Source organism: Chlamydotis macqueenii, chromosome 2 (genome assembly GCF_036417535.1).
Source record: "Chlamydotis macqueenii isolate bChlMac1 chromosome 2, bChlMac1.mat, whole genome shotgun sequence".
Taxonomy (NCBI): domain Eukaryota; kingdom Metazoa; phylum Chordata; class Aves; order Otidiformes; family Otididae; genus Chlamydotis; species Chlamydotis macqueenii.
Window position 1 is genome coordinate 5,820,573 of NC_141557.1, and position 288,358 is coordinate 6,108,930.

At 44.4% G+C, this 288,358-nt stretch overlaps 2 protein-coding genes and 1 long non-coding RNA gene across 3 annotated transcripts; 1 reads left to right on the forward strand and 2 right to left on the reverse strand.

The window, feature by feature from the left end:
- Positions 1–13,429: 13,429 nt before the first annotated feature.
- EXOG (exo/endonuclease G) lies at positions 13,430–34,597 on the reverse strand. Its single transcript, XM_086742258.1, has 6 exons — positions 34,441–34,597; positions 33,049–33,198; positions 29,419–29,558; positions 27,590–27,666; positions 24,457–24,571; positions 13,430–14,021 (listed from the first exon to the last, which is right to left on the reverse strand). Exons 1-6 carry the CDS (start codon positions 34,586–34,588, stop codon positions 13,560–13,562), a joined length of 1,092 nt encoding a protein of 363 aa, XP_086598384.1. The 5' UTR covers positions 34,589–34,597; the 3' UTR covers positions 13,430–13,559.
- A 1,516-nt stretch (positions 34,598–36,113) lies between these two features.
- ACVR2B (activin A receptor type 2B) lies at positions 36,114–137,142 on the reverse strand. The gene is made up of 11 exons (XM_086741781.1): positions 136,801–137,142; positions 62,886–63,093; positions 59,076–59,185; positions 57,560–57,711; positions 56,297–56,440; positions 55,055–55,198; positions 54,009–54,157; positions 50,262–50,376; positions 49,073–49,211; positions 46,328–46,458; positions 36,114–45,127 (listed from the first exon to the last, which is right to left on the reverse strand). The coding sequence occupies exons 1-11, from the start codon at positions 136,850–136,852 to the stop codon at positions 44,933–44,935; spliced, it is 1,539 nt and encodes a 512-aa protein (XP_086597907.1). The 5' UTR covers positions 136,853–137,142; the 3' UTR covers positions 36,114–44,932.
- Positions 137,143–137,394: 252 nt separating this feature from the next.
- LOC147601574 (uncharacterized) lies at positions 137,395–138,783 on the forward strand. Its single transcript, XR_015257772.1, has 2 exons — positions 137,395–137,479; positions 138,272–138,783. It is a non-coding gene; the product is annotated as an uncharacterized LOC147601574 (long non-coding RNA).
- The last annotated feature ends 149,575 nt before the right edge of the window (positions 138,784–288,358 follow it).

Below are 288,358 nucleotides of genomic sequence, written 5' to 3' on the forward strand. Positions count from 1 at the left end.
GACCAGGGCCATGCGAGACTCTGACAGAGCTGGAGGGAACCGCTCCATCCCAACCGCTTCCTCCTGACAGCTTTGTGGGAAGAGACTGCAGAGAAGTTTCCATGACTGGGACCTTGAATATTTCAAATCACTATGGTAAGCTTTGTGAATCTCTGCTAATGCATGAGCCTCCTAATGCACCCATCTCCATTAACAGTTCCTGATCTATAATACAAATGTTGAAACCACTCTGCTGTTAAAAATCCTTGAACTGACCATAATGAAACTCAGGCCTAGAAAAGGGCTGCAAAGTCGTGTTGGTTCCACACCACAAGTTCAGCAAAACCGCAAGCAGGAGTTAGGGTCAAATTTCTCACAAACTGTACAAAATAAATAAGACGGGAAGGTGTCCTCCCATTTTTTTCCTAATCAGAAATAATTCAAATTATAATGGTTGTAAGCAAGATAATTCAAGAAGGAAGCACAGTATTTGTACGAATGTCTCTCTTATCTCTGAAATTTGTCTTGCTGATCTAGAAACTGTCCCATGATGCAGCCACAGATTCCAGCTATGGTGTAGCTCCCATGTGTTACATGTGCCTGATTAATTTCTTTCCCACCCATAAAATTTGGCTAAATATATGCAGTATCACAGAGATACAGTTGCTGCCATACAACAAAAGACTTTCCAGAGCTGAGACTTGTGCTCTTGCTCGCCCTTCCTCTGATGGACTTACAATGTATGGTTGGTGGAGAAGTTTAACATCTAAAATAAGAGTCTCGGTGTGGGCACTGTGATGTTAATCATTCGGTCAATGCACTTAATTCCTCCAGCAGAGCATAATGCATTACCTGGGTTTAGTTGAAAGAAATTTGAGCTTTTTTTGCTGATTCTTGGATCTTTCTCAACAGCTTTACGGCCACCACCAGGCCCTTTTGATGAAAACTGTCACTGATCAGCACTGGTAATATGGCAAAAACGGGACTTGATGGGCTGGTTCATACCTCAATTATCCATATGCTGATGAGGACAGTTCCTTGCTAAGCACGAAACCATCTGAAATAAAATATTTTGGTTTGTAGATGTTTTTAATAGGCTAGAGCAATGTATCTTGTTCAATATAAACTCAAAAAGAGGGACTAAATGTAGACCAGGAGAAACTCAGACCATTGGGGCATTTAAGGTTTAGATGGCAGCTGAGTTATGGTTTTGAGAGCTTGGGTTATGTTGAAATTTGAGTCTTTAAGGTTTTGCTTTTAGTTTTTTAGCTAAAGTTTCAAGATATTGAAAATGGCAATTCATTTTATTTCTCTAGAAGCTGTTTGTGGATCATTAATATCCACAGTTTATCAAGCAGAAAATGATAGCATCACAACAGGAAAAGAAGGAATGCAATAATCCAATCAAGTGCCTAAGCCTGCTCAACGGGGCCAGGACTTCTGGGTTTCATTGACGCTGTGTTTGACCTTGAGGCAGTTGTGTCTGTCTGTTCATTTGCTTTCAAATTTATAACCTGCATCACAGGTGCGCTGCAAATTTGCCGTCCTGCCTAGGAAGTCCACAAAGAGCATCTGCTGAGCGATACATTCCTGCACATCACAAACAGAGTTTGTAGTATTGCTTACAGGGAAATCTTGTCACCAGAGACAGTGGAGCATAAAGTGCTCCTCACCCCACTCTAAAATGGGTGCATAAAGGGCTAGACTCACACACGTCACTCCACTGATTGTAAATTTGTATCATCACCACTGTTGATCGTCCTGTTAATATGGGGCAGGAGCTGATCAGCACTTGATCAATCACCTTGCCAGGCATCACGCTCCATCACCTCCTTAATTGCATCCCTGAAATAAATGGTGCTCAGCTCTGTAATGCTCTATTTAAAAGTAATACAGTTGTTCTGGAAAGCTGCTAATGGGGCTGCGCCACACTTCGAAACAACACAGCTGTTAAAAACCCATTCTGCAAGAAGATACTGATGTCAGGTATTGAAAGGAGAAGTGATGTAGATCCTCTGTTTGCTGTTCTAATTCTTTAATGCTCAAAAATGGGCAAACACTTGTCGACTGCACCTTTGTTTTAAAGACAGAGCCAGTAACATGAGAGAAGACACGGGAAGACGGCAGGGTTCACTGCTGCTGGCACGGTCCCGATGGGGTCACCACAGCTTTGGCAGTTTTTACATTAGCAGCAAATCTGGTCCTACAATTATGCCTCTTCCAAGGAGATAATTGCGTGTTTCATATCAAGCCCTGCTTCTCCAGAGCAGTCTTTGGTGTTGATTCCTAAATCAAAGTGTATCACGGAAGAGTTTGACTCAGGAGGCTGCAAGTACAATTCGGATGACCTGCTCAGGTGATGAACACGTGCACAGTGACAGTAAAAATACTTTGTCTCTTGCTATGCTAGGATGATCCAGACTGCCCAAATTGGGGACCTCCCTGTGCCTTCAGCAGGAGACAAACCTCTGAAAGGTGAAGACAACTCAGGGGAAGCCAACAGGAGTCATGAGCTGGTAGGCAGCACCAGGCAGAGACGTGTCCTGAATTCCTGCTGCTCCTGGAGCTTGGATATCCCATCTGACATCTTCAGACACTTTGCACTGTCTTGTGTCATCAAAGTAGAGCTGCTGCTCTCCAAAACGCCACCAGTAAGCCACCACGCAGCCTGTGCAGGACGGGTGTATTTTGGCACTGGGTATTCTCGGGGGTTGACAGATGGGAGACTGTTTCCAAGCAGCAAGAACAGGCTCCAACCTACAACTCCTCTATTTCTACCCTTCCACAGGCTGTGGGTGTGCCAAGAGTCAGATTTGCTCCATGTCCAGCTCTGGAGTTGGAGCTGGGATGCCCAAGATGCACCACACCTGGGCCAGAGAAATGGAAAACTAGACCATCGCCCTGTAGTGCCGGCCGCACACAGGAGGACACACCTGTGCTCTGGTCTCTTCTCTCAGGACCATTCCTGAGTTTTTCAGTCAACAACTGTCTCCCGTAAAGGGAATAAGCCATGCTTGAAGCAGGGATCAGCACCCAGGACAGTCATGAGAGAAGATTCGGCAGCACCCCAGGGTCACCTGGGCCAGAGGATCACCCATCCCTTCATAGTTAGGATGGCTTTCCCTGAGGTCTAACTTTGACTTTCTTTGATGGCAAAATACGGCAATTTCTTCCTGCTCTTCCCCCACAGATACTCCCCACCCTCCCAGGTCAGAAATTCACAGGGCACGTGACAGGACCACAATTGCTATTTTCCACGTTCTGCTCATCATTTTCTGCAGTCACACCTCCGTGATGTTTAATAATTCCTGATTGAATTTGACAGCAGCTGTATGCCAGCAGCACAGACACAGCATTAGCCGTATTTCCTCTACTCTGGAGTAATCCAATAATGGCTAGGTAATTAAAACCTGCCCCTTACTAACATGTTGGACTTCATGCTTTTTATTTTGCATAATCAAAATCTAGTTGGTTTTCCCTGCAGATCAGCCCTGTCTGAATTGGACAAAACCTTGTGAGCTGCACGGCAAAGGCAGTGCCAGAATGCTGAGGAACGAGGGAAGAACAAGTGAAATGAGAGCGGAAGAGGAAAAAGTCCATGAAAGCCAGCAAGGTAGAGGGAAAAGTGGGAGGAGGGCTACCTGCAAGCCACAAGCATCCCAGGCCATTGCCCGGTGCCTTGTTTGAGACCTGTGCAAAGTCACCCAAAAAGTGAAATGACAGCACACATCCCTGTAGTGCGAGGAAACGTGTAGTAGGACACACATGGACACATGTCAGGTGGCGTGGAATAACAGGGATTTAGAAAATATGCTAATCTGTACACAAAGTGTTTTCTTTTGAGTTTCAAGCTTCCTTCCCATGCTCTGATGTGAAGAGGCTATAAGGCAAGAGAGACGATTGCTGGTAGACCCATGATATCTGCACCCTTTGTCATGAGTCCTCCTCACAAATTTCCTTTCTCATTATGCTCTTCCTCCTCCTCCTTTTCTTTGACTTTCTTTTGAAAACCAAGGGCAGGGTTTTCATATGTCAGTGCTTAAAATTAGGTCATAAGCAGATTTTAAAAGAAATAGCAGCTCAATAGCAGAACCGCTTCAGTCTCTGTTATCACTAAGATTGATGACAAAATAATGCAGTCCACATAAGGCGGGCATCCCAGATGCTGCCAGCCCCATACCCAAACTCTATCCTTGGCCCATGTATTTTCCTACAATGCTTTCTGCTGTCTTGGAGTCCCCAGAGGCAAGTTCTCCAGCTCCCTCTGCCCTGCTCAGCCAGCCCCACTGCCTGGGCTCAACCCCCTCTGGCAAAGGGATGCCGAGCACCCTCAGAGCACGGCACGGAGCTGGTGTACTGCTGTGGAGTATTCCACCTGTGGCACATGCCCGTTGGTATCTTTTGCCCTGTCTCCACCAAAATGTGATGGACCTTTGCTGCCAGCTGCCTGGAGGTGGCCTCGGGAGCGGCTGAGCAACCGCTGCTCTTGGGTCCCAGCTGGCTGGCGTTGGCAAGCCCTCCAAGGGCACGAGCCACTCCTTTTGGGAACTGAGCACACTGAAACCACCGCTCTCCTGTCCCTCGGCTTAAAAACAAGTTCATACTTCCTTTTGTCAGTCTGCTCTTCTTCCAGGTTCCCAGGGATCCCGGAAAGCTCATGAAAGCTGCCGTAACAGTGTTTAGTAATAGGGAAACGTTTTTTTTTAAGTATTTGTGTTATGTGTTAGACATTACTTACAAAAAACATTCACCTGGAGGGAATGAAAACACCCCCCCAGCCACACACACATACGTCCCACGGATAAAAACTCCTTCTAATTGCAGATGGAAACGTGACATTTCAAACTGGATGGACAAAGGCACTAATCACCCCCGGTGAGGGCCAAGAGAGGGAGTGGGCAACTGAGCTGCTCCTTTCCAGTCTCAGTGCCAATATGCTGTGAAATACATTTTCATAATTTAACCAACAGCCCTTCCCTCCCCCACACTACCCACTTCTCATGGAGCAAATATGAAGCGGAGAGAGCTTGTGTCATGGCAAGGGTGGGAAGCTGGGATCAGTTGTGACAAAGATTCTCCACTTGTTTGTACTACATGTACATTTTCTTCTACTTCCAGGGCTGTTAAAAGGCCACCAGGAAGGGCTGATTGCTCAGTGCTTAAATCTCACTCCTTGAGGCTTGAACGTGTTGAAATTGGGACAGTATTGCCACCACCAAAGTCACAACCAAAGACACCTTGCTGCAGGCAGATGCTCAAGATGCTGTTTTAGAAACCCTGTCAGGGTGGTACACCTCCTGACCCTCCTTTGGGCAACCTGAGAAATGGGAGATCCACCTTGGACTCACCTTGGAAGATGTATCCTTCCCTGCCGAGGCCTTGCTGCAGGACGGAAGGGAGCAGGCAGCTCTCCACATGCAGAAGAGCACCAGCAGTGCTCTGATGAGTAAGCCAGTGCAGGATGAGGCACTGGGGAAAGATGGGTCTCCAGGTGTCATTGGGATGCTCACATGGAGGACAAGAGACTCCATTCCATGCATTGAGGAAAATTATGCATTTCCTTCAGTGATTGTTCAGCACAAAGCAGGTGGTTTTAACACCAGGGACTGGAAAACACTGCATGGCTGCCACAGGTGGGCATGTAGCTTGGGGGCTTTCCTCTCTCCAGAGGCAGCAGTGGCCATTGGGGCAGAGCAGAGGGTGGCAGGAGGGTCACACGCTCTCATTCCCCCATCTACCTCCCTGAGCTGTTTGTGACAGGCACATTGGGAAGGGGACACCCCATGCGGGGGTACAGCAGTGGGTACCAGGATATTTGCCCACAGGAGATGCTCCTCACCTGCCCATGGCACCAGCAAATCTTGCCAGGGGCCTGACCCGGTGGGAAAAGGGACCTGGTTGTTGAGTGGGCAGCATCACCATGGGAGTGGGTGCCAGGCTTTGGGCTCGTGGGAGCTGCACATCCGCGCACCAGGGATGGACCACAGCAGGATGCCACCGCTGCCGGGTTCTCCCCTCGCCTCGCTGGCAGCTTGCTTTGCTTGAGCTTCTCGTTTCAGTGTCCAGTTGTACTTGAGGAAAAAATTTGTTGTCTTGGGGGGAAGAAAAAAAAAAGTAATTTACTGTGAAGCACTGGCTGAAAATCATTTTCTGAACCACTGCACAATTTTAATCAGACAACCGTACTGTATCCAATCAAGGGAGGATTTGCGAGGTGGGCAGGGGGGTGTTTCGCTGCGGCCTTCCCCAGAGGACAGTAAATCTACGCTCTGCTCAGGAAGACGAGATGTCTCGGGCTTCGCAGCCTGCCCAAACCTAATTTGCACTACAATTACACGGCCATTACTAATGTATACAGTGACTCAAATTGATTACTTTGCTATTAGTAAGAGCAATGTGCTTGCTTCGGTGATGGCAGCTTCCGACTGAGGAGTACTACGGGAGAGAACAAAGCAAAGCTGCTGCTTCAAAACAGTACGTGGGGATGAGGAAGGCCATGTGGGTGAGGAGGGCCACATGGGTGAGGAAGGTGGTGCTCAATGGAGAATTTGGCAGTAAAAGAGCATGGGAATGGCTGGACCTCGTATTTTACGTGCTTAGCACATAGTGCATTTAAAAAAAAATATCACCTGGCTTAATCTTCAGGTCCCTGAAGTCTTGGCACACGTAATGGAAGCGTCTCTGGTTTTCATTCAGGACTCCCATGGCTTTGGGAAACCCCGGACCTGCCTAGGGTTTCCGTTGATGCTGGCAGTCCCAGGGGTGCTGCTCTGGGGAGCCCCAAACACGCTCCTGCAGAGTGTCACCCACTTCTTCACAGCACGTACGGTCTCCGTGGGGCAGAGACTTGCCCCACCGATAAGCTGTGCAGTGAGGACTGCATCCTCCCTTGCTGGCCCAACAACAGCCAAAGCTTCTGAGCAATTCAGGGACAGCAGAAATGCTTTAGTGGGAGAATTCACGTCCCACTTCTTGCTACACACCTCCATAGCAAATGTGCCCCCCCTGGGAATGGGAACCTGGAGTTCAAATCCCTGGTGCAAACTGGTTACAGGGGTGTTTGAATACTGGCCTCCAGCATCTCCAATATGTGGTTCCTCTTTTCACATACACGGCTTTTGCAAGGACATGCCCTGCCTTGGACACCTAACCCCTGGCAAGGGTTGAGGACAGGCAAGGGTATTGCTCTGCCACCGATGGGACTTATCCTGATGACAGGATTATCCATTTCTTTCCTGAAATCTGCTACTTGCTACAGCACAAATCTCATGTCATGAAAACATAACCCTGGAGCCAAAACTCCTCTCCCACACAGCCTCATGCTGAGCCGAACTCCACGTGAGCATACATTTTGCATTCCCACCCATGGGAATCTCCCCACACATTAAAACACCTGAGGACTGGAGCTGGGACAAGGGAGGATGGGGAAATTTCACTACAACCTTTCGCTGCTCCTGCACAGCTTCTCCCTGTAGTTATCTTCTCTTCCCTTGCCTCCTCCACAGGAATGGGAGGGGAGTGGTGTCTCCTTGCACATCATGAAACTCAGCCTATGGAGGTGGAGGCAAAAATGAAGACAGGCAATGGCTAAAGCCTCAGTACCTAGAGCTGGAGGAGACACAGAAATGAAGTCACATGTGATGAAAGGAAATGGACTGCAAGTATCACAGATGCAGTGCTTGCAGCAAGTCTTATATTTCTTGCCCATCTTGTTTTGGGACCAGCATATGTATATATATAGTATCAGACTCATGGAATGGTTTGGGTTGGAAGGGACCTTAAAGATCATCCAGTTCCAAGCCCTGCTCAGGGCAGGGACACCATCCACAAGACCAAGTTTCTCAAGGCCCCGTCCAATCTGGCCTTGAACACTTCCAGGGATGGGGCATCCACAGCTTCTCTGGGCAACCTGTGCCAGTGCCTCGCCAGCCTCACAGTGAAGAATTTCTTCTTATGTCCAATCTAAATCTACGCTCTTCCAGTTTAAGGCCATATACACGCACAAACCTAGGGTGATAACCGTGCCCGTCTGCCTCGCAGAGTGGTATCACAGGCTGATGTTCTGCAGAAGGTCCTTCAGCTGCTGCTGACACAGCTCAGGTTTAACCCAAGGGACATGCTGATGGCTGAGGGACACGATTTGGCATCCCCTCTAGCACTGCCATCGGTTAGGTCAGCTTTTTCGCCTTGCTTTCACACTCTTTAGTTTTAGCTTATTTTGCATTTTATGACACTCTGGTAATCAAATCCAAGCTCAAGCCAGGCTGTCTAACCCAGCTATGGTTTCATTTCACCACACTTTGTGTCCCGCTGTGGCTCCCCAGGTGCTCGGGCACGGCTACTCCACTTTTGGAGGCACTGCAGCACCAAAGAGCATCGGCAGGGGGCTGGCAGGGAGACGGGCTGGTCTTCCTCCAGATGGACGCATCCATGCAAAGATGGGACAGGACTGAAGGCTGCTGAGCACTGGCAGCTCAGCAGGTGCTCCCGTTCCCTCTCTGGCTCCATCCTCCCTCCATGCCGAGCTCTGCCCCATCAGCTGCTGAGAGCTGCTAGGAAAAGCTTGTACAGGTGTTTATTTGTCATCTTGGGCAATATTTATTCTTGACATATCCCAAATTTACCTCTGTGATCTGCCAAACATCTCCACTCTGTTTCTTAAGCAGAGCTGGAAGCACTTCCTTCCAGAGCTGTTTTCTGCATCTCCACCCACCGAACGCGTCGGCAGGGAAGCCAGGATGCCAGCCATCGTACCTCTCAAACCAGCCTCGCGTTCAGTTCTTGGAAGCGAGTGTTTTGGGAATATTATGTTGCCACAGATGTTAGTTTTTCGCACGGCAAATGGGAAACCTGCCCTGTTCGAAGGGCATGACGGGAAAGGCCAATTGCTCTGCAATATTTTACAACATGGGAAAGCGGGGGTTGTTCGTAGCCAGCGCTGAGTATCCATCCCGGAGCATCCACACAGACACTTCAGATATTTTAAGCAAATACTCAAAGCTCTTGTTCGGTCTTTTCCTCCAAGCAACGGCAAAAGCAGACAAGGCATTAATCGCACAGGCAGATGGCTATTAGGAAGCGTGTGAGAACTGGCTACACCACCATTGTGTAGGTGGAGTTGATTAGATGGACCTGAAAAAAAAAAAGAAAAAGAAAGAAAAAGGAACATTTCCTACATTTCCTTTGCTGCATGGTGAGAAAAGCTTTTCCTGTGTGACTGCAGCAGAAGACAACTCAAAAATAATGGCAAAATTGCTCCTCAGTTCCCCACTGAGACAGGTTTATATATAATTCCCCCACAGCTTCACTGCTGTGCAACAAAGACACAAGACCAGGATGGGCGCAGAAGGGTTTGAGGTTCTCTTCACACCGGCTGGCACAGGTTAAACACGTAGAGACCCAGGCACTACAGTACCAGCGATGCCAGCTTCTCTGCAAGTTTTCACCGAAAACCCTCTCTCCCTGTTTCTCTGTCATCCCATCTTTAAGCAGCTCTGGTTTACCCACCTGCCTGGCCCTACCAGGGAAGCATCTTTGGAGGTCCTTCACCACGGAGAACTCCCACCAAAAAGTCGAAGCAAGGCTGCTGTATGTCAGCAGCCCATTCCACCCACCGGCACAGATGATGAGGGTGCCTGGCGGGCAGGAGATCCCTCTTCAAATCCTTGGAGGCTGACATGGCTCCTTCTCTGGTGAAAACTGGCGTAGCTGGTCAGTTTGGTACAGTTTGTACAAACTGGAAGTTTCCACTAGAAAGATCAGTGGCTTCAAGGCCAGGAACTGAATTGGACTAGGTTGTGAAAGCACACTGGCTTGGACGCCTTGCTAAACCAGTCGGTGTATTGGCAGAAGGATCTCTATTTAATGGTTTTCCACGACAAGGCTTGTCTAGCCAATTCCAAAAAAAAAGGCTCATGGTTGAAAGCGCCCAGGGAAACCCAGTGCCCATTTCCTCCAGCAATCACTGCTGGCCAGATTAGCGTCTCCCGCAAATTCTGTTTTTTTGTTACCTACTCGCCTCCATTTTACAGGACAACTGAGTGTCTCTGTCAGGTAGATGATTCCACTGATGGAAAGGACTCTCAGCGTTGGGTGTTGCAGCACCACTGAAGTCCTTCTGAATGTGTAGCTTCTCCCCTTCCAGTTGTTGCCTGCTGTATCTAATACATTACTTTTTCAGCACAGGGACTGTTTCTCTACAGATTAGTGCAGTAATTAGCACAATTACCTAATGAGATCCATCTTTATTAGTACAGGACACAGGGAAAACTGCAAAACAGTGCTCTGAGGTGAGCCAACCACACAAAAATTAAAAGCAGATCTTTACACGTCCTCCCGTAAGCTGTGGTATGAAACGCAAAGCAACAGGATTGCAAGACATCAGTATAGGGTTAAATCCTCACCCAGAATGAGTTTCATGAAGAAGCTGGAGTCAAAATTGTCTTTGGAGTGGACAGATACACAATTTGGGTGGTCAATTTAAAGGCACTCTCAAGCATTACTGTCTAAAGCTTCATCCAGGAAAAATCATTAGCTTCATCCTCCACTGTTGTCAATACAACACTCAGAACAACAATTCATTTTAAACAGATACTCTTAGTATCACAAGCAGAAAGACAGTTATTACGGGCCAGAGGCACTTGATTCATAGCCTCCATCATTTCTGGCCACCGAGGCTGACACTGCGGAAAGAGCCTGCCCTCTAAAGGCCAAATACCAAAAGTGCACCGAGAGGAGCTGGTGGGGGGCAGCCCAAAGCCCTTGAGCACAGCATCAGCTCTCCCCCGCGCTCCCTTCCCGTCCGCCTGCTTACCATCACTTGCACCCTCATTCAAGACTAGCAGCAGCAACCAAGAGGAGACCGTCAAGGGAACACCAGAAAATCACTGTATCAGGCTGCAGGAAGCCTCGTCTTCAACTTCCCTTGCAATTTGGTTATTTAGCTTTAAAACCAAACATATCAAAACGGTGGAGGAACAAAGGAGAGGCATCTCCATTTCCAGGACTCCTGTCACTTAGCTGCATCACACAGGTTCATGTTGTCACTACAGATGCACACAGGGAAGTGATTAAGTGTGCAACAGGAATGACAGATGGACACGGACACCAGCACAGTTCTCACGAAGGATTTTGACACAATCACAGAGCTGGTTCAAGCAAGTGTGTAAAGCCTCACCCCCTCGCTATAACTTGTTTTATACTTCCTGTTGTAAAGAAAGCACATTTTTTCGCTATATGCTAGACTCCACAGTTCCTTCAGATGAGGAATCCAGCAGAAGATGAGTAGTGGAACGTACTCTTCGGCACAGACCAGCGCTGAAAGTGGTTTCACCGGTCACCACCTGCTGCCACCCTCCAAGGGCAGCTGAGGAACACCGACCATGCTCAAACAGAGCTGAAAATTACACAGGGAGTCTAATCTATGTGGTAAACCACGAGCCATGAAAATTATGGTAACTAGGGCTTGCAGGAGTTCAAGGAGGCATACGAGACCCGAGGAGGTACCAGGTTAGGAGCAGCTGGTCTCCATAGCGGGCCTGCATAGGAGTCTCCCACTTGGCACTTCTGCTGTTGCCATAACAGTAAGCTATCAGCAGAAAGGGAAGATACCTGGCATTCCTCGCATACAGCAGATTTTTCTGCTATGGATGGATGCTTATCTGTAACCTGGAGAACCGTTTCAGCTGCCCGCAGAAGGTGCGTGTGAGCACTGCAGGAAGATCCGTAACCTCTCAGCTGGAAGGATCGAGAGGAAAAGGAACGTGGAAGGCTGAATTAAGAAATGTAAATAACTCAAATTATGGGGAAAAGAGAAAGACAATGCACAGAGCAATGACCGCTGATGCCATCGGAGTGCCAAAAGGCTGCTTGGACTCCAGAGAAGCATACCCAAGATCATCAAGAGGCACATGAAGGATCTGGCACGTTGTTATCCCAGGCAACACACACTGACATTTCCCACCTTCTGCAAAGGGAGAGGTGGCTTGTTGTTTTGCAATTTACTGTTTTTGTTACATCTGATAGGACTGACAATGAAAATTCTGGGCTAAATTGAAATGAGCAAACGTTTTGTCAGGATTTCACCCAATTCCTCTCTAATTTATGTGGGCAGTAAGCTTTTATGATGTCCTCAGCTAGTCACATTTCTCTGGTTTTAAATGTCTGGATTTTGTAACTATGTTCTTGGCAAACACAAAAGTGTCATGGGAACCATAACTGCTTTATAAAGTGATCTACTTTTGGATACTGCAACTGAACTGAAATGAAGGAAACTACACAGTTTTTAGAACATCCAGCTGATGATTCACAACATCCAAATAATGCTCTTGATTCATCCTTTATGAAAACAGCTCAATTCAGCCTGGCACTACACGACCCTTCTCAGAAACTATTAACTCTTACGTTAAAACTACTGAAGGTGTCTTAATGGCACAACTCCAAATTTATATAGATTTTTAAAAAATCTAAATATTTCTTTCCAGTTTTCACTCTTTCTTTCCAGATGTAAAATCTCAGAGGATAGAAGTCTCACTAATTCATGTCTGAAAGTCAAGATGTATGCATACAAATAAATTATAAAACTAATGAAAAAAAAATTAAATCTCAGATGCAAATCTGAGCAACTTCAGTTGCTGCTGAAATAGAACTGGAAATGCATTTTTAGTCAATCTCCTGCTTTCACTTTGAAGTTCTGTTGTGAAGTTCACAGACCAAAGACATTGACCTCGGGCAAAAAGACAGTGAGTGACTACTACAAACAAAAAGAAAGCAGCGCTCCCCTCTCAAATCAAACAATATGCAAGAAAACATGTTTATCCAAACTTAGTGGTGAAAGTGAAATATTAAGCTTATATCAATTAACGAAGACTCAATTTACACTGGTAGGAACTTGTGTAAACTCTGCTTCTATTTTTTTTTTTAATAAATTGCAGAATTATACATGAATGGAAGAAGCCTGCTGCAAATGACAACAGTTGACAGCTACTGGCATGCTAATCTGAAGCACATAAGGTCGGGAGAGGTAAGAGACAATCTGGTTTGGTTAACACAACTAAGTAAAGACTACGGGATTCAGATTATGTCTTACAAGTCTCTAATAAAAGAGTGTTAAATGAAATATTTCTAAATTAACTTAATTTTTAAAGACCTAGAAAGTATCATTGCTTCTACAGTATCGTACTGAAAGACCTTTGCAGGTGGAATCACATTTAAACACATTCCAGTTATACTCCCAAGGTGTCTACTGTCTATTTTTACAATATTCCTAGAAGAGATTCCATGCAAACCCAAAGTCCGACGTCTCACTTGGAAAATAGCACAAAGCCTTTTCTGGAGGTCCAGTAGTCTATTCACGCCAGAAAGGGGTCAATTCCATTTCCCAGGTCTAAGTACTACAGCGAACGATGTATGTGCGTCATGTTACAAGAGAATAAACGTTAATCCAAACCCACCAGCTTCCAAATGTTTCTTTATTGTTTTCACAATTCAAAAAAGGATAATTCATAATGCCTGTGTCTTTGTGTTTGCCTTCACCTCCCCTTTCAAAGTACAAAACTTCAAACTTCTTCCCAAACAAGTACTCAGCCAGCTTTCCTCTCTCTAGCTGCGACTTGTTTTTCCTGCAGTAGTTCTTCTTCCTTCTTCTTGTGAAGCTTTAGAAGATATTCGTCAGGTTCAATTCCTGCCTCCCTTAACTCTGACATGGCTTTCTCCAACCGGTGCAATGTACGGGCACTCTGCACTTTCCGAGCAGTAATGTACAATGTAAATTCCTTGAAGCCCATCAGTTTACAGGTGTCCACCTCACATATATTATTAACTTCTTTGGTTTTGTCCACCTGAGGGAAAAAAGTCAAACCTGACATCTTTTCCAGATCTTCAATATTCACTTGGAACTCAGTCAGCTGGTGACTGAAGCCTATGGGATTGTTTGGCACCACAAACGCCCCCAGTACCAAGGGCTCCGTAGATGTTCTGTTCCGTCTGGCAAGGATCACCTTGTATAAGTGGGATGGCACAGCTACGTCATCCTTTCCGATCACCTGTCAAAAGGAAAGCTCTGTTACAGATACAGATCTTATCCATTACGGGGGCAGGAGGGGAAAGATGCGAGACTAATCCTACTACCTCTAAAAAGGAGTCATAGCACGTAAGTACACATCAAAACCACGTTATCAGACTAGAAGCTGAGCTGGAAAGCACCATTTCGTTGCAGCTCCATATATAGTTGGTCAGGAATGAGCTAGTTATTTGATGCCTGAATCTCTCTCTCAAACAGGAAAAGCAGAGCAAAGAATACTTCACTGCAAGGTTATTCTGCTTTTGATGATAAGAGACTTTCCCAGAAAGTTCTCTTATAACACCATTGCCTTTATATTAATATTTATAATTATATTTTATGTTCTGTTAAAAACAATGATGCAGACAAAAAGTCAAAAGTTTAGTCAGTAGTTGTCTAAATATTTGTAAAGATCTGTGACAAGGAGCTCTGGTAGAAGAACAAACTCAACTTAAATCTCCTAAGCAGATGCAACTTCAGTTATGGCTGAAACTGAACCGGGACCAAATCCAAAAACCACGTTTGGAAACAGGGAGTCAGTCAAGACCCCAGCTCCCTAATCCTGGTGTAGATCTGTACGTGGAGCTTACTTGAAGGGATGGTAGAGTTCCTTTCTCATACGGTATCACATTGTTTATGCTTGGAAAGCTGTTTTCAGTAACAGTGGCTCTATACTAAGTTCCTGACCTGACAGTTCCAAATCTTGTGTTTCTTACTATGCATTTCAAATCAACTCCAACTTACCTTCTGTCAGCTGTTTTTTGTATCTCTATTATCCATACACAGGCTGTATTTAAAAGCTACATTACCCAAGTAAGCATTTTTTTGAGGGGACTTAGATATAAAGTATATTCAGAAGTACTCAGTATCTTACAGGAGAAATCTACGCAAAGAAATCTATTCCAACAGTTAAATAATTTCAGTTATTAATTCTTTCAGTGCTTGAACTGTGTCTTCTACCTCTGTGGCCAGTTTTTTAAGTGTCTGGTCTTTAAGTTTTACCAAAACCAGAGAAAGTACCTTTAGGAGAAAGGGAAATCTCTGATAAAGAAAGTTTTTCAGGTTTTGCACAATAATGTGGCAGTAACATTATTACTGTCTCTGCCAAACATGTGCTCTGAGATTTACTTTGTTACAGAATATTTTCCTCCTCACTCTTAAACTAGGTTATGCCGTACTTTAATCTTTTTTTTGTTGCATTTTGTTTTTTACAAAAATTATCTTGCTTATGACACCAACCATCTCCTAAACAAAGCCCTGCCTAGACATCTAACAGCCATTGAAACTGGTAAGCAATAAATAAATGCCTTATGACAAATCTACTTTCCCTTTCAACGACGGCAGATGTCTTGATAGGGAAATTAGAGCTCCTGAGTGTCAAAGCACTCTGCATTTTGCATTCAACGTGGGTGAAACCAGAGCTACAGCTCCTCAGGATCAACTCCATAAATAATTAAAACTGACTGATGCACAGGTAATCTTCAAGTATACGAAAAACTACACATCAACACAGCTGTATCTGGTGGGTTAAAACTGAATTACAAAATGAATGGTGCTGGGAGTTTAACCTATTTGAGACAGGTAGCACTCAAACTGGGGAGTCATGCAGCCTCTTGGGGGTGAGAGGGAGTGAGCCAAGAAGCATGAAAAACCCCGAGGGGGAGAGGAGGGGCTTCACATCTCTGTATTCACCCAAGTGCAGGCAGTGACTGACACTGTTGAAGGCAGAAGGCTGGAGTTCCTTTTCTCCCCCTGGAGCAGGGATCTTGCAGAGGACACACTGCAATCCCACCTCCCCGGGCAGGGCAGAAGAGAAGGAAGAGGCTGTGCACAGCTGCACTGCCCCCTGAAGCTGCTGCTGTAGCCTCCTGAGAGAAGCAGCCAGTAGTGAGACTAAACCTTGTTCCTCAGATTCTCCCCGGGCCAACAATCTCCTGACCTGCAGCATTCCTGTGCTGCCTTTTCCAGGCCTTTTCACATACTTTTTTCCACTATAAATACATGTATACATCCTAGGTCCTCTGCTTGGCTCCCTCCCCTTCTCAACACCTCCCACACACGTACACACACCAGCATCCTCTGTCTGTTGCAGAAAAGACTAGAGGAAGGGTGAGCACGCAGATGGAGCTGCCAAAAGTATCTCCAATTAGGGGGTATGTGGCATATGTAAAACAAACAGGTGAATGCGTGTTGAGTGAGCTAGCGGAGGGAACAGGGGATTGAGGCTGAGGACTGAGTGGGTGGATAGAAAAGCTGGGGAATGAACAGAGCTGCACATAAAATAGTTAGGTATGAAATGGAAATGCTGAATGCCTGAAGTGGGTGTTAAGGGAAAACAGACCCTGTGCGTATGTAATACTATGCAAATATATATATTATATGCTAAATAATGCACATTTATGCACAGGATATGCCCCTATGAAGGAGGGAAGGAAAGAAGGACTAGTTCAAAACGAAGGAAGGGCTGGCCTTTTGAGAAATGTAGTTCTAAATACAACTCAACTCTATACAAGCAATGGCTGTATATGTAATTTATGTACCACTTCAGTTTCACGTAAGCTCTCTTTTGAGGATTTAAATAAAATTTAAGTAGTGTACAGGCTTTATACCAGTCCTCTGAAGAGCAGTAAACTACTTCTGTAATTACTTCAATGAGTTCTAATACTGTTAAAGTGATTAAAACAAACTTCAGCCTGCCAAATGGCCAGAGTCCACCAGTGTCCTTTCCTTACACAAAATGAGGCATAAAAGTTCTATCCTCAGCTCATTCTGCTGGAGGAGATCCAATTTCTCTGACAGAGTAAATATGCATGACAAAGAATATATATGATTTTTTCTGCAGTTTAATGGTTATGTGAACCATGCACCATCAATTATGCAGCCAGTGTGACCCAATTATTTCTGTTAAAAAAAAAAGAAATGCAGTTCTAAAGCACACCACGGTATTTCCATCATTAAGCTCTGTAATATACCACCATTTGCTTTTTTATGGGAGTAGGTACAGGAGCTGCAGATTAATATTTCCGGAGAGCTGCCCCCCAACACCCAGCTCAACAGCCAGGGAAAGAAGGAAAGCGTGATTCCACAAAAGTGAAGTATGCAACAGAAGCAATAGGCAGGAAAACCAAACTCAACAATTCATTTCCTATCGCCACCTAGAGGATTTTCCTACCCAACTACAGCAGTCTGAATCCCCGCTCCGATCAGCACCATCCCATTTATCCCAATGTACACCTAACAGAGGCAGAGAGCGTACGCTCCTATTGTAACAGGACAGAAAACGGGTTAAGATTGCCCATGCACAGATGTTGATTTTAAAAGATTTCATGCGCTAATACAAGCAAGAAAATACAGCAATGGCCTGTTGAAAATCGCTGCTGTCCCACATGCTTTCACATCATGTGGATAACAGGCCATGAGGTAAATTTTTGGGTCATCCTTTGAAAATTTCCAGTTTGCTATTCCTATAAAATTTTGCTTAATCTTACACATTTTCAACAGCCTCACAACAACAAAAAAAAAGCACTCAAGCTAAACGCCTTCTTTTCATAGCATTAAAAATACTCCTTTCCCATCATCACCTGGGAAACTAATGTGACATGTCAGATACTACTTCTTCCTGTATCAGTTCAACATAAAAATGTTCATTGCCTGACTTATTGGAGCTTCTTACTCCTTTCGTTTTTGCTTTGCTCTTGCTTTCTTTGGTGATCTGGTGCTAGCTGAAGCCCTACAACTGAACCGGTGTTGCTGAACAACACAACATTATGGTAATGTCATTTTCAGCATAGTGTTTATTGGGGTTTATTATTATTGACATTGTTATTGACATTCCACGAGTGTGTACAAATTTGTTATAGCCTTGGATGCCCAGTTAAACATGGACAGCTGTCATGAGGTCAGGCCATTAAAATGTGTGCAATTCCTGACATTTAGAGATGTTTACATATTGCTAAAACAACAAACGTGTTGGTAAGCAGTTATACAAACTTAAAGAGCTCACAGGGACAGATAAAGATAAGGGCAGAAGCAACACAATTTATTAAAACAGAGAGAACTCGACGAGCTTTGATGAATTCAGTCTCATAGCTAAGGCACTGGATAGGGATTCATCTGAAGCTTGGCATTCCTCATTATTTTGGCCAAATCATTACATTGCTTTTCGTTGTAGTTTTTAAACCTTGGAGGAAGAACAAACTTGATAATTTTTGTGGAGTGCTTAAGTATCACAATAAATAAAGAAGACATTTGCTAATGGATCTAGGATGTTTAAGCATATGGCATTAACTAACTTCACCTTCACAGTGGTAGTCAGACAAATACGGAGCAAAGCCATCCCTAAAATTGAGTTTGGGGTTTATCAGAAAGAAAATTGCATTCTTACAGAAGCAGGAGAAAAGGAACATACAAGGTATAACTGCAGAACACTTAAAGAGATTATATTAGAAGAAAACAGAAGTGTTACTAGAAATTTTTAAAACATATAAATGTTATCATATTCTCATTTTATACTGGACTTGTCACAGCTTCTCAGAGCGGTAAGAAACCTATCTTCTTCTGAAAGGGTAAGAACAATTTTTAAAAGAAAGGACTCATGAATCTAAAAGTAGTATTTTGCCATCTAGTGACTAGAAAATGAAAATCAACCGTGAAAAGAATTAGCAGAAGGGACTAGCCCTTCATCAGCAAGGGCCACCTCTGGATTGGCAATTATCTGAGATTCTCTTAAAACCTGGTAAACAGAAATCGTGTTCAATCATGACTTAACTGCCAGCACACACTGAAGAGTCCTTTCATCAGAGGTACTGTTATCAAATACATTAAAATGATTAAATTCCCTCTACGCTCCAGTAACAGCTTCTTCCCTCTCTTTCTCTGTGTAATAACCAGAGTTTAGAACAAAGCCATAATGCAAACCAGAACTGACTGAAAACAAGCATATGCACAATTAACTATATAACGATACTTCCATCTACACCTAGCAATAGCAAAATTAATACTTCTCTCACATTTTTTGATGTACAGAATTCAAGGACATCACTCCTGTCACCCAAAATAAGACTGCAGCTTCCTGTGACCAGGCATTTGTTTGCCTTAGCTGTAACCTGAGGTATGATACTGACCAGCCCCATCGGATGTTTTACTGTAGAGAATATCATTCCTGCTGATATGACCCCAGGTTTGACAATTCAGAGCTTTAGTACAACTCGATACTAAACTCTGTATAGAAACAGATTGTCTGGTAGTATCAAAAATTCCCTTTGCTATCCGTATCATTTTGTTTACTTGACCATTTTGATGCCATTAACTGCCTTTCCTCCAGTTCCTTCCGGATTTGTGTCAGGCAGCACTGATTCTGTTGACAGCGTTTTCTCCCCAGTATTTGGGAGAACTCTGTCAGATGGCACTGAGAAGAACTGAGGGGTGAGAAGGCAGACCTAGCCATATAGAAAATACAAAATACTACATATAAAAATCATAGTAACAATCTGCAACAGCACTGCACAGCCAAGCACTCCAAAACGCAAATGTACGTACTTCAGGGAAATGTAATTTGTTATGGCTGGTCTGATTGCTATTGCCAAATCACTGGGCAATTCTAAAAAAGAAAGAAAAGAAGGAAGGAAGGAAAAAAAAAAAAAAAAGAAGAGATGGTAAAAAAGAAAAAGCTTTGCCTAAACACATAGTTATGGTATTAAAAGACAGAAACTCAACCCTCTTTTTTTTTTAATGAAGACAGTGTGTATACATATTTACATGATGACAGACTACTACTTCCACAGAATTCATTTAGGTTACTTAACACTGAATCCACGACACTGCCTATCACCACTTGTATACTATAATACAGGAACCTTCAGGATGGGTACAGTGCTAAATATAAGCAACTCCATAAATCTATCGTGCACCTTTAGTCTCTCCTGTCCTCCAATCTTACCCCAGTATCTATTATTTTCACTTGTACCTCACGTCTAAATTTAGGGCTGACAGAGCTCTCGTCATTTACACCAGCTGGTCCAAGATCCAGCCCTTTGAAATTCAGTTTTATGGGACAAGTATAATGGACCTAGATCCATTAGTTGCCTGTGTAGCTTGAGCCCACTTGGAGCAGCTGACAAATAGTAATAGTTCCCAAGTTTATTTCCTCCTTTAACAAAAATTCCTTCCCCTATAGCATCTTGGCTAGGAGAAAACCTCTACTACTACTGTAAGTTGACTATGGAGAACCATAAAGCACCATCTTATATTTGAGAGGTGCAATTTGTTTCCCAGGGACCTATTTGCCACAGAATTAGATGACAAGTAAATATATCTTCTGGTAGAGTTATTGTGCATCTCTGGTGCAGCCTAGTCATTCAATTTGGAAAATTAAACAGCAGACATGATTCCAGTATGAACCCCGCATATCACTAAAAAGTACAGAAAAATGTCTTCTTCAAACAACTAATAAAATGTTATCTAAACTGTACATCCGTTCATCAACCACAGCCCATTCTTCTTACATTAATATTTACTATGATGGCATTGGGAATAAGAAGGGTAGAGCACGATGCAGTAGAATTATTGCAAAATTTGTATTTCGTACTCCAAATCTGCTGACAGAGGAAAATCACTGAACTGACAGTCACTGGAGAACAGTAATGTATAAAACAAGACAATGTCATTTTGATTTGATCCGGGCAAAGATGAAAAACCTGCATCTGCCTCTCCAGTGACACAAAACAGACTTTTCCTGTTGGCATTCTATTTTACATATATTCTCAAAATATGTTTTTCAGATACCAAGCACAGTCATCAATCTACTCTTTGCAATAAAAGCCTCTGCTGGAGACAGATGAAATGACAGAACATATCTGAGGATACAGCAAGTTCAGCCAATAGATAGAACAACGCTGGTATCTAAGGAGTTGAAGGTTAATTCCCTTTCTGGAATTAAACAGCAAATGGTACCACAGTCCAAGCAGGAACTGGGAACAATGCCATGACCGATGTTCTGTTTTTTCTCTATAGTGATCTAAAAATAACCTTTTTGGATGTCTGATGAGAAAAACACCAGCCTGTAAAGCCATGGATACATATTTCATCACTCCTTTAGCCAAAAATAAGGAAACTAAGATTGAAGAGAGGATCTGAAACAAATCAGAGCAGGCACATTCACTGTAGTACTTCTGTGTTTTCTTTTTTCCACAGTTCTACTCCAGAGGAGAAGAAAAACATTAGAAAGGAGCTCAGCCTGAACAGTCACATTGCCAGATTATATGTTGTGAGTTTCAGCTCTATTGTGTATACTACACCACTTCTTAAACAGCACGCACAATGAAAAAGAACACCTTCTCACATCAGTTTCATAAGCCCAAACAACGAGGAACTAAAAGCCTTTCATTTCGAAGTCACTTGTTTGAACCTAGCAGAGTTCAGTCTGGAAGACAGCTAAGAGGTACCTTCCCTTCTCACTCAGCTGCCAGCTTTTAGTGTTGTTGGTTTAGGGGCAGAATCCCAGACTATCAAAATCAACAGCAATGACTGCAATTATATCCAAGGTATCTGTTTGAAAATATCTTTTCTCCAGTGCTTTGACAGGTTGTATTCCCTCTTTTAAGCGTACGTGTTGATGTAAGAAAAAAAATCACAACACTCTACTCTGAAGTCTCTCTCCCCAAAGGACAACTTCAATGTCAAGCACAAGAACTTATATCATAAAGAGATATCAAAATAACAAAACAATTCTCAGCCTGCATTTATTTACGCTTAGGAGTATAGCCAAAGAGGACCCAAATCAAATAATCTAATATTTAAAAGAAAACAAAAAACCTAAATCAACATTTTACTTTTCCCACCTGTAAACAGTATTATCTGTAGATAAATACAGCTTAAATACAATCAATTTATATAATTAATCTCTCACCCTAGTCAGCTCACTAAAGGATTTACAAATGTGGCCAAACGGTGAAATGAAAACATGCACCGTTTTCAATCTCACACTGAACTTCACTTCATAGTTTATATTAAGACCAAAACTGATAAAACATTCATAAAAGACCACAGTTGTCATCAAAGCCAAAGATGATGAAGACATCTTGGCAACAAAGAAAACCAGAATGCTGTGATAATCAAAGCAGCAGCACAAATGTTTTGTGCCACTATTATTCCATCACCGTATCCCAGTATCAAGTTATTTTGAATAAAGACAGTAAGATGCGGTTTCTGCTCTTATTTTTGCCTGTGGAATACTAAAATTTGTATTTCAAAACCAAAATGCAGAGCCACAATCATTTTTTAGAAAAGGTAATCTTTCTCTTCTAAGTAAACACTTTCTCTGGAAAAAAAAAACTAGAAAAGGATTACCAAGATGAAAGTGAAGCAGTTGATAGATGATTCAACTGCTTCCTGGAAAATCATTTTCACTCATAAAATGTTCAAGTCAGCTCAAGATTTTTAATTCTTTGCTATTTCAGAAGAATATATATTTTTAGGGATAAAAAAAATTAAATGCAATAACCTGACAGCTAGAAGGAGGAAAATTCAAGCAAGCTGTGTGCAAGCCTGAAGAACTCTTACAGTATCATTCCGCATAACAGCAAACCGAATGCTCAGCTTGACGCTGTTGAGAGGGAACATTTCCCTGCTGCTCCCGGCTATGTGCTTTTGGATGTATCTCATGCTGTCACCATAAGCACTAGACTCCTCCATGCGCTGCTGTATCTTTCTATACAGCAGAAAACAAGCCCAGTAAGCAAACAGAGTCCAGTACGGACGGTCTTCTATTGCATTGCGTAATTAAGCATCTTGTGGAAGGATCCGACAGTCACCAGCACTGACAGACAAGGGAAAGGACTGGAAAGTATAATGGGCAATAGCAAAATCAGCAACTCTCCCTCTGGGTGGCAAGGAACCATCACCAGTTTAAAAAGTTGGCTTTGCCACTAACTTACTGCGTGGCACTGGTCATACCCCCTAACCACGGCTTATTTACCGGCTTGAAAAAGAGCACAGTTGTCACCTTCCTCACAAAGATGTGGTGACAGCTCAAGTTTGGAACTACCACTGAACATGAAAAAGATAAATTATTGTTACTGCATTTTCATATGCATGACTATCTGAAAAAAAACAAAAAACAAAAAAAAAACAACCTCAAAACCAAAGCTGTGATTTCATCACAGTCAAGGCAGTGATGAATGCAGCTGGGGAAATAAGGGACATTTTTTAAAGAAGTAAAAAGGTAAAAGTGAACAGGAAAAACTACATTCTATCATGACTAAGTTCCAAGTTCAATCAGATGGAAATCAGCCATGTATTTATAATGGAGGAACAGTGCCTAAATCTTACCACTAAACAAGCCAGCGCTGAAAGTTGAACATCTCTCTTTTGTGTCCCTCATATTCCTCGGAAACAGGGGCTTGTTTAGAGCAAGCTCATTCATTGCTCCTCAGAGAACAAGCTGGACAGCTGAATCACTCACGAGCTGAAGCTGCAGTTAATCCAAGTACTTATTTTCAAGGAAAAGTGGTTTTTTTTTCAAGAGGTACAAAATACAGCATTTATTACTTGCATTATGCTAGCTTTCGTCTAGCAACTGAAAACAGCAATAATATCTCATTACAGCAGGGGCAGAAGGTAATATTCCCTCCCTCGAATACCTTACTACACTCAGATCCTACAGATGTCTAAACACACGCTTACAAAGAATAAGTCAGGATGAGCACTAACAAATTCACCTCTCAACTTGATAGGCTCCCTATCTGTATGTCTATCAGTGACGGTTTCTAAAGACTGTATGATCAATCCTAAATCTTCACAGGATTTTAAGCAGGTAATAAAAATGGGGGACCAAAAAAACAGGGGGTTCAGTGATTACACTGCATTCACCTAAAATCTACTGAACTTGAATGAAGTCCTTCAATTGAATTCAGCATACTCAGAACCTCAGTTGCAAAACCACAACACTCATCTAAATGATGCATAAGGGATATCAGCAAACAACTGCTTTTGAAATTAATGGAGCACACACATCCCAATATCCTATGTAGTGTTGAGAAACCCACATTTGTGTTGCACTGCTTCTAAAATATGTCAATAAATGATTGACCAGACGCATATGCATCAGCAAAACCCACTAACTCTCTGCTTAGACACTGTCCTGTATTACGGAAGCCAGAAAACAGTTTTACTGCAGAATGTGAACAGACATTTAATACATTTCTCTTTGTACATAAAACCAAATTATTTTAAAATAATACTTCATCATGTGTAGGCAAGACATAACATCTCTACTGAACTTGCCCCAACTAGTATATTGGACATTCCATACATTTTGCATGTACTACAATGTTTAACTTTGTTTTATGAAGCTACAATATAAATTTTAAATAAATAAAGTATTACCACTGCACTGTGAAGCCAGCAACATATATACATACCTGGTAAGTAACACTCTTCTTTCCATCGTCATCTGTTTGAGGCAAGGTCAGAGGTCCAGAAACTACCCAAACATCCTCAAATCTCTCAGTCAATTCCCGACAATACATTTCCATTCTGGAACATATTTGTTAGATAGGGTAAAGTCAGCTGGGAAAAGTTAACATAATAATCTTTGAAACACACTGTGATGGGCAAGATGAACTACTGACAGTCTGGGAGTCTTTTTCCCAACTCATGTGACTGACTCACAAGCCAAAGAAGGTAAAACGCAGGCCCAAGTCACACTTCCAGCTTGTCCCATGTTCACTCCTTCACAGATAGGGACGTTTTATTGCACACATCTGAAAATGGTTTTTGTAGCCTTATCACCTGTCCTGAAAATTTTAATTCTCTACTTACTCTGACATTTGACACTACAAAGATATTGATGATGGTCACTTGGGATTAGTGAGATACTTGTTTTAAACAGCAGGTTGTGGCGTTCTTACTTCAAAAAGTTCTACTATATTAGTGGATTTGTATGGTCCTCCCCAAGAAATCAATGTCCTGCAACAGACAGCTCTTTCTGTAGCTCAAAGTACTTAGGAAAGTTTCTACACGTCACTCCCATTAAGTCTACTCATTGTTTTTTTTTTTTTATACAAAACTGTTTAAAAATAAAGCAGTAACTCCAAAAATACTAATATTATTTTTGCTTTTTAAACTAACTGATTCAGTTTCACAGCATAAAATATTTCCCCAAATACAAAGCTTTTTGGATCATGCTTATTTTACGTAAAACAAAAGACTACAGCCCACCTTTGATGTAACACCCCAAGTGTTACAGAAATCACATACAGTGGGTACCTATTGATCCTTTACTAAAGACAGCGTTGCACTACACTCAAATGGACAAACAGACCAGAACATGAGACAGATGAGCCCAGCTACTCTGGCTGCGTCTGGAAGGGGAGGTTTCAGTCTCTTCTCTGTCTTATCCCTGCTCCTCACACCTCTCACTTGAGTCACCTCTAGCACTCCTCACCTGTCAATAACCCTGGACAAAACCAATCTTTTTTTGTGTGCTGGGTTAGTGAAATAAATCAGTGCACACAGATCAGAATTAGCAGGAATGAGCCCCACAAATTAGAATTAGCAGGAATGAGTCCCTTCTTTGGTAATAGTGAGCTGCCACGTGACACGCCAAAGCACTGACCACAAGCTAATTTTTTTTCCTGCTGTCATCAGCTTTGCTTCTGAGCAGCTCAGCTCCTTGGGCTGTCTCACGGCATGGCAATACAAATGCCAGCACAAGGGAAGAAGGGGAATAAATGCAGCTAGGGAGTAAACTGCTTTTGGTGGCACCAGGGAAAGAGATCAGATTACAACGACCATAAAATCACACTCAAGACAGAAAATTACAGTTAAACATCAGGAAAGAAAGAAGCATGCATGTTGGTGGGAAGAGAATGAGGAATAAATACTAAGGTGCAGTCAGAGCACACCACTGAATCAATCTAACAGCTTACTATCTAACAGCTTGCTGAAAGATGCAGTCCTGCTCTCCCCTTTCCTACTGCCCCCCTTGTCTGCCCCAGCTGAACAGTCCTACTCCATCTTCTGTGTCGGCTCTGGCACTCATCTCACCAGTTGATCCAATTTTCTAACCTGGCAGAAACACAATCAAGCAAAAGAAAACGCAAATCAGTTTAACTGTGTTAGCAAATGAAATTGTCTCGCCATAGTCATGCTAGTACCAGAGCTAGAATTGGGAAAGTAGCAAAAACACATGGCTGGAGGGCAAATATTGCTTTAAAAAACAACAGACTTAAACTGACTAAGCTGTATTGTCTACCTGCACCTCAGAAGACAATTTAAGAAGCAAGCAATTAAAGAAAGGAAGAGAGTACTGAAGCCAGGAAGGGATACAACACACGTGACAGATGGTATCCTTAAAACTATTTATCACTAAACAAGTGACTGACAAATGGCACAAAAACCTTGTTCATGTATTTAAACTGTGGGGATAGGGTACTGGGGTTGGGAGAAAGTGGTAACAGTTGCTTAAATTGCGGGGCTGACAGTGCCAGGGAAAGTTTTCAAACACTTTCCATCATTTCTTGACTAGGCAGAGATCCTGCTCAAGGGAAATAAAGAGGGTTTCCAACTTTGAATTGGTACAAATGCATAGCTTTGGTATGAGGAAATTTTACGCTCAAATACTTGAGGGATTAAAACAGTTTTAAAAAATATCTCTTAAAATGTTACAGCGTTTTATTTGTCTATAAAACTGTGTAACCTTATTGAACACCTCATATGATTTTCTATGCACTCTTGTAAAACTGGAAAGTAGTGTGTAGTTGAACAACGATGCATTTTTGATAGACTTTTAGTACAATACTGCACACGGTTTTGCTAACCTTCCCTTGAGAGAATTTTGTGAAATTGATCATTTCCCCCTCCTGTTTCTGAGTCTTAACTTTCTGCAAGTCCTATGCATGAAGCACAGGACGAACGCTATGTTATTCATGTTTTTCTCTGCTCAAAGGAAGAAGAGAATAAAAATCCTACAGGAAGAAAGCGTAAATTTATCAACCACTCACTTCACCCCAAAGCCGATCCAGGCAGCGTTCACAAGTGACAGAAAACCTGCCTGACTGCTGCTTGGAAGACAGCACTCAAAGAAACACCTAAGACCTGAAGTAGTCACCAACTCAGCGGGGAGCACTCAGTTCTCCAATTCAAAGTGAACCAATGTCCGCATACAGAGATGTGAATACTCTCACATGGGAAGTGCTTTTTTGAGGAAGAGATGTTAAAGTAAGATATAAAACCTTTCCTTGCTTCTACTGAGTCTTCCTTAAGGACAGAGATGTTAAGCCTGGTACCTTTACCCACACCAGCCAGAAGATTTTTATCTATTCTAAATAAATGTCCTCTACAGTTTGATTGAATAATGAACTAAAGCAGTTGTTACACTGTTCTTACACTGTGAGGACTGAGGTGTTTCACATTTCAGAGGAAGTTGCTATGATCTCTCCTGTAAAGTACTCTGGAATACTTTGATATGAAGAAGTTTTATAAATATAGCATTTTTTATTTATGTCACTGTCTGATATTTTTTACTTTGTTTACTTACAAGTAATTTCTCACCTGTTCCAAAATCCAGCATTATTTTCATAATTCTGAGGCACAATGTTAGACAGGTAAAATGTTTCGGCCATGGCTCTCTGCACAGAGAAAGAAAATAATATAATTTAATTGAAACGTTTACGAGCTGAAAACACATCTCAGAAGTTTTTGGATCAGAATCTATTTCTAGTTTAGTCTTAACATTATCCACACAAAAGGTCAGATAAAATCTAAGTCAGAACATCTACAAAATTATTTTGGCTTAAGATGTGCCTAACTGAGGTGAAAACCTTGCAAAACATATCTACTTTTTTTTTTCTTTTTCTTTTGTCAGAAACATAGCATAAGAATGTCCAACCACAGAGGCACAGTTTGTAATGCCTTTGGAAGCAACTAGCTACTCTTCTTTTCGAATGGGAATGATGCTTTCACCCATGCCTTTTATTTATTTGAATGCCTAGTGGCCAGCTTATTCTTTCCCTTACAAGAAAAGGTTTTACTAAAAATATTAATCAGTATTTTATAAATATGTAGCATACAGCTGACACAATTATTTATGACATCATAACGGTCAAACAGCTACATATCTGCTTAATTTTATCTTTTATAAGCATCATAAACCTCTCTGAACTGAAACCCGCATACCTCCAGATATGAAGGAGTTGGCACTAAAAAATTATGCATGTGTAGGGAAATACAGGATAAAAAATTTCCAATATCTTAAACTAGAATCTTCATAGATAGAAAAATACTTGTCTGTATTTTTCACATACTACTTCTTCAAAGCAAAGGGGATGACAGGAGTCCTTAGGATAATGAGCAAACACTACTTGTACTAATTAAACCATGAAATTACATTTTTATAATCCTGTATTTGAAAGACTGTATCATCTCAGTGGATTTCAAGACAGGTCCAGGATCTCTCTGCACAGGTAGCTCACCAGCAAAAAATCCCCAGGTAACACAAATAAATAATCACAAAGACCCTTCCAGTAGAAATAAAACAACTGGTTCTTTCACCCACCACGTGCTACTGCGCCGTCACTCTGCCCCACTGCATACTATTCTGCCTGGCAGAAATACAAATTCAAACTGCTTCTTAACCGACAAATTGCTGCATTAGGCACATTTCACAAGAGGATCCAATAAATCCAAGGCTTCCTTGTTAGTTAGTCAAGGCATTAGGGCATGCTTTTCTTACAGCTCAAATAAATGGCAGGTGAAGATATTCTACAGACTGAAAGAACTATGGCAAACGAAGGTTCTAATTTACCTCACACACATTGCCAGAAAGGAAAAAGCCTTTTAAATCATCCAGGCAATCCTCTTGCCAATACAGAACAGTACTTAACACCATCTTTGCTTTGTCCAATCTAGCCATAAACATCTCAGCACCTGTTGGCCAGAATGAAGTCATCGTTCCCTGTCTCTCTTTGACTGAGCTTCAGAACACACTTCCGAGGTTTGTTTAGTGATGGGTATCATCTTCATTTTAAAGGCAGACAATGTGACATACAAGAGGTTGAGAAGACTTGCTTAACACTATACTGTACCAGATATACTCACATCATCTCTGCCAAACAAGCTAATCTAGGTGTGACTTAATGAAGAGAGGTATGTCATCAGAGGATGCATCTGATTTAGACGCCTGAAGCAGACTGCGCGAGCATCCTAGAGTGCTCAGTCAGGAACAGACCTTGTAACTCCAGGTCCAGGTCTGTGCATCAATAATGAGACCATGTTCCATCTCAAAACAAACTGCAAAAGGAACATTACACATTACTTTTAAGGGTCTTTTGACCCTTTCCAACTGATAAACACAAATTAAGAAAAAAGAAAAGAAATCCTACTGTTGAAAATTTGTTATCTCCCGCTGGTGCCATGTGTCCGCGTGACCATCCGCTCCCAAGGTAGTCTTCATTGACAGCACTAAACATTAGAGGGATGTTAGGATCCGGTCTGAATTTACAGTGCCTTCGGTCTGCATTGCCTGAGGAATAACACACTAAATTGTTAGGTTATCGTTAAACCATCACAACAATAAGACAAAAAGAACTGGTTCTGTGATATCTTGCCCAATGACCCATGCTTAAGGATTCAACACAGCAACCTAAATTGGGTATCTTTCTCCTCAACTATAAAAAGGAATAATGCTGCTTAAGTATCTGTGCTCCAGTTCTAAATTCTTCCCCACTACACACTAGAAATCCTAATATAATATGCTTACTGTTCTATAGAGAAAAAACAAAAGCAAAATACTTCAGCCTTATCATAAATGCAGATTAACATTAATGGCAAGATTGCTAAAGACAAAAACCAGTATAGATTCCCCTTTTAGGACAATGAATATAACACAAATCTTCACCAGCTGCAATTCCATTTTCAGGTTTCATCCACTACAAGTATTCCTTCTTTTCCCAGGTCTAGTCTGGAAGTAGAATGGGTGTATCTTGATAAAGTTACACTTGGTAAAATAACAAACCCATTCAAGAGAAAGTCTGGAGTCATTTGTCCTTCATGGGCACAAAAATAAGTGCAGAACTTTCCTGTTCCTTTCCAAGATTCCTCTTCTACCTTTCCAAACATGCAGCAATTGTGCACAAAAATGACCAGGCCTAAAGTGTTCTGGTAGGCAAAAAAATTTTGAGGGGAAGGTTGTGAGGGGAGCTGGTGCAGAGATGGCAGCCTCCTCTAAGGTGCTATCTTTGCTAGGGAGTCTGTGACTCCCTCCCAGGTTTACTGGCCATACACCTATATTTGTGTCCTTGCACGGTGTAAAGTCATCTCCTTGGAAAAGAAATCACTTTAAGCGGGCTGCAACTTTGAGACCACTTCATCTCAAACACTGACCGCTTCCTTGGAAACGCGACGGCCAGGAAAGACTTGCACAAATTATTCTGGCACTGATAACCTCCAACAAGACATCACCTTTCCTACAGAACGTTCTAGGACTCGTGAACATCTGTAGTTAAGGAAGATGCTCCAGAGAAGCAGCGGAGGCATGCACAAGGGCTGACTCAGCTGTGCTTGTGCAGTGGCTCCACACAGGCAGCAGCACAGCGCATAGCTGGAAAAGAACTGGCTTAGAGCACCAGCACTGATGTCCACAACTTTTTTTTTCCCCAAATGTCAATATAATTCCAAGTATCTACACCATACTCTTTTCTTTCTTCCTTTTTTTTTTTTTCCTTTATAAAATTCAGGGTGTCACCTTCAGCATCGTTTCACAGATGCAATATACAGGACCATTTAACAGTCTCCTTTCACATGACTCAGGACCTGTACATCCCAGATAGAATTTTCATCAAACCTGCCACTTTATAAAGCACTTCCTGTTGCAATGCAATGTGAGGGACAATTTTCAATAGTGATCACTGCTAGCTATTAAAACTATTCTTTTTTCTACAGCTGACTGTGCATACACACACAGATTGCATGCACCCCAGCTTTTTTGTCCTGTCAGTCTTATCATTGAGCACACACACATCCTCCGCTTCCTTGTGCTCCGTACCGAGAACAAAGCGTGGTACACGCTCTCCACTTGGCAGCTCTCTGAAGAATGCAAGAATATGTAAGGACCACAAGGAAGAGGGGAAGGGGTGGAAAACCAGCATGCATATGGATAATGTATCTCTCAGAAACCAGTGCCTGCGAGCAATTCCTCTTCTCTGTCGAGGATCTGTGCATAGGTCCGTTGAGAGGATGTCAGAACAGAGAGGTGGTCAGAGCATCTTTATGCAGTGTAGGCAGAAGGAAGGAGCTTCACTTCTCTTTTCTTTTTTGTTAAAGCATTTGATATGATACTTTAACACAGTATTGATGCTTAGGAAGCAACAATGACAAGTTTATCAGTGTCCAAAAGAAGAGAATTCTTATTTTTGAAAGATCCAAGTATTTAATCTCAGTATTTAAGACAAAGCATAATTTATCAATTAAACTCAAAAAATTTATTCTCTGTTCACTGCTTTGATAAAAACAAGTTACTTCTTCTGTAATCAGATTGTACATCTCATTTGCATGTAAAGCTAATTTCTTTCCACCACATTTTTTAAACATTTAAGTTCTTATTTACCAGTTTGTTTGTTTGTTTTTCACACCACATGGTTTCAAAACTCCAGTACATGAAAGGTTTTTGTGACCGTCCCTGAACAACACAGTTCTGCCTCAAATTTCAAACAGAGTAGCTATTGGCATAAATCAGAGCTGAATGCCTCAAGATACATAATTTCATCTTGCAGGTTAGTTGTATCTGATAATTCGGAAAACATTTTAACAATTCACCTGTTAAGGCCCACTTGAAAGTACGTCTGGAATTACTGCTTTCTTCTCAGAAAGAAGTGGAATCAATGATGCTACTTAGGGGTTGGTTATAAATATTTTCAGGATCACGCTTTTAATTTTGAAAGGTAATTTGAAGACAGTGATTAAGATATATTTAGAGGGCTACTGCATCCATAAAACACTTTACAATTATACAGTTACCTCCATTACTAATAATATGCCTTATAAAAGCTGAACTAATGCTATAAACTTAATTTACAATGACTGTATACCACTCATATTTCATTCACCACTGACAACAAAAAAATCACTGAGCCTCTGTCTTGCATAAAAAACAGGGTGCAGAGTATTAGATAACGCACAGCAGAAAATACAACAGAGCTGCATTAAAGGAAACAATGGCTGCGGTGAGTAGGTATGCCCTAGCAGCTTTGAACAATTACAACTATCGGTGCCCTTTGCTCCATTTTTCTCTCTCATCTTTTCTTCCCATTCTGAGCAAATCTCTAAGACCTGTAGATGAAACAGTCTGGCCACTAAAGGCGTTGCCTCCACAAGCATTCACACGCATGGGGCAGTACCTAAACTGGCATAAAGTGGACCACAGAACTAACTATGCTAGCTAAGGAAGGAAGAGCAATTTTATGCGCCCGAGCAATAACACTGAACTTTGCAGGTCTGAATCAGATAAGAAAAGTTTAATCCTCAGTTTTTCATCTCCCCTCCATTCATGTTTAAAAGAGGTGAGTTAAGCTTCTCTCCTGCAACATGACTTACAGTGTTTACACTGACACAGACACATAGAACTGGCCCTGACAGACTGTTTCATAAATTCAATACAGAAATTTCTCACAGAAGGTTCTTCTTCATTCTTCTCTTTCATACTCAGCCCCTTGGCCAAGTGTATCTTGCAGGCTTCAGGACGTTCCACGTTCAGTATCAGACTAGTCAGAAAGAACACTGAAGAGGCCTGCCAACTGGCAGGGACAAATCTCTTAAATCACTGGCAACATCAGCCTTTACACTGTCATGAAGCTCACATTCACCTGCTGCCTCCAATCAGATTGTGAATGGGTGGAAAAATCCATACCTAGAGATCACCATAGGATTTTTCTCCCTCCCTGCTCCTGGATACACTTTACGTGAATTGCAAAGCCCATTCTGGGTGCCATAAACGTAAGAAAATAATACCTACATACCTAGTGTCTTCTGTTTTGAAATATGTTCTATCACCCATCTAGGCACCCGTTTTGCCTGGTCGTAAGACAGTGCATGATTTGTGTAACATCTGGTCTCTGTTCCAGCTTCAGGGAATCCATATTTTTCCAGCAGAGACTCTTCTACTGGTTCTAAGGAGCAAAATAAACAGAAAGCCATCAAAAGATGAAACATGATCAGAAACAAGACAGTAAGAAAAGCATCTCAGCGGATGTAAACACACCTGTTAGGGAACTACTTGAGGTTACTGCCACAATTAAGATCTAAAAAAATATTAAGACAGCCATCCAGCAAGACTCCCTTCTACCAAAAAAAAAAAGCTGTGCTTTTCATCATGCCTTCACATGAGAATCTCAGCTCTAGGACTAACTCACCCACTCTAATGCCTACACACATCTACCTAGCAATCGCTCTTGGCTGGCCTTCAGAAGAAGAGCTATCAGGTATTTAGGGACAAATCAGGCAACAAAGGAGTTACAAACACTGGAGATCAATACACACATTTCACCCTTCAGAACTGGAAATCGCACTCCTCCTCACTAACTGAGATGTACAAACTGAACACAAGTATGAGTCCTGCCCTCATCCGCAACACTTACACTCTGCTGAATGAATGAAAGCTTCACTTTGAGATTTTTTTTTTTTTGCATGCAACATTTTTCTCTCATGAAGGAATATTTACATCCGTCTTACTGACTTCCTCATCCTCCCGCCATCTGTTCAACAGCAACTCACGTTTTTACAGCCCCTCTTCCTGTACTTTCCAACATTTTGATACTTTTGAAGCCTTCAGGCTTCAGGCAGAGAAAACCATTCATTCCCACCAGGCCTCCCACCCCTGCCAGCCCACACAGTGAGCGGGCCGGGGCCTTCCCAAGTGAACCTCGTCTCTCTGGGGAAGCAGGAGCTGAAGTTTAGTTATGGCCTGAGCTGAACTGTGTGTTTAAAAGTAAACATACACACGTCTGTGGGTATATATCATGCAGACGATACCAGATCACGCAGGGCAACTGCTCTCCGCTCCCTGCTGTGACACGGGACATTTGCAGCCATGGTGCGAGTCGCACCGAACCACTTTCCTCGCGTGTCCCCGCCACGCCGCTGTGAGCAGGTGCAGCGAGGGGAAGCTGCGTTTTTAATGCCGGTTACAGCCCAGCACCCCCAAATAACCTCCTTCTCCCTCAGTCCCCGCCCTCCCGGCCCCCTCCGGGGCACCGCAGCACGGAGGCAGCGGGGAGAATGCTGCTCTGAGGGGACGGAGAGGGTTTAGGGGCTCGGAGCGGGGCGTTTGTGGGGATCGGCGCCGCCGCTCCCGCCCCGCGGAGACACGGGGCCGCCGCTCCCGGGCCTTCCCCTCTGCCCGTAGCTCTTACCCTCCGGCAAGGCTCGCCCAGCGACCGGCTCCGGCTGGCTCTGGCTGCGGAGGAGCCGCCACGCAGCCCAACAAGAGGCAGCGGCTCCCGCCGCGGCCCCGCACACGAAACCGCCCAGAAAGCGGCGGTGGCGGGGCAAGGCCGCCATGGCGGAGAGGGCGGGATCCGCGGTGCCGCCCTGCCACGCAGCGCCCCCTGCCGGCCCGCCCTCTGCAGCGCCTGGCCGCCATGGCGGCGGGGCGGGGAAACAACAGGAGAGGAACGAGGGAAGCGGGATTTGCCCGAAAGCTGTGAAAAAGGGAGAAAACGATGGCCTCGGGGGGACGGCAGGGACCGCCCGGAGAGGGGTGGCTAAATTAGTCCCCAGCCAGCGAGAGCAGGGGTAATGCCCTGGGCTCCAGCCCCAAAGGATGGCGTGTTGTAGTCCCCATTTGGTGATTTGACATCAGGCTTTTCGTCAGGAAAACCACCAGCCCAATTATTACTATTTTTCCCTCACAGATGCCTGTTAATGTTCATATTGGCCTCATGTGGGTCCACTGCAAGCATTTCCAACCCTATACCAAGCGAGAGCCGTTTTTGCTGAAAAAAAAAAGGACCAGATTAGCAATAGAATACACCAAAAATATAAGGGCTGTTTCACCACACCGTCACTTCACTGCAGCCAGCTTGCCTGGAGAGGTTCGGCTGTGCTTTAATTTGTGGCACAATTCTTGCCTCATGTTATGGGGATTACAACTGTGTTGCTACAAGTATGGGGAGCTCAGGCTTTTTTTTTTTTTTTTAATATTTTCCTAGGTTCAGTCCCCCTGCCTCCCTGAATCTTGTTCAGTGCTCAGCTGAAGCTGAGGAGGAGAAAAAAAGAAACCAACCCAAACCCCACAGTGAATGAAAGCTGCATTTCAGCCCCACGCCTGGTGTTCACCCTGATGGCAGGTATCTCACACCAAAGCTATTTCCCTGACTGGGAACAGACCGCACAGTGCTTCTGCATGCTGGCTGTTTGCTACCTTGCCCGAGGAAGCCCCCAGCCATCGTTGCCAAGGCCCTGGCTGCGTGGTTGCAGTGGGCACACCGTGGACAGGCACGTGCTGCTTCATGCCGTCCATGTTCTAACAGCAGCTGTACGTTCAGTGTAACTTCCACTTCTAGCAATTGCTAACGTATTAGTAGGCAAGTTTTTGTAAATCAGGTTGGAACCATTTAGGTGCTCACTATCCCTTGCCATCTGCTCTGCTCCTCTGCTAGAGCTGCTGGAAGGGCAGACACTTCACTGCCATGTCGTGGGATTTAAACCCCTCCATCACAGGCAGTTGCTGCAGCAACATTGCTGGACTTTGTATTGATGCAGCTTAACATGCTCATAATGCTCTGTGCGAACAGTTCTTTGCTGGAAATGGTAAGCAGAGTTACCACAGTACTGCAAGAGGCAACACCTGTGAAAGGATGCAGCGACTGGAGCTAATTCCCTCTTGCCTTTTGAGTTAGCAATTGATATGTAGAAGTAGAGACCTCAGCTATGCCTCTGCAGAGACTTTGCTAGGGATTTTGGACTGCAGAGGTACCATTAAAACATCAAAACATTCTTCTAGAAAAAAAGGAAATACTCCAGCTTGATGCCAAAGACAATAAAATAACGATGATTTTTAGCGTCGCACCAACAAGAGAAGCAATTATTTGTAATTTACTGTTTATTTTCATATACAAAAAGATAAACTTGAAATAGTTCTTTCTAGTTTTTTTCCTCCTATCTGTTGGGGTGTAGCTGCTTCACACAGGGCAAATACTACATTCATACTGGTTTATTCGGACACCCAGTGCAAAGCTGAAGCAGCAAAACTCCAACTTGGCAGATCTAATTTCAAACTTGAGACTCATTTCTAAAATACCACAGTAAAAAGGAACAAAGATCCACTGCAAATTCATGAACTATGATACAATGTTCTTTCCAAAATGTCTTCATTTCATAACTGCAATACAATGGATGTCTGCATTAGGCCATTTTATATATACATTTTATATATATATACTTTTGCAGAATATATATATAATATACATATATAAAAAATCAGCACACTTCAATCCAAAAGGGGTTACAGCAACGAGCTTAACTCTCTGTATACTTTTTTTTCTTTAACAGGATACTTTAGTATAACTTTTGTTAACTCAGTAGTACAAGCTATCTCTGTTCTACATTTTTATAGCTACAAGAGTGAAATATAACCTACAACATTTACATTTCACGTATCTTGGTATACAAACAGTACTTAGTGAATTTGAGCCAAGGACCAAAAGACTCTTCAAAAATTATTTCACCATCTGATAGAGCTTCCTGTAATTTACACTCAGTTTATTCTGCAATCTTCTAAATCATTCACTTAATCTCATAGTTTGAGTTTAAATCCATTCAAACTGGAAATCCTGGAGAAACAGGTTACTGCAAACTCTTATGTATACTCTATATATACAAGTTAAGTAACACAGCGTAATAAGACTTAGCTATTTATCCTAAAACTGATATACACATATTTCACTACGCTAGACAAGTCTTAGGATTTTTATTTTCTTTCTTTAAATAAAGCACAAATTTAGAAGTAGCTGGTAAAACTTACAATAAGATGGTTTAAAATGACAAATGGTTAGGGTGAGATTTCTTTCTGCTGGTGCCAAAACATTTTCTTGTGAGTTTTGTACTATGCTGTGTTGTTTAACTGTATGTGTCTAACGTTACATGCAGAAAGCTCTTTCCACAAGAATCGACATCAAACTGTACTTAAGTCAACTTTACAGTATAAAATTTGCCAAACTTAAGGACGAATGTGAAAATACTAACAGGTGAAAGATCAGGCTTTCAACTCTATCATGAGGATCATGCAGAATTCATAAGCAGATAGTTTGAGCAGATTGGCAATGGCATTGTGCGGACTTATGGCATAGAATTGAGGTCAAGAATGTTACTTAGTTTGCAGTAACCACCTCCTTCAATTCTCATCTACCAACAGATCGACTTTTGCACCATAGTTATTCCATTGGAAGGCCAGCAGCATTGCAAAATGCCTCCTTCTGGGAGATTTTAGTACTTTTGTAAATGATTTACCAAAGATAATCATAAACCATCAATAGCCATCAAAACATTAGTCAGTCAAGGAAAAAAATGGGGAAAGAGAAACATCTCCTTTTCTTCCTTTAGTAATAGTAAATTAAGTATCAGTAATTAATTAAATTAATTACTAGTAATAGTAAATTCATTACTGTTTGGATTGGAAAGCTACTATTTTGTCCAAGGAAAATACAGACTGTAATGCTGCATCAGCTACATGAGTACATTTTTTAAAACCAAGTATTTGGGAGGGGCACACACAGACTAAAATGTTAATTAAAAGAATGGTCTAAATTTATTTTTGCCCAGAAAACATATGCTGAACAGAATTCCCTTCAGCAAAGTACCATTAAGGAGAATTCACTGTGGTTGAAGGTCTGCTTTTGTGAGCAGGTTCTTGGGAGAAGGTCGTTGGAAAAAAAGAAAGGGCTAGTACAGGTTCCAGGTCATGCCAACACGTTTTTTGCTATCCACTAAGCTGCTCAGGTGCTAAGTCCAACTTCACGAGCTATGGAATGCTCCAACTTCCTCTGTCATGGCTGGATTTTTTGTTTTTGGTTGGGTTTTTTGGTTTTTTTTTTTTTTTTTTTTTTGGAAGGGTTTATTTTTAACAGGGGTGGCAACGCAGAGATGCCAGTGATGACTGAATTAGGATTTTAATTGACTAGGATGGTTACTGATTACACTTCAGTTCCTCAAAACAGTGGAAAAATGGAATTAAGTATGGCCAATGCCTTCCTCTTCACAAAAACAGAAGGCATGAAGTCTTCCCAGAACATGCTGAAGTTTCACAATACTAACCTTACTGGAATGTTGTACACTGAGGGGGTTTTTTGTTTGTTTTTTAGCAACTGGAAAGATTAAGACGCCTCTGCTTCAAAATGGGCCAAAAAATGCAGGAATAGTGTTATAATCACATCATCTGCCCCATTAAAATACTGAAATAAAAGGCTAACAAAGGAAGCACTTTTCAGAAAACACTTTCTTGATATACATCCAGCACAATGCCATTATAGAGCTTCAGAGAAGCCCTTTTGGTTTCAATGTCAGAAAACAAAAAAGTTTTGCTTTTTTCCTTCAGTCCTTGGGGATCACTTTCCATTTACATATATATATCATATACATATGTGTATATATGCATATGATAAATATATATAAACACCCATGTTTAGCAAGGTTCCTGTTTGTGTATGTTACAATATTGTAGTATCAAGGAGAATCCAGATAGCAACACTGTTTAACATGAGGTTTTGAGGTAATTGGTTCTTGAAATACCTGGATCACAGACTACATCCAGAAATAACAGCTGGGCAATGAAAAGTGTTATTTTTTTCAGACAGAAAAGAAAAAAAAAACTAGTAAAAGAAATAAAAAGCTTACAGCAGTTGCTTTTACATGGAAAAATAAAGGCACAACAGAATAGCATTACATTTCAGAACAGCTGGATGGACATAACACAAGTATGCTCTCTTCCTGTGGAAGTGTCCCGACAAAAAGGATTCCTGCTCACTCCATAGGTTACTGCTTCAGCCAGGGAACCCGGCATTACCCTAAAACCAGAGTTTTAAAAAAGAAGTCCCATGTAAGTGAGGGACCAGGTGTTCAGCAAGTGCTTCAGGAACACACACGCACACTCATGGGCCCACAGCCTGGATGGGAAGTCTCCTCCTTGGCTTCCACAGGGCCAGGGCTTGACCAAGAACACAGATATAGGGCTTGGCAATTGCAGGAGCCTGCTCAACGTCATTTAAGCACTGATTTCAAAATGCGCACTGTCAAATGCACAATGAACTGTTTGGTTTAAAGCTTTTTTTCAGTAAATCTTACCCCACGGACACTGTGCTGTTAAGGTTAAGGGAATCAAAAAGACTGGAGTGAATCTTCAGTCTAGTGGGAAAAGTTAGCTTAAGTGAAAAGAATACATTTTATGTTTTTTTTTTTTTTTCTGTAATACTTTCAGAATATCTTGGATTGCTTACACAAATTCAGAATGCTCTTTTTCTAAGCAGGAATTTGGACATGGCAGTGCTCCTTTTCTTTAGTGCCTCCAACCAGGACAGTAACACAGAGCACGTATCTGTGTGTCCTGGTGAAGCCTGATTAGTTGCGTCGCTTCAGAGAGAAGGAACTTCTAGGAATTGGTTTTATCAGGACTCTACTGGCAACAGCTCCTTACAGATCATATTGTCAATGCAGCAGACGCCGCTGCTATAAACGGATATGGCAGCCAGCGAGATCAGCCCGGCTATTTGGTCTCAGTCAATTCTCAACACCTTGACTTCGCAACTCACTGCAGCTTCATGGCGTATGCCAAAAAAGACACGCCGCTCATGGATACTCGCATGAACACATGAAAAAAAACCTCTTCCTGGTTAAACTGAGGATGGTCATAGAAAAGCAATAAGCAGCTTTAGCAGAAGGGATATGACATGCAAGATAACCTAAACATACACACAGTGCCGTCCTCAAAGCATGTCCAAGTACATCCTAACTTGTTCCTCAAACTGGTTTCAGGCTAAACTTGTTCTATCCTCTAGACTTTCATGTAGTGTACACTTAATTTAAACATATTTTTTATATATATATTTATTTATTTGCTGTGCATACACAGACCTTTCTCCCTTTTCCCTGCAGAAACATATTAGACATTACAAAAATAATTTGTGGTATAAAAGAATTCTCACACAATGTAGAATTTTTGTTTGTATATGTAACTAAAATATATATTTTTTTTTTCCAAAAGTAAAAAAGTCAAAATGTCCTTATCTTCCTCTATTATATAGTCTATTTTATTTACAATGTTATCAAACAATATTCTGTATGTAAAAGTGATTAATAGTTTGCGGGACACTTCCTGTTTAGCAGCTTCTCAAGCGGAGTGTGGCTTGAAGAGGACTGCAACTACAGCACTGACACGTTAGCAACCAGCACCTTCCTCTGCAACATGAGTTTCTTCCATACTGAGTGAAACCAGATCTTTCCCCTGCAAAAAAGGGCAAGTTCTGACAGTCTGCCTAGAAAGTAGCAAAGAGGAACAAAATGTGTGTTTTCCAGTTTCAGGGGGATCAGGATTCCTAAAGGTGAGGCCTGACCCAAGCGACGTGGAAATACCCGCCAGCAATGTTGCACTGAGTGGACCCAACGCTTCTGCTGCATCTACTGAAACCAACAACTTCAGGCGGGAACAGCAGTGAGTCAGGAGACCCAAGTACAATGCACTGGAGTTACTGGGGGCCATTCACTGACCTTCTCTTTGAAACAAACATACATTAAAATCTCAGCATTTCCATAGGTGTAACTTTATCTAGCATTCTGTAAGAGAATTTCAGCTTATGAAGAATGAGGCAGAATAAAAAGTGGTTTTATTTTGTCTTAAACAAAGAAAAGTTTATGATCAGGACTAGCCAAAATCCTTAATCATAATGAATAAGCCTGGTACTATTTAGTAGTTAGACTGGTTTAGACTGTAGTTTGATGTAGTAGTTAGATGGTTAGACTGGTTTACAGACAACTCTTATAACTCTTACAGTCAGGGAGATCCTGGCTCCTAAAGTCAAGGAGGATTTTTACCCAGGATATTCAAGGTTAATATTCACCTAAGAACTGCCATACAAGAGAGGAAGGTCACCAATAAAACTCTGCATTAAAGTTTTTAAAGAGTTACTTCCTCTAAGTCTGAATGGGAAATGAAATCTAGTGCTTGAGAAGCAACGTAAGAGGTGGTGTACCCATCATATTCAAGGGAGTGGTAAGAGGAAAAGAGCTAAAATTGCTTCTTACAGCTACGTCTATGGATGTGCCTGATTGCTGACTTAGAAAAAGCCTCTGCAGTACTGAACAGAACCAAAATCATGTAAATGAGAGTTCAAATGAACACCTGACAGCTCAAATGTTAAAAGACCAGTAAGTTCATCAGAGCTTGTCTTCATTAATAAAATAAATACATACCAGCTCAAAAAGAACAGCTTTAGCTAAACTGGTACAAATGTGTAAGTAAGCAAAAGTTCAGAATTTCCTTCTCTGCTGCAACAGCAAGACACACATACCTACATAAATTTAAAATTTGTAACTGAGCACACACGCAATTTGGAAATTCTTTTTAAAATCACTTTCTGAATCCTATTGACAAGATGATCTATAAGGAACCGTTACACCAGGGAAGATGTAATACTTCACAATCAACATTTGGTCAAAGTTTGTACGGTCGCGCCATTCCCCGCACTAAGATAAGCGTGAGAATTTTTGTTTATGCTTTCTCAAAAGAGAAGATTTAAGAGACTGTCTAATAGGCTATTAAAATCATATGGCACTTTCAATAAATACTTTAAAGCTTCTTAAAGAAATCAGGATAAAAAAAGCAACTGCTGTAATAAGCCTGTTTTAGCCATAATACATAATGCTGAAGGAAAAAATCCAGAACAGCAAACAGATATTAACATTTAAAAGACAGTACAGCTTTTTTCTTTCTGCAGCAATATGAGCTGGCTCCTGTTCCCGGGGAAACGGGAGCAAGCCCACCTCGAAACAAGTATTCACTCAACCTTAACTGCTCTACGCTCCACCCCAACCCTTACATCACTTCACTTCTAAAACACAGTCACATTTTTATATAAATCTCAGTGCAGAAATGTATTAAATATGAAAAATCCTGATCCTGCAAACCTTTACGACCATGCTTAACGCTAAGTGAGCGCCTAACGCGGTGACAGCAGAAGAGCTACCTCCACACTTAACGCTAAGCACAGGTACGTCGCAGCATCAGGCCCAAAGATGCCAACCACCACCGGGGACATCGGCTGGGTCTAAATGGTATCGATCTGTCTGGTTTTGTCAAGGTGTTCTCAACAGAAGCACATTAAGAAACAAAAACTTCCAAACCTACACAGGGAAACACAGTTACACGTGTGTACATACTAATATGCAATATACATTCAGTAACTCGAAAGAATACGTTAAGACTTTATTCAGATAACAAATTAAGGCAATTATCTTAATGTCTCTTCAAGATAAAGGACCATGTCCTCATTTGTGACCTCTAGGTTTTAAAGCTATATTTTTAAAGAAATAGATTTCCGTTTTCTTTATATTTTCTCCAATTAGTAATTTTGTTTGCTGAATAAATTATATCTGTGCAAGGGTGCACGCTGACAATTTGGCAGTGGCAAGAAGTCCAATTCCTTTCTATAATACAGACTTTTAACATTTTTGTTCCAGGGTTATTAGTTCAAGACTGCATTTTGGCTTAACACAAAGAAAAATTTAGAAGTTCTGGCCATCCAATGGACATAACTTTGTCAGTCTAGCAAGACACAGAATTCATGGTATATTCAAAGCATAAAAAAGGAAATAATAATTAAAAACAAAAAGAAAAAAAAAGAGAAAAAAAAGATGTACTGTCCTTTCACTAAAACAGACCAAAAAAAAAAAAAAAACAAACCAAAAAACCAAAACCAAAACAAAAACAACCCACAGAATGGAAAACAGCCTTCACAAATAAGAGTGAATAATGCCCAGGTACCTTATATAGGCAGTTATTCTACAACTGTATACAGTTATTTACAATGGTGCTTTATAAAACAAACAAAAAAAAATGGTAGCACTTCCTAAAAGATTTTGGAACTTTTTTTCTTTTTTTTTTCTTTTTTTAAAACTCCCTTGTCAGAAAAGCCAACTTACATTAAAATATACTTACTACAAGACAACACAACTAACAAAATATATAATAAAACTCATACAAGTAGAAAATTCTGAGGTATTTCTGGTTTGAGGTGGTCTGTGGTCATGAAGTTTTTAATTTTTTTTTTCAGTTTAAACCTCGGAAGCCACGTAACGTGTGTGTGTGTATGTGTGTGTTTTGTGGTATTTTTTTTTTTTTAGTTTTTTTTTTTTTAAAACATTGCATGTCTTGCAAATTAAAAAAATATTTCAATGTTGAATCAGCAGCATTAGGAACATTCACTGACTAGAGCGAGTTTATGGCATAATAAGATAACGTTATTTTTGAATATGCACCACTTAAGACAAAAGAGTTTCGTCACAGAGTAGGGAGAAAGCAGGGTCAAAGAAACCAGTTGGAGAGATGCTGCCATCACCACTGCTGCGGCTCAGCCACCTCCACGTCCTGCAACTGGGCAGCTCAGAGGCTTCTCGGATGCTACAGGAGCCATCTGCCACCGGTTCAGGTATTTCCACCCCCTCCCCAACCCCAAATTAATGAGGATGAAAAAAATAAATAAATTACAGAGCCAGTTCTCATGCTTTCCCTCTTTTCACCGTGCGCACCAGTAGCTCGGGCTGACAGATGATCAACATCAAGGCTGATTTTCCTGAACTGACTCGCGCTTAAAGCGAGATGCAAAAATTTTCCCATGTTCCAGTATTTTACCAAAGTGCTTCTGAAAACACATTTCCCACCTCTTCCAATTAAACTGCTTAAAAGCATCCTTCCCATTTCTATCTAGAGTCAAAAAATACAAGGTAATTATAGTTCTGCTTCATTCTTTTACCACCCAAGCTCAAGATCCTGGAGGAAGAAAGAACTCACGCCTTGCTTACAACCACTGGCTCTTTAACTCCGCTTTCTCCATACGCTGCAGCCGTTATTACTCTGCCCAGAAATGTCCTTCCCCTCCTCTAATGGTTACCTGAGAAGTAGCTCCATAGCAAATGATGTTTCTCCAAATGCTGCCAAGTCCAACGTCACTCTCCCCACCCCTATTCTATGCTTCCCCCCTTCAATTCTACCATCAAGAATTAACATTCTCCGCCCAGTTACTTTTTTTTCCCATGTTACAATGACACCCGTTAGATCCGTAAAAGACACATCTGCTGTTTTTTTTTGAAGCTCACTTCCGAAAAAAAAAAAAAAAAAAACTGAACCCAAAACCAAAACAAAACGGGGAAAAAAATCCTTTTGAGGAAGGTGTATTCTTTATATAACAGTCTTAAGTTTCCTCCACAGTTTGCAGCATTGTGTTTTCGAAGATGGTAGGTGGTTTTCCTTTATGTCACAGATGCTCCGCTCAGAAGACAGACTGATAAAGAGAAACCCAGAAAACTGAATAAAATAAAAACAACTGAAGTGAGTTTGTTGAGGTTCTGAGGTACCTGCACCTTTTCTGCATTCATGAGTCGGCACCTGAATGCTTGCTGAAATGTCCATTTTTTAATACAGTAGAGCAATGTGCTGGTAAAATTGATCCAATCCAAAAAAATAATAATAATAATAATAACAATAATAATAAAAAGTCAAGATAAAATAGCAGCTGCATTCATGTGTTTGTTGGATTTCTGTGTTTTTGTTTTTTTGTGTGGGTTTTTTTTTTTTTCAAACTTTTTTTTCTTTTTTTTTTTAAATCCACTGAGTCTGGAAAGACAAAAGTGAACCAGGACTTAGATACTAGACTCTTTGGGTGGCAAGTCCACGTTGGTGACGGATGTCACGATGGAGACGAGGCAGTCCGAGGTAGTGCCGTTTACGGATTTGCGGATCTGCGCAATGCGCTCCTCGACACAGCCCGCCGAGAGCCGAGCCTCCGCGTCGTGGTCCCAGCACTCTTCGATGGTCACGCAGAGCTGCGCCAAGCCCTACAGACAACAAGGAGGAGAAAGCACGTTCAGTAACAAAGTCTGTTCCAGGGACCATCCTTGCAGCAGACAAGGAGGTCCACTTAAGACAGCTTATTGCTATAAAGAAAAACTAAGTATTTTCTCCATGGTACACAAATTATCATAAGATTAGCTTTAAAAATTACTTTAAATATGTGGTTGCAGTTGTTTTAAGCTTCTGCTTTCTAAGGCTGTAGGTTTTGGTCTCATCCGGCTTTTTTTCCATAGCCTCAAAAGGACTTTTTTTAATATCAAAGTATATAACACGATTCATCAGTTTGCGATTCAGAAGACAAGACATCAAGTATTACGATTCCCATGATAAAACCATGAGAGCTGGCAGCACCATATCAGTTACAAAGAAACTTGCTTTGTCTGCAATCATTTCCAAATCAACCAACTTCAACCCTGCTGAAAGAGTACAGCTCTCACTTGAACCCTCGTTTGAACTGGAACATTCATCTTTATCTACAGCCCATGGCTCTCCTTGACTTCTAGGCAATGAGTTAGTACACAAGTCTAGCCAAAACCTTGGCAGTTTGGTCAAAACAGAGGCATTTAGCTTCTTACTGAAGCCCTGTGAGATTTCATTATCAGCTCAGTTTCCTAGTCTGAAAAAAAAAAAAAAAAATCACCTCTTTTATTAAAAACGCGAGCCTGAAATGATCTGCCTCTGAGAAACCCACGTTGCATTTTGCTTCATTGTCTGCTTGCCTTCACGTCTAATTAATTTTTCCTCAAAAAAGCATTGAAGTCTTGCATGCTATCTAGCTTGTGAGGAACACGTCTCCAATGGTATGGATCGTTTTCTCTTTCATAATGAAAGGGACTTTATTTTCAACTTGAGATGATTCTGTAATTCTGTGATTTTTCCATTGTTTCACCATTTTAAAGGAGTCCTACACTAGCTAAACTACCACACGCTCTACATTCAGCACTAGCTGACTTTAAGCAGCTGGTTTACTCTCAAAATACAAAGGACAAATGGAAAGGGTAGCATGAGGCTGTTGAGCAACCCCTCAATTCCCCAGCACTGACTCTCTAGCACCAGGGAGAAGGTCCGTGCACTGGGGATGGACTGGTTTGCTTCCCTTTGAAGCTCACTAGTGACACATAAGCACATCTCTTGTTCCCATCACGCAGGGAAACATTTTCCACCGTTAACCAGGAGGGACGTACGGGGTGTTTCAACCAGTGATCCTTGAACACGGGGCGCATCTTCTTGTGAACCACCACTTCTTGCAGGTCCTCAAGGGATGGGTGCTGACCTATCTCTTCTTCGAAAGGCAGCATGTATTCATCCACTGGACCTAAGGTGCACATGGAGAACGGGGTTAGTACAGAAGCAGCTTCTGCAGAGCCACATGCTCCCCATGCATGAGTGAGCTGTGGCTCCACAGCAACCTCAACCAACCACAGCAAAGCCTGGAGTTCACATGTCATTGCAGACAAATGTGATCTACATTCCTCCTGCACAATGGACTTTGCTATCCCCACTGCTTGTCTGGCCATGCATTTTCCACCTCGTCGGGTTACAAATCTGAACCCTCAGCTGGGCCCCCCAGTCCCACCACTCTCCTTGAGGAGGCTTGCCAGGCAGTTCATGATTTATTTTAACAGAAAGAGCAAATCAGCCCATCCTCTTCACATTTTAGCACAGCATTTCAACACACAATAACCTAGAGAAGGGTTTCAGCATGAGCGTAATTTCATTTTAGGCACTGACTAGCAAGGTTAAGCATATACAACACTTAAGATTTCTCGCTTTGTGATCTGGCTTGTTCCTAAGCTTGAGTCAGCCCTGACACACTGGAGCCAGACGCACTTGTCCCAAGTACCAGCTCCTAAGTGAAAAATGATTTCTGAACGCTTTAGTTATACCAGCTATGGCTGTGAACTGCCCTGGGCCACAGGAATGAGACAACTGTTACAAGTATCAGCCCAGGCGCCGGAGAGTAGCAAGAACTTCTGCTTATTGAAACGTCATTTGGCCTTTGGCAACGCGTAGATGCTGTGTCACAAACGGCAGCTCGGTTTAACTGATGGGCTTTCTCAGGGTGCTCCTCAGCATCACTTATGGTTTCTCGGCAGCAAAGAGTGATCTCTTTCAGGAGCGGAGGTATTTCAAGAGGGCCTTTCCAGACTAAAATAAAAGAGCTGACCGCTTTAGCTGGTCATGAACTGTGACACCAACAACATGATGTTCAGGTAATCTAAACAAATGAAATCACTGAACAAGCTTATCATTATTCTTGTTGACACAATGCCAGTCACTAAAGCAAACTAAAATGTTCATTCCAACAGATGCCACGATAACGCTCACAACCTTCCCTTCCTCTCCCTCCAGAGGAATCAAGGCTGTGAAGAGCTGCACTGGTGATCCCCAAGCCAAATTATGCTCACCAACTATCCCACAACTGGACTGAGCCAAAGCTCTGTTTCTGAAGTTAAATTCATTGCCTTTCAGCTCCACACATCAGGACCAGGGCTACTGGTCAGTCACTGAAGCCAGCAGACATGATTTTGACCACAAAGACAGAGCAGATCTGTTAAATAAGTTTAGAGAACATCACTTCTTAACTAAAAGTACAGATGAGGTTCAGCATAACACCCTTTATCCCAAAGGAAGCCTTTCGTCTGATTTAAGGGTGCTGTGTACGACACCTGAAGTATCTTGGCCAGCTGCTGCCTGAGAAGACTTGGAAGGAGATCGCAAACATGACAGGCAAAAATCCAAGTGGATGTCTGGAGGGGCCTCAACAGAGAAAGGTTATTCCTACATCTGCACAGTGATCTGGGTGCCACTGTTCCACCACACTGTGCTCCCACCTCTCCGCTCCTCCTGCATTTTATCTGGGGAGCTAGGAACTTTTTGAAGAAAACACCTTCTCTTACCACACACCTATGCAGATATCCTGATTATAATCAAGCTCCTTGGTGCTACTGCAATACTAAAAAAAATATTTGAAGTCCAGGCAAGGTACTATTAATTTATGAACTTGACAGTCAGTCCAGAGCACCCACGTCTACGCAAGAGGAAAGAAATTGGAGCAAGCAGCCTTGGAGCTACTACAACAACACAATTGCTTCCCTGACCAGAGCCAAGGTCCTGCAAATGGCAAGGATGTCACCAAAAAGCAGATGTGCTATTCTAGACAGAAAAGACCCCCATTTGTTCCATTTTGCAGCATCATTTTAGGATTAGATAAACTGAGAAAGGGGACACCATGGAAGTTCATTCTTTTGGATCATTCAGGAGAAAGTGAAAGTCTCTAAAGTTGCAGATGGAACAACAAACTCAGCCCAGTGCTGAGAGAGCACTTGATCAGAAGTCAAAGATTAATACCTAATGACTTATGATAACAAGGAAACGGGCTTGCTGACCCAAGAAGATCCTTCCAGCCCTGTGTTCCTGCTATTTCACCAAGGTGCTTCACTTCCCAGCTTTCCATTTAGGCTACCATACTGGAAAAGTGAAGTGCGACAGCCAAGCTGGAGCTGAGCACGGCTCTTCTCCAGAGCTGAAAGCCTGCCTTGGTCACAGGCAGGAACGCATTGTGCCATGCAGAGCAGCCCAGCGCAGGCTCAGGACTAAAGGACACCCATCACTGATGGAGGAATCGCCTTCTCCTTCTCCCTCAGTGTTCTCAGCCAATTTGCAATGTAACTGGCGAAGTTAAAAGCACTTAGAGTTGAACACTACAAAGGTCATTAGCTACAGAGAATTACAACTTTAGTTAAAAAACAAGCAAGTGAAAAATGGGTTAGCTGCTTAATAAAAATCAGCCATTGGGGTTTTTTTTTGGGGGGGGGGGGGGCGGTTTGTTTGTTTGTTTGTTTTAACAAAGGCAAACCCATTCTCTGGACCACTCCACCACACTGAGACAGAGCCTTCCCCAGGGAAGAAATGATCTTTATCCTTACCATCAACTGCTCTGCACCTGGAGACTAGCTCCCACAACACCAGTCCCATTGCATACATGTCTATTCTCAGGAAGGCGTCTCGCTGAAAGTTGATTGCTCCCTCCAACACTTCAGGAGCCATATACCTCCTCGTTCCCACCTACGGAGAAAGAAACAACTCAAGTTACATTCCAGTTGGGCCCATCAGCCTCCACTGGTTGGAGATGAGTGACAGTTGGTTTCATTAGCCTTAAGGCTACTCCTGCTAAAGTTGTACCTCGCTCGGAAAACAAGGAAAAGGGGGCTGGTTTTTCTGACAGTGATTTTCATTAAGATCACTCGAGTCTAGATAAGCCACCTGAAAGAAAAAGCCAAAGTGCACAGCCATGTGTGCGATATTCATTCAGCGTATGCTACGGGTCTAATCTAAATGCAGCGTGGCACGGTGAGGACGGAGGAAATCCTGCCTTCTCTGTGTCCCACCGCACCTCACTCCAGCAGCACATGCTGCATGAGCAAATGCTGTCTTTGGAGCATTTGAAAAAGTGTGGAAAATACTGGAAAAGTCCAAAAAAAAAAAAGAGGGCAAAAATGAGGAAAGCTGTGGGGAGCTACCCTGGAAAAAGTTCACTCCTTCTGGGATAAATGCAAAAAAAAAAAAAGGAGTCTGCACTGAAGACAGGCACTCAGAAAACCTCAGAGGCAGACAAGAGGGGATGCTGGCCTTGCTGTGCCCTGGCACAGGAGCAGAACGAGGGGCCACTCACTGTAACGCAAAGGCAGAAAATTAAGAACAAAAAAAACCCGTAGTAAACTGTTTACGCAGCGCACAGCCAGCTTGCGAGATATGCCATTGCTAAAAGCCACCAAAGCAGCCAGCTGAATTCTTAAAAATAAATGAATAATTTTAGGAGTATTAACATCTAATACTGAGACAATAAAGAGTCAGCAAGGCCCATGTTGGAAGGAAGAAACCGACTGCCTGCGTGGCCAAGGGGACCACACCTGCACAGCAGACCATCAGGGTCCAAGTGCTCTCCTTGCTCATCCACATCAAAGCATCTCTTGGAATTTATGTCTGAGCACAGGCTTTTATGGAAAATACATATCTCAAAGAGAATTAAATGCATCTATACAAACTAACCCTCACTCCTGAGGAGCTATGGCAAGCTCAACTTTTAAAAATGTTATTGTTAAAGATAACGATTACCTGTCCATGAGTGTCCCCTGGAGGTTTTCCAGGTTCAAACCGTACAGCTAGTCCGAAATCGGCTAGCACTGCTGTCAAGTCGTTCTTCAGCAAGACATTTTTACTCTTGAAGTCCCTACAGATAAGCCAAGAAACAGGTTTGGGAAGGGTTTATTACGGCATGCATCTAAATCACATTGCAACACAGCACATTGTAAGTCTACAGGTTCACCAGCCCCCAGTAAATCAGCTCCTCCTTTCCTTCCGCAGCTGCCCAGCACGGCCAGTGCTGGCAAATTCGGCTGCTCCCCGCTGCCCATGTCCCTAAAACACAACCAAGCAGCCCTGTACTGCCTGGCACAGAGTCAGCCAAACTATACAGTGAATTAACCTCAAAATAAAAGCAAGGAGTGATATGATGAGGGTGTTTTAATTAGAGCAGGCACTGTAAGGCACCGTTTCTTCCTCTGAGTACCACGCGTGGACCCCCACCTCTGAGCACTTCTTACATTTCTCACTCCCAACAAACGCAAGGTTAAGGGGGTGAATTTACTCTTTATCCTGGTAAGGATGCTTGTTCCTATCTACAAAATCAGATCTTCCTGGAAATGAACAGGTGCTGGTGGGACTCTGTTCACCCTGACTACACACTTCAAGAGACTTTTGCCACAGTCATCTATTACACTTAGGTTTTAATCGCTGGACTCATCTCCCCCAGAGAATTCGGAGAGTTGGAAAGCAAGCAGTGGAGGGGGAGAACCCACACTCAGACAAGCTGGAACGGGCAGCTGACAGGTAAGTGTAAACATTTGCAGTAGAGATGGTGGGTCTGTGCTTGGAGATGGCTTTAAGGGGACATTTGTGTCAGTCCCGTGCCGCAGCAGGATCATTTCAGGGCAGCTCAGGTAAATCTGCAGGGGCTGGGAAGGAGAGGGACGGTGGAGGAGTGTCACACCAAGATGCCTAACCAGTCGAGCCCTGTTCCCTGGGCTTCCTGCATTTTCATCTGAAAAGGAATGTTTGGCAATCTAATTAAATTACAGACCTTAGACAGCAGATGGCAATTGTCCTGTATGCTCAGCATTATAATTTCCCTATCATCAATTCACTCGGTGACCCTGCTGATTGCAGGACATTGCAGGCCTGCACAAAATAATTAATGAGGGCAGATACAATTGTTCCGCACTGGAGAGATCTGTCAAAATTCTTTGGGAAGAGAGAAACTGCTGGACCATAGAGACGGGCTGCTCACTGTGGCCTTGGATGCCAGAGCACCAGCTTCAAGCACCACGAGCAAAAATCATCCTGCACCACCCAGTCCCTGCTTTTGAGCCTAAAAAAAAAATCAAAAGAAAGGATTTTTCTTTTCTAAGCTAAACACAGCATGATGGGCGTTTCTGGCTCAAGGATTAAGACGGGGGAAGCAGGTGTGAAGTTGGAGAGCATCGTACAGCCAGGGAACCCCAGCAGAAATCAGCCTCCATCACCTCAAGGGTTTCTACATTTGTACTCCTCCAGTACATGGAAAAAAACACCATTTACCTAACACCTGTCATCGTAGAGACTGTCTGCTTCCATGCTATAGCCATTTCCCCACAGGCTTAGAAATCAGCCATCATCTAATGCCACAGATAAACTCCTTTATTCGGTCACCATCAGGAGATTATGCCCTCCAGGATGTTGCAGATTTTGCAAAAAAAAAAAAATATTTTTCAAAAGCATGGCTCAGCAAGGACCGCACAGGAATGATCAGGCAGTTTGCCTGAACGATACGCTTCCAAAGCGAAGCGAGATGTAAACCAGGATTGTCATACAGGCGTTTGGCTGCTGTTCACCCGCACTGCCCTTCGGGCACACAATAATTAACTACTACGCGGTGATATGCGACGTAGGTATTTCTCTTTGCGCTTTCTTTTTTTCCCTCCATACATTTCCCCATTTTTCTATGCTTTCCTTCCTTCCACAAACCACCTTGAGCCGGCAAGTGTGAGCTGCAACCCAAACATATGCCGGGCAGAGAGAAGGACCTGATCCAAGCCATGCCAAGTAGAATCCCCACTACCACCATACGCATTAGACCATCCTGAAATGGTCACTGATAGAGGAAAGTGGCCTGCAAAGAAGAAAATACCCTTCTCCATGTAATGCTTCAAGCGAGGGAATAAGAGAGTGAGCAAACTATGAATGATGGGCGCCTTAACTCCATTCAGACACCAGAGATTTTATTTTCAGCTTCCACGCGGGGGCACTTTCGCACCAATAAGCGATCCCAGAACCTTAATCCTCCTTGTCGTGCCGGGGGCTGGTAAGGAGTTCGCTGAACCCCTGCCCAGCAGTGACTTGGGGGGGGTGGGTTCCACCTGGCAACCCCAGCATCTTCACACGCATTGTGTGAAGCCGTTCAAAAATACCTTCCCCCCTCCCCACAGATTTCAAATGTATTTGGTGTTTTCCTTTAAAGTAAAAATAAAACTAAAAGGAGTGGGGTAATCCAAGGGAAATCCCCTGCGTCCTGAAATCCCTCTTCCCTAGGTATGTGCTAAATTCACACAAATGGTGCATTCTCCGTCTTTTATCATTTGCTCAATGGGATGGGGACACTAATGAGCACGATCTGTTGCTTTAAAGCCTTTCTATAGCCTTTCTCTGTTCCCCACCCTCAGGAATTTTCAAGTATAAACCACTGCCTTTATTCCACAGGGACAAATGTCAGGGACACAGAGGTCAGCTCCAGGAGCAGCACAAAGGCAGCTGCAGGCTCTTTCAACAGCCCTCAGAAACCCTCAGGTTCGGGGAGGGGGGTTGTTCTGGGGGCAGAGACACCCTTGCAAAACCAGGGATTATCTTGCTGTACGTGAAGACGACCCCACTAGATCGGGTACAAACTGGTGCAGCTGGACACGGGGTTTAAGATGAAAAGCGGTGGGTGGCGGGGGAGTACGGCCGCGGATTACGGCGCGTAGCCCGCGTAAATCCCTTCTGGAAAACTCCCTCCTCCTGCCATGCTGCTAGCAAACTGCTCCATAGCGATGCTTTAGTCCAGGGCAAGCAATGTGGGACTGCAGAGAAAGGCTTAAAACAAGTATTGTGGCAAGAAGGATGGTTTAACCCACTGCTTTCTGGATTCCCATTGTCCCATGACGCTGTCACCCCGGTGAGTTGAAGAGTGTGCCAAGAGGTCTCAGAGGGACCTTGGTGCCTGCTCTGGTGTCTCTCATAAGCACCCTGGCACAATCTGGGCACTATAAAACTACAGTGAAAAATAAATAGCAGCCATTTTCTGCATTTCTACAGCTTCTCCATTTCTTACCTAATGATCAAAAGCTCTGTGGGAAGAAATGCAGTGGAGTTATCAGTCTAAAACACTTACGGGAAAAACAGAGACCGAATCTTCGTACAGCCATAGAAATACACGGATTATAATGTGACTTATCAAGCACAGTCCTTTCAAAGAGTGGTTCTGCAGCAAACAGATTTCCCTTCCCACTACATGTCAAAAGAAGAGTTGATGGAAGAGGAAAGCACCTGCCCTTCAGACATTTGCCATAAACCACTATCAGCCATACTAACTGTTTCACAGACAAGATGCTTCCTTGCCCTTCACCATTTCGTATGTGTGAAAAAAAATCTTGTCTTAGCATGAGATTTGTTGGGTTAAAAGGCATCCTAAAAGCCTTTGAAAGCCTCTCCTCCATTCAACCACATCATTTCAAAGAGGCTGTGAACATTTGAACACAGAGCTTGAAATGTCAACGAAAGAGGCCGTACCTGTGTGCTATAGCAGGTTTGTGTCCTTCACCTTTGCACCAAGGGACATCTTCATGAAGGTAGGACAAGCCACGGGCCATTGTTTCTGCAACATGGCAGAGCTCATTCCAGCTGATAATATTGCCCTTCAGGTAATCCGTCAGAGAGCCCTGCGAAACAGGACATCGTATGTTCTTAATCGCAGACCCTGCTACGTGACACATGTGCCAACTCATCAGTTTAGAAAATGGTTTTAATGAGTGCTTGAGAAATCTGAACCTTGATCTAACAGGCGGTAAAAAAATTACTAGCAAAACTAAAAAAGGAGAAATAAAACCCAGAAGTGTTCGTAAGTGCTCAGCCCTTGACGGTACAGAAAGTATCCGGATGTGTAAAAGGAGTCTACTCATCTGCCAGGGAAGAGGAGGGAGGTAAGGAAAGGACAAAACCATCTCAAAAGAGAGCAATTCATGTAACCTAAGAAAGGGGAAAGCCTTCCATGCAAGAAGATGATGCATTGGATCAGCTGGTTGTGGCAATGATTGACTCAGTAGACCTTGGATTAAACAGAAGGATAATGCTGCTGGCTCAACCCCGGCTTTGTCTGTGTTTGTTTTATTTTAAGTGTTAGTCATGTTTGATAACTAAAGCAATCCATGAAACAGGAGATATGCCCTGAGCTCCAAAAGCAAACACAGAGCCCATCTGCAAGGGGCGAGTTGGGACTGCGATGGTCTGTGACACCCGGCTCCCGCGTACTCATCTACGCACGTTAGGAGATGGTGACGACCACATATGTGAGCTGTGGCCTCTTGGGTCGCTCTCTCTCCCCAAGTCCCACCTTTATTAATCCTATGTTTGTACAGGAAAGCCTTGAAAGCTACAGGAAGGGCCTTTGGAGGAAGGGAGCAGGAGCACTTCTCTGCTACCACTGAGCCATGGCTCACCAGGGACAGACTGGATAGATTACAGGGAAGCTTCTGAGAGAATATAAGACACCAAATCCTGCTGCTTCACAACCAGCCACCTCTCTGCCTTCCTAAAATGTATATGCAATGATACGTTACCTTGTCGTGGAAAGCGGTGATCAGCCAGAGCTCTGTCTCTAGGTTTGTCCCTCTTTTCTCTGCTGCGATAAATTGCAAAAGGTTTTCATGCTTCATGCCAGGAGTATTGAAAATCTCCCTCTCACTCTGCCAAGATTGCTTATCCTAAAGCAGAGAGAAACGCACCATCAAAGATCACGCTTCCCTTTAAAGCAAACAGCTCCTTCAGCTCAGTCAGAGCTGCTCACATTCCTCTTACTATCATCCTCCAGCGTTCAGACGTGATGTATCCCTTCAAAATGAGGCTGTTTTCCTAAAGGGTAGATGCTGGAGAAAGACTGGAAGTTGCTGTTCTCAGTCTTCCTTCTCCAAAATAATCCTCAGCTATTCCTAAAGCACACATGTGGAGAGGGGGGAGGAATCCCAACTCAACCTCACTGAGAAATAAGATTTGTCAAGATTTGCTAAGGATGCTTGCAGGAATAAAGCCTGTGCATACAGCACTCAGATCTGCATTGTAGCTGTAATTGTTCCAATTGCAAAATCTCATCTAGGCTCTATTGAATATTTACTAGGAGGTCACAGCTGGCTTGGACAGAAGATGTGCAAATCTCCTTTAGCAATGCTATGACAACAAATACGGGGCAAAAAATTAACGAAGAAGGAGGCAGCAGAGGGGCACAAAGATGTTTCAGTCATTCTTCTTTCATTTGACTTTTGATTGCTTTACTCTTCCCATCTGCAATTCCTAGACAGTCAAGTCAGGAGCGTTCAAAGGTTTCCTAGAGCAGAAGACGTGAGCTGACAGAAACGCTGCAGTGCAATTAGCTTTCGCAGCCCTGGGGCTGTGCCTTTGTAAGCTATAAACTGTTTGCTAGGTTCGAATCCCGATTTACGGTCTCCCCAGGCAGGACACACAAAGCTGGGACTTTGGTCCTTTGTGTGCGCTTTGGGCAACGCAGCTGCACACTGCCTTGCTGGACTTTAACAACAGGGACGTTTGCAGCGAAGTTAAAATACCCTGCAGATTTCAGTATGTGCTTGTTTTTGCCCTTTTTGCAACAACTATTACTACAGGAAGCATTGGTAATGAGTTACACAGAGAAAAGTGTAGGAAGGGAAGGTCCTTGAACTTTTTCCCCCAGCAGAAGAGTCCAAAAGCATCTTTGTTATGGCCTTAAAAACACCTCCGTAGGCACTTAGAGCACCTCCGCATCGGTGAGGAAGCCCGATGAGGGAGATCCTATTGCAACGTGTTCTCACCTGAATAGGGAAGATTTTCACTGCTACGTAGTCGTTCATCAGCTGAGCCTTCCACACGCAGCCAAAGCGGCCCCTCGCCTTGATCTCCAAGAGCTGCAGAGGCTTTAGGCCAACCAGGGGAGAAGGAGGTGGCGGGCCGGGGTCCTGCACGAGAGAAAAACACCGTCACCAGCGGAAGCTGGACTATGAAACAAAGGGAGGGGAAGAATGGAGAGACTGCATATGGAGAAAGAGGCATAAAGAAGTGACATTTTATTTAATACAAATTATGTGGATGTAATGTTCGCAGCAAGAACAGCCCAAAGCTCCCCATATCTTGCTTTGCAGGGTATTTGTATAGAACATACATAACAATCTGTGCCTCCAAGCATCATTTTGTGTGTTGAACTACTGCCTGCCATCCTCCAGGAAAACCTGAACTCCCCCATGTTTTCAAAGGAAGAGTTATTCTGGGCTGTACAACATTGATGACCTCAAGGCTACCTCCTGCCCAAAGTAGGAATTTTTTGATCTTTGTGACCCAACAGTCAACTACACCTAAAACCTCCCACTGCTTTGCACTTCGTTAGGCATGTTTCACATAATCCCAGCAATGGGCAGTAAACAGGTCTGTCAGCATCATAAAGATCGTATCTGTTTAAACTCAGCACTTGTCCAGGAGAACAACATAATCCCGCAGGACACATGGGGTTGGAGCTCTGTCCTATCTGCTTTCAGATGGGAAAGGTTCACAGTATGGGCTCTAATGGGCAGAGGAAGGAGGGAAAGGTAGCTGCTTGGCCCATCAGAAGAAAGCAGAAGGCTCAAGGCACAGCAAAGCCAGCAAGCACCAGTTCCCAATGGCTTTGGGCCATGAGGATGACCTCCTGCATGCATTCTCTGATGGCTCGTAAAATCTGAGTTTCAACAGGGAAAGCATCTCCCCATGCCCCATAAAGCTGGTAGGAACTTTATCATCTCTCCGATCTCTGCTCCTCTGCAAAGTTGACTAAAATCAGGCAATGGGTTTGAGAGGTTGGAGGAGAGCGCTGTGTAACTCCATCCCTTAGGAATCTCCAACACAGTGATAACCCCGTCTAAACACATCAGCCTCACAGGCAATGCTAACACCACCATGGAGGCCAACTGTACCACCAGCTTCAAAAAGACAGAGAAGAAAAGTCAAGCCACCTGAAAAGACTGAAGCAAAATTGGATGTGAACGTATACTGAGCAGCCTCCGTGCCTTCTGTGAAGTCCAAATAAAGGGGAGTGGCTCCCTCACCTCATTAATGTCAACGTGCCCGTAGGGAGGCTTGCGGTGACGGTACATCCAGAAGGCCAAGAGGATGGCCATGGAGAGGACAGCGATGGGGAGCAGCGAGTACACCAGGATGTTGAGCAGGGAGGGCGTTGGCGGCGGCGGCTCGTATATGACTGTGAGAAAAGAGCAGGGTAAACGAGGGAAAGGACCCTTCCGGTATGCAACAGCACTGTCAGCAACGTGCCCAGATGCAACCAAACCCCATCCTTCCTTCCACTCCAAAGCTGACAATGCTTAGTGGCATGTCCCATCACATCCAGCAGTATTCATAAGGCTCCACAGTTTACTCTTTTCCATACAGCTATTAGCAATGGAGCTACAACAGTCCAAACCACACTTTGCAAGCCGAGCCTCCATCTGACCTTTATTTAAGATGGGTATTTCTTGCTGAGATATGTAAAAGCAGAAAATTTCCTCCTCTTAACGCTTCCGAATGTATTAAGCGAGCACGAAATCCCTCGCAGCATCGCTTTGCCTTTTACAGTGATTGACAAGATGTCAGTTTTTAGTAAAATGCTGCCGGAGCCACAATCAAATGCACTATTCCCACAGTAGTTCTTGTTCCAAATTACATCAGTGCAGTTGAGACACAAACAATGGGAACACTAAATGGAGCCATGTTGCTATGTTGGAGACAGGGAAGGAAAAAATAGCAAGACTTGCCAAATTAAACAAAAAACTGTGAGAGAAAGAATATTTGCTACTAGGTTGCTACGGGTACATTAATAACAGGAGATAATAAAACCCATGTAAACAATTAAAAACCTAACAGGAAAGTCCAGGAAAATCTGATAATGGTCTACTGGAACGTCTCAGTAAATGCAGGTAGTTGATAGCAAAAGAAATCATCCTAAGGAAAAGATCCACCTGCTTTAATAATTTTTATTGAATGATACTTCAGCAAGCCTACAGCTAAAAGAATCATCATTTTTCTATTAGCCTCTGCAGAAGGACCTGCTATTACTTTTCTTCCTTGAAATATATCCACAAACTCTGAAAGCTGCCACGCACACCCATTCCCTTTCTATCCCCAGACCAACAAAATACCCATCAAATGCAAAAGTCCTGGATGCTTAAGGTATTTGGAGACCTGTGACCTATGAAAAATAATGAAGAAGGTGTCAAATATACCTTTTAAGAGTTTGAGTCTTGATCCATGCTGTATAAATCACTCTGCCCTCTTTCCTTTGTGCAGAATTTTGTCTTGTAAGATCCCACTGTGGACATCCACCATAAAGAAAATCTAATCCTTACTGACGGTATCCCAGGTGTTGGTACAACCCACTTTGCCCACAGTGTGAAACAACCTTTAAAAACTACTCTTAAAGAACCCCAGCAGAAGGATTTCTAGACTTAGAAATGAAAACTTTGTGTCCTGCTGGATGTATTTTTTTGCTCACCATCCAGCAACCCAAAGTCATCACAGACACCAGGTCCAGAAGAAGACTCTCCCTCCCCACCCACACCAGTCACTCACCTTCTGGGCCGGTCACTTCAGGCAAATGGGTAAATTTCTCATTGCAATAGTTGCCCTCGCAGCAGCAGAAAAACACTTGAGGGTTTTCTTCTGTGGCTACGCACTCCTGCCTGCATCAGGGAGGGACAGACATGGCAATGAAGGGAAGAGAAAAAACATCGTCAGCCAACTCCTGCCTCTTGTATTTGGTAGCCGATCTGCCCCAAATTGTCTTCTCCACATGCCTTCTCCTGCTGCTGGGCTGCGCAGATCGGCAGTCTCCGCTTACAGAAAACAACTTGGCACTCAAATACCCCAGTGGATAGCAAAGATCCTTGAAAAGACCGTAAAGGAAACAAATGCTTCCTTATGTACCAAAGGCATTAGATGGCGAGTAATAAATAACAGCCGCCGCCGCTAACTGAATGAGAAGCAGAAAAACGATGGAGAGATGCCTCATTCCCTGAGCGGTGTCTTTCCCGCAGCCCCTATGTATGCTGCCAGGGGAGAGGAGTATTTGATCATGTAATTAAAGATTGTGCCATAAAGCACGTACAACCAGCGCTGAGCTAAGACTGCTCTCACAGCCTTGAGCATCACCAACTCTGTGCCCTAGAAGGGCACCAGATTCCAGCAGCAACAACAGACCTGCTGCAGGCAGGACGGAGGCTGCAGGTTTTGGTTTTGGGTTGTTTTTAAAGTTTAATTTTCAAGTGCCATCTCCTTCTCCTTTAAAAAACTTATTCCTGCACAAAAGCCTTGAAGAAAATCAGGCTGCAGCTCCCATTTTTCGTATTTGCCTCTTAGTCAGGTAGCACTGCAGCCATCTCAGTGGTTTCCTTCTACGCAGCGCAAGGCGTTAGGGGACTTCCAGGGATCAGACCAACTCCACTTCCACACATCCTCCCACAGATCAATGCCAGGAGAGATGCGCAGTGATTTTTGCAGTGCTCTGGCGATCATTTCTTTCTCTTTCTTAAACGCTTGCTTCCCTTTTCCCTGCCACCTCTTGCTACTTTACCCTCTGCTTTTAGTTATCAGGGTTGCGGAGCTGCTCTCCGCAGAGAACGGGATCAAACTATTTCCTGAAGCCCAGCTAAATTATATGCATAACTTCCTTCCTTCGACCACTCGGAGGAAGTAGCAAAACAATCATATGTGTTTGACATTATTACTCATTTATGAACCCGTGCCAAGCCTCCCTTTCTGTGGTATCACTGACACGCTGCCACGAGGAGAATGGAAAGGGCTCTCTTCAATCATAAAGCAGGGCAGTTTTTGGTGCTTTATTCCTTTTGGGGGGGAAAAAAAGCGGCTATTGCCAAAATCTCTCCTGCAAGGTCTCAGCTGGGAAGCGCTTGGTTTGTTTTTCAGGCTTTTATTTTTTAAAGTTCAAAAAAAAAAAAAAAAAGCGGCTATTTAACTTATTCAAATGAAGAAAGATGTTTCAACAAGTTAAGCAATGTTTCCAGATGCTTTTTGGTGAAATCAGATAACAAGCAGTTTGGATTTAACAACATCAGTGTTGGACTCTTCAAGAGAAAACACATCCTTTGCTAAATCTGTTGGTTAAGAAATCAAGCTAATGAGAGAAAACAGCCTGCTCCACATCTGCAATTCATTATCCCTGTCTTTGAGCCGGTGCGCGCTCAGGGCAGCCATCCAGGTACAGATGACATGTTATACTTAGCAAATATTACAAATGAGACAGCGGGAGTGAGTGACACATTTTTCTATGGCAGTGAGGGCACGTTTCGTAGCGGTTCACGTCCTCTTCAAGGGAACGCGAACGCGACCTCTCCGGTGCGGCTGTGTAAATAAAGGAAGAGCACACAAGTTGATTTTTAAACACTACCTTTTTCCTATAGCCTTAAATGTACATGTGCCACGTTTTTGTTTCCTTAAGATAAAGAACAGAGTCGGGAGCCATCACTCTCAACAACCCAACCCTTGCACTCCTGAATTTTTCACCTTCCAGTGAGAAGGAGGCAGCGCTTGGCAAGGACCAGCACATGCTGCCTGCGCTCCCGGGGACCCTTTTACGGATGTAGGTACAGGGGCATCTCCTGAGGCTGCAGCCAGGAGCTCAGCACCCGGAGGTGCTGAAGACAGAGACTGAAAGGGCATCAGCACGGCATCGTTGATCATAAAATCATCTTTTTAGCCATTTTTGCCGTCTTGGGATGCAACACTACCTGCGTGGAAGACTGCCAAGGGCACTCAAGGGAAGAAAGAAAAAAAAACAAAACAAAACAAAAACCCCCCTCCATTTAAACAGCCTTTATCTAATTAAAGCTAACATTTATTTCAAATGTTGCTGTCAACACTTGTACTGTTTGTTAACTCTCAGCTGATCTTCTAGCTTCGCCCTGGAGTTGCGGCTTTGAAGAATCAGGCTGCAGGATAATGGATGCTCAACCCCGGGGCTGCAAAAAGGCTTGTGAGGAGCCCTGGAAACTTTTTACTGTTGTAACAGAGCGACACATTATGACAAAGTTTAAGAACCACTACATCCCTGCACAGAGACACTCAGTGACAATACAAGTGTCACTGCATACGAGAGCAGGCACTGAAAGGAGAAATCTGTTTACAGTAAACACTTCTGCTTGGAAGTAGGAAACTAGAGTGACTTTCTGTTCTCAGAAGGATCGGCATTAAGATGACTAATGGGCCAAGGAGGATTGATTTATTGGGAGAGAATAAAAATTTCACTATATATAGAGCTTGGCCACGCAACTGGCAAGGGAATAGGTGTGGTGGGAAAGTAACCCCGGCGCTAATAATAGAAGGAAGATGAGAAACGACTCACGGTTGGGATAAGCTAAGAAAACGGGCACAAAAGTAGGGATAGTGCACAGTGCCAAAAGGAGAAAATTCTCCAGACATGGGACAAATCTAGGCCCAGCTTAAGCCCCACAGCTTAGGACTTGATGTCCTAAAACTTTTGGAAGGAGAAGCTACAAAGATCCGCAGAGCTGTGAATTGCAGAGAGGTGGGATCAACCTATATTGGTGTCACGCCAAGGGAAATCTTTGAATTTTATGTCCTGTTAATCCTTATTGAAAGAGTTGGGTTGTTGGTCATTGGGGCTTTTATAACAGGAACACTGAGTGAGTCCAGAGCAACTGAGCGTTGTCCTTTTAAACTGTGAAACTTCAGAGGGTTATTTTCTTCAGCTGTAATTCTTTTCCCCGCTGTAGAATTACATCAAGGGAAACGAGAAAAGACTACTTCCATTTTCTCAGCTATTTAATGAGGCTGGAGCCTTCCTACTACAAAACCTCGCTCCTTTTCAGCTCGCTGCAGGCAGGGACACACAAACACATGTATTGCTTTTGCTGCCCAACTCTTTCTCCTGGCCCGTCTCTTAACTCAGCCGAAGAACAGTGAAACTTTTTGCAACATCACAAACGCCAGCATATCTCTACCTCTAACCACCCCCAGATATCTGTGCTTTTCTAGAGAGCTCCAAATAATTCCAAGTTTTCCTTTACATCGCCAAATGCTCTTGGAAGAACATATTGCTGTTCCTTTGATGGTACAGGACACATTTTTCAATGCATGCCAGAATTATCAAAGCTTTGCTAAGGAAATAAAACAACAAACCACACAACAAAAAAACCCTAAAAGTGCCTTCTGCAGCTTCTAGTTAGAAAGTCAAGGCAGATAAGTGACAATTCTGAGAGCTGCATTAGCAACACAAGTGATTACAGGGGATGAATGGGCCAATTGACTTGGACTTGCTTTCTTTTCCTCAATACAAAAATCACGAGCCTTTGCACTTAGAGGAACAATTAAACCTGGAATCAGAAAAATCAGTTAGGCTATTACCTGTCATAACAGTTGAAGTCATCTAACCAGCAGCCCTTCTTCACCAGCTCGATGGAGCCTGAGTTGTTTCTCCAGGAGGCGTAGCAGTGGAGCCGCTTGTCCTTCTCCCCCTCGCAGCGCTCCACGCCGCTCTGGTTGGTCTTCTCCAGCTCCCAGTTGGCGTTGTAGTAAATGCATTCCCTTGTCTCAGCCTCCCCGTGGCCTGGTCCTGAAGCAAAATTCAAACCCAGATACATTCAAGCAAAATCAGAAACAGATCCTGGGAGGCGCATCTCCACATGGCTTTGCTTTAGGTGATGCACACATTTGCTCCCCTGGATGGTAAGCAGCTCATCAACGTGAGCTTCAGCATAGTATGGAGGGTTATTCTCCTTTGCTGGTGTGACGTGGTGTACAGAGGTCAGGAGAGTCTAGGCTCACAAGAAAAGCTCATGGTGAAGTCAAGAGCCCAGCTAAGACCCCCCAAGGTGTCCCCTGGCCAGTGCTTCAACCACAGAACCCAAACAGGTGGAGGTACAAGACAACCCATATGCAGTATTTTCTAACCACAGAAACCCTGTTTAGGAAAGGCAACCTCCCAGGCTGATGTCACACAACAGAGTTACCCTCCCTTTCCACCATTTCAGGAAACACTACCTAAAAATAAACGGTTTCCTACGTCAATAGAACGTAACTGAGAACAGATAATATTCATCCTGCCCAGAAGGGCCAGACCAGCACCTAGTGCTCACTTAGATCTCAGTTCAGGCTTATGTGGATAAGGCTCCATACAATAAATGCCACGCTTTTAGCTGCAGTTACACAGCTCACGTTACCTCTCCACCCAAGCAAGACCTCCAGCAAAAAGCAACTCAGCTCCCCAAAAAACTCTGGCCACCCCAAACAGATGTTTGACCACCACAAAGGAGTCGGGCTGAGGAGTTCCTACGGCCCCAAGTGAAACAATTCCCCCATGACCACCATGGCACAGAACAGAAATACAATTGCAGACATGTCTGTTAAAAATGGAATCAAGTAAGGAAACACCGATATCTGCAGGTGATCTGTTTTGTCCTAAGCCTTAGAAATGGTCTCGTCATTTGGAAATATTCTGCTTTGCGGCATTTTGAGGATTAGTTTTAAATCAGAAGAACGAAACACACAACGTGTAAGCAGACAACCAGAAAAGGCACCACGAAGCTCGCCATTTCATAAATCCTGAGATGCCCTGCAGCCATCTCTCTTTGGGACTACCCAACCTAAGGCAAGGTCAGACCTGGCCATTATTTTGATGGATTGCAATCACGGAAAACATAGGTATCCCAATAAAATGTGTTGACAACTGAGTAGAAAACACAAATGGGTCCCGCAGGATGGTGAAATGAAAGTGCTGCGCTCCCAGAATAGCCAGACCTTTGCAAAGCCAGCAGTTTCTGGCTGGAAAATTTTACAGTGCTTCCATGGCTCTGTCTTCTCCAAAGGCCGTGCAACCTTTAATGTTGAGATTAAGGCAGTCAGGGCCATGTCTGGACGATCTAAGTGCAACCCAGTCTGTGATTCCCACTCAACGTGGCAAACCAGCCACTTCTGAAAGGTCTCTACAAGGTGATGCAATTCTTCATAAGACACTGAGTGGCACGTAGCTTACAGCCAGCAGAGAAAACACCCAGCATGGGCACAGGCACCAGCTGCAGGCCCCACATACCTTCTGTAGCTTCACCATTTCCATACCTGAACACCCATCCACTACTGATGGAAGCATTCTCACAACACCCAGTCGGATCCAACACACCAAGATGAAACGACTTGTCTCAAATGAGGAGGATGCCAGGAGGAGCTTGACCTGCCTGTTCACAGACTGCAGCTCCTCAAATTGCCAAGTCTCCAAGCTGTTACCAACTGGCAAGATTCACCTCCAATTTTGCAGCGCATGGAGAACCCTCCAGAGACGGCACGTGAGCCAGAGATGGCATTCAAGCTATCAAACGTAGCCTGATTTGCTGCAGGGAATCAACCTTCTGCTGCCAACAGGCGTCAAGCAAGGAGTGAAGATGGCCTGCAACGGACCAGAAGTAGAACTGCAAGAAGCTAGCAGGAGAAACCATGGTTTCTGCACAGACTAGGGGTGATGTGTCCAACCTGCTCCTGACAGCAATACCTGGACTCAACAATGGGCAATTTTCATGGTATGGAGCAAACTCATCAGACTAAGATCTCTTTGAAAATTGAAGAGGTGTTCAATCCTTCAATAATTCTTTTTTTTTTTTTTTGGGCGGGGGGAAGAATGTTCATTCTGCATTGTGAGAGAGACTGCAAGGGAAGAAAGGTATGAGAAAGTCATAAAGCTGACTTGTGAAACTGGAAATTATATTCCAAGCACACACGAACAACAGCTCAATTTCAATAGCACCTGCAGGTTTTATTGGCACTTGCAAAGCTCCGTCTAAGTTTTCCTCTGACAAGTTGCTTACTATAATAAAAACAAGCTACCAATATCCCTCAACACAGAACAGTGTCAATATTGACGCTCCTTGTTAAAGGCTTGATATTTGTTCTCTTGATACCTACACCACGCTTTGCTAGGGCAGATTAACCGTTTTTGCTAAATACTGGTTAAATCATCAGGAAAGCGAAGGAGCATTGTCTTGTGTGCACGGAGGGTGGTATCTTTTCATTTATAAAGGAATAAGTAAATATCTTAGCTTCGCTGTAAAACTACACACGGCTTCCAGCTGATGCCTGATAGCTAATACTGAGTATCACCTTCTGATTCAGTCCTTGAAATACATTTCATGACATCATTTCCATCATCCCAAACTGAACCCCTATGGAAATTTCCTCTCCCTCCCCAACCCCATCTCCCAGAAAGCAGAGAGGTTTAATGAGCCATTTGCCTGGGAAATAGCCCCAAAAATCTAACCCTGGCTCAGCCACCTCTCTCCGTAACCTCGAGCAATATTGCGTAGCCTCTCTTTTCTCCACCAGCAAGGAGGGCCGATTCAATGCACAAAGCTGCGGTGAGATTTGACGTTTCCACCATGCTTTGAAAAGAGAATGTTAAAAAGATGGGAAGCAGGAGTTGTGCCGGCTCTGGGACCAGCAAACCAAGGCTGCTAAATCCTGTGCTGAGCCCAGGCTCCCTTCCCCCAAGACAGTTGTCTTTCCTGGAACAAGTTTCAGCTGAAGACTAAGATCTGCTTGCAAACATGCAAACCCAACTCCGCAAACAGCAACTGCGCCAGGAAAAAGGCGTTTCACAGTTTTTTTTTTTTTTTCCCCACTGTCAAAGTTTAGATGAGTCAAATAAAAGCATGAACAAAGTTTTGGATGACCCAATATATGTATGTTTTCCTTAAAACAGCTCCTAAGGATGCGTGCATTAACGAGACACTTAAAAACCTGTGTGTTTGCTACCTGCTTTCAGATCTTTTTCAAAAGCCGTTTGGTAAGGATCCTCATCCCGCTGGGTGCTCAGGACCCTTTTGTTTGTGCCCAAGATGGGCTCAGCAGGAAGGGGCACAGCTCCAGGGCTGGGTGTTAATTCACCCGCTGCTTTAGCTCATCAAAAACTGCTCACACCTTGCTCTTCAATGGATCACACAGAGACCAAAGTTTGTAGCTAACCGCCTTTACCTGCACTCGCTGCGGTAAAAACCTCAACCAAATGGAAGGAGGGGGAATTGAAATGGGGTTTTGTCCCTTCGAGGGAGAACAGTGGAGTGGTGGTGACTAAGAGGAAGAAATCTGAGCATCTCCTGCATCTCCGGGAAGCCACATAATTTTTCCTGTGTCTTCTTTACCCTTTGGGCAATGGGTATGGAAGTGCCCATTCCTCCAAGGCCATTGGACATCTGTAAGAAACACTGAGCTGGACACTTCTGCCAAGTGACACAGGTGAGAGAATCACAGAGTCATAGAGTCTTTAAGGTTGGAAAAGACCTCCAAGATCATCAAGTCTAACCGTCAACCATACCTACTAAACCCTGTCCCAAAGGAGGCACAGATCAACCAAACCCTGCTTCTCATTTCAAGTTGCAAGAAAAATGGAAGGCACTGCCCCAAAATGGGTGCAGGAAGCTCTTGTCTCCTTCCAGCGGACACAGCTGATGTGTTAGCACAATGAGGGTTGGGTTGGACTTGAGTGGGCTTCCCTCAACCCACAGCAGCACAACCTGGCTCAAAGGAGGGGCTGAACCAAACCTGAGCTGCCAAAGGAAGGACTGGATTAATTTTGGCCAAAAAAAAAAGCCTTTCCTGAAAAAAAAAAAAAAAAAAAAAAAGCCTTTGGGTGCAGTCACAAAGCACAGCTGGAGATGGACTAAAGGGGCTGTGTCCCCCAGGTCCTGCCCTCCCCTCCCCACAAGGCTCTTGCCATCTCCCTCATGCCAGCACTGGTGTGTGGCAGGAAAGCTCCTGACCTCCTTCATTTGGTGGCACTGCCTGGTAAGGACATCCTGCTCGTGCCGAGTGGAAAATAAACGTATAGGGAAACCGCTTAGCTTTTGGCAGAAAGTCAACAGGACTTGGGCACAATGAGATATAAAACATTTACTAAGCAAGTGTTTGAAGATCGCTGTCGGAACTTGGTTTAATTCATTGGGCCCCCGTTCCCCTCCTGCCTAACCCTATTCCGCCAGCCACAAAGAAAAAGTCAGAAAAAAGCTGTTTCCTACCCAGCAGGGACTCCCATTAGGTACAGGCAAGAGGTACAAACGCAGGTGGGATCTGCTGGCCCTTGCCACACACATGCATTTTGCAGGGGAGATGTTTCCACCACAGCTGGGCCGTTGCCTGCAGACACTCCTACAGGCAGAGCCACCTCGCTTGGCAGAAAATGCTGAGCAAGCAAACCAGGAGCGCGGACAGGGTGGCCGTCGGGCACATCCAGCGGCACAGCCTGCCATCAGCCCCACTTCTCTCCGTGGAAAAGAGCATGACGTCAGCAGCCGGGCAGAAACGACAAACAGTTTAATACCACAATCCACAAATAGTCATTTAAGGAATAAAGTCTGAAGCCCTGTTTGAAATCCAAGTCTAAGGAAGAATTAAGCTTTGCAGGAGCAGATGGGTTTCTGGCATCCCACTGCATCCACCCAGTACTTTGGGGATAGACTCATAGAACAGTTTGGGTTGGAAGGGACCTTCAAAGGCCATCTAGTCAACCCCCCCTGCCAGGAGCAGGGACATCTCCAACCAGATCAGGTTGCTCAGAGCCCCGTCCAACCCAGCCTCAAATATTTCCAGGGATGGGGCATCCACCGCCTCCCTGGGCAACCTGCATGACGCAGAGTGGCTTCTCCCAACACTTTCCTTGAACAAAAGCCACACACAAACACCTTTACACAAACACCACCAAGCCCAAATAACTCCCAATGCATTATGAAGGCAGAGGGAGGCTACCCACAACACCCATTTTTTGGGCGGAAATCAACTTTCTGCCCTCAGTCCTGAGAAACCATCATCAGGCTGATTTCCTTGGATCTATTTTCTGCTCCAAATGACTCAGGCATCACTAGGTTTTTGCCGAGCAAGACCCCCAGCACCTATCCGAGGCACGTAATGACGGGAAGCGCAGCGGAAACACCGTGTGATGCGGGAAGACCTCTCTCCTCTACTTGGGAGTTGCAAGGCACGGAGGGAGCTCATTAAAAAGGGTCCTCTTGAACTGAAGGACTTCAGCCTGCTGAGGCATGGGACCTTGCCACTGATCTGAGACTAAACTCTGCTCTCCTAATTTGGAGCTGCCGACAGATCACCGAGGCTGTGTCATTATCCAACAGCTGCTAAATTATAGCCAAGATCCAGTGTGGCAACTCCAGGTCTAGGTGATAGCAGTTGCTGGGCTCCTAACTCATAATTAGATACAGAGGGAATATCTACCCCAAGGCTGAAGGCTGCTATAAATCTCAGCTCTTTCTCTCTGCCTGTCCCCTTTTTAAAACCTAAAATGAAAGTATATATGAAAAGATGGGATGTGTCAAAATAGTCTGCATAAACACGGAGTGATTTACCAGACAGTCTGTTTGCCTGACTGTCAAAACCACCGGGCTTTCTACATGAAGCTGTGTATGCAACTGAAAGTTATTTGCAAACACTTAGTTATGTCCCTATATAGCTATTTGTACATGTAATTTTATAATATAAAATGACAGAGATTGTGCACTGAATTGGGGTAATTGCCCTCTAATTTGGAGGGTAATTGCATGTAGCAATTAAGCAACTGCGGATGCATTCTTGCATGTGTGATTATGAAAGTCGGGCCCTTTGTTTGAGGTTTGGGTTTGTTTTCAAGAGCTATCCCTCAAACCGCGGCACGGTTGGAGCCGGGAGATGAAAGGCTGCTGGGCGCTCACCTTGCAGCCCAGCATCTGCTGGGATGAGCCACTTCAGCAGCAGCTCACGCCCGTCCCTTCCCATCGCTCAGCACCTGCAGGGACGCCAAACCAGCCGCCTCCCAACCTGGGACTGAATTTTGGCACCTCCTTCAGCGGCAGGACCACGTTCCAAGCCTGTGTGGAGCATGTTGGGAGGCACTGGGGGGGAGGGAAAGGCAGGGAAAGAGGGCTGAGCCCCTCAGCTCTCCCTCTCCCAGAAGTTCTGTGCAGGACTGCAAATTAAAGAAATTCAAATCGTTATTACTAGCATTTTGGATCCCAAAATCAAGCCAGAGAAAAGCTTGCAACTGGGAAAGTTTGGAAAATATTGCTCTAGAGAGACCACCCAGTTGTATCTCTACAGAGCCGATAACGAAGCTGCAATTACCAAGTGTTGCTCCAGCGCGTATTCCCCAAGCAGAGTGATTTCATTCCTGCTGTACTTAAATAATGGGGCCTAAATACGTTTTCAGGCAAAACATCAAACTAGCGATGACATCTGTGGTTAAGTATGTAACTGTACATGAGGATTTAAAGACTCGCTGCTTGTATACCCCGTTCTTCCACAAAAGCCTTGAAACGGTGGAGCCCCACGTAACAGAAATGAGCCCCATCTTAACCGAAATGACCCCCTTTCTCAAGCCAAAATTTCCCACTTTTGGGAACCCTCATGACCAGTGTACACCAGATATTTATTTGAGCCATCAAATACCCTGGGCTTGTCCTCTCCAGCCAGCTGGACGTAGGGATGGGCAGTGCCCCAGCTTATTAAAAAACCTGGTAAAGCATCAACTATTTAATTTTTTTTTTTTTTCCCCCCTTAAGGCAGATCAGGTAAAACCAGGCTCACGCAGCACGGAAAATAGCAACGGTGTAACGCCAAGGGAGGATATTACTTTGAATTTTGTTTTCTGTCAATACATTTGGCATATCCCACGATAAAAGAGCTCTAAGTTTCCTAGTCAATCAATGGCTGTTAATCTATTATCTCAGCATAGATCGCCATGGTAACCTGCAATGATGCCATTGACAACCAGTCTCAAAAGGACAGAAGGCTTTAAGTCATTTTCTTTTAAAATTAAAAAAAGGAACTTTAATATTAAGAAATACATCCTCCCTGCTCACCAGGGATGACAACTCAGGGCTTCTATATTCACACCATGACTCACATTTCACAGCTTCCACGGACATCTGTGTAGTAATGCCCTCCTCAATATATCTCTTTTTTAACTTAGGCTTAAGTCAGTAAAAGATAACAAGGAAATTATTCAAAATAATTAGATATTTATTACAATTTTCCCCCAAACTGCTAGTAAAACCTGTTTTGTAAAATATAGGGAGCATCCTTTAAAAGTCATTACTGCCAGCTCAGGGAAAGGATGCAATAAAGGTTTCATTCTTCTGAATAATTTCCCTGGTATTTTAAGTCGAATAGGGTGGATAGAAAAAAGATCCGGAAAAGGACATGCAGCATCCCAGCTCCTTACAAGTCCATAAAACCAGGCGGACTCCTGTTTAGGGAAGACGGAGCCGAGCGAGATGACAGCATTATTCGATTTAGTGAAATACCGAGTGTACACACACACGCATGGAGCTGACGAGATTAATCTCTTGGCCCAAAGTGGAGGATCACACAGGAAAAGGTTCAGTAAATCATTCCTCCGGCCAGGCACAGCGATCCAGGGAGGTCTGGCCCGGTCACCGGCTGGACTGGTGTGCGGCAGGACAGAAACGGTGCCAGCAGTTAATCAACTTTTGGAAGCGGTGCATTTTTTGACTTGAGCTCAGCTGGTCATTTCTGTATTTTATTTAAAGAAGAGATCATTTTAGTTATCCATTAGAAAAATCCTATTTTGTAGCATTTCAGTTAAGGACAAAGCCGAAATGTAATTAGATTTCTCCCTTCGCATCGCTAACTGTATCTGTCTCCCCCAAAAAAGGTTTTAGTTCTTTAATAAAACCATCAGGGAGATCAATCAAAAGCATTTAATGCCGTGGTGCTTCTGCAGTTCATGTTTAAATGCACTTTGGGTCACAAACGAGGCAATTTGGACAGCAGAGCTCAAACCAGATTAGTAATAACACAACAAAAAGGCCCAATTTCTTTTCTTTTTTTTTCTTTTTTTAATATAGATACACACTCCTCCGTTACACCCAAGAGGATAAAAACAAAATCAAGTCAGCCTTGAAGAACACAAAGTTACGCATCCAAAAAAGGGCCTCCCCACCAGCATGGGGTGGAGGAGACCACGCCAAGCTGTGGACTGCCTGGCCAAACTTCCCGAGATGCTGAGCTGCTGTCTATCGGTGTGTGACCGTCCCCAAGGATGCCACCCAATGCAGGACCCTCTGCCACAAACGGAGCAGGAGAACGTTGACTGCTCCTCCATCCACTGCTCAACAGGAGATACCTCCTAGCTTCCCTTGCTCCACTACACCAACCTTGCTCCACGTAGAATTTCCACAGAGAAGCGTTGCGTTTTCCCCCCAGATCATGACTTTTCAAACAAGCATCTTATTATTTGGATTTTTTTTTTCTTCCACTTATGAAAGCATTAAGCAGACAATTTATTTGGCTTGTAACAGCAACGACTGCTCTCTGGCATGAAAAATGGACCCTCATGGGCTAAGCACTATGCAAATATGCTACTGAGAAGGTCGTCTCAGCCCCAAACTTTGCAGCCTCAGTGACAGAAAATATTCGCGTTTAATTACAACATTAAGATATTTCCAACTACACTCCTAAAAATCAAATAGAGGGCAGATTTTGACCAGGTGCCACAAATTACCAAGTAAAATATGCAGCAAATTCTGAAGTGACATTTAAAACATCATCATTTGTTCTCTCCCGTTCTCCTCAGGAGCCAGCATGAGGTCTCTAAAGCGCATGGAAGGAGGAAGTGAAATCACGTATGTTCGTAAATATTTTTCCCCCACACAGCGAAGTTTTGAAAAGCTTTCAAAGCAAGCCTACAAAAGAAATTTCCTTCCAGGCAAAGGGATGAGGACACGGGAGCACCTCCTTACAGAGTGCAGAGATTTAAGAACAGCAATAACCACGCGGCGATACCTTTCCCGGTTCTTTCACGTGTGTCTGCTCCCTCCCACCGTCCTCATCCTCCCATGCCACTCCCACCAGCAGAAATGCTTTTCACACATCCTGATTTTTAAGGGTCTTCTCCAGGGAGAGGTCGCTGTGTGTCTAACTCACCCCACACACCTAAAGTAACGGTGAAACAGCCTATCTGGAAAGCCACCAAGAGCTTTGATACCTAAAGATCAGCACCTCAATTCATAATCTGCGCATGGTCCTCTGAGATTTATCAGCAGGGACATTTCAAATATGCTTTAAAATGTGCTGAGTCTACTAAGATTTGGCCCCAAGTGCTTTTCTATTGATTCTGCTTGACATTTCCAAATACCACAATTCCAAATTTAATTCACTGGTAATTGGAAAAACTGTAATGCATGTAAATGGACAAGAAGATGTTGGAAGTCCAAAAGGTCAAGCATCAGGAAAGCATGCCCCCGAGAACTAAATGATGTTTGTTTGTCTTCTTGTCACCCTCTTCCACTTCAACAGTCAAAGCTCGGAGCTGGGCAGTTTCCTCAGCAGGACGGAGGAAGAGAGGAAATAAAAAAGCACAATCACTCTGAACTGTGGGACAGGGTTCAAAATCACCGTTTTAAACTTCATCAATGACAAAAATTCAGACACACCATAGAGATGACTCACTTAATCAGCAGATTACATGAGCAAGTGGAAAACTCAGGGAAAAATTAATCTGATAACTTTGTCAGTAGAAGACTCTGTCTAGAAATCAGGTTTCTAGGATTACCTTTCTGCTACTCCATAACTTTACAGGCGTTGAGCTTCTCCTTGCCAGCCAGTTGAAGGGAAGGCAGTGGCAGAGAGAAAATCCTACCAGATGCGTAAGCTCAAACATCAGTTCCAGTGCCATGATGGATGCTTGTTGGCTGATCCCAACTGGAGTCTCTACTTTATCCACCCAAGAAAACCAAACGTCTGCTTCAGAGGAACCAAGCGCATCAGCAAGAAGAAACGCTGCAGGACCATGCAGGGGATGCTTGCCTGAGCGTAGAGCCCTGAGTTGCAGCAAAGCCCACGGCTCCCTACAGCACGCTTTGGGGTTCAGTGTTCTGATGGGTAATTAAAGTCCTCCTGGGCAAAGACTATTCTCATCAAATACACTATTGCAAAATTCCCATATTTCCCTATGTCCTAGAGAATAAAATGTGCAAATTTCAGTTCCCAGTCCGACCTGCATTCCCAATCCTGTGAGCAATGATACGCTGGTATTTCAAGAGTTAACAAGCTTCAGTCAAAGCATTCGAAGCCGGCTGAACCTAGCCTGAAAGAGAAGGGAGGCAGGAAGAAAAGCAACTCTCTAGCCCTTGCAATCACACACTAGCCTTAAGCTCTCCGAAAGGAAGTAAAGACATTCCTAAAATTCTTTGGAGGATGAGAAGCAAGTTGTCAGCTGAATCAGAAGTGCATTTCTCCCCTCTTTACGCTCTTAATAGCAAATCCCACATGAGCAATTTTAAAAGCCTCTTTTACAATGGAGTTTTCTCCCAAGTGGCTACAGCACATCTAGGGCTTGTCTCATGTTTACAGAAATGTACCTTTCTCCTCGGGGTCTATTGAAAAAAAGCTACTGTCAAATGACCTGAGGAAGGAATGTAGCACAATCCAATAGCATCATGCAATTTCCAGTGATTGTTTCTGTTACAATAATGAAAGGCACGAAAGAAACGGCTGGATAACTCCAGTGATTCTCTACAGACAAGTTATAAAAGAGATGCTGAAGAGATATTATGTAAAGGGAGGGAGGGGAAATAAAGTCACCTTACTGGCTTTCATCTTGATTACATGCACTCACCAGCATCCAGATTCCAGTTAGAAATAAAAATATTTCTGAGCAGATTGGCCCAAAGAGTTGAAACCTTGCCTGTCACGCAGGCGGAAAGCAATAAAATAATTGCGTGCTCTTGGACAGTTCTCCTTCCTGGTGTTTTATCGTTTTCTCAAGCCATAAGGAAGACTAAAACACTTTGGACCACAGTGCGCACATGACGTGGAAGGAGAAGCACTTACCCTCCATCCGTGTCCGAGCTTTCTGGACACATGAGCTCAACAGCTCCACCCCAGAAACTGGGTACATCCCCTGCCAGTTCAACTTTCTATTTAGATGCCTGTTCCCATGGTGACCAGGCTCCAATATTATGTAAAACAACAAAGCAATATTCTAAGATTTAGTATTGTACTCCTAGACAGTTTCCTAACCTCAGATAGGTGAGAATTTCCATAAGGCCCATCTCTGATTCTCCTCCCACGTATTTGGATGCTGATGTATAAGAATAAGGAGACGAAGGTGCCCTTGTCTGGGCACTTTCAGGGACACCACAAGTATTTAGAGGGATTTACCACTGGAAATGCAATGAGAACCCAAAAGAAAAGAAGGCTCTGGGGAGACCTTATTGAAGCCTTTCAATATATAAAGCGGGATTACAAGAAAGATGGAGAGTGGCTTTTTACCAAGGCCTGTAGTGAGAGGACATGGTGCAATGGTTATAAACTGAAAGAGGGTAGCTTTAGATAGGACTTAAGGAAGAAATTTTTTATGATGAGGGTGCTGAGGCACTGGCACAGGTTGCCCAGAGAGGTGGTAGATGCACCATCCCTGGGAGTGTTCAAGGCCAGGTTGGATGGGGCTCTGAGCAACCTGATCTGGCTGGAGATGTCCCTGCTCCTTGTAGGGCAGTTGGACTAGATGACCTTTAAAGGTCCCTTCCAACCCAAACCATTCTGTGATTCCATCATGGACACAGTTGGGTCTGCGAAAGAAAAACAACAGCATAGGGTTGTCAGCCTGGATTACACAACTGTTGTGGTGACAAGAGGACATTTGATCCCTGGTGGTTCTCATCATGTTGAGTGTTGCCAGCTGTGACCCAGAGCGGACAGCACTGCCCTGCTGCCCAAGTCAGCATCCTGATTCCACCACAAGGCCACCAACTGCCCCAAGTCACCCTCTGACTTGCCATGACTTGGTTTTCCTATGGAGAGAAAGGACTATCAACAGGCATCGACGTCTGAAGCACTATGTAAGATCCAGCTGAATTTCTAAGCAATCATCTTATATAAATCCTCCCTCTACTAACCCGAACGCTCAGTGGAGAGACCTTTCCTGGTATCAGAGAGTAAGTCAGACCTTGACCTTGACAAAGTAAACCATTTCAAAACTTGAAGATACTTTACATTTTTTTCACTTCCTCCTCTCCAGATTTCAGTGAGAGGGCAACCAGGGATCAATTTTCCCTTGTTTAAAACCACCTTGCAAAAAATCTTTCAAATACTCCCTCTGTAACCTGCAACATGATCATTTCAGGCTGCAGTCAAACCCTTTCCTTTCTCCTCAAGAGCTTCATCAGCACGATGCAATAACCACTTGTTTACCTCCGCGTGCATGAGCTGTAAGATGAGAGAGGTGCCTGCAGGAACATCCACACAGAGGTCTGCCAGCTCCGCAGAGATGAGCAAACTGCAACCCTGAACACATCTTCTCACCGCCTCCCCCTGCTCAGACACACCCAGGGACCCAGGCGTGCAAACTACTCCCACCTCTCTAATAAAAAAGTACTGCATGAGACATTACTGCACGCTCCCGTTAATCAGCGGGAACAGAAATGGAAGACATACCACCGATAAATTCAATATCGTGCTAAATAAGAGAATAAAAAATTCCCAGGCAATGTGAAAAGTTTCACCGTGACAGCAGCCGGTTGAGCAATAAAACCGCTAAGCTACCTGCTAGGTTTGAACACACGGGTCTCGGCGCTCTTGAGCCAACTTTCCTGAACTTTGGTAAGGCGTTGCGGCTATCTGAGAAGAGCAAACAAAGCTTTTGATAACTTCTCAGGGATCGCAGGACCGTCCATCTGCTTCCACATTGACAAGCAGGTGAACACACCTGCCCCGGGCAAGGCAGCAACAGGGATGGGAAACTCTCCGCCTCTCATATCTTTTTTAAGGTCGGAGCAAAGATAAGACTATAGGAGGGTTTTAGCCCACCGCTACACGTACATCGTTCCCCTGAGTATCATGTCACAGTTCAAGCTTCTCAATATAAATACCCCAGTACAGGATTCACTTTCTTTAACATAATAACCCCAGCAAAACATAACCCATTATTCTAGCTATCCTGGGACCTCTGGTGAGCACTAGGAGATGCACTTTTCTTAATGCTGAATTAAAACTGGAGAATAAAACTGCTGATCAACCTCCTCCATCTCTAAGATGGCCTCTACTTTGCAAGGGTAAGACAAACGACTAAGAGCGAAACAAGTGATGGACAGCGTGTGGTGAACAACATGTGATGAAGGGTGAAACAATCCCAGCTGGTGGGATTCAGGTTCAAAACAAACCTGGAGAAGGCAGTTCCTCACGCAAAGGGCAAGGGACATGGCGAAGCCCTTCTCGCAAGATGCCCCATAATGTCTTAAGAAGAACCACACGCACTTGCTTGTTCTGCCATTCCTTCCCAAGCATCTTTTGGCTATAGACAAGGTCAGGCCACCGGGCTGGGTGGGCTTTTGTTCTGGCCCAGTCTGACCATTGTCCACTTCCTATACCAAATGTCTTCAAACTAAAAACTAGAATTTACTTCCAATTTTGCAAGACCCAAGCAGCTACTGGTAAACCAAACGCAGCATGTTACTGACTGCGACTTCGCTCTTGATTTCCATTCGACCTATCCAGACAGTCTGCATTTCTTTTCATGTTGGGATTCGAGGAACCCAATCCCTTCGAACAACTGCCCCAAGCCCAGAAGTGCCATTTGGAGCCAACAGCTGCTGAAAGAAGGACACAAAGCCTCCACAAGCTCCTCCGTGCCAGAGCTCATCCCTGCTTCCCTCCCGCACCAACACTTGCAACCGTTTCCCAACGGGCAGAGATTCTGCATGGAGTTTTCATCTGTTCATTGGTATTTTCCATCTTAACAACTTTTTAATGTTTTATGTAGCAAGGATGCCTCTGCCATTTAAAGAGCAAAGCAAGCAGTAGTAATTATTCATTAACAACACATCATAAGTGACCTTTACACGGAAGCAGAGGAAGCTGCTGTGCCTGCCTGGCTGTATTCTGGAAGAAGACGTGGGCCAAGAGTTTCAAAGGGAGTAAAGATATTCATGCAGGGGAGCCCAGCCTAAGCAATCTTGAAAAGATGCCTGATTCCTGAGAGAAAAAGATGCTTAAACTGTCTCAAATTTAGTATCCACAAGCCACTATGGAGTCTTGGAAAAACTTAAGCAGAGGGAAGAAGTCACCATAGTGCCCAGTCCAAGCCGGCGTCTCACAGCCACCTTTGATCTCGGCACAGCAATGAATTAACATATTGTCTTCCTTGCCATAAAAGGTGCATTCCTAGCATTGGATAACTAATGGGGATTAGCCATTTCAGAGCCAAATCCAAACGATACTGGTGTTTCTACTGAAAAGCAGTTCTACGGATTGAATCAAGAGCAAGGGCAGAACTAGAAGCCTCGCAGCAAGAGCTGGAGTCCCTTGCTTACAGCAGGTTTTTCTGGTGGGATAGGGACTGGACATTATTTCTGCTGCTAGAAGCCACACGTCCTTAGTGTAGCAAAAAAAAAAAAAATCTAACTCCTGTCCCTGTGCCACTGGCTTTTCAGAAGGAGATAACTAAGCTCTTTTATTCTTGGAAGAGGACCGGTCCCACCTTAGGTTGCCACCTCAGGCGGACGTGGATGCATGCAGGAAGCAGAGCCACGATGCACACAAGTGAGAAGCAGAGCCAAGACATGCTCACACATGGTCCAGGCACCAGAGCCGTTTGTGAACTAAAACAATGTGCATCGCTTTATGCACAATTACATTTTTGAAAGCAAAAAGCGTTAGGAAATTTTTTTGAAGACAGCCAAGTAACGTTTTGCAAGGATCGCTGACTCAAGCCCTCGATCTGGCTGTTTAGCTGATGACTGGAAAACAGCCCTGGCTGTGTTTATTCTTTAGACAAAGTCCAGCTAAAAATGCATCCAGGCTTAAATAATCTGTGTAACAATGACCTCAAAACCCCAAATACAACATTGCATTGCATGCAGGTTTCCCAACAGGATAAAGCATTGTCAGGGCTGATACCCTGCAATCCCCTTTCACTGCACACAGCCTACCAACGTGGCATTTTTGTCTTTACACCACCACTACCGCTCTTGGAAGTAATACATTATTTCATTTCCATTTGCATTTCAATATGGCCCTAAGGGCTTAAGATACATCTGGTCCTCACTGCGCTAGTTTTTTCCAAAAGAGGATATGGCTTAAAGGCAACGAGACAAAGGATGCGCTGAATCTCGTGCAACCTCCTGCATCAGTTCTTGGCCAAAACTGCGAGCAGAGCCTCCTGCATCCCAGCCCATCGAAGCATCCCAGTTTACTCTGCAGCTCTCCATGAGTGACAAGTGTAGTTATCCCAGTTCCCACAGGTGGGGAGAGCTAGAGCAGGAGGCACAGCTCCAAGCCCAAGGTTATACATCGGGTCAGGAATAAGCCACTGGGAATATTTGACTAATTGATGTCAGAAAATCCCAAACTTTTTATCTAAACAACCAAAGCTTAAAGTAAGACACCATAATGGGTCTGCAGAGCACAGCCTGGGAACCGCAGATCTCACACGCAGGATTGTGGCTTTATATCCATCACCCTGCTGTAAGCGCCCCTCTCTCCTCCCCCTGCAAAGCCCAACCCAGCAGTGGTTTTGCTCCCATCATGAATCATAGAATCATAGAACAGTTTGGGTTGGAAGGGACCTTTAAAGGCCATCCAGCCCAACCCCCCTGCAAGGAGCAGGGACATCTCCAACCAGATCAGGTTGCTCAGAGCCCCATCCAACCTGGCCTTGAACGTTACCAGGGATGGGGCATCCACCACCTCTCTGGGGAACCTGTGCCAGTGTTCCACCACCCTCAGTGTAAAAATTTTTTTCCTGACATCCAATCTGAATCTACCTCCCTCTATTTTAAAACTATTACCCCTCGTCCTATCAATGTTACCTTCAGTGGGAGAGGACTTCATACATTTTCTAAGACATTCATACATTTATACAGTCTTATTATTTAGGATTTGTGAACTATTCCAAGTAGTGAAATATTGGTTTGTTTTTTTTTTTCCAGACTGAGAAGTACTTATATTCACACTCTCAGTGCCTCCCACCCTGACTCTGGACCCAATCCCCACCCTTCAAGCCCACCATCCTGGGGCTGGGCACAGGCAGAGATGATAAATGAGACCAAGTGCCCCAGCCCAGCCACACAGCTGATCAACCCTCTCTCCTCTTGGGACAGCTTGAGTCGGTCACATCGATTCTGCTCATGCCATCCGGGAGATTGGCAGTGGCCAGGATGGGCAGGGGAAGATGGTCCCTCCTGCCATTTTAAAATCATCTTAAAAGAGGGCGATGCCTCTCAGTGAAGCAGGCAGCACAAGCCTTACCAAGATGCTTAAAGCTTTCAGCCGCTCACTTTTCCCATCGCCCGCGTGTGTGTTCATTCCCACCAAACCACCCGCACGTCCCAGCCCATCCCCAGCCTTGACGACAGAGCTGCTGAGCAGTTTGTTTTTTTTACCCCAAGTATCCTTAGTGAGGGCTCAGCAACACGGAGTATAACACCCTTGTCTCTCCATCTATAATTTTTTTTTTTTTTTTTTTTTTTTTAAAGCAAGGACACGTATCAAAGAGCACAGGATGCAGCGCAGTGACTCATGCAACCGGCAAAGTATGAAATTGGCTGCATGCATGCCCGCGTAGGGCATTCTGCAGCTCTTCCTATAATTAGTCCTTCAAACGCTAGAGGGGAAAGCAACAAATTCAGAGAGGTTCCACTTCCCAATTATTCACATATTTCCAAATCAAATGGTTGTCTGTCAGAGAGCAACATGCCATTGCCCTAGGATATCAAAATGCAAACTGCAAAGTCTCTCCAGGAACAGGATTTGCTTTCATTACATTTATATCACCTAATTCATTTTAAGATTATATATAATTAGCCTCTCCCTCCATTCCCCCCTCCCAGTTCAATATTCTCTCCCAAGCAATTTCAGAACATAGCACACATGCCAATGGCACTTCTTCTAAGGCAGCAATCTCTTGCCTTTCAAACAATACAAGGAATTTTAATTTCTTTTTTTTTTTTTTTAGCATTTTCTTTCTTTGAGTTGCCAAATCTTTTGGGCGCGCATTAGCACCAAACAGCTTCTATTAGTTTGTTGGTTTTTAATTTTATTTTTCCAAGCAAACACCTCTGAGGAACTTTTTATCTTTACTTTTCATTCGCCTTCTGACTGCCTGAGATTTCAGGCTACCATCCCTAATGTTTTACAACTGTCTCCCATCACCGTCAGACTCAGCGCGCTATCCTCCTTTGAACGTCTCCGCTTTCATTTTACGTCCTCTTAATTCCAGCAGGTAAATCTGCTGTAACGTTTAATGTAAGAGAAAACCAAAGTGCCCAGATCGCTTTCCCATCGACACGCTATTACAGCATCGCTCCCAGCAAGGATGCAATTTTCTTAAACTAGAAAAAAGTGAGCCCTACATGCTGAAAAGGACTTTCAGTAAACACACAAGGGGACTTCTGAGATGGGCAAATAATTTCTGATCGGCTATGAGTATAAAGGAATTATTTCATGATTGTTAATTTTTCAATAGGGAAGGAGGAGGATCTTTCCCCATGAGGGAGAGATGGTGGTTGCTGCTGCTTCCTGCTCTGCTCCAACCTTCTGCTGAGATTTCCCCAAATTTAGGGGAAAAGTCACATTAATCACCAACCATTTTAGCACAGGTGATGTTGAGGCTAGATGAAAATTATTCGATTTCCATCAGAGGTGAAACAGCACAAGGATATATATATACAAGGATATATATAAATACAAGGAATATCCCCAGTGTGCCACCACCGCTATCCCAGCACAAATTCCCCAGAGGGTTTTGCTAAAATGAAATCAAGTGTTTCCCTACGGCAAGAAGATACCACAGGGGTGTGACAATTCTCGAGAGTCCAGGATCCCACAGCATTTTGCTGCTTTGCTACCACCACCTGCAACTTCAGCTGCAGCCCTGTACCTGTCCTCTTCACCCTTTTGAAGTGACGGGTTTGTGGGTTTTGAAGCAACCACACAGAGAAACAGGTTTTTAGAGTTTCTTCCAATCTGCAAAACCAATTTACAGAAAAATCCACAAAGCAAAGGGATGTTTCACCCAACTCCCACAAGCGTCCATGATCCCAGGCAGCCGGTGCTTGGATCGATGCTGTTCAGCGCCACGGCTTTGAGCATCTCTATACGACTAAGGAAAAAATACCATAGCTCTTAACTGGGATAACTCACAGCCCTGAAGGAGAAGCCACGGTGAAGATGGGCTCGCTTATCACAAAATAAACCAGGTGAAGGCAACGTCAATGGAAGGAGATGGGCTGTGCTAAAATAGGGATTGGCACTACCAACCAGGGCTGCCTGGATGTGTAAATAGCTAAAGTGGGAAAGTGTCATAATTCCCATGAAAAGAGAAGGAAAAAAAAAGAAAATAAAAGGAAAAAAAAATAAATGAAGAAGAAAAGCATTATTTAACTCTACCAAGGAAAATGTGGCATCGTGCACTGCTTCCAACTGGTGGACCTGAGGGAGCGTGGTGGCCAAAGGAGCTGCCGTGGCCGCAGATTTCGGGTGCCAACAGCACCAATCATCCCCCCACACTGCCCAGCAACAGCCACGTTGGGTCAACTGTGGCCAAACAACATTTCTGGGACCACCAGCACAATGTCAGCGGCGCAGGCTGGGAGAGGATAGGGCAGCCCGGAGTGGGAAGCTCTGCTGCAATGAAGGCATCCCAAATGCATCTCAGCCCCTGCAATCTGGGAATTTATCTCCCTACCCCAAAATCTGGCTGAAGGGGTCCGGGAGGAGCATTTCTGGTTTGGCACATCCAGAGGCACACTGAGAGAGGAGAGGGTGATGGATGGGTGAGGGAGTCCAGCTCAGGCACGTTGAAAGGGGGAAATACAGTGACCATTTAAATCCACCACAGATTTATTTTTTTTTTTTTTTTAGCCTAATGAGTTCCCAGAACCACCCTGAAAATCTCCCCATCCCCTCACACGACCCTCAGTGCAAATGGCTCCCACAGAGCCAGCTAACTTAGAGCGGGCCTCGTGTGAATGCCCCAGAAAACGGTGGTTTGCAGGAAATTTTAATCCACCTCACTGTTTTTAAGACACTGATCAAAATCAGGAGCACCAGCTCTGGTTGGTGTGTTTTTTTTTTTTTCCCCTAAGTGTTTTTACTTGTTATTTTCTGGCATTACTCCTGATATACACTGCACTGCAATTTCCCATTAAGTCCCAGTAGCTTGTTTCCAGCTTTACTTGAGATTTTTTTTTTTTTTTTTTCCAAGCTGCTCACACTTGACTGGGAAGCCAGCGTGCTGTTATCCCTCCCTCCCTGCTGCTCCTCAGGTATGACTGACATATCAGCTGCAACGGATTTTCCACATCACGGGTTCCCTCTCAGAACGGCAGCAGATGATGGCTGCGGCCTGCGGCCTGCACGTACGGAGCTGTTCCAGCTGAGCCGCTCAGGCTCCCGTTCCTCCCCAGTACCTGCAGGCGAGCACGTTTATCCTGGAATAATACTGTTTAGTTTCAATTTAGCTTCACGGACGTCTTGCAATGAAATACAACAGATTAAAAATTCACCTCCGCTCCAGATTAGGAATATCATGCACACAGCCAGTTAGGAGCAGCTATTTCATGTTAAATTCATATTGTGCTTTAATTTCAACAGCCATCCGACCACATCTTTAGCAGCCACTTCTTGAGCTGCAGAGAAGCTAATGAGTTCCTGCAAATAGTTTCTGTATTCAGGAACTAGTAACACTTTAAACCAGGTAGGCAAACATGGGGTATGTCGAGCGAGAGCATTACAACAGCAGTCCAAAGAACTCTTCCCAGCCCAGCATCCAAGGAGCTGTTGGCAGCAGCACCAGGCAGGTTTGTGCCACTGGAGAAAAGCCTCACGTGGATGTAATTTCACTGGTGAAGGCCAGAGCGACCCACCTTCCCCGCAGAGACTTAGAGTCGCTCAAGGACTCGAAGAGCACAGCACTCTGATGAAGACATCTTCCCCACCACACCTGGCATTTCAGTGCCAAGACTTGCTGGCTGCATCCAACTCCCCCAAAATTCCTGTCCCGCTCCCTTCTGCAAGGTGTCCTCTTGCTTATCAAGCAGGAGAATTTGCAAACCAGAAAGCCACTGCCCTGAGTGGGCAAAAAACCCCACTCACAGCTCCCTCCGTGCCTGCCCGGCGTACACCCAAAGACAGCATCAAAGTTGTCTTGGATGGGAGATCGTCACCGTAAAGGCAAGAGGTACTGCAAGCTGCTGTAGAACCAAAGTTAAAAGTCTTTAGGAACACCAACTATCTGCTCTCCACAAAATCTTTCTTTCAAAAAGCAGCAAACAGCAAGATCAAAGCACGTGTGTAAGTCCCCACAGACCCAAGGAACTCCAGGAGGGGCTTCCAAGTTCCTCGGCAGGTATTTCCCTTGGCTTCTGGATGTAGGGCTGAGTCAATACCAAGTGCTTTTGGGAAACCCCACCTTGCCAATCATCCGTCTAAGGGATGGCAAGAACAGAGCATGCCACAGCAGTGAAAGCAAGCGACTTTCTCACGCGTTTCAACGCAAAGGGAAGCCCAATGAATCCGCAAGATGTTTTCTGGGGCACAACAGGAATCCCAAACGCAGGGCATCCTCAGCAGGAGATTAAAGATTGACGATTTTTGTTTTTCAGAGGAGTCACCTGCATCAGCCAGATGTGCCTTCCAGGTATTTTCTCCCAATGCTTTATTTTCTCATCTCATTATCCCAGGATCGAAGACTTATATCTCTCGATTCTAATTTCCATCTTCCATTTAGAGATAAAGGATGCAACTTCTCCACAGTTCCTCTTGGAAGCACGCAAACTTCTCGTGCTGGACTAGCAGGAGAGCTCAAGCAGATGGTTTTCAACTCAAACACCAGCGTGGATATTAGGTTTCATTACAGTCAGATTTCTTGGTCCCACTTCTTCGGCAGAGCTTTCCAGCAGCAGCAACAGCCTCTGCCACATCATGGGTATCCCCACAGGATTTGGAACTGATATACCCAGTATCATTTTCCTCTTCAGCCAACCGTGTTGTTTCCAACTCTACTGACTGCTAAGCAATCTGAGAGGCTTAAGCAGACTCTTATCTTGGAATGGATTTTAAGCCTGAAGAGTACCCAGCAGAAAAAAAAAAAGACAGGCTGCAGGTACGAGAAGATTAATTTCTTCTATCTATGCTATGTAGAAGGTTAAATTACCGCACCGCGGTCCTTTTCAACAAGTTTGATGTCTACAAAATCCCAAGCCCATCGCACTAAGCTTCTGCTGGGTGACTCCTTTTGTCAAACAATCACTCCCTGAATGGTCAGGTTATGGCTGGGTGTCACATAGCATCTTCCAAGAATCCAAATGAGCCACAAATCCTGCTGAAGACAGCATCTCTCCAGCTCTGTTTGACCAGGGGACAGAGTAAGTTTGACTGGCTGCAGTTTGGCCATTTTTTAAACATACTTGTCAGAAAGAAAGTGAGAAATATGCATCCTGCCCTCCAAAAATGAAACATTTTGGAGAGTAAAGCACATGGCTTGGGTAGAAACTCGCTTCACTTAATAATGAAGCATTTCTCCCAGCTGGCCTTGTCAAATGTCACGGTTAATCTGGCCTCATCACGAGTGGGTATTTTCTGATAATGCATCCGGAGGCTGAATCAGGAGGGGGCTGGAGGAGTCTGGGATTTCTCCCCGGTGCATGCCCCTCCAGAGATGAGGGACACATGTTGTTGATTTTCCACGTGAGCATTTTGTGGGGTGAAGATCGTTCCTTGTCCACTACAAGGGGACAAGCAGACCATGACCCTCCTTTTCAGAGCCAGCGCTCATGCAAGCGTGGGGATTTCCCACGGCTGCCTTCTGTTGCACAGACTCAAGCCCACCTCTGCCCTCTCCCCTGAGCAAACCGCGTCTCACACGCCTGCGTGAACGAGGTAAGAGAACAAGACAAAGGGAGATGAATAGATGAGTAATTATATGTATTTTATATTTGTTTCCCACCCAACCAAAACAAACTGCCTCCATCATTAGTGGCGGGCAGGGATGAGGATGCACTTTACATTCTCCACTGAACAATTGCTCCGTTTCAAGAGGATGAGAGATTCAGGTGAAAGAGATACAGTCCTTGTGAAAGAGATACTGTCCTTGAAGCAGCGGTTGCAACGATGCGTGCCCACGAGACAAAACCTACCTTAAGAGATACAGTAACAGCGGTAGCAGGCAGTGACACACCAGTATTTCCACAACGGGACAGAGCCTAACCGAGGATGCCTAACCAAGGATGCCACATCTGTAACTAATACAAGGTAGGGATTTTCATGTCAATTTGAATAGTCAGAAGCAAGCCCCTGTTTGCAGGATTTTCCTCCAAAAGCAAAAAATCTGCCGGGTTTCTGGCCACCATTAATTAATGCAGCATCTCTGCTCCAAAGCCAGGCTCTGCTTAACCTCTGCCCTAATAAAAAAAAAACTGTTTCTTTTTTTTGTTGTTGACATTAAAACATTCATGACTATGAGTATCCATTCTCCATTTCATTTACGGCACAGTTAAAGGGAGAGTCACTGGTCAAACAAAAATCATTAGTGGTCTAGTGCTCAAAGCGTGGCTAATTATTATGAAATATAGATAAATCATTCACATACACTTATTTTAAATGCAATCTCCTTCTTGAGATTCTTTTTTCTGGAATTAAATCCAAGTGGCAGGTACTATTACAAACAACGTTTTACCTTCAGCCATCCATGGCTGGGTGCTGCACCAGTTCACCCTCCATCGCTAACAGAGCTGATGAAGTTTGCTGTCCCCAGCCGCGGCGGGACCACGTGGTAGATACACCTCTGTGAGGGGCATACATCCCACAACATAAATCACAGAATCAAAAGATTTCTGCTGATTTTTAACTTCTGATGATATTTTCCTTTTTTTTTTTTTTTGGTGTTGTTTATAAATGGGATGGTGTCAATACAAAACACCAACTCTATCAGAAGACCCTCATCCCATGCTTACAAAGAGCCTCAATACATTAAGTAACGTGGACGAAACTGCGGTAACCATCAGAGGAATTAATGCAAAGGAGCTCATATTGCACCAGAGGCAGAATAAGCCCGGATAGAAACAGCACATCTGCTCCTACCATCCTCAGTGTATTCTTCAAACAACGTTCAAACAATGGGAAGAAAAGCCTGGAGAAGCACTGACCCTCACTTCATTTAAAGAGTGCCCCTGCTCAATTCATGAAAGTTTGCCTTTCCTTTTCAAGTGAAAAGGCCAGAAGAATACTTGGGAAACCAAAAGATTGCTTGGGAAAAAAATACCATTTTAACTGCAGGAGACTTCAAATCATCAGGTCCCATAAACTTTGTTTAAAAGATTTACAGCACACTAGTGTGCTAGGGATTTAATTTCTTTTTTTCTGGGTTTTTAGGGGGGCAAGTAAATATAGTTTTTTAATCAATTCTTCCACAAAGAGATTTACAACACTAATGTGCTGAAGCATAAACTGATACAGTGACAAACCCCCTTTCTTCTTAAATGTGCTAATAAGGTTGATCCTTTCTCCAAAGCTTTTATCTTGGGAGGTTTCTGCAATGAGTTCACGTCTTTCACCGGCACAGAGCCCTGCTCATGTGGAAATCATCGGGGCTGAATACATTCTCTGCCTCATCCGCCCCTCAGCATCAGGTCTCAATTGGGATTTGGGGTGGTGGGCGAATGACTGGCCAGCAATGTAAAAGAAAAAAAAAACAGGAAAAAAAAAAAAAGGAAAAAAAAAAGAGAGGGGAGGGTTACTTATACAACGCAAAGTGAGGCACAATTTAAAATGATCTGGGAGCGGGAGTAGCTAGCACAGGGCATGCCGGTCCTGGAGCGCAGCTTCCCAGCACCTTCGCGATGATGTGCAGCAGCATCCCCATGCAGAAATAATACAGCCGGGAAGGTTCCCATACCACAGATCTATTGAGGCAGCAATAACCCCACACTGTGGGTTTAAGGATGGAAACACTAAGCTCAAATTACCTGCAGAGGTAAAAGGCCCTGAAGTAGAAGGTTAAGACAAATATAAGAAATCTCACCCCACTGAGAGAGGCACAGGAGCAGACTGACTTTTCAAAAGCAGTGATCTGATCAAAGGCACATGTGGTTAGCGGAAGACAGTCGATTCACGAGGTCAATATCCATCTTACCCGTTCACACAGTGAATCGGGTGCCTTGCTCGATGAGGAAGGTTGGGTGTTGTGGACGGAGTCCTACAAAAAGTTAGGCTGAGACACCTCTCCTCACTCTCCACCTCCACCTCTGAGCAGCAGCAGATGAGCAACCTCAAAGATGCTCCGTCCTACAGCCACCCAAGTGCAACTACATCCCAGTAACCTTCAGGTTTTTTGCTTTTGCAGGTAACTTCAAACAACACCAACACTTCAAACAGCTGCCAAAAAGTCCTAGCCCATGTCCACCCTTGGATGCAAAAGAAGGTCAACAGGGACTTTAGCTCTTCTAACACTCCACGACCGCCACAGCATCACTTTGAAGACAGATAAAGTTTAAAAACAAACAAAATCCCTGTGACTCACAGCTGCTCTCCCTTACCGGGGCAGTGGCCAAGGAAGGATTCCTCCTGCAATATTTTTAGCTGAACACGTGCTACGTTTATTTCTTGAAGAAGAGGAACCTCCTCAAGGCTGTGGCAATGAACACATGTGAGAAGACATTTAACTCTTTCCCACTGAAGACTCTGTGAGACAAATATGAGGATAAATGTCCCTACAGACATTTTTTGGGAAGATGGGGTTTTTCTTCAATAGTCCGTGGGTTTCAGCTCCTGCCAAACTCTTTTCCTCCATCTCTGAATCAAGAGGCACCTCCAAACCCCTTTTACTAGTCTGACTGCCCAATGGCCAGTTCATACATGTGTCCTGAGGAGGAAAATGTGTATTAAACAGTACTTTCCAGGGCCTTCACAAGCGGGATCATTGCCATAGCGTAGCAAGGCTCATATAAAAGCACCACTGCCTGCTAAAATATTATTATTGTACACAAGAACCTGTGACTGCTCCCAGCCCAAGGAGCCTGAAAATCTTTTCCATGTTTGAAATCAAGTTGCTCAGGGATGGAGGAGGAAAGCTGAGGACATCCATACACATCCACAACCTCTAACCCAGGGCAGGACCACTGGTCCTCACTCCACCAGCCCGCTGCTCCCTCTCAGGTGCTGTACGGTGCAGGATACAGTCCTTGGGAAGGGGCTGTGCCCCATTTAAACCTCCCTCCTCCATCCAGGCTGGACACTGTGCCTTACAGCCACCCCGTGCTTGCTGCTGACTGATGGTTAGAGGAGTATTTATGGCAGAGGTCTTTCTCCATAAAACAAACATCAATGACTTAGCAGCACAAACATAGGCTGGAGAGTCAAGGCAGAGTATAAATAACCTGCTTACCCTTAAAACCTTTTTCCAGCTCACCTATGCCAAGTGTTTCTGCAGAATCCCTGTCTTAATTTAGAAACTAAATGTATTTTGACCAGGAGCTGGCACTGAGCGTCCCCCGCCTCCAGGCGAGCAAACGGGCCACGCTGGCGCCACTGACAAGCAAGAAGCCGGTTCCTCCCAGCGCACGGTTTCACCTTCCCACTGGGAATATATTGCAAGGGAACGGTAAGGAATAAAATCAGGGACAAACGCAGAGCCTGCTGCTTAGGTGTTCTTTCTCCTTCCTTTTAAATGGGACCTGAAAGCAGCCTGGAAAGGCAAAGCCCAGGGTGGGCGCTGGGATCTGCAGAAGCGGCAATGCCGACTCCCCAGCAGCACTGGGGCAAGCTGGCCTAAAGGGATTTGAGGCTTTGCCCAAAAGCCGGCCGTGTGCGTGCCAACCGCCTCTCAAGGCCACCGTGAGTTCGGATGTAACCAAGGCTCTTAAGGACACAGGTTCAGCTGCTCTTGAGCTCATCTCACCCAGTGCCACCCTACTGAACTAGAGATGCTGACTCCGTGGCACCAGCCCCACGTTCAACACTTAGCAGCTGCCTTTCATTTTTTAATTGGCCCTTTTCTTCTGTTTGAAGTTCAAAGCGGCAGCCGCTGTCCATAAATGCTTCATTTAAAAAAAAAAAAAAAAAAGAAAAACCACAAAAATTCAAAAGCAGTTAACGGAGCACAGCTGGAGCCCCACAGCACCCACGGACACCTTCCCATGCGGTTGTTTGGCTGTGAAACGAAGGAGCTGGCACCAGGCTCCATCACTGCTCCTGGCAGAGCCAGCCCAGCTCAGCCCCTTCTTGCACCATCCCGGGGCGACGGGGACGACGAGCGGGACAGAGCCGATGGAGAGGCAGCTCCTCGCGGCATGCCTGAATTCTCACCTCTGGTAGCAAAAGGTGGAAGGCCAAAACTCAATTTATACAGGCTGAAGTTGTGTTTACTTACGCAACAGGAGATGAAGGGGGCAAGATTATCACAAGATAATCGCTCCCTTGATTAATTATAAAGCAAAGCCAGCTGCTTCCAATTCCTGCACGGCACAGGCTGCTTCCCAAAGAACCAGCCGGCACTGGGAAGTTTCAATTGCTTTCCTCCTCAACTGTTTAATTCTAAACTTAAGAAAATAATCACACTACAAACGGTCCAGCATCCACCCCCAAAAGTGCTCGGTGCTTTAACTGAATGAATTTCTGCTTTAAAAAAAAAAAATAAAATAAAACAAAACTCATACAGAACCCATTCATTCAAGATTCATCTGCACTCAATTAAAGAACACAGGAGCAGCTGATGAAAACATTTACGAGATATTATTAAGTCTTACAGAGGGGGAAGCCAAGAGGGATCCAGATATTCAAATTTTTGCCAGGATTAATTTGTACTTCACATACACCAAAAGAAAAAAAAAAAAGCAGTTGTTGTAGAAGGTTGTTTCACCTCAACAGAATTGGTAAGCGCAGCTATCAATAATCAGCACAATAAATAAAACATTTGCAGAAAAGAAAATACCTGCATAATCATAAATAAGATGAAAGTCATCCTTCCTGGTGCAGAGCATGCTAAGCACTAGGCACACGACCTGGCACAAATTATTCTGGGACTCATAGTCCAAAGGGACAAACGGGAATGACAATTTTAAGAGCAATGAAAATGGGGACAATGCAGACGGGTCCAGCATCATCCCCACGTCCCGCAATACGGGCATGAGCGGAGAAATCACCGAACCTGCTGCAGCTCTTCCTAGCAAGAGAAAGCTGCCAATTTCCCAAAAAGTGATCCCAGAAGGAGAAAATCCCAATTTGCCCCATTCCCCAGCACAATCCTTGGGGACCTGCCGCAATGCCGATGGGCAGTGTGTCCCCACCTCCTGGGGGTCCTGCTGGGCACCACCACTGGCCCTCGAGCCTCAGGGGAGAAATGCTCCCAGAGGGGACAATTTAAGCAGATTTCTATGACCGTGAATTCACCCAGGAGGCTACATGACACTTGCATGAAAGGGAACCTGCGCCGTGGAGCTGCTGCGGCAGGGATCAGGTGAGAGCCGTGCAAGCATCTCCGCTCGTGTTTCCCTAGCAACTCCAGCTCCTGCTTCGCCTTACACATTCCCTTCCTCTCACTTCAAAGTAGGCCAAGACACTCTCCATCGCTCAGCCACGCAAACCCGAGATTAAGGGAGTTCAGTGAGGCTGGTTCCGTTTAATGCAGATTTTGACAGAGGATGCATTCGCATTAAATCCTGTCTCCGCACGTGCACATAAGCTCCCCTGCAAATACAGGAGGGATCTACTTGGAGAAAGGGTGTCTCAGCATCCCACCCAAAGCATCTCAGCACTTAGTTAAAAAAAAAAAAAAACAAAACAAAAAAACCCAAGTACGAAGACAGAGGATTGAACTCCAACATCTGCTTGCAAACTTGGAAGTGCCTGGGCAGATGTCACCTAACCCAACAGCCATGCCGAGGGTCTGACATCCTTTGGAAAACCATCTCTAAGGCTTAGACCTGCCAAGATGTTGAGGTGCTTGAGTAGTATTTTATTTTATGGCTGAGGTCTACAACATCTTCCCCGTCGTGGAGAATAAAGCACAGCCAAGGCAGGCACCCCAGGCTCTTACCCACCATGCCCCTTACTGCCATGCAACACCACTTTACCAGTTAAGCCAGCTCCCACTGCTGCTTTTTTTGTCTCCTCCTATCAAAAAAACAAGACCTGGAGCTCAGGCACGAATACCCAAACTCAATGGAGGGCATTAATCAGCCTCCATCCACTCAAACCTATCCCACAACAGAGGAATTAGCTCAAAAAGCATCTGACACAGTGCTTCCCCCAGCATCGCGACCATCCCAGGCCTGGTCGATATAGCTATGGCAATAAAAGCTCGAGTTTAGGCACAGTGATATCAGTGAAAAAAAACACAGCTAGGTGAATGGTCATGTCCAAAATACCACTGTCTGCACAATGAGAGTTATTGGGTAGAGTTATGGAATATATTTGGTCCTTTAGGAAAACACTGAGCTGTTAATTTACTCATGTCACAGGCGTGGCTGAAAAAAGCTGGAGGTTCCTGTTAATTTTTTAGATGGATTCTCAGAGAAAGTGGCAGTTCACGACTTAAATCCGCCCTTATCCAAGGCTGCGCATAAGCAGGTGCTTAAGCTGAAACTAAAAGATGCTCAAGCTGCTAAGCTTTGTGGAAGTGCACACTGAAACAAAACAAAACAAACAAACAAAAAAAAAAAACAAAAAAAAAGAAAAGACAATAAATGGAGTAAGAAATGCTACAGAGGAGAGGAAGCAGACAACTTTTTCATTAGAAGAAAACGCACCAGGTTGCAGCTAAATCTAAATCCATACCACAGGAACACATCTTCATCCCCACCGAAGCCAAGACCAATTTTCGGTCCCATGGATTAAAAGAAAAAACAAACAAACAAAAAACAAAACAAAAAAAACCCACCTCCTCCAAAAGCCTGTCTCCCAAACAAACTAATTGATCTCTAGTTATTTCTCCTGCTTTTGCACTGATGTAGAAAGAAGGGATCTAGCTAAATTGTTTTGACGTAGCTGGCATCAAAAGAAAACCCATTGTAATGCAGGGCAATTCGGCACTGCGTGCACACGCACTTCACCGATCAAAAAGCTTTGCGATGTGCTCAACAATATGGACTCAAAACTCAGCTGCTACGGCTAAAAACCACGTGCAGCCAGCAAGAGAAAGCACTCCTGCAGTGGAGGAGAGGCTGTCAACGAGATACCTTTGAGTGGAGCTTCTCAGTTCACCTCCTCAACTGCACAAAATCCATTACAGCCAGAGATGAAGTCAAAACACTACTAGAAAACCACAGAAAACAGCAGTGACTGTAAAAATATGCAGGATTGCACCAGTGCTGGGATGCCCATCAGCCAGAGGTTTGCTGAACCCATGGAGGGCTGATCCATGGGGCAATCCCTTCTGCAGCTCCATGTGCAGCTGGGGTTTGCACCCCAAAATCCCAAACAGTCCAGATGGGAGAAAACACCTGGCCAAGAAGACAGCAGAAGCACAATTCTTTCAAGCCAGAAGCCTTTTCTGGAGATAAGCTGTAGAAACATGCATCATCTTTGGAAACTTCATCCATTGAGATGGCACCAATATCAAAAGGCTGAGCAGGAGCAGGGCAGAACATTATCACCTAATGTCTCCTTTAAGATATGCCTTGGGATAAGAAGAGCTCATAGAAGGAAAGCCCAAACTTTGAGAAAGGATTTAAGCAATTTTGTTGAAAAACGGTTAAAACCGGAATATTTATTTTCATCTGCATATGGACATAGAAATGCGGATGATGAAAAACTGTGTCCTTAAGCACTACAAAAGCAGAGTACTACAGAAAGAGCTGCCACTCCTACTCTCCATCTACATACGTCCCCCCAAAAACAGGCTGCCTAACATCTGGTTAATGTTACGAAAAACCCCGGTTCAGAGAGCATTCAGACACCATGCTTTAGTCCGTATCTTTCAGCAAAAGCCTTAACCATGACATCAAGACAATATATATAAATACACGATGGGTCTAAACTAGAATCGCAAGATGTGTTCCATTGAACAGGGGTCAAAACTGGGACACAAGAAGACTTCAATAAGAATTTCATGTTCTTTGATGAGCTTCAACACTGGGAAAAAATGAGAGAGAAATTTTGCTTTGGAAACATCAACATGCTCAGTTCTACCCTGCCGGACCACCACCCGGCTACCCTACAGTGAGGGACTTCGCTGAGGACATTGTGACCTGGAGACTGCAATGAGATGGCAAGCGAAATGTATTTAAATCAAATTAAAACACTACTGTACCATCAGTAGCAGTGAATATATGTTTATTTTATAGTCACATATTTATGCATGCATGTGCCTCTACGTGATATTTTAAAAATTCAATAGTAAATCTTTCACTGGTCACAAATCTCTTATTTTTCTTCCACAAAAATGAAGCACTGCCTAGGTTAACTGGCCACAAGTCTCTGCAAATTTTTTTATTTTTCTTCCCCAAGAATGAAGCACAGTGCAGGTTCAGCGCTGTGGATCCCGCCTGGCTCTGTCACACATGAATCCTCCTCACAGTAGGGAACACGCTGCATCAGCCCCGAAGGTTATACAGGAATATAATTAACAAGGTGACATCTCCCACATAAATAACTCCTGAGAAGCCTGCCGCTTGGAGAAGAGATGGTAGCCAAAAGATACCCTAATTCACTCTAATAATGGATTGGAAAGAAAATACAAATACATGGATGAAGCATCCGTCATTGCACCGTCAAAAAAACCTCAGCTAAGAGGAATGTGTGCATCTGCCTAGAAAATACTTTCTTTTTTTTTTTTTTTTTTTTTTTTTGCTTTCTTCCTCCCCCTCAACTCTTTCTGGGGGTGAAAGGTGGCATTTGGCACATATTACAGTCAAATGCGAGTGCGAAAACGAGTGAAGGCAGAACTTCTGGACAAGATGGGCTTTCTATTATCCAACGTCCTGCAACGAGTTTTAGGTATCATCCACCCTTGTCCGCCAAGGGGGTCTCTAAACCACAGCCAAATTCAGGTGGGGTGACAACTGCCAGCCAGACAAAGGAGAACAGTTTACGAGGAACTTCCAGGAGCTACAGATTGGCTACTGAAAGGCAGGATAATCTATACATCGCTCCTTCAAATAAACAGATTTGCTTTTGAGCACTGTAATCTCACAGTCCAGGTACACAAACACAAGTCCTGCTCAAGAAATAATTTTAATCCTTTAAATATTCCCAGTAGTGCATTAAAACAATTTTGAAGTAATTTATTTTATACTAGAGCTGACACTGCGGGCATCCGCTTCTCTATCTCTCTGGAGCCCCTCTCCTCTTCCATCTGTGCTATAAGCATGGAGCTTCTCCACTTGTCCTTCCTTTCTCCCTGAAACCTTCTGCCTTGGACTTGCCACCACCAAGCCACTGAAGCTGCCAACCACCCTAGGTCACCTCAACACCCAGGTCTTTGCACCCCTCTCTTGCCCTCACGACAAAGCCAACTTTTTCCCATTTCTTTGCAACACTCCTGCACCCAAAGCTGGTGGACAGGCCAAGGCGAAACCACCACAAGGTCCACCAGAACACGGCTCCTACAGCCCCTTAGGTGGCCCAGAGAGGTGGCAGATGCCCCATCCCTGGAAACATTCAAGGCCAGATTGGACGGGGCTCTGAGCAACCTGATCTGGTTGGAGATATCCCTGCTCCTTGCAGGGGGGTTGGACAGGATGGCCTTTAAAGGTCCCTTCCAACCCTAACCATTCTACGATTCTATGATTTCAAGTGATGCGTTAAATCCGCAGCTATTACATGCAACAGCTCAAGATTATTTGCTATTTTATAACAACGGAGCATGGGATGCTCTGGCATCGCTCCCACTCTTTGAGCGTAACTAACCTCCAAGACTGCTCAGACTGTCAGGAGGCTGATTACATGAAATAAAACGCTGCATTTGACTATTAATTAATATCGACTTCACTGCCTGACCTGCGAACATGTAGAAATTTATAGGATCGCTCTCCAGGTTTATTAGGGTACTATTAATAATCTGAGGAGTATTTGGAGTCAGTCACCTTAAGGAACTAAAAAGAGCTCTTTGGCATGATGCATAGACATCATCTCAGGCTACTTTTGGCTTGGGAAAGCATTTGGCTAATTTTCAATTTGTCAAGTGAGTCCCTGACAAGTTGGTAACGTATAACAGAGCAGATCTTCAGGAATCTCCAGCAAGCTTTTTCTCAGCCGCGGCCGGCCACAACAGCATGGCACAAGGCTATTACAAGATGGAAGATAATAACCAGATGGAGCAGAGCAATCATCTAGGCTATTTTGGTAGATCCACTGCAGATGAACATGATACAAAAGCCAATTAACTCCAGCATATTTGACATGTAAAACAGTTTCAAATTGAAATTCTTTTTTTTTCTTCCATATTCTTCCCCAAATGCTGAGACTTCTTAATACACAATATTTGAATTTTTTCAGCAAACGTGGAATCAGCCTCTTCAAAAAAAGTCAAAGGAAGCATTCAATATGGAACATTTTAAATCATTAAAAAGTGGACAAATTAACTACTTTTGTTAAAAACTTGTGTTTCCTAAAGAAAAAAAAAAAAACAAAACAAAAACCCAAACCGACAACCAAACAAACAAAATATCACCCTCCCATGCTATTTTCAAGCTTTTATTTGAAAACTAGAAAGCACTTTAATTTCTCACATGTATCAGATACTAAATTATTAAGGACTATATTTTTTGATAGCTTACTCAGTGACAGGGAGGAGACTTATGCAAAAGTCTCCAGAAATCTTGCTTCTAAGCCACAACGTTCTTTACAAAACCCCACATGCTTTTTAGAAAGGCCAAATCTGTGAATATCAACCTCTAAACACTACAAAGGCTAAATTCAGTAAGCGTGCTTTCCTCAAAAGAAATAATAAATAAAGTATGTGCTGAGAGAACTAATAGCCTCCAGTGTTTTATCTTCTAAATCTATTTGTGACTTACGCACGCTTAAAAGCAGTGGTCCAAGGCCTGGAAGCTCATTGCCTGAGATGTTAAAAGCACTTTAAATCCTTTAGGCTGCTTTGAAAAATCTCCGTGTCTTTGCCACACGCGGATATTTCGCATTGTGGAGCCAGGAATCAACGCGAGCCTTTAAAACTTCCTTTTGTCAGGAATGACTGAAACTGCGAGAGCACAGACGTTCGTAAACCAAACTGCTGACACCTTCGGCATTACTAAAAGCAAACCATGATGCAGCATTAATTGAACGAGCACCTTCAATCCATCAAGGCAAACAACATCCACAGGGGTCACTCCTGGCAGAGCTCGAGTTGCCGTTGCAGCCATCAGGGCCATGCCATTAAACTGAGGATTTTTTGCGATACCTAAACAACCGTGACAGTGCTTGGGTCGTCTTGGAAAGATGAAAGGACCAGCACAGCTGCTGAGACTATCTTCACAGGGCCTGGGCTTGATTATCAGCAAGAACGTGGCTCCTCGGAGTCTCATTCCACTTGAAGATTGCTTGCAGACCAGCTGATTGTAACCCCACTAGCAGATTGCCAGCTCCACTGAGTCTACACTGCTCCCTTTGTTCAAGAAAAAAGGTCCTCTCCCCCTCACACTGCTACTTTAGCCCAAGAAAATAGGTTTTGTCCTGCGGCACTGCTCTTCCAGCCCAAGAAAATGGATGTTCTCCTCTGGAATGGGTCCTCTAGCCCAACAAAATGGGTCTTCCGTGCCTCACACTGGTCCTCCAGCCCAAGAAAATGGGTCTTCTCCCCCTCACACTGGTCCTCCAGCCCAAGAAAATGAGTCTTCTCTTCCTCCATATAACACACACTTGTGTTATTTCCACCATAGAAAGTATCCATTGCCATGGGTCAGCTCTGTTTTCTCACCAGGCAGAGAAAAGACCCAGCACTGCAAAGTCACCGTAGCCAAGGCACTCGGTTTCACACAGTTTGCCGAGATGACACCGAATAGCTCCAGCAGAAAGGAGCTTTCAAAAAAAATTTAAAAATAGTATCATCAGGAGGAACATAAAATCCAGCAAAGGTCTGGGCCACCACATCAGCATGACTGCTCCCACGGAGCTCCTGCCCTCTCTAGACCACCAGACTTCACTTGGTGCAAATGAATGATGTAGAGCCAAAGCAACAGGTAAAAACCAAAATCTAGTTTAAATGGCTCAACTGCTTAAAATCAGTCAGGTTTTTGTTACAGTTTATAAAAACAAATAACAAGAAGGCACGGTCTGAACTCTTTGATACGCCCATTTGATACAGCTAAAGCACTGACCCGCAGTGAGAAACCATCGAACAGCCAATTATCATTGACACCCTACTAACAAAAAGAGTGGTTTTCACCTTTCATTTTAACCAGACTCCATCTTCTCCACTTCTTTAGGCCACAGTATTTTGCAGCAGGAACTTCTGCTTGGCACCAGAATTAATTCTCCCTACTGACTCATTTTTGGTAAAAACCTGTCAGTCTGAACACTCAAAGTTGACAGACATTGGTGTTATTCACTCTTGCAACTCAAGGTACAAAGACCCCTCTCAACTCTCCCTAGGAGTAAAATTACTGTTTTTTTCTTAATTACACCACTGGTTAAGGCAACCTCTAACAGAGGAAAGGTTGAACATTTAATTTGGAAAGGTTTAGTGCCAATCTGCATTAGGCCACAGTGGTTTAACCTCTATCTCCATGGCAGCGTGCCCACATTGTTCTCCTAACAGCACACGTCCCTGCCCTACATACTTCACTGGGATCCCTACGGCAGCTCAACCGGAGCGCCCTGGACCAGCACCTGCCTCGGTGCAGTCATTAGGGACACCGTGCAACCCCATCACAGTGACATGTACTCTTCCCAACCACCAGTACACCATTTTGCATGTCAAAATCAAGGCTTTCACTAATTAGAAGGCTAATTACACTGCTAATTACACTGTACACACAAATACATTGCTTTGCATCTCTCAAAAACATAACTCTGTACAATTTCATATTCCAAAGTTTCAAGCAGAGAAAGAAAACATCATCTAGCAATGCTTGCAATCCACTCTGCAGTTACTACAGGCATCCAGATCACTTACGGTGTTTTGCTTCTGAAATAACCCTGCAAAACTGTGTAGAGAACTTCTAACATCCTCTCCATGACTTCACAGAATCATAGAATGATGGAATGACTCCTCTGCTAAGACAAGGAAAAAAAGGAGGACAGAAGAAAGATAACAGCAAAGGCTGGGTTTGAGGAGTCGCCCACTCCTTAAGACATCAGCTCCAGGAGTCCAAGACACCTTGTTTTCTTGGCATTGCAAGTAATTGGGGACAGACACACATGGCTGGGCAGGAACTAATTGCCAGCTACCAACCGCTCCCCATAAATGTAGGTTTGCTCAAGTAAATGCAGCAGCACCTCTAGAAGCCTCCCACATCCATAGACAGGGCCAGCACGAGGGAGAACACAGCTCAGGAGAAGGGTTCAGACCTGTTACGTCCACTTCTTTACGGACTTCCCAAAGCATGGCTTCCAATCTCCCAGCTCAGCTGGTGTTTGATCTCTGCCCTGGGTTAGCAAACATCACCCCACGGAACAGATTGTTTACTCTGGAAAAGGGGAAAGCCAGCCTTCTGCGTCTCAGCTTCATCCAGGAGTGATCCCGCAGCCTTGAAGGGGACGGTGCCCCACCAGGACTTGGGGGTCGCAACCTTCGCTTGGGTTCGAAGGAAGGGCTGTGCCAGACTTTGTCACTCAAACTGCCCCAATGGCATTTCCAGCCTGTGGCCTCCACCCCATCCCACCCTGATCCAGTCACCTGAAGAATTTAAGAGGGGGGGGGGGGGAAGCCCCCTCAGTCTCGAGCAACCCTTCATTTTGCAGCATCTTCTTTGCACCCACTTCTTCATGGGAGAGCAAAGCAGCCCCGACACCACAACAGCGCAAAAGAAACTTCATATTTCAGGTTCTCCTGCATGACCTCTCCATCTCCTGCTCCGAAAGCAGAAATTATAAAACCCCCACCTAAACCTCTATAAAAGAAATATCAGCAATTCAAATGACGCTGATTTTTTTCCTGGTCCTTTTACTCTAGCTACATAAATCAGATAGTGAAAAATAAGACCGTGACACAAAAGACCAATCATAAAAACAGCCCTATTAATTTTCCTCTAAACAGCTCAAATAAACACAGTGCCGTTTCTGCATTTTGAGACTATTCAATTACAGAAAGGCAAAAAACATCCACCAATATCAGGCAGCTCTAGCCACCTGAATAGCTCTGAAACCGAAAAGAGGGAGATTAGATTTATTTGTTACATTAATGGGGATGAGATAATAAATTCCCTAAATATTTCTACTTCTCATCTCTGTTTTTAGTATTCTCATAACTTATTGAAACACTCAAGTTTCAGACTAAAATTTAGCCAATTCAGACTACACTCAAAAAGGAAATTTGGTGGGTTTTTAAATTGTTTTTCTTTTCAAAAGTGAAAGCCAAAGACAGCAAGCTCTCCCCTCATCCTCTTTCCTTCCCACAAACCTGGCAGGCTCTCCAGGCTCAGCTGCAGCTCTTCCTAGAAAGCCTTTCAGCAGAGCTGAAATAACCGGAGAGAGAGAGAAGCCAGGTTTTTCCCAGTCCAGTTCAGGTTTTATTGAAAAAGTCTCTCTAAGTGTTTTGATAAAAACTCACTTAATTAAACAGTAACAATGCCATTTAATCCACGCTTCTACATATAGCACTTAAAGACTTTTTTTTTTTAAATATATGTATAGACAAAAGACTTGGCCATCAAAATCTTTGATTAAAATTAAGTTGTCTGTGCATTGAAGGGGGAAAAAAATATATATACATATATATATATACACACACACACACATATATATATATACACACACACACACGCATATACATATATCTCAAGGGTCAATCCCGAGTTTTTCCTTCTGTCTACTTGCACAGCCCCAGCTGGGGGGCTCAGGGTCTGCTCAGTGCTACAGTAACACAAGAAATCATCACCTTCCCCCACAAATGAAGAGCCTGGGTGCAAGGAAGCAGGTTTGGGGTTACGGGTGCTCTTTGGGGTGCCCAACCGGCAGCTCAGCCCCAGAGATGGGAGAGATGCACAACAGTCCCATCTTCCTTTTGCAGAAGGAGCATTCCCATTTTCTGAGCTCAAAAGCCCAAAACCCACTGGGCTCATGACCTGTCATGAGAAGCCCTGGAGACAGGACACCCAAAAACACGGGCAACACCCCAGTTCAAACGTGAGGGCACGTTTCCAGACCAGAAAAAAGGGAGAAGAAACTTGACTGACATTACACACATCAGCAGCTGGGGCAAAAGCACAACCAAAACCTACCTGATCCCCAACCCGGCACCACCTCGCCAGGGATGCTCCAGAGCATCCTCACCGCTACGTCCTTCCCAAGGCTCGCTCATCAACGCCTCGAGGGATCAAACCTCGCTAGGAAGCCACTCGCAGCCTGCAGCACCCCCTCGCCGGCAGCCATTCATAAAATCAAACCCCCAACAAAAGACACGCATGCAGACATCCACACACACCTCTAACCGGAGAAAGACCATCTTACTCACTGCTCTCTCCTTCCCACGCTACCTCCAAACACTCATCTGCTGAAGCAACGCGCTGCTTGGCCGGCAGCCAGCTGGAAGCCAAAAGGGGCTTTTCCTTTCCTGCCGCTCAACCTCATTCAGGCACTTCTTGCTTGTACACAACGCTATTTATAGCTGCTGGCGAGCAACCAGGCGCAACCCAACTGCAGAGCCCCAGCGGTTCCAAAAAAAAAAAAAAAAAAAAAAAAATTTTTTTTTTTTAAAAAAAAAAAACCTCCAAATAATACCCAGAAGAAAATAAACTCAAGTGCGCTCGGTTTGTTGTTCCACTCCCGCAGACCCCGTCGCGTGCGAACGCGATGGCAAGAGAGAGGAGAAGCGCGGATGGGCTGTTCTGAGTTAAAAATAACCCAGCCAAAAAAGCCGCCGCGGGGAAGCGTGACCTTTCCTACTACTACGGGAAGAAAGCACGCTGCACCCTGCGCCTGGCTGGGTAGGTAGGCGCCGCTTTGTAAGGCTGAACTCAAAGTCAACGCAGTGGGGAGAAAGGAGATGGAGGGGAAAAAAAATGCACCAAGAAAAATCTTTAGATATTACCCCAAAAAATAAAGCTTTTTGCAGGAATGGTCCATTTTTCCCACTTCTACAAAGCAAAACTCTCATTCCTTTGGAACCCTCTTTGGAGGGAGTGACCCTGAAATAAGGTTTTGGGGGGAGAGGAATAAGCAGCTTAGTTTCTTGCAGGTTTTTTTTTTGGAAGGAACAGATAGTAGAGAGGATGCTGTCTCACTCACAGGCAGAGCTGGTCCCCAGGCGAAGCCACAGCCAGAGGTTCCTCCTCCCACACCATCCCACGCGCGCTGGGTGCCAACGGTGATGCCGCCGTAAAACCTACCCCGAATCCTCCTGGTTTACACTCATTTTCCTCCCAAATCACGTTTAATCCCAACGGAAAGATGCTGCTGCCCATGACAGAGACTTCACTTGCCACTCACATACAGCAAAAAGCCATCATTTCACCTAAATTGACCACTCAGCACTGAACTGTCCCCAAATCAACAACCAGAGGAGTTTCACAGCCACCACTTCGCCCTCCCCCAGCAAAGTGACTGGAGCTGAGATTTTAACAAAAAACAGTAGGTTTTGGTCTTTTCTTCTCTGCTATGACCCCCCCGGTCTCAGCACATGCATCCTGTAGAGGACACTCAAAATTTCTTAAATTTTGGGGAGCAGTGGCACGAACTGGCAATGACATATCTTGAGCACGCGTGCACGCGTCAGTGCAATTAAACACTTGCCATAAATTGGACAGCTAAAAAGATAAAAACACATCACATCTCATGGGGTGCAGAACAGGGGTGTGACCCCATGGGTCAGCAAATATTAGCGACCCTGAACTCGCTCTCTGCTTCTCTCCTGCTTCCTTATTTTTTCCCCTTAAATTAAAGCACTTTGATTTTGCCAAGACAGGTGGTTCAGATACAGCTTGAAAACTAATTAAATCATATCTGCAGCTTGAAAACTAATTAATCCTTTATTCCCTATTATAACAGATAATTACAATGCATGATAGGAAACGACTTGTCAGGTTTTCTGTTCAAAATGCTCACACTTTATGGAAAATAAAATGGAGGAAGTGGTTCCAGGGCCTTCCCGTCCTCCTGCAGCCCAGTAAGTGATGCTGTTAGAAGGGTGAGGGTTTTAGGTGTAGCACAAACTAAAACTATAGTTATTGAAAATAGTTTTGAGAATGAAAGACAACGGTAGGTCAGATTTCTCAGGTCATTCTCGTTCATTTGAGCATAGGGTCAAGAGGCTTACTGCTGGAGACCAGCTTCCATGCAAACCAAAGGATGAGCAAAACATTTGTAATTAAACTAACGAGCAAGGCAGGATTCAATGTCCAAGATGGGCAAAACAGCTGCTCCTTGCTCCTCCTCCACCACCTTTTCTCATGCCAGGAGCATATGAAGCCAATAACCCAGCGCCACTGAGAAGGCAAGCAAACACCCAAACCACCCACACCAGCAAAGCCACCCCAGAACCTATCTCCCACTCCCCAATTTCTCTTAAATGCTCCAACATCTTTACTCTCACTGCAAAATTAAAAGTGTGGTCGTGCTGAAAGTTTCCATAACTCTTCTGCAACAAAATAAAGTTTCCAGTCTTGCTCTGCCTTTTAGGAAAAAAAAAAAAAAAAAAAAAAAAAAAAGTTGAACAGGTCCCAGTCCATCAGCTGAAGAGCTAACTCAAGGGATTAGAATTTTTAAGGTACTGATGCACAGACCCTTAAGGATCCCAGGACTACTTGTGAAGGGTTCAGGAAAACACCAGATAAAAGCAACTCTATTACCAAAATCAATAAAAGGTGCTCCCCGAGCTCTGTAAATCCTGAGTAAAGACGTGGAAGAGTCTGCAAAGCCGCATAGAATGAAACCTATCAGCACCAAAAAACACAGTCATGCCAAGAACCAAATAAAATGAGATTACTTGATTTGCACTCAACAGAAAGCAACCTACCACAGAAGCAACCCGAACAACTATTTTCCCCCAAAACCCCAAACTAATCCCAGTCTTTTTGCATTCACTTTTGCCTTGTCCTCCACCTGGTTGCTATTCTGCAAACTTCATGACCTCAACGCAACTCCACGCTGTCGGGCACTCCTGTTTGGGGGAAGCAAGAAAAAAACCCAAGGGCAAGTGATCCTCCTCCTTGCTTCTTTTGTTTTACACCTTCTGTTTGTTTTTTTTTTTTTCTTTTAGAAACAGATTTTTCTAAAGCATCCAAAGGTGAGAAGCACCTTTCAAAACCACCCAGCTCTCCACTGCCTTCACACGGGGTTCCCCTCCAAACTGCCTTTGCCTCCTCAAATCCCCCAGAGCAGCACTGAAAAATAACCGCTACCATATAAAATGACCAAAAAAACAGTCAAGGTTGTTCTCTTTCCAAGGAAACTCTTCATCAGTCAGGAAGATCTCCAGAACCACGCGTATCTGGCAGCAGGGAAAAGGATGACACAAGCAATTAGCGCCACGGGCAAAGATCTTCAGCACGTTCTGGTGCCAAACGCACTTGTCGTATAGTCATTTAGCAAGATATCCTTGGGAGTAATTGCCCAGAGATTGATTGAGGCCCTGTATACTGTATCAACGAGGTTAATTATAAACTCTGTTACCAGCAGGGGTATGAAAGGGTATGAAAACACCTCAAAAGGGCCAGCTCCCCTCTTCCCTGCCCAGGGAAGGGGTAATCCAGCCTGGTTTTCCTCTTTCTCCACAGGGATGATCAAAGGTCCCACATCCAACAGCAGTTTTGGATCACATCTCATCCCAACAGAAAGCATCCCCTGCCACCATGTCCAAACCAACTCCTCCCTCGCTCCTAACCAGCAAGACACAGCTTTCTGACCCAAAAAGGTCAATATATCACCCAATTTCACAACCGATGGTCTGTCACCAACACGATGAATATGGAAAGGGATTTGGGGAGGGGGAAGCAGAAAGAAAAGAGGGGAAACTGGTTTTAAATTAACACAATTAATTGTTTTGGTATTTGTTCATACATTAGCTTAGTAGACTCGGAGACAATTAAGCATCTTTGACAAGAGGATGCCCCGTGGCAAAGCTTACGCTGCTCCTCCCAACGCTTCAGAACTCGGGAAGGGAGGGAAGAGACTCCACTGTTTCGGGTTATTTTGTGATAAAAGAAGAAGATATTTCTAAAGTTTGCACAATAGGTTAAAATATTCATTTGTAACTAATCCTTTGCATTTATCACTTTCCTTTAGAAATATGAATTCTAAGCAACGAAACTAATGCTGTGTATGAATGAAGAATATTAGAGAGAAATTAAACTCTCCGCCTTATTTTGCCTGTACTGATTTACTTTCTGATTTTCACCCCAACCCAAACTGATACTCTTCTAATAGTATTTAATGAAACCTATAATGGGAAGACATGTTTCTTCAAGCATTAAATCATCTGAGAATACTTAAACTCACCTTTTATATATAATACAGCCTATAAAAAAAAATTTCTCATCTCTTCACCTACTTCTGACTTGATTTTCATTGCTATTGTCAGCATCTCATGGACTTTTCCACCTATGCAACAAATACACTCTTCAAAGCCACTGAAGCATATTTGGGTATGGAGTCAAAATACAACTGAGGTTATCTCGCAGTTTTCATCACTCAAGCACAGTTCTCCCTCCACTACTTAATCTCCATCACAATCCTAAACCTGTTTTTCACCCAAATACTCATTTCCTACTCTTTCAGTAATTAAGATTGCAATGGAACAGCCTGACAGCACTTAATGCTGGTTTTATTAACGCCGTAATGACTCGAATTACAAGATATTGAGCTATTTTCATGTATTTGCAAAGGAGGTTGAGGGTTCCCCCACTGTTGCTGAGTTTCTGGTTCTCCATATTCCTACTCAATGCATCTTTCAGATTCCAACGCATTTCTAAGGAAGGGATGGTCCAAAAGGCTTGCCAATTTAACTACATAGGCTGGGCACGGAGGAAAAAACCCTTCCAAAACTCATTATATTATAGCCTTAATTTTTTTTGGTGTCCAATTTGCCCAACCTTAAATGATCCCAGCTCTTATCCACTGAACATAAACCCCTTTAAAAAGATAACTCTGCCTCTGAAGGCACGGACAATACTTACAAGACATTGCCCCAACATCTTGCGGTTACACTGAGAGATACTCAGTGGCATCTCTTTTGGTCAGTAGTAGCAACGTTTTCCTCAAGAAAACTTTGAAGTGCTTTCAGGCAAGCTACAAGACATATTAAAAACGACACGCCATCTGCTTCCCAAAGCGATGTTTTGCATTGTGTAACTAAACCAATTTAAGAACTGAAGTCTATTTGACATCTAATTAGTCTGTTTGGTAGCCTGATCACTTGTAGATGTTTTGGAGGGGAAGAAACACTCTGACAATATTGATCTTTTTTTAATAAAGAAAACAATTAAAAATAATTAGTCACAGAACTGTTTTTCCTTGCAAAATATTTTATTTTTTCCCCATTTAGGAATCGAGGCATATGTTTCTCCCATGTAACTTTCTATTTCTGGTAGAATGTAAATCTAGCCATACCACAATCACAGAGCTTTACCAGAGCCCTGGAAAAGGGCGAGGAACACTCCCTGGGTTGCAAAATCGAAGGCTCCATCATCAGAGCCCAACGTCACACGGCAATTTGCCAGGTCATTCGTTTGCTTAAGTTAACAGTTATGTGTCAGGAAATGCGTGGCCACCTCAAGAGTGATTTATCCTGGCAGGGTAACACTAGGGTATAAAAGTGGTAGGTGCAATGCAAACAGAAACAAAACAACTCATACCAGAGCATTTAAAATTCAAAGTCTAGGCTCCAGCTGGAGCTGGAGCTCCAGCTTCCTCACACGCTACACCAGCGCAAAGAGGAGATCCGCAGAAGTGCCACATCTTAAAACATCAGAGCAGGTCAAACTCAAAATCCAAAGTACCTGCTGATATCCACTCACCATGGATGGAGACATTCAGATTCATGTCTCCATCAGGAATGCCCAGCAAGAAATAGTTAACAAGCATCTTTAATAGGGACAACCCATATGGTAGTCACACCAAGGAGAAATGACAATTTTTCATGCATGAGCAGATGACAGAGAAGGAAGCACACAAAACATCTCCAGAAGCATTTCAAATACGTCTTGTAGAAATCAGAGGTGGCAGTTTCCAGCACAGCAGAGTCGCTGCACGCACCCACATACAAAATGCAGATGCACGCCAGAAGACCATAGACAACATTGGATTCCAGTATTAGCCATGAACAACAGTGTGCAGAAGCGCAACACGTTGTTCCACGCACCATTTCCCCAAGAAAAAAAAGAAGCGGTTATTAGTTTTAATCCACGCCATTTGTGTCAGATACATTCAGTTGGGAAAGTTCATTACAAGATCCAGAGCCTTCCCCAGGAGCAGTCACCTCCAGCCATGCTGGGAGCTCCCATCCCACCTTTGTTTGGAGACAACCCCATCTCCAGCAGTCACTGCCCACAAACCACACCCACTGCAAGCCCTAGACTATGGTGTTTGGAGATATTTTGGGTAGGAGGGAAGATAAATGATTGAGAACCACAATTAAACAAGCATAACAGTTGGAGGGAGGGTCAGATCAGGTCACTCCCAGACGATGTTGTTCCTGGAAAAACAGGAGTTACTGTTGAGGCCTTTATCAGCTCCTGCAATGAAATACGACCACTCTTCTGGCTGGTTTTGTTTTCCAAGTTTTATTTTCTATTGTTCTGTACTAAGCAACTGTTGGCCCTTATCAGCACCGCCCTGGTCCCTCTTGTTTTCCTGTTACCTTCCCTTGTATCGCTCTGTTTTTTCAGCCTTGCCTGGACAGGCGTTTTGGAAGGTGTGATGAGTCTGATGTAATTACCGCCTTCCCAAAACAAGTCAAAAAGCAGAAGAGAGAAGAAGAAAAAAAAAAAAAAAAAGACCATTTCAGTTAGTTAAACATGCTGCTACCCAAGAAAAGAGTTTGAAGGAGATGGGGGAATTTGCTAACTTTCACTCGGCAGCGGAGCAGGGCTGCTTTCAATATGCCATATTGACTTACCACTGCTGGAGGCACAATAAAGGCAGGCCTCGGAGTCAATGCGGGCTCCTGCGGCTCTGTGTAAACTCCGCTTAAAATGTATTTCAAGGAACTTGATCTATTGACATGGCAACTGTGAAAACTTGAGTCTATTTGAAATTTAAATAGCATTTCCACCCCTCTCTAAATGCCAGCCGCGGGGTGGGCCCCTCGGCCCTTGTGTGGAAAATGCTTTCACTAGAAGACATCTCCCCCAACAGAATGCCTCCAGACACAACTGCTCTCCTCAAAAGCAGCCAGCACAACTGATTGGGACCCCTTTTTGATGCAAATTCATATTATTCAGTTGGGGAACAGCAGGTGTTCAGCCATGCTTTCCTTTAGAAAAATTAGGACCTTGCTTTCTCCCCCTCCTTCTTGCACTTGGCTCTCAGTTTGCTTCAACTGCTCTCACCCTCGGCGCACATTTGGGTGCCTCCTGGGCTGTGAAGTACAAATCAGGGCTATTCAGGAACGGGACAGTGTACGCTACTGATCCGTAAATATGACTTTTATTACACATGACAAAAGCTACATGGCAAATGCTGGCAGCAGAGCATGCCAAGTCTTGCCAGAATGGTGAGCACGAGGCCTCTTTCCCACCACCGTTGAGACCCAGCATGGCACGACTTGAGGTTAAAACACAGGGGAAGTATTTCACAACGAATTTCATCTGGCTTATAGAGCTGGACTCCCAGGAGCCTTACCAGCATCCATACCACATAAGTAATTTCCTCCAACTTTAGGAAGGGGTTAGAAGAAAATAAAATGGGTTGTTGTTGAGTATCTCAAGGTCACCCTGGTCTATAGAGAAGACATATGAAAGCTGCCTGCCTATGCAGGAAGCACAAACTAGCCCCAGGAAGGTCCCAGTGGATGCTGCTGTTGGGGAATTACACATCACTCAATGAAAAGATCTACATTAACCAAAGGTGTGAAACAGGACCAAGCTCTCACTGTGGTAGGAACCATTTAAGCATGTAAGGAAAGGTTCCTGCCCTTCCTCCCTCTCTTCACTGCCACCTTGCCATTTGCATTTAATTTGAGAAGAATGGAAAGGGAAAGCAATAGAGATAAAAATGCAAATCCACAACAAGACATATCGATAATGTAATTTTACACAGCCATCATCTAACATTCATAGGGCTTGGAAAAACCCTCAGCTTCCTATAGAACTATATCGCCAAGACTTCCTAAATTATCTGAGTACATCGGAGAGTATCCAGCATTCACCCATCACTGCAACTAACCTTAAAAATCAAATTAAAAAACAACAAAGAAGATGGAAGTTTATGTCTAACATGTCTTCTACTGAAGCCTCAACTCAAACCTGCTATTTGCAGCTGAAAGCCCTTATTAAAAAGTTACATCACCAACATTTCATCCGATCGCATTTAAAATATTTTAAAGTTGTCGCTTCAGTCCTGTTCAATAATAAAAAGGGAGGGGAAAGAGAGACAAACTGAAGTGATTTTATTCCAGCTCTTCAAAGTCAAAACAAAACTCCTGGAACTCGTGAGAACATTAGTCTATTTTAAGCCTTAGATTCCTAATTTGAGACTCGTATATTTAAGCATAATGCAAGACAGACATCTGAAGTTATAAAATCACAACACTTCCAGCAAATTTGCCAGTTTTTATTGCCAATAATGATCACTGTCGCTATTTTGAGCTCCAGTTAGAACTACTATGCTGGACTCTTTATAAAATACAATCCGCACCATTAAAAGTCCACCTGGCTGGCTTACAGCAGCTGGGTGACACAGAGAGGGACAGCTAATAGAGAACTGAAAGAAGGTTTATTTCAAAGAAAATTTCAATCAAACAGCCGATTATTCAGTGGTTATAGCTGCAATGCTTTTTAACATATATTATATATATTCAATATTTTTAATATTATTTTCATATATACATGCATATAAAGATTGCGTGTGCCACATCCAACCAGATTTCCCCCTTCCCATTTGTAAGAAGCTCGAGTGGGTTCTGTTGGGAGCAGCTTGGGCTAGATATCCAGTTGGAACTCACAGATCCGGTCCCAGCAGTTCAGTGGAGATGAAGCACACAGACTGAGGAACTCATCCACCAAGAGCTGGTCACAGCACTAACACAAGTGACAATCAAATGTCCAGTGGTGAAAGCTGAGGTTTTTTTTTTCCTTCAGTTTTAAACAATATCAAACTTTTAGCTCTTATTTTCCACCAAGTAATCAATGCTCAACCCTTCCACAGCTCCACTTGAAACTATATATTCTTATTGCAGCAAACAAAAATCCATCTCTATAATGCCACAGCACTTTTCAAGTGAGAAAAAAAGGCAAAAAAAAAAAAGAAGTAAAAATAAATTTTTGAGGACGTACGAAGGGTTATGCTGCTAATACTCTTCAAGATGAATGGATATACAGCATTTCCAGTAACACCCTGGTCTGCCAGGGGGATGGCTTCTCCTGTGACCAGCATGCGTGGAAAGGATGCGGGAAGAAACTCAAGATTGTCGGGGAGACACCTGGGATATAAATGCAATACTGAAACTAGAGGGTTTACAGTAAATGTAAAAAAATGTGGGAAAAATACTTGTGTACCCATCTCATTTCATGTGCCTGGCTAAACACCCTTTAACAAATTAAAACTCTAAAAAATGTGCTGAATCGAAGTCAATGTCAAAGCACAATGCTTGACATTTGTTTTCCAAAAATTAGTTATTGGCAGCATCTAAAATGCAGTGTCACACCAGAATTACAGCCACATAATTCACTTTTTAGCTGCTCAGAAACAGGGGTAACAAAAATGTACTGGCCAGCCACACCACGGTTCGCACTAACAACATTCCCGACATCCGACGTTGTTTCTTTCCGTCTTTGGCAGAAGTTTGGAGTTTTCATTCTTGAAGTTGTATAATAGATACTTTTGATTTGTGAGTGAATGGAAGATTATAATCAGCCTTGGGACGTTCGCTCGCTCATGGAATAAAGCCGCCCAGTCCACTATAAATATTTATAATTTTTTCCACATTTGTTAGTATAATTAAAGGGAATGAAATTCAATGCAACAGTTGGGGGAGGGAGGAAAGAAAAACCTGTTATTTGCAGTGTCCTTTAAAATTAAATGTATAGACATTAATTGCTTATTATACACACTGGTATTCAACCAGCAACACACAGAAAACTGAGCCAAAGACAAGAGCCTGCTGCTTACAAACACTCTGCAATAATTTGTCCCAACCGGTCGTTCAGACGAGAAAAGACACGGGGCATCTTGTTCGCTTCATCTGCGCCAGCAGCGAATGTAAGATGCCACTGCCACAGCACGCTATCGTTTTACACACCGCAGCACCCGCCTGAATGACCACGCAGTGTCAGATGCTACCAGCCCAATTTAGGAGTATTTCACACCGCTACGTCCCAGGCAAGGTAAATACCATCGTCCCCATCATCACTATATAGAAACTGTCGATGAGCACCTGGTAGAAATGCAAGGGCACAGAGAGGATGGGAAGATGCTGATTCCAGCTCCATCCTTGCTGCTGCTCCTCTTGGAGGAAAAAAAAACAAAAACAAAAAAACCCAACCCCCTCCCCCAAACCAAACAAAAAAAACACACCCAAAAAAATCCCCACACCTATCACCTGGGAACTAAATCTGCAAAGGCAAGCAACCACCTTGCTACAAGCTGAGAAATTCAAAGTTTACACTGCAGCTCCCGAGCAGTTGCTCCTGTTTTCAAGAGGGTCACATATTTTGGTTCAGAGGTTTTTAAAGCTTCAGCGAGAAGAAGGGGGATTTTATTCTGGTTCCGTCACCTATTCATTCTTTCTTTAATAATACATGCTTCCGTTAAAAAGGGCAGCACACTATTTTTAGAATATCCCATAATACAGAAGAAGGCATCAGCTAATTTTTTTTTTTTTTTAAGCCCGGTACAGCAAAGGTTTGGGAGTCTGGAAAAATGGGGCACAGGTAGGAGTTGGTCCCAGATTGCAGGGGAGAATTTGCAGGTTAGGTGAGAACGCACCCAAAACACTCCTGGCTTTTTCTGGCTCTTCTCAAACCTGAAATGTGCCGACAGAAAAGTAGGGAGAGAAAGAAAGAAAACAAAATCACTGAAGTGCTATTGCTTGGAAACCACTTTAATGAAAGGCACCGCGGAGTATGACAAGATACCTAACCTATGCTGACAGGGAAAACAGGCAAATGAAATCCACACAGCCACTTTTACATGCCCTCTGCTACAAAAATAGCTGGATAATAACCATTTCGCAGCTGAAGACGTTTGCAGCTTCCAACACCTCTCTGAATCTAAAGACTACTGCTGTACATGGAGGAAACCCTTCTGGAAGCATCAGCTTTGAGGCAGGGAGATCCTTCTTCACTGCCGCTCTAAAGGACAAAGAGCTTATTGGAAATAAGGCATGTGTCAGTCCCTTCTCAATAAAATACTAGTTCCTCTTATTTGCTTTGTTACAAATAGGCTTAGATTTATTTTTCCCTCCCTTCTCATTTTAACACGGGAGCACGGTGCAGAGATGCCTTTAAAGGATGCTGCCCTCCGCACCCATTTTTAGGAGACCCATGGGGAGATGTCCCACCTCACTCCCCAGCCTCCATCAGTTCAGCGCCCTGGGAAGTGGAGCAGGAGAGGACCACAGTCTCTCTCATCTCTCTCAAATTTCATTCCTCTGCATAAAAAAAAACCAAAAAAAAAAAAAACCCAAAAAAAAACCCCCGAGTTTCTCTTTTTGGCACTGAAACTAAACTCCTGTCCAGGGATTTGATAAGCGATGCTGAGTTAGGCTGATAAAGCCCTGACTCCAGCCACAGGCACAGGGCAGGCAGACACCAGGCTCTGCAGCAGAATCCCACCCAAAACACGACACGTGGAAAAGGTCAGGGCTCCAACCTTTACTCTTTAAACCCTTCCTAGACCCCAGCACAGTTTGCTTGCTGGATATAACGGCATCCCTCAAAGTCACGTCAGTGATACACGAGCTTTAAAGCAGATCTCCGAACCCAAAAAATAAATGCCAAGTGAGATGCGGCTACATATGCCAAGGGATTTTTTTTTTCTCAAATAAACCCAAGTGCACTTTAAACCTGCTCTGTCAGATAGCTGCATCCATCCGGCACCCCAGGCCTCCTCACTGGATGTATCCTTGTACCATTACGGGGAATGCCACTTGTTCCTTCCACACAAGAACAGTGAGGAGCTAAAAGGGGCAATATCATCTTTAGAAGGCCCAATGACAAATGGGTAAACCAAAAAAATCCCCAGCCCAAAACTGGAATGAGTGCTCTCTAGCCCTATATTTAAAAGAAAACCCTGCTGTGCAGGGCACCCAGGTCACACAGTCAAGCTGCCTTGAGATTTATATCCTAATTCCACCTTTATTCTTCCCAGGTCATAAGGTTATTGCTCTTTTTTTCCAGCAAAACCACAAAGTGATCACAAAGTGATCCGGCTGGGTACGAACACTTCGGACCAGCAAAGCCCTGTGACTGAGCATCGCCCTGTTTGCTGGAGCACTGGCAGGTACCACTGCAGTGCAGCAGCTTTTCCAAGAGACTACAAACACACACACGTCGCACTTCCAGTTCAGAAAAAGCACATTTTTCACTTTTTCTGGCACCACCCAACACATATCCCCTGCTGCGGTCAGCCCAAAGTTGGAGTCCAACTAGCCACCCTCACCCTGATCCCATGAAATTCATCCACGAGAGCGACTGTCAGGGAGAAGGGCCGAGCTCCCTGAATTTTTCCTTATCCTCAGATCCCTCCTCCAGCACCAGCTGTTGCAGCATGGGGACGGGAATAGCCCCCCCATTAATCACTCCTCATTTCGGAGACAACACATTCATCTGTCATGAGAAGCTATTCCGTGATCGAGAAGACGCCGTCGTGACAATCTCCACCTGCTAAGGAGCGGGAAGAGCTCTGCCCTCTCCCCCTTCTCCCGGAGCAGGAAGATTTCTGTACCTTATATCCTCTTATGAGCCACCACTGCTCCTCAGCCCCCAGGAGACTTAAAGAGCCTCAGCAGGAATATGTGGAAAATCCTCATCAGCTGATCAAAAGCTTTGCTTACTACCACCCTTTACATAACCAGCTACCAGCATCCTAATTATCCAGCTAAACGTAATGAATTCAATTCGCCTCCGCTTCATGCACCGTCACTACCATGCTCGGATACGAACTGAGGCACAGGGCAACTCTCCCCACAGCCCTTCAGTGAAACTGGGGAGTTTGGGGATGCGGAAAGGCGGGGTGGAACCATCCGCCAAGTCTGCAACTGAAGCATTAATTTAGATCAGCACCAGCAAAACCTGAGGAAAGCCCCATTCACTGCCCTGGGTGGGGTTTCTCAGTGCTTTTTGCTCAGCCAGAGATGGAGAAGCAGCAGAACAGCTGCAGCCGAGAAGTAGATGGATGCCTTTTATTTTTTTTTTGGTCCAGTTCCCTATCACCCTCTAAGTAATCTCTGCCCTCACCATCAAGAATGCTTGCAATGACACAAATTTTCCTCTTTACCCTGACCTGGGTTAACATCTATATTAAGCTTTCATTTCCTAGCCTGTGTTTTCACCTTCGGGTTTGTTTTGGGTTTGGTTTTTTTTTTTTTAATTTTAATTGAACCTCACTGTACTCCACATAAGCCTTGCACATAATGAAGTAAACAGCACCACAATGCATTCCTCAACACGAGCTGAACCGCTAAGTAGCTGCCTGGAGTTTGAGGCCGAAGCAGCTGGGTGTTGGATTACAAACGCAAAACAAATGCCAAGGCATGGCCGTAATACGTGCAATACATTGATGACCTACTGCGCTCAAATAACTCCTCAGAGAGCAAGATCGGCCATTCAAGAAGGTTTTTTACATCTAGGAGAGAAGAGAAAGTAATTTGCACCGATAATGCAAATTTGAAAAATTTGAGGTAAAAATTCTGTGAGGGCGCAGGGGAAAAATTCCGCCTCACGGGGTCGGCACGCTGGGAGGGACAGCATTTCACGCTTCTGAAACGTTTCCAAAGGGCGATATCCCTCCCCACCGATGCCAGAAGCAAGGCACTTGCTCAACACGGTCAGGCAGAGGATTTCCGAGACCGATTGCGGCAATTTGAGCCCCCTTAGATCCTCCTTTCTCTTGCCTAGAGGAAAGCAGTGCTGTTCCGAGCACGTGGAGTCCACAACGAGAAGTCCTGGCCAAACAGCGCACGTAGCATTTGAAAGCAGTGTATCATGGCACCGCAATCTCAAGGACACCTAGTAAAGCTACCCATGGCGTTCATCGCGTGCTTTTGGGTTTCAGACGAGGTATCCAGGGTCTCTAACGCCACACACAGCAGGACAAAATTTTCATTGAAGCTACAACTTGAGTTAAGATAAAGCAGCTAAAGAGCAAAATTCCACCAAAATTGCTATTTTTACTGTAAGGTAACAGTTGTATGATAGTTATACCACCCTAAAATCATTCACAAAAGCAAAGCAGGGAAGTTCTCACCCACAGAAAAGTGAGGTCCTGGGAGGTCACCTAACCGTGTCCCCATCCAGACCCAGCTGCTCAGGCAGGGAAGGAGGCTTGAAAGCCTTTGTGCACCACAGCCCTGAAATAAAGTTAGGATATGCTCTCGGGAAGGTAGACAATTTCCAAGAAACTGGATTGGACCCAAGAGCATTAGACCGAGGCGGATGTGGAGAGACTACCAGAGAGAATGGAGATGCTCGCAAGTGCCAGGCTGGATTAAGACCAGCATGGGTCTACCTGTCCCCAAGGGGACATCCTGCTCCCCAACAGATGCTCTGCTGAGTTATCTCAATTATCCAAACTCTTCCTTTACTCCCTCTGCTGCCGGGCCACTCGTCAGGTGCAGCAGAGTCAGCCCATGAAGGAGGTTGGAAAGGCAAGGAAAACTCTGCTATGAGAAAGAAAAAAAAAAAAAAAAAAAAAAAAAAAAAGCTCCCTCCACTCTATCCGATCACACATGCTGTTGTCTCAGGTCACCAACCACCCGACAGAGGCAGAGAAACCAGCTACCATGAAAGAAATGACTGCCCTTTCCACGCCGCAGACTTACAGCCCTCTCCCAGTGCTGAGACAACCCAATTTTTTTAATTAAAAAGTGCAGGATTGTGCTTGTAGCAGAATAAAGAGGGGAGCAGGGGGGAACCACTATGGCAAAATACCATTTCTTTTTTGGGGCCCAGGGTGGATGAAACCCTGGCTAGTTTTGCCAACAGCTGGTCCACAACCTGCAGAGTATTTCCAGAAGTGCTTCCAGTCCAATCTACTCAATTTAGCTAGAATAACTCACTCATTTCGTAACGGCAGCTGGAGAGTTTTGCAGTGCTGCTGCTGCTTTCAAAGACAAGAAAAAGTCTGGATGATTTAAAAAGCAAAAAGATGCTAGTCTTGGTTCAGCTGTGATTTCGAATTAGAGGGCACTCTCAAAAGTCATCCTGCCAGGACAACAGCAGCTTTTCTGTGCAATTTCTTCTAAGGAAGAAAAATCCCAAATAGCTCTCCAAAATACACACTACTGCCTGGAAATGAGAAGTACGGAAGAGCCACCACACACACCCTCCAGCTGGGTGGAAGCTACTGGGATGGCTCTGCTGAGGATCCACAGATGTCCTTCACCTTCCTACTGCACCCCTCATCCCACCGACTGTACACGCTCATCACCCCTTGGCCCATCTCAACATGCATCCAGGGCGGGACAGCCATGCTGATGTCCCCAAGACCGCGGCACTTCACCTCAGAGAGCGGCTGCCGTCCCACAGCCTGGCCGGTGGCCCACAGAACACACAGAGCCAATGTCTAGATTACAGTAAACTCTAAAGAGCACCCAGCAGGGCATCATGGAAACGAGCGCTGGGCCAAGGAAAATCAGGAATGTTGGATGAGATGCAACTATAGAAGGAGATATGGGCAGAAAGCGTAACAGCAGAGCGCCTGGCTCGCTCGCGGCACCAGCGCTCCTCTCCCTATGATCCCATGGAATGGGGATCATCACATCTTTCTTCTGGCTCTTCCCACTCTTTGGTTGCACCCTGTGGAGAGCACGATGAGAAACGCAACCCCAGCCCAGCACGCTGGTGCACCAAGCGGCATGCGGATGGGACAGAGGAGCAGCCGCCTCACCAGCCAGCTGCTGGATGTTGGGAGAGAAGGGATCAGCAGAAGAGATGCTGCCTTTCCTCCTAGAGACATCATATGCACCAGGCAAAAGTGGAAAAAAAACACAAACTTGAAAGTAAAAGTGCCGTTTCTATTCCCAACGACAGGAGTTTCACTGCCTTAAACTTCTCCGCAGCGGCTGCACCTGTTCTGCCAGTCCCAGTCGCTGGAATAAGAGCAGGGCAGATTACGGCTCCCTGCCAAGGCGGGACCACTCGTATCTGCTGCGTGCCGGTGGCACGCTCCAAACTGTATGGTCACGGAAAGCTGGACGGCAGACTCGAGAAACCCTCGCCCTGGCACGAGGTCAAGAGAAAGTATCAACACACCTCGAAGCCAATGCCGTTTCACAAAGACTGAGAAAGCAAGCAGAGCAGCAGCCTGAATTTCCTGTGTTTATAAATTGTAGACCCCACTTAAAGAAAAAACATTGCAGTACAGAGAGGTGCTTTATTTTCTGTAACCTCTACCTAAATGCTTCCTAAGGGAAAGGATTGCTCTGCCAGAGAGCAGAGAGGCTGCAGTGATAACTGCTTCGTCTTCAAAGCACACTGTCAACTTTCAGCTTCTCCAAGGAGGAGGGCTGAAGAGAGAGCAGGAATATACTGGCCTCACTTACAAGCAGGGAAGGTGCACCACGTCATCCATAAAACCTAAGTAGGGGGGATAATTAAGGAGGCTTTAATTTTACAGAATTAATGCCCATGTTTAACTAGGTATACAACGGCTTCTCAACATGCTTCAAGGGAGGTACGTAAGCATGACAAGGATTCAAGCAGACTCAGGTGTCCAGTGGAAGGAAAGTCTTTACTGCAGAGTAAAAATCTTGTTTTATAAAGCTTTAATTCACCTTCAAGATTAATACAGAGTAGGGGGCTGCAGCAGCTCAGAACCAGCCCTGCCATTTCCATACCAAACCTCCCTCTTCTCAAATAAGCAAAATGTCAGATGGCATCAGGTCAGCCTCAAAAGGGATTTCTCTTTCCCTGCCTTGACTGCTAGCCACTTACCCAGCTTACCTTGAAGGACGCATGGTACAGATCAACTGAGGTGAAGCCCAGAAGGACAGAGGTTACATTATTCCCTTCACAGACAGAAGGTTTGCACATACACACGTCAACCTTTGTGTTTCGTGGAAAAGATGATTTTTTTTTTTACTTGAGAAATAGGGTTTGTGTCAGCTACCAAACTGCTCAAGGAGGAGAGGTTACAGCGTGCTCTGGCAGGCAAGAAACAAGAAATCACTGCTGGGTTTTGGAGCAATATCCCCATTATAGAAACTCATCCCAACTGTTTTTGTCTTTTTTTGGCCAGTATGGGCACAAGGTTTCCAAAGTCTGTACTCTCACTGACAAATGAGGGAATTAGTTCGTCAGTCACTTCCAGAAAGCCCATCTCTTCCACCCAAATCTGATCTCGGTTACGGTCAGCATCAGCCCCAGCTTCCAGCCCTGGCTACGTGCCACCACAGCTCACAATAGGAGCGAGCCCCTGGTCTTCACTGAGACACAAACAGCAAAAAAAACTCAGGCAGCTACATCTCATTAAAAGATACCAGCCTGAGACTCTTAAATACCTTCCAAGCTGTTTTTTACCCCTGCATTTTCCTGACAACAGGGATCTCCAAGCACTGCTCTGGGATCCACAAGTGCCTCACAACTGGTTTATGTTTTCAACTACACGTCTGACAACAAGCATTCATTTCTCCACGAGAAATTCAAAGCGAGCATCAGTGCTGAGAAAGCTCAGGAAAATCTCCCCGTTACTTTATCATCGCTCATTCCCATCCCAGGAAACCCACAAGAACCACTGCGCGGGCCAGCCCCCTGCTACGCTCGCACGCCAGCGCGTCCCACCACCTTCCCGCACCACCGCATACCCAAGGGCCGCTCATCCAGCCCCAAGGGATGGGCACCAGCGTGATTTCCATGGATGGGGTTTAGCAAAGGGACTAACAGATGCAGGTATCAAAAGTCGCGTGATACCAAGATCCGGAAGCAGAAGAGGTGGAGAAACAAGAAGGGAAGGGAAGTGGTGAAAGGAAGCACTGACAGGCCGTCCTGTCTCTCCTCCTGCAAATCCTCCCAGTGCCCCACTCCTTCCTCTCCAAATTGTGTTACGGGGCAATGGTCCCCTTCATCCCCCTTCCTTCTCTTCCCTGGGAACTGGGCCCTCCACAGCTCCAAAATGAAGAGCGTCAAAAAACAACCCACCAAAAAAAAAAAAAAAAAAAGTACCGCTTTTATACCGTTTTTAGGAAAATCTCTGCATACTACTGAACCGTAGCATTATTTTGAACATCCATTTTCCACCCCTACCTCAGCTTTGACAACAGAAAGCAATCACTCCTTTTCAGGTTCATATCTGGTAAAGAAATACCAAAAAGCCAGGGAAACAAGTATTTGCAGCCTATGAGGGTTTTCTTGGTTGGTTGGTTGGGTTTTTTTTAAGCACCATTAAAAAAAAAACCAAACAAAAACATTACTTTCATAATGCTGACCACAACACTAAGCCAGTGAGGCCTCAATAAATATTTTTACGACGAAGCCTGCAAGCAAAGACAGTACTTAAGACATTTACAGGGCTTTTTTTCTCCCCTTTGTAAATGTATCATGAAAGTTGAAGTGGAAAAGACAGAATTATTATTTCCCTAATTTTCCAAAGTTAGAACAGAAGAGAGAAAAAAGATGCCTTAACATTTTACTAAGAGGGGCCTTTCTCAGGAGACCTCTCTCAGGAGCTCGCATTAACTCATTCTTGCAGCCTCTTTGAAGCGACATCAACACCAATAATTTAATTTACAGTCCAGATAAATGGCATTTCCAAAGACGCAAGGGGAGAGAAAGGAGTTTAGCAGAGTATTACTGGTTTAATTCAGCCCAGTTACCTGCTGCCTGTTTGGATTTAACTCCCGACAGCTCGTCCTTCACCAAACAACACAACTGCTATAGGTAACGGCGTCCCACATATCACAGGGGAAGAGGGGGAGGGATGAGCATCTAACATCTATCTAGAGGACCATCTAACATCTTTAAATCACAGCCAAAATGCATCGGATCACAGCAGGCACTGCCTGGACTTTGCAAAAAATCTGGACACGCGTGGTTGTGTTGGGAATAGGAGCTCATTCCAGGGCAGAGGGATGCTCCAGCCCAAGGGGTTTGGTTCAGCTCCTCTCCAGGGTCCTTTGAACAGAAGGAGCAGGAGAAGAAATATGCATAAAGAATCGCAAGCATCCACCCCCAACAGCCACTTGGGAGAAAGATAAATAAAAGCCTTTATCCCACATGGCTGTAAGGACTCCTGACTAATGGCAAATCATTTGTCACTAGGACTCAAAGAGCGAGGCAGAGAGGACCTTCCCTTCAATGGGGAAAGGGCACGAATGGGTTTCCCTATTTCCAGCTAGGCTCCTCTAGCTGTGAGGAGCAACAGGGATGCGGGGAGGGAAAGCGAACTGAGTTCATTGCAAAAGCAGAGGGACCAACACAACCATCACCGCAGGATGACTCCTCTCTGGTGACGGAGATGCTGTGAGAGGGTCCCTGCCCGCAGCACCCACCACCCTTCTCCCCTGCTAGCAGGCAGGAGGACAGGTCAGTTGGCAATGGCACCATGTGGGTGGTGGTTAGAATCACAGAACACTTTGGGTTGGAAGGGACCTTCAAAGGTCTTCTAGTCCAACCCCCCTGCAAGGAGCAAGGACATCTCCAACCAGATCAGGTTGCTCAGAGCCTCATCCAACCTGGCCTCGAATGTTCCCAGGGATGGGGCATCCACCACCTCTCTGAGACACCTGGGCCAGTGTTCTACCACCCTCACTGTAAAAAATCTACCTCACTCTATTTTAAATCCATTACACCTCATCCTATCACAACAGGCCCTGCTGAAGAGTTTCTCCCCATCTTTCCTGTAGGCCCCCTTGAGGTACTGGAAGGCCGCTATAAGGCCTCCCCAGAGCCTCCTCTTCTCCAGGCTGAACAGCCCCAACTCTCTCAGCCTCCCTCAGAAGGTTACAGCCTTCTCCTCCGCTGAACCACCAAGACCGACTTCAGGCTACCCTTCCCGGCAAACTGGAGATAAAAATCTGTAAAGATATGTAATCTGTAAAGGACCCTGGCTTTTCTGGCCCAGCCGCTGCTGACAAGCTCGGCAGCAGTGCCTGTAAAAACACCCCGACACGTTCCCTGCACACACACGCACAAAAAAAAAGAATCACCGGGCTCAGCTGCTTTTGTTCTGACAAGTGAGAAAACATTTACTGAAGTCAGAACTGACAATTTCTTCTAAAGAGAGAGAAAGGTGGAGAGAGCACAACCAAAAGGGAGAAAGAAAAAAAAAAAGAAAGAAGTAAAAACCAGAAAAAGAAGCAAGAAAAAAAAAGTAAAAACCAAAAGAAAAAAAATAAAAAGCAAGTTGTGTGAGAAGTTATAGAAAAAGGTTAATGAAAACCCACAAACCATGTCCATATATCACTTCCTACTGTCCACGTTTCCCATTAGGAGAAATCTGTAAACACCACATCTGAGGGATCTGCAAACCAGGATGGACTCAGGGATGAAGAGGAGGTGACCAACACAAGGTAGGGACAACTCCTACATCTTGTAGGAGATGCCTGATCCTGCAGCCTCCTGCGTCTCGAGGCCGACGAACCCAGCAGGCAGCCAAAGAGAACAAAGCTGCCCTAATCGCTGGTGGTGTTCTAGCACAGAGCAGGGATGACATTTTAGAGCTGCCGTAAGAATGGTTTACCACTCTGGGGAAAATCTCACCAACTACAAAGAGCTCAGGGACATCAATCACACTCTGCTCTTCATGGAAAGCCCCCAAAGGGACAGAGCTGCTCACATAACCCGTCCTTCGAGCGGTACCTTAACCTGCAGCAGTAAGAAAGCTGCTAGCAACTGCGTGGCACCACAAAAAGACACAAAAAAAAAAAAAAACCACACCAACCTCTTTGACTGAAGAACGCGTGCAATGACACCATCACATCCAGCTGGCAAGAGCCAACCTGTCCCTGCAGATACAGTGGCATCAGTTCCCACCCCGTTCTTCCTTCCCAGGATTTCTCACTACCCAGGGAAGAGCTGGATTTTTGTCTGCTACAAACCCATCTCTCGGAGACATTCAGAAGATGTAAAACATCACCTTCCATTTAAAGAAAAATATTTTCCAGCCCTCAAGGAACTAGAAAAGAAATATAAAAAGCACAAAAATGCAACCAATGTGCGTTCTTGCACGTGAAGCCCCAGAAAGCAAATAAAACCAGCCCAGTTACATTTGTTGTCAGTTGCTTTCAACTACCAGTATCCAAAGCCAAGTCTGCAGGTTTTACTGGGAGCGAGGGAGAGCACAGGACAATGAACTCATCACTTCTAACATATTGAAAATAATCCGCTCCTCGGACCCATCTGTCCAGCGTGGTGATGGAAGGGAAGGAGTAGTAGTATTTCACACTCTCCGGTCCACGCTCTACATCCATAACCAGCTCTCCAGTACCGCCACATGCTTCAGGAGAAGATCCAAGCAGATTTATAGGAGGCTGATTTTGGATTACAAGTCCCCAAGGAAATTTTCCTCCCAACACCCACAAGTCAGAAGTTGATTTATATCCAACGTATAATAGAATGTATTCCTCAGAGACAACTCCTTGTCTTCAACCCTGCTGCCAATCCTGCAACTGGAGGCTTGGTTTGTTTTAATAGTTGTAGAGTTTATAAATACTGAAAGCAGCACTCAATTTAGGCTGGAGACAGTTAAACCGGCTTAGACCAACAGGATGCTAAGCTGTGAGGAACACTAACAAGAAGACGATGCATTCATAACCTAAGGCTTTCGTTAAAAACTTGCAGCCCAAGAAAGCCTGCCCCTTCAGAGCAGAAACGCTCGGCTCTTGTAATTGCTCAAAGAGCAAATTTTCGCACGAACCAGCAAAACCTGAGGAGAGCTCCTGAAGAACACATGTATCTGTTAGACAGAAACTGGGGAAGTACCAACCAGGGGGTTGTAAATGAGGTAGTGCACAACTCATTTCAAATGCCACCGAGCACTCTGGAGTGCATCCATCCAGCAAGAAGCTGCTAACAGTGGTACCAGCATGAGGTCAGGAGCCCTCGGTAAGCAGAGTCGAAGAAAAGCAGGACGCCTGAAAAGAAGCCGCTGGATGCCAAAAGTCCCTGGACAGAGCTTTCCTCATCCGTAAGCACAACTCAGTCTCTTTTCCCGTTTTTAATTATTATTTTTAAAGGCATAACACATTACTCTGAGAAGAGCCACAGCATGTACATCAAAAGACTGCAAAACTAGACATTTGTCACAGCATCTGTGCTTGAGGTGAAGCCATCTATATGCTAAATTATTAAAACAGTAACAACTGTAGGTATCTACCTCCCAGCATTTCCCTGGACTAACATACGATGGGAACGACAAGATGATCTAGAGGTCCAGGTACAAACCCCTGCCTTTGGGGATCAGGGACCACAGACTTCAACTTGCCCAAAAACCACCAAAGATCTGAGCATTGCTCCGGTCCCCATCTCTCTTCTCCAGTCCTCATCTGTGCGTGCGAATAACAGCGCTTCCATGTCCCACTGGGGTGGCACTCTCAGATTATCATCTTCAAGATGTACGAAAGTGAAGTTGGCAGGGATATTGCAGAAGACAGTGCTCTACAGAGATGATCCGATACTGTTGGTCCTGCTGCTGCAAGCGTTTCTAAAACGTGTGAGTGCCTCAAGGACACCAACACTTCCAGCACATCATCCACCCAAACATAGGCGATGGAAGGCACCAAAATTTAGGGTCTCCAAAACCTTGCAAATGAAGCTCTGCCAAAGCATGGGTCTAACTTTTAGAGCTGTGCAAAATCAGATCTAACTGCTTAGTAAGTGGGAAAGATCCATCTGTCTATCCAACTAGAAAAACATCTACGGGTTAAAGCACCAGCAACCAAAGAAATGCTAAGCGTTGGTTATGTTTTACAATGCATATGTCAGAGCCATAAAAATACATTACTAGGAGTGCCAGCATCCTAACCAAAACAAACCCCAGAACATGAAAAAGGAGCAAAAGCATAAAAAACCCACTTTTCTTTCCCCTACAATTCTGCCCCATGACCATGTGTCACATCTGTTTCGGGTTGGGATTTTTTTTTTTCCCAAAAAAAAAAAAAAAAAAAAAAAAAGAAGTTTAAACTCTTTTGTTTGGGTTTAAAGAAAGAGAAAAGTAATGCCAATCACTTATGAAATTAAATTTTGGTTTCATAAAGTTTTGTGTGGTTTGGTTTTTTGGGTTTTTTTGTTGGGTTTTTTTTTTGGTTTTTTTTGGGTTTTTTTTAAGTTTAATGGCACAAACCAAAATGGGTGGCTGCTCTTTCCAGATTGGTCTCCCCCTGGCTCTTCTTAACACAGGAAGATGAGAAGAGGAGGTCGAGCATCCCACCTTTCAAAACCAATGTTACCAACGGGAACCTTCTGGGCAAAGAACACCCTGAAACAGGGAAACCACCAACTTTTCATCCCACCTCATCTTCAGACTCTTCCCCTTCACAAGGCTTGTGGAACAGGAGAAGAAAGGGAAGCTGTAACACAAATTCGCATACAAAAGTCCATTTAAGAAAGCAAAGCACCAAGATTGATTAAGAGTGTTCTGCTGCTTTAATAAAGAGCCTAATGATGTCCAAATTATAGCAAAGCTCAATTGTGTAACCAAGGAGCCAAGATTTCATCCTTGATAAGGACATGGATTTCTGTCTCGCAGGAGAAGCCTGCAGTTCACTAACAAAGATGACCTTTTATACTATATCCTTCAAGGCCACAATTAGCTGGAGAAATACTGTACTATCTTGGCAACATGAGTTTTTGTACACTGTGCTAATTTTTAGCAGAATCTTGCCAAGACCATTACCATCTTCTTACAAGACCAAAAAAAAAAAAAAAAAAATCCACCAAAAAACCCAAACAAATACAAAACCCACTGCCCTCCAGACCCAAATTGCTTTCCACAATTCAACGCAGTTTTAATTAAGATGATTAAATTACAGCAAAAATGATTAAGATGATATCCCGCAGCAAACCACTAAAGGTGTAACACCTTAATCCAGAAGAAGCTGAAATACACAGATCCATGGTAAAGTATTCATGGAAAGCTAGAATTTTACACATGAACCAATTTCACATCACTCAAACAATACCTTGGGAGACATTTGTCACCAGTAAAAAAAAAAAAAAAAAAAAAAAACCACCAGTGACATCCATCAACAGAGCACAGTTTTTCTGAGACTACACAGAAAGAAATCTACCCAGAAAAAAAAAAAACTGAAAAGGCTACAATTACTTTGACAATGTTTCTACAGCTCAAAGGAATTTGGGGGCTGAAATAAATGGTTTCCTTCTCCTTCCCAGGGCTCCCAAAATCAATTTTATATATAATTCTTTTTTTTTTTTTAAACAGAAGTTAGATCAGAAATGCATGTGAAATCAGGTCACTGCAATAACCATGTACATGGTACATTTCCACTATTGCCTATTAACTATGAGGTTTAAATGAATGAGGAAAGTCTCAGATCCATATTTCACCAGTGGAAATTATTAATATAAACATCGCACAGCTCAGGTTTTAACCTCACCATCCTAACTGGGCCTGTTCTCCTTCGGAGAAGGGTAAACGGTATTAAATTAACACATAGGGTTCAAAAGGCAGCTTCACGGAGGCATGTATCCCATTAAGAACTGGGAAAGGATCCTGCGACGGGAGCCCTGGGCTTCAGGTAGCTTCTCACGGTGCTTCAGTATTAGATAAATTCAAGCCTGTGATCATCAAGGAATGGTAGCTTCATCGTATTTTTTAAAAAAGCTGTGCCACTGTGATGACAAACAGTTGCAAACCAGCTATTCCTAGGTGCAGTCTTCTGGAAAACCTCCGCAGGGAAAGAGCCCGATGACATAAAATGGTAGGAGAGATCTGCAGAGAGGAGGAAGGGTTGTCCCGGCTCTGCCCGGTGCCTCGCTCAACCCGTGCCCAGGGGATGGGACAGGACAGGGACACGGCTCAAACGTGCCCATCTTGCCCAGATGGGAAAAGAATTGAAGCCGGTGGCACCAGTTGTGCCATGCCACGCCGTACCATTTGGACTGGGAAATGTTTAATTCCAGAGTACCTGTGTAACCTCAAATTATCTTATATTTGTGGCTGAATACACAAGAAGATCCCGAGAAACTGAGCTTCGCCTTGCTCTAGACCTCTGCAACCTCTCAAGGACTGACCCATGCCAGGGGCTTTTGCAGAGTTATCATCAGAATAAAGTCCCACGATGCAGATTCATTCCCGAAATGCTGCTACACTTTGCATCTGGGACTCCTTTGGGGCTGTTTGCTCTCAAAATGGTGGAGGAGAGGGGAAAAACAAACAAACAAACAAACAAAAAAACCACAACCAAAACAAACCCATCCTACAAAATAAGGGGAAGGAAGAAAAGAAATCTGCACATCCTACGACACGGTCATACTAGGGAGGTACTAACAACCCCACAGAGTCACGCAACCGCTCAGGGATTCAGGACACAAAAACCCTGAAGAGCTCTTGAAGGACAAGTGCATTAGTGAAACTTTGAGTGAAACTTTGAGGTTTTTTTTTTTAAAACGTAACTTCGAATGCCCAGTTAACGGTGCAGCAATTAGCCAGATCCCATAGTAATTAGCTGGATCCGACAAGAGGTGAGACGCAGTCCAGGTGAGAGGTTAACTTTATGTTTTTCTTTAACAGGCGAAGAAAAGTCTAAATGGAGAAAGATAAAATTCCAACCAAAATCCTCCACCGAGGCTGCTATGAAATAACTCTTTTGTTTAATTATTATGAGTTGGATCGGCAAACACGAGATCCCGATGGACAGAGAGCAGCTGTTACTATAACAGAAAGACATTCATCTTCCCTCCTCGGAACCCTGAAACTCTATCAACAATGCCTGTAAAACGACCCTCGGCTCCCCCACCCTCCGAGTTTTCGCCTGCCTTTCATATCCAGACCTATTTTTAGCCGACTTTATCTGGTCGTACCACGCTTCAAAGTTTTGCACGTTAGCCGGTTTGAAATCATGTCCACGCACAAAAAGCATCAGGGATATTGACAGGGCAAGAATGGCGCATCCCTCGCTTGAGGCCTCAATGAATTTCTGATGAAAGAAGAAAAGGAGCCTATAGACACAGTCAGATACCTTTAGATCTCACTTATCTAACAGGGGAGGAGTGATCTCATCTACCTTTGGGCCTTACAGGTACCTTGGAAGGGCTTCTTCTAGCTGCTATTTACATAATAAATAGCCGATCTGCACAGGACTGCACAGAAAGGAAATTCTATTACCAATAAAAAAAAGTTTCTCATGTTTGCTTTTAGAAGCATTAACTCCGTCCTATTAGACAACAGCAGAAGCTATCTACGGAAAGTTATCTATAGCCATAAAAAATTACCTGTAGAAGGCTTCCCCAGCTATCGCAGGTACAATATAAATGTTAAAATACCCGCCAAGGATGGGACACTGCAGGCCAAACTCCCTGCTGATGCAAACAGGCACGGTGCCAGGGCTTCAGCCAGGCGACAGCCGCGGGGATGGTACGTTCAGTGGGTCTGGTTTTGATTTGTGGTTTTTTTTTTTTTTTTGGTTTGTTTCCTTTTTTTCTTTTGCATCCATCACCTTCAAAATCCAGGCTTCGTGCACCCACGTGGGGAACCTGCCCAGCAACAGCAAGCGTGCTCGTCAGAAATGCTCCATCAGGCTTCGCTTTTTCTTTATCATCTGCGCAAAGAAGCCTGGAAATCGAGAACGAAGGGCCACTGTATTGCTTCCAAGACACTAAAAGGTGATTAAAATCTACACGGTAATTTCCTGCTATGACTAAGCCTGCCGAGCCTGCCTTTTCTGCAGGCCCCTGCCTCACGCTTTCACTTTAAAAGGATGCTTCAGGAGCCTGAGGAAGGGGCTGAGGTCTGCTGTATCAGTGAGGCAGTAAAACAACAGTGATCTGATAAAAATGTTCATCTCCATGTATTTTTTTATTTAAAGATATATATATATATATATATGTGTGTGTCTTTGGAATATTTCGAAGGAAGTCAAGGGAGCATGGATGAGGCAGCTCCATGGCAGAGCATCCCCACCCAAGGGTCCCCAGGCAGCATTCCAGCCAGAGATGCTCTGGCTCCAGCATCATCACCGGCATCAGGCGCTCACAACACGGTGTCACATCTACCGACAGCCAGAGCCAACCTCCTGGTAAGGCAGTGCCAAGTATCAAAGGCACCCTCCTCCTCTTCTCCTTTGGGCTGTGCTAAGTTTTATCTCATGAGCGTCCCAGGCACCTTACTCAAACGGGAATTTCCCAGCTGAGAACCACTTCAGATGTGTCAGCGACGGTGCCCATCACCACCATCCCAAACTCACTTTGTAGGACCCAAGCAGGTGAGCATTATCCAGTGCAACTGCAACAGGTATTTGGGAAAATGCCTTGGCCCAGGTGTAAGAATATGCTTTAGTAGATAATTCTCTATAAAAAAAAATAAAACTGCCTGGTAAGTTGTGGGCTCATGTGAAATGAAAGCAAGGGACTGAGTTCAAACTTTTGTGCACCTGAGAGCTACCCAACAGCCACTGAGCAGTAACTGGATACTCCCACCATGAAAACCCAAGGACAACTGAATTTCTCAGCCTGCACATATATAGGGGAATTAGCATTCTTAACCCATTAATTACTCTCAGGACCTAAAGTGACAACACAAATCCCACTGTGTTTCAGTTGCGACACCAGGGAAAGAAAAATAAAGAACTGGAGAAACAAGCGAGCAGTGCGCCCACAGCTTGCATTGCCACCTCTCGGTTGTCCCAAGAGTGAACTTGTCAGGACAAGGCTACCACCATGATAACCAGAAACCTGCACTTTGCTGAGCCACTGCATCTTGAGGCAACCATAGTTTCTCTCCGCTGTGTACAGGGACTCTTGCAAATCTGTGTGGCAGCATACAGGTCTCAAGTGAAAAGGTAACGCCTCCTCGCTCTTGAACGCCTAACAAAGCTCACAGGCTCTCCCAAGACCAGTACCATCATCTCCTTACAATTCTAATAGCGTAAAGCTTAGCTTGCTGCCCCAGAGAAAGGCCTTGGCATCAAGTGTGCAAACCCGAAATGCCGTCATTTCCCAAAAAAAGAAAGTATCGATGGCAAATTGAGCCAATGGAAAGGGGAGATTGCAAAGAGCTCAGCCAACCTGCAGCAACAGCCACCAGCCTGCAAAACATGAGAACAACGCTAAAAGGGCTTTAAAAGCCTAAACTACCTTCATTTTACGAAATGCTTTTTAAAAAGTCAGGAAAAAAGAGACAGAGCTTGACTGAGCACTTCTTGATTTCACACCCATGGTTACATTCCTCCCTCCCCAGGAATTCAAAACTGTCTGCGGCGGTAAATTATATACAAGCAAAATATTCCTAAAGGCCAAATTTTAAAAGTTGCACCCATTACACAAGGCATTTTAAATAGATAACATTGGAGGAAAGACGGGCTAGCTGCCTAGATTGACCATCAGATAGATCAGGCACAAACGGAGCTAACTTTATCCCTCTCATCCACTCAAAGGCTTAAAATCTCACACCTCGGAGCAAGAAATTAGGAAGAAGCATTACATTAGCACAACAGGCACCACACAGAAAATTTAAACTTCTGCCACCAGTTAGAAAACAGGTTCTGTAATGGGAAAAAGCTTGAAATAAGAAAATGTAGAAATAGTCACAGAACCTAAGCGTCGACTACCGTGGGCTTTTAAAAAATAACATTTGCCGCTGTGGTTTGGGGCTCATTCAGCACAAGCCTGGGATCTTGGCTTGGTCTGGAAAGTGCCAGAGACACACTCATCTCCCCCGGTTTTTGTTTATTTCTCTGTAAAACTGACAGCAACACATTCCATTTCCAGCTTTACTGGAGGAGGATTAATGCGCTCCCTCTGCTCCCACGAGCCCCTTTTTCTTCTTTCATTACCACACAAGGGTAGGCATTAGATATGAGGAGTCGAGTTCAAAAATCCAAGTTTTAATCTGCACGAGTATCCAATTAGATGGAAAATTAGTGTAGTTCAGACTGTAAAGTACTGCCTCTTCTTGTAAACGCGCTTTACTGTCTTTATTTAAAGAGGAGGAACTTGTATACGGATCTCTGAGTATGAGACTGAGACAGCAGAAAGAAAGCAAAGCGATACCTCTGGTTTCATAAAATTATCAGAACATCCCATTTTTCCCAGCAAATTTAATCCCAGGTGGACAAAAAAGGATGATGTGGTGGTCAGAGCACCAGCTGCAGACCCAAGGGGATGAGGAGCCACACTCTTGCCCTGCCACTGACTCCCAAGAGCTCGGAGAAGTCACTTCTGCCACAGAAGAGGTGGGGATGCCTGGAAAACTTTTGTTACATCCCAGAAATTATGCACTAGAGGAAGAGGATGGAAACATCCACGAATACAAGTTTTACTTTTAACAGCTTCTGTGCAAACATTTTAATGGGCTAATTTCAGCTCCCTGCTTCCCAAACCCATCGGAGAGCCAAAAAACGATGCTTCAGGTCGGGGCTGCCTCCCGCCCGCACCCAGCCCTGCATCGTCCTCCAAGCAACCTCGTGCCTGCAGAGCTCCCCTAAGATCCGAAACCGAACCTGCCATGAAATGGCACACCAAGCTGGAAATCACAGAATTATTAATGAGGAATGGGTAATTCGCATCTTCCTCCAGCCGAGCACAAACAGGCTCGGCTCCTTCTGCTGTGTTTCTTATATTTAAACGGACAAACCTCTATGCATGAGCCAACTCTTGCTTACAGTCACCCCAGTCCAAAAGGGAAAGATCTTCTCTTAGAGCAAAACCTCACTGACCACCTCCAAAGTCACCAAAAGGAAAAAAAAAACAAAAACAAACAACAAACCCACTTAAAGTGGCCAGAGCACACTACCACATTAAAGCCTGTTTCTACCCGATACAGAAACACTTCCTCACGCAGCTTATTTTTTTAGCATAGGTAGAAAATATTTGGTGTGACCTTGGGTGAGCCACGATGCAGTGGGGAGCACGTGCAGACAGTAACGTTTTCTCATGCTTGGCCCCTCCGCTCAGCGTTTTTGGGGCAGGGACCTTCTCTCTATGCAAACAGCACTTTGCAAAAGAGGAGCCGTATTTTTCAAGGCACCTAGACATCAGCAATGTATTTTTTTTCCTTGAGTAGCATGATGGACCAATGCCACATGCAATAACACAATCAGAGCAACAAGACCCAAATACTGGCAAAATAAGAGGCACTTGTGCGCTGGAAGGAAGCATATTATTATTATTTTACGGTGTACACTGACAATTGGTGCTCTTAACTTTCAGTTTGAATTGAAGCGATACCACAGTAAAGGAGGAGAGAAAAGAACATAAAATTGGTGAAAAAGACCAACGGTTATATTCAAATCTAAGTATAAAATGTGCTGGGTCTGCAAAAGGCAGACAAAGCGTTTCATCTTTAATTTACTTCTCTGCCCCTCTGACTTCAGTGGCTCCAAGAACACTTACGAGGAAGATTTGGGGGTGTGGGGGGGAAAGTGATGTATATTTTTTTAATATACCTTAAAGGAACAAATGATTAAAGAGACAGATAATTATTTCAGAACGGAGCAATAATGAAGAGAGGAGATCAGACATCAGTTGATCCTCAATGGTTAATGGAGGGGAGAGGCAGGGGAGAGGGGAGCTTATGCTGTGGCCACAAACACCTCTCTTAAACACATCCAATTTCACTGATGTGAAAATCTCCACATGAAGGAACAGGCGAAAAAGAGCTTAAGCGGGAAGAGGGCGCAGAATGCCAAGTGCTACACTGAATAATTCAGATCCGGGCAGCGCTATTGGCCAGGCAAGAAAATCACACCCCCCTGCTAGTTTTAAAATCAAAGGCCAAGGAGGGATGAAAGGGAAAGACAACACCTCTTTAAAGCAGAGATTACGCTCTGCGGTTCCCATTTCCCAACTTCCCACAATGTTTTGTTAGGGCGAGCGCGCCGGATGCTGGGTACTGCGGTCCTGCCGAGGCATGGCCGCTGCCCACAGCTGACCGAGGAACCTGGAAAACACCGCCGCCTTCTCGACGCTGCTCCTTCAGTCCAACAGCAAGAGAAAGCCAACTCTGAAGCAGGTACCGACCAACCCTGACTTCATAAGAGTTACCTTCACAAGACGTTCTCAGCACGTAAGCAGTTCATTGCTCGTCAAAGCTGCCCGTGAGGGGAAGACCCCATCACGGCTTTCACTTGGGTCTTGACTCAACTGGGTTCTCTCCCCTGCCTTCACCCTTCCTAAATGACAACAACGCGTCTTCAGTGCCGGCTGACAGGGCTGGACGCACAGATTTCTAAGGACGGTACGGAGAGGCCGTGGCCCCCGCACTGGCTGCAGTTCTCCCAGGAGAAGGGGCATCCAGCAAATCACCTTGCCTTGGCCACGCACAGCCAGAAGCAGAGGGGTTCTCAAGCCACTTCCGCAACTTTTAGGCTACAGCTCCTACATTAAGCTCAAAATGGTCCTGAGTGTGTCTTGTAGAAAGGTGTTGTATTTTACGGGGCCTGACACATGCAGTGCTACTAAAATGCCACTTACTTCTGGCTATTCTAGCACAGCTCCACATGGTCAACCACTATTAATGTGACGTTTTAGAAATGCTTCTGAAAGTAGGCCCTGAAACAAGACAGCCAGACCACCTTCCACTACAAGGCTCAAAAGTGGACTAACTTTGACTTTTATTTATTCATTTTAAAGGTGTCCTGGCTTTCTAGGAACAGGCACCACCACATGGACAGAGCACACAAGTAGACCTTCACCGGGAACCATCACTCCCATCCACCTCCTTCACTCTCGCTAAATTAGTATAAACATCCCTTGGTTCCTTTTACAAATGCAACACTTCTACAGAGGAATCCACCCCTGGACATGCACAATGCGAATCACAGCAGCAGGATCCCTGAGCTGGTCCTACCCCCCAGTCCCATCCCCAAGGCTCCAAAAGCCACTCCTCTTCCATCTGAACCCATGTCCGGCTTCCCAGAATTGGCGTAACCAACGGGTTGATCGGCAAAGCGAGGAGCGTGTGCGTGCCGGGGATGGGGGGAAAACGGTGGGAGGGAGAGAAAAGAAAAAAAAAAAAAAAAAAAAAGGAAGGAAAAAGTAAGGCTGGCTTGTTTCTTTCTTCTCCACCATCTATTCAGTGGCAGCAGGGGAGGTCTACAACTGTTGCGTCACGTAAAGCACAAAAAAACCTGACAAGCATGTTTTAGCTGATGGAGACCAGAGTGGACAGGAGGCTGGTGACAGCTCCAACGCGGAGTGAGAGACCTCCGCTTCATTTGGCCGTTTCTCACTATCTCATCAAGCAAGCAGGAGCCTGGATGGGCTGCTCAAAGACAGAAGAAATGGCAGAAATGTCAGCGCGTAAATACTTTAGAGAACTACCCAGGCTCAGGTTAGACTCTCTCCCTCCAGTCCAGGGATACGGAATTTTTAACCCTGCCAGATGCACCAAACCCTCCACCAAAGGGGAGGTGCAGAAGATACTCTGAAATGGAGGAGGAGGGGGGACAAGGGGGGAGTTAAACCACAGGCTGTGTAGGACCTGGAGAGGTGTTTATAAATAATGCCACTAAAAATAATACACTGCGCACTCGCATCACTAACATAGCATTTTCTTCTCCACAGAACTGTGACAATGGTTATCTCGGTGGTATAATTATCTAGATTTGATGACAGATTAAAAAAAAAAAATGTATATATATCCCAAACACCTGTTCAGGAGTTTTGTGTTTTTAAAGGCCACTGCCATTAACCTTGGGCCACGCACTTCATTGTGTTTAATTAGCAAGCTAATGAAGCCAGTTTTATTCCCTTTCTCAAGCACAAGAGGATAAATACAAGACAGTGAAAGAGGAGACCAGATCCATTCGCAGCGTAGCTCATTGCTGCATGGCATTACTTAAACTCACACCAAAATAAAAGTAATGTAATGGCTCGGGAAAACACGTTAGCAATGCATTCTGCAAGACAAATCCCTTTACACCTTCTGTATTTTGTAAAGCTGGTAGATTAAAACATGATTTCTGAACATTTGGGCTGCAGAAAATTTGCAAACAAAGGGCTAAAAATGAACATAATGTTTTGCTCAATGAATCCTCAGTATTCCAAAAATTAAGCATAACAGATTTAAAAAAAAAAAAAAAACAACCACAAAAAAAAGAATAGCAGCCCGTGCTTGCTTTGTTCCAGCCAGGCAAGGTAGCGGTGAGAAGCATCAACAATGGAGGTCAAGCGATTTTCGAAAAGCCCACCACTTTCGCACAGTCCTGACATGTACAAACACAAAAGACAGACTTCAAGCAAAGCCCAGTGCTACGAATCCCAGCAACACATTGCAACTTCGGGTATTTGAGGCTGGTTTGCTTGGTTGGTTGGTTTTAGGTTTGTTTTTTTTTTTTTTTTTAAATGAACAGCTTTAGGAAAAACTGGACAATAAAGATTCCGTTGATAAATATAAATACCACAAGGGAGGCAAAAAAAGGCTTTAAAAGAGATGGAGGGATTTACAGAATTGCTAATGCACTGATTCAGTGATCCAAGAGGACCTTTCCAAATAAACAAAATTACGTTCATTTTGGGGGGGTTTCTTTATTGTATTTTCAAGAAGAAGTCAACGTAGGTATGCCCTATCAGATCATCCTTTTCATAACACCATGCACTGAAGAAGCTTTCAGGGTTAAATTTTTTTTTTTTTAAAGCAATTGCTTTTTTTTTTCCCCTCCAACTTAGATTTCTACCACTGTATGCACGCAGCCATAGGATCAGGTTAAAATAAAACCAACCCAAGCCCAAAACCCCCCAGCCCCATACCCAAAACAAAAACAAAACAAAAAAAAACCCGGAAGCCATCTCTTTTCCCTGAATCACCCCAGATAAAAGGATTCCAAGCTACAGGGAAAGAAAATAACACTGACCATAAATCTCCTTCGTGCACATAATAGAATTTGCCAGCCAAGAGAGCTGTTGTGATGATAGCAACCACGAATCCTGATGGCACACACACACACCCCCCAACCCCCCCCCCCCCCCGCCTGCTTCTTCCAAAATACCTGCTCTCCCTCAGCACTGCCATGTATATACAAGCCCGCACAACCCCCTTCCCAACACATGGAAACAAAGCTGCGTACAAGTGTCCCAGCCACCGGATAAAAAAGCCCAAGCTGCCTTTGCTCACCATCACATTCATTTGATTTTATTATTATTATTATTTTTTTTATCGCACGCTCCCTTTTTATTGCTTCCCCCACACAAACACACTTTCGACGTGACTTTAAAAAAAAAAAATAACAATAATTAAGCGATGGGAGCGTTTCTAATGGCAAAGGCAGGCGGTGGCAGCGCATATTTAATGGGCACTCGGAACAAAGGAAGCCCCGGCTACGGGAGCTCCACCGCCCGCTCCCCCCGCGCCGTGCCCCGGCCCCGCCGGGCAGCCCCTTCCCCAGGGGGACACGGACACGCGGGGAACCCCCCCCCCCACCCCACCTCCGGATAGGGAACTCCCCCCGGCTGCCCATCGAGGAGCGGGGAAAGGGCTCGGCTGCGGCATCGCTGCCGCCCACACCCGGGAAGCCCCCGGCCACAAACAGCCCCCCCCCTCCGCCCCATGACACCCCGTGCCTCTGTTACTGCCCCAAGTCACAGCCCGGGGCTGGGGAGGGGGCAGGATCAGCCTCCCCCCCCCCGAGAGGAGGGGTCGGGGTGACCAGGCAAGAGGGGAGCACACAAAATTACTCGCCTCGGTTTTGCCTCCCGCGGAATATGCAGCAATAATAAAAAGGCATGGGGGGGGAAAAAAATAATGTAAAAAATAAAAACAAGTGGGGAGAGTGGGGACTTCAAGCGTGCCCGCGTTTTCAGTGCGAGAGCACAGGGGGGCTGAGGCCTCCCGACACCCCCACAGTACGGGATGGGGCACCTTGGGGACCACCCACCCCGTGCCCGGGCTCTCGGTTAACTTGCACCCCGCGCCCCTCGGCAAAACGCGCACCCCGCGGGTGGGAGCTGAACTTTGGGAGCAAGCCCCGTTCCCTAACATAAATGGGATGAAGAACATACAAAATAAACACACCCCCCCTCATCACAAAAGCCCCCTCCCGGGGGATGCTCCCCCAGTCACACCCCCTTTTTTCCCCCCAACTTTCTCCCAGCTCCCCGCAGCCCCAAACCGCTCCGTTTCGTGCTAAGAGGTAAAAACCTCGATGGGACCGCAGTGATCTGGTCTTCGGGGGGGGGATCCACTCCAGGGTGGCGTGGGTGCCCCCCACACCCCCATTCCCGGGTTACAGGACTCCGCAGCCCCGCTCACACACGGCCACTACCTGAGCGGCCCCGCACGATTCGGGAGCGACCCCCAGGTCTCCTCCCGCTGTTCGCAGCTTCTCCCCCCCACCCACCCCCGCAACCTCCCCACCTTCCCCCACCACCACCACCAGTCCAGCAGCACCCGCCCAGAAGTAAATGCCCATTTTTGTAAAGTTTCCTCGAGATCGCGCCTTGTTTACATTGCCATTAATTCCCCCGAAGGGAACAAAAAAAAAAAAAAAAAAAGCAGCAGCACGGGAAAAGCTTGTCCTGGGAGCAGGGAGAAAACGGAGGAGGGAGCTGAGGGGACAAAAAGCAAAATAAAATAAAATAATACTAAAGAAAATCGAGCAGATCGCAGCGGTGGGGTTGCTCCCCAGTTTGCAGGCTGGCGGATTGCTTTGCTGTGGATTTTTGGAGGGTGGCTGCAAAGTAATTGCAACGGCCCATTCAATTCTGCATGCGGAGGAGCGACCGTAACGCCCGGGCGGGAGGTAAACACGCAGAAATACACTTACCTGCACAGAAAGTTCCACAAAGCAAGGCGAAAGTCAGCCACGAAGAGATCATATTCCTTTACTTTTGTGGTTTTTTTTTTTTCCTCGTGTGCCCCTCTATCCCCAAGGGAAACAAAAATAAAAATAAAAAGCTCGAGAGAGTGAAAGAAGGAGAGGGGGGGAGAAGCGAGGCTCTGCCCTCTCGCTCTCTCTTAAAAAGAAGAAAAAAAAATCCTGGGGGGAAAAAAAAAAAATAATAAATCGGATTCAATTCCTTCGCAGTTGCAAAATGTATCCAGAGGAGAGGAGCAGCCCCGCAGCGCCCGGAGGGTTCGCCCCGGCCCCGCTGTTCGCTCCCAGCTTTCCAAGAGTTTTCTTTCCCTGGGCTTTTGTGCTGGGAGCGCGGCGTGCACCGCGCACCGACTGCCCCCCACCCCCCTCCTCCTCCTTCTCCTCCTCCTCCTCCTAACCCAGCCCCTCCGGTTCCCCCAGCAGCAGGGGCGAGCGCACGCGGGCGCGCGCACCCCCCCCCCCCGCCCCGCGCTCTCCGCGCAGTGCAGGCGCAGCCCCGCGCAAAGCGCGCAGCAGCCCGCTCGCCACCCCCCCCCCCAACAACGCACACGTGCGCATTCCCTTTCCCCGCGCAACACGCACACGCAGCGGAACTTTGCGCGGGGAGCGACCCCGCAGCCAGCGGCAGGCAAGGGGGCGCGGAGCGGCGTGAGGAGGCGGGGGGGGGGGGCTGGTGGCGGCATCGCGGGGGCTGCGCGGGGCGCGGAGCGCGGAGCGAGGGGGCGGCGGGAGCAGAGGCTGGGGCGGGAGTTGCCATGTACAGGGGACGGAGAGAGGAAAAATAAAGGGAAAAATAAAAAAGGCGGAAAAAAAAAGCAGGGGGGGGGAAGAGGAGGTTTGTTGTGGTTTTTGTTTTTTTTTTTTTTTTAACAATTTAAAAAAAAAAAAACTGAACCGAGTCCAAAATGGCTTCTAAAAAAAAAAAAAAGGGAGAAGCCGAAGCGGAGCCAGCGGGGGAAACCCGGATGTTTGATACAAAGAGGCTGGCGGGGGGCGGAGCGGTGCGGGGGCTCCGCGGCCGCTGAGTGGGGAGCGGGGCTGCCCGTCACGGCCGCGCCCCCTCCCCTCCGCCCCCCGGGGTGAGGCGGGTTGAGGCGGGGGGGGGACACACCGGGGCAGAGGATGAAGGGTGGAGGACGCGCCCCGAAGCCGGGACCGGAATAAACCCTGTCCTTGGGAAAAAAAAAAAAAAAAAAAAAAAAAAAATCTTTTAAAAAATTATTCTTTTCCAGGCTGGTGAGAATGTATTTTCCCTGCTCGTGTCCCACCTGCCCCGGAGCCCCCTACACCCAAAAAAGCCTCTCGACCCCAAGGTCGTGCAGGAGCCATGGTTCAGGCCAGTGTCAGGGGTGCCAGGGCTGCAGGGGCAGCGTCAATTTTCAGGCTATTTCAGGGTTAAGAAGGTTTTCTCCATTGCCAGGGCTACAGGAATTGAACTCTCTCTGCAATTTATTTTAATTATAACTAAATAATACGGCATTAGGGAGCACCGAAGGAATCTTGAGGGGAAGGAAGAGCAAGGGAAGATGCTGAAGTTGGGTCATTCCCAAGACTTTGGCTCTGCGAGCTCCACTGACTCATCTGGAGAAAGGGCTGCAGCACGGATGCTGGTGAATCGCAGGTCAGCTCTCCCTGATTTGTCCAATGGGGACAAATATTTCTAAAACCGTTTTTGCTTTTTCCTCTGGAGGGAGATAAGAGTAAAGATGAGTCATTCTTTTAAAAGTTTGAGAAGCGTTTGGTTCCAAGAAGAAATATGTATCATTTTTTACAGTAAGAAGTACGCAGGAAACTTCAGGAGGCTTTCATACGGGCTTGTAACCTCTTCGAAGCTGGAGACTTTTTTTATATATGTACAGTGCTTGTGTAACAAGGTCTTAACTGTGAATGGGATTCCTAGGTGGAGTTGCAATAAACTGATTAATAGTATCATTCATGGTATCGTACCTCATTCATCTGTTTGCTCTGAGTAAAGAGGAGTCGGTGTCGGAATAGCGTGGTTGCAATTTTAAGCACGAGACTCTTGGGGAAACATTCTAGCGAACGCGCACCCCGGCAGGCGATGTGGGTAAAGCTACAAAAAACGCTTGAGAAAATAGGTTTTTTTTGACGAAAAAGTGGCAAAAACAAGCCCACAAAGAGCTCATACCGGGCAGGTCTGTGGCACAGAAAAAGCAAGGTGGGTAATGTCACCCAGCTACTCAAACCGTGGACGGCAAATAAGAAGGAGATGTGTCTGTCAAAGGGATGGGTGAGGGATCAATCCTTATTCTTTCAGAAACAAACACTCACAAGTAGAGTTTGTTTGTTCTTTTTAATCTGGAAGCAACAAAGACTGATTTTTGTCACCAAACACTTGCGGGACGCACTGCTGAGAAGGCGCCATGGGGTGCAAGAGGGAGTGGAAAACGGTGGTTGAAGGAGTAAATGTCCTGGCCGTGGGCTGCAGCAGCTCGGGGTGCATTCGGAGCCTCGAGAGAAGAGACAAATAATGGGTCAATATTTCCTGTAAGGCTGCTTATTTCATTCAAAAGCAAATAATGGGCCAATATTTCTGCTTATTTCCTTCGAGGAATAAGTTGTGAAACAGCTACTAAGTGGCTGAAGTGCGGAGAAATATGTGGGACGATAAAATGTGACCCAGTGTTTCACCGTACCGGCATCCCCATGGTTAGTCAAAACCAGACTTTTGGTTCATACCAATAAAATATTGGCCCTCGGGAGCGGGCGGCATGGCTGATCACTTGGGCTGCGTCCCTGCCTGGGTTGAAACGCTCCCCGGCTGACCCCGCTCCTATTTTTAATCGCTCTGCTATGAAAAGCCCCATTTCACAGTACCTGTGTTTGTGCTTTACAGCCAGAGGCCTGGGAGTGGGTTGACCAGGCGGCTGTCATCGCCATCGAGGAAGCGGCCCCGGGGCCCTTTGGGGTGATGGCAGGCGTAGCGGGGCTTTTTGCGCTCGGACCGGGTGCTGCCGCGCCGCACGGGCGATGCTGCAAAGCGCAAAGCGACAGAGAGCCGGGCCCAGGGCGGTTTTTGCCCCGGGGATAAACGATACCCTGATTTTTCATTTATTAAATCGCAGGCCGTCTTGCTTACATTGTTTCACAAGGGACATGTTTACCCTCCTGAAAAGCTAAAATGTTTTCTCTGCTTGCAACATAAAAGCCCAGGAGTGAGTATTGTCGTTGGAGATAATGTTACAGCCTTAGCCAGGTGACACTTAAAAACTTCGTCAGCCTCCAAGAATTTTGGAAATAGCAGTGAACGAAGGTAGCAAGTGTTAAGAGCAGGCAGTGTTTGCAAGAAGTGCCCTTACGAGCAGCGTTTTAAAGAGCTTTTTCCTGCTCCCAGTTATCATTAGAGCTGCACAGCTCAGGCCGTTTTTAAATAATTACACTGAACAGTTAAAAAACCCTTCTGCGCTAAAATAAATTTTAGCCAGGATGGTTTTATGCTTTGCAGCCTCGTGCGACGCTCAATCTTTCTTGTGTGGCTGTTGTAACAAGTCAAATTCCTGTATTTTGATACCCCGCACGTGATAAAGATACTTGGATCACTTAAGCCTGTACGAAACTGCAGCGCTCGCATGTCATTTATCTTAAAATCCTATTGTAGCTCTCGTGAAATGTAATTTCTTCAGTGAATGGAAATTTATACTGACAGAGGTGTTATAAAACATGGAAAATACTGGGGGAAGGGGACCCAGTGTTGCCTTTATCTCTTCATGTATTCACTAACGGGGATTTCTTTTTCAGCTCGGCGTTGGTTCGTGGCAGGTTACAGAGCTCTGATGTAATAAAAGCGACCTGTTTCCAGTCATCTTAAGCAAAACTTGCATTACTTGGAACAGGTGAGAAGTGCGTGCTGAAGCCCCGAGATGGCAAACTGGTTCCCAGGCTGCGGTTCCCATATCGGTTCCTAAAGCTGCTGGTAGGAAATCACTCAGCCTAAAGAAACTCCCGGGATCTCAGCCTCTACCTTCCCGTTTCAAAATGCATGGGTAAGAAAAAACAATTTGTATTCATAACCTTGAGTAAATAAATTGTCACTTTAACTAAATGCTTTATTGTAATTAAGCGCTTCCCAGTGATAACCAGCCCACACTACGGAGCAGTTTCGTAGTGTAACGGTAAGCTCCGTTCTCAGTTGTGAGCGGAGTTAGGAAGCTTTTTAAAGCGCAGGCCAATTAATACAGCAGGGCAGTGTTGCACGGTTCTCAACCTGCGGAGAAAAGGTGGTTTTGCTAAAGACCTTTATCCTTGTTTTCCAGAAATGCCGTTGCTGTGTGGCTGGTAGCTCACCTGCAGAATTTCCCAGTCGAATTTATACCCAGTATTAGCCTGACTCTGCTCCCAGTGGCTTTGCCTGTCTCTAAAGGGAGCAGAGCTGGGGCAGATTTAAACCTTCCCTGGCTTTCTAAGGACTGGTTGCTGTCACCTCCCCGTAACGCAGCTACAATTAACTTTGCTGGAATTTCTATATTTGAAGCAGCTTTAAATTAGAGCCTGAACTTCCAGACATGGATGCAGATGGTCTTTGCCACTGTCTGTACGAGCCCTTGGGTTTCGCACTAAAAAAGCCCACCCACGTTGACAAATTTGCCCTTTGAGGTTTGGCTTCAGCCCGGCCGGTAAAAATAGCGAGTGATACGGCAGACAGGATGGGCCCTCAACTCTATGGAGGTATTTTTTGTTGGCTTTTCTTGGCTCCAGACTAAAGAGCAAGGCATCAGATGTTGACAGATTAGAGGGGAATGTACCAAGCGAAGGGATCTGTTAGCAAGATGCCCGTAAAACAGCAGTTTTGCCGTCCTCTGGAATTGGAACTTTTCCCTTGGTTTTCAGTTGTATTTTGATCAAAGTGTAAATAACAGCAACTGGCACGTGTCAGCCGACGTCAGAGCCACACGCCAAAGCTTTATTCAAGTTGGATCTTTAGCATCACTTTACTCACCCGTGAATTTTGTTAGGACTTCTGGGGCATAGCTCATTATTTTTACCACTGTAACCAACAAAGTCGTCGTATAATTATTTCCCTTTAAACCCGGGATGATTTGTCTGGCCTATTGGGCAGGGAACTTAATTGCAAGAAGGCTCCAGAGGACGGTTGGCGCTGGGTGGTAGCTCTACCCTTAGCGTGTTAACCCCCCAAAAAAGGAGAGTCTCGTCTCTACTCCACAGCCCCAAGTCACGCCAGCTCGCTGGGAACCAAAGCACGCCCACGCTCGAGTCCGAGACTTCTGTGCTCAGACAAGGAGGATTACGGACATCATATGACTGATTCTGCAATGACGGTGTGTGCTTAATTGGTAAAGGATTGCATTTTCTATCTTTTTTTAACCCAGGACATAGCGCCAAAGGTCTGCCTGATGTTTGAGGTTCCTTTCAGGTATTTTCTTCATTGAGATTCACCGTACTTAGGGTTACTGTGGCCACCGGCTTTGTCTCATGCCCTTGAGCACAACTGTGCTTTTTAGCGATGAGAAGCCAGCGTTCAAATTCCCCCGAAGCATCAAGCTGTGCTGCTCTCACAGCTCACAGAGGGACTTCCCTGAACCTCATGTACAAAAGCTCCAGCTGTTGCAAAAGCCAGTCGGGAGTCAGGAAAAGCAGAGTAAGTGGACTGTGGTACCAAACTGTAGAATTTCATTTTAACGTCCTGCTTTCAAGCTCTCTGCCTCAGTTTCCCTGTAGAATACAAATACAATCATTTCACTATTGGTGATGCTTAGCTCCTAATAAATCTAAACATCTCTCTAACTGCCAAGAGCACGTGTTGTAGCAAGTTGAAGTCAATGAATTTTAAATTTGGTGGGAGGAAGATGTTTCTACCAGCCGATGGTACTTAGCCATTCAAACAGATTACCAAGTGCCATGGCAGCAAAAGCGCTTCTGCTTGAAGTGTTTAAGACTGCCTCGATGCCTGTCAGGAAAACATGCTCCCAAATTGGTGGTAGCAGCACCAGAATCGCTTCTTGGTGACAATCCCAGTGGCTGTGACAGCCTCCAGTAATGGGAATCTATAAATCTATAAATCTATAGATTCATCCATAAATCATAGAATCATAGAATGGAAGGGACCTTCAAAGGTCATCTAGTCCAACCCCCCTGCAAGGAGCAGGGACATCCCCAACTAGATCAGGTTGCTCAGAGCCTCATCCAATCTCTTGCTCTGAGCCTGTAAAGCACTCTGTCCTCCTTCCGTTAAAAGCTGAAGGTAAATAAATATGGGTCCAATCGTGTTGGTGGTGTTAGGCTGATGGTTGGACTTGATGATCCTGGACATCTTTTCCAACCTTAATAAACTATGAAAAAGAGCCTGGGAATGCAACAACCTTTGAATCTTACAAGTGAGAACAGTCACCACCGTTGGACTGTTCCCTAACTCCATCTATTTAAGTTGCCCTCTTCACTAAGAGAAGACAGTAGGTATTTACCCACATTGTCTTCAGCTGGTGATGTTTGACCTGAAAATGCAGCACAGGTGATTTTAAGTGTATGCGGTGGCTACGGCAGCTTAGAGCCAAGGTCTGTCATCTCTCCAGCTCCTTCACCTTCCTCCCTCCCCAGGTGCTTGGTTGGCAGAAGAACATCTTTCAAATTCCGGTATTTTGTTTAAAAAGCTAGACTGGGGGTTTTTAAACTGGTTGCAATGAAGGTTTAACAATGGGAAGGTTCATACGGAGGTGCCATGTCTCTCTGAAAATTATCCGTATTCCTCCCACAGCCAGCTGGACCATGCTGGAGTGTTTATTTCTCTACTCTTACCTGTGGCCTTCTGCTTGCCGACACACTCGAGGCGTGTATGTAAGGACCAATAAAATACATCCTGGAGCGTTTGGTGTATTTTTAGAGTTTGTCCCAGATTACTGGCCTTTGTCCCAGATTTCAGTGGTTAGGGTATAAGAATGCCCGGTGGGGCTGAGTGCTTCCTGCATTGCTCTCAGGAAGCCTTTAATCAGGAAAAATACCCTCTCAAAGAAGGCAAATAATTAAATTTTTGTGGCAAATACTCTACTGCCATTAGCAGGAGGTGATAAACACTCAAGACCACAGTATAAATAGAGTGAGGCAGATGCACTAAGCTTTAAAGTGCAACATTATTGTGTTAGATGGTATTTAATAAATTGGTAGTTCTAGCAAGGTGGTTTTCCTTTTGTCTTTATTGGGAGCAGAGACTGTTCTTACACGATGAAGTGTTTGTCTCTGCTGCTCACCGTGGGGAAATGCTGGTACAAATTGCCTGGAGGAAACTCATCCCACACGCTGGCAGCTGGCAACGTGCAAGCCAGGAGCTAATGTTGGAAGGGATCTTCAGGTGTCATCCAGCCCATCCTCCTCCCTTTGTCACTGTTTGTTGACCTGTGTCATTCCTGAGAGGTGCTCATGCAATCCCTTTTGTCCCTTCCTCATATTTCTGGCACCGCAACACAACCTTTGCTCCGTCTCTTGGGCTGAATTCCCTTGCTGAAGTCCTGGACTCCCCGTGCCACCGTCTCTGGCACATGCTCCTCAGCTCTGGGGAACTTCTCTCCCTTCAGCCCTCCCAGTTACACCGCAGCTCTTTGGGGTGCTGAAGGGCTCCCTGATGGGCTTGTCCAAGCTATTTCTGGCTTTCATGGGCTTCCACCTTGGTCTTACTTCTTTACCCTCCTATCAACTGCTTCTTGCCCAGCTTCCCTAACGCCCTTTCTCAGACTATTTCCTCAGCTTCCGAGGATAGGACATTAAAAGTACAAAGTATAAAAAACTGTTCTGTTAAGAATCCACCCACTGATCCATCAATTTTGTAGAGAGACATGAGTGACACATTGCCAATACTGATTCAAGTGAAGTACTACTGTACTCGGTCATGCCTGTGAGAAGAAGCTGCTCTCCTTCTCAGAGCTCCCCGGATTTCGACTCGGACATTTTGGCATGTTATCAGTGATAAATGTGTTCACAAGTGAGAACTGCCAGCCCTGCAGGCTGTGATGCCAGGGTATTGTGGGTTCCTGGCATGGGCAGTGCCTCTCCATGGATTTCAGAAGAATGAGACAGACTATTTTTGTAGCCAGCCTCAAGTTTTTACCTATTTGTAGATGTCTTGGTGTCCCCTAAATTTGGATTAGGTCCTTTGGCAGGAAGACTGCATATCTTGACTTTCCTGGCCCCATATCCACCCAGCCTTTCTTACTCCCAAAGGCCACTGATCTTGTCCTTCATTCTTGCCACCAAATGCCACTCATGGAACTGGCAACAAGGAAATTATCAATAATCCAGCAAGCGCTCAAGCTGTTTCCCATTTCTTGTGGCCTGTCCATGCTGTGGAGTAGCACACAGATCCTTAATTATTCACCTACTGTCGTTCAAATGGTTGCAAGTGGCTGCTAACACCAGTTTTTAAAAGAATTCAGAAATAATGGAGGAGAAGAAACATTTAAATAAAAAAAAAACAAGGGTGGCATGGGACAAGGATGATAAGGGTGAAGGATGTATGTCAGAGGTACTGGTTGAGGGTATTCCGGTGGCCTGAGTTCCAGCTCAAGCTTCTGCAGGATCTCTGATAGGCTTTGCTTTACTTATCTCTTAAGTCCTGATCAGAATGGGAACAACGGGCTTTATCCGCAGAAGTAATTAAGATGTTGCACTCCCTGGCAGGGGAGTTAAAATCAATTTCTCAAATACAAGATGAGGAGCAATTGGCCAGGCTGCTGCCGTGCAGAAAAAAAGATCCAAGGCCTTGATGCTTGGCAGCCTAGGAGAAATCCAGCACTGCAAAATTCCCACATTCTTCCTGGGATTCTTGTCCAGTGTAGAACACTGCAAAGGGCATAGGATGGTCCCTGCATTCAGCTTGGCGGTAGCGGGGTCTCAGCTCAAGAACAATTTCCAGACCTTGGGAAAGAAATGGCTCAGCTAGGAAAAGCCCAAAAAGAAAGATTGGAAGGGTAGAAAACCTGCTGAGAGAGAGAGAGAAGTGTATGGTCTGAAGATGGGACAAGGGGACCAAGGCAAGACAAAGCAAGCTGCCAAATGCATGCAAGGCTGATGGAAAGAGAAGTGGCACAACGTGTCGTTGTACCTTCTGCAAGCAGGGCGAGTAATGGGCTTCAGCTCCAGCAGAAAAGACATAGGTAAAAGATCAGGAAAAACTTCCCAGTGCTGAGGACAGTTCAGCACAGGGATGTTCCCGCAGGCTGCTGTGGAATTGTCACTGCAGGAAGGTGGTAGACAAAGATCTCGCAGGAATGGTTGGGGTACTGTTGGCTGTACCAGGGGCCTCTTTAGAAGGCTTTATCCAGCTTTGTTTTCCTGTTTCCTCCAGTTGCCATTGAAATTATTGGAATTCAGCACTTCAGCATTTGGGAAGACCTGCCACAATAGGGATCTCCTGCTTGCAATTGAGTAACTCATGAGCTCTCAGAGAACTAGAGTGCACCTCTGTTCTGCCCCTGTCCTCACTGTCTGCTGCTACTGTAGGACACAGACTTCTTGAGAGAAGGACCTGTGCCTTCTTGCTCAGTTAGGTCTTATACATCACGTTTTATTTGCTAGGAAACTTGAACAATGAGCAGCAAACACCCTTGTTCTTATTTTAAACAGATGGAAAGTGCAGTATGGAGATATAAAATGACTTGCACAGGGTCACAGAGCAATTTTGTGGCAGGGCTAGGACCAAAACCCAGTTCCCTTGCTCCCAGATCCACATGCCAGCCTTCAGTGCTTCATTGCTCCTTGATTTTCATCTCCTTCCAAGGAAGTCCGTTGGCCTCTTCCAGTTGACTTCCATGGGAGTAATGCCAGGTATCGAATGAAGTCTCTAGGAATATCAGTGCAAGAGAAGCCAATATTAGATGCAAAGAAGGAACTAATGGAAGGGAAAAAATAGATTTTACAAAAAAAGGAATAAGTTCTTCCCCCTTTAATTTGTGCCTGGTCAAAATTAAAAAAAAAATAGATTGCTAATATTAATAGATGAAATGAATCTTGAATTTTATAACAGTGGAGGAAATGAAAGGACCAAAGTAATATTGTGTTGTTAACTGAGATTTTAATAATGATTCTGTCCTTGGTGCATTTATTCTGCAGAAAGTAAATCATTAATGAAGAGAGGGGGGAAAACAGTTTTATATTGATGGATTTTTGAAAGAAAAGTTTAATTTTGCTTAACTTCTAGAAACTCTGAAATATGCCTAGAGCTCCAAAACAAAAAGATAAACACCTCAAAACCAGTCCACAAAGCTGAGATTTAGCCGAGTGCTGAACACTGTGTGGGGTAGGGTGCAGCAATGTCCATGGCTCTTCTCCAAGAGAGCTGAGGTGAGCGGAAGAGGTGGGTTAGAGATGTTGGTTTGGATGGAGGAAGGAAGGTTTGAAAGTTTGCTGTTGCTTGGTTGCATTCTCATAGCTATTTTTAATGGCATCTGGAGAGCAGGAAAGCCATCATCCTCACCCTAAACCAAAGGAGACAAAACTTTTGCAAGATCTGCTTTCACCGTGTCCTGTGCACGAGATGGGTGGACTCAAACCACTCTCAGTGCTGTGAGGGTGTTTGACTTCCCAGGTGAAGAAAGAGCCCACCAAAGCTACCATGTCCTGCAGTGGCTCTTGACCTACCCACCACTGTCTTCAGCCATCTCCAAGGAGTCCCAAAAAAGGGGCTCCCTGGAGCAGCAGCCCGTTTCACACCAAGTTCCCTGGTTCAAAATTCAGAGCATAGGGATGATCGTGGTCTCACAGTGGTGGAGAAGAAAAACATCTCTGTAGCTGGGATTTGGTGCCTAAGAATAAGCACATACAGAACATACGTGCCTGCGTCTGCATGAAAGAGGTGGGAGAAAAGACAGAATTCCCCTGGTTCCTTAATGAGCACAGCACCACAACGATGAATGTAGAAATTTGCAAATTAAATGACATTTTTGTATTTAAATTATCAAATCAATAAAAAGAAGTAAACATTAAACAACATTATATGAGAGCCTGGAGTGTCACCACAAAAATTAAGACTATGTAATTAAAAGTACAATGCAATTTATTTTTATATCGTTCTTCATTTGGATCAGCAAATCTTATTACTTACCCAAAAAATGTAAAGCAGGCTGCAAACTAATTCAAAAGATGAAGACAAAGTGGCTATTGAAAAACCTATGTTGCTTGGTCCCTTAGATCTGGCAGCAGTCATGATTTAATATTTTAACTGGTGTAATAGGTTATGCTGCTGAAGAAAAGTGCATTAATTACTATGGGAAACAAAAAAAAAAATCTAATTAAGAAGACTAAAATCTTTCTTATTGACTGGGAAAAATAAAACTGTGTAAAGGGAAATGAAGGATAAAAAAACTGAAGACACACAAATATTGATAAATATGGTCTGTGCGGGGTAGAAAACACATTTCTGGAGTTGCTGGGAAGCGTGGATTTGAATCTGGCTGGAGATCACGGTTTGCCATGGCTAAAGCTGTTCTCCAGTATCTCTCCCTCTGGAAGCACCTTCTAATTAGCTGCGGCACCGGGAGTTGAGTTTGGTCTAAGTTCAGCTCAACATGTCCGTGCAAGGCCAGCTCCACCAGCTGTGTCTGAAACAAGACTAAGAGCATGAGATTGCACTGCATTTCTGGATGTCGTATGCGTCACAAAAGAATTATCTCAAAAGTTGCCATCCTTCCTAAAAAGTGACAGAGCACATGTGTAAGAAAGCAGTCCTGGGTCCCAAACTATGCGATATTGTCATGTCTGGGGACACCGCAGGGATGAATTGCCGTGGACAGGTGTGAATCTGCCTTTCAACTAGCCGCAGCCCTTTAAAGGAATTTGAAAGGAACCTTTCTGTGTGAAAGATCCACCACCTTGTTTGCTCAGACCCAGCTAAGGTCATCTTTTGACTTTATGCCCAAGTAGCTGCCGTAGGGGAGCACCTGCAACCCCGTCACCTGCCTTCACGGGATCCCCAGGGATGCAGGGCTGCTTTGGAAGCAGGTACTTGTATCAGCCAGAATCGGCAGCCAAAAACCTTAGGAGGTGTTTGACCATTTTTTCCAGACATGAAACTAGATATGTGGTTTGGTCGTTGCTGGGACTGGATTCTGGGGAGTGTGACTTTTGAGCTTTCATCCTGATTTGGAATAAGGGTGTGTTTATTTCATGATCTTGAGCATTCTTGTGATGGGAAAACTTATTTTCTCCCCAGCTTTACTGCTCGCATTTCTAAAGATCCCACTGATGTTGAAATGTCTGTGGATGTTAAAAAGAAGGGAGAGGATGCTGTAGGGTCAACAGCTGCACTGTTTAAACAAATCCATGCAGTTCAATTACTTCAGCTGATATTAGTACTATCTATGCCTTTTCAAGCGAGAAGTTATCCTTTCATCACTTATATTTACTTCACATATAAAATAGGCTACAGCAATTTGGCCAGTTATCTTGTACTGAATCCAATAACTTGTACATCATTAATATCTCCAAATATGAAAAATTAGTAGTATAAATTTTGAACAGCCCTTCCAGGGTTACAAATCTTCATCAAAGGCAAGAGGAATTGTCTGAGGAATAAGGATTTCAAGACTCAATGAATGCATACTGTGCCAGAGAGGAAGAAACTAAGTGAAAGTTTTGCAACAAATGATGCTATTATGGGTATGTGCTTGCACAGAAAGCCGGCAAAAGAGCACTGCACCACCTCAATGGTGTTTTGGTGGTATTACTGACACCCAGAGTTGCACGACTCAAGGGTAAGCATGTTTTCGTTTCCCACCTTCACCCACAGGACCAAGGTTGCAAAGCAATAATCATGGGCAAGGGTTGTTTGAAGGGGGTTTGATTGACCGGGGGTTATTTTGCAGCACAGTGACTTCGGAGCAGTAGAGCAAAGAGGTTTTTATGTTGAACCTTGGAAAACAAGAATTACTCCTGAAGGATATTGCAAAGACCGTGTGTAAGATATCTACACAAGGGTTGCAGAAACAGCTTTTGGTTATAAAACATAGAAATAAGCAAAGATTAAATTCACTCTCTGAGGGAAAGATAGAAGGGTTTTTTATGTGGTAGCATCTGAAGGCCATTGTATTGGGACCATGCCATTCTGTACAGGCTCTGCTAATCCAGGATCTGTAGACATAAGAATTTTGTATAGTCTAGCCTGAGCTCCTGCACAACCAGGCACCCGGGGCTGATGCAATCCCCATACACAGCTCATGTACTGTGTTTTGAGTCGTGCGGCCGTGACTCATGTGGGGTTGGAATCTGGGGACATAGGGGCTGTGGGCTGTTGGCCAAGAGTGGTACATTTTAGCCGACTGAGTGTGGGACTGCCGCTCTCCTGTGTTCTGGCATCCCTCAACCCAACCATAGCTCTCTGTGTGCGCTGTAGAGCAAGCTGCACTGGCAAATGCCTGAGATGCATGGAGAGCATCAGGGCCAGGGAAGGTCACAAGGGCAGTGGTGGGATTAGACTCACCTCGTTTCAAATATTTACAGAGTAGACTTCTCAATGCGAGCTGTCACACTGTGCTTCCCAGGCAGCAAGAAGAAGTAAGTGTTTTTATTATGCAATTCATCTGCTCTGTTTTAACCGTCTACTTTAGGAAGAGATGAATCACCGTAGTCTCCATCGACTGTATTGACTGGCTTTCCATTGACTAGCAAGGGAGCCACGGGTGACTAGCTCAAGTGCAGATTTCTTGTTTAGTCAGGTGAATCTACCGAGTGCTTCGTGCCCATAGTGGAAGATTTGGCTACTTCAAGCAACTCAAACTGTGGCATTTCAGTCAATAACTTCTGCAGCAAGCAGAGTGGTTTTGGAGAAGTGACACCCATCAGGAGGGGTATGCAATGTAAGTAGATGAAAGAAAGAGCAGGTGGGAAATGGAGGTGTCCCATGATCAGTAGAAAGTGAGGTCTGATCCTCCTGCTTCTACATCATGTCCCTCAGACCCTGCGTCTCTTTTATAGCAGGTTTCCACAGAAAGATTAGTTCAGGTATTAACTAGGCATATGTTGATTAGTTGATGATGATTTCTGTCATCTCTCTCCCTCCAAACTGAAGGGGTCCTGTTGAAGCCATATCTCATCCCCCTGGGACTATCGCAGCACTTTATCCTCAGTGCATCAGCCACTTCTCAGAAAGCCTTGGGTCATCAGCAGAGAAACTGGCTGGGTCATCAAGAAAGCGTGAGAAGAAACCCACACCAGTCTGTAGGAGCGTATGCCATTAAAAGCAAAACCCAGCCTACACGTGTGAGAGCGGCAGCCTCTACAGTGTGGTGTACGTCCACACACTTAGCCCGTTGTTTCAGGAACTCCGCCTCCCTTCGGCTGTGATCGCTCTCGAGTGTTTGCAGTCTGTGCGCGGTGACGTGCGTGGAATATTACTATGAAAATGTGCATTCTTGTTAATAGGTATAGTTTAGGATGATTGTTAGCAGAGCATAAGGCCTTATTGATTGAAAGTGGCATATGGCAAGGATGTATAATGATTCACTTTGGCTGCTAGTTTGAAATCCTATTCACTGGCAAAAAAAAAAGAAAAAAACAACCCCACTCTCCTTTGCAGTCAGGCTTCATTCTTTCTGCAGCGTGTTTTTCAAACTGGGCCGTTTTACAAGTGATCCATAGGAGAGATTTCCTGCTCTCCTGGGTGTGTGCTCAAAGCTCTTTTCACTCCTGCAAGGGCAGGTCACAGGAACAAAAGCTGAAGTTATCATATACCTCCCTTTGAGGGAAAAGTTGGTTGTCTTGCAGCTCTCTCCTCTAAAACTCTTTTTCGGGGCATTTAGTGTTTGTGAAAGGTGGTAGACTTGAAAATCTGATGCGCGATAGGTGCCAGGGAGAGGTACAGCCTGAGCAAGGCCCGTTTTCCAGCAGCGCAACTCGGTGCCTGGCGGGACAGTGTGACAGCCTCATGGAAACTGTTTTGACATTTTTACCAATCCTATTTTTGAAAGGTGAAGCCGCCAGTGCTCCGGCAAGCTGCACCAAAGGTGAGCACTTCTCCAGATCCAGCTTCTCTTCACCAGGGGGAAAAAATGCATGTTCCTACACGGCATTAGCAAATACAGAGTAATTAACCTGAGGTAAAATCCCAGTGAAGGCAAAGCAGCCAAGGTATTAATACACATGAACTGACACAGATAAGCCCTGAGGACCTCATCCGTCTTCTCTGTGTGTTAGCAGGTCGAAGTGAAGCTGGGGTTGTCTCACCTGGTTTGCCGCGTGTAGGCCGACGCGGGAAGCGCAGACCTTGTGTCTGGGTGAAGGCCGCACTTTGTGAGTCCTGAATGCCCCTCACTGCCATATCACTGGTACCTCTGAGGGATGTGTTGAACTTCAAGAGAGGTGTTCTGAAGGACGGCAGCTCAGAGTGACCCTGCCTTGGGTGCTTTATAGCAAACGCAGCTGCAGTTGATGCTAATATTGGCCGAGCGCTTGCTCCACCACTGCTGGGAGGGCAGTGAAGGGAAGAGTTCTGTTAGGTTGGCCGGACAGCGGAGAAAAAAAATTATCCCAGCAACCCCTCTCTCAGAGGTCTCTCAACCTCCACCATACAGGGAAGACCTGCAGGGACTGGTCCTGACCCACCAGAGGATGAGCTCATCCAAGGAGATGATGGAGTGAAAGAGAGTGATCCCTGCCCATTCCTGTAGCCCCGCAAACCTCCCTGACCTTTATCTTTCTAATTTAGTAGCAGCGTGGTGTTCAATGACCTCTGGACACTTTTCTTGGCAACAGCACCACAAACAATTTGGATGGAATTCCCCTCACTACTGGAGGTAGAGCCCTCGAGTTTCCCCACCAGCAAGTAAAGGGCGGAGCCTTCATGTGCTTCTTCTGGGAACTGGTGCTTTCTAGGAATTGCTTAAAAAGAATTAAGTCACCCATTTGACTATCATCCAGAAGCCCTGGGCTTCCTACATGACCTTGCACGATTCTTTTTTCCAGGGAGATGCTTCTTCAAAATGGTCTCAAAGATTTGCCTGTGGTAGGCAAAATGGGGCTCCCTTGAATAAAGTAACTCTGAACAAGCAAATAAACTGAATGCCTTTCATTATACCTGTCACCAGTTTATTTACTCCATGGCCTCTTTCTGCTGTAAAAGTCTTGAGTGATTTCAGCATACCAAAACATCTGCACACATTTTCAGAAAATAACAACTGCCAATGTATGAACTCACTATTTTCTCAGAACGCCTATTGTTCGGTGTCCGACCCTTATTGTTTCTTGTCTCCTGTGAGTGGTTTGCAATGCAATCCACTTTATTTACAGTGGAAAGCAAAATATGTTGGAGCAAGACAATTGACTATAAGCCTTCAGTCAATAACAGCTTATTTTTGTGCCTGCTAAAATGTAGTCATTTCTTGCGTTCTTTGAAATTGGTGGCAAAATTCCCATTTGGAGGTGTCTGCTCGGTCCTGTGCCAGATCCTGGGCTCCTGCTAAGCGTAAGCTGGTACGCCTTACCATGCACCTCCTGAAACTGGATCCAGCATGCACAGATTATCTTTTCATAGGCCCCATACACCATCCTGCAGTGAGCACTCACAATTTAAGACCTTTTATCTGGACAATACTTCAGCATCGCACAACCGGTTTGCTGATTAGGAACCTTTGTAAGAGATTGAGCTGTTGACAGGTGAATCATCTCTGTCCCACAGTGTCTCAGTCTTTACTCTTGGTTCGTGGCCAACATCAACTCCCACTGAAGGCCTTTCTTATGTAGTTTTCCAGTGAATGCTTTACATGGGGTCATCACATCTCAGAGATAAACACTGAGAAGCTGAAGCATGCTATTAAGTTTCTTAAAACATTAGAAAGACAATCGTTTTGACAGAATAGATGTTAATCACACTTATATAAAAGCTTTTCATCTTCAAAGCATTTAACCAACATTAATTACATGTAATTGGCTTTTCCACGTACGTCATGCAAAACGCACCTTTCATGTCATTTGTCGCTGCTATCTTACCTGGGATTACTGAGAGAAAGCTGTGCCTCTTCAGTGCTGCACAGCTTCCTGAAACCACCTGAGGCCTCATCTTGCAAATCACAAAGGGAAACATTTAAAACAGCAGTTGCACCGAATATAGACACCTCAGCTGAACTGAGAGATCTGTGAAAAAAAATAATGCCATCCCACTTGGGTGCCTGCAGAGTTTGTCAGTGTCTCCATTTCCCTGACAAAATCTTCTGAGGAGGCTCTTTGAAGTTTTGCTTTTCCCCATGCCTGGAGATGTCCTGGACTTGTCCCCATCTTCACTAAGCCCATCCAGGTCCCGTACCCACGCTCTGGTGTCTGCAAGCGCTGGTGCTTGTCTGAAATGCCTGGGATGCCCTGGCCAGAACGCAAGGTGCTCTCTGGACTCCAGAAGCGCTGAAGGGTGCAGGGAAAAGAGAAGGGACCACATTTTCCATACTAACCTCATCTTCAAGCACTTACCCAAGAAGTTGAAAACTTGAGTCCGTTTCCTTCTGAGATCTGAAGCCCCTATCTGCCACCACCGTGTCATGCTTTTCTTGCGTGGTCTTTTTATTGAAACAACTGCTACATTCAGCCACAAGCAACTTGAAAAAGTTAAGATTTTTATTCCCATTTATGGTGTGTGTGAGACCAAAAAAAAAAGGATTTCTTGTCCAGTGTACTGTCAAGATTTGGGTAGAAAATAAGAGTTCCATGTGTCCTTAGAAGATCTGACTAGTATTCAGGTTCCCTAGTGCTCAGGGCTGAAAAGAAATTGGTTTTGAAGCATTAGTCACAAAAAAAAAAAAAAAAGAATTCCATTAAAAGAAAAAGATAAATCAAGAAAATTTCCAAGAAAAGGAAAAAAAAACCCAATGTATACAGGGACTTGATCACTGTGGACATTTCCCGGAGGTGAGCACTGGATGGAGGATAAGGTTAACAACCTTGGTTTGGTAAGAAACCAAACCCAAGCACTATCTGTGATCAACAGCACCACCCAGGTCAGAAACATATGACCTTTCCTGTCAACCAGAGATCCGTGAAGGTCCTGATAGGTGTCTTCACTCTGGCTGTTTTTCAGAAGGCAATATTGAATGCAGTATTATGCTTGTTTTCATATTGGATGTAGCACAGTTTGCAAGCTGATTATCTCTATCCCTGTTCATATATGTAGCTAATAGAGCTAAAAAATGTGCTGTTAGTTCGATGACTCATAAATGGATGAAAGCTCCACCTGGCATTCCTGCATTGTGTTGAAGTAAATAAAGGTGCTTTTCTAAATGCCCAGGATTTTCTTAACTTTTATTCTTAACCCTCAACTTTTGTTCTTAACCCTAGATGGCTACAAAGGCCAGAGACTGAGTTTCCCACAGAGCTGTTTGATTCTGGGATAATAAGTTGCAAACCTCTTGAACTGTCTTGCACGTTGAAAGGCTCTCCATCTTTCATTAGCATGCATTGGAGAGAGGGAGACCTGCGTGGTATGGTCAGGATGAGCAGAAAAACAGTCCTGCTGTGCAAGAGGGAATTCAAGGAGCCCAGGGACCTAACCTCAATCGTAGGGAGGCAGATTTTCAGAAAAGCGTTTAAGTGGCAGGTTTCAGCGCAAGCCATAATTGTGCTCATAAATCAACAAGATCCTTTAAAAATCCCACACAGTGTCACCTGCCCTCGGTAGCTAGAGTGGCTGTTTATTTTGCAGACATCTTCACAATTTCATTCTCAAGATTATAATTCAGTTAGTGGTAACACAGTTCTGTCAGACTACTCCCACCCTTGAAGTTAAGTAAATGGTTAAGTGCTTTATTGGTTCAGAGCTAGAAGACTCTCCACCTTGCAGGATTGAGTCCTGTAATATATTCGTATTTCCTTTTCAGCTTCTGCAAGCAACCCCAAACAGGCTGGGAACACTAAGTGCAAAGTTACGGGAGATGACTGTGGCAATTTCTGAATGACAAGAGCATTTAAAAGAAATGTCAAGAGTCTGTGGGCTGCAAGCTTTTATGTTTCAAGGAGAAACAAGAAGAAAGGAGGGACAATAAATCAAACTCAACAGCTTAGCATGCTCCATCTCTGAGAGTTAACCTCTTGAAAGCCGTGTCCCCGACACAGCGCGGGCCATACTCCTTTGATCGGGTCCATTATTTTCCGCAAAGCGATGGAAGAAGCAGGGTGGGCTCCTCTATGCATGCCCAGGGGCCATGTATACTACACTTTGCCTGACATGTGCTATGCATTTACAGATTAACATCAAACATGAGCTGATTTATAATTTTTAATCAAAAAAGGATTATAACCTAATAAATCCTAATAGCATATTCTGTCTGGAGGTTATGTGATGTAGTCATATAAAATGCTGGTAGACTTGCTCTCCTGAGCCTAGAAGATGGTGTAAAGTTTTTTACTTGTCAGTAAGGTGTTCCTTGGAAATGCTTAAATGCATCAAGACCCTGTAAGTACCATGATGCAAATGGTCATCCCCTTGGATGAAGCCTTTCCTGCTATCATGGGTTTTGAAGTACCTAGACAGAAACACACTTGAAAGCTTGCAGCATCCCTGTGTACCACATATCTCCTCTTCTCACACTTTCAAAGCCTGAGTATTGCTGGTTAAGGGCTAATTATTGGTAGTTAGCTAGTTGAATCTACGCATTAAACGTATCAAATAGATCATCAGTGGTAGTCAGAGCCCTAAGGAGCCCTCAACAACAAACTATAGAGGCTGAGGGTTGGTTTGTAAGGGCCCATAATTTTCTGAAGTAAAAAAATTATCACCACATAAAGGAAGACTTAACCCTCTCTATTGGATTTCCTGGAGTTTGGTTGTCCCACCTGGATAGACAGAAACTGTCATGGGGAATCTTCAAGTAAGCCAGACCTGCCAATTATTAAAGGGGATTTCTGAGCCTTCTGTTCCCAAAGAAAGATCATCTTCTCTCCAATCCGTACTCTGCCTCCCAGCAAAAGGCTATCCTGGAAGAACATTTACTTCCCAGGAGGCCTAATTAACATTATAAGACTAATGGAGGCTAAGTGTAAAGAATTTTTTAAAAGTTCTTCTACTGCAGTGCCAATTTTAAAGCTTCTTCTCCCTGCTCTTTTGTTTGCACACAATAGCTAAGACACCACAGTGGGGACATGGTACGGGTCAAGAGGTCTAAGGTATTTTCAAGATAGTTTTAGCTATCTTGCTGTTGCCTCATGCTCCCCTGCTATGCTTGCACCCATCTGGGGTTTTTTAGTCTCTTCCTATGGCTGACTTATAGCCAGGCATGTTCTCTTTGCATGTATGCCTGTGCATGGCATCATGAGGCTCAATGGGTGGTTGATGAGCAAGACCTTAACAGAAACTCCTAGCCTTGCTCTATCTTTACCACTACTGGAGGAGAATGCCAGTGGGAGCCTGATTCAAGCCATTGTAATCTCAAAAGGAGTATGGAACTAATGAGGGTGATAAAACACCGGAACAGGTTGCCCAGAGAGGTGGTGGATGCCCCATCCCTGGAAACATTCAAGGCCAGATTGGAGAGGGCTCTGAGCAACCTGATCTGGTTGGAGATGTCCCTGCTCCTTGCAGGGGGGTTGGACAGGATGGCCTTTAAAGGTCCCTTCCAAACCAAACTATTCTATGATTCTATTCCTTTATGTGATTTACTAATTAAGGAAAGTTTTTCAAACCAATTAGAGAAACATTCAGGATCAACCAAGTCTATGTCAGTAGAATTACTCTCACTTAGGTGTTGGGAGTCTGGAGACAATATTTCTCAGAGGTAGTCCACTTAAAATTCTTTGCTTAGGAAAATGTTTTCAAGACAGCTATGGTCTTGAAGATATATACCTAGAAAAGCCACCTCTTTCAACCTTTTTCCACTAGGCCTTAGTTAAAACCCCTAGATTCTGCAGGACTCCAATAAAACAAGCCTGAACTGAGAGACCTCAGTTGCAATCTTTTATAATACTCATCAACAATGCTTTGCAGTAAGTCTTCATCATGGAAATTCATATCTATTGTCTTAATCCATTGCTTTTCAAAGCATCCTGAAGAACTGCTCCTTCCACCGGTGTTTGTGGAAAGAGGTCAAGGAAAGAGTGTCTCCTCTCTCCCCAGCTCAGAGGAAACAGTTACCTTTAATTTTTATTGTACTAGCATTAACTGTCTTACTATAATAAAAGCATCTGCCTAGTATTCCCAAACTCCTCTTTTGGGAAATAATAGCTGTGCTTTCACAGTCCCGTTGAAGTTCAGGAGGAAAAGGGGTGTCCATCTCCCCACCTAGGCCTGGATATCCTCACCATTTCTTTCCTTCCACAGTTAGAAAACATCTTCTGCTCTTCATTTTTCAACCTGTCAGAACATTAAGGCTCTGGTATAAAGACAGTAAATGCAGCCAGCACGCTGTTCCTAACAGCCCGGTGAGCCAACCAGGCTGTTCGCAGAAGAAGATGTTAGATCTGAACGCATTTCCTGGGAGAGAGGGATGACTGTGCGAACAAACGGAAGCTCAGCCAACTTTTCAAAAGAGAAAGTTTTCTGAAACCAGAGTGAGATTTATACAAAACCCTTGCCAAAAGAAACAGATTTCCAAGAACAGGACTTGTTGGACCTGACAGAACCCACCCAAAATTCCTCCAATTAAAAAAATTTTGTAATTAAAAAGTAAAAAAAAAACCCAAACCAAAAAATCTCAGTTATAAGAAAAGTTTATCTGCAAAACAAAAAAAAAAATGAGAAGAAGAGAAATGTGCCTTGTTCAGATGAAGCGCTACAAACACAAAGCAGCCTCGCTCACCATGGACATTCCCCTTCACTGACAGCTTTCTCGTATGAATAAATTAGAGTTAGAGGTAATTCACAGATCCGAGCCAGCTTTTAATTCTGCTTAGCTCTTAGTACAAGTCAACCCTAATCCTGATCCAAAAAAAAATGCATGCTACTAATGGATACATTCAACAGGCAGCTTTCTAATCTCCATATTTCCCTTCCAGCCAGTCTTTGCTGTATCTGTGACATCAGGCTGTGACCTTAATAGATAGCTTGATACATCTATCTGTTACAACCACAATCTTTGCCAAATCTGGAGGCTTTCAAGCCTAAAATGGTGAGTTGCCACTGTTTGGATTAAAAATACCAAAGGCTGTCTGGATGGAGCTCCAATAGGTCTTTTCTCTGAGAATGAGATAGGAAGGGAGTCCATCAACAGACACCTACGACTTGTATCACCCATCTTGGACTAGATGGCCTTTCAAGGTCCCTTCCAACCTTAATGATTCTGTGGTTCTATGATTCTATGATCTTCCTGATTCAGCATCTCAGAGGTGTGGCACAGATGGTTTTTTGGGGAGCTGGAGCTGGAAAGGTAGTTCTAGGGTGCAAACAATTGCTGCGATCTCGTTCGATGAGGTACAGCAAGTTGGGAATTTCTCACAGAGGTGTGTTCTGCACCCACTGATGTCCCTGGCAAAAGCACCTGCAAGATTCAATGCTGCAGTCTTAGGTTCATAATCAAAGTCTGCACCTGTATTGCAGATCTTAAGAAGTATATCTGGTTTTATAAAGGCAAAACACCCATCAAGGACTTCTTTAATTGCATATAAGCCCTGATTTTGCAACTCCAATTTTATAAAATCTGTTTATCTGTTATTGCCTTAAACCATCCGAGGCTACAGAATTGTCCCTAGTTTTTTCAAGCTCTAATTTTTCAGTCGTGTTTTAGAATGTCCTGAGACTTTTTGGAAAAATGAGTTCTCAGTCTTGCTAATAAAGAAGCAGTAATAATTAGAAAATTTCTTGCTCACTGCAGATTTTATAACTCCACAGATACCAGGGTATTAACATTCTGTTTGTCCACCTGTTAGAAGAAACAGATCTGAAGAGTCATAACTCTAAAACAGTGGGTGACAATTTAATGAAAAATTGAGCTCTGTGTTTAATTTCCTTTTAGGTTCAGTTGAGAATTCTGCAAGATCAAAGGGGCTTTGTGGCTTGCAAGTGATCTATGGTATGAGAGAAACAGATTATAACCCAGCCACAGTTTGGTATTTAAGTAAGTATCCACTTTTAATACCAATGTTTAAAGTAGGCTAATGGAACTAAAGCGCAAGTATAATTTCCTATGATACAAGTCTATAATCCAGTTTAATATATCAGTTGAACACTAAAAGCATATTGTGAATTTATTTCAATAGTTTGACCCCGTTTGGAAAGTATCCTGAGACACTATGAAATACTTCTAACAAAGCAAGAAGTCCTACCTTAGTTTGTAAGTTTTGGGGGCAGGAATTGCGCCTATGCACTTGCAGGATGCTTGGAGAAATGGCGGTCTTGGCTTCAGTGAATGAAGAATAGGTAAGCAAAAGCAACACTACGTGTCAGTGAGGACTTTCTTCTAGTATGGATGTTGGAGTTCTGCCTAGAAGTCATCCTGCAGCTGACACCTCCCCCTTTCACATCCATGAAACATTAATGTGGGCAGTGGACTTGAAAAAAAAATATTCCAGATAAAAAGGTGCCTCTCTTGGCTTTTGGGTTTTGGTTTTTTTTTTTTTTAACAAGTCCCTGCAGCAGCAGATTCCATATTTCCCCTTTCAGAAATGATCATACTCCAACTTAAACCTAACCAGGCTTTTCCCTTCCATGGTTCTGAGAAGAGGCTGCTACAGACCTACTTCTTCTGTCACTTGGACACTCCTTCCTACTTACTAGTTTAAATTTATGACTGTTTCATCCCTGTTTATTCTGGTGCCAACATTATCCTTCAGGCTAATAGATCTATCCCCCCCTTGATGCTTACCTCCCTGATACGTTTATAAGCAGCCATTATATACATTTGTCTTTCTCAGGCTGAAGGAGTCAAATTTGTAATCTCCTCTTGCAAAGCAGTTTGTTCGTTTCCCTGATCAGTGGTCCTTCCTATTTCAATCTTAATCCATCAGTTTTGAACGTCAGTGATGGGAGTTGTACATGCGGATCCAGCATGATGTTTGACATGATGTGACATGACATTGGTAGCTCAGACATCTCATGATTAGCCAATACATCTGGGTCTTTCTCCTCTACAATCTCAGCGAATCTACAGAATTTCTGATTACGGCAAGAATTAATGCAAAGCACGAGGTCATGCATTCAGGATTTTGAAGTTTCATCCCATTTCCACTTTTCCAGCCTGTGAGATTGTCCAGGCTTTCCTGTAGGATATCTGGAGCCCCTTCAGTACTGATTCTTCTTCTCAACTCTATGCCACCAACAGATTTTTCTCTCCCTCCCTTCTACTTTTGGTGCCAAGCTCTATCTGTATCTTTTGCCCCATGGGAGGGATCACTGCTCAGCACAACCCTCAAGCTAGTGACTTGCCCTTCTTATAATCTACTGTTCATTCATGTTTTCTTCAACTACCTCATCATTTCCCATGTGTCATGGTGTAAAAAAGAAGACGAGAGGACTGTTTAAGTTGATGGGAAACACTGAAAGCCTTCTGATCAAAACTCCACCCAAACTGGCACCAAATTTGGAGTTAGATCCATTTTACTAATACCCATAAGGACTAATCTGCTACCTGTCCTTGTCCTGGAAAACCAGTTGTCTTTTCTGTGAAAACAGCAACAAAAGAAAAATGTGTTTCCCTGACTAGAGGTAGATCAGAGATTTTTATTTCCTTATCATTAATTTGGAGAGGTGAAGTTTTTTTTTTGCTGGATTTGGCATTAAAGCAGCTCTTCAAAACTGGCTTGGGTAAGACTATTGTGGTGAGTTTGGGATGACAGGCTGCTGATGGTACGTGTAGCACTGCAACCTGTGGCCTTCTAAGGAGCATGGCTGGTATTTTCGAACAAGCTCAGAGAATATGCTGAAAATCAACAGGAGCTGACACTTAGCTCCTTTGCTTTGAAAGTCTAAATTTACAGACCTAATGCTTTCACATCCCCGTCGCTTTTTTCCATATGCCAAAGTGAAGGAGGAGGCATTAAACTGGGCAGAGAAATGGTCATGGTAATGGTGGTAAGTGGATGCAGGCATATCCAGGACATCTGAGGCAGGTAGGTACGGTATAAAAACTACTTGCGCTCCTCTGCAGCAGCAAGTGGGAGATGCTAGACCATCTCAGATGGCATTAGACACATGTCTTCAGGCAACTGAAGCATGCTCAGTGCAGCCATGGGTCACTTCCTCTGGCTAACGGAAATAAACTTTTTTTGAGGAACGTTGTTGAACAAATGAATACAAACCTACTGTAAAAGAAAGACTGAAGTTTTAGAAGAAGCTGAAGACTAAAGATTTGAGGTCTGCAGAAAGCCTGAAAGGTGGTAGGAGGATAGGGTCCTGGGAGCAGTGCAAGAAGGAGGAAGGGTGAGAAAGACCCCAGATTGCATCCCAAGACTCCTTTAATAACATTGACCCTACTGACCCATTTTTAACTGAATTCCCTGTTCTGAAGCTGGACAAACTGAGGTCAGCAGCCTTCCCTAGACAGGAGAATCAGGAAAAGCACAAGGCAAAGTGACTTAGAATAAATCAAAACACCAAAGTATCGAAACTAGATCATCAGTTGTAGTATAATAGGACAGGTGTTTCAGTTTTCACCTCATTAATCCAGTTACCCCACTGGATTGGGGTACTGCCTTGTAGTTAATCTTCAAATAAATATGCTCTTAAAATCCAGTGGGTATTTATCTAATATAGGATAACTGTCTTACTGAAGCTAAATTAAATGCTTTTGGGTAAACTTAATTTAGCCTCTTACAGGAGCGGTTTCCTGAATGAGGTGAGGGAGAGGCAATGCTAAACACCTGTCTGGAGCAAGGATGGTGACACCAAAGGCAGCTGGAGCTTCTTGCTGGGAACAAGTTCCTCTCATAGAGCTAAACATGCATTATGTGCCCCCAAAATATAGGTTATTAGCACTTGCGAGGCAGTTTTTAGTAACAGATCATCAAACTTTTGAGTATGGTCTGTGTCACTGACGCCACTTTGCCTGTGAGGAAACCATGGTGTGGAGAAAAGCACCTAAGGAACCAGTGGTGAAGCTGTGAGCATAGCCCAGGGCTCGTCTTCTTCATTCAGAGCTCTGGTGCCAAGTCATCCTGCTTTCCCTGAGCCATGGGGAAAACTAGAGTTGCATGAGAGCCGATCTTCTTGGAGGACAACCCCTCTCTCACACACCGTATCTCAGAAACAGACAATTGGCAACCGTGAAACCAGCCTGCCTCCATCCTGCCCTGGACATTGTCTCAGGTTATGTCAGATTGTGTGCAAGGAAACTGTCTGGAGACCATGTCCTGCATGAAGGCCTCATCTCACCTCCTGATAGAAGATGGTGTAACCTCTGGAGCTGGAGAATGGCTGTTTGCTCCAAGTAGTCTGTGTTCACAGTGGCAGTACTGGGGTTCAATTCCTCACAAGAACTGTCAGCCCCTCTTTGAATCTCTTCAAGTACTTGGCCACTGCAACTGTGAAACTGAGCTTCACAAACCCATCATGTTTTCCATAGTGGCAATTCTTACTAATCTTGAATTTTCTGCCTTCTACTCTTTTATTTTATGCCTTGTGTTGGGAGACATGAAAAAAAAACCCCACCAAGCCAGCCTCCTTTTCGCTTTTCTGAGTACACAGAGTTAGGGTGGGAAGTTTTGTCAACCAGTGTGTGTCCCTTCCCTTTGGAGCCCAAGTCACATCCTCAGCCCTAGCAGGATTTCTGTCTCCTTCCTGATGCCCCCAGCTCTCCCTGCCTGACGTCTTTTCCCGAGCAGGCTCAGCAGCATCCCTGCCCGCAGGCTCAGGCATGCTCACACCTCTTGGGTCCCTTGTCACCATTCCCCCTCTTTCCCTTGCCACAGCCCTGACAGCACAAGCTTTTATCACAACCCTTCTTATTTAGCTCCCTTCCACTGTAAACACCACTTATCTTTTCAATCTCTCTCCGCATAGGATTTTTTTTTCCCCAGGTCTCAAATTATTCTTGTCATCCTTATCTGAACATCCTTTAATTCCCTTGGCAGTGACATATAGCATTCCAGATGTGAGAGAAGCCTTGGTTTTATACCGTGCTGAAATTTACTCCATCCTGTTCCTTACACACCCTAACCTTTTGTTTGCCTGTTTGACAGAAGCTGTACCCTGAGCTGAAAGCGTAAGCGAGAAGGGTGCAATAATGATCCAGAGATATTTCATGCCGGTCAGTGCTGTTACTAAGATGCTTCGTTGTTTCTCAAGCTTTCTGCAAGTGTGTCCCCCTTTTGAGCTCATCTTTCCTTGTGCAATAGTCCAAACAGGGAGCTGCTAACTACCTTCTACTGCCGACAGCCGCTTGGTTCCTCCGGGGTGGGAGAGGCGCCTGTAATTAGTGGCTGCGGAGATAAACACTCACTGGCCCCCACAGAGGACTCCTATTGGGCCAATGTAAGTCAACACAACTTTGGTTTGGTTTGCCTTAATTAATATTTTTTAATTAATAGATTTTTGTAGACCTTTTGAAGTCCCTTTAAGTTACCCTGAGATCCCCTGCCGTCTATTGTTGCAGCAGGGTTACGATAGCGCTGCATCTGCAACTAATAAGCGTAATCAAATTCCTTTCTACTCTTTTTATATGGATTATTTTACATCCACAAGCAATGGTTTAACTGAAGGATAACAGGGCAAGGTCTCTCACCTTGATCTGGGTTTATATGGTGCCTAACAAAGTAAGACCTTGATCCACATCTAAGCCCACAAAATAATACTGCTGCTAATACTAACTTGTCATGTCCCTTCACGCCATCCACTCACCTAATTCGGTTGTGACCTTCAGAAATTCTTTATCACCTATTCTGGACACCGGAGTGATACTAGCTATAAATTTTACCACCTTGCTTGTCCATCTTTTTTTTTCTGTATCACTCTTTCTTCTCTTTTAGTTTGTGTCTTCTTACCTGTTGGTTTTAGATTTCAAGTTGTTTTGGACATGAAAGTTCCCTTGTTGAATATATGGTCTAAGATGCTATTCTCCATTCCAAAAATAAATACAAATTAATACTATCTCATCACATGAACCATCCCATTGAAGTTAAGGGAACTCCTGGTGGGAAAATGCACAAGATAAAAACAGTAGAAGAATCTGTCCCTAAGAGTTTGTCTTAATGAAAAGTTTAACTATGCACATTAATAATTTACAACTGAAACAGTTATGGATGTGAAATGTTTAATAACAGTAATGCAGAAAGGTGATATTTAGTTTCTACCACCCGCTTGAATGCTCAGCCAGTGGATTTGGAAATAACTGTGGCTGTGTGGTTTGGTCTGTAATTAAGGTTTGATTAATCCCTAAAGCTCAGTTTAACTTAGATTAGACCTATATTGATTTGAATTTCTTTACAATTACACTCCTAGTACAGCAAACTTACCTGCTTATCATGGTGCTGTTCATAGTGCTAGCAATGCATTTTAGGGCTCTGTCTGATCTTTGGCTAGGGTGTCAATAAACAACCTATAGAAAAAGTGTCCACATCAAGGGAAGGCATCCAACTCACTTGGCTACGCATGCCATAATGAGAAATGATTGATATGATATGAACAGCAAATCTCATTTCTTCCAGAACTAGCTTTTCCTCTCTTGGGCTGCATGATACGAAACACAAGCCAGTGTCTATAAAGGCCATTGAGAACTCATTCCCCTTAACCACAAACACACAGCTGTGGGTCTCACCCTGAGTTTATCTGCTCATAGAGAAGGCAAAAAGCCCACCACGGCACAAGGATCTCATTGGCAATGAGATGTGGTTACAAGAACTAGAGGAAATAAGGGCACAGCTGTATGAAGGTGAAGTTCAACTCTGGGACTTCACAAGGTAGGAATAGACCAAAAGTCTTCACGTAGGCTCTGTTGAAAATCTCAGTGATGGATGGTACGTTTCACATGAGGACCACATCCTCTCAGTCATTATGAGACCAAGAAATCTTGAACCTGGTTTGAGAAAGTCCAACTTTTCTGGCTTTAGCAGAACTGCAGATGATTATAATGGCTCTCCCTCCATGATGTCAGTACTCAGTCGCTGAGAATAAACATACCAGAATGCAGATTACTAAGAAGAAAGCGGGACTGATGCAGTGTTTCTCCTAGACACTGCAATAATCATCCCATGACCAGGGAATCACAGAAAGGAACTTTCTTCTAACCCTGACTGAGGACTTGGAGAACAGCACTGTCCCCAGATTCTGCAGTTGCCTCTAATCTACATGTCGGTGGCAGACTTTTGGTCTGAGTCTCTTCTCTGATGCCTAACCTTGCTGCCACAGACTTAAAGGAGCCCTCCATTTGTGTATTCTATCTTGTCCCTAAAGTCAGAGACCTTCTGCCTGGACACAAGTTGTACTGTTCCTGGACCTATATAATTCCGTACTAACCATTACCTTCATTCAGTCAGACTTAGCGACTAATGCAGAGATGTGCTGAGCTGAAAGGCTACCTGAACGCTCAAAAAATGCTCACATGGTTGCTTGTCCTGTATCTAACAGGCAGCTCTTCTTATCCAGCTTCTGAAAGAAACCATCTGTTAAACAGCTCCCCAGATCCACATCGGCTCTACGGATGCTCTGGAATTATGATTGTGGTAAACCAATGCAGCCAGGCCTAAAATGCATTATTAGGAGGATTCATGGCGAGTCTACAACATCCAGAGAAATTCTGCTTTCTCAAATTCGTTGGCTGAATATTTATTTTTCGGGACCTGCTAGCTACCTATTAGCAGTATATTACCCTAAAGAGGCACTTCTTAATAGCCAATTAACCTCCACAGGGCAGTCAGCATCATTCCCACAAGAGGATACCTGGAAGGTGAACAACATTTGTTTCAGATGTAAGACTGCCTGGTAATGAATGGCAACTTGTTACAGCCGTTACAGCTGGAGTGGCCTAGCGTTCGACTCACCCGTCTGTCTCGGTGTCTTTTTTATCCCTCCTTCCCTCCAGATTTTAAGGGAGGTTTCAGAACAGGGTAGCGAAAGTCAGAGTCAATGTTCAGCAATAGCAAGGCAGCTGCTGGGTAGGGACGGTCCAAAGGCAAAATCCTGGAATCCAAACCCTGAAGTGTAAGGAGGGGAGTTTTAAAGGCACTCATCTGGGACTGCCTGGGCTTTGGAGATGTGGCAATGCTCCTCTATCACAGCAAATGCAAACACAAAACACGGACTAAGAAAGCCATGATTCCCCCTGTTTAAGTGTGTTCTGCTTTCCAGACAGGACCTAGAGGTGGAGGTGATGGCTTTCTTGCAGGTCACCACTTCCCACTATGGGAAATGCCGTGTAAACAAGACCTGGGAGGCTGCGTTTTGTGGCTTCCTGAGGTCTGGGCTCTCTTTTTCTGTTACTGTTTGTAAGGAAGGGGCACATGCGTGGAAGTGAAGAACAAGACTACAGCACTTCTTTAATCTTGTTGGTGATTCACCCAGAGCCTCTGCCTCAGAGACAGCAGGAGAGACGGTTCTGGGGAAATCGTATAGACAATACATGCTGTCTGGGTTATAAAAGGAAAATTGTGGTTACTATAGACCAGTCAATGTAGTGTGCACAGTGTAGCTTTATAACTGATGCAGCGTGCCATGCAGTCTGCTACTCTAGATACAAAGGGGAAGGTTGCAGTGGAGTAGGACTGATCTCAGCTTGCAACCCAGCACCTTAACCAGGGCATGCAGAGAGCTATGTCTCCAATAACAGGGCAATTTTCTTTTCTTTTTTTTTTTTTTCCCCTCACATGATACCCAGTAGACATGGCTATGGGACTATCAGCACATGTTGTCTTCCAAGCTCTTCTTAACCTCAAAGGTCTATTCTGTTTGTGAGGATGACTTAAATGCTCACAGCTCAGTTTATGTAGTCCTGTGAGGATCAAAGCATTCAAGCCTTAAGAGTTTCAGTTTGGGTTTCCTCTGTTCCTGTGGAGTCTGAAAATGGTGCTGTTATAAGGTTTGTCACTATATGGCTCCTGCTGTGTCAGGGGTCTGAGCAAAACAAATTACCCCATACACAGATGCTGCATACGTGGTTGTTTTCCCTCACTGATGTGACCTGCAGGGCTCACGATTTCTGCCGCTACTCAGGACAGAGGAAACTGGGATCTGAAATTGATATTTAGCATTGAGAGAAGAGCAGTCAGAATATGTCTCGAGATGTCTCCAAATTTTACTTGAAGTAAGACAGTTGGCAGAGCTTCCCTGGGAACTGTCATCCTGATGTTATATTAAACCCAAACTTTGGACCATGACTTTTGATCCTGTTGAGTCTAAGATCCCTTTGGACACTAGACCTGAAAGTGACCTTTAATGCTTGTACCCCTTCCTGCTCCACGTGAGCTCTGAAGATCAGCTTCTGAAGACTTCAGAAACAACAGGAACCTTCCCCCTCACCAAAAACGCAGCAGAGCTCCTGGTCACCTTGACAGTGTGAAAACAGCTAAAGATCCTGATGTCACGTTTTAACAGCACTCCTAAGCCATGTGCACACTTGAGACAGACACACCGTGATAGCTACAGAACCTGCAGGAACACACACCCACAGGCAGGAGCATTCTGAAGATGTGAATAATGTCCTTCCAGAGACACCTCAAAACTTCTACATCTTCCCCTTGATCTTTCATTATGCCTTCTGTAAGACCCATTGCCTGGAAAGAGCTTTGCTTATATAGTAGTTCTTTTTGCTTGTAGTAGTCCCCTTTATCAGATACTCGAGATATTTTGAGGCCTTTCTTTGGTAGCTTGTCATTGATATCCATCCAGAAGTCAACCTGGAAGAAGAACAGTCCCCTGGGTAGTAGCTAGGTCTCCACCAGCAGAGCCTATCCTCTGAACAGGTTGCCCTGGCTGGCCATGGTTATTCACTTTCTGTTCTGTTCAAGGTATTCTCCCATGTTTACTCTAATATTTCAGATCAAATCCCCTACACTTGCCAGAGCAGTTCAGATAAAGAGAGAGGCATTTTTGCAGAAGTGAAGGCACAAGGTCATTTGGGCTGCATCAAAAGAAGCGTGGCTAGCAGGTCGAGGGAGGTGATTCTGCCCCTCTGCTCTCTGAGACCCCACCTGCAGCACTGCGTCCAGCTCTGAAGCCCCCAATATCAGAAGGAAGTGGACCTGTTGGAAAGGGTCCAGAGGAGGTCATGAAGATGATGAGAGGGCTGGAGCACCTCTTCTATGAGGACAGGCTGAGAGAGTTGGGGCTGTTCAGCCTGGAGAAGAGAAAGCTCCAGGCAGACATTATAGTGGTCTTCAGCAGTACCTGTTGTGACAGGATGAGGGGTAATGGTTTAAAAATAGAGGGAGGTAGATTCAGACCAGACACCAGGAAAAAATTTTTTACACTGAGGGTGGTGGAACACTGTCCCAGGTTGCCCAGAGAGGTGGTGGAAGCCCCATCCCTGGAAACGTTCAAGGCCAGGTTGGATGGGGCTCTGAGCAACCTGATCTGGTTGGAGATGTCCCTGCTCCTTGCAGGGGCGTTGGACTAGATGACCTTTAAAAGTCCCTTCCAACCCAAACTATGCTGTGATTTGACGGTTCTACAATTTTGCAATTAAAATAATGTTCACAAAAAGAGTGAGTTTCCCAGCACACATTTGTGTGCCACTATCACAAATATCTATGCTGACCAAAACTGGCTCAAAGGGGAAAAAAGGGACAACATGGAAGTTCCATTCCTACTTCTGTCTCCATGCCCTTTAAGTCATCAAAATTTTCTCACAGTGTAATGAATCTGAACGAGCAAACGGATAAAAAGCCGTTCCTAGGAAAGGGAGACCAAAAAGCATCCAAAATGACAAATTCCTCATTTTCTTAATTGATTTCCTTACTGAGAATTTGGAGCTCCAGAACATGTACCCATTGGTGATGAGAGTGAAGGTAATAAACACTGCACGTAACCTTGGCTGTTCCCTGCAAACTGCAGTTACCCAGAAGCCCAGTCACCTAACATAAAAGGAAACCATCCACTTTAATTAGCAGAGCAATCAAAAGACTCTTACGCAGGAAAGCATTTATCACCAAATAGAAAGTGAATGATACTTTAAAATTAGAATATGCAGAATTCGTAGCCAAAGGCACTCAGAGGAAAAAGAGCTTTGCACCAAACCAGACGGGGATTTTTTTTTGGCTTCAGTCTAATGAACTTTAACAATAGATATCAAATTCTGTCTGGCAGCACAGTTTAGCAATGGATCTGATTTTTCGGAAATACTAAGCATCCCTCACCAGGGGCAGGAGGAGGAGACTGGCATTTAGGAAACCCTTATTAACCTGTATTCAGATCTCAAAGGCAGATCCTTGAAAATCCAGTTTGTGAAAAAACGTTCACCTATACTTTCAAAACACAGTAAAAATAAGAAGCAGGGATATTTTATTTTAATTGTTCATGTTGACAAAGACTTCTTCTTTGTATCCCACCTACAGCCAAAAATGTTGTGCAGGGAGAAAACAAACAATAGTGTATTTCATTATCCAGAGGCCGGGCAAAGCTTGAATTGGAAGATGAGAGCAATATTCTCTGGGTCTTCGCTGCACTTAGGGAAAAAAAATTGAAAGGCCCAAAAGTCAAGGAAAGGCTAGAGGTAAAAATACCTTCCTGTCACCTTGAAATCTCATAGGGATTTTGAAGTACAGGAGACTTGAGATGTTTTGGAGAAGGTAGGAGATGCTGTCACGAAGTGGTCAGTCTTCCTAGAGATCGTTAAAATGCAAAATGCAGGATTTCCCCCTGGGTTTACAAATCTCATCTTGTGAGGAAACTGAAAGCCAAGAGGGCTGAGGTTTAGCTCAGCCAAAGTGCTTCATACCAAGAAACTTCCATAATTACTGCAAAAAGGCAACTGCAAGTCAGCTTGCTACAGACACCCAAGTACAGATGGGATTATTTGATTGCAACATTTCAAAATGCACAAGCTTCTGTTCATATGAACACAAACTACACAAGTCATCTTAGGTCTGCAAAATTAGGATCCCACAAGTTGCATCCAACAGGAAAGTTGGTCTGAATGCTAAGTAAGGCCATAATGACAGATTTACTTGCAGTAGGTGTTCAGCTATTTGATGAATTAAGAGCACAAAGGGAATGAGACAGGGTGTGGGCCCTGACAAAAAGGAGGGAGATAAATCAGGAAGTCAGTTCATATTCAGCCTATTTGTTTCTGCTTTCTTCAAAGGCCCTCCTCTGTTTTAGAAGATCTATGATTTTATAGACCCACTGGAGTTTCCATGATCTGGAGACTGTAAGTTCTAGGACTAAGATATATAAAAATTGCTCCAGGGAAAGTAAGATGTGTCCTCGGTGCATTGCTCCGGCTGTATATTCCTCAGATATGACAGTTCTAGGAGTGGTCAAGGGATATCGGTGCCCTCGGTTGCTGCTGAACTCTCTCTATTCCATTTTTACCAATTACAAGCAGGCGCACATGTGGCTTAGCTACAATGGACTTGCTGGATAAGAAAGAAGCAATGCAGAACAGTGTAAACAAGAAAACCACAATCTGACAACAAAAAGGTCCTTGTGTGAACCCAGCCTCGCTTCACATCTCCACACAACTAAGAAACTCTAATTCTGCCTACTTCCAGTTGGTACTTGCCTTTTGCATTTGGTATCCAGGCAGCTCTGCGCTTCAAAGACACAATAACCACCGGGACAGTTCTTGAAGCTCTGTGCACTAAAGGATTAAATTTGTCTGCAACAAATTTAGGAGCACTTAATAAAACCTGTCTATTACCCTGCTGTTTGCCTAAAAAACCCTCTTAACGCTGAAGTGCCCTTGGATGTCATAGTAGCAGGGCCAACACAGATATGCACAGAATAATCTCAAGCATCCTTTGTTACGTCCTGGTGGAACAATGACTTCCTTTTGGCTCAGCAGAAGATTTGAACACCTCCACTCACCTTGCTTAAGAAATGTTGCTCACTTACTAGCAGTCATAAGCTAATGTTCTGTAGAGGAGTAAAGAGAATGGTGCCTGGGTAGAGTCTTGCTCCAGTGTTGTCTGCCAGGAATGGCTTCAGAATTGCTCAGAATGGTAAATCCATGACCGTTTTTCTGTTTGTGGTTTCAATGGAAGTGGAGCTGGAGTATGCCTTTTAGGTGGTCATATCCTATTGCTGATTTTTACTGTTTCCAGATCTAGACTTAAGAAATTATCCTGATTTCCAGGCTGCTATTCCTTTGGCCTAGTCTTAGTCTTAGTCCTCCTTAGATAGTCTTATAAACACTACAGTATGGACATATTGTGTCATCTGAGATGCCTGATCTACTTCTGAATAGTCTGGCTTGACTATACAGCACTGCGCAGCATTCCATTGATGCACTAGTTTGAATTAAGCTTACAGTATCCACAGGAGCATAGCCCAACCTAATTAGGCCTCCATCTCAGTTGCAGTCATATCTTCAGATTTGGTATAGACACTCTTCATCCTTCAAAACTTTCACTCTGCTTTAACAAACTCCCCAAGGTTATCAGCGTAGACAGTACAAAGGACATACCTTTGCAGCAACACCAGATACAATTGTAGCTTGAATGATTCCTACCTCATTGTAAAGCGTTGTGTGCATCTCCCTCGTGAGTTCACACTGATTTGATAACAGCCTGAAACAAAGAGAATAAAGATCCATGAGAGCACTGTTCAAAAAGCATATAGGCCAAACACAGTCAAGGAACGAGCAGGCGGTCTAATTACAGCATTAAAGGAAACACTGAGCTTCTGATGAGGGTTTACACATATGGAAAGGAAAAGAGAAAGCCAGTTTTCGGAGAGGACTGGAGGTAGCTGGTACTACACGCAAGTCTTCAGTTGCCCGTGTACAGAGCCATCACAGCTCCTGCAATTGCAGGGAACTGTGCTTCTAGGAAGTGGGCAACTCTTGACAGCCCTCAGCACCTAGCCCTCACACTGGACCTGTGCAGAGAATTGGATTAGCAGCTGCAGCTAACCTGTATTTACCTTGGAGCCTAGTGTTTCTTGCCAGGCCTGGTGAAGGAATACAGCTCTGAGAAGCTTGTCTGGAGTTTCTCCTAGAGATATCAGTAGATATTAAAAATTGTCACCACCACGTCCCCCTTCTAACTTGGCTGCACTAAATTCTCCTCTGGAGAGTGTTTCAGGATATAAGCAACATCATCTTGTCTCTAAATATATCTGAGTTCATCACCTCCTCTTACGCTCACTGCCAATCCAATTGGTAGAACCAAGGGAATCCAGCACACTCTTCACCTCACCCTAATGTTGGTCAAAAGAGTCACGCTTTAAAAAGGCTTTTTTCTCTCCTTCCACTATATGTAGTGACTAGGTCAGGTGGACATCAACCATGTAGACAACTCCAAAGGTAGCTTGGGTGGGCTTCACCTTATCTGTCACCTTGGAAGTAGATTTAGAAAAGGATGGAGTCTAAGGGTTTTAGGGAGGAGTTACAGACATGAGGAAGAAAGGACACTTTAATAAAAGCAGCTCCAGGAAAACATCATTGTCATGTTTGTATTTCAGCCATGGGTGAAGGTTTCAGGCCCTTGTAACATTCGCTTTGAGAAAGCTCCAGAGTTGAAACAAGGGTTTGATACAGAGAGGAAAAAAACCCCATGATTTATGAAAGGTATGCACTCTGTAGGCAGATGCAGTTGGTTGAGAGTGGTGTGGACATGTTGTTCATTGACTTCAGCAAGTCTAAGATCTTTCTGCTCACTTGGTCTCACCTCCCTCATAACGTAGGCTGTAGCCCTTCCCTGCGGGAATCATGCATCAGGATCTTGACTTTCATCTGATTTAGAGTATATTTTCTAGGAACACATCCAGACTTGATTTAAAGCTGTCAGATGATGGGGAATTTAGGTAAGTTGTTCCAAGAGCTAAAAATGTCTATGGTTAAGAGCGTATGCTCATTTTTAGGTTGAATTTTGAGAGACTCAGCTTTCAGCTACTGTATCTCATCATGGTTTTGACCTCTTCTGTGGGGGGAAGCCAACCCTATCCCAAATGTAAGTTGTAAACGTATAGTACACTATACTAATGCTCCTTGTAGTAACTCTCCTGATGAGAGAAAATGTATTCCACTTTGAAAGTGAAATGGCCCACCTTGTACTTACTGAGCCAGGAGAGTTAATGCACCCTTTACCTCACTGTGCAACAGCTTTCCCAGGTAGCCTTTAATCTGCAAGATGAAAGAGCCTTCTAATAGCGTATCAGGAAATTTACCTGCACAGTGTGATTAAGTCTCACTTAAATTTCTGTTTGTTAAGTTAAAAAGAATAAATATTTCTTCCCCTCCCTCTCTCTGCCTGCTGCAGAAGCTACGGGATGTTCCAAATCCCAGAAAACTCTGATCATCTTCTGTCCAAAAGGCATGTAGTTCTTTCCTCCTTAAGTCAAAAATTGCTAAAGATGTACATTTTAAGATATGCTGCAGACAGGGATTATTTTTTTTCTGCGCTACATAAAAGGAGACATGAACAGACTGTCTATTAGGAACCTATCTAATATGAAAGCATAAAAATCTTCTTGTTGTTAAAGACTTTTATAAGATACTGTAGGATCGCAGGCTATTTACTCTGACATCCCTGTAAAAGTTGCTGAAGCTGGCAACATTAAAAAAACTCCAGCAAAAACAGTGTCTTTAGGGACTTCTCCAATGATAGTTCTTTATTTATGACTCCATTTAAAATATTTAACTCACCACATTTGTTTACTTATGATGGGACTGGCTTCTCCCCATCCTGCATGCCTTTGTAGGGGAACAAAGGAGTGCCAAGAGCTAGCCCTACAGCAAGCGGCCCCATGGGATGTGTTAGTGCTCTTTCTCCAGCATTTTTCCCATTATGCCCAGGGCAGGGAGAGAGCCGCAGCCTGGCATGTAGGAAGCTGAGAAGAAATGAATTCCTTGGGCTGATCTGTGGGGCTTATACTCAGCACTTGTGACACGTGAGACAGCATGGTGTGGTCCTCTATGGTCAGCATTGGAGGAGCTCCGGAGAAAATTTCTGCATGAGAAAGAATCACAGTCACAGCCTGAATCCCCAACAGGGAGAAAACCCAGATCTTACCAGCAGCCCCATCACCCCCAGAATTAACACCCCCTTTTCAGTCCCATCCCAACACAGATGTGGATCACCACCACAGCCACAAAAAGAGGGCTATCCCTTCTGTTTGCCCACAAGCGGAAAAGCTTTGGGCCATCTGGGGGGACTTGGAGCTAAAATTCCGACTGGAAGCCAAAAGCGAGCCAGTACAGGACCGGGAATGACAGAGATGTGCTCGGTCAGCAGGCATTGAAACCTGCGCCCGCTTGGATTTCCACATCAGCTGGTCAGCACGGAAAGGACTGACTGCTGTCATCATTCCATGCTTGAAACATCCAGAGGTGCTCATGCAGAGAAACCCCAAAGCCCGTTGTTAGATCTTCCTGTACCTTAATACCCCTGCATTTTGTGGTGGTAAATGGGTGCACATTTTTTAAATTAAAGATGGAATGAAAAGGTTTTTGAATGCGCTGGATTTCTGCCTGGCTGCAGGACTGGATTGTGTTAGAGAAACTTCACAGCAGTTTAAAAGGGATTGTGTAAGGGCAACCATGCCCCTCCGAAAAATAAATGTCTCTCCCGCTCGAGTTTTGTTTCCCCATTGTCTCCCTTCAGCAGCCCAGTAATCCCACTGCTTCGCTGTTTTGCTTTGTCCTATTCAGAAGGAAACCCCTTACACAATGAGACCCCCCTTTGGCACAGGAAAACATCAGGGGTGTTGAGCTGTGAAGAGCTGTGTCATCTGTAGGCCCGGTCAGAAGCGGTGTGGGTTTTTTTTTGTCCCCAAAATTAGATAGAGGGGAAAAAAGGGAGGAAAAGAAAAAAAACAAAAACAACAGAAGGCATGGGCCATAGGAGTATGTGCAGATCTCCTGGAGGCTCGATGATAATAGGAACATCCCATTTCCAAGAGCCACTTGCGAGTGCGGACACGTGTATGAGCAAAGGGAAATGGAAATCCTGCTGCTTGCCTCCATGGACAGGGTACAGCCGGGCAGATGCCTCCCAGGCTTGCAAAGCCCCAGGCTGCAGGGACCGGAGGATGCTGAGCCCTGCTACAGCCTCCCACAGCCCTGGACCTGCCATCACCAGGGCGAGCATCAGCGTACGATGTCCTTTTTCCATCCATCCTCACCAGCAGTCCTCTTTGAGGATGTGTTTTTGCCACGCAGGGGCTGAATGTGACACTTGAATGTCTTCTGAGAGCAACAGTGACTTACCATGTTGGAATAAGTCTGTAAAGTGGCTTTTACAGAGCAGCAGGCCCCAAGCCAAGGGGTCAGTTTTGGTATGTTATTTGTGAATGGCAGAAATTTGCATTTGTCTCTCCGGGCAGGTTTCTGAAATGTATACTGTCCTTTAAATGATTCCTTAATATTTAGTATCATGGTAGGATGAAGTCCGATTTTATGGTTAAAAATGTCAATTTTCACAGCTGATTGAACTTGTTTAAATGGCAAGCAGTTTACTTGTATTGAAAGCCATATAAACAGATCAACTTATTTACTGACATTAAAAGAAGAGGGCAGTTTATACTCCAAAGCCTTTCGGTTTTTGAAACTGAAAATGAGCTCAGATGACTAAGTTCATTTTGCAGTGTTCCCCCCAATGGCAGATTGATTGTAGTTTATAAAACAAGCCCATGTATCTGGCAGTGAAAGGAATTGCTTAAGATGCTAAGCCACCCTTTCAAAAGTTCTCCGTAATTAATTATCAGCTGCTTGCAAGTGCATTCTGGTTTTCCTTTTGTTTGTATTATTCTAATGGTGACTATAATGTACACATAATGAGAAAAGCAGCATCTTATAAACATACAAATAAATCTTAAGACTTTAAGCAGGATTAGGCAAGCTAAAAAAAAAAAAAACCCACCCTGAAATCCAGATGCGTGGAATCACAGAAATCAGCTTTGTTAATGCTTTCCTAACTCTGAAACCAATTAAAGCATTCATGGACGTGAAGGAACCAGGGTTCATACTGGCACAGATTTCCTCTGCCTCTTCTTAAAAATAGCTGCAACAGTCTGATGCTTGTGCTATTTAAAAAAAAAAAAAAAAAAAAAAAAGTATTTTATTTTGATTCAAGGGAAGCAGGGGGTAGAAAGTGACCTGGATGTGGATAACAAGTCTCCTGCCTCATTAGTGGGTCAAAGGATTCTACCAACAGTCCTGGTGGGTGGAGGAGCTCAGTTTGAAATCTATCCATTAGAGGGCAATGTACTATCCACAGTGATGTCCTGGAGACAGAGAGCAGCAGCAAGAGTTTGACGAGGGGGCAAAGAGATGGGCAGAAGCTACAGCCGAAGAGCAAACCCAAGAGTTAGGGTGGTGCCTAGAGGATATGACGGAAGGTGGATGATGCGAGGCAAAAGCAAATGCAGACAAACGGAGGGTAACGAAGAGCACCAGACACCTGACCACATGTGGCTGATGGGATCTACAGGTTTGTCCTCAAAGAAGGGTAGGCCAAGAAGGTACTTCTTTACAGACCAGTTGTCACCACCAGCTGAGTGACCCTACACGCAGCATCCTTAGCCAATGACCGCTGGGAACTCAGGGTTCAACTGGTAACTGAGAGAAGCTTTTAATATCAGAAATGCCTTAAAAAATGTGAGCTTGCAAGAGGAATCACCATCTGTCTCTGAAAGCTGCAAACACGGTGAAAAAAAAAGTTCATCTCTACCAAAGCATACCCAAGGACATAATGTTTTTAAGGAGCATGTTTGCCTTTCAGCTTTTGCCCCCAAGGCAACAACTGAATTTGTGGTCCAAGACAACCCCAAAGGCTTCCCCTGAGGGCATCAATTCTCCATCTCCTTCCCACAGTGCTGATGGATCTGCTTCTTTGGAGACTTCCTTCGGAACAGCCCTGAGGCCAGGGAATCAACCTACCCTGCTATGCCTGGACATCTCCCCTGTCACCCATCCCAGAGTGGACAGAGGTCCACAGCCTGGCTCAAGCCCCAGCCAGGTGACATCGGCACTGTCCCTGCAAGCATCCTCCCCAGTGGGAATTTGGCTGGAGCCAGCACGGCTGCTCTCAGTGGGCAGCTGGGATGTGGCCACTTTGTTTTTTTTCAGAATAAGGGGGTTCATTCATGTGGGTGCCAGCATGGCCGTGCCAATTGGCAGGAAAATCAGAGGATGGACGGCAGCCTGCTGCGGTCGCTGGTACAGGCATCGCCTCAGGAAGCGCTGGCTGGGAGCTACGGAGCTGCACTGTAATTCTTGCTTACCGACCACCTTTTTATTGCAAAGAGCTTTGAATGATGGTGCAGAAATTGTTCAGTGAAGAGAAAGTGAAGAAGGCTCTTGGATATCTCTGTGATTGCTGCTTTTGGGAGAAGAGTAATTTGTCTAATATACAAGCTGTCATCCTCCATTCGTGCTGGAAAATTGAGGAGCTGCTGGAAACCAACCACACATATGGTGACATGGCTCCATCATTAGCTTGGGTAGGAGACAAATCTCCCTGTATCGCTTTGGCATGCTGTGTTGGAAACACTTATCTCTTGGGCACATGTTAAAGACTGGCCAAGACGGACCCTTTCTTCCACCAGCTTTGCCTCACAGGCTGTGTTGTCACCACACAGCCTCCATCAGTAAATAAATGTTCCTCATAGCTCAAAGCAACTTATCCATGGAAAAGTTAAATGGTTACACTGGGGGCCTGTATGCCATGTATTTGATGAAGCAAAGCCCAATATATAAACATACATGTAAATCAACAATTTCAGCTCCCAGTGTAACTCCTCCCTGAACCAAAATACACTTCTGGAAGTGGTATCTTCTGCAATATTTTAGAGTGTGCAGAAATTGCCTTCTGAGTGGGGGTGGGTATTTCCTCTGGTTCGTCCTTCACTGCAGTGTTTCTCTAACAGCTGTCTCCAAATGGAGCTCCTCCCTCTTACTGGGATTTCCTCAGGCTGCATTTTGCAGGACCAAGGAGGGCAAGAACTATTTATTACACCAATAATAATAATCAAATAACTACTAATTCAATTACCATGTCTAATAATGATAATAAGTGTCTGCAAATCATTGTTTCAGGGCCCTCCCTACAGCAACAGAAAATTTATGATGACTCCTCCAAAGATGCATAAGGTGTCCTGCGTAAATATTAATGGAGAGGAAGGTCTGGGTCTTCCTAATTGCCCCACTGGACAGAAGCTCATATGCACCAGCTTTGGGGTGGTATAACTCTGACATCAGCATAGTTACTCCAGATTTATACCGTTGCAGCTGGGAGCAGAGCCAGGCTCTGATCATTTAGCAGAGGCTATAAAATAGCGACACATACACCTGACTTACCCTGAGCCTTGGAACCTTCACGTCAATATTTATCTCCAGCCCTTCTCGCTTTCCGCTGGCATTCAGATGTATGGCCAGCCTCTGCTAAATATTTTATTTGCATTGAATGTAGCTGAAACAAGTTTATGTTAGGTGAGAAATGGTGGGATATTGGAATGCACATTGTCTACAAGGGCCTTCTGTGCTCCGCGGTGCGTGCTGGCTCAGCTCCCAACCGCCAGCTGAGGATGTAACTTTAGGTGAGCACAAATGCACTCACACAACGATCCCATCACACCCATCTGCCAAAGCCAGCAAGAAGGCATCAAAAGGACCATGAAATGCAGACCCCAAATGAGAAACCCACCCAGAATCTCACCTTTTAGGAAGACTACTTGGTGCTATCTCCTTCTGCAGCCACCACGTTTTTGCTTCTGGGGTGGACTATAGGAAGGTGTGAGGGCATGGGACCACTTTGGAAGCTAAATAATTTTCAAGACTAAATGAATTATGCTTTTTGTAATAAAGGACCAGGTATAATGTGGTAAAATAGCATCACCGTTCCATGCGCCCAATCTTCCCCCAGCCTTTCCCAAAGCCCAGGAGAGCAGACTGCTTTGCTGGTTGCCTATGAAAACCAGATCTCAGGTCTTTATCTTGGTGCATAAGCGTGCCGCGACATCCATGGAGCTGGCTCAGCCACTTAAATCATGGATGAATTTTTATTCTGGGTGATACAAAGGCAGGTTTCTCTTTATGCTAATCCCTCGTGCTTTTGGGTGTCACAGTGCACAGGAAGCACAAAATCATTCTTTACGAGTGCGATCTGTCGGCAGATTCAGTATCACTTCTCTCCCAGTCTTACCTGCCACAGCCAGCTAGAGATCATAAATACACCCCTAATGCCACAATTAGCATATGCTCTTGAAAGAAAATTGTGCTTGTAGCAAGAGTCCCCAAGGGCCAATATCAACAGAGAGACATTACAGAGCAGATACTGAAGATCAGGGCTGAGCTTTCAAGTCTGCGCTCCCTCTCTAGGCAGTGGTCTCTGCAGAGATTATTCCTGCTTTTATCAGGAAGAGGCAATGCAGAAGGACTGCACATGCTAACTCTGCTTTGGCTTACGGTTAGACCATCTTTTTGGTGGAGCACTAACCAATGCCAGACTTTCAGCTCCCCACTTCCCTAAATCTGGCTGAATAGTTGAAAAAAAACCCCAACTAAAGTAACCACCCTAATGTTCAGCTTCATTTTTTGTTCTTGCTCTTTTCCATCAGTTTTCTAAGCTGCTCCTGGCAAAGAGGACCAACTCTCTTGCCAGCTCTCATGAGATAGATTGACAGGGTTCCTACACAGAGCAAGAAGGACAGATGAAGGAGGCTGTTTAGAAAGCAAAGGTAACAAACAAGTCCTGCTTCTTTGATTTGTGTGCTCATCTTGTCAAAGCGGGGCCCTGTCTTACAGAGACCTGTGTGTCTTTTTTTTCCTCGGAGCAGAGCTAAGCACCTGCTTACAGGTTTTTAGCAGGGGAAGGGTACACTGGAAAGAGTATGGGTTCATCTATTGCCTACTCTAACGAGCCTTTGATCTTAGTGAGACTTCTAATGGGATCCCATCACAACTGTAATCATAAATAAGTGAAAAATATAAAATAGGTAAGAAAAGTGGCATAAATGTGTTGTCACTTGAAGGTTTCAAATTCCTCCCTTGCTCAGCGTGGTTCACAGAAATAAATGGAAACAGCAGACCCGCTGAGGAGGAATACTGACGTTTGATGGCGGCTGATTTGTGATGCAATGGGAATGCTGGGGGGCGGTGGGGACAAATTTTCACTTTATATTCTGCTCAAATGAGACAAAGATTACAGTTAGGAGTCAAGTACTATCAAATTATTTATCGAATTCTGTTGGGGTGGAGAGGGTATTTGCTCTTTTTTTCCAGAAAAAAAATATTGATTTTAAGGATGGCTTTGATATCAATTAGGCTCAACATGAGAGACAGGCAGTCGCTTTGTATAGCGAATTTAATTAAAAGCTCTGTACTTAGTCAGAAGAGTGTTCTAAGGATAAAATTGTTTTCCCCCTTTGGGTCAATTTTCTGTTATGTTTGTATAATGCAATTAAAGAAGGACCCATGCCAAGCAATAGTTATGTCTGGTATAAAGCTGTCCATACGTAATGACTGGCTCTTTGAACTTCCAATAGATTAACAAGTGTTAGCTGCATTTGGATTTGCTTCTCTTTTGTTTCATTGCTACAGGAACACGTCCTTGCAGGTGCACATCTCCTGTAAGGCTCTTCAAGGGCCGGTTGGGAACAAGCAAAGAAATAAAGAGAAAGGTGATATTCCACAAAGCTCTTTCCTTTTGAAAAATTAGAGGTAACAACCAACTTGACCTGAAACAGTTCAAGTTCATAGGTGGTTACTAATGAGAAGTCCATGTCAGAGCTTGTAACTAAGGTTAGTCTTTAATGTAAAGGCACATAAAGTAGCAGCTATTTGGGAAGGAGCTTGAGGGACACAAAACTAATATCTATCCGTCATCCTGGAGCTGAATTGCTAGCACTGGTTAGGAAGTCTTGCACAGGGTTGGGTTTCAGTCCAAGACTCCCCGTTGCTTCAGTGGGTTTCAGAGCATTGATTGTATAGTTTTCCTTCTGAAGGAGGTTGGGAAGGATCACAGGAACTGGCTGGCAAGAGGCCAGACACAGGCTGGATCCTTGGAGGATCCTGAGGTCTACTCTAAATATGAGCAAATGGATTGTCCCCTTGACTTACCTACATACCTGGGTGTTTGGGACTGTGGATATGATTCTAACTGAAATTTTTAATACAGCTAGTTTTCTTTTTGTACATCACATTCTGTTCTCAAAAAATACATCCATCTCAGCTATTTTAACTCCTAATTAGAGATGTAACAACTGACATTTATGCCTGGCCAGGTGCAAAAGGATCTGCAGGGTCTCTGAAGCCCTTCTGATTTTCTGGGAAAGTCATGGTCTGCTACCTTCTTTTTTGTCAGAGGATAAACTGCAATTCCAGGCTCTGTCTGTTGTCCGTGTAGGGCAGGGTATCCAGAAAAAATCAGCCCTGCCCTGAGTCTACTCCTGTTGAAGCTGGCGGTAGACCCTTCATCTGAGCAGAGCTGGAGCAGCATTGCAGAATAACTGAGAATCCTAGCCGTAACTTCAGAGGAAAAGTGCAAAGCCAAACACGCAGAGGAAAGAAGCCAAAAGAAGTTGGCATTGTGGAGGATGATTCCTGCCTTATATGTTGCAGTGGTGGGTACTAGGGAAAATAAATACATAAGACAGATATGTAAACAGCTAGGAGAGTTACGGAGACAGATATACGTGTACACAGGGCTGACGCCAAACCTACTGAAGTCAATGAAAAGCCAAAGATGGATGTGCCAGATGAGTCCAGACCAGGTTTAGATAATGCAGGGAGTAAGAGGAAAGGCCTTACTCAAAGTCAGTCTTTGTCATTCGAGTAGCTGTTCAAACAACTCAAGCGGAGTACAGTACAACTCGGAACAATGCACGAATGTCCCTTTTATCTCCTGCCGTAGCACGTGCAGTCCTCACATGTCCTTCTAGCCAGGCAGAAAGCCCACACGAGGCTCCTGCATCTCTTAAACCTTCCCCGCACGGCGCGTGGCATCCTCTGCAGATCCTCCGTGCTAGAAAGGGTTTCACTCAGATGGAGTTTATTATGCATGATAAAGCCGGGATGTATTTGCTCTGATGTAATTATTGTTTTACAGCAAGAGGCTGCAATTCATTTGAAAGCACTCAGGCCTGGCTTCTCAACGGTGCCTGGGACTTCAGGGGCAGGTAGGTAACTAAACACCTTGGAGGCTGCTCGTATCTGTTGTCTTCCCCTCCTTCTCTGTCAGGGATTTTCAGCCTGTGCTATGCCAGCCCCATTCCCCCGCTGTTAGAGCAGCAACAAGTTTCGGGACCCTTTGCACCCATCAGGGAACGTATGGAGGCTGTGACCCCACATGAAGCCCTGTGTTCCAAGTGATTTCTCACTTCAATGCCATATGGATATGCCAGCACATACAGTCCTTTTTTTTTTTTTTCCCCCTCCAATTTCCATCTGCTAAGAGGGAGCTAGAGTGTAGGGCTTTGCAAGCAGTAGATTAAAATGTTAAAAGCCTGAAAAAAAATCCCAATGTTATTCAGGGGACATAAAAATTATGTTGTTTATTGGATCTGGTTTATATGTTGTACACAAGGGAAACGGCTTTCCTTCTCTCCTTCTACCCTGTTCTGCAAACCTAGCAGGAGCAGTTGCCTCGGGGACACTCCCAGGCACACACAATTCCTTTGATTTTAGTGCGGCCCTTCCAAACTTGGCCTTTTTTGAGGGCTGAAATGTGACTTCATTGGCTTCCACTGATTCCCCTGGAACCACAAGCTGGACTGTTGTCCTGGCTACCCAGAATAACACAAACCTCTCAGTTATTAATATTTTGATACTGCTTTTGGGTCCCACAATCATTATTGGCACTCACTTAAGTTATTTCTCACAAAATACAAAGCAGCCTGTCTGGCACTACAGATTTACACTGTCCCATCATAATATGGATCCTGCAGCAAGTTTAAGGGATGGTTTGGTGACTTGACACTTCTTGACACTTCTGGCTTTGGGGTCAAAGCACTGGATCTGAAAGACCACGTGATGTACAGAATCAGTCTGATAGAGGCTCACTAGTAGTTCAAATCTATTCTCAGATTCACTCCATATCAGGAATTGTATTGCCAGATCAAATCTTTTGTCTTCCTACAGCTGGAAGCATAATTTCTGTCCTGTCCCGTTCCTCCCAGTTCATGGAAGTGCAGATATGCAGTCGCTCAAACTCAGGTCTATAGAGGCAGCTGATCTGGCATTGCAGAGACCTGACACTAATAATCACGGACATGTGGTTTTAAATTTGTGGTAGTAGAGTCCCCCTTCACAAGATGCTCTTTCAGCACGTTAAGTTTCAAACATTTTGTAAAAGGAGAGGTGTGGGAGCAGAGGCGGCACCTGAAGGCATTGGCAGCCATGTGCACTTAACTGGCCCTAGAAATGAAGGAAAGATGAGCAGATTTCTAGTGACAGGCAATATGTTGAGTGAAAAAGTGTGAGCTGCTCCACTGCTACCCAGACTGCACTAAAGAGTGAAGATGCCCATTGCTTACCAGAAAGAACAAACTCATTTACCTAATCATTGTACGCGGTTAAGACAGCAAGAAGAAGCTTGCACAAGACAAAACAAACCAACAGAGAAGCCCTCCTGTGTGGAATGAAGTTCAGCAATATAAATGGAGAGTTGTGTCCAGGCTTTCAGTGTGCCCTTCAATCAGAGAGAAGGGAAAACATCTCACTACCAGTAATCTTGGGAGCTAGGAATTCCCCACGATGGTCATCGAGCATCATGGGTGAGTACTAGCTGGCACGTTATCCGCTGTGGAAAGCAGCACCAAGAACCTCATCAGCCCCTTTGCATGGAACCTGCCCTACCCCTCCTGTTGCCACTGTACTAACTCCTCACTGCGGAGCTCATCTGTAGCCCAGCTGCACAGGAACACTCCCTCACACAGATGGTCCTAATCCCACCGGCGGCAGAACTCATTCTTTTTGCTGGCTGCTCCACACATGCAGCTCCACACAACTCAGCCTCATAGCGTGGGACCTCCCACACTGAGGGATAGATCCACTGACACATGGATGCTCGCCGTGCTCAGGCTGCATCTCTACGCCCATTTCACCCAGCACTCAGGCCCTTTCTGCTTCCAGAGCTTGAAGCAGCATTAACAGAGGTACCCTCTTCGTGGTAACTGGGAAGCCACCACTGGAAAGGAAAGCCCCCTCATGCTGTTTTAAAAGGCACGTTTCTACCAAGCTCACACGCTAGCCCTGTGTGTTGTATCCCTTCTTTCTGGTAAGATATCCTGCTGAGACAGTGACGGTCCATGCGTCTTCAAGCAGCGCAGCTCCCGCTGGCAGCAGTGCTGCATCCAGCACCCAGCAGAGCATCCTTCCTGAGCCCGGTACCCACCACCCATGGAGGCCTCAGCCCTGCCAACTCTGCTGCCACCTCCAACGACTCACCCCATCACGAAGCGCTGAGCTCGTCGTACGGCTCTGCGGCTTTTTGTCCCCTGAGTCTGTGAGGACCGTGTTGGGAAACAACAGCAGGGCTCTCCTCAGGCCCTGCCCAAGCCCACGTCAGTCCATGGGAGTTCTCCCATTAAATGAGGTCCCCAAGGCACATGCCTTGACGGCCGATAACCTTGCAGATGAATTACTTTCCTATGCTGGCTTCAGAAGGCCCATCTAGTACAGTTATTTCAAAAGACACTGCTACAGGCGGGATCTTAACATTTAATTACATAACATTTTAATAAGCGCTTGACAGTATTTGAATATGTCTCCCATTCTTTCTGATTCTGCCAGGTTTGTTTCCCTTAAAAAAAAAAAGATAATTAAGCAAACACAGAGTAAATCAGGCTCTAGTTGTTTCCATCTACTAAAGATCTCCTTAAATTTCCCCAATGAGCACAGCCTCTCTGCATTGGATGGATCCTCATTCCTTTTGGGAAGAAACTGGGAGGGAGAGAGTGGGGGAGAAGAAAAGACAGTGAGGAAAAAAAAAAGAGGCTTAGGTTTCAAAGATCACTACAAGCCAAATATTCTCAGGCACCCCAGCTTTTACAGAGAAATCCTTAACAGTATAAAAATGGAAACACTTCAAAGATAAAATAAATAATTTAATAATAGTCTGCTTCTCCAAAGGGTTTTGAACAAGTTTTAGATTTGCCAGTGAATGTTCCCCTTAGGCAGTAGGCCAGTGGAAAAAAGGCACAGTATGCCTCTTCTTTCGTAAGATGTACTTTGTTATTTTATTTCTTGATAAGATTCAGAAACAATTCTTTCCCTTCTCACCCTCCTGCCACAAAAAAAAAAGCCTTTTTTTTTTTTTAAAGAAAAGCCAAAGATGGTGCAGATGCAAATGATCTCTTACATATAACACACGCAAAAAAAAAAAAAAAAGAATTGAAATAGATCCAACACCATCCAGATTGCATCTTTCCATTTCTGGTTGTTTCACTATCACACGCCGAGAAGCACCCCAAATACCACAGCGAGGTATGTTGAACAAAAGCCCTTTGAAGACCCCAATTGCCTTCTGTGTAAGTAAGACTCTACAGTACTGATAAGCAAGGTTCTGCAGTATTTATAGGCTTGTAAGGAAAATGCACAAGGCTAAACTGTGGCATTAGTGGTTGTAACATTATTGATAGGTCAAAGAGGCTGCTATTCTAGTAAAAAAGCATTTATTTGGCAATCACATGAACACTAGGAAGGACTGAGCTGTGTTAGTATCTCCTTCAGGTCTCTGCGTGCTACCTAGCTTCATCTCATGTACACCATTTCTTGTAATTATTGACAAGGAAAAAAGATAGAAGGCTGTCTGGTTATTTGTTGTTGGACGTTGTGCTCATTGTTGCTTATCTTTACTGATAAGTTTTGCCTTCAAGAATCCCAGAACTCTGAGACCTATAGTAAAGTATGGAGCAAGGAGACATGCCCTCAGTACAGTTGGGAAGGGAACAGGTTAGGGAACATTTGAAAAAACTTTAAATACAGAAGTTCATGGGTGTCGTAGTTCAGCCCCGATCAGGACCAGACTACGCAGTCTCTCTCTCACTGCCCCCACCCTCTGAGAGAATAGGAGGAGATGATATAAGAAAAATGGCTCAAGGTTTGAGATAAGGTCGGGGAGAAATCCTTAAAGTTACCATTACGGGCAAAACAGACTCGACTTGGGGAAAACTATTCATTTATTTCTAAAATTATCAGGAGAATGAGACAGGGAACAAGATAACCTCCCCCCACCCCTCCCTCTTCCCGGGCTTAACATTATCTATACTACCTCCCCTCCCGAGCGGCACGGGGTAGGGGGGAAGGGAATGGGGGTCGCTGTCAGTTCATCACGTGTTGTTTTACGCCACTGTATCATCGTCGGGAGAAGAAGTCCTCACATTCCTCCTCTGCTCCAGCGTGGGGTCCCTCCCATGAGCCACAGTCCTTCATGAAACTGCTCCGGCGTGGGTCATCTCTTCCACGGGGTGCAGTCCCTCTAGAACAGCTGTCCCAGCGGGCCCTCCACGGGCCACAGCCTCCTTCAGGCCTCCACCTGCTCCGGCGTGGGGTCCTCCACGGGCTGCAGGTGGATCTCTGCCCCTCCGTGGACCTCCATGGGCTGCAGGGGGACAACCTGCTCCACCACGGTCTTCACCACAGGCTGCAGGGGAATCTTGGCCAGGAGCCGCATTACTCCTCCCCCTCCTTCTTCACTGACCTTGGCGTCTGCAGCCATTCCTCACAACAGGCTGGCAGACGCCTCTCAGGATCCTTTTTACATCTTGTTCACTTCCCATCTCCTCTCCACTTCTTGCAGCCGGGCTGGGCCGAGTTGGGCCCAGTCGGCTGCCCGGCGGGAGGCCAGAGGGTGAGGCCTGCAAGGCCCACGAGGCTCGCACCTCCCCCTCTCTGCCCCCCGCTCAGCTGCTTCACATCTTCTCCTTTTTTTTCTGTTTCCCCTACTTAAATAAGTTATCGCAGAGGCATTATCACGGGACATTCTCCTACCAATTGGCTCGGCCTTGGCCAGCAGCAGGTCCACCCTAGGCCCGGCCGAGTCCACTGAACAAAGGGGAGCGACTTCTAGCAGTTTCCTACAGAAGCTGCCACCTTAGGCCCCCCCCTCACTAACAAAACCAGAACAATGGGACCTCATGGGATGCACCCATGAGTGCTGAAGGACCTGGCTGATGGCACTGTGAAGCCACTTTTAATTATTTTTGAAAGGTCGTGGCAATTGGACGTGTTCAGTTGAACAGCTGGACTGTTCCACCTGGAGAAGACAAGACTCAGGGAGATCTTATGAATGTGCATAAATATCTGTTGGTGGGTGTAAAGAAGATGGAGTCACATTCTTCTCTGAGTTATCCAGTGACAGACTAAGAAGCAATGGGCACAAACTGAAATACAGATAATTCCATTTAAACTAAAAAAAGTCTTTTTTTACAGTGAAGGTGGTCAACCACCAAAACAGGTTGCCCAGCAAATTTGTGACATCCCCTTCAAAGTTATTAAAAACCCAGCTAGAACAGATCCTTGGCAACCTGCTCTTGCCAATCCTGCTCTGAGCAGGGGGGTTGGACTTGGTGGTCTCCAGAGGTACCTTCCAGCCTCAGTGCCTCAGTGATTCTGTGCTGGGTGGGAGTACAATGTCTCCATCCATCACAGAGTACAACTCCACCACACTGAGTGCAGGGAACTCTCTCACTAGAAGTGGACCAGCTGCTTCTGTGGTTTTGGGCATTACAGGCTGTGGTACAGACTCCAACAATGGCGATAATAAACAAGTCCTTTCCAACAATTTCACCACCTCTTTATTTTATTCTGTGGTTTTCCCGTGTTATGCAAGCACAGATGCCTGTGATTGCTTTTCCTGCTCCATCGTCCTCTCTGCTTTAACCTCCTCCACGCAGCAGCTTTCCTTTACCAAGGTGTGCTTGGAGACACCTAGGAAGTAAAAACCATAAGCCAAATTATAATATAGCCAAATTCAAGGGTGATATTTAGGTCCATACTTTGGGCAAAGGAGAAAGAGTGAGAGATCAGAGTAAGAAAAGTGATGAATGGTAAACAACAAGTAAGGCATCTCCCTTGCACTGTAACGCTTCCCTCGCTTAGGTTTTGTGGGTTCAACCATTATATTCAATATTATACACATTGCCTTTGAACAAGATTTTTGCAAATGGGATGCTGACAACCACACGTGGGCTCTGACTCCTTTCTCAGGGATGCTAACCGAATGCAGGAGGACCTTCCCGCTGGCAGCTGGTCGCGCAGCACCCAAGCTGTCAGAGCAGGAGCCCCACAGGCTTCAGCAACAGCAGCTTTGGGAAGGAAGAGATTAGATTGTGGCAAAAGGAAATGAGAGGGCTGGAATAAGTAATTTGGGTAACTGCTTGACCCTCTTGAACCAGCACAAATCAAGGATTATTCTGTTGCCATCCAGTGAGTTATGTGGCTGTAAAACTGGTACAAGTGGAGAAACAGGCTCTGTATCTTGCTGACCCTGTGTCAGTAAAAAGTATTTTGAGTTGTTTTGTCTGTGTCACACTGATATTTACCATCATAACTGCTTCCTTTGACTTTTTTTTTTTATTTCTAGTTCACTTTAAGCTGTTCTATACAGACACACAATATTACTTTTAATGTAGAAGATCATCCTCTGGTCAATGCATCTTTCACTGGGGAGATGACATACAGCTAAAATGGGGAATTTTCACTTCTCTTTTGCCTGCCTTTTGCTTCCTACCAAGCATGGGATATGCATGGAGATAACATACTGGGCCAAATCCTTATCTCTGTTGCAGCCTTGGCATTGATCCGGATTTACACGGATGTAGCAGAGCAGAACAGAACTTGCCGTCTGTCTCTTTTTCATGCACGCACATCACGATTCAGGATTTTGTTCTGACTTCAAAGCAAATGTGGTATGTAGATGAATATGCTCCACCTCAAAGGAAGTTGTCACCAAGCACACAAAGTGCTTCTTCTTTTATGATAACTCATAAATTATCAAAGAAAATCAAATCAATTTGTTGGTAAAAGAAACATGTTTTTCATGAATTGAGACAACACCAAAGGTTTCAATGACAAAGCAAGAGAAAGATGGATTAATCAGACTTAGCATCTAACACTTAATGGGGAAGAGCACAAAGCTCAGCTGGAATGTTTATTCTCTCAAGACCTGAGTCCTCAGATGGCAGCTTTGTCCCCTGGTGTCACTTGCCCTCTCTGCCCATCTCCTTTTACAATATAAGAGCAGAGGTCTGCTGCTCTTTGCCCTGTGAAGATCGATAGCCACACGGAGTGGATGTGAACTGGTAGTACGCACTGGTGCAAGTAGCTACTCAACATATAGGTCATTGGGAAATTAAGCTTATGTACACAGAGTAGACTATTCTCTGTCCCTGTGCTTTCCAAAGTTGTTTCCCTTGCTGCAGGCACAAAAATGAAGGCCAATTTCATAACATATCCTAACAACCAGAAGTTGTCCCTCAAAGCTGGGCTCAGTTTTTCCTCTCACTTCCCAGCGTATCGGATGCAGGGTTTCCATTAGTGACCTCTCTGTTCAGTTCAGAATCAAGGAACATTCCTCAAACACAAAACAAACAAAAAGATGACAGAAGAATAGGACAGATGACGCCATCAAATGAAAGGAAGAGCAGAGCAGCATCCTACAGCTCGAATAGAAAAGTGATGGCTAAAATAGTCACGTCTAGTACACATCCAGTGCCGGGGCTGGATCCCAAGAGACATTGTGTGCAGACATACAGTATAAAGATCGTTATGAACAAGGATTACTTCACCACCCCCTGCAGCCACTTCAGAAGTGATGTAAAGGTACGACTTGAAAAATGCCTAGAAAAATTGTAGCACATCTTAGGGCAAGAAGTGATTTATTTATAAACTAACAGAACTGAAAGCACTGGAGCTGGGAGGAAGATACCAAGTTCCAGACCCAAGGCAGACTCGGGCAGAGCTTAACTATTCCTGATTTTTTTTTAACCTGTTGTCTAAACTCTCCAATAATGAAAGTGCTACACCTTCTCCAGGACAGATCAAGACAGAGATTGCCAAAAGGCAGCAGGGAGCAGACCAGCCCCTTTTGTTGCAGAAGAAGAGTTTAGCTATACGCACGAAATCTGTGCTGGGCTACCTGTCCTCAGGTTCCCAGACCATTTCATTTACTAGCGCAGATGTAGCCTCCTTGTAATACAGACTTTTTGTATTTCTAAGCAACTTCCTCACCTTTTTAATACCATTTGGTTTTAATGGATCCTTTGGTTCTAACAGATCCTTCTTGAGATGGAGGGGTTGGAGGACCAGAGCTGCACACTGTACAAAAGATATGGTCAAACACCTTTGCTTCTACATGCAATTTTTGGACAGCTTTCGTTTTTCTGTTGTGCACGCCCATCTGAGACATCCAGTAAGTTGCTGGCAACACCAGACAGTGTTGCTGGAATATTGATAAGCTTAAATTTAACAACTGGGTACATTCTCGGAGTCTCTGTAATTGAAAGAGTCTGGCTACAGCAACCTAGGAGAAGAAAGGATGATTTTCCCTGCTAGTTTTATGTCTTTGTATTATTCGTTGTTCTTTTTTGAATCTAAGTCAAATGAAATGTGCCCTCTCATGATGCATTTTTAACATGCTGATATAATTCCTTAAGTACAATATTCATGGCACCAAAATGCTCTTCAGCATTAATTACTGTGACAGCGACACAGTCTTTTTTTTTGTCAAATGCCTTTGCAGCTTAGCTGGTCAAGGCTCCTTTTAATCATTCATATTCTCTTCTCTTCACAGTAATTCCTGCTAAGCTTGTGATGCAGCCTGAACTCAGCAGATGGGCCAGGTTACATCATGGAAGAGCAGAAATACAAAACTCTCTTGCTCTGGAGACAGACACAATGTAAGAACCTTGTCAGGGTGAGTGCAAAACGCATCCTCTCAAATTTGTTCTTGCTAATAAGAAGTAACAAGGCCAGCTGTAATTTATACGCACTGGTTGGTCGTGATTTTCTTTATACAAGCAGCCAACATATGCTTTCAGTCTAACATCACCTAGTTCAAAGAAAACAATAAAAAAAGAACAAATGTCAAAGGACCATGAGCATCAGCTCAGCAAGTGTGTTTTGTCTGTAGCAGGCAGTGGCCGTGCCAAGGTTTCAATGACAGCTTCTTGCCACATAGGCAGCGATCTTGGAGACGTCGAGGCGTGGTACGTGGAAGACAAGATGCTGTAATCTCAGCCAGAGCCCGGAGCAGTCTCTCTCTCCTTCCATGATTAAATGATAATCACTACCATGCAGTTCTTATACTTTAGGCAGTAATAATAAGGCCAAGATCAGTTTTGTTTGTTTTTAAATGAGAGTGCAAGTCTTCTCACTATTTTCTTTCTGTGAGATCGAGCCTGCTGATTACCTTTCGCTTGTCTGGGCTTGGGACTCCAGCCATTCACTTTTTGGTTCCCCAGTGCAAGTTTCTAGTCTGTGATTACTTGTGGCAAGTCTCTCTTCAAAAACATCCACATTTACATGTAGTAATAATAATGTTTGTATTCTTCCACCTCCTCTCTGGGCTTCATTTCAATGCTCAAGTCTTGCTTAAAGCAACAAACAAGTTGCAGATATGTTAAAAAAACCTTGGGTGTTTTGTTCTCCTCCTCCTCTCCTTGTCCTGGTGCTGTTTTGCCTTGTGAAAACAGTAGTCTCTTGATTTCGCCTTTCGACATGTTTTGTAGCATCTTCCAAATTGCCCTGTATGAAGGTGGAAGGCATAATCTGTGTCTTATTAATGCTCAGGTCTCTCAGAAGGGTGTCTCTTCCTCGGCTGAACTAGCTGATGTTTTAAGAGGCAGGCAGCACCCCGGGGCATAGCAGTGAGGACAGAACGAAATTTCAGCATTAATGTATTTAAGAAGTAAGTAAACAATGTGTTGCTCAAATAACAACTGAGAACTCCATTTTCTTGGGCTTGTCTTTTACTGCACCACTGCAAAGCACTATTCACTGTGCAGCACAAATGCCAGGCAGTTCAGGAATAGTTACCAGGCATTTCTAATGATGCCAGGGCCATCAATGTGAGCATAGTTTTAAGAAAAAAAAACTGGGTGTTGTTATACCCACCACTTCAGACTCTGAACTAAAAAGATCTTGAAATTGCACTGAACTAGTCCTTCTGAATGTAGTAAGAGTCATGCCAAAATGGTTTCCAGATAGAGATGAAGAATCATCCACAACACATGTTAACTATTGCTCTTCAATCTCCACCCTTTCTTGTGTGCATCCTCTTTAAAAGTTTACTCCTAAAAGATATGATGTGCATATAATTTACTAGATCATCTCCTACCAACTGAACTATGTGATTCTGTATCATAAATACTAAAAAAAATCCAAACCAGAGTCAAAATAACGAATTTATCGTTTACAGCGATGACTGTCATACACCTCTTGCACCTTGCATTCTCTGTATCCCTTTGTGTCATCCATCTTCGCCTCAAGAGGACAGAGTAACAAAACACATATGTAAACACAGGGTGTAAAAGGCAAAACCACTGAATCGCTTTTCAATAGTGCTCTGCTTGCTCCAAGCTCAAACGCAACAAGGTCATTTGCAGTCCTTAAGCTTCTGAGATTATTTATGAAGCAACAGCCACTACACTCATTGTACCTCCTGCTCTCAATGGGACTCATCGTTCAGAGCTGTTGAGCAGTTGGGAACAATTACAGAGGATAAACGGAATGAAATATGTGATGCTGGGAATGTGTCAAGATTTCGACCGGTGGAATTTACATACATGAATAAATATTGGATACTGTTTAGTAATGAGGCTCCTGCGTAGCCTCTGTACTGGGCATCCTGCAATGTAAAAATAATTGCCGCTTTTATTATCAGTTACCAGCTTTAACAGCAAGCAAGAAGCAGCTTCAAATTTGTGAGGTAAAGCGGGAATTAGGAGATGTATCTCCATTAGCTTGTGCAAATAGTAAAAGCTCCCTCTTAGCCTCTCTTTCAGTAGGGAGAATAAGTGGACTGTAGTTTTCTCTTTGCCTAAATTTAGATTATGACGAACAGAAACATGAGCATGCTGTGGATTAAGATAAATTCCCCCAAGATGTTGTTGTAGAATTACTAGGACGAAAAAGTCATATTCCAAAACTCAACTGAGCAAAGCTGTTATTCATGGAAGAGGAGAGATCTCCAGACACACAGTGATTTCACAATCCTGGCTGGGGCCTCGAGGTTCAGGGAGGTTCATTTCTACCATGGCTCAAGCCCCAAATAACTCTTTTGCTCAGCCAAGTGCTTCCTTGGCTCGCTGGAACGTGGCTAAGCATCCAGTGGGTACAAGCACAACATCTGAACTGGAATCACCCAGATATGTGCCAGAAAAGGCAGCAAAACTTTGGCCTTCCCAGAAAGCATGTGGTTTGTAAGATGGAAGGCCTTGTGGGGTCTCTAAAGCCTGCAGCTTTTTGAAAGGTAACCTTTTGTCTATAACTCCTCTTCCAAACTGATGTGACAATGGATTACTTATCATTTCAGGCTCACTCAGAGACACAAGCCTCCCTGACTCCTTCCATCACAAAGAAGGAAGGAGATATATAACATCATATGAATGTGTTCAGTGTTTTAGCCCACAGTGCTTCCCAGCAGTGTAAGCTTAGCAATAACGAGAATAAGAATAATCTATAAAAGAAAAGAACAAAAATGAATCAGAGAGAAGATTTTATTATAAAAATCACATAGTCCCAACTTGGGGCAGTATTTTTGTCCAGAGTAAGCTGGAGAGCATTCTTGATATAAAAGAAGCCAGTATGTGGTGGCCAAGAACGGAATTAAGCAAAATATCCAGTGGGCCAAAGATGGCTTGAAACCGGTGTCTGAAAGAGGTGTGGCCCCTGAAAAAGGCAAGAAACTCCATTTGCTGCTTCTGAGTTCCTAGGTTAACTCTTAAGCGTTTGAAGGGAGCTTCAGTACATGTGTACAGCTAAACACTTGTCTACAAGATGTCCTAAATACAGAGCTGTGGGTTCAGTTCAAGGCTCTGCCATGTGTCTCCTGCACAAAGAAGTGTGAGTTCATGCACGCAACTGGGGCTTCAGGGAGCTACAAGAAAAATGATACTGCACTTCTCCCAACCCATCCATCTCCTTGTAGGTTCTTCTGCAAGTTTTGTTTCCTGTGATGTGTTTTAACTCTTGTAGGAGCTCTCCTCTTTGCCCACTAAGCCTTCCAGTTCCTGAGGACAGGAAGGTAAGCTGGGTGGGTGGGAACATTTGTTCTTTCCTGCTTTTCTTTGCTTCCCTTTCACATTGCAACATCAATCATAAGGCTCTGAAAGCCACATTATGTTCTCTTGATCATCTCTTGCCAACTCAATTGCTATTGCTTGGTCCTACTATTAGATGCAATTAATTGCAAGAGCTGATGAAGCAACACAGTTGGGTTCCCCTTCCCGCAGCTGCATCGGTAGGTACAGACATCGCAGGAACACACCAGCACCAGCCTCTGTGCATACACCCACATCTGCTGAGACACTTCTGCCCTGATAGGAACAGTTGTGGACATGGTAAATGGAAGGCTTACAGGTTTTCCAGCCGCAGATTGGAGTTTATTATGGAACTGGGCTCCCGAATGCTGAGCTGACATCTCCATGCCCATGAACTGCTGCCTAGGCAAGGTGAAAAGCACCCATGTTACCCCTTTGTCCATCAGATGTACCACCTGCAGGTTTAAAAAGTGGAAGTATGGGTTTAACTTGCCACATCCTCTGAAGAGGATATCCTCATCAAACCTCAAAATAACAATTTTCCCATAAATCATGTAACCTCTCTGTTTAAAAAAGCACTTTTCATCCTTTTTCTTCCCAAACTGAGGGTGAAGGTGAAGGAAATTTTCCCTTTCTCCCCTTCCCACAGGTAACTATAGTGTATAGATAGATAGATATATGATAGATGCATACATAGACTCTGCTGTGCAACCTTCAGCAGCAGTAGAATGGACTTGACCTGATTTTTGTCTCAGTGTTACACGCTGGATCAGTGAGAACTGGTCAGGCTTTGGACAGTTTTAAATCCCCCTCACTTTGATAAAGCTAGGAGCAGCAGCAAAAGCACCCAAGCTACCTATGTGACTCAGGAGGTGGGAATATTATCAGATTCCAAGTAATTGTTCAGGTTTTGAAAGGACTTCCTAGCAACCCGTGGGTCCAGGGATTTCTTTCCTTTTTAATGAATGTTTGGTTGGGTGGAATCCAAAGGCAATTTACAGAGAGAAACTTCCTACTTGCCACAAGCAATTGGCATTTTCATGTCCTGTTTGTATGTAAGCTGGATACTCAGAAGTATTATTTAGGTTTTGAGGGAGAGGCATACTGTTTAAGAAGCACAGTTTTCACAGAGATGGAAGGAATGCTCCATACTTTATGAAAATCAGCTCTCTAAGGTGTTTTAGTTTGCACACGCAGAAATGATGGCATCCAACCACACTGAAATCATTGTATTTGTAAATCTTGGCCAAGTCTTTGCTTAGTAATTATAGTAATGCCAGCTTTTTATTTTACTTTTTTTTTTTCCTGTAATCTGGCACGTACAACTAACATCTATGTTAGACTATAGAGACAAAGGATTAAATGGGCCACACACTGGATCCTTCACTCCACATATTTTCTTTCATCCCAGTCTGGTCCAAAACAGGCTTGAAACATGCAAGCCTGACGGTGTCTCACCCTGTCTGCAGGCTATGCTGTCACTGTTCTGGCAACAAACAGAGTTGTCAATCTGGCACCTTATACCAGTTCAGGGTACACTTAAAAATGTGTAAACAACAGCAAGATAGAGAAACTTCATTCAGTTTTTTTTTTACCAGATAGGATGGGAGATGCCCACTTCATTTCAGTAAGCAATATGCGTTTTATGACCTTCTCATGACAGTTTTATGCCTATTATGATGGGTTCACCTTTTTTATTAAATAAAGAATAGCAAATGTAAAGAACTAACATTCAAATAACGTTTAAAACAGAGATAAAGTGACAAAGCTCTGCTCAGTTGAAGTTCTGACTGATGTTTTGTCCTTTGTTGGGGGTGGCAAAAGGCTATGAATGCAAGAATAATAAAAAAAAAGGAAATCACATTCCTTAAACCTTCCATTTAATTATCAGGGCCTCTGTCAATTAGTGTCATAATTCATCATTTTAAGGGTAGGCCCCTAAAGCTGCCACAACAGTTCCTCTCTGAGCTTCATGATCTCCTCATACGATGTTGGTGATCTCCTCATGCTACAAGTTGTGGGTGCAGCTTGGGGTTTTCAGCAGGGAGGATTTGGGTCCAGCGGCTCCCTGGCGTGGAGGGGCTGCTTTTTAACCATAGCACAGCATTATTGTGCAGTTTTGTAGAGTGGAAAAATTTAACTACAGTCAAAATCTCATTTTTACCTGTGGCTTCTTGAACAAGTCACTATTCCTGTCCTTAAAAATGGAAATAAGAATCCCTGGCTGAGAAAAGTTAAAGTAAGGATGACACTAGAGTTATTGATAACTCTGGAAAAAAAAGTGATACTGATTCATGCATTTTTCCCTCCTTCCCTGCTTTCATAATTGAATAGTTATGAAATAAAGTGTTCTTCCTCCCTTCTGTACTTGGAACATGGTGATTTATCAACACAGACAGTCTGAGGCGCAGCAGATAAAATGCAAAACGTGAACTGAAGTAAATAACTGAAGTTCACAGCATGGACTAAATCATATTTTATTACGTTTAATATTTCAATTGCTTCTTAGCACGAGAAGCAGAGACCAGTGTGCGTTCAGCAGCTCTCCAAACCTCCCTTTCCTTTGCATCACTTCAGCCTTCCTCCTCCCTCTCCCAGGGAGCCATCCTTCTCTGCATGGAAAGGCAATGATCTAAATTCGCCCTCCCCAGGAGCCAGGTCTGGATGTGACAATTTCAGGGTTCCTCACTGGGCATCTCATTAGGGCATCTAAGTTGGAAACTTAATCAGTTGGAAACCTGCTTCTGTAACTGAGGGAGACAGGACCCTCCAGCGAGGCTTTCAGATCTCACATATACCAAATTTTTTCCCAGCAGGTGCATTTTCACTCTGACATTTATGGAGAGCATGTAAGGCACTCTGGCCATCCTACCAACAAGCCTACATGCTTGGCAAGATCAAAAATAATATTTTCTCCTGCCATTCTTCCAATAGTTTATTAACTAAGATCAGCTGTAGTTTCCATTTTGAATCTGGTTGACCCTGGAGTTTCTCTCTGTGTTTTATTATATTCTTGCCTCTCCAGAAGACCATCTCTAATGTGTTCAGTCCTCTTCAATAAATCAGCGTCTCCTGGATGGGCTGATTCACACTGAAGTCTGCAGCTGCATGCAGGTGGAATGGCAGCAGATCTTCTCACCTGGCTCTTCCACAGTCCCTCAAGAGAAGTGAAACATGTGGGAATTAAAAGCGCACTGGATGAAAACCATGTAGCTCATTAGCAGGGACCACAACTTGATGACCTGCTATACAAGTTTAGCATGGAGCAGTTTCTTGCAGACCAGATCACTCTCCCCTCATTCTCATTCATGAACCCTTCATTTTCATGTTCTACCACCACCAAGTCAGTTATTGGGTTATTGCATCCACAGAGAAATAACCATAGGAAATGTTTAATATACTAATCTTCACCTTTCAGCACTTGAAAGCAGCACTATGTTGAACTCTGAACAATGTTTTAAGTGCTTCTGCTCCAATATTTTCCCTTTTTTTTATGTTTAGGAATCGGTTCAACACTAATTCCTAGTGTTGCACAGCTTAATTACTTAAAGTCAGTAATTTTATCAATTACTAAAAATAATCAACTTTTGGACCAACAGAAAAAGGGGAGGAGGGGACTATAGAGCAACGTATTTGGGAAAATTCTCTGTCTCATAGACAAAAAAGAGTGAACTTTAATTCAACTGCTCTCTCAAAAGGCTTTGCAATTTCACACACTGGTATATCGGCAGTCTCCAGTGAATGAATATGAGGATGATTCTTTTCAAAGAGTTTCCTGGAAAATGCCACCTTTGGTTGATATTCTTCTTTTCCAGGAATGTTGAGAATTTACACAAAAGATACGGTGGAGCTATACACACACAGAACCGAATGTATTATTCTGAAACCACTCTGCTGCTACTTTCTCACCATTTTAGGCTTTTTACACAGCCATTCCAATCATCTTTTCATTATCAGACAAATCCTTAAGAATTTCCTCTGGCAACTTGTCCACTGCAACAAGAGAATGTTTTCCTTGAGCAAGGACAAATCAACATTAGGTAAAAGCCTCAGGATTTTGCCAAGGCTTTAAAAGGCTGGAGAGCACCAAATGAAATTACACGTGCCTTTTGAGCTTGGGTGTCAGCACGGAAGGAAGACGGCAGCAGCGGAGCTGCAGGCGTTGCGGTGGGGACCAGGCAGAGGAGGGGTGCTGGGTGAGTCCGTCTGTATTCTGACGGTTGTGTAGCCAGGTGCTACAGAAGGGGATTGGATTGCCAGTGGCAGATGAAGTCTTCTTTGGGAGAGTTCCTTTCCATTCACATCAGTGGCTTTTTTTTTCCCGTACAAAATCATTCCTCTACCCAATCCTAATGTGTATTTTCTTCCCCAACTCACCTTTCTCCAAGGAGAAGATTGTTGCAGTGATGAACGATTTTCCCAAGCATATGTATAGCTGAATACCAGGGTACTGGCTGAAAAACTGCATTATGCATTAAGCATTATGTTATTTTAACAATGCTCAGAATCACTTTGCTTCCAATCAGCCAGACATCCAGCTATTCTTCTGCACTGGGAGCACTGGTAAATATTTGATCTTTTTCAGTCTGCAGCCAGCCAGCCGAACAGGGACTGACTGTTCCACCAGTCTCCTTATTTTCTTATCCTATGCTCTTTGGAGGGTTTCTTAAGTCAACAGGCTCTCTCTCTCTCCCTCCTTCCTTCCCCCATTCTCTCTCACATAATGCCGCTCAGCCCTGATTTCACATTGCTGTTAGACTCCATCACATGACAGAAAATGCCAGCCACAGTTGTTGCCACAACTTCTCTACATTGCATGAGCATAACAAATTCTTCACCAAAAATTTCCAGGGTTGCAGTATAACTTCTCACAGACCACAGGTAAAGAGTTAAAGCAGGGTGCTGACAGCTCAAGCAAGCTCTCCAATACAAAAACACCCTCGTGCACAAACCCTTAGAATTGTTTCTGAGCATGGAGAAGCACTCATACTTCTAAGTTGTGGGAGGAGTGGCAATAATTTCCCACAATAAAAATTCCCCGCAGTACAAATTCAGCAATTCATTCTTCTTTGAGTGGTCAAAAGAAGCTCAACAATTGTAAGATCTAATAATTAAAGAGCTGGAGTAAGATTTGAGAGAGGTAGGCTGATTTCTCATCTTCAAACTTGCATAGTCTTAGGAAACACTTCAGTTTTTCCAGACAATGCTAGCTGATATGACTAGAGATTTTGAATGTTCCTCTTGAGATATGAAAGTTTTCAGAAACTGTTAAGTACCTGGAAATTTAAATCCCTGCCTGTCATCTTCAGGGATCTCCTAGGGTAAAAATGAAGAAGTTCAAAACATCTAGCAACTGGAAAATCCACACCACCACTGCAGCAGCTCTGTCCAGTGAAGGATTCAATGTGCCATTGATTTAGGACCTGTGAAACATCCAGGCTCCATCTGTACCCATAAATAAAATCACGGCTTCATGCGCTGGGCTGGCCTGCAGTGACCTACATGGCCACACCGTCCTGGGGTGGTTTTTGGCTCGTGCTCTCCGGCTCTGTCCCTGGGTGGCTCAGGGGTTCATGCACGTGGCTATGGGTAGGAGGCAGGTTGGACACAGCCACTCTGAGGCTGGATGGAGAATAGAGAAAAAAAGAGTTTAGCAATACAGGTATAAAGTCTGCCACCCTTCTTGGCTTCAGGGTGAGGGAGCAGTCCACTCCTGAAGTCATCCATGAGTCTTGGGTTTCCTGGAGCCCATGGGGTCCAAAGGAACATCTACAGGGGCTGGATCAGGGCTTTCTCTTCAAAGAGCTCATGTGTGGACAGGAGGAGGTGGAGAGGTCAGAAAATACATCTGGGCCAAGATAGTGGTTTTAAGGTCTTTACCTTCCTGGGAAGATACTTCACATTTCTGCCATCCTTCCTTTCCCTCTCTATGAATGAACAAACCCCAGTAAATAAATAAATAAATAAATAAAGCTTCCATCTGATACTTTTCATCAGGAAACACAAAGTTAAAAAGCTGGGAGATGTTACACGTGAAGACAGCTGGTACATTCTTTCACTGTCAGTTCTCTCCGGCAATCAATATTATGAAATGTTATGATTATTATCAAATATCATTATGTTAATTCTGAATCTGTTACGAGTCCCATCTCCTGCAGTCGTTACACTTTGAATAAATGATCTTCTGAGTTTTAAAAAATAAAAAAAAAATGTAGCAGACACAACTCCCTGCCTAGCTACCAACTAGCAAGGAAGATGTAGGTAGGCAGACGGATCCGCTCCTAACAGCGTTCAGCTTGATAAATTGTGGCTTTCCTCCAAATAGAGGCAGAGTTCAGTATTTCACACCATGACAGGTTCTCTCTGTACTTTGCGGATAAGGTTGCTTGGATCAGAACCAAACTCGCAGCAATTCATGGAGGTGGTAGAGTTTCTGAAGGATCGTGTCATTATTGTATTCTGGTGCTGCTTGCTGGAGGCTCGGCTGAGACCCCAGCCCTGTAGTGCTAGGCACCGCACAAACGCAGAGGAAGGCACAAGACAGCTAAAGAGCAGTGAGGATAAAAACTGAATGGAGAAGCTGGAGAAAGAGAGTAGCTGGGCTTCTGGTGTCCAGTCCCGTCCTCTGTATCTAGTGGGCCAGGCTGTTCTATAAAAAAAAGCTTCTCAGACCTCTAGTAAGTAAACATAGTGATCATTGCAAGGGTGACAAGAATACACCAAGCTGTCCGAGTGGCTACAGTTTTTGAGATCAGGACTATCTGACCATGGCAATGGTTTTAAAACAGAGGGAGATAGATTTAGATCAGATATCAGGAAATTTTTTTTTTACAGTGAGGGTGGTGGAACATTGAAACAGGTTGCCCAGAGAGGTGGTTGATGGCCCATCCCTGGACACATTCAAGGCCAGGTTGGACGGGGCTCTGAGCAACCTGATCTGGTTGGAGACGTCCCTGCTTTTTGCAGGGGGGTTGGACTGGATGGCCTTTAAAGGTCCCTTCCAACCCTAACCATTCTATGATTCTATGGGAACTAGCAGAGGGGAGTTTTAACAAATCATGGAGAGCAAAGGCTGCTCTCCCAAACCTGCATTTCTTCACCCTTAGGGATGTGGAGCTTCATGGAGTTGTTTCTGCAGCCCGCCAACTCACCTGGATTTCATTTCACACTTGAAGCTCAGCTGTGTTTTGTCAGGAGGGTGGTGGAACCCAAGGGTCACCGGCGAGCCTCATGGCTGATTTATGGCTTTGAGGGGCAGAAGCCAGATGCAGGCTTGCCGGGGGGTTAAGGGTCTGCCTGCCCCACGTTACAGGGCTTGCTGCAACCAGCTCTCCACCAGCCACACAAGGCAGGAACGCCTGCCCAGCCTCCTTGCAGAGCTGTGCTGCATCCACCGCCCATGAGCCGGATGAATCTTGCAGTTTCCTGGTATTTGCATGCCAACGCAGGAAAAACACAGAGGGTAGGGCTGAGATTTGCTGAAAGTTTGGGATTTGCAAGGATGCCAGATTCAGAGATGCTCTGAAGGGCAGAGAGAGGGTGAAGGCACAAAGGTTAAACAAACAAAAATAAAAGCGTTTGCACCAAACCCTGCAAACCGCAAACACCCAGCTAACTTCAGCTCTGAGGTGCAAGCATGAGGGCTTGCTTCCTAGGATTAAAAAATATACACTGCTATTTCAGACAGAGAACTAAATAAAGCCACTTCTGCTCTGCTCATCTTAGATGCTAACAAAATTAATGGCATCATTTTTTTTTGGCCAGTCATTCATTAGCCTCTTTCCCCTGCTCCCTAAACCTTCGTAAACACTAGCTGAAACCCTCCCTGAGAGAGATCTTGACTACAGTCAGGTTTTGCTTCTCTCCAGGCTGGTGTGAGATTATAATACTTCTCAAGGTGTTCCCTTTCTCATAATGAAGCTCCATCTGTTCTGCAGATGGTAAAGATCACAAGAACCAGCACTAAATATCCCTCCCCCACCGAAGAGTTTTTACCTTATGGTAATGTTGCTCTTTGTTTTCCCTGTCTTTCCCAGGAGCTGGGGTGCGTGTTGCAGAGCACAGGGACTCATCTATTGCCCCAGATTGTCTGCATGGCTGCGGTTGCCCCTGCACAAGGAGGGGCTCACAGATTTTGGCTGGGGAAAAGGAAAAGATTTTTCCACCGACTTTTCAGGAAACTTCTCGCTGGCCACCTTTGAATACTCCGGCTGTATTTTTTCGTCCCATCTCCTCTCGATTGCCACTGGTACCAGTCCCAGCTCTGCCCCCAGCAGACATCTCCCTCCCCTCTTGTTCCCACCTATGTTTTTTCAAGGGCAAACAGAAATCTGTTGCAGTGAGGACCTGCCAGTTGAGACACAAAGGGAATTCAAGAGGTCAGGTCCTAACGGATGGGAAAGAAATCTATAGGTGTTGACTGCTCGTTCTCCGCCCTACACATTTCTGCATGCCTTTGGCTGAGAAACTGAAAATTTTTTTCATATATCTACACAAGAATTTGGGCCTGTAGAGCACTCGTCGCGGTAGAGCTCCTGGGTACGCTGCCAGCCTCCAAATTTTGGCCTCCTCTGGTGTAACTTTGCCGATCACCTAGACACTGAAGCACAGAAAATGGAGTCATCTTTGATGATCTTGCCCTCCATACATAATCCAAATAATTAAATTCACTTAGCTAGATAAACAAGTTTTAGTTCTGAAACAGGATAACCACAGTGGATCTTTACACAATCCTCTAAGGCAGCTGGCAATGGACTAACTTCATTTATGTGGTTTAACATTTGCCTAACAGAAAATACTACTACTTTTCTCTTCTTGACAGGTAGATAATCCTAAGAGGTTTGACTACCACATTAACATCCAAACCGCAAATGATGGGTAATCTGAAAAGCTGGATTTTTCTGACACGCATACACCCTTTACATCTGCTTTCTACATCAGAGCCAGAATTAGTTCTAATGTTGTGTTTGTATTAAATACGTGGATTAATGGAGCTCAGCAAGAGTGCTGAATTAGCTCTTCCTGTCTCCAGTGGATTTGGACTGCATCTCTCCATGCAGAGACAGATGTGTAGCTTGTTATATTTTGTGTTTTGCACTTGGAAAAACTGTGGCTTGGTACTAAATCAACAGTTGCTTCTTCAAAAGAAGTGATTCCGAGCATCTATTTGAGCTAAACAAATTTGGGCTGCGGGAGGTGGGAGGGATAAGGCTCTACAAGGAAATGTTTGGCGGCTCTTGGCTCAGACCGTAGCCCACCAGCAGTGCCATGGCTCGGGGAGAACCGACCCCTTTCATGCATGGTAAAAAACCAAAGCCCTGATCCAGGAAGATTTGATGGCACTGGCGAACCTAAACAATGAAGATATTTTGCTCCAGTGTCCTGGCTCAGTCCCAGCTCAGGTAATTATGTCCCACTTATCTAAATTTCTTCCTCAGTTTTCCCTGCCATTTAGCAATTTTCTTCCCTTCCTGTCCAAACCAGCAATTTAACAGTCCAGCTGGCTGCTGAATAGTCACCATCCCTGGAATGGTGGCTAAATGTCTCCTCTGTGCATACGTATCTGCAGTTTGTATGGCACCTTGGGACCTTATGAATTGAAGAAAGGAGAGAAGCAATATGAAAATGATGGGTTTTGTTTTCTTTTTTATTGGTCTCGCAACTGGGACCGCTGTTGGCACAAGATCTTAGAAGCTGAAAACAGGTAAAGCAGCTTTTCCCCAAATTAATAACTGTATGAAAATAAAGCCAAAATGACAATAAACCTTTCCATAACCAATTCCTTCTGGCAAATACTTTGCTGAAATAATAGCTTCAGCAAGACTGGGGCCCAGATGAGCTGTGAGACTTAGAAAGGACGTGTGTGCCCACAGCTGAGGTGCATGGTGACACACTTCTAGGTACCTGGCCATGGTATGGAATCCACAGTACAGATCTGGGCTCCAGCATCACTCAGATCGAGCCTGGAGGTAGTTCAAGCTCTGAACAGATGAGCTGGGACACCAAAAAAGGAGGTCTGGAATTGTATTAGGCTGCAGAAGCCTGAACCAGGGCCCTGAGTGAGGCGACAGCAATGTCACCCTCTGGACACTCTCTGTCTAGAGCTGACTGTAGGCACAGAGACTGAGATGAGGAGGATCTGCAGATGGGGAAAGGGAGCTAGGAGAAAAACTGGCTGCCAAGCTTTCTTCTGCAAAATTGAGCCTGCAGCTTCAGGTTCCAGCAAGACTTGGGTGATGGCCTCCCCTTTTCCTTCTTTTAACTATAGGCAAGTGTGCAGGAATCATGGGATCAAGCAAGAGGAGCTTTGGCTTTGTAGCCCAACAGTTGGGAGGGATAGATCTGCATTGTCATGACTCATTCCCTAAAAATACCTATGTCTCTCCATTGACTGTGCAAGGAGCCCAGGGTGACCAGCTTGATGTAGATGTAGATGTGTGCTGTGGAGATGTCTGAAATTAGACGAAGTGAATCCCGTCCCTAAAGCCAGCCTGGGTAGGAGGTAGTGTAGGATGGTGCAATGCAAGAGTCTACATGTGAGCTGGAAGTCTGCACTCCCACTGCCGGCACTGGGGATCTAGTCAATGTGGTCGGCGGAGCCTAGGAAGCGATTTGTCTCACTGTAAAGCAGACTCCTACATTTGGTCAGTGAATCACTCTCTATACGCCCACAACTCAGTGAGATGGATCCTATCCCTGAAGTTAGGAGAGATGAATCTCACCCCTAAGTCTTTTTCCTCCTTTTTGTATCTGCCGCTGTTACCAACGTGCTATAACATTCAATCAGTTGCATGAGTTAGCTATTACTTCACTTTTCCTCCACCTCCAACTGAACCATCATAAAGTAATATATTTTGGTGTTTATTCTCCAAATTCCATTTCCAAACTGGAGTCAAACTCAAAATCTTCCAACCTTACCTCAGTTTAAGTCAGGCTCTCCAGCACATACATACCTCAGCCGTGCACTAGGAACTTCTTTCTCCTCTAATTGCCATATAAAGCTTTTTAAACTCTTCATTACTGCAGACAGCTTGACCTGACTGTCTCTCTCAGACTGCAACGGAAACATCCCACATCTTTCTACCATTTTTGGCTTTCCCGTGCAGATACTGTGAAACATTGCAAGTGGAGAGTTTCTGTCAATATTAGTAGCAGTGTGCTTCTCAAATAACCGCATGTCGGGTGCACGAAGTACAGAACAAATACAGGCTGTAATTATAATTCATGTATATGTTTTCAAGGCATATGATAATGAATATTAATAGAAACTATTTATCCAGTAAATGATTATTTTCTCAATATTTGGTGTAAATAAAACCACTTGGATATGAAACAGATTTTCTGATGTCTGTATCACAAACGCAATAATGTATTTCCACAAGAAAAGGCGCACCTGCCAGTATATGCTAGTAGAAATGTAAATATTTGCAACTTTTGCAATAATTAAATCCAATCCTTCAAGGCCCATCTCGCAGCATCTGAAGGCAGGATTTATGTTCATTAGCTAACAAAGAATGAATGAAGTGGCACAAAATCAGATAGAATGAAATTAAACCTCAGAAATCAGTTAGATAAGGCAGACCAACCTTCAGATGTCTATAAGCAGATGGCTACAGGTGAGTTAGTCACTCGGCCAGTCATTCCCTCATAGTCAACGGAGACAAACAGGCACCTAAGGCATGATTCTCTCATCCATTTTAAGTATCTAATTTAGGATGAAATGAATCATTGGTTCCGTGGACTACACCTCCACTGACTGCAGAGGGAGCTGAGGGTGACTAGCTGAGATTCAGATGGTTAGTCAGATGAACACAAGGTATAACAGCCTACCTGAAAAACATACTTTTTTGAATAAATGCACAGAAAGCAAGTATTATCAATTTTAAAAGAAGGGAAGGGTCATAGACTCCAAACTTTGCTTACTTCTCCATTTAGGAGAGTGTATGACAGCCTTTCATTCTCCCACTGCCTTTTATTTCACTGTAAGGTCAGAGCAGCTGGAGCTGTACTGTCCTCTGAATTTCTTCACTTGGCAGCTAAACCTCATGTAAGGATGGAGATATGCGTAACGGGCAACAATATCAACTTCATGAGGATGTCAAGAGAAAAAATCATAAAGGGAAGACAAGGCAAGGGAGGAAAAGGCAGGAAAAGGGAAAGGAAAGGGAATTAGCCTGTAACTGCCTATGCTTTTCTTCCAAAGTGGAAGTCTTCTTAAGGAAGCAGATGTTATCCCTAAAGACTCATGTTTACTGAAACATGAGGAAAAAAAAGGAAGCTTTGACAGATTATTTCTGGCCTCCTACAGTTTAGTTGCAGTCAAATCTGTCAATAAGATGTGGACAGAGGACTTGAGGGAATATCTGCAGCCATCCATTCTAAGGAGATCAAAGGGAGCTTTACTGATGAATTTACTGTCCTACTGACTTATTTTTTTCCAAACTCTAGACACCTGGAGAGGTGTTAAAAAGATGAAAGGGTAAAAATAACCAACAACATTCTGCTATTCAAGAAAGGACAAAAGTCAGCCTATTACATCCTCCAAACCTAGCTTCAATACCTTTTAAAGTAAGGAGACAAATACTGAAAGAAAAGAAAAAGTCATGACAGATACATCAGGTCTCACTCGATTTATACTTGTTTGTTATGGCTTTTAAAAAACATCTAACTGTCCAGCTAAGCCACCATGTGTTCTCCTCATCCTCTCAGTGTTACTTCTTTCCCTTTCCTTCTCAATATCTTTGCATCATTATCTTCCATTAGATCATTATGTCTTCAAAGCAGGAATCCTCTCTTAGCATTTGTGTAAGCAGGAGAGACCTCTGTCATGACCAAAGCCCTGAGGTGCTATCATGAGACAGAATAAAAAGAAACAGGAGGAGGAGTGAGGTTTAACAAGGGAAAGTAAAAAGCTGGGTGGAGAATGGATCGAGATCTGGATGGAGAATGGATTGAGAGCAGCCCTGAGGAGAAGGACTTTGGGTTTTTCGTGGATAAGAAGCTCAACATGAGTCAGCAATGTGTGCTTACAGCCCAGAAAGCCAACTGTACTCCATCCAGCTCTGGAGCCCCCAACACAGGAAGGACATGTACCTGCTGGACCTGTGGCAAGGAGGCCACAAAGATGACCAGAGCACTGGAGCACCTCTCCTATGAAGACAGGCTGAGAGAGTTGGGGCTGTTCAGCCTGGAGAAGAGAAGGCTCCGAGGAGACCTTATAGTGGTCTTCCAGTACCTCAAGGGGGCCTACAAGAAAACTGAAGAGGGACTTTTGACAAGGGCATGTAGTGATAGGACAAAAGGGAATGGTTTTAAATTGAAAGAGGGTAGATTTAGATTACACATAAGGAACAAATTTTTTATTGTGAGGGTGATGAGGCATGGAACATGTTGTTCAGAGAAGCTGTGGATGCCCCATCCCTGGAATTTAGCCAGGTTGGATGGGCCTTTGAGTGACCTGGTCTAGTGGAAGGTGTCTCAGCCCATGGCAGGGGGGTTGGAACTAAATTATCTTTAAGGTCCCTTCCAACTCAAACAATTCTATGATTCTATGAAAAAGATACTGCAGGTTAGGCTGCTGTTTTCCAAATGGATTCAGGAAGGTCAAGTGAACTTACTGTAAAACCAGTCTGGCTTTATGAGTAGAGAAGCAAAGCATCACCATCCCAGTTTAGCTCAATACTTAAAAGTGTGTTTAGATTTAAACATGAAAGCAGGATCCTGAAGTTAATGGGATTAATCAGTGGTTGTACACACTGGGCAAAGCAAGGTATGTCTTGCTTGATATCATAGTAAAGTGTCACAAGGATGAGGCATTATGAAGGAAAACATTTGCATTGTCCATCAGTTTTCTTCTTGTTTCAGCAAAGAGGAGAAACAACTGCCCTTGACTTGCTCAAACCCTGAAGTGCCTTTCACAGTCATCACCTCCCTTTTGCAGAAGTGTGAATGAGGCAAAGAAAAGCAAAGATCCAGACCCAGAAAGGACATCTTAATAGCAGGTGCCTGTCCCAACCCGACTCATGCCAACAAGCACTGTTCTATGCCTACTTCTGGGTACCTACCTGGCCCTGGGTCATAGGTCTGATTATTTCTAATAAACATCAACAAGACCCAGACTCTCAAAAGTAAAGCCATTTATAACTATTTTCTCTCAAAGACAGTGACAGCAGTAGGGTTAAGACCCTAAATGGGAGCCACATTTCCTCCCTACTTGGGGTGCTGGGATATGAGTCCACATGCCCCAAGTAAATGGCTTGAAAATTACCACTTTTCAGGAATACAAGTTTCACGAGTTAAAAAAAAAGATCCTTGTTCTGCAGCTTGTTGGTTAAGATACTCAGGCAGCGGTAAGGTGTTTTGGGGTCCTAGCTTGCTTTCAGATCTGGTTATGCATTTGATATTAAATGGTATTTCATAAATACACACAATGATATAATGACCAGGAACCCAAGCTCCAGCATTATGATTCTATTTTTCCAGATGAATTGTGCAAAAGAAGGAAAGGGAGAGAAGAAATATAGGAATGATGAAGCAAAGAGGAAAAGTCAGCCCCATTTCTATACCATTTATGTGGAAGACTCAAGGAGTATGTTGTGTTGCGTTGGAGGAGAGGTATTTCAGTGGTGCCTCAGCCTTAGTGTCAATGGTCTGAGACACACAGCTGAACTTCACACACAGCTCAGTCCTACTGATGCTTAATTGCCAATACAAAAGATATTATCACTACTAAAGCATAAACCCAAAGCTTTGATTTTTTTCAGGAAATCGGTAGGCAAAGCTGTGGGAGGAATGAAAATAAAATCCCATCTTGTTTGCTAAATCAGTTGGTGGATGTGGTGATCTAAAGGCTGAACTCACCAAAAGCCGTGCTGGAAATCATACAGTCGCTTCCCCCCAAGATGAGCTCAAGACTGTCTGGTCTGTCCTGTGAAAAGTAGATGAGAAATCCAAAAATAAAACAGCTGACAGTAAGTTGCGATCAGCACGCTATACATATGTAAATCATTGCTGACCCTGAGAAGAGCTGCCTCCGCATTATGATAAGGTCTGAAACCTGATTGAAATTTTTCATAAAGGGCATTATTTTGGAGGTGATCCTTAAATGAGCAGAGCTAGAAAATAATCAGTCTCTTTCCTCAATAGTCAGAAAAATAGGTTACTGATGAGAGGGACTTTGGCCAAATGAGCTGCTTTAGAATTCAGCCACTGGATTTCTCTATATCTCAGAGCCCTCTTTAATGACAGCATAGTTCTTGGGCACAATTATATAATTCTTATTATACGGATAATGCACAGGCATTTCCTAGTGTTACCACCACTGCTGCCCTAATCTAGCTGATAAAGACCTTTCACAATGCAATATTAATAATACCAGAGCATTCTGGATGCAGTATTGCATCACTGTCCCTTACTGCATCCTTTCAGCATCAGCAGGATGATAGAGCAGAATGACACTAGCCATCTCCACAACACATGCATTTAGGCCATTAGTATTTCTATTTATTAATAAAGATAGCTGAAACAATGGAAAAACTTGGAGTTTGTTCCCACATTGCTGAGGTACAAAAGGGTCTTTTAAAGTTTTTTTTAAGAACTGTGAGGGTTTTCTAGAAATTGAAAGCCAAGATCATTTCTGTTTTGCTGTGAACGTGCCAGGCAGAAAGCTGGAAGGGCTTTCTCTCTGCTCTGCATGTGAACCATGCTCGTGGGGAGAAAGGGGAAAGCTGGGTGTTCAGAGATGCTCTGTTTATGCTGGTGCCTCTGCACTTCAGCTGCTCAGCAATATTCAAATCAGTCCCATATTCCTCAGATGTCTTTCTCCTGACTCCTATCACTTCAAATCCTTGGCTCAACCACTTTCTTGCTGTTTTCCCAACAACCCTGCCCATCTGAGAGGCTGCTGATCTTTTGGTTAGCAGCATGCTCCCTCAGAAGGAGGATCACAGCAAGCTTCAAGACTGCCCTTGCTGTCGCTGTGCTGCTCACCATTTTGTGCCAAGTGCCCTCAACAGCTGTGGATTTTACCCATATATGCAGCGGGAGGGGCCAGTCAGCATAGAAGAGATTGGCCAAGTTGCAAAGATCAGTCCATCACCTCTAATAAACAACTCTTCTTACTACACATGCCTTCAGAGTCATCTGGAAAGCCCTGAAGAGCCCACTGTTTCCATCACTCTGCTTGCCCACTGTTCTGCCTGTCTCTTTGTCCAGCAGCTAGACCTATTGCCATCCCCCACATTAACCCTGCGTCCTCACCTCCTGCTAGTAAATCCTATTTCACCTCCAATCAGTTATGTCCCAAACCTCCTCAGATCCTTTCCTCCCAAGGAGCCTCACAACCCATCTCCCCTGGCTTGGGGCAGATGTGAAAAAGCCATCCCTTTCCACCACCAATTGAGAGCCTCAATTCCTCTCAATGTTGCCTCATTGATCCAAAGAGAAGAATGGGTGAAGCATGTCTTTTACCTGCCTGAACCATTCTGACAGGCGGGGATTTTTCTCCCTGACCCACCTTAACGATTGCCCTTAAAAAAACCCAGCAGAGAAGAGGGTGGAAGATGGCTGAAGGGACACTACTCTAGCTACAAAGGAAGAAGGACTTCTCTAGGTCCTCACTCACAGTCCTTTTCTGGAAATGCTCTTTTGAACGCGCTCTCTCTTCCACCCAGAATGGTAGGTGTTTCCGCAATTTGTCCCTTTTGAGTGTGTGTATGGTGTGCTAAGTAAGCCATCTTTCCTAAATTAGCTCTGTGGCTTTTCCCCACCCTGTCTCCAGGTACATCTTCTTCCTTCCCATTTCTTTCTCCCACCTACAAAGAGAGAACATGCCTGATTTAGTAATCTCCATGTTTCTGTCCGTGGGAGTGTGTGTAGGGCTCAGAAATGAAAAGGAGAACTCCAGGACATGAGTACTCATACATCCTCTCCTCTGTTTTTGGGCCAAGACTGCTGGTGGAGAAGGAAGGAGGGTAGGTTTCAGGCCGAGTTGGGGGCAGGCAGGTCTGAATTTACCTCCTGTTCATGACAAGGGCTGCAGCACCTGTTGGATACACAGAGCTTTCCTTGGCTTTACAGAAAGACATATTTTCTCCAGTCCCTCCTGTCCCCTGCCTTACCTCCAAGCAGTCTTGCTTGTCTTCAAGAAGGACAGACCAAGCACCAGTGGCCTATAAATTCCACCCAAGCTTGAAATGTTGGGCTGCTCCAGAAAAGTTCCAGAAAGACTCTTAATTAATGCCTGGAAAGTAGAGACAGATAGGGGATGCCATGGGTGCTGCATTTGGACAACTGACTGTCAACACCAGATACATGTGCACATGCATGTAGGATGGACCTGTGTTCTCCACCCCAATATTCATGAAGCTCAAACCACACCTGCAGATCGGGTCCTTGCCAGTGTCCGTGACCACACCGTGCACTGAACTGTTACACAGACCTGCTCAACATTTTGGCCTCTACTTAACTCTATTTTTGCCAAGCTATAGAAAAATGTACAGGAGGAATCGGACGCTGCATTGGTTATGGTGAAGAACACCCTCTGGTTAGCCCAGTACAAGCAAACCAAGCTTTAGCTGGTGCTCTGAAGAATCAGTTCCAGACACCATCAGGGTGAGAGCTGTACCTGCCTTCAGACAGGAATTAGACGCACAGTCTATGAATTTATACAGGCAATAAAAAGGAAAAACTTCCAAATAACCTGCTCATGGTAAAAAGACCTGAAGAAATTTCAAATGAAAGCATTTCAAGGTGGAACACAGCTTAGAATTAGTTTTTATAACAACTAGCACTGGGGTAGTAGACATTTAACACCCACAAGAATTTAAAGTTGTTTTATCTGCTGGAAGAAACCTCTACTATTTCACTAGTATGATCGAAACAGATTGAAATTTATAGGACGAAGGGAGCAAGCTATTTGAATTGGATCAAAATCACCTAAAAGTTCAAAAGGGTTGTACATACAAGATGTATAAGGAACAGGACATATAAAGATCTGAATTTTGATGCTTTGTGTCAAACTATGCAAGACTGGAGCCTTGACAGAGTTTCTTTCTTTAAATCCAATATTTTGTTCGCAAAAGTATCTATAGCTGGTGCACGTATTCCAGTAATATATACAAATAACATTAGTTTAAGAAGGTTTATAAAAAAACACTCAACTATTAAAGCTTCATTGTCTCTAGACAAATCTCAAAAATCCTGGTCAAATTCAATCCCTGTGATACGGCATATGTACGAACATCAGAGCTTCTTTCACCCTGGCTTCAGGTAACTACCCAGACTCTCAATCTGAGACTGATTTTTTTATTACCTCCAGGTAGACATATTAAACCCATTGCTATTCTCATTAACAAACAGTGTTTTCCCTGTACATTACTTCAACACCCAACTATTTTTATAATTACCTTGCATATTTTAGCTCAAAGTAACACTCTCCTGTCTTGAGCCGTTTTAACAAATTCAGCCCCTTGGGCTTGATCCAAGTAAAAATCCAGTGAAATCGGTGGAAAGACTTTCATGGTCTTCAAGGGGTTTTGGAGTAGCTCCTATGCACTCGCCGTAATTTGTACTTAGAAATGTGGTTGTTTGTAATCTCATCCATGGATAAATGATATTGTTGTTAGGGAAGCTAACACTGCCTACTACTAATCTAAGCCAATGCTTTTCATTAAAACGTTCTGCTTTCCATTTCTTATAACTCTGCAAACTTTTGATGGCATAAGAATGGGTTTTCACACTGAGCATTTGCCTCAGGTTGATTCTTTTCAATGTAATCAAAAGCAGTCCAGACTTTTCTGAGAATGTTCCTGGAGAATAAGAGGCGGGGGGAAAGTCCAGCTTGCTAATATTACATATCAGTATCCTTTTTTTCCAAGATTCCCCATCACCCCTTTCCTTAGGACTTCACATTTGAGAGGAAGGATGGCATTTTGATAGCATCTTTTCCACTCTGTAATTCCTTGAGATTTTTAGATGCATTCTTGTTTCTGAATCCCCTATTCCAATCTCTGTCTAAAGAAGTGTTGATTTTTGCAAGAGAAAGAATCCTTTTTTACTTCACACTTGGTTCATTTAACTGCCGCTTTGTATTTCGGTCTAGGTGGATCACAGATCTGGCAAACACTGCAATCCTCGTGCCCTGGGGGGACAGCACAGTCTACGTGGCAGGTAAAGCCATCTTCCTAAAGAGCCTGTGAGTGATCTGAACCTCCTTCCATTCCCAGGGTGGGCTTATGTTTTAAGAAACATGCGTCTTTCTGCTATTTTGCCAGGTGATTTTTTTCTGAAACCTAAGGCTGTCATTCCTTTGACACCCTTGTCTACCAGAAAGCAAAATCTCTAGAAAGCTGGGTTTGACTTCACTAAAAAACTAACAATATACTTTGATACGTCTTTGGTTGTGGTCTGGACATCAGTGGGGTACTTTTTTCCATGTACTTTCCTGGTAACTCGGCTACCATTGCCTTTCCTGTATCAGATCTTCACATTGGTAGGTTCAGCCATGACTGCACGTTGTCCTATGCCACATGGACAGAGGGATAACTTTGGAAGGCACATTACTTACAGCAAGTGGCACCTCCACATTCACCTGATATGAGCAGGAGGCATAGGGAAAACAAGAAGAAGCCAAAGGAGGATATTTCACCTCATTTCCTAAATAGGGCAGCAGAAAAAGCAGGACCCTTCACAGATATAGACAGTGACGTAGGACTGTGATGGAGAGGCAGATAGTTATGGGTCTGCATGGATGTTGGTGCTCCTCTAGCCAAAATGAATCCAGTGTCTGAACTAGTTTGTTTGAAAACCAGTCATCTGTTCATTGCACCACAGTCTCAGGAACAGCATTCAAATGTAAAGGATTACAAAGGTTCAATGTGATTTTTACAACTCTCATTTTTATCCTGCTGGTAAATTACCACTGAAAAGTTTGAAGAAGAAGGATATCTCTAATGCCCTGACCAGCACTCCATGGCTCCATAGGCTCCACATCCACCCGTGAGCCCTCGCTGAGCTGACAGTTCGAGCGGCACAAGTATATCGCTGCTGCTATACCAATCCATTACTTTGCAAAGCACACAGCAAGCGCACAGCTCTCTATAAAGCCAAACTATTCCCTGCTGCGTGGTGCTGAATATGTCAAAAGAAAGAAAAAAGAAAGATAAGAGAATTCCACTATAACTGCAAAAATGTTTATTGTTGTTGCCGCTGCACAGCTCTACACCCAATACGAGACAATTCCTCTCTCATTAAGTCATGATGAATGATAGATGTGGCCAGCGGCTAAGACTAGTTCTTAGATTAAATGTTGTGAGAAATGTCTCTCTAGCACCAGGCAGGTGAGATCATTTCTTTTTCCCATTATACCAGTTTCTTCTCTCTGTTTCTGAGTAACCCAGCATGACTTGATAGTTTCTGCCTCTAAACTATTGACTTATGTTTGCTTTGAGAGAGGCCTCCTAAAGTGTGAAGAATGGGCCAAAGAGCTCCTAACTACTCATGGTAAGTGTGGCTGTTAGGCTGGAGCCTCTGCAGTGCTTAACCCTTTGCTAGGTGTTACAGAATTAGGAGACTCCACCTGGTCTTGTAGGATTTTATTCTGGAGAAGTGAGAAGGCAGCTTTCCTGTTTTCTGGTCTAGTCAGCTGCAGTCTCTCTTGATCTCTAGATGTTCTTTGAGTCACCTGCCTGTCCCACTCCAGAGCTCACCTCTGCATGTTCCCAGATGTAAAGGACCACCTGTAGCAGTACTACAGTGTCCATGGGAGAGGATGACAACTCTTCTTTATTGAAGGAGATACTTGGGAAGGTTTGGTGAGCTGATGCTAAGGAGAACAGAACTTTGTTCCTGGTGCTGTTCCCACTTGATTCTGACCATGAGCAAGCTGCTCTGTAGCTGCACTTCTCTCAGTCTATGCCTTTTTCACTGGGGTCTGACCCTGGACAGATTTCTTCACATATCAAACTTCCATGTGCAAAATTAAGCAAAGCTCTATATTTTCAGAGGATTGAGGTGTTACGATTGCAAGGACATGTCTGCATGGTGAATCAGAAGAGATCTAGGGAGGAAGGCAAAGTGCTGCCTCCCTAATCATCCATGCTTTCTCTGTGTCTTGCTGGTGGTGTCCAATCAGACCTTAACAGACACAAGTCCTAGGATTATTTTCTTTTTTATTCTTAGTTGAAAAAACAAAAAAAAATTCAACAAATCCCATGTGCTATGAGCCCCACTGCAAGCACCAGCTCCCTGCACTTTACTAGCAAGTGGAGCTGTTATTACTATTTCAAGATGAGATGAGGAAAGAGAGAGAGGTATGCACAGCTGGATTTGTAAACCTTGGATGCCTGAGCTGGACGTGTTATTATAGATTACTTACAAGTGACAAAATGGACTTGGAGGCAAGAGGACAAGTTCTGAAGCCTTACGTTATTTGAAAAAAAACAACCATTCAATTAAAAAATACCTTGCAATCCCTTGGAGATGGATGTGAGTTGCAGAAGTTTGGTCTGGATCTCAAACTTTCCAAGCGTTACAGGACATTTACTACTGTCCAGAATTTTGGCTTGGATCATTGGAGGGAAGAGTCAGCCTGAATTTTGGATCTAACTTCAGACTGTGCTATCATAAATCCAGAAGAACTGGATGTTCTTGTCCAGGAATTCATTTTTCCCTTAAAATGTGATTCACTCAGTATGACTAAGGGCATGTCTACATGGATGGACGAACAACTTCTTCCCACTCATCCCACCAGCCAGCTCTTTTCCAGGGGTCATGTGGCCACCTTGGCATGGTGCTGCATGTGGGTTAGGGGCACTGTCAAACAGAGAGAGGCCTCACAGTAACTGGTCTGAAGTGAAAAATAACATTAGCCACCTTTTAGATTTGTCCCTAATATTCAGAAATAGGAAAATTGCCTTTTAATAATTTAATAAAACCATTTCCTCTGGATTATGTGTGTGTGTACATTTACATACACTTAAAAAAAAAAAAATCCCTTTCACCTACACTTTGACTCTGATCCTATAAAATTCCTGCCCAGTTGAATGAGACTATTCCTATATCTAAGTGCTTTGCTGGATCAGGGCCGCTGCCAGGAAAGTGGAAAGTATTTCCTATATTATTCTGATTACACAGCAGAAGAGATTGTAATTAATATCTGCACTGCATTCCAGCTTATTCAATCTGCAGTAAAAACAAAGTTGTAGTGAAAGTGCCTACATGCTTTTCTTCAGAGTGCTTTACCTATTAGATGCTTAGTAAGTCTCTTGTTAACACCAAAAAGGTCAAATATAAAGACAGATGGAATGTATATACAGAAGACACCACTACCCATAATTGAAGTTTCACACTTTGAATAGAAACTTTTCAATTTAAGGGGAGAATACCAATCACTTAAGAAAAAGAAATCTGGAAAGAAACACATCCAGCTCTTATCTCCATCTCTAATTCCAGTGTGCACAGGATTATACCAGAAGTGGTGATTAAGTGTCCTAAAATAAACAGAGAAAGTCTCTATGACTTGAATTAAAGCCATTGCATTTCTCTAGCCAGACATTTCGAAAGTATTTCATTTCCCAGCCCAATACTTGTAAGTCCTACTAAAAGATTACATATTAAAGTATAAACCTATAAATCATTTTTAGTCATTTACAAAAGGATCTAGCTAGCTCAAATCCTGCTTCAAATGGGACCTAAAGGCTTGAAGTTCATCAAAAGTCCCAAACAGCCTGTATATAAATCAAGTCTGCCTTGCACTGGAGATGTCCAAGTACACTAAGCCTGCAAGATCACAGGCTGCATAGCTGTGGTCACCAACCATCACCAGACATCCTTCATCTGGAAGATGGTTGCAGGCTCTTATTTTGCTAGAGGTGCAAAGATGTGATTAGGGCTGTGGTGCTACATGGTGGTGGAGGTTTCACTGGCCTCTTGCCCATTTCTCTGGTGGTTAACTACTCACCCACAGCGGGAATGCAGTAGTTTGTGTCTGCTCAGTCCAGGGCAGACTAATCTCTCTGTGCCCTATCTCCTGAGAGGTCCTTAACCACTAGGATATAAGATAGCCTGTAAGGGCCTGCTCTTGTGCTCCTCCCTTGCAGCTGGGCTTTGTCTGCCAGGCAGGCATGAAGAAATTTCCAGGAGAGAAAAGAGGGTGAAAAACCTTTCCCAAAGACTAGGTAAAAAATGAGGAAAGGGGTAACCAGTGGTCAGGGGAAAAGACCTAGGCTTCAGATCCCTGCCACAGAACTCTTCCCCATTATCCCATTGATGAGTTAAAGAAAATTGCACGGGATTGCCAGGAAGCTGGGCCAGGAGCCCAGTTTTGATTTCCTCCAGCTAAGAGCCCTTACTGTTAGGCTAAAGTTAGATTTCTCTTCTCTTTCTCTCTTGGCCAGCCCTATGACTCTGCCTCTCCTGGCTGCTCTACAGCCCCAGGAAAGAGACGAAGGCTGCCACAGAGACAGTCCCAACGCCGCTGGAGACAGACTGGGGTGGACAGAAGGAGTGGTATCCCTCTCCTACTGAGGACTACTTAGAGACCAGTGTCTTCTTCCTGGCTGGATACACTACTCTACAAAATAGCAGCATTGCTACTGTCACCACCACACACATTATTTTCTCAACCTGTCAAACTAGATTTCCTACCAAGTGGTGGCACCTGGGGCTCCCCACTGCCTCCTAGTATTGGCAGGCAAAGAGGCAAAAGCAGATTGAATTGTCCTCTGGATCTCTCCTAAGTACAGAGAAAGAAAGCACCAAAATTAGGTAGGCTGGATTCTAGCCTGCAGTTATCCAGAAGGGTCAGACTCTGTTACAAGAAAAGGTTCTTAGGTACATCAGGCAACCTGGACTATATCACCTGTCTTCTTCCACAGGATGAGGCACCTAAAATTCCAGTAAAACAACATACAAACCAAGCAGCCAAGCTTGGCCAGTGACTTTCCACTCTACCATTAAATACTGATGGAGAGAAGAAGCCCATCTGCTTCCTGTGTGCTCTTCATGTACGAACAGCAGCACAAGGAATGAACGTGGTGTTAGAGAAGAACTGCATACATCAGAGAAGCTGTCATCCCATGTTAGGCTCATCTCTTTTATCATTCAAAAGCAAGGAGCAGAGTACCTGACTCCCAGCTTCTCCATGCCACTGAGCACGAGAGGAAGTCATTTCTCCCTTCCTTTCCCAAACAGGGCAGTAGTCTCTGTAAGGTTGCAAGAAAGGACCAGCGTTCCCAGAACTGATCCTAAAACTGGGCAATCTCGGTGATAATTCTGCATCATCAAGCATCTTCATAGAGAGAGAACACCAGGTCCTAAAGGGCTTTTTAGCAAGGAAACTTTATCAGCCAGGTTCAGCACCTGAAAGTTCAACTCATTTTAAATAGAAAAACGCTCCTGCTCCTTTCCTTTGCTAAAAGCCAACTAACACAGAAATTTAGTAGAATATCAAGGATAAATAAAGGTTCGCCATAGATTGAATTACCCCAGCCAACACTAGATTTCTTTCTAGAAGAGAATTTTTAGCTGGATATACCACTAGGACTGGAAAGGTAACTATATGATTTTATTTTTTTTTTTCCTGAGCTGTTCTGAAGGTTTTCTGGCCTTAAAATGTAATAAAACTTGTTTTCAGCTTCTATAGCCTCTGAAGGTTCAACAGTCTTACAAAAATCAGGCTACTTTTAGTTAATTATGTTTAGATTTTAAGGGTCTGCCAGTGAAAACAGATATTTGAAAATGTTGGTCTTACCTTGAAGCAAACCTCATAGCATTCCTAGGCTGGAAGGTCACAATTTGTGCTTGGTGGGCAGGTAAAATCTTTTAATACTAATGTTCCTTCTTAATTGTAGCACATGCAAATATTTTCCACATTTCCCGCAGAAAAGTACATAAAAGTAATTTTTAAATATTCCATTTAGGAAAATATATTAGAATTGATTCAAAACAAAATTACTACTTATAAAATAATTTGCTTACTTTCATATTATTTTATGACAACTCATTAGCAGCAGTGGTTTATACCTGTCATATAATGGAGTCACAGTACAATTATCAAAGTGTATTTTTTCTTCTTAAAGCCCTGAAAAGCAGTTGTTATTTAATATTGATTGAGGCATTTTATTTAGCAGCCCATTCTCTTGGAGTTGTAATGAAATAGCGTCATATTCCGATCAAGAAGAGAAGATGAGATTTCAGTGTACTAATTAGAATAGTGACTATTTTCAGTTTCTTAGAAGAGAGTCCTGAGTATCACAATAAACAATACAGGAAAAGGCATGTTTTTCTCAATTAATTTAAGTGCATAAATTGTGCTTCTCTCTCCTAAATTTACTGGTGAAGCCGTTCTGTTTTCCCCATTGACTGTGATCCGCTCAGTCTAAGCATGGGAGACGGCTCGCCCGAGCGCAAACAGCTAGAAGACAAAGAAACACTCTAGGTTGTATGCACAGCTACATATTCTCAGGACTTTGCCCACCAGTCTTACCACTGCAATTCACCCAGCCGTGTTTTGACCCCTTCACAGAGAAGTCCTGGAAAATGCTCGTGTGGAAAATTGCTGGAGATTTCTGGACATTCGGGTTGTTTAGCTGATGCCTACCCTACAATTACCAAGTCAAATTAAATCCTCACTTCCTCAAATCCTTCCTTTAATTCAAGGTTAATTTCTGTTTCACATGTTAACTATGTCTTCCTAATTCTAGGAGGAAAAAAATTCAACTTTTGAACTGAAATCCACTGAAGTCACTTCTCTGGAGATGGATAATCTGGTTCCTGAATTTGGATCTGGTTGAAACCTGAACAACCACTAACATGAGTGGGAGAGAGAAGACGGAGAAGTTGGGCTTGGGCAACTTCAAGATGATTATTTTGGAACCGGTTAGCTCTGTGCAAGCCCTGGTCAACCTCTGATACTCCCAATGCCTCACTGTCCGGTAGGTTCATGATTCTGCTTCGATTCTGCCTTAATTTGCATAAACCTTTGAGGAACATTAACTCCAATAATATCATCACAATTCCCATACTGGTCATGATTGGAGAGAAGACAGTGAGTTTGTGGACCCTTGATCTTACCCAGTAGGTTTCTATATTGTGCTGCAAGCTGCATGCATAATAATACAGGCAGAGAACACTAAAAGTATACTGCTACCGATAAAATAAAGCATTTTCCAGGATTTTCTTTGCATCCTCCCTTCCCCCTTTCACATAAAAGAAAAAAAAGAGAATTGGCAGCAAAATGAAAATCAAGATTCAGTGTTTATTTTCAGGATGCATACGGTTTAGGTGGCTCCAATGTGACCTTCTACTCAGGTCTGACCTATGAAGAACAGAGCTAAATTATGTATAATGGTTTTGTGATGAAATGCAATGCCAATTATAGGAGTGAGATGAGGCCATAAACATACTGCACATAAAAATCAGAGAAGGAACTTAAATCCCAGTCCCAGAACCAAAAGATTAGTGCTCTAACCACTGACTGTAGTCAAAGCTTCCTTCTGGAAATGAAGGTTAAATTTCTGTTTGTATTCCTGCTGTGTGGTCAGAAGAGTAATTTAGACGCTTTCATCCTTTTTCTTTAGGAGGTTTTCTACATTTAGTACAATATTCTTCAATCAAAATTCAAGCAGTTTACTTGTAAGGCTAAAAATGGATAATGACTTTTCGGTCAATTGCTTTTGACTGTCAATATGAAGCCTGCATTACCATTCCACAATATCATTAAACAATCAATAGCAATTAGTGCCTAGTCAAGCCTGGTGTTTTAATCATTTAAATCAAAATGCCCATAATTGTTATTGTATGTAAATATTTGAAGATGTTTATAGTGGAGATGAATTTTACCCGTCTAGTCAAGAGAACTAGAACGAGGGAGAGCAAAGACAGGCTTTAAGCCTCATTTCCCTTCTTGCTGAAGCTGGGACAAGAAGGAATGAGATCTTTCCATATCTTGGGTAGAACCTTGCTCTATCAAGGGCAAGATGAGTTTGTTGGTGGGTGACCACTGTGTGCTGGGGCTGTCAGAGCTTTGCTTTACCTCGTTTCACAGAGGCTCAGGAAATTCAGATACTGCCTAGAGCATCTGGGCCACAGGCTGAGTTTGCTCTCTGTATCACTGATTAGCACAGGTTTTTTTGCAGACAGAAGAGCCCCTTGCTCACAGAAGTCGTCATGGATTATTTCAGACTAAAACAGTGCCAGGACACCACACGAGGAACTGCATTTCAGGGCACCAGTACCAGGTTACTCAGTACCTCAGCTTACACGGGAGCATTTTCTGTATTCATTCTACAGAAGACGTAATAGGATTTCACGTTTAGGGGCATTTCTCTGATAGTGTTTTGTGCCTGTAGCAGTGATCCTTAAGCAAATGACAGAGCGGCTCTTCCCACTGCTGGCTTAACCCAGAAAAATCTCAGCTGAGCACAGGGAGCTGCATGCAGTGCTGTTATAAAACTCACCGAGGTCAGGCAGAGGATGAATTTGTCCTATTAAACAGACCAAGAATCTTACTCAGGAACAGCACGTGAATTGCTTTTGAAGGGAGCGGACTAAAACCTCACAAGCACAGCTGCCAAAATGAACTATGTGTCCCGCCACCTGCCACATCCGTGTCTGTAAATGTGAATTGGCCCTATCCATCACCCAGTCTCTTCCACAGAACAACTCCCACGGACTGTGGGATGGATTTGCCATAGCTAGACACCAGTACAGCTCCTGGGTCCCATTTCAGAAGCCGTAAGGGAAACAACAGCAGGAAAAGGTGCTTGGAGTTGCCACCATTAATAGTCTCAGATGGTTAAGAAGGCATTAGAAGGGTATTAGGTGGACATAGAGAAGTCTGCAAGAAGGATAAAAGGTCATAATGCTCATGTTTGGGGTGTAACAGGACACATTGACAACTGTAGCATTCAATTAACAGAGTGATTTATATCCTAAGATTTTTGAAAACGCATAATGATCTTTGAATGTTGCTGCAAACTAACATGAACACTGCTAACATTAAAAAGGCAAAGAAATAAGTAAGAGAACAGTGAACACAGCAGAAAATAACCCAGGAAAAACACAGGTCCTGCTAGCCTGCTGCTTGAGCTGGTGTGCAACCAGAGCCATGCCGTGAAGGCAAACCAAGCTGCTATCCCAGGCAGTACATTAATTTTCCAGTTCATACAAGGAATAGGGATTAACAGAGTGCAGTGGGAACTTTAAAAAAGACCCCATGTCATACAAGTCAGTTCAGAATATGGAGAGATAGAATCTGTTTTCTTTGGATTCAGGTCCTGGACGTCTAAATATTTTAAACCTTCTGCTTGGCATTCTAAGCCACCACCAGCAGTATATTGTTCTGGTTACTAATCCAGGCTTCACTCCAGGGAAGTATGCTTAACAATAAGCTCAGGTAGTTACACCTAAGTCAATGTCTTCAGGAGGCTAAGTCTTTGTAGGGTCGGTGCCTTAGACCTTCTGGACATTTTTTTCTGTGTCAGAGCTGACCTCAAACAAAGAACAGGAGGGTTTGTGCTACCAAAAAAAAAGCTCTAGGTAAATGGTAAGACAAAGCCCAGGAAAAAAAAATTTGCACCCATGTCCATAACAGCAAAGTGTTTAGCAGGTTGAGGGAACATACCCCATGGTGAAGCGGTGGCAAAAGGACATTTTGTGTTTGACAATTGAATCCCGTGGAGTCTTCATGGCTCAGATGTTCCTAATGTCACACAGGTGCTTTCTAGGGGGACTTTCTGTTGCCATTTGAATAATTGTCCCACAGCTAGACATGGTACTATTGGGAGTAATTTTGTCCTGACTGCCTAAGAAATCCGGTTTTGCTCTTCAGGGTATTCTGGGAGGTCTGGAAAACTGATTCCCTGCCTAGTATGAATGACCAGTGACAATTCGGAAGCATAAAATTGATGACCAGCAGGGAATCCTCAAAACTGAGATTCCCAGCTCTCCCCTTACAGACAATTTCTCCTGACTTTGGTAGTTCATGAACAATCAGGTTTTAAATGTCACTTTCTTCAGGCTATTTTCTTGTGTAAACCATCAAACTGCAGCCTGAAATAGGTTCAGCAGAACCTATGCAAAATATCAAAGCTAGCCTCCTACACCCTCAAAGTGTTAAGAGCAGAGCCTGCATTCAGAATTTGAGCCCGACAAATTTCCAAAATACCACATCAAAGGAAGATGCAGCACCAGGTTCCAATGCCCCAAGTAGAAAGGTTTAGAAAAAAGAACAAGCCATTTTACGTTTGCATAACAACAGTTTGTGTATCCAAAACACCTCTGAAAAACTTCAGCATAGCTGCAAATAGGAACTTTCTTCCTCGAATCTCAAAATCCTATTATTTTTAATCTCACATTTGTGAGATTCATGGACAAAGGCAGAAGAAGACCTGGGTAAAATGTTCCCCCTCCACCTCCTACCCTTGCAAATACTGCAAATGCTTTCACTACTTTTTTTTTTCTCTCCTTCCCCATCCCTCTCCTTCTATTACTCTGCAGCATGTGCAGTATCTCTTTACCCATTCGGCATCTGAGTGTATCAGAAACGAGCCTGAAAGTCTGTTGAATTCCTCCCAGAATTTGTTCCCTAATAGACTTCTCAGTTAAAATTTTTCATCTGGTTCCAGTCAGCATCCAGGATTTTAAAAAGAGAAGCCAGCAGTACTGGACAACCAGTTCTCAAAGCTAAAGGCTCTCCAATAACATGCCAGCAGAGGAAGAATTTTAATAGAACCCACAGGAATTTAGAGACTACATTTTTTTGCTTATATCCTTTTTTTTCCTCTCTCTCTTTTTTTTTTTTTTTTGAAAGACAGGTTTTCCTTTCTGGTGAACTCAAGCAATGGGCGATTTCCATTCATCTCTTGTGTTTAGCTATTCAGACCAATGACCCAGATGCACATACACTGTTTTATTTTTCCGTGAAGTCACCATCCAGTTTCAAGGTTGTCCATAGGATGATGCAGAAGATTTCCAGCAGTGCTATCACACTTAATTTTGGGACACCCCTACCTTAAAAAAAATAGTGGGACAGGACTAAGATGTGCAACACAACCAGTTTCCCTGGTCACTCTGCTGAAGAGCTTTGCCACTCCTGCAAGCAACCTGCTCCCACACAGCGCAAGGTCAGGGCCCCTATGGAGGCTGCGTCCCTGAAAAGCAGGGGGAGGAGGAGACATGAAGATCCCTTAAGTCGGAGGAAAGAAAAGACGCAACGAAAGACCCCCAGCAATTTTCTAATATAAAACAGCTCTGCAAAACTAGAGAAGTGGCTGTGGGAAGCAGTCAGAAATCTGCTCTTTATCCCATCTCGGTGCTGCTAAATGGTGAGAAACTTGGCAGAGGGCCCACACTTTCACTTATCTTCTAAGTCTAAAATCATGCTGCTTTTTTTTTTTCCCTCTTAATTCTGCGCTAAGCGTTGTGCATGGAAAGGAAAACACTGCTTTAGATGTGAAATCGGCAGTAGAGTCTGTGGCGTTTGGGTATTTTATTCCATCAAAATGAGCTTTTCATCCAAGGTGAAGTGTACAATGTAACATTACTTAATTGCCCACACTGCTTGGCGGATGCTGACATATATTGTAGAAATGTTAACTGTTTTACATTTCAATGCCTCCCCTCTCCCAGCCCTCTTTCTACTCCGCCGCTTTGCTAGGACGAACCTGGCCGGCTGCCACAGAGGAAGCTTATTTTTCACCGGTGATCATAACTCGGGCTGGTTGTGGCAAATACCGTAACTCGCGGCATTAGGAGGTTTATACAGGAAGTCCCGCTGTGCTGCCTTAATTGGGATCACTCTTCTCGCGATGGAGGAAAAAGGTATTAAGTTAAGATAAATGAACTGCTTATTGGAAACTACGAATGTCGCTCTGCATCAAGTTCACAGATATGGAAAGCGAATGCCGCTCCACTCCTCTTTCTTCCCAGCTCCTCCTTCCATTATCGCAGCTCCCCGGCCACACATTCCTCTCCTCCAGCCTAGCAATGCTGCTTTTACAGCCCCAACTGAGATTACATGCATTTGTCCGCTCTAAAGACCGGATGGCATCCTACGGCCCACTCAGTTTTCCCTTGTTCTCAACACCCTGCTGCCCTGACGGAGTCAAACTGTGGGGACTTTTCTCCGGGCTAGAGTCTCATAGGCATCTGGCCTCTGGCTCTTTTATAACATCAGTCTCCGGAGGCCCTCCTCACTGCATTGCGCGAAATTCAAAACACAAGCCACAGGCCCATGAAAAGAAGGCGATGAACATTCACATTGTGTGGCTCAGGTGGTGCTACAAGATACAGTGACAAGTCTGAGGTTACAGCAACCAGGACCAAATTTTGTCCCTGTATTGTGAGGATGCTGACCTCCAAGACATGCAAGGCATATCCCACAAATCCTTCATGTTGTCATTCCATTGTCTGCTAGGTCCAGGCAAATTGAATCCAGGGATCTGGCCAGTTTTCAAGGGCAACTTGAGAAAGACATATTTACATAATCCCACAGAAGCCAAAACTTTTACATGAATACACTGGTCCAGTGACCAGTGCCCACAAGAGATGCTGAGGCTTCTGAGAAGGACCAGCTGAGCTACAGTGTTTAAAGAGACGGCCTCTATCTGCAGTAACGCAGTGAGTCAGTGTTTCCAAATGGTCAGATTTAGGTAAAAAAAAAAAGTGAGGAAGCTTCTAGGTGCTGATTCACCCCAGAGCCGCTCAATTTTGTTTAAGTAAGGCCCACTTCAGGTCTCTGTCACTCTTCGAGCAAGCTGATCCAAATCTGCACTTAACTGGACCCATGCTGACACAGGAGGTAGCATCAGAAACCTTGGCTTATCACCCATGCAGATCGTTGTCCCCCCTGGAGCTAGGAAACATAGGAAATGAAGATATCCTGCTGGCATTATTCTTGCAGCAACACATTTCTTCCTTCTCAGATTTATGCCGTTAAGACAAAAGAACAGATCTAATGTGGCTGATTTGGGTCTGATCACAAACACCTTAGGCTTCTGTAAATTAGACATCTGAGCCAGAGCTTTCTCTTTATGGTGGTCAGACACGAGCCCAAAAGGTACAGGGGCTCTGTGGGCACCTCTTGGAGGAGTTGAATTCACTTTTTCCCCTCCTTGCCTATAAAGGATGCCTAGACTCACTGCTTCATACTCAAACTATGAGTTCACATCTAAACCTGTCCTTTAGATGCCTAAACTAGGCCAGATGAATCCCGTCTAAGCTGTGTAGACGTAAATCCTCCATTCTGTTTCACGTAGGAACTTGCGCCCCTCTCTGTGAAGATCATCCCAGAGAGAAAGCAGCAGGAGGCTTTCCTACGATTGACCGCTCTTCTTCCACCTCTGTGGGTCAAGCAAACATTCTGAGAAGAGCTAGACCCGGGCAGAAGAGTTCTTCAGTATGAATCTGTATCTACTTGAATGCATGAAAAGACATCCCAGCAGCTTTCCTAGGACCAGGATTTGGGAAGCAGCTGAAGACTCAGCCAACGTTTCTGGAGGACAAACGGCACAGAGCAGAGTGTGCCTGTTACCCATTGTTGCACTCTGCTTTCCAGGCTGGCTCTGCTGGTCACGCAAAACATTCATCCTTCTACAGGAAATTAACTCATTCTTCATGCAAGGCAAAGGTCTGACATTCTCCTTTGGTTTTAGAGATACTTAGGGGGCAGGCAAGAGAGTGCTTCAAATCATGACAAGTATTCCCTTTCACCTTTTAAGTGTAATATTTTGGTGTGCTCTCTATGTTCAAGAGGCATAACTGTCTGATCCAGCTCCCATCTAGCTTCCCCTGTCTCATTTCCTGGAGGCCCAGTGTAGAGGTCATTTCATCCAAAGCCCACCACGACCATAAACTGGTGTTTTATTCACGCTATTGTCTCTTTGAGACTCGATGGCAATTCATCATTAGCTTGTTTACAACCAGCTTTGCCAGCAACCTGACTGATTTGATGAGTGCTGCTCCTCCATTAAGGCTCCACCTATAAATACCTACAGCTCACTGCTATTTCGCCTTCCAGAGCTCATCTTGCAGAGTCAAGGTCCTCCTTGCTCCTATTCGAGTGCTTTGGGCGAGGGTATGAATGGCAGCAGGACACACAGGGTCCATTCACTGCTCTACCAGGGACTCATCACCTGTCCTAACACCACTAGTAGGCACTGAGGCTCAACTCAACAAGATGTGGAGGATTTGGATGACATATCAAGCTTGACCCCATCGCAACCAAGGAATCTGCCAGGACTCAGCTTCAGTTGAGTCCTTTTGGCCCATGAGCACTGTGCAGTGCTGCCTATGGGCTCATCCCACGTCAATTCCCTCTGGCTGGGTCCAGAGCCTCCTAAAGGAGTAATTCCTTGATTTTGGCCGTGTTTAGCCAAGGATTTACGTTGGCGACATGAAGTGTTATGGGAGCAGGTCTTAAGAAGGGACAAAAAGACGAGTTGCTTGCACTCATTGATTCTTAGGTCAGGGAGGCTGCCTGTTCATTGCCTCCACTTCATTTAGGGAAACAGGATTTTGTTGGCATTCTTTGGTGAATAAACAAAATAATACCAGTCTGGTACCTGGCCCACATCGCTGCTTGCTCATCCTGACAGAAACAACCTTGCAAGGCCCACATATTGGCCTGCCACAAGGACAGCAGTATTATTTCCTCCTTTAGCTGGTTTTGCACTTGGGCACAATGGCAGAGAATGAGATTGTGAGAGAAGATTTTTCTCCTTTTTTTTTTTCACTGCAGAAATCAATACTCATATGCACAGTGGGTTTGGGTGGGCTGTCGCCCCTCCAGTACTCACGCTGGTGCTCCTCCATGTGCCGTTGCCCACGTGTTTGGAATCACAATGCCACGTCAGGGAAAGGCTGGACTCCATCCTCTGACCCACGGGAGAGACCCAGAGCACTTGGAGACCCCCAACTCCAGTCGCATCCGCCTGCTGCAAGGGGTGAGAAAGAGCTGAAAGGAGTCGTGGGGATGTTGCCGTGAACAGCAGAGCAGAGAGGAGGTGGGCAGGGAAGGGGACTAGCATGTCACCGCCGCCTGCCTCCACTTTGACGGCACGATGACAAACTGCACCATGATATTCCCATGCACTGTCTTGACAACCCATCAGCAAAGTGCAAACAGCAAAGTGTTGCATGATAAGGGACCTGGCATAACAGCTTAGGCGAAAGCGCAGGTAGGCTACAGGAAAGCCAGCAGTTCACATGTATCTCGTTAAACATGACAAGGGTGTTATATCCACAAGGCTCGGAGATCTCCATTTTGGCTAAAAAAGAGATACAGAAACCTTTTCCTTTTCAAGGACAGTAATGTAACAGCAATATTTATCTGGGATACGTCAGCAACCTCAGTACGATGTCTGTATGTTAACCCTTACCCCTCCACACAACACCAGAGCCGTCCCCTATGAGCCACCCATCAGCCCCATACATGGCACCACTGCCCTCCTGCGTACAACCCCACAGATCCCACCATGGTCTACATCCCTCACATCCCCCCAAACGCCCCCCCCAACCATACACCCAACTGCACAACACCACAGCCTACCTCCCCCCAGCTCTACATACCACCCAACAAACCTTACCCACTAGGCCTGAATAAACCCGTCCCATCCCTCTTCACCAGGAGAGAGGGATGGGATGGGTTACAGCTGCTTTCCATGGGTACTCCCAAGTTGCCTCTTCCTGGTCTCATCTTACTGCAGCATCTAATCCCTAGCACTCAGCTAGGACCAAGCTGACTGGTCCGGTCATCCCAGCTATGGAGTTTCTTGAAGGCATCATCTGGTAGATTCAGGCCAGAAGGAAAAGTACTTTCATTAGCACGGAATTGTAATGATGCTTCAGGGAGAGCATACTTTGGGTTGATGGTGATTTAGGGACACTAACCTTTTCACCAGCAAAGAGAAGTAATAGATAATGAGGAAGGCTGTAGAAAAGAGATTTGTTGCACTGAATCCCACATACTTTAGACATGGGAATGGAGAACTTGTGGCCCTTCCACAAGCTGCAATTCCATTTCATACAGCTCATGGACACATTGCTTTTTGGCATTATTATGGACTGACATTCATTTCTGGTCCACCAAACAAGTCTGAAGGCTGATTCAGCCTTTGGAAAAGTTTTCTAACTCCTGCTTCAAAACATGAATAAAAAGCACCTGCCCTGCCCAAAATACTTGAGCTCACATTGCCAGTAAATCCTTCCACCAGTTCCAGCCCATGTCTCTGCGATTTTCTCCTCTTTGCAGAGCATTGCCCCATAGATGCTTCTGTCTAGCTGCTTTCCTAGTGCCTCCTCAGCGAGATTTGATCTGGTTGTTTATTGAACTTTGTCCAGTGTTTATTATTTAAGGAATTCACAAGATAGATGTGAACACTTTCTGTCTAGCTGTGCATTGGGTTACCAGGATGATTGTTTGACATGTCCCAGCCTCCATGGGGCTACTCGCCAATTAAAAGTGTTCCAGTGGGAGCCTGTTAACCTCCTTGTATCTTAGAGTAAAGTAATTTCTCTCCTTAGTTCCTAAATTTCCACAGAAGCTCTTCAGTCATGCCCCGAGCCAGGCAACCTGCTGGCTGTGAGCAGTCTCACAAAGTCAGCTCCTTTTCCTGTTTGTGATTTTGCCACTAACAGAGGCTGATCTTTCCCAAATCTGCACCTATTCACACTTAATTAGCTCGACTAGTTTATACAAAGCTGTGCTGACATCAGGGTTGCTCACACACTGGTCACTGCACCTATGAATAAAACGATCCTGGCTCCCCAACTGCTCTTCTTGCTCCCAGGACCACGTGTCTTATCCTACCCTTCAACTGCATAAGGCGAGAACAGAGCACCTAGGTTTTCACACGGCCTCACTAGTGCTCCCTGCACAAACATCTGAGTGAAAGTGCTCTTATCCATGCTTTGATATGCAGAAATAATTGCATGGCTAAGCACACCGGGATGGTAATTGTACTACACAGTCGTGTTTTTTTCAGCTTATACCATTTAGGGTCTGATCCCATGGTCCAGGTATTTCTGTATAGCTGGCTAGCACTGCTTGAAAAAGACCCCGAGAGATCACCAGTTGTGCTCTGCACAACCAGGGTAGCGTGGAGGAATCACACAGACATGGAAATATCCTGACAGCAATGTCTCTTCAGTCTTTTATATTGTTATTTTTTGACAGCTCTCCATATTCCCCCTGGATTTTGCCTTAAAATTACATGGTGAAGGCATTCCATGCACCGCTAACCAAACTACTCTATTTTTTTGCTGTTATTTCTTTCTCCTTTGGAGTCCCTAGGGATGTGGTGCTTCACATGGACCTCACGTAGGTATCCCTTGGTCCCATAAAAGGAATTTCTTGCACATACTTTTATATTACTATTATGGTCAAAGATCCAGCAAGGATTGGGAGACATCTAAATTTTGGCCACACAAGGGGTCCTGTCTGTTCACGTGATAGAGGAAAGAGAAGGTCATGAAGGGAGCACGGTCGCTGCTCAGCTCTATTTGGGGCCAAAACCAAAAGTCAGACTTTAGTGGTCTATACAGTTTCCTGCTATCTTTTCAAGTGAGTCAATGCTCCATTTACCTACGTATTTTGATAACTTCATTTCTCATTCCATTCAGCAACATCCATGATTTCAGTGAAGACAGACCAAGGAGACATCCAACATAATTGTCAGCAAAATGACAGTTTCCTCCATGCAATGACAGGCAGGTGTCCTGTATGTGACAAGAGGTGGAAGCAGACCTGCTCCATGACCTGACACATGTATGTACAGAGGTACTACATGGCCAAGGTTGGGTGCATTTTTGGCATGCCTAGAGTGTTCTCCAGGGTTGCTGGGACCAAGTCTGGTAGACTGTCAGAGACACCCACATGGTCCACATCTTTAAGAGGAGTAAGAAGTCGTGGGAGAAGGGTAAGGGAAAGGAGGTTATGAGCCGGTCAAGCTCGCCCATGGGCCACAGCATGAGCATCCCTGAGCTCTGGAGAAAGCACAAGTCCTGGTGCATCAGTGTTTGTTTCTGAGTAATATGGAATGGCAGGCTGCATGGATACCTCCAGCCCTGCCGTTTTCACATCCAGCTGCAATCACGATGTCACAAGAATCTGTAAACAGTCAAAAACCCACAAAAACATGGTGGTTTTTTTTTCTTTCTGCAAGCCACCTGCTCCCCGTCAATGCAGAGCACAACCCTTTGTGTAGCAAATCCAATAAACAAAACTGTAAAGCATCTGTCCTGCAACTGGATCCCAGCCCATGAAAAAGAGCGAATCAGATCCATGACAAACAGCTGGGAAGAGCTTTCAATACTCCACTGTGCTTCACAGCCCGTCCACAGCTTTCTACCAAAACCAACCAGAATTTCTGCTTAGCACCAAAAAGGAGGAGGGGGGAAAGAAAAAGGTAAAGTAATTCCGCATCAGAGCAAGCTTAGGTACTAGAAGGGCAGAAATTGCCACAGTTTTATTATGACTAAATACTACAGGTGAGCAGCCCAGCTCTGTTCTTATTAAATAGAAATGCAAAATTTCTGAGGGCTTTTAGAGAGTAGGAGAAAAACCCACATAGGCCAACTTCACCTATATAATGAAGTGTCACCCTCAGTGGATAGAAAACCCCGACTTAGTCTTTCATTCAAAAGAGTTTCAAGTCCTGGTAGGCCAGGAGCTAAGCTTATAGCATTCAGGGCTAGATTTAGGGAGTTGCCATGTGAACACACCTCCACCGTTAGCAAGAACACCTCAGAGACTGGGATGTGAACTAGAAGCCCTATTTTTAAATCTCCATATTCAAATTCAGTGCGACACAAACCTCAGACTCAAATTCCTCTGAAACGGGTGAAATCCTCCCTGCTTCACCCAAGGTGGAATTTGGTCCAAGGCCTTGTGACCACCTTGGGCCAATAAAGTAAAAAAAAAAGTCCTTTCTGCTGAGCAATAGCCAGAACATCCTTCTTCCTTAGAAGAATATCAGGCCATGGAAAAGTAAATTCACTTAGATATAACATTTCCAAGGGGGTAATTCTTCTTTCTCACTCCCAAAATGGGGGAAAGCTCTTTGCCGGTATGTAATTTCTTTCCTAATCACATTGCAGTGTCACATACCAGTGAGCTAAGGGCTCCCACAGCAGCGTTATTCTCCAGCATATGTGACTTTGTATAACATGTGCTTCGCTCGGCAGTCATCAGCAACAGAGAGCAAGAACATACTTCTTCCTCTATGACATTATTAGGCATTAACAGCACTATGTAGCAGTGCATTTCAGCTTCTTTATTTTCTCCCAGTAAAAGCAGCTTGGCCACCTGGTGTGCTGCACACACAGTTAAATTCCAAATGTAATGTATTTTGTACCGAAAGAGATTAGAAAGCTGCTGTAATGAATCTCATTACCAGTGTCTTTATATCCTCATCTAGTTGGAAGCCGAGATCATCCAGACCTAGGTACTGTACTTATTTAAAAGAATATCATCTACCTCTCAACCCTGTCATTACAAGACAAATTGTTTCCTTTGGCTTGATGCTCTAGCCATGCTTTTCGCAGTCTTAAAACATTTTAGCATCCAGATTTTCTTGAGAACCGAAGGCCAAATTTCTAAGTGCTCAGCATCCACAACTGGGCTAGATTATTTTAGTTGTTTGATTCCCATTTAAACACCTAAAATAAGAGCCAGATTTTCAGACACACTCAAAAGCCTCCAAGATCTTCTGAAAATCTGGATCTAGTGTTGCTCCAGTAACTTGCCAAATTAGTGGAAATTAAAGTAGACAGCATCTCATCGTGTTACTCGTTGCAATGATAAACAAGCAATCTTACTGTTAGATCCATTTCCAAGCCCCATCCCCTCTTTAAAGGCAGTTATTTGCTGGTCTATTCAAACACAGGCCAACACTTCCAACTGTGAATTTCCTGTTAAAAGAAAAATCCAGATTTTCATATCTTCATATGTTCTTAGAAGGAGAAAAAGATGTAATTTAAGCTATATTTGGTCAACATTTCCTTTCACTTATATGACTGCTCAAACACATGTAATTATATAACTTTTTCATGCTATAAGTGATTCATAAGACTGCAACTGAAATGCAAGAACCACCTCTCCCTTATGATCCCATCGTTTTGCTGTTTCCTGACCCGAGACTTCAAGAACAGATGTGGGTCAAAACTGATTTTCCTCTCTCAGGAATGTTTCCAAAATTCCAAAAATTTTCCTATGAGCATGATAGAAAGCCCCCAGACTGAAAATTATGGAGACACTCAATCATCAAGGAGTAGTGGTGCAGGAGACTCCTTCAACCAGCCCCAGCCAGACCAGGGACTGCTCTAGGCTGAGCCTCAAACTCTGCCAAAGCTACTCTTCTTTCATACAAGCAACTTAGCATTTATTAGGCAATGAAATAAGATATACTAGCTATTATTTGGGTGGTCAGAGTAAACAGAACATTATGATTTCTGCAAAAAAGACACATTCCCTTCGACTCCTTCCTCGGCTGTCTCAGGACTCACATCAGTTCTTTTATAAGCACTGGGATTTCAGATCAGCCAGCTTCGGATTTGTGCTTCTATTTGTCTGTTTATTAACTTAAACTTGTTTGATATGACTGTTCTTGCCAGTGCTGTATCACATCTCAATACAGATGAACTCCTTCATTTATTCCAAAGTCTTCAATGCAAATACACAAATTACAGAATAAAATTGGGAGTCATCTGCTGACTGGATGGGGATGTGTTCCTTACAAACAATCTTTGTAAGTTTTACCTGGTTTAGAGGTAAGTAATATATTTCAGTGTGAAAATATAACAGATGAGGATGATAAAACTTATCCTATGATCAAAACTTGGTTAAAAGACCTGGTTTCAGTTCCCCAGACTGGTGATACAGACTTTCTGTATGACCTTGGGCAAATTATTTAATCAGTTAGTTCCTCAGATAAGGATAAAGTAACCTCTTTCCTCCCACTGTCTCTGATGGCATGGTGTGGTCTCTTCCTATTTGTTACAATGCCCAAAAAAATAAATCTAGGACCTCAGAGCCAGCAAAACGTGCATGCACCATTAAGAAAATCCGAGGCATTCCAGGTGACAGATGCAGTGCCAAATAGTAACAATATTCACTTACATATTCTAAAGAGAGCTTTCAGATTTCCTCAACAGCCTGTTCTGCCAAAGCTGGCTCTGGGAGTACCACCCTGCAAATCCTACAGGCAAAGATATGCTTTGCAGTTCATTTAGACACCAGCAAACAGGGAGGAGATCTGCTGGAAGATGTAAGGAAAAAGCAATGTGAGTGAAAATGCCATCGTTTACAGATAAACACAGAGTGCATTTTATTTTTGAACCAATGAGGTTTGGTAGGCACAACAAGCTATACAGTCCCTGCTGCTATCCTTCATCTTTTGCTCCAGTCTATCGGCATTGTAAGTCAGCATATCTGGATGTGAAGCACTCCCCATATGAATGGGCTATTCATCTTCTGACACTGCACAGGCAGAGCATGTGAAATGTCGAGAGATTAGACACTGCCAAAGTGAGAGATTCCTCCATGCAATTAAAGTGTGAAGAACACATAAATCACGGATTTAAATGACTCCATCCAAACAGCCGCCACGCATGGCCCCCTCCACTGAGGCAGGGTGGGCTCAGCGGCTTTGTAACCAGCCCCGGATCCAACGGAGGAGCTGGTGTTTGGACCATGACGTGAGCACAGAGATGGAGATGTCCGGTGTGCAAGCCTTTCCTAACGGGCTGTGATTGAGGAGGCAGTGATGGGCTGCTCTGACAGGTGAGGCAGACCCGGTGAAAAGCAGGGGTGAGGAGCAGAGGCGAGATGAAACAGCAATATTTGAATAAAACCTGTGTCAGAGAGGCAGCCATGCTGATATAATATCAGCAATGAGAGGGAGAATGGAAGAAAAAGTACATGGTAAATTAAGCACCAAGGCTGTTAAAGGTCCGGTTATTTTCCAGCTAGTTGCCTTCTGATTGTTCATTAAAGTACAATATCCAGCCCTGAAAAACAGCCAGCAAAAGTTCACTCATTTATCCTGTTGGCAAGTGGTCACAGGATCTGGAGACAACCTGGCTTCCCGGATCTTGACTCCCTGCAGTGGTGCCTTGGTCATTAATATTCGTATAAGACCTAATAGTGCGGAGCTGGGTGTTTGCCTTTGTCCTTCCTGGAATTTCCTATACTTGCATGCACGTTTTCCATGGGAGAGGCACGAGACTTTGTACTGTGCTCAAGATCTCCTTTCTGGAGAGAAGATGGAACCCCATTTTCCATTAAAATAAAACAAAATAGAACAACGTATTTCTCAGAGCTGGGGATTGAAGGATGACCTCCATGTCAAAAAAACCACCAGAGGTGTTGATTTCTTTGGTTTCTTTTTGGTAGAAATCTCGTGATTTTTAAGCCAGTCTCTTGATTGTGGTAGTGCTGAGCGTGATGTTTTTAGCAATTTCTGAGTCATCAATCTTGGCTCTCCCGGCAGGAGAAGAAAGGAGATGCACAAGCAGAAATGTCCTAAAACACCATGTTTTCAGAAAAAAAAAAAAAAAAAAGAAAAAATTAAAGAGGAGGGTCTGTAGAGGCTTAGGAGGGTGCTAATGAAAGCTCCCATCTCTTCTTTCATCCTTAACCCACTCAGTCCCCAAGGAGGCAGCTTTGGCTGCGTCCCCAGGCTCAGTGGAATGTTAACTCCCAGGCACACACACTGCCATGGGGCTGCAGGCAGGGAGATGCCAGATACCCTGGGCTCAGCACAGCGCTCCTGGGTCCCTCGTGTTCCTCACATCTGGCGGCGACTCAAAACCTATCAACAGTGTGTCAGGGTGAGTGTGACCTGGGGAGTTATATGGGAGGCTAAAACTCCTGGCATCCTTCCCGACCCCACCATCAGTAAACTTGTGATCAAGGCAAAGCTGACTTTCCTAAACATGCCGAACTCCTGAGACTCCAGCCTTGGTCTGTAGGAGCTGTCAATACGTTACGTGCAAAGGGTGCAGAGGCTTCAGCAGCTGCGTGCCCAGATGGATGCTAAGGGTGCAGGATGCTCCCCATGCAGGCAGGGTCTCTATCAGCATCTGCCACAGGGCTGCCTTCTGGTGGGGACATGCCATAACTGGGGACACGAGTGCGGCCCCTTTCGTGCCACCACTGAAGGGCTGTGACATCCCCCCACATCCCTGCTCCCCGTAACGGGGATGGAGCGAGATGCAGGAGCTGAGCGCTGGTCCCAAACGCCTGAAACCCGGCGTGTGGGCGCAGCGAGACACAAGCTCGCCACCTCCCAGCACGTCGGCGGGTGACATTTCTCTCTCCCTGCAGATATCACTCCACCTCTGAGGACGGCGCGGGGGAGAAACAAGCAGCTAGAGAGGCAGACTGGCTGAAGGCATGCCGCCAGCACCCCGCGCTAGCCTTGAAATTCGGGGCACCGCCATCCTTGATCGTGCCTGGCAGCGAATCTGTGCCACATTTGCCTCTGCTCGTCATGCTCCCAGGAAGGGCTTTTGGGGCAGGGACCCGCTCCCTGGTTGGCGTCAATTCATCTGCCGCACAGCATCGCAGGGCTGTGGTAGCTGGCAGAAAGCTCCCACACTGATTTTTGTCAAGAGCGCCGGGCAATAATGGAACAACACCTCGCCGTGTTTGCAAACAAACACTGCCTCCCTTCCTGTTTAACACCATCTGCCACCCAACCCAATTTCCCTACCCCCGTCCCTCCCCAAAAATGACAGCCAGAGAAAACTCCAAAAAGCAGCTGCTAAGACAAACCGTGCTCTTCTGTGCTCAGTTTTACAAAGGAGCTGACAAGGAGGCCGCGGTCCTGCACCACCCCTCTCTGCGCACAGGCACAGGCCTTGCTGCATGCTCACAGCCCGACAATTAACCGGGCTGGGGGTTTCTTGATTGCTGCTGAAAACACAAACCAGCTCAATGTGAGTTGGCTTTCGAGCTCTTCCATCGCATGGTCTTCTTCCTGACCTCTGCCCAGTGGCAGCAGCTGGTGTGGACATAGGGATGGAAGCAAGAGAAGGCTCCACTTAGCTCCCTGTTTCCATCAGTAACTCCCTGATGAGTCCTTATATACTCCCCTAACAGCACTTGCAGGCTCAAAACCAAGGCTGATCGGGTTGTGGCATGCATCTGGCACCCACGCAATCGCAAACATTTCCCCAGGGCTACTGCACCTACTGACGCACCTTCAGGGAGCAGATAAAAGTCTTCGAGACTAGCCCAGCTTTTGGGCCAGCCTTTCTTATTTGCTTTCCTTGAAAAAAAAGAAAAGAGAGTAAAAGGAAGTAACTTCATACATCCAAGGAACGAGTTTACCAGAGAAGAATCAGACTCCTCAGGGCTTCAAACAAGGTGGGGAATAAACCAATTCCTTGAGCAAAGAGACTCTTTGGTTGAAGAAAACCAAACGCTCTGCTCACAGTACTGCAGGTGGGAACCTGCTGCCTTATTTATCACAGAGCTGCAGAAAACAGAAAATGAGGGTCTTGCACACCAGAATGCCCCAGAAAATATACTAACACTTCTGCCACAAGTGTGACATCTTTATTTTATCCCTCCATTGCATTAACAACCAAGATTTTTAACTAGAGTGCATATGCATTTTGTTCAAAACCAGAGGCTCTTTCATGTCACCTATTTCATACCTGTTCGCCACAGAACTCACGTCCTCTCCTTCACATGTCAGAGGTATCGCCCTCGTCAAGCCAAGGAATTGAGAAGGTGTCTCCACCTCGGGCCCAAGCAGCGCACACGCACTTCTCCTTGTCTCAGCTCCTTCACATGGGAAGAGCCCAAGCTCCAATATTTAAACATCATCCAGTAGATGCACTGTCTTGATACGATCTTAAACCTCAGCCACCACTTAAATAAAGAGTCCAATTACTTTGAAGCAATACACAGAGATAACGTAGACTGTCAACTACTGGCATTTTTATGTGGACAGTCTTTACACAGTGCTCATTCTTTGCATGAAAGTGAGTGTTTTGTATTTAAGAGGCTAGCTTTATTTCATCTCCCGGGATGGGACAGATTAAGGCCAAATGAGTGTTATCTTCCTGCTCATCAACAGCTAGGCCACTCACATCCATTGTAATTTGAGGCACAGTTCAAAAGAAATCTATCCGGATCCTTTCCCAAGCTCCCATTAATCATCTCCCTCACACTCCCTTTCTAGTAGCTCTCTGATACGCCATTTGAAGCTGGATTATATTAAAATGCTCAAGCACATTTAAGTTCTTCCTTGCTCAAAAAGTCTTCAGTATGTCCACAGTCATTACTTTTCAGCCTCCACAATCCCTAGGGGTTGTTTCTGCGTGGCTGCAGCTGGTTTACTCTTTCTGGGGATAGCAGTGGGTGTTGCTGAGGTCACCGTGGACATTCCTGCTCTTTTGGGTATATATGTCCCATAGTATGAATTTTTAGATCAGGAGACATCAGACCTACATGCTGAGCATCCCAGTGATCCTGAGAAGGGGTAGGAGGAGATGGCTACTTGCAAGAAACCACGCTGATGGACTTCTCAGATCCTCATCACCTCCACAAAGATTTTAGGCAAAAAATGCCCAGTGCATTTGATATAATTCTTGGCCTCTGAGTGTACAATAGTGTGTATCGTGCATATAGCACGTGTTGTGTTCAAGCTACCCCTTCCCTTTGCTAGAGGAGGAGATGTCCTCTCTTTCTGACTGACTCAGTCTCTGTAGTACCAGCCACTACCAGAGGGAGGATGTCTACATTAACCTTCACCTTATAGATTATTTCCTACACAGAAAGGAATAAAACCCCGCAGAGCATCTGGCTGGGTGCATTGGTGAGCCTGCCTTTGTTTCCATGCAAGAATCCTTTAAGTAGGCTATGATCTGCCAGAAAAATAAAGTACTTCCCATCTAGTCAGTGATAGAGATGTTTTATTCCCGGAGCAACAACTTGCCTTTGTTTCATCTGCTAATTTAGTCTTTTTTGCCCTAGTCATTGACCTGAAGATGAAGCCATCTGTCCATTCTCCAATAGTCTTCACGTTACATACTGAAATGTCACGGGATGTAGCACTGATGCTCTTTGCAGAGGTCAAAATGGAAAACACTTCCCATGACCTCGTAGCCTTTTAGACTTCTCATAATCCTCTCGGCCTTTTTCCACTGGTACCAAGTCACCTCGGGGTTTCATGTGATGACTCTAAAGGAATTTAAATATCTGAGAGCAACTCTGATAATAATTGTTAACTGACTTAAGTATGTTTCATAAATTAATTGCCTCCTGGGTGGCTGGCCTATTTAAAGGCCACATGTGAACAGCCATAGGTTAAGTCCTTTCCCTGTCTGCTGGGTAACCCAGGTGCTACACTTCTCATTTTACAACATTTCTGGTTTTACAAGAAAGCAGATGTGTGGTTGTGAAGTCCTGCTGCCCCCAGTGACTGAAATGTCTTCTCTTGCACTTGAAGGCATCACCTATTCTCACTGTAAAACACAGGCTCCCTTTCAGTGATGTTTAATCTGGTTTTGGTGATCTCCAAGGCTTCCCATTGCCTGTTTTGCTCTGCTGGTAGTCACCTCCTCACAGTGCTCACCTATCCCCGTCTGCAGGGATGGCTGCTATGCACCCACCCCACCAAGCTTTCAACCCCCCGGCCTCGCCCTGCTGTGGTAGTCCGTGTCCGTGGCACAGGATGCTTGTCTCACCTGGAGATGTGATTCACTGTGGCTTTGTGCACAATTTCTGCGCAGGAAACAATTTTTTTCTGGTTCAAACAGAGGGACTTGGAGTGCAACCCAGGCAGACAAGAGCAGCTGTGAATGATGCCCTCCATCACCACCCCTCCTCAATCCTTTCTCCAAGGGCATGGGGAGCCAACCCTACCTTCAGTTATTTCAGTGTGAGACCATCCTCTGCATAAATCCACATTATTCTCCCTTCTAAATGCCCTAACACTTTACAAATGCCTGCATGTATTCTCACATAGAAGTAGTATATCTACGGGGTCTAGTTTGACATTTCCTTTCTAATTCTTGCAAACAACCTCTACCTGATAAGTTTTGATTTTGGCCTAGGTATCTAGGTCTAATATATATTTTATCTCTCCATTTGTTTTTTAGAGAAACAAACAAAGAGACTGTCACCAGGAGTCCTCCAAAGAAAGCCCACATATCAATGTGGCACTCAGCAGTGCATTCAGTCCTCTTTTGCCCTTCAGGATATATATTCACTGATGGGCTTTGTATGTGCTTCTGTGAAAGCTGACAGGCAGTTTAACTCCACATTTACACCGTAAAGTCCATCATTGCCTTTTAGAAAGCATATATTGCTCGCACCTTCTGCCTCATCAAAATCACCCCCCCCCCTTTCTCCATTCCTTTAGCTTTGGATGAAATAGTGGATTTGAAAGGTTGTTTTTGAGAGCTGTCATTGCTTTTTCTGGCTGCATGTCCCATCATGAGGCACATTGACCCTGGGCTACCTCATATGTAGATTTTGCTACCAAACAAGCTGTTCTTTCACAGTAGAAAAAAAATCCCATCAAGGTTTTCCATTTTATGGTTGGTCAGCTCAGTTGTTTTGAGTATTTCTAAATACCCCTCCTTTCAACCTTTCGCAGTTTCCTCCTTTGCTGTTGCTGGCAGTGCTGCTCTGGGCCAGGTGAAGTTCTCCTTCACCAGCAATCAGTGATGGTTTATGGCACTCCTAATGATGAAATTCCATCTGTCTCACAGCAGATCTCTCAGGAGGCTGCTAATCAAACAACATTCAATTAGCCCCTCCAGCTCTGCCACATATTCAGCTACATCATCTCCTCATCCTACTAAGAAACTCAAAGGAGCCAACAAAATTGCTTGTCTATGGTGCACAATACTCTGTTACATTTTCTGCAGCTCTTCTAAGCATTTATGTCCCGTTTTCTGAGGTTGTAACAAACTCCTCAGAGGTGAGTAGGTTTAATTGCTACAGAAATCAATTTCCCTTGGTGCCTGTTCATTCTTATCTATAATCTGTTCTGAAATAAAATAGTCATCCAGCGATTCACTATATTGCTGGCAGTCCTTATTTTCCCCATTAAGGACCTCCTTTTTTTCTCAGAAGTTTCCAGTTCCAGTTGTATAAAAAGACTTCTCAGGTCACAGCAGGGACTTCACTCAAGCTGGGAACCTGCTGCTTTAACCTGTTGCTTTGTTTAATTTAACTCCTTTATGAACTTCTACTCACAAAACAGAAAGGAATATGTTGAGGGAAAATTCAACTGCATCCCAAAAGCATTGGGTAATCCTGCTTAAACCTTCATTACTATAACCTTCACTGTTGTCTCCAGATATCTATTGCAGTGATTTTAGTAAGGAGACTCAGAAATGCGTGGAGGTAGAATTGAGCCCTTTAGTATTGCTGGGGCAGAGGTACATCAGTTTTGGGAAACTACAGCCACACCGTGCCTGAGTAATGGACAGATGACATGTGTTATTTAGGCTGTCAATTGAGTGTCTTCTAGGATGATTTGGTTTGAATTAGTGAAGAAAGCTATTTGTCTGAATTGCAGTAATTGATGAGGGCTGAAAAGCAGTGATAAGATCTGGAGTTAGATGATGTAATCTAGGCTCTTCCCCAAAACGCTGCTGGATTTTAGCAGGACTTTGTCAAACCTGTTAAGTGAACACTAGAGCTAACACAATGGAGAGACATGCCCTACCCACCCAGCCAGAAAAGCCCTAGGAGAAATCAGATAACAACAGACTTTGAATACAAACTTTTGAATACAATTTTGTCCAGCCCGCAGATAAAGGCCAGAATCCCTTGATAAGGAGGTGGCTGTTGCTCGGGTGAGATGCACTCTGAGGAACAGGAGAGGTTTGGGGCTGTCCTTTATTTTACGCAAACCTGTTCACCCATCACTGGTTTAAGAGAACGACCTTCCATAACCTACATTCTGGGTTTGGTTTGGAAGCGATGTCCCTTGAAAGGAGCTTCACAAGAAACTTTCCTGTCTTGCATGAAGCAGCTACAATGGCATGGTTCCGGCTGGCAACAGGAGGTCGGCAAATTGGATGGCATGTCACGAAAAACACTTGATCTTCAGCAGACACTTACCCTTCATTGCCCGTTGTTATCAATAAGAGGAAATATCAGAGGAAATATTCAGCACTGTGCCTGAGTAGCAGACCACTCTTAAAGGTTTAGAGAGTAAAATGTGTTGCTGGAGTTCCTTTTTGGTACAGCCTCCCTTTTTACTGCCAGGCAAGGATGGACAGATTTAATGAAGCGTGGAAGTGGGATCAGGCAGAGCAGGGTCTGTCCCGTTCCCCTGCTGAGGGCTTCTGTGATCCTCATAAGCAACGTGTTTTCTCTGCTGCTCAGCCTGCCATTGGAAAAAAAAATGGGCACAATACTTCCTTCCTTTGATGCCTTGTCTTTCATGTTCAGCTTAAATCTCTTCAGGCAATGGTCTACTCCTTACCTTGTTTTTGCTGTGCTGCCATTATTAAGAGCCCTGTCTCACTTCAGCTCTCTAGACATGACCATAGCACAAATATTAAGCAGTGCTGACAGCTGAAAGCCTGCTTCCATCTTATTTCCTTAGATGTCAGCAAATAATGTCATGACATCAGGGATGACAGGCCGTGGCCCCACATAACAGAAGTTACACATCACACTGAAATCAAGACATGACAAAAATTCAAAGCATGCACACAGCCGCTCCTGAACCTCTCTTCAGTTGAGAAGGGCATCACACGTTGCACAAATTTCACAACCTCCAAGAGACGAACCATCCAAACCTGCAGCTTGGCTGGGTTTTGTCTTCGTCACTAAACTCCTTTAAGGAGCAGAACAGCACGAGACATCAGGTCATTAGACAGAAGGAGATACAAACTACTTTGCTTCTAGGTCACTCTTTCCAGCTGAGTCTTGTGTAGCTCATTAGTAGGTAAGAGCCATTGTCACCTGACTGTCATTGTGAATGGAAACAACAGCAGATTTAGCAGCCACCAGAGAGGTGCAATCGCGTGCTTGAGGGAGAACTGCGGGGCAGGACTTATAGACCCTGGTGCATCCATACTGAGCTGGTGATGGATCTGCTCTCAGCGCTACAAATAGCTACATGAAAACAGGCTCAGAGAAAGCTCAGTTGTGCCTCTTGAAAGCCTGTCTTGTCCTTTGCCCAGGTCCTCTCTGACATGCACACACCCTACGGGGCTGAGCACCACAGGTCCCCCACCGCAGGGAGCCTGACAGCCGGCTGCTTCCACCTCCCAGGCAGCCCTGCGCTGCTGCTGGGGATGCTGTCCCTGCTGCTGATGAGGCTGTTTTTCTTCTGCAGATCAATAAGGAACTTCAGGTCTCTCTCATCTCAACTGCACGAAGCAACAGGCACTTCAATACTGCAATGACAGCTTCCTAAAACACTCCCAGATAGATAGACAGGGCAAAGCCCATGGGTTAGATTGGAGCGGGGCAGGAGAACACTTATCCAAAACACCCAGCTTTCCTCAAGGGTGCCCTGCCTCTGTCCGAACCCTGGAAATGCAGAGCTTTCCTCTGTTAGTGGGTCATAGACTTTGCCATATGCAGGGTGCAAACAATCCGTCAAGGCTGAATTGGCTTAACTGACCCCTCAAAAGCTGAAGGTAAGTCCTTCTGCATCCAACAGGCAGGACAGAAGTCTTGCAGGTAGCATAGCATTTTGAAACCCTCTGCCAAACGCAGACTTTCTGCCATAGAGAGCTCCTCCTTGAAAAGAAATGCGCCCATGACCATTTTGGAGCAATCTGACCTTTTTCACGGAGATATATGCCTCCCTGTCAATGGCTCATAAATGGATGAACAGCTCAGCTCTTTTTAATAGAGTTAGGCACAGGGTAATAATAGACTTGTGCAGCTCTCTCTCTTTGCTTAATTCATCTTTCTACAAATCATTAACATTGTTGGAATAACTGCTATCATTAGCTCGGGTTCCTCGTCGCAGCAGCTAACGGCAGCATCACCGTGCACCGCGCATGGAAAATGGGGTTCTCCACTTGTGTTTGCACAATAGAGACTCAGGTTGGGGCTTTTCGTTCTCCTGTCAAAGGTGCTGAACAAAGCAGACCAAACTCAGGTCCTCCTGTGCCGAAGAGCATAGGACAAGGATCAGCGCAGGACGTGCAGACACAGCAGTGACTCTCAGGGCAGAGGTTGTAGCCTAAACCTGGCACAGGTAAAAGTCACGCAAGCCTCTCCTACCTCTCCTAAGATGCCCCTCGTCCAAGTGATTGAACCTGTTGTCTTCACATGCAAGCAAATAATTCCCTTCTGTTGTCACAGTTCCTATGAGGATGATGCTCACCAACTAATAATGGTAAAACCGCTCTGTTTGTGCTTATTTCCATCATTTCTGAGCCAAGAGCCAAGTGCCTACCAGGCTTCAGCATGGCCACAGCAGTGATGCCCCTGTACAGCACCCAGCAGGCTTAATGCCAGGTTGATATTCCTTTTGAAGTGCTGGCAGATGCTGGGAGCTGAACAGAGCCTTGCTGCTGTGTGGCATGGTGAATCCAGTGCTACCCTGAGCCAAATTCACCCAGGGCATAGCCCAGTGCTGGATCAAAGCCGCCTGCCTCCTGGCATTGCTCTGGGTGACCTGCGCACCTGGCATGGTGGAGGAAGCTCTGCTTGCTGCTGCTGTCAGCCTGAGGGACATCACAGGGAAAGAAGAAAGGAAAAACCTCTGGATGCATTAAGCCCAATTTTGTGGTTCCTCAGACCCCAAATTATTAAACGAGTCCATGGCGGTTGATGGAGCTGAGCCCTCAAGAGAGCTGGGCCTGATCCTGCTGTTGGGATCTGCACATGTATCTGATTAGCATTGTGGGATCATCCTTTAATCAAATTTACTGTGTTTGGTTTATAAGCACAGTGGTCTGGACTTGATGACAGCAGTACACAGGATGGGGTCCACCACTATTTATGTGTGTTGGGACACGAGGCATGCTCTTGTTTCGTATGCGCAGCCCTAAATGATGTCCCTGGGATTACACATGTCCAACTGAGAACAGCAATTGGCCTGGGCTCCAGAGTGTTGTGTGACTCTTCCAGTAATCTGCAATGGTCATTTCCTAGCAGTCTGTTTGTTTCTGTGTCAAGGGAAATAATCTAATTTGAGCGCTGTAAAATTTACAATTATTGTGCAACAGTTTTAACGAGGTGCAGTAGTGGGGAGGGGGGTTCAGGAGAACATAGGGATGAAGTGATGCAGTGTGAAGGTGAAAGCAAGGCAAAGCTTCTCCTGAGAAAACCAAAACCAATATCTACCACTCCCATAACAGCCTTTCCATCTGCAATTAATGAAGGCTCATGTGTGACCCCAGTCCTCATATATACCATGAGCAGAGTTGTGCAGAGATGAGAGACCTGTGAAGCACATGGCTTAAAGGCATCAACATCCTCGCAACGCAAGCTGTGCTGGAGTTTGCTGCTCTGATGCAACTTTTTCCGATAAAGGGTCTGAGCCAGATTACATGTATTATCAAACCTGCTCAGACAACTCAGAGTCAAAGGGTCCTGAGCCAAGTTTGTGCACATTGTGTTCTTTCGTAAAAGATCTCCATGGTGAGTCCTGTCTCTCCTGCCCATCACAGTATTATAAGTTTCCAGCCCAGTGATTCCAGTTTGGCAATGGTGCAGAAGTGAGGCTGTGTTCAGGTCTGTACTGGGATTGACCCAGACAGCAGCACTCACCCAGCCATTAGCACTGGCTGTTGTGAAGAACGGCCCTCGGCTGTGGGAAGTGGCTGTACAATTCCACAGGCTTCCCAGTAACAGTGTAAATGGATCTCTTCCAGATATCACTTGCAGGGAAGCATCAAAAGAGCCGGCAAGATCTTGACTCCATGGTTATAAAGTTCTGCTTTGCTCATTGCTCCATTTGCAAAAAGCCAGAGTCCTGTTGTGATTTGAGTGCAGTGGAGAAGCTGCTACAGAGGTGGCAGCACAGCCCAAAAGGCCCACTGTGCTCCTTTGGGGTGGAAAGCCAACCTGAAGGTCCCTGTGATATGGTGGGACACAGCAGACCCACCACAGTGAACCCTGAGACAGGCAGCTGGGATAGGAAGTGAATGGACTGGTGTGTCCTTGGCAAGGTAGGGACAAACCTCAGCATCAGTACACTTGACTGGGGCTTCTCACTACTGCTGTGTCCAGTGAAATCACTGCAGAGGAGACAACTTGGACCAAAGCCTCCAGGAGCTTTGAGGGAGCCAATGCTGTGACGCTTGGTCCTATTTCTCTCTGAGAAGCAGTTCTTCTGGTTGTGTTTCCAAGAATAGAAGAGCTCTGCATTCTTCATCATCATTCAGCTGCGATGTTATGCATGTCCCATGTGGGCAAGGACCCATGACCACCAAATGAAAGATCCTAAGGCAAGTTCTCTGAGGCATCATTTCTCTTGACAGGATGATGAAGGAGGGAACGGGGTTGCAAATGCTCCTGCTCGTGCTTCCCCCATAACCCTGTGCTCATACTTCTGGGGAGAGTCCCCTCTGTTCTGGCATTGCCCATGACTTGCAAACAACTCAGACTGAAAGCATCTTTCTCTAACCATGCAGGTTAATTGCTCTCCTCTGCACAGTCTCTGTTCATGGTGGTTGTTACCTGGTTTGTCCTGTCCCCCTCTGGTGTCAGATAAAAGGGGAACCAAATCTCCGCCACAACTGTATTTTGTGTCTCCTTTAAAGCATGCCCCAAGAGGACACTTCATGTTTCTGTCTGAGCCGCTTTATTTCCATCACACAAGCAGCACTCAAGATAATGCACAGCGAGAGCCTTAGCGGGAAGTTCTTCAGAAGGAGGTAAGAGCAAATATGTAAAGTGGTTAATAAGCTTGTCACAGAGAGCTGTGCACCAGGATACTGCTCCCAGAAATGGCTAGAGTCAAGCAAACACTTCTCTTCTTCAGTGGCAAGCACCTTAAAGCCTACCTCTTCCCCAGGGCCAGGAGTACTGAGAGCTGGCAGGGCCAAAGGGAAAAAAAGCACATGTTGTAAGCCAGAGGCAAGTGAGACCATTGAAGAAATTACTCCTAATGCTTAGGGGCAGTAACAGGAGAAAAGCTCCAGAATCTGTTCCACCTCCTTCTGCAAGGTTAGGCCTTGTGCTTGTGTGGTCTCTCCCAAAGCATTGGGAAAAAAAAAAAAGTACCATTCCCAAAGAACAGGAAAATAGGGCTGTAAAGGATAAAAATCAACTATGGGAGTAGGAGGAGGTGAAGAACCAGAGACAGTTCTCCATTCTTCTTTTAGGCAGTCTAAGTTTAAGTAACAGTATTACCTTAATTCCCCTTACAGGTGGGCAAGGAATGTACAACTTCTAATAGATATCACATAACTCATAGGATAAATTCAAAAGTCTGCAAGAGAATGGTCCTTGGCACCGTGTATAATTCAGGAATGGCATGCTGCACTGCAAGAAACCGTGACGTGTTGACTGAGGCTGAGAGCTTGGAAGGATGCAGAAGAAGGAAAAGCCATTTAAACAGAGATCAGACTATCCAGACTTGCCATAAACTTATTTAAAGACTAGATTTTGGAAATAAGTGGAGTGGAAGTGAAAGATGTGACCTCTACCAGACCCAGCAGGCAATGTCTAACCAAGAAAACAGAGGTGTGAATGTCACCAGGGAAAGTGTCATCTTCTGGCTGCCACAGGGCTCTTCGACTGTCCCCTGCAATACCTGGTGGTGGCCACTGACCACCATTCTAGGCTGGTAGAGCCTCTTTTCACCATCATTCCCTCATGTGGGTCAGTGCGTTCTAAACCTCAATAATAAAACAGAAGAAAGTGCCACTGGGGGTGGGCCCAAGGGGCCATGAGCCAGAGGCCAAGTGTCACTTTTAAGAAGAAATCTGGAAAGCGGATCTGGCCCATAGGTTCATGTCTCAAAACACCGTAGCGTCACAAGGCTGAGACAAATCATCTGCCAGCCCAGAGAAGTGCTGAGATGAAGATGTTGAGATGAAATAGAGATGGGAACAGGGGGCTCCTGACATTTTAGGACACTGTGTTCTCATAAAGAATACAAACAAAAAAAAAAGAAAGAAGAAATGCAAAATACAAAGCAGTCATGTCACCAGTTCCAAGAACTGGGAAAAAAAAATGCAAAGGAAAAGATTTCCAGGGGCCTAGAGTACTCTTGAGTGTGATAATAATGCAAAATTCACCTAAAGTCTTTTTCCTAACTTCAAAACCCACAGGATCTCTTGACTCCTGCCACCATTCCTGCCCTTTATCCACTCAGCCTGACCATTCACCTGGTGGTTGCAGCACAGGCCTGAACTATGGCAGCATCTGTTGCCAGGGTATGAGTATATACACCGTATACATTCATCTTTCCTCATTGGTTTCCCTTCATAAGTGAATATAGCCCAGAAAGTATTCACTGCTCGGAAGGTGTGGGTGGATGGAGGTTGACCTTTTAACGTAATTAATGTGTGATGAGCCTAAATCAAGGATCCCATCTCAGCACCACGCTAATTTCAACACATTATTCTTTTTAGGCTTTCAATCTCCTTCCCCACAGAAACCATAATTCATGGAAATATGTAAGAGATGGACTTGAGGCAAAGAACAAGGACAGGACAAATCACACTAATTTAATTTACTTGGTTAATTACATTTCATATCTCATTCATTTGAGATATACAGATGAGTAAAATTCATACGGACACAGACATTGAAAAGCCAAAAATAAAGTCATGAGCAGTTTCATCTTTGAGTTGTGCAGAAAATGAAAGTGAGAAAAGGAGAGAGAGAATGTGTGAGTTAGCAGACGCTGTAAGGGGACAGGGAAGATACAGTTCGTTCCTTCTGTAACGTCTCTGACCTCATCTTTCCTTTTTTCACACACTTCTGTAATTATTTTGGTCTTCTTAGTTGTATTGCTACATTTTCCCATTCTCATTTTTGTCTTGCTCCACAACCCAGTCTTCTTCAGTAGTAGGTTCCCTGGGACACATTCCATGGACCATTGAAATATTTCTAGTAGATGACCAAAGAGAGACATTAATGACTTTGAGTTACTCGAACTACAACCCAAATCCGTCAGAAGAAGAGTTTCTCTAACTTATACTTGTGATCCTAAGGAACTGCTCCAACAAGGAGGATTTCCTACTTTTTCTTCCTGAAGTGAACAGCATTAAAAAAAAACCTGAGATCTGCCAGTTCTGTGCCACCCAGAGCTTCAAATCCTAATTTTATTACTGTGTTGTATTTCTAGAGCAGCTGGGAACGGTTGAGAATCTGGGCCTCTATCTTCACACATCCAAATCTGTCTTTAAATCTCACTTCTTCAAACAATCTCCCCTTACTTTTTTCAGCATTTACAAGTTCCAGGTGCCTCCACCCTCTTTTCCAGTGCCTGCTTCTCATCCTTAGAGTTGTTCTTACTTTGGAAACGGACTAATGCTCATCTGTAGTCACACAGAGTAATCAACATGGCCATAAAATTTTGTTCTTCAAAATTTCAGCAAGTGTCTAGATGTGAAGCTTCACAGATGTAGGTTGCCACATTGGTGCAGCTAAATCACAAATCATGAAGTCCTGCACTCTTGCAGAACCACAAAATTGTCACGTTGGGGAATCCTGAGTGATTGTGACTGTTCAGGAAGGCCTGGATAAAGCAACGGGAAGTTTACCCAGAGGTGTAACCCTGTACCAGCAGCTAACAGCGTGCCTAAAGTCTCGCAAGGGCTTCCGCCTCTCTGCTACCAACGATGCCTACCTTCCCATGTCTGACAAGAGGGGTATAGTCTTCCTGCCTCCCGTTACCTACTTCTGACTTTCATAGATCACAGCTTCGTGTTTTCTTCATCCCTATAGGAACCAATTGAAACCACCAGCATCCACAGTTGATCTACCAAAAAAAAAAAGATCTTTAGATCATTCAGTCTAGTCTGGGCAATTCACAGCCTAATTATGAGTGTGAGCAAATTCAGATGCGTGGACATGAGCCTTGAGATGCCAGTGGTTTCCAGAATCAGAGCAGAGGGCCTGGTCTGATTTATTTATGAGCATAGACATAAGCATTACATCTTTAATCGTAAAGTTTTTCACTTCTCTGCATCTCAACAAATCCCATGCAATATTTTTCACTCACTTGGTGCTCCAGGATTGCTCTCAGCAATGCCTTACACAGTCACTACTTACACTTGATGCTACATCAAAATAGACTAAGCAAAAGTGGTGTATTATTACCAAGCAACAGAAGTCAACAAATGGAAGAATTAACTCACAGAATCATCTCAGATCAGTATTGCGAAGATCACAGCTCTCAGAGAAGCGAGTGACAAATTGTAAATCATCGTCTTTGGCCTGGGCTAGTGCTGTTCGGTCCAGCCACCGCATAACAGCCATCTGAGCGAGTTTAGTGTCCAAAACCTGGTGGGAGAGATTCATCTGGCCCAGCATTAGCACTGGCAGTGTGAATGTCTCCATCAGAGCTGAACGGCCTGACTCCTCCACATCTGTGCAGAGAAGCAGACCCTTTTATTGTGCAGTTCAGTTCTTCCTAAACCAGGCAGCTTTAGGGTCAGATAAATCACACCCACTTCTCTATGTTGGCTATAAAGGAAGCCATGGGTGACCAGCTCAGCCAGAGACTCCTACGTAGCCAGGTGAGCTGCACATCTCTCTTCTGCTTGATCCCCATCAGCACAAGCTGCTCTCCGTTGGTGAAAGACCTCTACAACAGCCAGGGCTGCGGATGCTGGCACAGGGGTGGTCGCTCTGGGGTGTCAGCAAGGAAGCACATGAGATGCACCCTGCAGTGCCGACCTCTGCCTCTGCTCTGAGCACCTCGCTAACTCCCATGCCAGGCAAACTTCCCGAAATACAGGATCAATGCCTTCAAGCACACTCTGTAACAAGCACCCTGGCATTTATCTTCAGGTAGGTCTGAGTCGGGAAGTTATTTGGCGTTTCCCCAGTAGGCTCTTGAACACACAGACGTAGACGTATCGAATTTGCCTTCTTCCTGTCCAGGTCTAGCACCATTAAACACACAGAGCAGACTTTCAATGCCATCCAAAAGGAAACAATTTCCTTAAAAAAAGATCCTCACACAGTTTCAGCTGAATCAGACCTGCACTGGACTATATAAATATCATCATTATGCTTCGTTCCTATAAAAACAATAAGTATTGAGAGCTTTGTTGCTTGCCCAGGAGGTAAAGCCCATGCCAGGCAACACAAGGCAGGCTGCCAGGCAGGAGGTAGACGTGGTCACAGAAGCAGCCTTTTCCAGATTCGGTCTCTGAAAAAGGTTTCTGTGAGTGAAGGAGGTTTCCCATACAGGTTACATGTCTACAGAAAGCAAATGCAAAGGGAGACTGAATGCTGCACTGATCTCACAGCTCGGGTGTGCTACAGGTGCCAACTCTATGGTACTTTGGTAAAAACGAGGGAAGTTACAATAATCATCACACAAACACGTTATTCCACAATAACGGAAATTTAGATATTCCACAAATTCTTCAGAAATTTGTCATTTTTCATCTGGAATTGCTGCAGTGTCTTCTTCATCATTACCTACAGACCAGCTGGATTACATCCTGTGTAAGAACTGTGAGCAACATTTTGGGCACCATTTTGGGCACAAAAGGACAACACAACAGCGACTTGGGCCGTAGAAGGCAGTGGATGAAGTAGACTGCAATTTCCACAAGTGTCTCCAGCACATTTTCCAAATAAACATGTTTTTACTTTTCTGCCATTGTGTTTTTGTGTATGGCTATTTGAAAGCAAGAGACTCTTCTAATTTTAAGAAATGAAAGATTTGCGAAACCTCTAAAATGGTCTTTCTTCCCACCTCACCTCTTGCACCCATCTGGAAACACAGAACTACTGTACCTCCAAACAACTCCATCCTTACGTACATCACTTGGTGAAAGGGTAGTTAGAGCTGTTGCCTGCTCCCTGGGTAAAGCTCAGAGTCAGGCACAGGAGTCGTCAGCCCCATTTTACAGATATTTAGGGAGAAACGAGACTACAAATGATCGGGTCATACTTGCCAGTAAGCACTTAGGAACTATAATCTTGTGCTCCGGCTGAACGGTAGAGCAAACCAAGCTACATTTACAGTATTTCCTTCCTATCATGCATATTTCAGCCATAGTAAAAAAAGAAAAAAGGCCATCAAAACACAGCCAAGTTGTAAAATCTGACCATCTGCAGGGCGGCTGGTGGAAAACCATTTTTACATTGCCTTGAAAGGCATTTTTCCAAAGCTGTCAAACAGCTATCACCGAAGACCACTAGATTATTTACTAGTCCAACATCTGTCAAGAAATAATTAGGTTGTTAAAGGTAGATTGTTAGTTACTGGCATTAGGCATCCATTAACATTAATTGAACTCCTCAGAATTATTTAGGAGCAAAGTCTGGCCCTGTTGAAGCTAACAGGAGCTTTTCAATTAACTCTTGACTGACTTGATGGATTTGACTCATGGCAGATAGAAAAGCGCTGGGTTTCTGTTCAAGCCATATACCCATGAATGGAGACATCTGCTACAGGGACATGGTCTCAGAGAGACTACGCACTGAGGGAGTATTTCAGACAACCCAACCACTTTGGGGTACTCCGGAAAATCTCATCCACTCCTGACTAGTGTACCTCTTCTCTGCTTAAACTGGAAATACACCCTGGGACGTGAAGGTGCTTGCTGCTAAGCCAGCCTACACATCCCCACCCACATCGGCACAGTGATCCACATCATTTTTTAAAGATTTATTTTCCAAATCCACCAGCCTGAATCCAGTGCAACCCTCGGGGAATATGAATCACAGCATTTGGAGGCTGGTCCATGGTGTAAGTCAGAGCAGCCTGCAAGGTGCCCTAGCCCACTCTGACCTTCAGCGGGTTGTTCTCCAGATGGAGCTGATGTGCTTCAGATCTGCTATCAAAAGCTTCTGCTTTGGGATATCGGGGATCGACTCCTCTGCAGTGGTGGGACAGATGGAAAGGTTGCCCTTACACAGTTGAAATTCAGCCCATCACCCACCTTCCCAAATATTAGAAAAAATGCACTTCCATAGCCACACGTGTCTGAAAGAGAGCAATGAAATGCTGGGTAATTAGCATTGCTGATATTTATACCATTAAGGATCCATGGAGAAACAAAACAAGGGTGTGCCATATATTTGCTGATTGGAGATGATTATGTTTCTGCTGACACTGATATTTCAGTGTAATAATTTGCTCTCTGCATCCCCCCTCCATGCAGTCCACAGGGACAGGTTTGATTTGGTCTTCTAGTCAAGAAGAAAGAGTCTAACCTTGCTGTCGCATCCAGCATGTAACAATAGGCTATCCAACGGAAAATGTTCGTTTTGCACTAATACAGATTTTTGGACTTCACTGCTAGGTTAAGAGTTAAACTTTCAGTTATTGGATCCCTTGTGTGATATAAACTATCATTATGAGATACATTTTCTTTCCATTATGCTGTAATAAAACCCTCCTCCTTATAATATAAATATATACATTTCCTCCGAGGCATCCTATTTGCTAAAGAACATCATGGAAATCTAATCTCCTTTTAATCAATAAAACACCAAATGATGTTTCTATTTAATGCAAACTTTGCTTCTTACCATGTAATGAACCTGTTTCTATTAAGAACACAGCCATTAATGGAATAAGTAATGCATTACTACTATTCCACTGCTACAGTCGGGTTTCTCTTCGTATTTCCATTATAAACTGTGCTACTTAAGAGTCTGCAATTTTCTGTGAGCCAAAGTTCTTCTTATAAAATCGTTTTATACTGCTTGAGGGCTTGGGGTTGGGGGCTTGGGTAGGGGAGAAGGTTGCAGTTGTCATCACGTGCAGGGGCTCTGTCTTGCTCAGCCACAGACTCGGTGTATGACCCTGGCCAAGTCATTTCACCTTTCAGAGCTTCAGTCAATCCGAATGGAAAACGGTCTGGAAAGGAGAGGGTCCTCAGAGGCAAGAGAGATCCAAGTTTAACTGCATTTGAAAGGATGGCTCTAGGGAATGGTAATGGACTGGAGAGACTTTTGCTTTTGGGACATCAGTACAATTTATTGTAGGTCAGTAATGAAAAGAAAATGGAAGCATGGCATTTTGCCAAGAATAAGAACTATGGGGGGCTGCTCAAACCATTTGTGACAAATGGCTATAAGAAGAGATAAACAGCTGTAATTTGGCCAGAAAATACTTATGACCCAATCTAAGCTTTTGCAAAGATATGCTTTATTCCTACGTCTTTGTCAAGATACTGCTGAAGGAAGTTCGGGACCTCTTTCTTCACAGGATGCTCATGCAGAATATTTTATATCCTTATTGTGTTGTGGTTCATCTCAGTCATACTGTTTCTATTATCTGATAAATGACAGGGCTTTCAAGAAAGAGAACAAGAAACATGTATTAGGAAACTCTGAGACGTGTAATCACTGGTGCAGAAATCGAAGGGAATTTGAGGATTAACAAACGTTTTGATGAGCAGGTGGTAAAATAAAACAGAGGGGGAGAAGATTCACAGCTAAATTTCATGATAGCATCCTCGTGAATGCTGTTACCTCTCATGCAAGCAGATTAGACTGGGAGATCAGATCCTCCACCCATGCACAAAGGACAGGCCTACAGTGAAAAAGGTCCCTTGCACGGACTGGTAACCTGACATTGCAGGTTAAGGCAGAAATTGGACAGTTTGGATTTTAATCTGGTTTAGCAGCTCTATCTGAAACTAAAAAGGAAGATGGAGATCTAGATGCTAACTAGAGCTAATGTCCAAGTTACCTTCCATTTGCTCTTTTTCCAGGCTGAGTGAAGAACTTCTTGTAAGGCAGATGTGTACAAAATTGATTCAGTACAGGAGGAATCCTGGTTGCAGGGGAACTGGGAAGGCCATCCTCAACTCCTCTTTCTTTTCTCCCTCATCCTTGAACAGAGAGACTGGATTAAGGTAAATATCAGTCTGGGAACACCTCAACAGGGGAGACTGCAGCTCCAAACCCTCCCAGATAGCTGGGGCACCAGCCTGGAGAACACTTCTCTAGCATGCCTGGAAAAAGAGATCTTCTTTAAGCCTCAAGGCAAGGCACTAAGGATTGATAACAGGTCCTTTGTTATTACTCCAATAACTAGAGAATATTTGCTGGCACTTACTGCCATCTTCAGTTTTCAGGCAAAGCTGAGGCGTGGGTGGCAGGACACCACGGCCTCTGAGTCCAGTGGTGGGGCAATGATCCTCAAAGCTATTGTGTGCACTGCCTGTCCATGTACGTAGATATAATTTCCTCCATTATATACAGTTCACACTTCTGAGTTTTTCATCACAGCTGCAAGAGTAAGAAACACCTTTTTAGACATGGGAGCAAATCTCGCTCTAATCTAGTTGTCTGACTCGGGAGGCATACAGGAGCCCAGTCTTTATATATGCAGGAGAAAAAAGCTAGAATCACTGTCTTCTCTTGACAAATGGGGGAACATGAAGCATGAACAATGTCTGAGGTCATTTAGGATCACCATAGCATAGTCAGGAACCAAAGTTGGTTCTCATAATCCCAACAGAGAACCTTCATCATGGGACAGGTCAGGTAGGAGACATGATATACAACAGCCTTTGATTAAAAAAAAAAAAGACGTCTGCACCTGAAGCTCAAGGAAGAGTGCCTGGAGGAAGGATCAGTCTGCCTGTAAGGTCCAGTTACCAGCAGTGACTGCACTGGCGGAGGGGGCAGGAAGGAAAAAGCAGAGGAGGAAATTGGCAGAGAGAGCCATCACATCCGGAGGCTTTATCCTAGCACAGGTAACACATTCTTTACTTCGCATTTATTTTCTCACCGTGTTAGGGAAGGGGAAAATAGACACACTTATTTCTCCTGCTCATTTTCCTAGACCATCTGGTGCTGAAGAAGAGATGACATATCACTGCGAACAAGGGGAAGATGTCACAGTTTTCACTAATAGCTGTGGGAGGAAAATAATTATTTTAAAAGTATGTGGGCTGTACAGACCGTACTTGTTAAGTCAAACTACCAGGAAACTTATTTCAGACACAGAACGTTTGATATTAAATAATCAGTAATGCTAGAGATCAGCAGTCCCAGCCATAAATGTCGGGCTCAGTTCTGCTCTTAGCACAGCCGTAACTCAGGCACCACTTCACGAAGCTGGTGCACATTCCTTTGGATTTAGTTAGATCAAGTAAGAATGAGAAATTATAGACAAATCTATGCCACAGATTACTCATGCCATGTACATCAGTGATTGCAATCAGGTAGGGAAACGGGTCAGGATAAGAGGAGAAGCCTACAACGTGACGTGTATCACCCTCTAAGCAAGGAGAAGAACGTATTGATTTTGTCCCTCTTAGCTCTGATTCCTAGTGTATTGTTTCTGTAAAGTCCTTAGGGCGCCTATGTACACTTGCAGCTCTAGATAATTTCATAATAAGTAATAATTAAACTTTGAAGCACCAGGGATGCGAAGAAAAATGAAATAGCTGTCCTACATAGGGATTCTCAGAAACATCACTCTCACTGAACAGAAACAAGTGAAATTTGTAATTGTCATTCAGCGGCTTTAGGGGCCTTTTAGAAATATGTTGCAAACTATCGAATTCAGCCCAGAAACTTGCATGATGTGTGGAATGATAATTAAAAATAGGTTTTCAAAAAATTAAATGGAACAATTTGACTCATAAGTAGTCTTCTTTTTTGGAATGAAATGAACATTTCCTCTCCCCCCCCCCCAAACAAATCTGTTTCACTGAAATATTGGCATTTGAAAAATGTTGATAAACTCTAGTTACAATGAGAGCTAGTCAGAGAATGGAAACAGATTTGGTAAACAAGTATAAACAAAACAGCTTGAATTTGATTCCTGGTATTTTGTGGAATTGCTTTGCTTGTTCTTTGCAAACAAGTAGAACTATGACTTTGGGCACTCAAAAAAAATAAATGGAATACCCAGAATGTTTCCAAATTTATGCCAGGATAAAATAATAATATTCATTATTCAGTAATGCACAATTCAGTATCATATTATTTTCCCACTTAGAGTGTTCTTTTAATCAGCAGCCATTCACCCAGTGGAAGTAATGGATGTGCAGAACAAACAGTTTAAAAACTAAACACCTGACAATTGTTTTTTGACAAACTTGTCAAACACTGAATATCAAATATTCATGGAGACGTTTGGATCATGTTTAGCTGTAACGATGGTGCTCAGATACAAATGCAAGAATACGTTCAAACTGTTTCCCTTTCCCATAGATACTTACGGGAATAGATAAATATCACACATCCCATTGTTCATCGGCTCCTTCCTCTACAAAAAAAAAGATCATCTCAGTGGTATTCCGGACAGGTCTATGTGTCTAGCTACATTGGAAGTGTAAGTTTTCAAGTGTTGTCAACCCAGAATTATTTATCAATACTAGTTCAAAGGCGTGCTTCATAACAAAGTAGGTACCTAATTCAATAGGACTTTGCTAAAAGTTCTGGAGAGAAGGTCACAGATAAGACCTCCAGAGGTTTTTGTTGGAAACATTGTATTTGGTTCTTTTTCATAGAAGAGAGCTGCCATATCCAATTGGAAATAAAAGACATCTATTGTAAACCTAATACAATTTTATTGGAACTAAATTCAATCTCTTTGTTTTTGATGCAGTAATGGGTCAGCAAACAGAACTCAAGAGTGCAGCCTCTGACAAGTAATGTTCCTGTGGTCAGAGATGCCACCAGCAGAAGTAGACTTTATAAACAAGGAGCTTCTGAATATTTGTTTCGAATATTTAAAAGAATAGTGCTCTTCTCAGTCGCATACAAACCTGCAAACATTCGCCAACAAGCTGTTTCCGAAAGCACAAGCTTCAAACAGAAAATCCATGCCCTAGATGAAGAAGATCACTTCTCTAATGTTATTTTTTTCTCCTTCCTCAAATAGGTTATACAGCAAGCTCTCTCCTTCAGCTGATTAAAACACACCGTGCATAAGGGAATGGAAGACGGGCACACGAAGTCAGACCCTCAATTTATGTAATTTCCATTTACTTTAGTGGGGTGACACCAATTTATGGCAATAAAGGGTCTGCCTACAAACTCTTAAAGGATTGATTGGTAACTTACAACAAATCATTTCCAGGGAATAAGGTATTTTTGTGAGAATGAGTCTTCCTATATCTTGACTATGACACAGAAACTTTGCTAACAGAGGCAGGGGCTAAACTGTGATATTTATGATACATGAAAGGAAATACCTTGTATCTGAAATGCTTGATAGTCCAATTTACATGTTTATTGCACAAAAGAGCCATTTATTTACAGTTAGGAAACCATCTATACATTTTCAAGCAGTTTTTTAAAAAGCGAATGATTTTGAAAGTGCAAAATAAGAGGATATTTTTCAACTATTTTGCTCTCTTCGTTCTCTTGTGTTGGTTGCTGGGAAGAAATACAGCAAAGTAACACTTTGAATAGTAGAGATCATTCATAGCATCTCCATCCACTTTCCATGACTGCTTTGGCAGCCTGGCTTGTGTCATAACTATCACAAGTTTATTTATAGTTCAGCAGTGTTATGAGAGGTCAAGCAAGGAGGAAGAAATTCTGATGAAAACACTAGGGAGTCCAGAGAGGAATTTTATTGTACTGAGGGTGGTTTTGGGTTTTTTTAATGTTCATTTCCAAAATAATATGCTTTGGAAGCTATTCCTTCCTTTGATTTCTCTGTGTTCCTCCTCTGTGGCTGTTTTGGCAGTGATGCTCTGGAAAAGAGCTAATGCTGAAGCTGCTTCTCAGAGCTGACACGGCAGGTCGCGTGAGGTTTCTGTGTCAGTGGCTCTCAGAGGGTTAACAGAGATGGTCCTCTGGCTGAGGCACTGGGGACTCAGCCTCAAGAAGTGCTGACGTCCTGCTGTGAAGAGTGGCTGGTCTAAAAATCTGCAATTACACAAGTAATGAGCTGCGCTGAGCTGGGAGAATTTACGGGAAGGCTTTTGCTCACCGCTGTCCTCGTGGCTGGAGGAAGAAGTTGTTACTAGCCCAAGATACAAACTCCCTGCTCTCCTTCCTGCACTCCTGGGAAGGCCGGTCTCTGCCCACCGCCACGGAGGAAGGAGTTGGGTCCAAATTCATGCCAGGCTTGAACCAGTTGTTTCTTGTCTGTCTCCTCTGGGGCACTGGGTGCTCTGTAGAGGGGTGGAGAAAGCACAGATGACCCATGATGAAGAGGAAAAATTAAGATTAAGGGTTGCACTAAACCTCAAAGGCACCCACTTTGGGGTAAGAGTAGGCACGACCTGGGAAACCCAGGCTCTCCTGCCACCCCGCACTGGCTCTGTCGTGAAGCAGAGCTCTCTCTGCAATCTGGAACTGGGAGGATCAAGGACTCCCTTGAACAAATACAGGACAAACCGTTTCCAAAGCATTGCGTGACAGGGGTAGTCAGGGTGCCCCTTCTTCAGCAAGGCAGTAACGCAGTGGCAGCAGGTCAGAGATGGTTAATATATCACCTTTTCACTGGGATTGAATGGATTCACTAGGTATATGCAGATACAGGTGAGGCTCAGTTTTCAATATTGTGCTGCCTGTAACACATGACAGGGTCAACAGGCTGCTGCAGAGATCAAGAGAACAGATCAGCCTTCCGAAAATTCAATATTAATTATTGAATATTTATGTTTACCAGGGAGAATGAATTATCAGACCAAGGCTGTGTATGAATCTTTGTATTTCAAGAACAATATAAATCAGGCCTTTTTATTTGTCATTTGTATGAGATGAAAATTAACATCACAAGCATTATTAATAAGGCATGAACAAGAGAAAGCAGAGAGGAAGCAGAGCAGCTCACCCCCTACGAGTTCCTCTCTCTGTATATTAAGTAGATTTATCATGTACCAGTTCCCTGCTTTACCCACTTTTTTTTTTCTCTCTGGCAAATTTGGGCTTCAATAGCATTCACGTGCCACCAATTAATACACCTGCCCCTCAGTCATCAAATTATAACCCCTTACAAATATTAACAAGTTCGTCCTTGCATCAAATCTTGTACCAAAAGCACCAGGTACCAGATTCGTTCTGCAGGGTGACTCTGGGGGAGGCAGACCGGGGTCTCAGGGGTGTGTGAAGGCACAGAGTAGCAGCACGCCAGCACTAAAATAGAGGCTAAAGGATCGGTACAAAGAATGTAGAGAAGAAGGTTATACAGACAAGGCCTATCGATCACAACGGACGGGCCTTCTGGCCTTCAGAATTCGCTTAATAAAAGTTAACTCTCCTTGGCTTCCGGCCCTTCGGCCGTACATCTCAGCCTGCTTCATAAAGGAAATTATTGTCCTCAGCCTTACAGGTGAGGAAACTGAGCAACTGAGAAATCAGGGCCCCAGCCTCAGGGATACTCAGGTGTTTGATTTTAACAGGATTTCACCTAAAACTGTAAGTCTGTTCAGGTGTGTTGACTCAAGAGCTTAGCCCTCAGATTTACAGCCCCTTTCCTCAGGCTGAGCACAGAGGCAGCTGGGGGCAATGGGAAGGTGGGAGTGGTGGATGGGCTCCATCTGCCTTGGTCCCTCTAGGTGACAGTCAGTCTACCACCAAAATAGCTTTTTGACTTCTATCTCCTGCTGTTTGCACCCTTCAAATTCCCAGACCAGGTTTGTGTCCAATAGGTAGATGAGTCTCCAGCTACAAAGACAAAATGCCTGTGGCTGCTGAGAAATTCTCCCTCATGCTTTTCACGCTGTTTACTGTGCAATATTGATATATTACAATATTACACCTAATCATAATTAACAATGATACTTAGCAGCATCTATACAGCTCTTCACACCTTTAAAGTGCTGTGCAAACACTCATTAATTAATCTTTGCTTCCAGGATCCTGTGCAGCAGCCTCTTCCACAGGGCACCAAGAGCTGGTCCCTGAGAGCAGAGCTGTGCTTGCTGGGACAATGCTGAGTGACGGGGGCTGCCCGTGGAGATGGAAACTGCTCTGCTTCTGCGATGTACCGAAACCTGCCTTTCTGTCAACAGGGAATATGTGAAACAGCAAAGGCCTGCAAGAGAGAAACAAATAATACTGATGCTATGTGCTTTCATACCCTAGCACTGGTGCTGGTCCAGCTGGATAACCTGAAGCCATCTAATAAAGGTCAGTGCCTTTTCTTGGGTTATCCCAAATCCTGCATGCTCACAAGCCCAGGGTCTCCACCACTAGCCTGAAGCAGTGGGTGAGGAGGGAGAGGGTGGCAGCAGTGGGGGCAGGTGGTAAAAGGAGGGAGGTGAAGCCCATCAATGTGGGAGCTGCTCCACAAGCACATCACAGCAGCTGCCCCATCCCAGGTCTCCACACACCACTCCCCATGGCCGAGGTTTGGGCCTTGGGAGGCATTTATCTCCAGTTTGCATTTCGGAGGTGAATGGTGGGTACAGTTTTTGCATCTCGCACAGTGCTGGTATCTCTGCCTGGGTGAAATGCATCTTTTCTCAGCTTTTCACTGTCTTGCTCTGAAATCTCCACTCCCATCCCTCCTCAGAGCTCGGTAACAGCTTGCTTCATCTTCCTACTGTCAGCACTCTGCTTTGACCCTTTAATCAGGGGACTTGGCTTTTATCTGGAAGACATATGCCTTAGGTGTCTTGTATAAGGTGCCACACAAAGCAAATTCAGCCAGGCCTGCCAATAACGCATCATCTAACCAGATGGGGATAAACAGACTCGAATTCATTTACTCCCTTTTCTCTACTCAGTAGGAGCAAGCACCAGAGAAAAGGCTGTTACTAGCTTTGTGTGATGTCTCTGGGTAGAGGGGTTTTGTGCTTTGCGTTCTAGGAGAGCATAGGTCAGCCTCGCAGCTTCTTTTGATTAGAGATGGTTGGCATTAACAAAACGAGAAGCTTTTTGCCACTTGTCCCTGTGACATTGTAGGTACCAAAAACGAACGGTGTCACGGAGGGTTTTTTTTCCTTAACTCAGTGAAATCTCAGTTGTACTTTTTTTTTTTGTGCAATTCGGGTAAAATAAGGAGGAAGTGTGAGGCTCCCTAGGCACCGATATAGAGTTTGTGTTGAATTGTCAATGGAGAACTGACCAAGCTCATTTTTTTCCTTTGGTGACCTCAGCAAGATTTATATCTCGATCTCATCAGCTAAAGTGAAAGAGTTATTATTACTGAGCCTGGAGCAGAGCTGACATAGTTGCAATGAATGAAGTTGTTTCTAGCTTAGGGAATTCAAATGGGCAGGCCAGGGACGTGCTCTATAAGGTAAGAGCAGAGATACCGGCACTCAGACCGACAAAATGGGTCTCAGACAATCAAAAGATCAAAGAAAAACTTCTGAGGAGAACAGCTTTTCTTCTGAAAGCACTAATTGGAATATTTGATAGCAGCATCATTATCTTTTTTTTTCCCCCAAATACCTTTTAAAGCAATTATCTTTCTTGGGGTTCTCTCCATTAAAATTATCCATCTTTCTCCTTGGGAAATTTAAAGGATGGCAGACATCCTTAAAACATCCTTTCAAAGCAAACAGATTTGATCTAGTTAAGAGCAAACAAACTTGGAGACAGTTGCCGTTCTGCGAGGGAACATAACCCTCACTTAACAAAGCCAACCTATTCCTGCGTTATGCTCCTTGGCATGGTCACATTTGATACACAATTGTAAGACACAGACAGTGACACGCTATGAAAGTCCCTAATGGGAGCATGGCCATAGGAGAGCATCCCTGAGGGGTAGATGGCAGGGCTTGGTATTTATTATTGGGTATAGGTGATCCAGAAAGAGATGCCAGCCCCCACAACATCCTGTAATCTGTACAAATGGTGATTGTGAGGAGATTTTATGTTAAATAAAGCAAAGTGCATGCTCATTTACTGATTGGAATTATAGACATGCAGAGATTAGGACCCTGATCAGACACCCACCAAAGTCAACGAGGGGGAAAAAGCGTTGCGACCAGCTTAATGAGCATATGGCAAGTCACTCTCAGATTCAAGGTCATATGGGAAACATGCAACATCGCTGATATTTCACACCCCAGGTGAATGCATCAGCCCTGCTTGGAAGCAGTCACATCTCCTCACAAACTTCAGCCTGAATTTAAGAGGGAGAAAGCCTGTGATCAGGCTGCCTGCCAGCTTCAGCGAAAATTGACAGAGCGAAAGAGGTCTCAAAGACCATGCATCTTTAGGAGCTTAATTAAAAGCAGCATCTGGGCAAATTAAAGGAGAGAGACTGACGTGAGTGCCTCTGCAGACAAGGAGGCAGGCAGCACCTTGCTGCTGCACATCTGCCTCTGCCTCGCTGGGGCTCTGCAGGGACCCGAAGACACAACGGGGACAACTCCATCCGTCTCCTTCATCACTGCTCAGCAAACCACTTGTTTCTAGATGAGGCCGTGCAACCGCACGTGTATCTGAAGATCTGGGATTGATCCTATTTTATGGATATTTTCATATATAGGTGTTTGCCAAAAAGTAGTATATAAATGAAAATATGAGCAATACTTTGTGTAAGTAGCATTCCTACCTATTTCAAACATCCTGGACATTCAGAAGAAAAAAAAAAAAAAATAGCTGAGTAGGCCACTCCTCTCGTCTACCAACTCTTTCTTTTTGTTGTTTTTGTTATTGTTCACTCAGGTCTCAGTTCAGCTCCACAATACTCTTTTGAGATGTGCCACAGCATAGTTCAACCTTAGGCTAGGCCAGATGTTCAAATACTTTCACTTTGGCAACAAGAGGAGCAAACGTAGTGAAGAGGTCAAGGGCCAGGAGAAGAGGAACGGAAGAAAGGGCCACAGCTTTCAGTAAAGTGCCAGAGCTCAGAAACGGCATGGAAGCGAAATAATGAAGTCAAGGACCTCACATGCTTCTGCTGCAGCTGGAAAATGCTTAAGCCTGCAAGTCGGATTTAGATCTGTCACAATAACGCTACGCATTTCGGATTGATTGAATTATAACTCACAGGTGCTCCTTGCTCCATGCATTTCATCCTTCTTCCCTCCACAACAGGCTTTAAACTCCAGCACACAAGACAGATGAAAAGGATTGCTTCCTCTCATTCTCCTTTACACCGCCAGGTCTCCATAAACACGTATTTTAACACGTAACGCTCCGTGGAGGAAAATCCAACTGCCGACAGAGAAGGCTGTTTTGATGGACTGAGTAAATATGATATTTTGGTGACAGGTAATTTTCATACTCAGCTGATTAATTCCAGAACACCGGAACAATGGGCTTTTTCAGCTGCTGAATAATGCATGTACGGCACCGCAACTGGGAAGCAGCAGGGTAGCCAGTTAGCGATAGAAGTTCACACACCCATGCTATTTTAATAAGCTATCACTGTTAAAAACAAGTCTATTTACGTTATTCATCTCCAACATTTGCACAAACATGTCAACTAGGGAAGTGTGTGGGGGGAGGTAGGAGGGAAAAATGAGGTCATATTCATATACACTTTCTTAGCTGTTTAATTTATATAAGCCTTAAAATTAAGAAAAAAAAACTTACTTCCAAGGGAAAGAAAGCACCATGACCACCACCTGCAACCTGGATAATGTGAACACAATGAAAACAGACCCTATCAGAAGAGAAAAGCCAGGACAATGATATACATAAAGAGCTGGGCATAGGCTGCTCCAAAGCTTTGTCAGCCAGAGCCACTCTGTGTTTTGGCCACTGGGCTGCTCCACGGTACCACTGGTCCCTTTGGAGCCACCTGGGCCACGTCCTTGTCACTGTCTCCCCATGAACCAGCCAAGAGCTCCCAGAGGAACCAGACCTAAGAGGTTTCCCAGCCATTCCACTGCAATGTGCTGGGATTTGCAACAGGGGCCACCAGTCTGGAGTCCAGGGCTGCTCCACTTGCGGTATGAATGTGTAGATGGCAAGAGAAAGGAATCAGCTCTTAGTTACAGGATCAAGCATCAGATTGACTCTTAAATTTAGGTGTTTTATGAGCTAGATATGTAATTTCTTTTACAGCCAATTGAGATCTAGTCAATGCTGATCATCTGTAGAAGTCTCTTTTTCTTGATTCTATATGATATTGACCAGAGGATAAATTATTTTCCATAGAAGAGGTGTCTGGTACCATTAGGGGCTCTAGAGTGTCCTTGTTGGTTCCCAGCTGCTGCTCCGGGGAGGTGCAGGTTTGCACCTGCAGATTTTGGGTAATATATGTGAGCCCCAAGGAGATACTTTTGATACCAGATGGTGTTTAAAATGATATTAGGTGCCTATGTTTAGACAACTGTATGACATCCATTGACTATAATGGGAATTTGGACAGCTGGACATCTAAATTTGTGTTCCTTAATCTGTGAGCTGAATCTCACCCAAAAATGTCAAAGTCTCCTTGTTTTCACTACAGCAGGTCACTACAGGCCAGATTTTCAAGACAGCAGTTCCTATTTTGGTATCCATTCAGCTGCCAGACTTTGAAGTGCAATCAAAAGCAAGGCTGAGTCCCTCCAAAAGAGATGGGGGCTGAGCAAGTGAAGTGTATATCTACTCCACCGTCTCCTCATGCCCCAACTACTCAGATCAAAAATGGAGGTAAAATGGAGTCTGAAGACAGATGTGCAAGGCCCAGACCCAGGAGTGCGGTGTGTGTGCAATGGATCTACATGTGCATGGCATGTGAGACGCAACCACACGTGGTCCCACCTGACGCTGAAAGAGGCAGCTTGCCCTTCAGGCTATAGCATTGATGGAAATACGCTAATTGTTCCTCTTCCCCATGTTGTTGTGTCCCTTATTTATGTCTCTCAGGAATAAAGTGCTTTTAAGGCAAGGAGCAAACTAGTCTACCCTCAGCAGTTAATCTCATACTCGACTTCTACTGTCCTTATTTTGTTGGTTGGGATCTGGATGCTGGTGTAGTTTCAAGCCGCCTGGGAGAATTTCCTCTCCCTTTTGAGGGCATGCATTTTGGGAAGACTCTGGGAAGATACTTTCTTCCTTTTGGAGAGTGGGGTTGTTTCCCAAAAGAGCATAGGAGTGTTATAAGCACGTTTTTCAGGACATTACTATTTTACTACATTACAGCCCAATGATTTACATCATTATACTGCAAGCTTCGAGCCTTTATTTAGCTTATCTCATTGCTTTTGGCTTTGCAAAGAGAAAAATAGGGGGGAAAAATCCCCAGATCTTTGCTATGGGACACCTTGGAGTGTATTAATATCCGTGGGGGTTGAGGAGTGCCCAGCTATGGGAGGAAGGAGTTGGAGCCCAGGGATGGCCCCAGCATCACATTGTGCAATGTGTTATTTCAGTCTCTCTGGAGGCCAGTAATTGCATACGTCAGAAAAACTTTAAGGTAACCAACCTAGAGGGTAATGGCTGCATAAGGAGACCAACTGGTAGAACACATTGAACCAATTTTCTTCCAGCCTCCCCGAAATTTTTCCTTAACAGCCTTCCCCTGCAGTCTGGGAAAAAGCATGAGAAACTTGCCTGAGGTTTTCTGAGAAACCAGAGGAGGAGGAGGAGAAATGGTAGTCTGTTGCAGAAATTTTTCTACCTTTTGTGGCTCTCTCATCTCCCTCCACCCAATCATAATTAAACTTTTTGTGGCACCCACTGTGCTAGTCACTAATGGGAAAATGCAACTGGGCGTCCTCACTCCGCAGGGATTATATTCCAAAAAGATAAGACCAGGGAGTGTTATTCTTCTGTTAGCGCAGCGATGGTAAGAAATGGGGATTTTTAAAAACTTATTCAGCAATACTTTCAGTCAGCTTTGTAGTGTCTGCAGAAAATAGGGTGCTTTCTCCTCTCAAACAAAGTTTTAAAGGAGCTGATTTTGACAGTGCTGATTTTGGCTGTTTGCTGTGAGACACCATGGAAGCATGGCCTGGTTTTCAGTAATTTATCTTCTGACACTCAAACCTAACTTAACCTGGCTCACTTTTTTGAGTATCTTTTGTGCTCCCACACAGCCTATAATGGGATTTTCCCCATAGCTCCCTGCAGAATGCTACTCTGCCATGATTCGGAGGAGCGAAGGAAGCAGCAGCAGAAGGGAAAGGAAGCTATTTTGGGCACAAAGCCTCTAGGCAGTTGTAGCTTGTGGAACTATCACATTCAGCCTGAGTTATTGGAGCAAATCAATACTAATTATTTCAAGGCTAAGGCCTTATGCTGAGGCTTCTCAGGGTACTCATGATGATCTTTTCTTGCTTCTTTTGTAAATTTGCAGTTGAGCCTTTATCGCGGTGTGCAGAGCAAGGATGCTGTAAGGCAAGGGAAGGTCCCACTGCTTAGTCTCACTATGCTCTTAGGCATCCTTGTACAACCTCTGTCTGCAGCAGGATGTGCAAACACTGGTGGAGGATGGATTTCATACTGTGAGTCCTTTGTGTGATGGGAGGATCCCAAAAACTCCTTTCCTTCAAGGGCAGGACCATGTTTAGTCTCTTTGCTTTAGGAGACAAGGAGAGGACCTCATGGTCCCTTTGAGCACCCACAACTACAACTAAGGAGTCAAAGGAGCTTGAGATGCACAAACTGAACACCAGTGCCACCTCAAAGCAAGCAAGGAGACTGCATGTTCCTGAATCAGAGCAGCTGAGGGCACACTTCACCTTCTCCACGCAGCAAGGAACATGCTCCATCCTCCTCCCGAAGAAGACATTCCCTTGGTCATTACCCAACCTCATTTACAGAAAACAGCTCATGTAGTTATCGATCATAACACAACAGACTGGGATCTTGTCCAGTGTCCAAACTCTCCATCCAACCAACACAGTTGTTCACTGTGTCTCTACTGATACTAACGATGAATTTCAAGCTCATATTTGGCAACCAGCTTAAACTCTTGATGGAGTGGCTGCCCAGCCCAGACCTGAAAGATCTCCTGTGATGATGGCTTGTGCTTCTCATCTCAGTACTGCCCAGCACAGCCATACCCAGGATCACACCACAACAGTGGTCTGCAGCACCCACCCCCCAGCATTTTTTACTACCTTCAGGAGGTTCTGTATACCTTCTCCTGTCTCTTGATCTTCAAGAAAGAGAAGCTCAGAAATGCAAGTGCTCTGCAGACCCATTGCTGGGAGGGCCTTGTTTTACACAAAATGAAGGAACGCAGCTGCACCCCCCTGTACCATGCTTTACAAACCATGAGTATAGCATAGCTGGCTTTAATGCATGACGTAGGTCTGGGAAGGGCAAGGGTAGCCAGAGGGTCGACTGTAAAAATCAGTGCAGCAATATCCACTACCATTTAGTGTCTCCATTTTACAGGAGGAATTATAATGCTTTTCTCTTATAAAGGCTCTTCCCAGCATTGATTTTATTTTTCTTGGTTCAGAGGCTGAACCAGGAAACATAAAGATTATTTAATTTTATCCAAAATGAAATCTCTGTTTCATTCTCTGTTTTATTTTTTATTTGTATACTTTCTTTGAAGAAGAAAAAAAAATAGTTACATTTACAAGCAAAATACTGATTTGAGATGTAAAGTTTTGGTTTTAAAAACAGCAAAGTGCAAGACAGTAATCTTTTTAAAAATATTTTTTCTTTCATCCTTTGGGGGTAAAAAACCTTGAAAATGTGGCATGATTTTGCCAAGTTTCAGGTTAACTAAAAATTACTTGTTTATGGCAAGTGAACTACTGTCTGAGAACTTGCTTCGTGGAGCTCCATTCTCCACTAACCCCTTTTTGTCTTTTTAGATTTGAAATTCTTCAGGGAAGAGACTGACTTTCCTTTTGCACAGGGGAGAGCGCTTTGAAGATAAAAATTGTTAGAGCAGTGCTAAGTATTGTGTAGCCTCGGAAGAATGTGTTATCAGCTTACAAAGCCACTTTGAAAAGTAGCATACACTCAAAGGCACTGACATCTGTCTGTAAAAAAGAAGAAAAAAAAAAAAAGAAGTGTAGGTGGGATTTACTGTCTGCTATGTAACTTTCTCCTAGACCTTGACTGCATGAAACATACTGCAAGTGAGGCACAGTTTTTCACAGTAACAACTGCTCTCGATGAAACTTGGTTTTTTTTAAGGATTCTGTAGCAGCACAAGGATGCCAAGCTTTCTGCGTTCAGATTCGAAATACTTCCCTAGGTCACAGCAGATCAGCCCAGCCTGCACAAAGACATGATTCAGCAGATCAAGTTTTACTAACCAACAGTGGATTTTCAGGTGAGCCCACCTCTTCTCAGAAATTATTTTCTGGGGGGTTTTTTTGGGTTGTTTTTTTTTTTTTCATTTTCTGGTGAGCATCACTGCAGCAAACTGAGTCATCAGCACAAACAGAGCTTCAGAGCTCAGTACAAACTATGTGAGACCCAACCGCTCTGCATCGTCTTCATAAGGGAAAATAACTTGTGACTTCTGCCTTCCTGGCTGAACTGGCTTTTTAAAAGGCTTTAGGGAACTCCAGGGATGCTTGGTACTTCTTCAGACATGGGTATCATTCTGCTGTTTTCCGGCTAGTGTGAGACAGGCACTGATGGAAGAACTGGAAATATTTCTGCATCTTTTGGAAGAGTTGCCCTGCTTGCCCCCACTCTACCATTGCTGGCCAACTCTATGCAACAGCTAGTTTTACAGACCTACATACTCAGGTTGCTCCACTTCTAGTCCAGACAGCACTGGTTTTCAGGTTACAGAGGAAAATTCTTCCTGTACATTCAAAGCAGGAAAAATAAATACTCTCAGGAGGGGGAGACAAGTAATCAACGCTAACGGGCTGTGTCCATGGGCGCGCACACTCAAGTGTTGCTGCTCGTCCTGCAGCCTTTGTAGCACAGCAGCAGGGCTCCTCCTGGGAGAGACCCTGAGTCAGCTGGGGCTCAGAGAGGCTGAGAGTCCCCCGGAGAGCTAGACGGCTTTCTAAGGTGCTAGAGATGCTTTAGTGCCAATAGGACCAAAGAGTGGTTGGTGGGTTATCCCATGAGATCAGAGACCTGGCTGTCCATGGATGCAGTCAGTGATTTCGGTCCTAGCTATGGTGCCTTATGGTGCAAGAGAGGCTGTCTGGGGCACTTAGCTCAGCTCACAAGTCCAGCAGCAGCCTTCTGAGCTGATGACTTGCTCCGCCATGTAATAGAATCTCACTTGGCCAAAACAAGTGACAAGCAGGAATAAAACCCCACAAATCTGATGCCTGGAAGCAAACAGACTCCCCTCTTTCCCCTAACAACCAAAACTCTGATTCTGCAAGTTTATTTCCCTGTCCCACTCAGGACCATGTGGCAGTCTGACCCTGCAGATCAGCCACGGGACTGAGAGCCATAGGACAGCTCGGGAAGCTACTACAGCAAAATTGAAAGCCTCTTCCAGAGACCTCCACCTTCTCTGTTCCTCTGGACCACTGCCCTGTATCTCACATGGGTGCATGAAGTCCAGCTGTTCCTCCTGCTCTTGAGTCACTTACGCATCTTCCAAGGGGCTATTCAGCCTAATTAAACTGCGGGTCCCTTGTACAGCTGTTGCAGAATGGCATCCACTCTTAATTGTTCTTCCCCTGCCCCTGAGGGAACGTGGCCTCCTAGCTCAGGTATGTGAATATCCCCCAAATCCATACATGTTTTTACTCCTCCTCATTCCTATTCAAGGGTTGAATACATGCACAAACACCCTTTCTCTTCACTACAGCACTAGCTAGAGAGGGGCCCAATATGTTGGAGTCACGCTAAAAACAGCCTCTTGTAGCAGATGGCTCTAAAATTAGCCATGGACAGCCTGTAAATCTGTGTTGAGGCTCTACTGCAGGTGAGAACATGGAGCATCACCTTAAAAACAGTAGCAGGCAAGGAGACAAGCTCTGAGCTGGCTGGGTGTCTCGGTTACAGGGGGGTGGCGTGCAGCAGCCACTGCTCCTCTGCCGTCGTGTGCTGCTGGTGGTACCCCTGTGGCTGTGGAGCTCTTCAGCTGTGGAGGAGGAGGAGGGTTTGCAAGAAGGGACCATGAGGCAGAGCTTCCTCTGCTACAGCACCCTGCAGCCTGGGACTCGTAGTGACCCCAGCTACCTCCCCACCTCCAAAAGGCTCGTCAAGAATGGTATAAATTCATCCACGTACAGGAACATAGGGAAATCAGCTGTGAAATAAGGGCAAACATCTCAAGATATAAGCTTTCAGCTAAACAGCAACCAAGCAGTTATTACTGTTGTTGTTATTATTATTTTAGTCTCAACAACCCATGTCCTGGGGCAAGACTAGAGCTGAACTTGAGCCTATGAAACCGCTCACCCAGATGACTTGTTTTCTGAGGACACCACCATTAGTAAATTTTGTTCTCAGAAGAAAAGACTAAGCATTTCCCTCACCTGGCACGTCCTACCCTCTAGGACCTGGTGTTTGTTTTCTGTACCTGGAGCAGTAAATCTGCCTAATCCCAGCTGACGTTTAACTCATGACATGCCACAGAGAAGAGAAACCTTTTCAGCCTCTTGGAGTGACTCCCTTCTCGCCCTTGCTTAGCAGGAGCTTTCAGAGACATCACAGTGTCCATTTAATGACATTAAGTTTCAGAGTATCACTGCCTACAGATGGCAGCTGAACTCTCAACTCCTCTTTTAGTCATCTTCTGAATTTCATACTTTTTTATCATTTTCCCCAATAAAACGCAGATTTCATGGGGCACTTCCCAGCTGAAAACCCCAAAGCACCTTACAGAAGGTCAGTAGGAGTACATCATTTTATCAAAAGAAAACGTCAGCACAGAGAGGGTGGAAACCCCAGCTGACATCACCAGAGTCCCAGCTCAACCTAGGCAGATGTGGGCCGTGATACTGCCCGTTGGTTTGAGCCACCCATACCGCTGCCCAACAAAGTGGCCATACGTTCCAGGTTACTGTAGGATGTCCCCATGCTCCAGAAGATGTTTTCAGGATGTCTTCAGTGCTCTCCAGGATATACAGGCACAGATTAGGTTTTTTTCTGCTTGTTCAGATGCTATTGCTGCACCACACTGACTCCATGTGGTGCTGGCTGAGGGAAAACTATCCAGGAGAAGGAGGGATCACTGTGATGGACGGGGTTCAGAGGGGAAAGACCAGTGAGCAGCGATGTTCAGATCAGTCTCATTTCCTTTACTCAGAGCATATGTTCATGGCACTTACTCAGCATTTCCAACTACATTCAGATATTCAGTTAAACGGGAGGAAAATAGTCTGAATTCTGTAAGATATACTCTTGCACCTGTTGGGAGATAAGCTGGGAGTTATGACACTGAAAAGGCGTTTGAAGGGTTACTTCTAGCTTGTCTATACAGTCATAGCCTGTGTGTTTTCATCCCAAATCACTTTTGAACCCAGTGGTCACTTCCTCCCAAGTATGGAAGAGATGGAGCATTCCCAAAGCTAAGCGGCTCCTCCAAGTTTCATAAAAACAGGCAGCCAGGTAAATGAGAGAGCCCCAAGCAGAAGGAAGAGTGAACACCCCCAGCCAGTCTTAAATGCGAGAGAAGCCAAATAGAGACATACACACATACAAACACATACAGCTTTTAGTGCCCCAGCTGATGGAAAATCCTGACTTGGTCCTCATACCAGAAAATCCAAATATCAGACACAGACCCTGGAAATGAGGCCACTTTGATCCTGCTGAAGGCTGAATTGCTGATCTCCTGTGGAATTTGCCCTCCTAAGGCTGGAACAAAGAAGTTGGATGAATGCGAGGAGGCTGGATGGCAGCAGCCACCTCCCATCATTCTGCCCACGTCCTCCCTCACCCTTCTGCAACTCACCTTGTCATTTGCTCGCTGTGTCCACATTGCAAACACTGCTTCACTTAACCCATGATTGCACGGCAGAGACTAAAGCAGACAGCACGGTGGGAAGCCCTGAAAGGACTGAGTCTTCCTTCGGTAACATGTCTGGACAGGCTAACAGCATCCTTGGAGATGCTAATGATACATATCCTGCTAAGGGGGGTAATGCCAAGGGCTACAGAGTTGGTAGGGCCTGGAAGTCCATCACTTGGTCCAAAGGGAAAAACAGCTTTTCACCCAGAAGCTGAGGAGAAAGTGTGTTACACCAGCCAAGAGGAGTTCCTCATGGGTCAAAGCCCCCAGTCAGAACCCTTTGCTTGCCTCTAACACATCTTGTGCCCCAAAGCATCAGAGGGTGGAGATGAGCTAGCATGGGCCCAGCAACAGAAACACTTCTAAAACTCTCACAAATTTACTGAGATGAGAGAGGAAGTGCTAAGGAGGATTAAGCTCTCCTTTTCACATTATTTGCCCACTTATTTGCACCTTATTTGCTCCCGTGGTGTGGCAACAGTCCTATGGATGAGACTTGTCCCCATTTCACATTGGAGTTGTGTCCATGCCCAGCCTGAGCTGCAGGGGTGCATGGGGGCCAAAGGCTTGCGGTGCTTTTCTATAGCTCTGTCGGATCTCCATGTTGGGAGCTCAAAACAGAGCCGTGCTCCCCCTATTTCCTTTCTCTGTAAAACACCAGGGACTTGCAAAGCACTGAGCATGCTGATAAATAGATCTGCTCTTAGCAAGGTGTTTTGTGGCAGCCCTGAAAAACCAAGCAGGTACCGACCCATTATGCTTGGTGCTGTGGAAACCCAGAGTGATAGCTTCTATTGCGAAGAGCTGCGGCGGTGGTTTAAACAACTCCATCCCCACCTCTCCGCAGGCCACCATCTATCCAGCTGGTGGGCACCACTGCTCCCAGACGATGATTCTTAATTTAGAGAGTCTCTTCTGACATTTTGTGTACTACGGCCTGATGCTCACATGCTCATGGGAGAAAACCGTGCTCAGAGAGGATGAAATCCAGCTCCTCGAATCAGATCCAGTTCCTCTTTCACGCTTTCTTTTCTTCCTTTCCTGATTCATTTAAAATCAACTACGAAAAATGTCACTGGTTTCCTGGAAAAGCATGGGCCTGACCAAGGCAAAAGTCAACCCTTTAATTTAAAACAGTTGAGGGGGAGACAATTCAGTGAAGCTGCTCAGCTACTGCACAAACAGTTTGTAATTACAAGAGCAGGCTGGGAAAATAGGACCTACCTAGGGAATGCTCTTATTAAATAAAGCAGAATTCTGTCACCTTCTTAACCATGAAATATTGATGAAACTGTAAGCAGCCCCTCTGAGGTTTTAGCCTTTGCCCTCTCCTTGTGCGTGTGTGTGTCCACACAAAGATGAAGGGGAAAAAAAATACCCTCAAAGCCTACCATGGAGCTGCAGAATAATAACCACGCCACTCTGTATCGGTGGATTTTGCTGAGCTTGCATGGGCATATGGATTGGAGAAATAAAAATTCGTCACTCGGCACACCCAGAAACTTCCTTTAGACTGAGTAAGTAATGGAGGGGTAACTAAATAGAGACAAGTAAGAAAGGACATACTAAAGGGAGGATTGTATCATGAATGAGCACAGGAAGGGCCAGGTGTTGATGGTCTTCCTTACCTTGAGCCACTCCAGATGCTTTGAAGGCAGTAGGTTACTGAACTCCAGACAGCCTGAAGTGTCAGATCTTCCCCTGGTCTTAGGAAGCTATGCTTGAAGCTGTGGTGCTTGTTCCTGGGTCAAACAACAGCTGACAACAGAAAAACAAGCACCAGAACCTCTGCTCATAAGCCAAAGGCCAACTAGGGCAGCAGGACGTTTGGGTTGTTGGAGCTCTGAGCGTCAGGAGTCCCAGAGTGAGCGGTGCTGGAGACACCACAGCCTGTGAACTCAAGCTGCGTGCACTGAGTATTCATCAACATCCACACCTGAGGGCAATCGAAGCTGGGACAACACTCCTATGGGTCCTTAGTCTCAGATGGTACCTGAGATGCTACATCATGAAGCTTCATGCCACCTTAGAGGTGCCAAAACCATACTAAACACTCAGCAGAGGAGAAAGATATTTTCAGGCAGCTGGCCGTCAGTGGTGCAGGCAGTACCATACCCCTTGAACGGTTTAACTCGTGTCTTGGCAATGCTGGCTTCAGCCATCAATTTGGTCAGGGCCTCAGCAACAGGCACCCAGAAAAGCCCTGAGGGGGAAGAGCCAGGGACTATGAATAATGTGGGTGAAAACAAGAAGTTTAGGGAAGAAAAATCACAGGCAATTTTTCATCCCTTCACACTTCTCTATACAGTGGGAAGGGACAGAAACTCTTTTCAAACCAAAATAATCATGCACCATTCCATTTCTGTGACTCAGTTCCATGGTCCTACCCAAGAAAAATAAATAAAGAAAAATGGGGGCTTCCCAGAAGCAGAGAGACATTGGGAACCACAAGCAAGAACTGGGGAACCAGTGCATCACCAATAACAAATCCCAAAAAGCAGACACTTGTCTGAGCCTGGCTTTTTATCCCTTCTGCAAGGGGTGGATGAATGAGGCGGGGGAGAGAAAAACAGATGGGAAAGGACTGACCACAAGGATCTGCCAGGAATAGTAGTTGCTACGTGAGGTTATCTGGACTTTCCTGACAAGAAGACATCACAGCTGGGAGGGACTGGATAAAGGGTCTGGGGGCAGGCTGGCTGGAAAAGAGAGGAAGGATAGAATCAAAGCATTAGAGGAGGAAGGAGGACAAAGAAGAAGAGGCTGCAATAGCTTGGAGAGATGCATCAAGCAGCAGGGGAGCCTTTCCTCTGCCCACTGTGGTAATGGGGCCTTTGTTCTGCTCCTTTCATGTTCACACACATCCCGGTCCATAAGGGCAGCTGACAGGAGCTGAATCAATCACTCGCTGGTCCCAGCAGAGCGCAGGGCATGATTGATTTGCTCTCCCTGACGGTTGGCTCTGAAAGGACGCACTCTCATTACAGTTAGTTTCTGGATCCTGGTTCTTTACTCCAGGTCTAAATGCTGCAAAACGTCCTGCCTCCATGACAGGCTGGTTCAGTACCACAGTTTCCTTTCAACTGCCTGAGAAAGCTGTGGAAAAAAAATAAATAAATTCAGATTAAAAATCCCCCAAACAACAAAACACATCCCCCAACTTTAACGTTTGCTGCTGAAACATAAAGCTGAGGCCGTGTTCATGGATGATTTTAGCGCTCGTCTGCTCCAAATTCCAGTCATGCTTGTCACGGTCCCACAGCCTCCCTCTAATTGTCAGGCACAGCCCTTTGTGTTCCTAATCACCCCTGAAAAGGCCTCACTTCCCATGACATGGTGGGCACCCTGGGGTGGCTGCATGTGGGGGCCAAGTAGGGGCAGGAGTTGCACAGGGGCAGGCTGCTGGCTGCTCTGAGAGAGCACGAGGAGTGGTGGAAAAGACAGAGGTGGGCTCTGGCCATCAGAGTGAGGTGGAGATAGAATCGTAGAATCATAGAACGGTTTGGGTCAGAAGGGACCTTTAAAGGCCATGCAGTCCAACCCCCCACCAGGGAGCAGGGACATCTCCAACCAGATCAGGTTGCTCAGAGCCCTGTCCAACCTGGCCTTGAATATTTCCAGGCACAGGGCATCAACCACCTTTCTCAGCAACCTATGACAGTGTTCCACCATCCTCATTGTAAATTTTTTTTTTCCTAATATCTAATCTGAATCTTCCTTCCTATATTTCAAAAACATTACCCCTTGGTTTATTACAACAGGTCCTACTGAAGAGTTTCTCCCTGTCTTTCCTGTAGGCCCCCATTAGGTACTGGAAGGCCGCTATAAGATCTCCCTGGAGCCTCCTCTTCTCCAGGCTGAACAGCCCCAACTCTCTCAGCCTGTCTTCGTAGAAGAGTGCTCCAGCCCTCTGATCATCTTCATGGCTAGATGATTCTTATTTTTAAGCAAATCATCCACAGCAATGCTATGTTCTTTAAATGTTGCTCACAGAATCATAGAATCATTTAGCTTGGAAAAGACCCTTCAAATCATCGGATGATGAATGACACTGCCCTTCAATCCATCGCCTTGCTCGCTGAAACCCACCTGATGGGATGCAACTTTGCTGCATGCAACGAACTGAATGCAGTGAAGAATGTGGCAATTCACAGCCAAACAAACTTCCTTTAAAAAAAGTTATGCATGAACCCAAATCTTCGGCATGCTTTGAATGGAGGAGAGAAAAAGTCTCAGAGAGAAGAGGTTTTCAGGATCAGCTACTGCGACATGGCTGCATGGTCTGGAAAGACTAAAGTACCTGCGTACTTAGGAACAGCAAAGTAAGGTAATCATTGTGAGTTTAAAGCATGCTAGAACCACCAGAAACTACAACAGCTTATTTTGACAAAGATTTTGCTACTGATATCCTTCTGCTGAGCAGGTCCTTACCATTATCCTGCTTTTTTTTTTTTTTGCTGAGGAGTGGATATCATACCAGGTTTGTGCCGGTGCAATCTAGCTCTGGTGTCCAGGGTAAAGCACTCCCTGGTTTCAGTGCGCGGTGGGTTAGATAAGGGCTAGCACAGCCCAGGCTTCCACAGGCAGTTGGCAGCTTAGCTGCTCATTTGGTGATGTCTGAACTTCACCTCCAAGTTTTGATATTTTGCTATGCCTTTTTATTAGCTGTATTTTCCTTCCGGAAAGTAGTGCATGTCTATATCACTACATCTTCACAACAAAGCCCAAAGGGTTTTCTACTCCCCAGTGAGCATTCCTAACTATTCCCAGCTCTCTTTACCAGGAATAGCTGCTTCTGCTGGCTGCACACATTGCTCATGTAGGCAATACGTTTTCCAAATTCTTTCCACCTTTCACTCCTTTTTACTAGAAATGTGCTCCAACATGAGAACAGATTAAGCTGAAGCAGAGGAAACACTGGAGCCAGGTTGGCTCAATAGTTTTATGGCAGAAATTTCTTTCGATGTCAGCGCAGAGCTCTGCACAGACAACGGTACAGCTCTTCGGTTTGTGTAACTTTAGCCGTGCTTTTAATAGCAGCATCCAGTAGACGCCATAATTCTCGAGAAGTAAAAATCCTACTTTCACCAAAAAAAAAAAGGTGATGTAATAGTATAATATTAATCAGGATACGATTCTGATTTCATCTTCCACTCTATGACAAGGTGTAGCAAGAGCCAGTTGCTCCCTGAGGGATGGGTATCCCTAAGACAAGGGTGACCTGGAGGGAGACATGGCAGGATATGAGCCACAAGACACCTACAACACACCATCCTAAACACAACTCTGCAGCCTCCAGTCCAGATGCAGATTTTACCATAGTCATACACAGCCCTTTTGGCCCTCTTTCTCTGGCTTAGTCCCAGCTCCTGTAGAGCTCCCCAGTTTTGCACCAGTTCAGAACTGGGCTCTGCAATCCCAGCTCTGCTAGAAGTTATGCTAGCCCAGTAACCAAAAATAATATCAGGCAATGGGTCCTGTTCCACCAAGCTCTATGAAAACATGAAAAAAGAGACAATATCTGCCCGAAGGACCTCACAGGCTCTGTAAATGAAACAGCGACTGACAGAGCAGTGGAAGGAAGATGTCTGATTGAACATGGCACAGAGTTGCAGGTTGGGTGTCTGAACACTGCACACTGATGATGCTGTTACAGCTCTGCTTAGACTTGTATTTCCACCCTAATGTACTCAACCCTTCTGAGGCTAAGCTCGCCCAATTTAGGAACACAAATAACCTCAAAAAGCCCCATTTTGGAAGCCTCTGTTCCTTGGGAAGCCAATGACAGCATGATGACGTTGCTCTAAATTCACCTCTGGGCAAACTAGGCTTTGTCACCACTGTGAAATTGTTACCTTCCTTCCTGCCTTTCCTGCCTGCTCCCTCTTTGACACTTTTCACTGTGACAGTCATCAGCCTGTGTATAATATAATCAAAAGGCTCCTTCTGGCTTCAAGCCGTTCCAGAAAGAAAATTTCACAGCACCCTACATTAAAAGGCAACCCCTGTCCTGCACCTTCCCACTACGTAACTTTCTGTTCCTTTCCTCCACTCTATACTTTCAGGTTGAAGGTGTTTGGGTTTCTTTGCAAGTTTTTTAGAAATCTTTTTTTGGCACTATCACATTATCCCATGTTGCCATTGTAAAACCACATTATGAAAGCAGCCAATATTGAACTAATTTTATCACAGGGCTAGTAATAAAGTTTAAGACCAACTATAATATTGTTGTACACCACAAATATTGCAACAGAACAGTAATATCCTGTTAAATTCATTTTCCATCCAACACCACAAGATCTGTTGAAAGATGTTAAGGGTGAAGGGTTTGTAGGTTTTTAATTTTTTTTTTTTTGCTTTATTTTCATGAAGCACCATAAATGTTTAAATTTCATAAAAAAATACATCACGAGTTTGACAGTAATCGTTCTGGTGACATATCTAATGCCTTCATTGTCTGAAAAGTAATGGATGGCCAGTAGCTACCCTGCAAAGCAATATACATCGTTAGAACCAGCTCATAGAAAGGAAGAGGTAGTTTTCACATGGCCTCATTACTGTAGTATCTTGTCCCCTCGTAATGCTTTATGTATTTATTCTTAGGCACCCCAGGGAATTAGATGCAACTATACTTTTTTTTTGGGGGGGGGGCAGACAAATGGGTAAAACGTTAAGCAGTTTGCCCCAGGTGACACAAAAAAAGTTTTATGATACTTCATGGATCTGAATCAGCATTCCTGGTGCAGCGGCTGGGCTATCTGCTCCTCCCATGGGAAGAGGACATGGATGGCTAAATGCTTTTTCTTGCAATCATCCCTATTTGAGAACGCCAGCCACTTTCTACTGCCTCCAAGGAAGGTCTCATCCACTATAGCAACACACAGGATTAATTAAAAGCATTCTTTTAAACCAATTAACTTAAACTAGTAGAAACCCTTGTGTAGACACTCTCAGTGGATTTAAACCTATTTTTTTAAATTCAATCTAACTTGAGGCTCTCCATTTGCCAGCTGTGTCCCCAGCATCTTTTGCATCATTTCAACTGCTTCTGTTTTTAAGCTAATTTTAATTAAGCTCATGCACTCTGTGTGGTCAAATCCCAACGGGTCTGTAGAATGGCAGGCAGAGACACTAGGAGCAGGAGCATAAGTTGGTTCAAGAGAAACCCAGGCACCACAGCACAACTCTTGGCAGGTACCAACTCTTTTTAAGTTCAGTACATGTGGACACCATCTCTGTCCTGATGAACTTATGGTCTCTACAGAAATTAGTCTAGACTTTAATAGATTGAGGCTGAAAGGGAAAAAAAAAAAATCACTTGACATCCACTGTGAGAGGCTTTCAATTGTTAATTTATTCCCCCAGAAAATAGGAAACTTGTCATGAAGAGATATAAAAAAGGAAAGGAAAGGTCTTAAGAACCTGTGAAAAGCTGGAAGAAAGAGGAGAATCGGGAAAAAAAATGACAGATACTACAGGAAAACCAGATATCAAGAAGATTTTCAGAAATCAGGTGGCAATATATTAGTGGAAGGATTTCTCATGGCTAGTCTCCAACAGGAGCTCAGGAATATGAGAGTGTCTACAAGATGGGTATGCAAATATGAGCCAAGCAGAAGCTTCGTTGCAAGTGGAGAGCAGGAAGGCAGGAGGATAGCTGAGCCGGGGAAAGTTTGTAGGTGGCCTCTGGGAAGGAGGTGTAGGACTAGCGGCTTTCAACAAAATGTGACAGAGTCAGGATGTAACGGGAAGACTTCCCAGTGAAGGGACTTCCTGCCATCCTGCATCTTAAAGCACTTTGTAATGCAGTGACAATTGGACATGAAAGGGACCTTCCTGAAATGCTACAGGTTTATGTGCATTCTGCAAAGGTGGAAGTAACATCATAAAGGGGACAAGGTTGGAAATAAGTAAGTCCACTTAAAGCACCGTTCATACCATTGTCTACTGGTAATAAATAACATTCTTTTCTTTCCTCTTTCTCCATATTTACTTTTCTACCAGTATAATTCTTTACTCAACTTGCCTTAAACTACCCTTGATTTGCATCTGTTTAAGGGAGTAAGACCTTTTACATTATTCACTACAATGAAGCAGTGGTGATTTATCCCTGCTGAGAATTTTGATCATACCCATAAAGGCAAAGTCAATCCAGCTTGAAGAATGGCCATGTGTTATCCTATAGTGCAGCCCAAGGGAGGTTTAAGAAAGGAATACGAGAGTGTGAAGCCACAGCACAGATTTTAAGGCCAGAAGAGACTGATAAAATCAGTTTGATTGATCTACTAAACAGCATAGGTTTCAAGAAATGCTCGAAAGTCAGTCCCTCAGGGTTACACAGGACATCTGTAGTGGAGCTGGAAAGTGAACACAAACACACATGTCCTACTGCACCAGGTGACCTGCAAGGCCTCAGTTCAATTCTCTTGGGTGGAAGCAAGCCAAGATTTTTCTTTATGTCTCATTGAGGGACCATTTTCCATTCCTATGTCTCACATGACTGTGACCTGGGACCATATCCTCAAGCAGGTAGCAAAACAAAACACAAAGTGTAAATTGCTTGGAAAACTTGTGCAAGTAGTTAATGAAAAATGCAGCCAAAACCACTTCTCTGTGAGAAGATACTGAAAGTGACTTTTCCTGACAACAGAATAATTGCTTCTGTTAGCATAGCCTACTTCTTCCTCTGTCTTTCCTGAACCCTAGTATGTAATGCAAGAAAACGACTCAAAATCAGTTATCCGAATGGTTATTCATGTTATAGAATCATAGAACAGTTTGGGTTGGAAGGGAACTTTAAAGGTCATCTAGTCCAACCTACCTGCAAGAAGCAGGGACGTCTCCAACCAGATCAGGTTGCTCAGAGCCCTGTGCAACCTGGTCTTGAATGTTTCCAGGGATGGGGCATCAACTACGTCTCTGGGCAACCTGTGCCTGTGTTCCACCACCCTCATTGTAAAAGATTTTTTTCTATGTCCAGTCTGAATCTACCTACCTCCATTTTAAAACCATTACCCCTCATCCTATCACAACAGGCCCTGCTGAAGAGTTTCTCTCTATCTTTCCTATCAGCCCCCTTTCGGTACTGGAAGGCTGCTATAAGATCTCCTTGGAGCCTTCTCTTCCCCAGGCTGAACAGCCCCAGCTCTCTCAGCCTGTCCTCATCTGATCATCTTCGTGGCCTCCTCTGGACTTTCTCCAGCAAGTCCAAGTTATCTTCTTCTGAATTATATATTTGTAAGGCTTTACACTGTCTTACCACCAGACAAGTAAATACTTTTTTAAAAGTTCTCTTTTCTTTAGTTACCAGAAGAAAGTTTCTAAGTTGTCTTGATAGTATGTCCTTTTCCTCTGCCTCCAGCTCCAAACCAATGTGCTTACCTTTCACTTCTTCCAAACCATCATTTCCACTTGATGTCTTGCTTTCCTCTGACCATAACTTTGTGTGGATGGTGCCTTAACCTGAGTGGCTCACCAGTTCTGTTTTAAATGGCTTCTGAAAGTCAAAGCTACCTTGCCTTTGACAAATCATGCAAGCAAGCAGAAGAGCCTTAAAAAAAAGAGGCAAAATAGTGGACTGCTACAAGTAAGACAGAAAAACTCTTATTCATTCTAAGGCCCTGCCATTCTCACTATGGAGCAGGTGTACCTGGACCCCATACAAACGCCGTGCCAAAGTCCTGCTGGAGAATCTAGAACTTAATTTGCCTTACATGTTTACCAAGCTGTCTTTGGGGACATCCATAATGATTCTGGTTTAATCTGGCAACAACAGAGGACAAAGGCACAGCAATGTGAAGATAAATACATTAGCTGTCAGAAGCCAGGTAACACATCTTGCTAACATACTCCATTTCATTTTCCCCCCGATAGCTTGGAGCAGTGTTTTCCTTTTAAAAGTATCCTATCACCTCTGACAGATGGATTAAGGCTAAAAAGCATCAATATTTTGGGAAAGTAGTACCTGCTGGCAAGGTAGAGATAAGTTTGTCATTCAAGAGGTTTTTTATTTCCTATTAGGTCCCTTTCCTGGAAAGCAGCAACCATTTATTTAAAACTTTATCTACTGGTAGAGTTTGTTTGTTTGTTTGTTTGTTTATCTTTTTGTGTTGTTGTTGTCTTGTTTTGATTTCTTCAGCGGACACCTCATCTGTCAGCAGTAGGGAAGAGTGGGAGTGCTTTTCCTCGGCTGTCCTGAAAGATGAGCACTAAAAAATTGCCACTGCTCTTGCTCAAAGTGTATTACCAGAAGGTTATTGCAAGGGAGTAAGTGAAAAAAAAAAAAAGGACCAACATCATCCCAGAAGCAGATTTAAAGAGTTCTGATCACTTTTTTTCCTCTCACAAAAAAGATTGAATCAGTCACACTGTTCATCGTACGTCTGATGGGCTGTTTTGCTTATCTGGCATTTCGGCTCAGAAGCATCCCACCTGATAGTAGGCAGAGACGCTGAAGTTAGGACTGTCGTTATCTGGGCGCCAGCTACAGTCACAGAGAAGAGAGAGACACCTCAGGAGAGGGATTCACATGTGAGGAGAGTGAATCATGCTCTCAAGATGCCAGTGTTTCTCCGTTTCTCAAGATGCTGCTGGCACAAACAGCAGTAAGTCAGTACAATGAGGCTTCTAATTTAGGAGCCTTGGTGAAGTTTGATGGGCGAATCTAGACTGCGGTGAATCTCCCTTTCATCGTATCTGTGGCTTGATGGAAAGAAAGATATCAAAGATGTTCACTCCTTTGCCACACAGGATTCTCGTGAAGGGAGGCAAGAGCAGCGTAAACGAAAAGAAGAATAAAGAGAAAAGAAACTTGGAGGTTTCCAAGGGGAAGCGATTAAATCTTTCCTGCCATTGCCTTCTGGCTTTGTGAGCTGAGTTGCACGGCTTCTTGTCTATGCCACCTCCACAGCCAGAAGGCTGCTCAAACACAGGATTTGATTCTGGCCCAAAGCTCAGGCGGGAGCATAGCTGAGGGTTTGCACATGGTTTCCGTCTGCTCCCCAACTAGTCCTCCCTAACAACTCGTGCAGCAGAATGGCTGCTTCTTTGGGAAGGACAGGGCCTGGGTGGCCAGCCCAAAGACTCAGAGTGGCTGAATATATTCACTAGAAGGGTAGAAAAAGGTCACCAACCTCAGTGCAATTCCAGAAGATGAATTTCCTTCCTGGAGACTCTTTGATGCGCAATATTTTCTGATTTCCAAGTACTAAGTACAAAGAGTTAGAAGAACTGAAGCAGGTTTGAGGGTCAAAATAGTGGTAGGAGGTGGAAGAGCAGAGTCAAGTTAGGAAGCCCAGCACTGAGCAGATCAGGAACGTGATCTCATTTGAAGACTCTAACTCTAGGATGTCCTGGCAGCAGTCTTTGCATTTGTCTTCTTTCGGTCTTGAGAAGCTAACAGAGCAATGTGATCCCCTAGATTCTTCCACCCTGGCCCCAACTCCAGCCCCATCTCTACAGGACATGGTAGACCCTGACACTTCCTCAGAGGTGCCTCAGCACTGTTAGCACTGTTTCCAAAGTACTCCTTTCTGTGCTGAGCCCCAGAGAAAGATCAAGGCTTTTGCCATCAATGAGACACATTTGGCAAAAACCCTCTCCTGATGGTGTCCAGGTTTTCCAACTCAGCCACCCTGAAGTGTGGCTGTACAGGCACTGCTGCTACAGTTCTCTCTGGTCATTGCCTAATGGCACAGTGTCATCCTGGCACCCTGCTTCCCCACCACCCTGAACTCAGAAGTTCATTTCATCAGATCCAGAATGCTCAGATCCTATCTGCTTTTGAAATGCAGGTAAGGGATGTACAACACATTTCTTCTTTCTCACTAATGCTCACAGAGGGGTCCTTGTAAGCATCAGGATGGCACATTCAGGGTCTATGAGGCCCATGAAGATTCTGAGTGTGACCTGAAAACAGTCACACCAGTTTCCTCCTGTGCTCAAGAGAAAGGCATTTCCAGAAAGCATTCAGCCCCTTGAAGATATAAATCATGCAGTGGAGGCTCCTGTTAAGCTTCTAGAGCTCTAGAGTAACTGCGCTACGGTGGGACATAAACAGGACGAAACGAGGGTTCTGATGCCACAGTGATGGGATCCATATTTTGCGTCACAGAACAAGGTATGTGGTTAGTACTGTGGGCAAAGCCCTTGTTTCTTACCTCCCCTTATCGATCACTTGGAAATTGGAAAGGTCCCAAAGTCATGGCTTGAAAAGAGAAAATCCAGTGTCCAGACTGAATCTGGGAGACAGGAAACCATCCTGAAGCCCATGTTCAGAATAGCAGGAACTGGAACTCCTGCTGTATAGTTACTCCAGGAAGGGCTCCCAGATGCTCCATTTTACATGTCTCAAACCTGCGGGTGACGATAACTACCAGTGCTGCTTAGCTGCAAGAAACCCAGGGAAACAAGCATTTACAGCGAGACTGTGCACCACCTGCTGAGCCTTCCCATGAGTAATTCCGGTGAAGCCAAGGAAGTTACATGTGTGAATAGCGTTGGATTTCCCGGAGAATGCGGTTCACAGCCTGGCCCTGAGAACTATTTTCAGCCTCTAAAAGGCCCTCTGCAAATCAGTCAATCATTTCTCTGCTCACCGGCGGGCACACTGCAAGTTTTTCCCTGTGCCTAATGGCTTCCCAGTTAATGTTTCCATGAATTAAAAATAATGCGGTCGCTGCATTGTGTCGTGTCCATGTACACATGTGTAATAGTAAAGCAATACAGGCACCATAATACACAGTTTGCTAGACACACTGTAATAAGAGCAGATAGGTTTTGTACCGTTTTGGTTACCATTTTTCAACTGAGTGACATGCTTATCCATTTTGGTATATAAACTTCTACAAGGTCATCTAGGATGTTGTGTTTTACCTTGATTGATAGCACGGTGCAAAGAAGTGTGACTGATCCATGCAATCCTGCCTCAACCTATTTTTCTCCAGATCTCCAAGGGCTGGAATCCCTCATTTAAATAAAAAAAAAATAAAATAAAAGAGTCCAGCCCAATCCAAAAGAATAGAGCAAAGATGAAGTACTCATCCCATCTGTTAATAACTTGCAAAAGTTTTTACTGCAAGATTTGGAATGTGACAGTAAAATTCTGCAACACGCATATGGTGTGGGAGGAATAGAAATTACACTCAGAGTTTGAGTCTGGAAATTTGTGCCTGAACAGGGAAAAGCAAGGGATGTGTTTAATCAACAGGCTCAAGCACTCCCTTCTTGTAAGACAGAAAAAGACAGCACTTAAACTTGATAACTCCTTAGAAATAACAAGCCAGGAACACAGATCGGACGTCAGCAATGCTCACTGGGGAGAAGAAACACAAAATGGAGTTATAATTAACATGTCCTTTGTGCACACGCATGCACCATGCGTTGCAGAGCAATTTCTTCAGTGGTTTCCCTATCTGCGCTCCCAGCTGGATTACCAATGTCTTATCTCTGTGCCCTGCAGTGCACCCTGTTATATGGCATATACTCGATTCGCCGGGGGGCTGGGAGCTTTAGCTGACGGCAGGGTCCTCCAGTGGGAGCACTTCGATGCTCTTCAAACTCTTCGTAACACAGCAGCATCGCAGTGGGTAAGAAGGAAACCGAAACACTGAAAAGAGGAAATAATTGTTAAAAATCCTCCAGCAAGCTCGGAACTCCAGTCAGGTGTCTGACTGGCAGCCCTGTGCCCTCAGTAGCAGGGAGCAGTCAAGCAAGGATGGTGTTGTACCCTGTCAGGCTAGTGCAACAAAAGCCACAGTAAAATGCCCAAATGTATTTTATTTTAAATTCAAACAAAAGGGATAGAATAACGCGGAACTAGAAACTTCTCTCCCTCCAAGTAGACATCATGGTGGAATTGAACTCTTTCCCAGGAGCAAACCCCTCTTCACCAGCCATGAGCCCCCTCCTTCCCTTCAGTGCTGGGGCTTTCCCCACCCTTGGGGACCAGGACCCAGACTTTTTGCCTGATTCCCGGGCATCACCGTGTTTTTCGATAAAAAGGAGAGCCATTCACCCTGCCAGGGCCCCAAGGCAGTGCTGAACATTTTCCCAAGCTGATACCTGCTGATATCAGTGCTGTCACCAGTGGATGCGGAGGAATGAAGCCGTTTCATGGACCAGGGCTTCTGGGCAGAGATGCCAGCACACCTTCATAACAGGCTTTGCCAAGTGGAAATCAGTTCTGGGTCATTTGTAAAACTGGGATTAACACTTCCATCAGTGTTAATCTTCATCTGTAGACTTCTTCAGTGAGATTCTGGAAGCATTCATGCCCCATCCACATCAGACAAAGCTCTTGTATCTCCACTCTAGAACTGGTTCCCTGCATTGGGCTAGCAAAGCTTGGAGGATTGATGCAGGCTGAGCTTCCAGACAGCAGTGAAAGTAAGATGACCCATAGATAGCAGATCTTTTCTTTTGCCACTTAGAAAAAAATGGCATTCAAACAACATTATCCATAGCACAGTACTGGAACCACATAGCATAGTACTGGAAAGTGTTTCCAGCACAGGCAGAGCTGGTAGACATGGAGTTTAAAGGCCACAGGAATCAGTCTGAACACCACACGCAACCCTACTGCGACAGACCCAGAAGCGCACCC

Bases quoted from the DNA above. Each gene is read 5' to 3' on its own strand.
- EXOG (XM_086742258.1), bottom strand. From the start codon at position 34,588: ATGGCGGCCTTGCCCCGCCACCGCCGCTTTCTGGGCGGTTTCGTGTGC. The intron at 33,199-34,440 runs GTAAGAGCTACG...TTTGCTCCTTAG, and splicing joins TGGGCGAGCCTTGCCGGAGG to AACCAGTAGAAGAGTCTCTG. The intron at 24,572-27,589 runs GTGAGAAATTAC...AATATGTTCCAG, and splicing joins AATGCTGGATTTTGGAACAG to AATGGAAATGTATTGTCGGG.
- ACVR2B (XM_086741781.1), bottom strand. From the start codon at position 136,852: ATGATCTCTTCGTGGCTGACTTTCGCCTTGCTTTGTGGAACTTTCTGT. The intron at 56,441-57,559 runs GTGAGGGAGCCA...TCTCTCGTGCAG, and splicing joins GGCACGTTGACATTAATGAG to GACCCCGGCCCGCCACCTCC. The intron at 50,377-54,008 runs GTACGGCCTCTT...GCTTATCTGTAG, and splicing joins AAACCTGCTATAGCACACAG to GGACTTCAAGAGTAAAAATG.